The sequence below is a fragment of the Felis catus genome, chromosome D3 (assembly GCF_018350175.1).
Source record: "Felis catus isolate Fca126 chromosome D3, F.catus_Fca126_mat1.0, whole genome shotgun sequence".
Classification (NCBI taxonomy): Eukaryota; Metazoa; Chordata; class Mammalia; order Carnivora; family Felidae; genus Felis; species Felis catus.
Genome location: NC_058379.1, coordinates 76,272,157 through 76,560,514, shown reverse-complemented (window position 1 = coordinate 76,560,514; position 288,358 = coordinate 76,272,157). Strand labels below are relative to the sequence as shown.

Here is a 288,358-nt window from a genome sequence, read left to right as displayed (position 1 = left end):
CTGTCAGTTCAGAGCCTGACGCTGGGCTCGATGCCGCGAACAAGCAAGATCATGACCTGAGCCGCAATCAAGTGGACGGATGCTCAATCCACTGAGCCACGCAGGTACTTCCTGGATGCAAATTCTCATTTAATTGATGCTTCACAACAACCGTATGAAACAGAGTTGTTATCTCCGTCTCATGGATAATAAAATGGAGGTTTGGGGAGGTTGAGTAACTTTTTCTTAAGATGGCATGGAGAGTGTGTAGCTGAGACAGGATAGAACCCAAACTTGTTGGACACCTAAGTCTATGCTAACAACACAGACAATTCTGTTTTCTTATCAGCCTTGAATGGGACCCACCCCAACCCCGGGGGTTGGGAACGAAGAGGAAGCAGAAGCCCTAAACTTGGCACCTCACTTTTCTACTACACTCTTCAGGTAGCTAGAAGAACTGAAGAAATGGCTGGGGAGCATTCTGTAGGGATGGGCAGCCCCAAACACCCCACCGGGGCTAGGAAGACACAGCTGTGGTTTTTTTGCTTGTTTGTGTGTTTGTTTTCACATGTCTTCTTCAATTTTGAGAGAGAGCGAGACAGAGTATGAGCAGGGGAGGGGCAGAGAGAGAAGGAGACAGAGAATCCGAAGCAGGCTCCAGGCTCCGAGCTGTCAGCACAGAGCCAGACGTGGGGCTCAAACCTGTGAACCTCGAGATCATTACCTATACCAAAGTTGGACGCTTAACCAACTGAGCCACCCAGGAGTTCCTGACACAACTGTGGTTGGAACTCAGGTTTCTGTGCCTCTAAAATGGTTCTCCTTCTGCTATAATATGCTGTTTCTCAAGGAGTTATCTGAACTAGGAATGGCATAGTCAAAGCATGGAGTTACAAGGCAACCTTGACGGTTAATATCTGAAGATTCCTTGTGTGAAGGGGAGGAGATTCTGGGAGATTCTGATAGTCCTGATGAGAGGGTCAGCCGTAGTCACAGGCAGAATAACTAACTGTAGGATGATTTCAGATGTTCATCCAAAGTGATTTCCTAGATACATCCTCGTGAGATTCCAGAATAAGAAGGAGAGTCAATCGTGAAAGCCTCTAGAAAGAAAAAAAGCAAATTACTTAGAATGAAAGTCGTACTGATATCAGAAGATTTTATTCACAACATTGGATAGTAGATGTCAATGGAAGAATGCCTTTAAAGGCTTAAACCGAGATTCCAGAATTCAGGACTCAGCCAGGCTATCAATTACCTGATATGTAGCCCTTTGGGAAAAAAATATATTTGTAAGTATAATAAAAGAATATTAATTTTCTGTTGGTACTGAAAATATTACCCTTCCAGTGGCACAGGTATAAAGATGTAAAACCACTGTTTATTCTCTGCGGATGGAATCTCACTATTTTTTTTCAAGTAGTGAAGAATATTTGTGTTATCCGATTATGTATTTTTTATACTTTTGTTGTATAATTATAGTATTATAAATGTCGCTTACCGGCTCTTGACACATTGTAGAAATTTACATATACCGAAAGGGATCATAATACCATAAATCTTCGTATCATAGAAATAATGGCATAGCTGGCAAAAATTGGAAAGTGGAGTGAGGGAGATTAGAGAATGGTGAGGAGATCTCACAGAATGGGGAGAAAGAGATAATGTTGAAATAAAATAGAGATTTAATTCTACCATTTAAAGTTACTAAGTTTTGGGGCGCCTGGGTGGCTTGGTCAGTTAAACGTTTGACTTCGGCTCAGGTCATAATCTCACAGTCCGTGAGTTCGAGCCCCGCGTCGGGCTCTGTGCTGACAGCTCAGAGCCTGCAACCTGTTTCAGATTCTGTGTCTCCCTCTCTCTATGACCTTCCCCCATTCATGTTCTGTCTCTCTCTGTCTCAAAAATAAATAAATTAAAAAAAAATTAAAGTTACTAAGTTTTGAGAGACTGATTATAGAAACAGACGATGGCCAGACCGTACATAAAAACAGAAATTTCGGGGACACCTGGGTGGCTCTGTTGGTTAGCATCTGATTCTTGGTTTTGGCTTGGGTCATGATCTCATGGTCGTGAGACTGAGTCCCAGGTGTGATTCCGCATGGAGCATGGAGCCTGCTTAAGATTCTCTCTCCCTCTCCCTCTGCCCCTCCCCCATGCACATGCACTCTCTATCTCTCAAAATAAATTTTTAAAAATGTCAATCCATCAATCAATCAAATGAAAATAGAAATTCGATCCACAACCTGTAGCCCAGGCAACCAACCCTTTATTTATGATAAGGAAGCCAGCCCACTATTAGTCAGGCTTGCAGGAAGCCACATTCCTAGCTCTGGTGACAATGCAGGGTCCTAAACAATTAACTTCTGTAGCAATCAGCCCAAATGGCCAGGCAATTAATAACTGAGAGCATCCCTGATTTTCGTCCCCTCTTCAACTTTAAGACCACTTCGCCCCTAACCAATTGCATAGGATGCCCCATTTCTAGTTGGCCCACCTACAGCTTCCCAGACTAACAGCCCCCAAACTGGGCACATCTGAAGCCTTCTCTGTTCTCCACTCTACAGCTTCTCTATTCCTCTGCCTGCCTTTGAATCTCCGTCGAAATGCCAGTGATGCTGTCTGACTCCCTTGCTACAGCAAGCTCAGAATTAACCCTTTGCTTTTCTCATTTGGTTGGTCTTCGTCTATTTCCACAGTTGACTCACAGAAGGACCAAAACATAAAAACACAATAAAGCTTTGGTGAAGGAGGAAAAGGAGAGAAGCAAAATAACTTCCTCATTTTCACGATGAGAAGTCCAGAGATGCTATTTAGAGAGATACCACAGGAAATAGGGGCATGTCGTATTATTTAGAGTTACGGGGGTAACTTCCTCATGATTTACAAGAGCGAATGGTCACAAATAGCTCTCCGCTCTCCTGAGAAGGGGCACAGGGAATGGGGAAAAGAGAGGAGGACATTTTGTTTTCACTCGAGAGCCTTCAACAACATTTTAACTTTTGTTTTCATGTTGATTCATTAGTTTTCTAACAAAATACATTTCTGGATTGTTGCCTTTTATTTCTCTGGATAAGCATCCTACTTTTTTTTTTTTTTTTTTTTTTTTTGAGAGAGAGAGAGCACGCTCGTGAGCATGAGCAGGGGAAGGGTAGAGGGAGAGAGAGAGAGAGAGAGAGGGAGAGAATCTCAAGCAGGCTCCATGCCCAGTGCCAAGTCCAACTTGGGGCTCGATCCCACAACCGTGAGATCATGATTTGAGCTGAAACCAAGAGTCGGATGCTTAACCAACTGAGCCACCCCCAGGTGCCCCTTAGCATCCTACTTTTAAATTTTTTTTTTCAACGTTTTTATTTATTTTTGGGACAGAGAGAGACAGAGCATGAACGGGGGAGGGGCAGAGAGAGAGGGAGACACAGAATCGGAAACAGGCTCAGGCTCCGAGCCATCAGCCCAGAGCGTGACGCGGGGCTCGAACTCACAGACCTCGAGATCGTGACCTGGCTGAAGTCGGACGCTTAACCGACTGCGCCACCCAGGCGCCCCGCATCCTACTTTTAAAATGTAGATGCACCTAAGGAAGTCAAAGTCCATGGTATTGATCTTGGCAGGGAAGACCCAGACAATGGGAAAGACATGAAGGGAGAGAGTGGATAGTCCCGGGTGGAGACTAGGACGGACCTGCGAAGGGGTGGGGTGTTGCCCCATGGGCGTGGTGTTGGGCCACAAGGGTAGGCATGCAGTCATGGTCACGTAAAGGGATATCAAGACAGTCAATTATTCCCGCTCCACACTTTTCCTGAGGATATTTGTTACCTACTCCAGGAACAGACATGCAGGGGAGGACCCACGACAGTGACTATGGTTGAAGAAGAAGGGGTGAGTCTGCAGAGACAAAGTTAAAAAAAAAAAAAAAGAAAGAAAGATTCAATCTCAGGCAGCAGTGCAGGAATTGATCTGAAATTTTCAAATCGGTGTGTTTTTTTTTTAAGAAAAAAACGTTAATCCGCTTTCACCTAACGGTCTAAAATAAAACCATCTGTTCTGCTTTATATTTTCTAAAATTGTGATTACTTAAGTGTCTTTGATTATTTCCTTTTGGGTCACTTGTGGGGGTGGGGCGGATGACGAATACTCGGGTAGCGTCTGAAATGTTCCTTGCGGCCCTAACCTAATAATGGAGTCGGTCTCAAGCACTCACTAAGGAAGAGGAAGTCACAAAAGGCTGCTGTATTGTTGAAGATGCTCCTGGCTGTTCATACGGAAGAAAGGACCCCACGTGGGTACCGTTGTTATCTCTTAAATACCCCAAGTGGATGTTTGTTACAGTCCCTCTGTAAACACAAGTGAAGTAAATGGTCGCACTGAGGAAAGGTCCCTGCACGCCAATGCCTCAAGCTGTTTGCCCAACCTCAAAACTAAGACTTTATTTTCAGCATTGGGTGTAGAGCTGTGAAGGACCAATCAATCACTTCTGGTCTCTATGACCTTTTTGTTTTTTTCCATTTATTTTGTGACAGAGGGAGAGTGAGAGCGAGTGGGGACGTGGCAGAGAGAGAGAGAGAGACAGAGAGAGAGAGAGAATCCCAAGCAGGCTCCATGCCATCGGCGCAGAGCCTGATGCAGGGCTTGAACTCACGAACCGTGAGATCATGACCTGAGCTGAAACTGGGAGTCGGACATTTAACTGACTGAGCCACCCAAGCACCCCCGGTCTGTCTGACTCTTAAACTAAGATTCATACAGATATTCATTCAGCCCTGGTGCCATCGCTTATAAGAACGCACCAAAGCCCTGGCTATGAACAGCGTGCTGCCCTTTCTGGTTCCCATGGCTCCGTTGACGCTCTGACGTCCTTTTCCCCACCCCACTACTCGGGAGCCTGGCAGGACTTCACTAGGCTTGGCCTCTTGGCTCTGGGGTGCCTGCTACGGCCATTCTCAACTCCTACCAAAAAGTTTATTGAAAACACAGCCACTTTCGGAGATGCACGATAGAAAGGGGTCCAGTTTGGTTGCCAACTCACCGGGATCTTCAGCAAATCCCTGAGCCTTCCTTTGCCTTGCTGGTAAAATTCCACCTCCTTCCCATGTCTACGGAACCTTTCCTGGTGTACTCTCTAATTTGCTCATAAATCCTAGATGCCAAAGAAGCACAGAATCCCAAAGGTGGAAAGCAATATAATTGAAGTCATACAAATAAACCTTAAGGAGAAGCACGACGTGGAAGCTTATCTTCCTACCTCTTTGGTGTGATTTTGGGGAATTCAGGGAGCATTTGCTGACTTTGCTGCCGGTAATAACCCTTCCTTCTGATTATGCTGTTGTTGTGGTTTACTGTTTCCCACTCTTTTCAACGACTAGACTCTGGGGCAAATGCAACAGGATTTCTAATAGAACTAGATCAAATACAACACAAGGCCTGCTTTCTGTGAAAAGGCAAGTGGGAAAGTAATGGGGAACTGGCTAACTGGGATGGGGACCGTTATCAATTCTTAGATGCTGTTGGCAATCTGTAAGGGAGCAGTTTCATTAAGTTTATCCTTTCTTCCCCCCCAGGACAAATGTGTGTGGACTACAGACTCTATAGATCTGTCTGCCTTAGGAATTGCTGTCACAATTTAAACACCAAGATCCACCCCAGCAAAATGAATGCCCCGTCTCTTGCCTTTTGCAAAACGTCGCTCGGTCTTAAATCAGAGTCTCACATGAATGCCTGACCGGCAGGACTTAAATTAATCATGGAAACCTAGCTCGGAATGTCTTTTTCTGCTTTCCGGCCTCTGCTGTACCCAGGACCCTCTGGTTGAGGGTATGAAGAGCCTTAAGCAAGGCAGCCCGCAGTGTGCCTCTCCCTCTCTGGGCTAGAAACTCAGAGATGATCGTGGCTTTCACCTGTCACTGAAGACTCCCGGTCCAGCTCAGGCGATACGTGACTATGTTTCTGCGTGAGATGCCATGAGAACACGCGGGAGGGAACGAGTCACGGAGCGCCATAGAAAGTTCTGTAAACCAGGAGGTCACGTCCGCGATCCGAGTTAGGCCTGTGAGGGGGAGGTGTGGTGCGAGTATGACAAAGGATGTGAGACACACGGGGACTTTAGCAGCCACTGCTGTGGGACAAGGGGAGCCTGAGGGGACATGCCGGGCTGGACGCTGACCACGCCCAGGGTCCAAGCCGAGGAAGACATTGCAACCAGTATGGGAGGCCCCGCACCCCTGCTACCCAGCTGCAGGGGAGCCGAGTGGCAGGTGTGTGGTTGTTAAGAGCTAAGGGCTCAAAACCCAGCTGTGCCGCTCACTCTGTGGGGTCAAGTCGCTCAAACTGTCTAAGCTTCCAACGTCCCCCCGTCAGCCTCGCATACACGCGGGAGCTTCTAGGCTCTGTGAGTACCGCATGGAACTACATCCTCCCTCCCTCTGCTTTACCCTTGTGGTGCTGCTGCGGTCACTTTGATGGAGTTGTGCCCAAGCTGGAGAAAGCAGGCAGCCCACAGCCATAAACGGGAAGGAGCCCAGATGCCCCGCCGCCTTCCAGCTTTTGAACACACTTCTAGATATTTCTGAAGCTGCCTCCAGCTTCCTTGAGGGGGCAGGAAGAGAAAATGAGGATCTTAGCATCCGCCTTCCCCTCTACCTTGCCTGTCCCCTCCCTTCCCTCCCGCGTTCTCCTGGGGTGACAGGGACAGGCTTTCTCCCCTCCCCTATGTGCTGATGGGAACCCTCTAGTCTAAAACTATGGTGCCAGGGGCCAGGCTCCTGGAGGAGACAAAAGAAAATGTGAATCATGTTTCTCAACAAAACTTGGCTTGTGACACTATGGGCGAAAATCGTAGTTCAGATGCCGGAACCTGAACACTGCCTCTCTGTACCCGCCTGTTCTAACGCCCCCTGCACTGGTTGGATCCCACCTCCCTCTCCTCCCGAGATACATGTACAGACAGATCAATAAACACAGACACGCACGCGAGGAAAGTACCGTCATGTTTCTTTGAAACAGTAATACTACGAGCTCAGAACCTTCGCTCAGGTGGGATCTGGTAAGGAGGTGCTCTTGAAGTGTATGTTGGAGATCACCACACCGCTGGACAGGAGGAAGACTGAGCATTTCAGGGGCCACCAAAGGCATCGCTGGCTTTCATTGCAGTCTGACTCCGGGCAGGCACTCGCACACATCTTCGGATCTCTCCGCCTGCCATCGAGGGGCAGAAATGCAAGGTGAGACACCAGCCAAGTAGGGCCCACGCTCGCCCAGCTGACCTGCTTGCTCCCTCGACACAAGCTTTCCCTCCTGTATCCTCACTGCCCCCTCAGTTCCCTGACCACTGGCCCTCTGTGAGATTTTTTTTTTTTTTTTGACAGACTTTTAAACAGTTCATCTTGGACAATTTCAAATTCAGGTGTTGAATGCGGTATGCCGACCGCCCACATACTCATCACCAGCTTCAACGGTGATCAACTCTTGGCCAATCTTGTTTCATTCAAACCCCCCTGTGGCCACTCTCCCTGTCTCCAGATGACCTGGAAGGAGACCCCAGATCCCAGTAGATCACATCACCTCTGGAAGCTTTCTCGTATCCCCTGCGGCGATTTGCCACCTCACCTAAAATGCATGAGTCTCCCACTGGACACCTAGACCACATTCATACACAGTTACATGCAGCTCAGAGTTTGTAACTCTAATTCCATTCCCATGTCACGTCTCTCTAGGATTGGTGCATGGATCTTCAGTAATGAGACTAGTGATCCCATAATTTATCCCTTTGCACACACACAAAAAGTCAGGGTCCCAGTGACTTTGGAAGAAAAGCTTCTAGAGCATTTTGATCCTGTAAAGGATCCGAGGTAGCTTCTCTTTAGTAGTTGAAAGTCCTGCCTTCCTCCTTTCCCTACTTCCCCTGCGCTATTTACCTAATTAGCTTGCTTGACGAGATATACACATTTTTGGTAAGGTTTTCTTGAACTAGAGAGAAAGTACATATAACTTGAACCGGTTTCTTGCCTCTAATTAATCGGGAAGACTGAGAAGGCAGGAAGAGTCAAAGGATGACTGCTTCACTTTGCAGATGGGCTTGAAGTGGCTCCTGCGTAGGAACAAATCTTATTACATAAAATTATAGTCTCTGCCTTTTCTAAATACCTCCTCCAACAGAAGTTGTGTCATGAGAGTCGGTAATAAAAGCCTGGACTCTCATTTACCATAATGGTAGAGGTGGCTAAAAATTCACCCCCTCACTCAGGGTTTGTTTGGCATAAGCACTCTAGAGGCTCGCTTTTCAGTGGAACGTTCCGATGTGTCTAGGGTGGTGAGCATACTCACTTTGTAGTGACGGACTTCAGACCACACGCTACCCCAAAACATGGCGCCTTGACATGTCAAATATATTAAGCTTAAGGAATATGACAAATGGCAGGGGCAGGAAGCGACATCTAACCTCCCCCTGATGTAGGTCATAGACCCTCACGTGAGAGGCACTCTCCCTGTATGTACCCAGAGAAAAGGAACATCCTTCCCTCCAAGACCAAGGAACTCCAAGAGGGATCCAGATGAATAGCCTTTGCTGTTTCTTCAACTTACCGCATTTAGTTCATGCCTATTTATCCTGTCACATTCTCCTACCACTTTCCACTCTTCATCTAACCTAGTATGAACATTCAGGATTAACCGTTTCTTTAGGGTTTCATTTCCTTAGGAAGGCTCCAGTATCATGTGAAACTTACATGAAATAAATGCATAGGCTTTTCTCTTACGATGCTCTTTCGTTCCAGAGCCCCAGCTGAGAACCTAGAAGGGTAGAGGGAAAAGAGGTTTTTTTTCCCCTCTCCTTCTAAGTTCTGTATATAGCCCTTGCTAGTGTAAATATAAGCTCCTCTGTATCTCTGTTATTGGCTAAATGCTGGGCAGGTGAGCTGGCCTAAGTGTTTGGCGTTGAAAATACGACATATTCCCAAGCAGGCTTGTAGGTTTCACCGTTGAGTGTTGCCAACAGTTTTCCAACACATATTTGCGGGCAAATATTTTTGTTACTAGTATTGCTCAGAATAAAATGTAACGTGCTCATCCAGAAATTGCATTTTATGAAATGATAACTTTACGTGTTAACACGAACCAGGTCAGAGAAGTACATTTTCTCCCATTCTACAAGGCATTCTCGTTTATTTTTTTCATCTAAGATTTTTTTCCCTCAACTATTATGTAAAAGACAATTTCTAAATCTTAACTCCTATTTGCCTTTTGGGTTATTTGTTGGTTTTAGGACCAACTACAAGTTGGGTTCCTGATTTTTTTTTTTCTTAGAAGTAGGGATTTTGGGAAATATTAAAGGTCATTGCTAGGAGAGAGAATGAAGGCGATCTAGTGAAGCCCAGATCCCTAATGTAATGGACGGAAAGCTAGGGCTTCCAGAAGTTCACACTGCTGGGGGAAGTCCAGCTTCACAACCTGCCCATTCTGACTGCCATCAACTCTACTAGGCCCCCACACTCTGCTTTTAAAAAATGATTTCTGGGTGATTTCAGCATGATTTTATAGTTCAGTTGCCCTTTAGCTGACTTAAACTGGGATTGCACGCTAAAATATATTTAGCTTGTCTATGATTCCCTTCCCTTTATGGAAATAAAATGTGAGAGAGTCAGGAGTAATTGGAACAATGGAAACTCTGGGGGGTTAGAGCCAAGTTCAAACCTCTCTGTATTCCCTGAGCATTTGCCTTTCAAGGGAGAAAGGATCTGTCCTGTACTTAACTCTGGTCCTTTGTCAGGGGGAAGGGCAACATCCATCATCCTCCTTCATTGACTGAGCCAGTGCGGAACATTTGATAAATAGTGATCGATTGCTGGGTGGTGATGGCAAACAGGGGTATGTGTTCCAGGTTCCATTGAATGCTTAAGAGCTAGCGATCAAAGATTCTGGTAAAGAGTAGAAAGAGCTCCAGAAAGAGCATTTGGTAGAATTCTCATGTTTTGTAGACAACAAACCTAAGGCTCGGTCAATGCTGAGAAGTGCATGGTGTGGTCCCACAACGCAAGCAAGGGTGAAGAAATTGTAGTATATGTCATGGAAACACACAAAGCAAGAACACAGAATACAAGACATTTCTTACTACTCTTTAACTGCTCCTCTGACGTTAGCGTTTCTCAGCTTAGGGGGTGTCTGCCTCCCATGATACACAGGGCGGTCTCAGTTGATGTGGATAACTCCTACAACGTTGACTCCCATGGTGACAAAGAAAGGTCTTCCCTTTCCATTGCTCTTTCCAAGTCCCTCTGATTAGTCAAGGAGAAATGGTTCTGACGCTTGCTGATCTCCTTTTCCCCTTGGGCTCAAAGTCCAGAGAGGGCAGTAGCTGGCTGGAGTTTAAGAAATAACAGTGTTGCTTTAGAAAAAAACGTACTGCGGTGCCTGGGTGGCTCAGTCAATTAAACGTCGGACTCTTGATTTTGGCTCAGGTCATGATCATGATAACCGTTCGTGATAACTCTCTCTCTCTGCACCTCCCCCACTTGTGCGCTCTGTCTTTCTCAAAATAAATAAATAAACTTTAAACAAGTATTTGTTTTTATAGTACCTTCAATTTGTGGCAAACAATATTGGTTTCTTATTTATGGAAAGCTTTTATTTATTTATTTATTTATTTATTTATTTATTTATTCATTCATTTATGTATTTATATTTTATGTTTAAGTAATCTCTATACCCAACGTGGGGCTTGAACTCACGACCCTAAATCAAGAGTTGCATGCCCCGACTGAGCCAGCCAGACACTCCGGAGATCTTCCTTACCTTCCTTTCAAAATAACTTAATTTAGATTTTACGAGTGAGTAATTCACAGAAAAATGTCTAGTAAAAAGAGTACACGCAGCATGAAGATAAGGCCACATGGAAAGGTGGCCGGGGACATGACTGGGAAACACTCCACTAGGTAGATAAAAATGAGCCTGGAGGGCAAAAGTGGAACTTAATGCCAATCAAGTGACAAATATCTGTGCAGGAACTGGCTCATGACTTTAAGGAGCTTAAAATACATTTGTGAAAACAAGGCATTGTCTCTATGAAGTATACATATGAGAATAGGATTAAATAAATACATCCCACGTCCAAGTGGTGAGCAGTCAGGGAAGACCAGGTCTTGCCTCTTCTCTTCCATTGGAGGGAAATTATTGCTTTAAGCACAGGGAAGGGAGATATTTCCTTTGAGCTGGGCATAAGGAAGATGCCAGGAAGGAGGCAGGACCTTATCCAAGCCTAGAAACATATGATTTTTAAAAATAAAACAGGAGAGGAAGAGTATTCCCAGCAACCCTGTTGTTTCCAACAGGTTTTTCAGGATTCTACACAGAAGCCTATAATCCAAATTCCGTTTTTCACAATGGATTTTTTTTTTTTTTACTATTTTTTGGAAGTGTATAAGCACACATTTGCATATACTCCAATGTGATAGACACAAATTTAAACACAATGGAGACTGCCAATGTTTTCACTGTGCCGAAGGGCTGAACTATTTTGTGCTGACCTCAATCTCTTTATTATATGCTTATAAATGTAAATAACGCACCGAGGATGAAAGTGAAATAAAGTTTGTCTCTAATATGCAAAAACAAGATAGATTTAGTGGTTTTAAAACTTTTAAGTGTCGGGAATGAGCCCTGAGATTTTTGAGTTTCTTTGTATTTATACCGTTGAACATTTCATGCTATAAGATATATTTGGAAAATATCTTTTTTGAACAGCAAAAATTTTAAGTGGCTGAGAAAGCTCTTCATTAACACTTTCAAAATTAAACAATCACCAACTAAGGATTATGAGCTATTCTTAGATACGCTCCATGCTTCAATGTTGAAATGGAAATTTCCTATAACTCTACCCTCAAGCTTCTGGAAGACTTTACTTACGTGGATCCTGAGATTGCAAGACAAGCTGTTAAACTATTACCATTTGCAAAACTTAACGGAATCGAAATCCTCTTGGTACCAAATGACAAATATAAAAAAAAACAAAACCCGGGAATAAATAGTATGCTGATTCAGTCAGGAGTCATTGTTTTAAGAAACAAAACCAATACTGACCATCTCAGGCGAGAAGAAGAAAAGAATATTTATTACAAACATGCTGGAGGCTCAGAAAATCAACAGGTGGATGACAAAACTTATCTCGGGGAATGGCAAAACGAACAAACAAGGGGATTCAGGAGGGTCGGACAAGCAGAACCCAGAAGAAGTTTCACTGCACACAATGCCCCTGAAATTGCCTCCTATTGCCTATGCGTCTGGGATACTTGCTCAAGATTTAAACTCCCAGGGGAAGGCATCTGAGCGAGTGGGGCCAAATCATGTGGTTCTCTGGGAATAAGGAGGAGCTAATGGCTCCTGTCGTTGGTGATAAAGTGATCATGTCACCACCTCCCACCAGCTATCCACAACAGAGACACCCCAGGGAAGAAGGGGACTAGCAGGTGGAAGAGAGGACTGGATGCGGGACGACCCAAAATGACAATTATTCACTACAGATGGTGAGTCTGATAAAAGGCCAGAAACTGTTAACTATAACTCCAGAGTTCAAAGTTCTTTGTTTATTGAGCTCACCAAACGAATGCAGAGATCTTGGTCTCTGACCCCCAGGCTCCATGGACAAAAGACTGATTCCGGGGCTGGAGCAGGGCAGGTGCAAGGTGGCCAGGAACAGGGCTGTCCCCAGGTACGTGGAACATCAGGCCAGTAATTTCTGCGGGCTGTCTAGATAAAATTTTTGGTTAAAAAATGTATTACAGGGGCGCCTGGCTGGCTCAGTCAGTAGAGCATGTGGATCTTGATCTCAGCGTTGTGAGTTCAAGCCCCATGTTGAGCATGGAGCCTACTTAATAATAAAACAAAATAAAGAAAAGAATAGACTAGAATAGAATAAAACAAAATGTATTACAGAATTCATGAGACCACATAAGGTATGGTGATTTATCAATGAAGGTTTAGACTAACTGAGAGGAAAAGAGGTTGTTACCTTTGTGTGATTGTTCGAAGTACGCATGAAGATCCTTCGTGGGATCTAGGCTATTTGGATCTCCTCCTATTTGCCAAAAGTACTATCCTTGGCTAAATTCGTGCAGCTCACAAGACAAAAGGTAACAACAGTGAGAACTGCAAGAGCCATGGGTCCTCAGAACCTGTTCTTATTGAAACAATATAGATTTTCTTGCCTCTGTACCCTTCTGATACCATTCGCTCAAGATGCTGCCGTCATCCGTTGAGCATCCGTCTGTGCTATGCTTTAGGCATTCTGAGCATCATCAACAAAGCATAGAACCATGACTATCCGACTGTGATGAATCAATCAAAGGTAGTTCTATGCTTTGTTGATGATGCTCAGAATGCCTAAAGTGTGCAGGGAAATGTAATCAATTTTTTTTTTTAATTTTCTGGTCATGTTACACTTCCCATTCTGAATCTTATAGAATGTGGAACAATGTAGAGTAACACGTCCTCCTGTTGTGTCATCTCTTGATCTCCTCAGGCCTTAACCAAGGCATTCCTGGAATTTGCTCTCCTTCGACGTTGACCGCACCCCTGCCTTCCACACACCACCACCAGCAGGAGTGGGGGTAGGGGGGTCCCACGAAGGGCTCACGGGTGGAGTGAGAAGACCGGTACCGTTTATGCGAGGAATGCCTATCCGCACTCCAGCGCTGGAGCACAGCGTAAGACTCCCTCGAGGGCAAGGAAGGACATAGGGCGGAAAGGCTCACTGGCGTTGCGATGTGTAGTGAAGAGTTAACCTGGCCCAAAGAGAGTTCTGGCCTTCACCTTCAGCTTCTGGGAGATGATCTTCTGGCCCTGGAATGTCCTACCTGTTGGGAGCCTTTGACAATCTAACAACGGGATCTTTGGGCTGCAGCGTATCAGTTCTGACCTTGAGGTACTAGAGACTAAAGTTTTAGTCCAACCTCCGGGAAGGGCTAGAGACTAAAGGTCAGTGTGTGGGCAGTGTGTGATTGAACATGAACACAAACTTCAGACACTAAAGGCTCAGGTCATCTTCCCTGGTTGGCAAACTCCAGATGTACTGTCCTACATATGGCCTGGGCAGGGTCTCTCCACAGGGAGAAAATGGCCAGAGTTCCCTGTTTGGGTCCCTCCTGGGCTCTTTCTTAACGTGCTTCTCCCCTTCACTGGCTTCAGTTTGTATCCTTTCCTTGTGATAAACTGTAACCATGAATATAACAGTTTGCAGTGAATTCGGAGTCCTTTTATCAAATTATCAAAACTGAGGGTGATTTGGGGATCCTCCTCAAACTCGTAATGGGTGTCAGAAGTGAGGCCAGTCTTGTGCGGGCTGTCGCCTTAGACCTTGCAGCTTGGTTGACTCTGGTCGCAGAGGAAGGGTCTCAAAAAGCCTCAGCGGGGATAGGCAAGGCTCAGGTGTTGATCAGAACGTGGTGGGAGGGAGCTGATGCCCAGGCTCAAGCCCAAGAGCCTGCAGTGGGCAGTGGTGGCCCAGACCTCTGAACTCTTTCTGTGTCCGAGTGAGTGAAAGTCACCCCAAATGAGCATGTCAGCACCATGCTGGTGGCCCAATCTTGAGTGATCCCTTGGAGGAAACAAGGGGAGAGCAGACCGAGGTTGGGAACGCGCATCAAAGGGAAGAAAGCTGACAGGGTGCTCCCCCTAAGCCTCCAGTGCTGGCCCAGGGAGGTCCTAGGAGCCAGTGGAGACTTAGACAAGTTCAAAGATGGTGGTCTCAAAGCACCTGGCCTCCTGAGGCCCTGGTCTGAAACATTCCTTCATGACAGAAAGTAAGAAAGTGTTCCAAACAGTTGTGGACACATCATGAGGACAAAGGACCCAGCATGAAGAGTCTCCCAATCTTAGCACAAAAGTGATTAAGCACAGTAATAATTTATAAACCATTGAAAAAAATTGGAATTCATGAATCTAGGTAGATAAGAAAGGAAGGAAGGGAGGGAGGGAGAGAGAGAGGGAGGAAGGAAAGAAGGAAGAAAGGAATGGAGGGAGGGAAGAGAGGGAGGGAGGGAGGAAGGAAGGAAGGGAGGAAGGAAGGGAGGAATAGAAGAAAGAACAAGGAGAACCCTCTTTGGCTCACAAGGGCTACAGACAAACTGGTAAATGTGGAGGGAGTGCTGGGTCGACCATGTCTTCCAAAACACATTATTTCCAAAGCACCAAGGTAAAGACTGGAAAAGGCAGGAATCCTGAGTGAGTGCTAAATCTAGGGGGATATTTTGCTGAGGAGCAGAGTATACATTTAGTCTTAAGAGTGTCTCCCCAGGGAAGGTGTCATAATTACAAGGGAAGAAGGGAGACGTTACAGTACAGTGGAAACATCAGACGACACCTAGACTGAGAGATCAAAATTAACACCGCTAAGGAGAGACGGAGGGGCGTCCTGTTCCAGTCCAAGGGTACATAATCTCAATCTCATTCCAAAGAGACATCAGACAAACCCCAAATGTGGCATGTCCTATTTTTTCTTAAAAGATCGGGGCGGGGGGTGCGGTAACTATACTCTTGACCAATGTTAATGGTACAAAAGAGAAAGAAAGAGGAAATGCTCCAGACTGGAGGCGACCAAGAGAACAACTAAATGAAATAACTGACCCTGGACTGGCTCGTGCAGTAAAGGCGACGGGGAGGGGAATGTCATAAGGGACATTATTAGGTTAACTGGAAAAACCGGAGCAGGGATAGTAGACTATTGAATCAATGTAAATTTATTTATCAAGCTGATAACTGCACCATAATTACATAATGGAATATCTCCATCCTTAGAAACACGCACTCAAGTATTCAGGGGTAAAGTGTCATGACATGGAACTTGTCCTCAAATCCTTCAGAAAATAATTGTGTGCATGTGGAGAGAGAGTGGGGAGGGAGAGAGAGAGAAAAAGAGAGAGAGAGAGGGGGAGGAGATCAAATGATAGAGCGCAGAGGGTAGAATGTTTAAAATAGGTGAATCTGAGCAAAGGATATACCAGGAGACTCTATGACATTTTTATTTTTGCAACTTGTCAAAGTTTGACATCATTTCCAGATAAAAAGCTACAGTGTTTTGCATTCATCAAACCACCCTGAAACAAAGGATCGCCTTTGTTACGCATAAAAATTACTGACTCAGGGGCGCCTGGGTGGTTCAGTGGGTTGAGCGACCGACTTCGGCTCAGGTCATGATCTCACGGTTCGTGGGTTCGAGCCCCGCGTCGGGCTCTGTGCTGACAGCTCAGAGCCTGGAGCCTGCTTTGGATTTGGTGTCTCCGTCTCTCTGCCCCTACCCCATTCGTGCTCTGTCTCTCTCTCTCTCTCTCTCAAAAATAAATTCAAAACAATTACTGACTCATATTTAAATCTAATATCTGCCTTACACCGTTTGTACAAGATTTTGTTAATCTGCTCTAAAACAGAAGAGGTTTGACATCCAGTGATATAAAGGCATAATCCTGGGGAAACTATGTTGAGATGCTATTGGAGATAGCTGAAAAGGCTGCATTAAAAGAGCATTCGCCCAAGTCCAGACCCACGCATATACAAACAGATATGTGTAGACCTCCCACATACCAAATGTGTTATGGAGAGGAACACAGAGAGCAACAGAAACTGTACGTGTAGCATTCGTAGAGTCGAAGATTTGGAAAAATCCATGAGAGATCATCTGAGTATTAATATGAGTATCTTCCACTAAGATAAAGGTCCCTTAGGGAGACTGATGCCTCCCTAAGACAACCCGTTTCCACCTTTTGTAGTCCCAATTGTCAATGTCATTCAGGTGTCTGACTCAAATCCTTAGCTTTCCTGCCCTCAAGGGACAGGCGGAAAAGAGAACATTTTCACTTCTAACAATTAAAAAAATCTCTTAGGAGAAAAGGCACTTTATAAATCCCTAAGTTAGATACATATGTTCTCAGAGTTTGCTTGCCTCCTATCGAAAATGGGCGAACAGTAGGGCGCTCAGTTATTGAGCATGCGACTCTTGATCTCAGGGTTGAGTTCAAGACCCATGCAGGGCGTGGAGCCTACTTAAAAAAAAAAAAAAAAAAAGGCAAAGCCACCGACTTGCCCTACAGGCATGTTATGTAGATTAACTAATGAGCAGAAGGTATTAGAAAACTTAAAGTCAGGCTACGGTGAAAAGAAAACACTTCTAGTACAAGATGGGATTTGGGGCATGGGGGTGGGTATGGGGGTGGGGGTGAGGGTGGGGGGTGGGAGTTGCCAGCTAAAATAGCTCTGGGGCAGTGGTTCACAGCCTGACCGCTCACTGGCTCCCCTGGGGGTATTTTAATATCCCAGGTGCCCAGGTTACACCCCAGACCAGTTAGTTCCGATGCAGCCACCAGTGTTTTTGCGGCTTCCCTGGTGGTTCCAGTGCACAGCCCGGGCTGACAACCACAGCCACCCCGGGTTGTTTCCTGCTATTAGTCTCTACTCGGCATGGCTTCTATCTCTCTACTGCCTCACCACAAAAAGGACCGTTGGCAAGAGGCTGTGCTGGAAGGTTCCAGAGGGTTCTCCCACTCACCAAGTGAAGAGAGATCATCTCTGGGCCACCATGTCTATTTTAATTGTTTGTGGACTCCAAACTAGCAGCACGTCCTCGCACAACTCCGGGGGGCCCTGTTCTCCCCAGCGTGTGCGACCGGCCCTCTTGTGAATAAAACCCATGACTGGTGCCACTTGGAGTGGGGCAACTGGTTAGCCACGGTTCAGGCGGTGGCCCAAATTAGATGAATAAGTAAGTTCACATTGATCTTCCCTCTGAGAAGAAACAGGCTAGTGTTCCCCCACCTGGGGAATAGCACGAGGTCAGCCGGAGTCATTCCTCACAAGGCCCCCAGTGGACGTGCTTGTGTTACTCATTGGTCATGGGCCTCAGCTGGGCTGTATGGGCGGGCCCTACAGGAAAGCTGGTGAGTGAGAGGCGCAGCTGCGTGTCTGGTGAGTGCGAAGAGGTGCTGGAAAAACACCCTGACACCCCCAATATCTCACTAACTTTGCCACAGGGCCCCATCTTCCCACTGTTGGCTTTTGATATAATAATTTATGAGAAATATATATTTGGTCATTCGGAAACATCTGCTCTTCATCCGCAAATGTTCGTCTAGTGGAGTGTTCGTCTAGTGGAGGAGTGAAATGGGCATCTTGTTATTGACGAAGGTGACCTCTGGATCCCGCCCAGGGGCGGGGCTGGTTGCCAGGAGGACCAACCAGTGAGTGGAGGGGTTGGACCTTTCTTGCCCACCCTGTCCCGCCCCCCGGGGAGGGGAGAGGCGCTGCAGGCTGAATCAGGCAATGGCCACGACTTCATTAACCATGACTATGTAATGAAGCCTCCATAAAAACTGTAGAGGAGAGATTTTATTTCCGGAGCACTTCTGATCTTCAAGCCGGAAGACTCCCACGGGCCACCAAGCTGGCCCCAAGCTCCACAAGGACAGAAGATCTTTCGTTGGGGACCTCTCTTCATCTGACTCTTGATTCGTATCCTTTATCCCATCCTTGAACAAACCAGTAGATGGGTTTCCCGGAGTTCTGAAAGCTGCTCTGGCAAATTAATGGAACCTAAGGGAGGAAGCCAGTTGGTCAGAAGCGCAGGTAACAGCCTGGGGCTTGCAACTGGTGTCTGGAGTGGGGTGGGGGCCGTCTAGTGGGACTGGATCCTTAACCTGTAGAATCTGATGCTGTCTCTGGGCGGACAGTGTCAGAATTGACTTGAATTCTTGGACACCAACAGGATGCCCGAGAATTGCTTAGTGTTTTGTGGGGTGGAACCCTCTCCCCTGCCATGTTGGAACTGGGTCTGAGAACCCTAATAGAGGCTTCTTCTTTGGTTAAGAGTTTGCAGATAGCTGTGACAATGGAAATATGATCTGGGCAGGAATCGAAATTAAGGAAGTAAATATTTTAGTGCAATTAGTTAATAATATTAATGTTGCAGCGCATGGGACTCTAGAGGGAATGGCAACATAAGAGTTGTTTTTGATAAGGGGCATGAAGGAGGGGAGAAAAATTTTATCCCCTGTCATTTTGCATCAGAAGAACTTAGGGGGGCCTCGTGGGTATAGTGGGAATATGTGGGTGGGGAGTGATGAGAAGGGGGACCAGAAAAGAGGAATATAAAAAAGAAATCACTTACTTTACCATTCTGTCTAGTGCCATCCTGACTGGATAGTCTCTATTTTATTTAATAAGTAATTTTTGAGCCTCTGTTTAGCCGCGTTTTTAGTACAGAGGATAAAAGTGAACCCTCCTTTTGGGTAATTTGTAGTTTAGCGTCAGAGACGTTTAGGATGATTTAAGCTGCGAGTATTAGAAAACCAAATTCAAAATGTCTTCAACAGTAAGGGAATTTGTCATTCTGTGCCTCTCCCCCCCTCCCCCGACACACACATACAAAATCTGGTCTGGCATTTCTAGGGTTAGTCATTAATGTCATTAAAGACCAGGTTTCTTCCATTTTCCTCCTGTGGCTCCTCCATGCTTTCATTTCAAGCTCACTCGACACACTTCACAAGAGGACTGCCATAGCTCCAGGCATCACCAGGAGACCCCCAGATATCCACGATTTTTCCTTCCCTACATGTCTTTTCTTTTTAGAGTGAATAAGCCTTGCCTAGAACCACACAGCAGATATCGCCTTGTGGCTTGTTAGCTGTGATTGCCTTAAACCACGCTTTACCTGAGACATGGGGGAGGAACTGGATATCAGAAGAAACTCAAGGCTCTGATGGGTGTGAAATGGTAGATTATTGTGACTAATTTGCATGTCCCTGTTGACTAATATGGGGGTAGGGACCATTTCGTATGTTACTGAGTCATCACATTTCCCCCTTCTGGAATGTCGGCTTATTCTTTTGTCTTCTTTTCAGTTAAGCTTATCTTATTGATTTGTAAACGTTGTTTTTTTTTTTAATATGAAATTTACTGTCAAATTGGTTTCCATACGACACCCAGTGCTCATCCCAACAGGTGCCCTCCTCAATACCCATCACCCACCCTCCCCTCCCTCCCACCCCCCATCAACCCTCAGTTTGTTCTCAGTGTTTGAGTCTCTTATGGTTTGGCTCCCTCCCTCTCTAACTCTTTTTCCCCCCTCCCCCATGGTCTTCGGTCAAGTTTCTCAGGATCCACATAGGAGTGAAAACCTATGGTATCTGTCTTTCTCTGTATGACTTATTTCACTTAGCATAACATCTCCAGTTGCATCCACGTTGCTACAAAAGGCCAGATTTCATTCTTTCTCATTGCCACGTAGTACTCCATTGTGTATATAAACCGCAATTTCTTTATCCATTCATCAGTTGATGGACAACTGGGTACTGGGGTGCTTGGCTGGCTTAGTCAGTAGAGCATGGGACTCCTGATCTCAGGACTGTGAGTTCGAGCTCCACATTGAGTATAAAGATTACTTTAAAAAAAAATCTTTAAAAAAAAATTAAAAATTCACTAAAAATAAAAATCCTATGTCATTTAGTGAATTACAAGTGGCTTCTTCCGGAGGGCTTTGTCTTTTCTATATAGGTAGGGTGTCCTTGATTATAAGAAATTTAAAATAGTAATTTAGTCAAACAGTAGTAATTCGCATTATGATTTATGTGTTCTTATATAGGGAGGATATTTTCCCATAGATCATCGATGATTTCACTTTTCAGATTTAAGCTTTTAATACACCTGGAATTGGTTTCTATATGTCCTAGGGGCCCAGTTTTCTTTTTCCCGTGGATAGCCGATTCGCCCAGAGCTGTTTATTGATCGAATAGGCCATCCTTTCTCCAAAGGTGTGCAATTCTACCTCTGCCACAAACCAAGTTTCAAATATGAGGGGATCTGTCTCTTTATTCTCTTTGGTTGGTTCTACATTTTTTTTTATTTTTAAAAAGTTTTTTAATGTTTATTTATTTTTGAGAGAGAAAGACAGAGTATGAGCAGGGGAGGGACAGAGAGAGAGGGAGACACAGAATCTGAAACTGCCTCCAAGCTCGGAGCCACCAGCACAGAGCCCGATGCGGGGCTTGAACTCACAAGCCTTGAGATCATGACCTGAGCTGAAGTCGGACGCTTAATCGACTGAGCTACCCAGGTGCCCCGTGTTGGTTTTACATTTTTAACCATTTTCTCTTCCTTGTATGAATTTTTAAGATCAACTTGTTAGAGCCAGTGAAAGTCCTATGGAGATTCTTTTTTTATTTTTAGTTTTATTTTTTATTGTTTTTGGAGAGAGAGAAAGCCTGTGTGCGGAGAAGGGGCAGGGGGGAGGGGGGGAAGGAGAGGATCCGAAGCAGTCCCTGGGCTGACAGCAAAGAGCCTGATTGATGTGGGGCTTGAACCCACGAACCACGTAATCATGACCAGGGCTGAAGCTGGATGCTGAACTGAGCCTGAGCCACCCAGACGCCCCCGTCCTGTGGAGATTCTTATCGGAACTCAATTTATGAATTACTCTTGGAAGGATCTCCATCCTCATGAAGTTTTATCTTCCCGTATATGCGCATGACCTATGTTTGCTTATTCAGATATTCCTGTGTCAGTTAATAACAGATCTGATATTTTCTATTTTGCTTTTGTTCATCTTTGAGATTTATTCTTAGGTGTCTTACAGTTTTTATTGCTATTATCAATATACTTTTTAAGTGATTATCATTGGTATCTGTGAATACTATTGACTTTTTTTTTAAGTTTATTTAAGAGAGAGAGAGAATGCACGCTCTAGAGCAGGGGAGGGGCGGGGGGGGGCAGAGAGAATCCCCAGCAGGCTCCTCACTGTCAGTGCAGAGCCTGACTTGGGGCTCAGTATCAGGAACTTCAAGATCATGACCTGAGCCGAAACCAGGAGTCAGCTGCTTAACCAACTGAGCCACCCAGGCGCCCCTACTTAGACCCAAAACAGTTCCCTCTTCCAGTTTTCAACCCGAGATGATTTTGACCACCCTTCCCCACACCGGACCTCTGTAGTGTCTGGAGAGCCTTTGGATCTTCACGGTTAGAAGGGGGGATGCTACCGGCACATACTGGGTAGAGGCCAAGGATGGGATAGCCAGCCCCCCACAACAAAGAGTTCTCCAAGTGCAAAGTCCTGACGAGGCCAAGGTGGAGAAGCTCTCTTCTCTCCCCTTCAGTCACTCTTGCTTGTAGCTGTTTCTTTGGGTATTCACCTCCAGATTTCTAAATAATTTTTAAACTGCAACTTTTTTCTTTGCTCTCTTTTTTGTTTAAATGTTTTTATTTATATTTGAGAGCGAGCACGAGTGGGGGAGGGACTGAGAGAGAGGGAGACAGAGAATCCCAAGCAGGTTCCATCCTGTCAGTGCAAAGCCCAACATGGGGGCTTGAACTCACAAACCTTGAGATCATGACCTGAACTGAGGTTGGATGCTCCCCCAACTGAGCCACCCAGGAGCCCCATCTTTTTTGTTTAAAAATTTTTTTTAATGTTTGATTAATTTTTGAGAGAGAGAGAGAGACAGAGTACAAGTCAGGGAGGGGCAGAGAGAGAAGGAGACACAGAATCCAAATCAGGCTCCAGGCTCCGAGCTGTCCTCACAGAGCCCAACACAGGGCTTGAACCCATGAACCACGAGATCATGACCTTAGCCAAAGTCAGACGCTTAACCGACTGAGCCACCCAGGCGCCCTGACCCTCTTTTTTTGTTTTAAAACTAGCTATCGTTGCTTTATCCTCAAATCTCTGCCAGAGATTAAAATCTTCCAATATGTTGAAACATCAAATAAACTATCATTTGCGTTTGTTCTTGGGGAATCCCTTCATCCTCTTGTGTGCTCTGTGGGACTTCTGTAGACATATTAATCTGGGACTACTCTTTGCTGTAATTTTGGGGATTTGTGTCATTTCTCCCCTGTGTTGGATTATCCGCTTGCTGGACCCCTGTCTTGTGCTTCTGTGATTTCCTCCCTTACACTGAGCAGAAGCTTCAGTGTTTTTACAAGAGACAAATTTCTTTCTTTCTTTTTTTTTTTTTTAATAAAGTTTACTTTTGAGAGAGAGAACGTGTGCAAACACAAGCAGGAGAGGGGCAGAGAGGGAGAAGGAGACACAGAATCTGAAGCCGACGCCAGGCTCTGAGCTGTCAGCACAGAGCCAAACGTGGGGCTTGAACTCATGAACCATGAGATCATGATCTGAGCAGAAGTTGGATGCTCAACTGACTGAGCCACCCAGGCGCCCCACAAGAGACCAATTTCTTGACTCCTGAATGATCTGAAAAGCTTCTTATTCTGTACTCCCTGTCATTTAAGATTGATAATTTGGTTCCATATAGAATTGTGGACTAGAGGTCATTTTCCTCTAGAATTGCGAACGCTGTGCTTCATTGTCTCCTGGCTTCCGGTGTTGCTGATGAGCCAGTCTGCTGAGTTCCTGATGCCCAACTCTTCATGGAAGATTCTTGGGGTCTTCACACGTAGGTTTTGCAACTCCATCATCCTGGATCTTGATGTGGATCCTTTTCATTTATCAGTCTAAGCACACAGATGCCCCATTCCAGTTGTAAATTACATCCTTGAGTTCTGGACATTTTTCTTTCTTTAATTCATTTTGTCTGATATCTTTCTTTACGAAACTCCTAGTTTTCAAACTAAAGGTTCTTTTGTACTAGGAACTCCTTATCACATTAAAAAAATTTTTTTAATGTTTATTTACTTTTGAGAGAGAGAGACAGCGCACAAGTTGGGAAGGGGAGAGAGAGAGGGAAAGACAGAATCCAAAGCAGGCTCCAGGCTCTGAGCTGTCAGCACAGAGCATGACACGGGGTTCGAACTCACCAGCTGTGAGTGAGATCGTGACCTGAGCCAAAGTCAGATGTTCGATCAACTGAGCCATCCGGGTGCCCCCATCAGTTTGTTCTTTAAGGTTAAGAGTCTGATTTTTGGTTTGCCTCTCTCTCTCTCTTTTTTCCCCTCTGCATGTTTGTTTCTCAAATTCCACATATGAGTGAAATCATAAGGTATTTGTCTTTCTCTGATTTATTTTGCATAATACTCTTGAGCTCCATCCCTTTCTTGCAAATGGCAAGGTTTCATTCTTTTTTATGGCTGAGTAATATTCCATTGTGTGTAGTGTGTGTGTGTGTGTGTGTGTATACATACATACGTACCCTATCTGCTTTATCTGTTCATTAATCAATGGACACTTGGGCTGTTTCCATAATTTGGCTATTGTAGATAATGCTTCTATAGACATTGGGGTGCATGTATCCTTTTGAATTGGTATTTTTATTATTGCTATTCTTTGAGTAAATACTAGTGCAATTTCTGGATCATAGGGTGGTTCTTTTTTTTTTTTTTTTTTGTTAAACATGTGTTTATTATTGAGAGACAGACGCAGAGCATGAGCAGGGGAGGGGTAGAGAGAGGGGGAGACACAGAATCCGAAGCAGGCTCCAGGCTCTGAGCTGTCAGCACAGAGCCCGACGTGGGGCCTGAACTCACGATCTGTGAGATCATGACCTGAGCCAAAGTCAGTTGCCCAGCCAACTGAGCCACCCAGGTGCCTGGATCATAGGGTAGTTCTGTTCTTAACTTTTTGAGCGACCTCCGTACTATTTTGTCTGGAGTGCTGACAGCTCAGAGCCTGGAGCCTGCTTCAGATTCTGTGTCTTCCTCTCTCTGCCCCTCCCCTGCTCATGCTCTGTCTCTCTATCTCTCGAGAATGAACAATAAAAAACTTTGTTTTTTAATAAATAAGGTTTGTTTTAATGTTTAGTTTCCTTACACTCCTTAGATCCTCTCTCTTTTGTAACTACTCTTCACTATTAGGGAACATGAGTTCAAAATCCTCCTTTGAGTGAATTTATCTTTTGATTGTTCATTGTGTTGGCTTTCTTAGATTTTTTCATAGAGTTTGGAATTTTGGCTTACTTTTAGTGGGAGGGTTCTCTCTCTCTCTCTCTCTCTCTCTCTCTCTCACACACACACACACACACACACACTCATTCACTCCTAGTTCCCCTCTTCCTTGTCGATTTTCACAACTGTCTTCACCATTCCACATGGGGCCCTGTCCAGACTCCCGTCTTCCATCGGCAATGAAGTTGCTCGGAGTATGCTTCCCCAACATATGCCACTTTGGCACAAGGATTATTTTGAGCTGAAGGTACTTGAGAAACCGCGGACACAGGAAAAGCTCACTGCCCTCCCCCTTCCTATCTAAAAGCAGGGCATAAATTACCCTTGGCCAAGGTAAGGGGTCTCTGTCTGTAAAGGAATCTCCCTGTCCTGAACCAGGAAAAGGAGGACGACCTTCATCACGATGACCTTAATCACCAAGACAACTCTCCTCAACGGAAGAACCCCAGCTCGAGTCCGTTGAACAAGCATTGCTAAATAACTTCCATATCCCTTTATTTTCCACAGTTTACTGCCCTTGGAAGCCCAACCCTCTTCTTTCTAGTTACTTCTCCACCATTAACTTATTATCCTTTGTTAAAATGGTATGTAATCCTGAATTCTGGCTTCCCCCTTCTTTTTTTTTTTTCTTTAGCTTAAAACAACACACATGTATTTTCTCGCAGTTCTGGAGGTCACAAGTCTGACATGGATTTCATGGGGCTAAAATCGAGGTCTGAGCAGATCTGTGTTCCTCCTGGAGGCTCTAGAGGAGAATCCGTCTCCTGTGTCTTCCACTTTCCAGAGGCGGCCTGAATTCCCCGTGCTCCTCGTTCCTCCTCTGCTTGAGGCCGCTTCCTCCATCTTCAAAGCCAGCGAGGCTTTTCTCCCCTCCCTCAGACGTGGATCCTCCTCCTTCCTCCTTCCGCATTTAAAGGAACCCCGGGATCACACTGGATAATCCAGGTTAACCTCCTTCCCTTTTTAACGCTTTTTATTTTTTTTATTTTTTTTTATTTTTTTTTCAACGTTTATTTATTTTTGGGACAGAGAGAGACAGAGCATGAACGGGGGAGGGGCAGAGAGAGAGGGAGACACAGAATCGGAAACAGGCTCCAGGCTCTGAGCCATCAGCCCAGAGCCCGACGCGGGGCTCGAACTCACGGACCGCGAGATCGTGACCTGGCTGAAGTCGGACGCTTAACCGACTGCGCCACCCAGGCGCCCCAACGCTTTTTATTTAAATTCCAGCTAACATACAGGGTAACACTAGTTTCGGGTATACAATACAGTGATTCATCACTTCTACACAACACCCGGTGCTCATCACAACAGGTGCACGCTTTAGTCCCCGTCACCCAGTTCCCCCACCTCTGCACCCTCCTCTCTGGTAACCACCCCTGTAGTCAAGAGTCTGTTTCTTGATTTCTCTCTCTCTCTTTTTCCCTTTGCTCGTGTAACTTTCTTTCTGGGTCACATTTCTTTGTGAACTCCCCTGATATGTGCGTAATTCTATTTTTTTTGTCTCCTGTCAATCTGTCTTTTTTCAGTTTGATGCATGGGCTCCACCCACTGAACCAAAGACAATAGAGGAAGAATTTTTTTTTTCCTTCCCTACAGTAACATAGAAATACGGCTCCATAAAAAAAAAAAAAAAAAAGAAAAAAAAAAGAAATACAGCTCCATATGATATTGAGAATATTTAAGATCAGTCACCAAGCCTGTGGTAGCTCGGTTTAATTCCAGCAAAAAGGGTTTGTGTTATTTTTGGGGTCTGTGAGAGGGATTTGTTTGCTTGACCAAACTTCAACCAGGTGCCCCTGGCTGTTTCCAGAAGTAAGCCCAGTTCTCTACGAGAGTCTCTCTGCCCCCATTACAATAGCTTTTTGAATAAAATCTATTTTCACCTCTTTAAATTCTGTCCAATTGCTGATTTTTCTTTGACGTCTTTTTTTTTTTTAATTAAAAAAGTTTTTCTTAATGTTTATATGTTTTTGAGAGCGAGAGACAGAGTGTGAACAGGGGATGGGTGGGGGGAGACACAAAATCGGAAGCAGGCTCCAGGCTCTGAGCTGTCAGCACAGAGCCCGACGCGGGGCTCGAACCCACGGACCGTGAGATCATTAGCCTGAGCCGAAGTCGGCCGCCCAACCGACCGAGCCACCCAGGCGCCCCCAGGCTTTTTATTTTTTGTTGTTGTTGTTTGTTTCTTTTTGAGAGAGACAGAGCGTGAGCGGGGGAGGGGCAGAGAGAGAGGGAGACACAGAATCCAAAGCGGGCTCCAGGCTCCGAGCTGGCAGCACGGAGCCCGACGCGGGGCTCGAACCCACGAACTGCAAGACTATGACCTGAGACGAAGTTGGACGCTCAGCCGACGGAGCCACCCAGGCGCCCCAGGCTTTGTATTCTAAAGTGTCTGCAGGATAATTTCCCAAGTGATTTCTTGAATGTGGACACTTCAAAATCAACATGCCCAAAGCCGAATTCCTCACCTCTCTTTCCTGCCCCACACCTAAACTGCTCATTCTGATTTCTACCAGTGATTGGCATCACCATCTCCCCCGGCCCAATCGAGAAACAAAGAAGTAATCTTGGGTTCCTTTCTTCCCTCCCTTCTCACTGCCACAGTAAGTCACTCGCTTCCTTATCTCCTAAGTCTCCTTACACCTGACCATGCTCTCCATCCCCACTGCATTCATTTTTTTTTCTTTTCCAATGTTTATTTAAATTCTAGGTAGTTAACCTGTAGTGCAATATTGGTTTCAGGACTAGAATTTAGTGATTCATCACTTACATGCAACACCCAGTGCTCATCACAAGCGCCCTCCTTAATGCCCATCACCCATCTAGCCCATCCTCTGCCTACCTCCCATCCAGCAACCCTCAGTTTGTTCCCTGTTCTCTATCACTAAGAGTCTCCGATGGTTTGTTTCCCTCTCTCTTTTTTTCCCCCTCCCATGTGTTCATCTGTTTTGTTTCTTAACTTTCACATATGAGTGAAATTATATGGTATTTGTCTTCAAGGTGGCAGGTAAGACCATAACTGCTGAGCGTACATATGCGGGTGAAGCTGGCTCCATGATGCCGTGCGGCTGACTATGTGGCCCATGGTGACTGCAAGTGAGTGCGAAATCTAGCAGCAGGAAGAGTCTCGGGTGTGAGAATGAGAAGGATTGCTTCCTACAGGTTCTGATTCAGATCGTCCCTGAATCTTCCTGTTCCCTAGCATGGTAAACTCAGCGGGACATCTTTATTGGAGGAGAGCCCAAGTTTCCAGTTCATAAATAAATGAGGAAAAGACAACATCTTAATGCCCATTCCAGGGCGAAAATATTTAGCCACTTTAAGCATCAGAGAGTGAGAGGGGCACCTGGGTGGCTCAGTCAGTGCAGCGTCCCACTCTTGATTTCGGCTCGGGTCGTATCTCACAATTGGCGAGTTCGAGCCCCATGTCAGGCTCTGTGCTGACAGTGCAGAGCCTGATTGAGATTTTCTCTCCGTGCCCCTACCCTGTGCGCTCTCTCTCTCTCAGTCTCTCTTAAAATTAATTAAAAAAAAAAAATTTCAGGGGCGCCTGGGTGGCGCAGTCGGTTAAGCGTCCGACTTCAGCCAGGTCACGATCTCGCGGTCCAGGAGTTCGAGCCCCGCGTCAGGCTCTGGGCTGATGGCTCAGAGCCTGGAGCCTGTTTCCGGTTCTGTGTCTCCCTCTCTCTCTGCCCCTCCCCCGTTCATGCTCTGTCTCTCTCTGTCCCAAAAATAAATAAACGTTGAAAAAAAAAAATTAAAAAAAAAAATTTCAGAAAGTGAGAAACAATTTCCTACCTCAATGTATGGGTTTGGAGTATAAATGTGAGCAATCTGGCGTGAATGCAAAAAAAGAGAGAGACTTGTAGAGGATAGTTTGGGATGACCCAGTGAAGTGGGGGAGCAGCCTGACAGATGCCCTTGGTTCGAAGGGAAGACACCGAACAAAGGAAAGTTATTTGAAACCTTTTTAAAAGGGATAAGAAAAAGAAAGTGGTTTTCAGCCTTGTTTCAGGTCGCCTGTTTCTTGGAGAAGCTCCAGAAAGGTCTTTACCTTGGAAAAGCCTAAATGCAGAACCACATCAAATTTGGTATAATTTGAAATGGTCCATGGAAAACGTGAAACAAATCTGTCACTTCTCAGGGCTCCATGAGTTACAGGGTAGGAACCTCTGACTGGGAGTTAATGGGAACTCAGAGGAGCTTATCTGGGCCAGAGCGTAAACACGTTTCAAGAGCGTAGCTAAGCCAAACAAACAGGAAGGACCCAAGTAAAGATTGTGAAGAGCAGAAGTTGGAGCTGAGAGGACATCAGCTCTCCAGTGTGCCTTGGAGAAGCTTCAGGAACATCTCCACATTGGAGGCTGTTGAGGTTTAAATGGCAAAGCTTTTGCCTTTTTTTTTTTTTTTTTTTTTTTTGGTTAAGAAAGACCTTGTTCCTTTAGAAATTAGTTACCGGTTGCAGAACAAGATGACCAGGGGCTGGGGAAGGAAACCATGATGTTACGGTCAGCCATTCTTTCGGGAAATTCCAACACTTCCATTGCCTGTGGCTTTAAGGAAGAGAAGACAGCCTATTTAAGATAAACAGATGATTAGATTTGACAATAGATCCTAAATGATTAGGACTTTGATTAAGTAATGGGGTAATTACTACTGCTTGGGAACTTGTGCTACTGTCACAGAAAGATGACACAGAATTCAAGCACGATCCGAGAAGAATTCTGAGTAACGTGACCTTCAGGTTTGAGATGTTTTGACGTGCTTATTAGCTTTAAAAAACCATTTTCCACGAATATTGATAAAATAGTCAAGCCTCCTTCGTGGAAACAATTACTGAGGTGAGCTTTTATGTGTGCAGTGTTCTCCGGCGGGGAAGCTGACAAACTTTCAGAGTCTAAGAAAAACCCTCCTCTTTCTTGTACCTTACCTTCTGCATTTGTAGAAGGGGAACATTTATACAGCCCCAGGGCTATAGATGACCTCGAGAAGGTTACCTAATCAGTCTTTAGGCAAGTCCCCCAGAAAAACAACTCTGACATCCCTTAATGATCCATTCAAAACCACTGAGATTCTAGAACTGAAGATAGCCACTGTTACTGCCTTGGGACCTTCAAAGGTTGTGCCAGAGCCAATAAGCTCTGTCCATGGGCGACACTTGGACCAGACCACTGTCTCATCTGGCTGCGTGACTTTTTCTTTGTGACGTTAGAGTCAACTATGACCTTGGTCCCCTTAGATACTGGCTCCTCCTTGTGTTATCTGGTGTCTTAACTGGGTCCTGACTCTGGATCCATTGTTTCCCACCAGTATCTCTTCAGCTTTTCCCATTTCAGTGCCCACCAGCCTAACCTCTCGTTGCCAGCAGCTGCCTCTTTGCACGAGGACTTCGTCAGGCTGCCGGAGTCCACTCTGCTTAAATGTACAGCTGGCCGGAAGTGCCGAGGAATTAATGACTCAGGAGCATTCATAAGAGTGGTTGACAAATATCCCGGCATCTTTATTTACCTTCTGGGTAGGACCTCCCCGCGATGCATGCTCTATTCTGCTTTCCAGAGTTCTCTGGAGACAGTAAGCTCAATTGTCGACACATCAGGAACTTGCTTGATAAAGTACACCCTATGGGCTGCCTTCTCTTCCCCATCACCCTTACCCATCTACCTATTTGTGTTTCCTTGGACCCTCTCCCAATGAAACTGGAACACTCCCAACTCCGGTCTCAGAATTTGTTTCTGAGAAGACGAAGACAAACTCAGCTTGTCTAGGACAAATCCTAACTCATTTGCCCCTCTATCCTCCAATCATGCGTAGTCACACCCGAACTATTTCCATCTCCCCACTTGGGCAGGCTGCATACCTAGAGGTCTTCTTTTATCCCCTTTTCCCTCACGCCCCATATCCAACCAATCAGCATGACCTATTGGGGCTCCTCCCGAGATAAGTCCCCAATTTGACCACTGCTCCTCAGCAACCCTGCAATAGCCCTCATCCAAGTTACTGCCATCTCATACCAAACCTGGTACAACCACCCCTTCCTGCTCCCCTGCTTCTCCTCTCCACCCTACAGCCCCCTTCTCCCCGACAGTCAGCGTGATCGGCCAAAGGATAAATCAGTCGTGTTACTCTCCTGCTTAAACCCTGAAATGGCTCCCTTTGCCACCAGAATAGATACAGAGCTCCTAGCCCATAAGCTCCTGCCTGCCTCTACCACTCCTTGTCCTACATTCTCTTTAGTATACTTCCTCCTTCCCATTGTTTACACGCATCTAGCAAACTCTTGCCTTAGGCTCTCGTGTGTGCTGTTTCCTCTACCAAATGTTCTCCTTCCATATATTTGTATTCATTGTTGTGGATGCTGTTTCCCGCCGAGATCCCTCTTCAGAAATGAAGGACTTGTTCCCCAGCTGCTGTAAGTGTTGCCAGCAGGCAGCCCTGGGCTGTCCGTGCCCTTGGGGAATTACCCCAGCCAGGAGAGCCGCCTCTCCCAAGGTCATGTTTCCTTTTTGGAGCAGTCCACATCTAATGACTGATTGTTGCAGAGGCATAAATGCCTCTCTCCCTTGCCCCAATTTGGGGCAACTCTGAAAGGCCATCTCCGCTCCAGAGACCTTCACTGGGACTGTATCTGGCTCAGTTTGTCCCTCTGCCGATGTTGCTTCCTCTCTCTCTCATTCCCTGGGAGTGGATCCCAAGCACGCATCGTAATCAATGCCGTGTGTGCTAATTTCCATCCAGGGTCTGTTTCTCGAGGAAACTGTCCAGCAACACTCACCACGGAGGTATCTGCCCAGTATCAGCTCTTCACAGGCCTGACCACGCAATCTAAGGCTGTATCCCACTCCTGAATGAGCGAAGACAAGCACTCATGAAACATTACGGGATGCCCTGTGACTGCAGTAAACGCTGAGAGGAGGTGCAAAGCAATGGGTGCAGTTAGAGATCACAGAAAGGGGACACGAGGGAGGCCAGATAGGTTCGGGAAGCGTCACAGAGGGCTCGGACTTCCCATGGTTCTGATGAATCCAGGGTTGACATATCAAGATTCTGGACTCTTCCTTTCTCTCCTCTGGCTAGAAATTGGACGAACCTGATGTCAATCCTGTCCTTCGATAGGGGTGAGCGGTGGTCAATTGGATGGCACTGGTCCCTGACCCATCCATTAATGGGTGACCACGTAAAGGGCATCTTGATGGTGACCTCACATCCTTCGCTTGCTGGTCAGGGGAACTGATAAAAAAGAATGGATGAAAGGCTTTTTTTTGCATGTGGGAATCAAAGTGCTATGGTAATGTAGGCAAAGCAGGTTTCTGCCTGGGCGAGAGAACCAGCTGCCTCCGCCTTCCCCCAGCAAATGCTGTTCAAATGCTAATCCCAAACTCAATTCCCCTTCCCCTGCAGCACACTTCCCGACCACTTCTCCGGTAGCATTAATTAGTGCACACTGAGAAATGCAAGCTCATTTCGGCACCAGCCCAGCAAAACAATTAAAAGAAGGGCACACCAACTGTGAGAGAATATCATTTCATGCAATCCCACTCTACCGATGAACTGGTGGGTTATTTGCTTCCTTCCTTCCTTTTTTTTTTTAAATCAACCACCGATTTGTATAATAATCAGCGAAAAGTATTTGTTAGATAACCGTGTTTAAAACAGGAAAGTTACAGCACTGCTCTCTTCCGTTACCACTGCCGGTTAAAGAGGGATGGAGAAATGATTGATACTTGGCAAATGATCCGGTGACCTAAGTCAGATTAAGAAGATTCATGCCTCATGTGAATTTGCTAACCATCACCGTATTCTATTTGAGAGGGCTCATTTTCATAAGCTGGCACAGAACTTGCAGAAAATGCACAGGGTGCGGCTCTTATGCCCCACCCAGCCCTACGGGCCTGACAGCATGTGACTGTCGACGATGGGAGAGCTGGCCTCAGTCGGGTCTTGGGCTGACAATGGAGAGTGCGCCGTGGCACCCGAAAAGGCTCTCGGGGCATCTGAGAGCATTCCCGCATTTGTTCAGTGGGTCTAGGCTGCCGAATACACAATTTTCTGCAGAACCTGGACACTTGCTTTCAGCAGACAAAAGGAAAAGCCTTCATCCCAGCTGCCGGAGCGGCTGCGGCGGGAGGGGGCCCCTCCGGCCCCTGCAGCAGCCCACGCGGTGCTTGGCTCAGAAGTCTTTCCAAATCGTTGCTGGCAGAACTGACCCCCTGGGCCACGGGGCCAAGGAACGCATTATCTCCCATATGTGCCAAAGCAAATGAATTACTAACGACGTGGCTGGATTTCTGATCTCGAAGTGCTTTCTCCAGCGCCCGGAGCTCTACCCCAGCGTAAAAGCACTAAGGACTTTATGTTTCCAAGTAACGTTTCCTTTCCACAAATTAAAGCTACTTAGCATCCGTTTGCGCAGTCTTCGTCGGGTCCGTCGCCGAGGTATGGAAGCGTGGTCCTGCCTCAAGAGAGGGCCTGAGTGCCCTGAGCTCTCGCTCCTCGAACTGGTCAGCCACCTGGCCCAGAACGTAACCCGGGAAGAGACAGGTGTTCAGGGGACACATATTTACATTTCTCTGATGGCCGGCGAGACAGAGCTGCTTTTCACGTATTAATTGCCTTTCACGTATTAATTTGTATCCTTCTGTTGTGGATGAAGCCCTACAGTTTCACAGAGAAACAGAACGTAACCTCTGTGACAGCAGGGCATCTACGTTTCCTGAAGTGTGGATGAAAGGCAAAAACTGAGCTAATGTTATTGATGGTGTTGGATTCTTAGGACATACGCACTCGGTGGCTCGTCACGGAAGTCGTGTTCTAAAGGTTGCGTGGATGCCGATGAATTCTAATTTGAACAGAAGATAAATTTGTAGAGAGCACTTCCCCCAGGCAAATCTGATCTAGACTATGAAAATCCAGATTTAGAGACAGATTTGTTCAGGGCTGATTATTTGCTTTACAAATGGTTCACCATAGGGTTCCCTTATGTAGTCAGCCCCCTCATGTGGATTTAAATTAGAATCCCCTCCTAGGACACACAGCGTTAATGGCTCTGTTATATCTGATGCATAAAGAGAGGTAGGCTTCCTAAAGTGTGTATTGTTCTCCCCGTTTTAAAGTGTGTATTGTTCTCGTCTGTTGAGATGGAAATAGTACAAGGGGTATTTTCTCTACTTTTCTCTCCCCTTTCAAGCAATAAAGGAAATAGACACAGAGTTAATGTTCTGTCCTCTGGTAGGCCCGAGATTATTGCTGGGACCAACTGGGGCAATGACACAGCCGGCTTCCCAGCTCAGCGGGCATCCCGCCCTCCTGGAAGACAACCGGTGAACGCGTGGCTTCCTTGACAGTCCGGGGTAATGATGAGCCGATCGCCTTCTCTTCTCGCTATAGTTCTTCCACCCCAGCTAGCTGCCCCTGACGTCCAGGGTCACTCCCAGGATGTCGTGAGAGGCACGGTGTAGAAACAACTCGAACCTGACTTACAGTTGTAGTGTCTTCCAAGGCTCTCCCTGTTATCCCCTGGCAGATTTCTGGATGGTTCTTTGCCTCCCCGTGCCAGCGCCTCCAGAATGCTGCCTTGCAGACCTCTTTGTTGGTCTCACCCTTTCCCTGGATAGCAGCCACTTTATCTTGGAATGGAAAGCCTCAGAGGCTAAGCTGGCCACCGAGACTGTTGCAGATGCTAGTCCCTGAAGTTGGACAGGCTCCTTGTCACCAGCGGGAAGGTGTCTGGGCAGCTTTTACCCCTTCTGTAAATGCTCCATTGCCCTGAAACTAAGCAGCTATGGTTCCCCAGGACCGAGAGGTATGATAATTTCCACAACTTTTCAGATCATTGCGAGAAGTAAGCCCGCTGATCGGATCAAAGGAGGGGCACGGGTCAGTGTTTTTGCAAGAGCAGGTGTCTGACAGGCACACTCGGGAAGTCACAGCAGACAATTTATTTCCTAGCGTGCAAGCCCCTCCCCTGGTTCCCCACTGGCTGAGTGCGAGAGAGGTTACAAGCCTTACCAGACCTCACCTATGCCCATGTAAGGCAAAAAGTGGTCTGATCGCAACAAGTGTACATTTCCCGAGGTGACACAGAGACTCTGAGTCCCTCCTTTGTTCTTTGGCACAGGTGCACTGCAAAACCCATGAAAATAAGCCTGCGAACAGAGGGGAAGAAGAACCAGGTAGTGAAGTGTCTAAGGGTTTGGGACTCCATTATGGGACGGGGTGGGGGGGAGAGTTCATATATATTTCCAATAGGTTATAAACCCGTCAGCTAGACAGCACAGCTTTTATTTGGTATTTCTGGAAACGAATCATCTCCCTTACTCTTCACATCACGAAATAAGAAATTCTCTCATTTGAAAGTGACGTATAGCATATACTTCTCCCCGGATCTTCCAAGAATTCGTTTAAAAATGTCCTTTTTTGGGGACAAATTTTCTATTGCTTGAAAAATGCTTTTTAATACCTTTAATCATTGTCTGTATTTTTGTTCACCTTCACAATTAAAATAAAAATAAATTCTTTAATATCCCTGATGAGAAGTGTGGGTTCAAATTAATTTTTCTACTTAGTGATATTTAGCCACACAGATACCATTATTATTAGAAGAATTCCATTGTTTGTTTGGATCCCTTAAATATTAAACTGTGTACATAAATTACAACTATTCCATTTCTGTCTTATTATGTTGGTCAATGCTTGTGTTTTAGAACAAATCTCTAAAATATCCTTTTGATTCTTTGAGTATTATAATAAAATCAGTGTTCAGATAAAGCTAGGCGTCTCTCACTGTTCTTTTTATCAATATTCCCTCTGTTTTTACAAATGAATTTTAGGCTTATTATATTAAGGTCTGTAAAGTATGCAATTAGAATTTTAATCAGAATACTGTTGAAACTCTGATTTATAATTAGAATTGCTATATTGCCTTATTTCCTCTCTCTTTTAAGAAGCATGGTATCTTGCCCTGGTGACATTAGATTCTCAACTATTTTATATTTTTGCTTGCCTTTATGAAAATCGTGCCATTTTAATTATATTTTCTTTTTGCATAGTACTGAGGCTTGGATTTTCTTTTTGTCTACATTCTGAACATCCTTTTCTTGTCTTTTGCGTTTATATTTTTTAGTAGGCTCCATGCCCAGCGTGGAGCCCAATGAGGGGCTTGAACTCACGATCCTGAGATCAAGCCCTGAGATCAAGAGTCAGACACTTAACCAGCTGAGCCACCCAGGCACCCCTCATATAGTACTGAAACATGAAGATGACTTCTATAACCAGACATTTTATTGAACTATTACATAGTCTTCACTAATGTTTGTGTTTACTTCTTTGGGTTTATTAGGAATACATTTTTGCCAGTTGAAAATAACCTTTTCATTTCTTCTTCTAGGATTTTAAACTCCGGTGCTTCTCACCAGGTCCCAGGACTTCACCCACCAGCCGTAAGCAATGGAAAAGAGGAAGCCTGATGCGGAGAACGGATTATCGAGAGATAATGGGATCCTGAAGGAAGGAGTGACCCAGAAGTCAAAAGAAGGAAGAATTTCAAGGTGAGGGGATTCGACCCAGAAATTCCACTTCTCAGAATCTCCCTTAAAGAAATAATAACGCAATATGGGCAAAGCTTGCGAGGTGAGAACGTTTGGAGTAGTAGCTATCCAAGTCAAAATTTGAAAACAGCCTACATGAACGACAATTAGGAAATCGTTAAATAAATCATGGCACTCTCTGTCACGGAATAGTTTGGGAGCATTAAAGTACAATGCGAGGAGTATCTGACCAGTTACCAAAATGGTCATGAGTTATTTATTGAAAAAGCACGATATGAGCGGTATGTAATGTAAACCACAAACATAAATATGTATGCACAGAAGAAAGAATGGAAGGATGTGTTTCTTGTGCTTATCTCCAGATTGTGGCATTATGAGTCACTTTCCTCCTTCTATTTTCTACCCTGAGCATGTGTTACTTTGTGATTAAAAAGAACACTGCTGTGGACTGAATGCCTGTGCCCCCACCCCCACCCCAATTCATACGGTAAAGCCTAACTCACAAAGCGATGGTATTTGGAGCTGGAGCCTTTGCCAGAAATTTAGGTCAAGACGGCAGAGCCCTCCCGAACAGGATGCCCACCCTTATAAGAAAGGACATGAGAGGGATGATCTTTTACTCTCTGCCACGTAAAGATACAGCAGGAGGGCAGCCGTCTGCAAGCCAGGAAGCAGACCCTCACCAGACACCCTGTCTTCCCAACCTCCAGAACTGTGAGAAATAAATGTTGAAGCCATCCAGTCTATGGTATATTTGTCAGAGCAGCCTGAAGGAATTAAGACAGACACCATTTTTTTATTACCAATACGAGAAGAAGAATGAATGAAGAGAAGGAGAAAGAGTCTGAGTCAAGTGGCAAAGAGAAAATAGACCACAGGATTTGGTCGTTAGAGTGAAGGCACCAGCATTTGGGTTAAGAGTTATGCATGTGGGGGTGAAAGCCCTGTGCCCTTGATCAAGTACCTGAACTCTGAGGTGGGCGGTCTTACACAGTAGCTAAAAACCCACTGGACCTGCTATAGGTAATTTTCTTTTAGGGGATGGGGTGCATGTCGTAGATTAAAGATGGCTGCAAGTTCTTTGCTACTCCCACTGAGAGGTAGAATTGAATTCACCACTCCTTGAATCTGGGCTGGCGGTAGTGACTTCCTTCATCAGTGGGATGCAGTAGAAGTGATGTTCTGGAAACTTCAAAGCTAAGATCGTAAGCTTTACTTTCTCCCTGGCCTCTCTGAACACTCTCTGGGGGAGCCCTGAACGCTGAGTAAGAAATTCAAGTAACCTGAGACCCTTATGGCAGAGAGATCTCATGTAGGCGCTCCAGTCAACATTCCCAGCTGAGCCCAGCCCGCCTTAACCAAAGCCACGTACCAACAAGAGGAGCCATCTTGGACCCCCACCCCAGCCCATCCAGCGACGACTAAATGACTTCTACAGATGGCACGCGAAATGGAAGAACCACCAGCCATACCCTGCCAGAATTCCTGACCCATGAAATTGGGAAAAACAATAAAATGGTTGCTGTTTTAAGCCAGTACATTCTGGGTTCGCTTTCTATGCAACAGTAGATGACTGGAAGAGCGGGGTATCTATTTTTACACGAGTTGCTCTTCGTGTGAGAAGTAACCAGCCTCCCTTTTCTCAGTGAGTTTCCTTCTGGCATCCACAGGACTCACCTGGGCTCCTGACTGGGCAATCCCAGTAAGAACAGTGCTAATTTTCACCCGTCTCGGCCTCTTAAATCACCCTTAAGATGTTCTCCTGCGAACACTCCCGTGCCTTTCTTCGGCAGCGAGTGCCTGCCAACCACTGTGATTGAACTTTGACATTAATCACAGGCATTCGAACCCAGGCGGGAAAATCCTCTGGTGAGGAAGGGCCCTGTGAGAATGTGAGAGAGAATTGGGGACTGCATGCCAGGGGGGGCATGGAATGGAATGGAACAAGTGCTTTCATTGCCCCCACTGTAGAGACCGTCTATCTCCTTTCAAAGGTATGATGTGCCGTCCTGGTCCCTGAGCTCTTTGAGCTGCGCTGGTCCCCAGTGATCATCTACTCCCACCCCCTCGCTTTACAAAAGAGGAAACGGGTCTCAGACGTGCGGGGTGTTCTAAATCCTGTGGCAAAGTAGCAAAAAGCCTAGGCCCACCTTTGTGTGTGTGTGTGTGTGTGTGTGTATGTGTGTGTGTATGCACATCTTCATGTGCCTTTGCCTAGTGTCAGTATACGGTGAGGAACCAGAGGAGAGGACAGAAAATCTTGATTTTTAACATAGATCAGTAGGGTCATTCACCTGCTGGCTTATTAACCCTCCACCAACAGTAAGTGCTGGAACTTTCTCCCTCATGAGCACTGATCAATAGGCAGTGACTTGGGCACCTGGGTGGCTCAGTCGGTTGAGCATTCGACTTCAACTCAGGTCGTGATCTCATGGTTCATGAGTTCAAGCCCAACATCAGGCTCTGTGCTGACAGCTCGGAGCCTGGCGCCTGCTTCCGATTCTTTGTCTCCCTCTTTCTCGGCTCCTTCCCTGCACACTCTGTCTCTCTCTTTCCCAAAAATGAATAAACGTTAAAAAAAAAATAGGCAATGACTTATGTGACAAGTGTCAGTAGAGCCTGAGTAGAATTGAGCCCGAGATGAAAGGAGACACTTAAGAGCAAGAAAAAAGCCCCCCCCCCCAAAAAAAAAAACATGGGTGGGGGAGCACCAGCCCCTGCAGCTCGCTGGCCCTAACCCTGACAGCGCCTGTTACTTTAAGACGTTTGAAACTGCTATGAGGATATTGTATTTGCTGGGAACACGCTCTCTGAGAAATCTTGCTCTGGGTACGTGCCTTTTGTTAACCATATGTTGTTTTCTCTTTGCAGTATCAATGTGCAGTTCTTTGTGTGAATAACAAAGAGTTCCGTGAGGAAGGAGTCGATAGGTGATATTTACAACCAGGCTAATTTTCTTAATGAAACTGTTGTGAGACTTCCCTTTTCGAAACTCTCTTCTCCTGGCTGTTTGTATAGTTTGTCACGTATTTTCAGTTTTCGTTTGCCTTAATTCCACTACTAAGACCAGACAAAAAATTAGTAAACGTTTTATTCTTCCGGTCTTTCAGATTCTCTCTGACCGTATTTATTTTTATTTTTTTAATGTTTTATTTTATTTTTGAGAGCGAAAGAGAGAGAGGGTGGGGGAGGGGCAGAGTGAGAGAAAGAGACGCAGAATCCGAAACAGGCTCCAGGCTCTGAGCGGTCAGCACAGAGCCCATCACGGGGCTTGAACTCATGACCCGCGAGGCCATGACCTGAGCCGGTGGGATGGCCAACCTACTGAGCCACCCAGGCGCCCCTCTCTTTGACATTTTAGATCAAGGGGGATCTACAGCTACCTGTCTCTGAGAGGCCACATTAATTCAGGGTGCTCAGTGCGCTCCCAGCTGGGGTTCGAAGATGGCTGTGCACACTGGTTTAAAAATTAAAAGATTCGAGGGGCACCTGGGTGGCTCAGTCGGTCGAGCGTCCAACTTCAGCTCAGGTCATGATCTCGCAGTTCGTGAGTTCGGGCCCCGCGTTGGGCTCTGTGCCGACAAACAGCCCAGAGCCTGGAGAATGTTTTGGATTCTGTGTCTCCCTGTCTGTCTCTCTCCCTCCCCTGCTCATGCTCTGTCTTTCTCTGTCTCTTAAAAATAAATAAACGTTAAAAAAAAATTTTTTTTTTTAATTAAATGATTCGGAGTTAATCTGATCAGTGCAGACAAAAATAAAACGTGAATGGTCCAGGAACTGGATGAATTCCGTTCCACCTGTCGCCTCTCTTCCACATGCCGTTTACGTGGCTAAATGATGGGTTTGTTCTGTTTGTTCAAACCTGGAGTTCATTTTGTGGCCCTGGCATTTTGCTTCATGTTCCAGACGACATCTGTCTCGTACAAAATCTCAGCCAGTTCCTGTGTTACCTGGGCAAAGGAGACCATGTCAAATGCCCTCAGAGGCCCATAAATTGATTCTGGAAACACCAACACTGCTCTCTGGGGCTTCCTCTGGGGATGCATGATCCTGGAAATAAATCCATGTGAAAAGAATAAAAGAGTTTGGAGTTCTGTCTAAGGCAATGATCTTAGATAAATTTAATGCAAGAGAAGAGGCTGTGGAAATAAAGGCTCTACGATTATTCCTGCCTTCCTCATTTCTTAAGAGTCTCTCAATTGTGCAGAGAAGTTGTATCGTACCAAGCTCTGTGAGCCTTCACTCCTGGAGTAAGTTCATAAAACAATTCTGGCTCAGTGAAAGCGATGCTCCTACCCATTACCATTTTATACCAGCGCGTATGTGTACGTGTGGGCTAAGTAGACCCGGCTTGTTCCCGCAGACACTCGAAGACAATTGATCACGACCTACTTAGAACTCGACGTTGTCAAAACAACAAGTTAAAACATCAAAGGGAAGAATCCTCAAGGCTGGAAAGTATACAGTCGGCGGCTCCTTCTGGGGGAAGAAAACGTGGTGTGACATTTGTGCAACTATTTTAAAATGTAGTCAGGGATTTCCGAACCCAACTTTTGGGCGCAATGACTGAGTCTTGGAAATGCTCTCTACGGTGATAGGAACCGCTAGAGATCTGAGGGATGCTGGGGCCCAGGCCTCCCCGGAGAAGGGTGCTGTGCAGAACGAAGACGTGCCATGGGCCTCTCCCAGTTAGGAGAGCATTGGCAATGGAGTGTTGGTCTGAAGGCAGGTGCCTATAATATTAGGCATGGTTGTCACTGAGGGAGACTCTAGCTAGAAATCAAATCTACTAGGGGGTGCGGTTCCGTATGGGGGCAGGTGACAAGCAGAGGTACCGGTAAATATTTAACAACCAGCTCTTTGGAAAAATATACACGTGTGTTTGGTAAGTTATACTGACATAAAGGATGTATAGCACACAATTTATAAGTAATACTAATATACACAGTCCTCCTCGTTATATATTTCACATAGTCGTTTGATTCTCACAGAAAGTATTCTTGTTCCTGCCAAATTCTCTTATCACCGTCCAGCTCTGGTTGTAACTCAGTCATCATTTGGTAAGTGGAGTTGCAGCCTAAACCACTGTTTCTCCGCTAAATTTGTTGTCAGGAATTCTGATAGGTGAGCTACTGTTAAACTGTCTCTCAGCCTTGTAAAATTGTATTAATTAAACTAAAATCTCTCTCAGCTTCACTGCAACATCATTGTTGTCTTGGCATCTTGGGTGTCAACATCTGAAAAATAATTTTATGTTACACCAGTAAAAGGTACGATACCCATTGAGGGTTAATGTAAAATTTTCTGTGAATGGTTTCTTCATATAATTTTAGAACTAAACTTAGTGTTAGGCTAAAACACTCACCTTATTTTTCAGGTTAGACTTCTACATCAGTGTGAGCGGGGACTTCATTCATTCATCATGACGTGAGCGACTTCTCTGCTGAGGCAGGTAGGAGATTTCAACATGGGAAGAATATTTCCTGGATATTTTTGTGCTATTCGTGATGTAACCGCTGTAGACATGACACACATTTAAATTTAAACCTCAATTATTCCCATTTTCTCATTTTAGACTTTTTTAGGTCTAGACAATGGGCAAGACAATAAATCAAGTCCCAATTTCTAGCATTGGCCGATGTCTTTAGTGTAAGCACTTCCATCACGGCCGATGTCGAGCAATCAGGAATGTATATTAGAGCAACTTTTCTAGAATTCAACTTGGCAATATACCTGTTGAGTCTTAAAAGTGTCCATAGCCTTTGATCCTATATCCCCTCTCCTAGGAATATATGTATATATTTTTAAGTTTATTTATTTATGTTGATAAAGGCAGCAAGAGAGAGAGAGAGGGAGCACGAGCGAGAGCACATGTGCACACTCGTGTGTACGTGCACAAGTTGGGGAGGGGTGGAGAGAGAGAATCCTGTGCCAAGCCAGACCTGGGACTCCATCTCAGGAAGCCAAGTGTGAGATCATGACCTGAGCTGATATCAAGAGTCAAACACTTAACCGACTGAGCTAGCCAGGCACCCCAGGAATATTATGTTATAGAAATATTCAGAATAGTAACTAAGGGAATTGATGGAATTATTGGTTTTTAAAAAAATTTTTTCAGTGTTTATTTATTTTTGAGAGAGAGAGCGTGAGCAGGGGAGGGGCGGAGAGAGACGGAGACACAGAATCAGAAGCAGGCTCCAGGCTCTGAGCTGTTGGCACAGGACCCTACATAGGGCTCGAACTCACCAACTATGAGATCATGACCTGAGCCAAAGTCCAATGCTTAACTGACTGAGCCACCCAGGTGCTCCTTAATTAGTTTAATTGTGGTAATAACTTCACAATGTGTATATATATACATATATATATATATGTATGTATGTATATGTATATATATATGTATATATATACACACACATTTAAACATCGCATTGCAGATCTTAAATATATTTCATTTTTATTTGTCAAAAATGAATAAAACTCAAAAAAGAAAAATATATTCAGAGATGCTGCAAAGGTATTTATGTTAAGGATATATATTATTTGTTGTAGCAAATAATTAGGAACAACCTAAATGCCTAATAATAGAGTTCTATTTAAATTGATTATATGTCCATTCTAGAAGATACTATCCTGTCACTGAAAATCGTGGTTTTAAATAATATTTAAAACCATAGGAGGGGTTGGGAATGCAAGCTGGTGCAGCCACTCTGGAAAACAGTATGGAGGTTCCTCAAAAATTAAAAATAGAGCTACCCTACAGCCCAGCAATTGCACTGGTAGGCATTGATCCACGAGATGCAGGTGTGCTGTTTTGAAGGGGCACATGCACCCCAATGTTTATAGCAGTGCTATTGACAATAGCCAAAGTATGGAAAGAGCCCAAATGTCCATCGATGGATGAATGGATAAAGAAGATGTGGTGTGTATACACACACACACACACACACACACACACACACACACACACACACAATGGAGTATTACTTGGCAATCAAAAAGAATGAAATCTTGCCATTTGCAACTACGTGGATGGAACTGGAGGGTATTATGCTAAGTGCAATTAGTCAGAGAAAGACAAAAATCATATGAGTTCACTCATATGAGGACTTTAAGAGACAAAACAGATGAACATAAGGGAAGGGAAGCAAAAATTATAAAAACAGGGAGGAGGACAAGACATAAGAGACTCATAAATATGGAGAACAAACAAAGGGTTACAAGAGGAGGTGTGGGAGGTGGGATGGGCTAAATGGGGAAGGGGCACTAAGGAATCTACTCCTGAAATCATTGGTGCACTATATGCTAACTAATTTGGATGTAAATTTTAAAAAGTAAAAAATAAAATTAAAAAAAAAAAAACAACAACACACAGGAGGGGCGCCTGGATGGCTCAGTCAATTGAGTGTCCGACTTCAGCTTAGCTCGTGATCTCGCAGTTCGAGCCCAAGATGGGGCTCGAACCCACGGATCGTGAGATCATGACCTGAGCTGAAATCAAGAGTCAGAAGCTTAACCCACTGAGCCACCCAGGTGCCCTAGGAGCCTTTTAAACTGTAAACGAAATAGATGCACAACAGAGGGGAAACTCATTCCTTTAGTGGCACCACCTTCCCATTCAGCAGCTGTTTAGGTAATGTTGAAGGATCCAGTCTGTCACACGGGACTCCACGTCCGAGACAGTCACAACACTTACCAAATGACATTAGGAAGCAAGGTTCAGTATCTTAAGAGTAATAGCATTTTAATTCTTAATGTCGTTTTCTGCCATTACAATCGATATTTATTAGTCTAAAAACAAAAATGACACTCTGCTAAGGGCGGTGAGAAGAAGCCAGAGAAAGGGTTTTCGAGAAAACCAGGCCTACCATGTGACCGTCACAATTCTTGGCCATCTTCCTTCTCACTTTGCTGCTCTTTTGCTCTGCTATTATCCACTCACATCCTGATTTCACCCCAGCACACTCTTCTGTCTTTGGCTCTCAAGATTCTTCCCCACCCTATTTCAACCTTGATTATAATCTATCCCTTACCATTCTCTTTAGAAAACGTTTTTATCTTAATGGTTATGTCAGCTCCTCAAAAGGTAGCGTTTTGCTATTTACTTGTAACCCCCTAGGTTCTTGAACCAGAATTAAGCAAAGAATTTACACTGGAAACATCTTATGGGCTTGAATTGATTGGACTCTCCCTTCGAAGGCTGATTTAGGATTATACATTTCTCTGTGGCCTTATGTGATATTGGTAGTGTTCTGGGGCTTTCCAAGGAGCTGTCAAAAGGACCAGGCCCATTTACTGTAACCCAAGTTTGTTGGGTTGTTGTTGTTGTTGTTGTTTTAAGTCAAATTCAGACTTTTTGCAACTGGAACAAAGACCCTCACAAGCCACATCTCAAATAATTGGCTCTGAGGGTTTATTTATTTTTTCCCATTCAAAACCTCCTTCCATGCTCCCAGAAGTGGAAAGGCGGTGGGGGTGCCTGGGTGTCTCGGTCAATTAAGAGTCCAACTCTTGATTTTGGCTCAGGTCACGATCTCATGGTTTGTGAGTTTGAGCCCTGCACTGAGCTCTGTGTTCATAGCATGGAGCCTGCTTTGGATTTTCTGTCTCCCTATTTCTCTGCCCCTAACCCTCTTGTCTCTCTCTCTCTCTCAAAATAAATAAATATATACTAAAAAAAAAAAAAAGAAAGAAAATGAAAGAAAAGAAAAAGAAGTGGAAAGGAGGAAAAGGCAAGAAAGAGGAGGGGCAGGGGTTTCCCTCCTAAATGTTAACATGCATTAAATCTGAGCCGTGGGTACAAGGGTGGCCTGCCATGTAAATTACAGGACCTTCAATGCAGAGCTAAAGAAGGAGAAGGTGCTAATACTTACATGTTGATTGGTCAGGGAACTCCGGGTCTGGGCCCTGCATCCTTCCTGGAAACCATCTCAGCCCGTAGGAAGCTATACTTTTCTGAACTTAAGGGGAACTTAACTTATATATAGATCCAGGATAAATGCAAATTCTGGGAAAGTGTTTCAGTAACCAGTGGGGTATGTGCTGAGCCTGGATCTTCCCAGTAGATGGTGGCAAATGTGAACCAGCATCCTGGACAGAGAACGTAAAAATACTTGACTCGTTAAAGAGGCAGTTCATGAAGAAAAGCATCATAAAGGAGTTTAGGAAAGTCAGCACTAAAAAAAAAAAAAGGGCAATAGAAAAATCTATCCCAGCGGAGAAAGAAGATAAGCAACTCGAAACTGTAAGAAGAATTGGTCTTCAAGAAGCAGAAGTCTTTCCATTACTATTCCCTGGAATAATGTCAGTGTCCCACTGACAGATTTAGAAGTGAACTTGGCCAAGACGTGTCTTCTCCCAGTTTGAGTAGAGGTGGTATTAAGAGACATCCGGGGCCTAACCCACTTATCATTACGTTTCTAGTGATTCATACGGAAATGAACGATACTTAGGAACAATCTGATGTTGATGTTCTTGGCAGAAAACCAGAGTCTCGTTGCAAGCTGCTTCCTTGGGTGGGTCTGTGGGCAGTGAATGGAGGTCTGCGTGGTTGGCCGAAGAGAGGATCGGATCTCTGGGACCCGACACTAATGCCCCGACGAGGAGTCTTGGCATCTCATGGATTCTAGAAAAGATTGTGTTTGCCAGTGCAAACTGGGGTCTGGTCAAAAAAAAAAATTTTTCCCTGTGGCAATGGAAGCAAGCTTATTGAAAAAAAAATCAGGGGCGCCTGGGTGGCGCAGTCGGTTAAGCGTCCGACTTCAGCCAGGTCACGATCTCGCGGTCCGTGAGTTCGAGCCCCGCGTCGGGCTCTGGGCTGATGGCTCGGAGCCTGGAGCCTGTTTCCGATTCTGTGTCTCCCCCTCTCTCTGCCCCTCCCCCGTTCATGCTCTGTCTCTCTCTGTCCCAAAAATAAATAAAAATGTTAAAAAAAAAAAAGAAAAAAAAATCATTGTGTCCAAAACATAATTGGAAATACTACTCACGGCACTTTCAAGGGACCAGACTCACACAATCTCCCTAGACTTGATTTGCTTGATTCTCATATCAACTCTTTGGGTAGGAACTATTATTACTCTAGACTTAAGGATGAGAAAACTGAATCTGAGAGAAGTTAAGGAATGTCCCCAAGATTACACAGGTGGTAAGTGACAGACCTGGGGTCTTCACTCCAGGTCCCGCAGACCCATACCTCGGCTCCAATTACTGATGTGATGCTAAAACACACCCCAAAGTGATACGAATTCTAACTTATTCTTAAAATTTAGAAACTTCAAAATCAGGTGGGTTTTAGGGCCCCTGGGTGGCTCAGTCAGTTGAGCATCCAACGTCAGCTCAGATCATGATCTCGTGGTTCATGAGTTTGAGCCCCACATCAGGCTCTGTGCTGACAGCTTGGAGCCTGGAGCCTGCTTCAGATTCTGTGTCTCCCTCTCTCTCCACCCTTACCTCCCCCCCGCCCATCTCAAAAATAAATAAACATTAAAAAAACAAACCAAAAAAAAGAATTGCTTTAAAAATCAGGTTGTTTCATGACTGCTTACCAACAAATAATGTTGCATGCTCCTTCACGCCTCCTTCCTCAAGAACTATGGTTTTTATTATGCATTAGGATTGTTGTGTAATGTGGAATACTTTCCTAGGGCTGCTATAACAAACTGGTTGGCTTAAAACAACAAAAATGGATCCTCTCACAGTCCTGGAGGCTGAAAGCCCCAGTCTAAGTGTCAGCAGAGCCTGCTCCCCCTGGAGGTTTCTGGAAGAATCCTTCCTCGCTTCTTCCAGCTTCTGCGGGTCGCCAGTCATCTTGGGCCTTCCTTGGATAGTAACTGTACCACTCCATTCTGCCTCCGTTGTCACATGGTTCTGTGTCTGAAGAAGGTTACACCTTGAGGTCCCAGATGAATGTGAATTGGGGTAAGAGAGGCACACTGTTCAACCCAGCACATGATGGAAGCGGTTTACCAGCTCCCCTGGCAGCCTGACTGGTCAGTGCTACAGCCATGGACCGCAACGTTTTGGAGCATTCCATGATCTCAAAGGCCAAGTTACAGGTCAAAGTGGCCTTCAGAGCTCAAATGAACAAACAGTAGCCCCTGGAAATCTCTGAAAGTGGCGGGTCATGGATGAGAATTGACTTAATATCTCTATTCTATGTTTCCTTCCAAAAAGTTCCTGGACTCTCCTCCAGCTCTAAGGCCTTCAATCTAGCAACATGTGTTATTGCTTCTCCATAAGTCTATATACGAAGAATACCTTCTGGGGGTGATTATTTGACCCCAAGAATGTAAGCCATCACCTTCCATGTACATGAAGGACACAGGGATTTGAAATACAGAACTTCTTTCCCAGCTGAGAGCACAATGGTGCCTCATCGAATAGAAAAGGCACCATCCGGAGGATCAGGCCTGGAATAAACCACTCCATCCTTCCCCCCAACCATTCAGCGTTGCATTGGAGACGGGTCCTTGATGAGACATGAGGTGGCGTCTCCCAATCAAATTTCTCTTGCAGAGAATCTATCCCTCAAAGGGACAGCAAGACAAGACCCTGGCAATTAGTGGGAGTGGACTTCTTCATCCCCTGCCTTGTTTCTTCTGTTCTTTCTGACCTCGATTTCTCCCTGTTGAAACGTTCATGTCCCTGATTTATGGGCTTAGTTCTGCCCCAGCTTCTGAACCAGCTGTGGCCAGAGAGAAATCCTATCAAGTGCTTCAGTCGCACCTGAAGGAGCTGAGTTTGGATTGTGTTCCTAAAGCCTGGAATCCTGTTCTCACCCCGCCAAGGGCTCTTCAGCCAGGAACCAGGCCAAGCCTGGCGGTGTTCACCCTGGTTACCCTTGCAGCTTTCCCTAGGCTCATTAGGGCTGACTCCACCATAAATTTGGGATTGAGCCTGCCTTCCTCTCTCTCTATCACCTCCATCAACTCTACTGAGTACCCCAAGCTCCCTCCGGACTCTGCTTCCTTTCTCCCTCAGTGTAGCTTGGAGCCATTTCTCTTGCCAAGCCCTGTTCTGCCTGATTTACACATTGGACAGTTGCCTGGCTTTCTTATTCCACCCACTGCACGGGGCCTGTTGGAGCTTCTGACAACGGGAACCATAACCAAGTGCCCCAAGGCTCTGCACTCTAGTTTTTCTTGTTGCCTTCGCCTGCGCTGACTTCTATACCTCCCAAGGGTCCACCGGCACTGGTCTCGCTGATGGGGCATGGGACCCTCTTCTTTTGCTATCAGCTCTGTGTTACTGTGATTCCAAGAGGCCCCATGTCCCAGAGCACTGCAGTTCTGAAATCCTGAGGACACGTCACTACCTCCTGGGACTGGCTGGAGGGAGTCCAGCATTGAACAAACGAGGGCACTCTCACCCCCCCGGTGTGCTAAGCTCCCAACCTCTTCGTGTGACTCTTCCTTTGATCTCCCTGCAGCAGATGATGGTCTCATCCTGCTTCACCTTTTCCAGGGATGTCCCAGCCTCACCTGAGAACAGTCTCCCTACCAGACCCCCTCAGTCTTTTTTTTTTTTTTTTAATGTTTATTTATTTTTGAGAGACAGAGAGAGAGCACGAGCAGGGGAGGGGCAGAGAGAGAGGGAGACACAGAATCCGAAGCAGGCTCCAGGCTCTGAGCTGTCAGCACAGAGCCCGACACGGGGCTCGAACCCATGAACCGTGAGATCATGACCTGAGCCAAAGTTGGACGCTTAGCCGACTGAGCCACACAGGCGCCCCAGACCCTGAGTCTTGATGCAGAACCTGAAAGACCCCAAACTAACTCTGCCTAGTTTACTCTAGGTGGGTGTATCTACTCCTGAAAGCTGATTTTTTTTTTTTCCGCCTACTACATCGTGCATTTCCTTCCATGCCTGTACATGTGCTGTGTGCCTGCCCTGTGCCGAAGCCTGAATTTTACAGGCCCTTGGAGTTTACAGGTTAGGTTATAACAGTTGCTCAGGGCACCTGGGTGACTCAGTCGGTTAAGCATCTGACCTCAGCTCAAGTCACGATCTCACAGTTTGTCCCACATTGGGTGAGCTTGTGCCCTGCTTTGGGTGAGCCCTGCTTCTCTCTCTGCTCCCCACGACTGCCCTCGCTCACTTGTGCCCTCTCTCTCTGTCAGAAAAGAAAAAACAGTTGCTCAGTCTTTGGTTCTGTACTGCCCCATTGATGAGTATGTTGGCCATTTTCATTGTTTTCATGGTTACAAACTGCCCTGTAATTCACATTCTTGTACATACATCTTTGCCCATTTGCGCAAATGTTTCCGTACAATAAATCCCTGAAGGAGGTTTGCTGGATCAAAAGGAATGCATTCCTAAAGTTTTAAAATCAGGTTTGCTGAGATTACATACAATAAGCTGACCCGTTTAAAATGTTCAATTTAATGAGTTTAAACAAATTATGCACATACACACACACACACACACACACACACCTGTGAAGATCTGTATCTGTGAAACCACTAGCATAATGAATATACAGAATATTTCCTTCACCCCAAATTTTCCTCTTTCCTGTTTGCAATCTGTGACTCCATCCGCTGTCTGCTCCAGGCAAGCACTGATCTGCTTTCTGTCACTATAGATTGGCCTACATTTTCCACGTTTTTTAAAAAGTGGAATTATACAGTGTTTGACTTTCTTTGAGATTTACCCATGTTGTTGTACATATTAGTAGCTCCTTTTTATCGATAAGTAGTATTCCAGTGGATGGAAAGAGTGGTATGGGCATGCCACAGCGTTTTTATATTTCTATCTGTTGGTAGATGTTTGGGTTGTTTCCAGTTTTAAGCTATAATGAGTAAAGCTGCTGCAAATATTTTTGAACGTGATATTGTGTGGACACATGTTTTCATGTTTCTTGGAGTGTAACGTGGGGTCATATGGTAGATGGATGGTGTTTCTTTTGTTTTTTGGGTTTTTTGTTTTGTTTTGTTTGTTTATTTGTTTCAAAGAGAGAAAGAGAGTGGGGAGGGAGGCAGAGGAAAGAGAGGGAATCTTAAGCAGGCTTCTTGCTCAGTGCGCAGCCCGACCCCGGTCTTGATCTCACAACCCTGGGATCATGACCCGAGCCGAAATCAAGAGCTGAACACTCAACCGACAGAGCCACCCAGGCACCTGATGTATGTTTAATCGCATAAGAAAGTAGCCACTTTCCCAGGTGGTTTTTCCATTTTCTCATTCCTACCAGCAGTGTACCGTTAAATTTCTGATAGTTATGACCAAGTTCTTCTCCAAGGTAACTTTACTAACACTCTCCAACAGTAAATAAGAGGGCCTATTTTCTACGCTCTCACCAACATTGTTGATCATCAATCTTTTTCATCTTTGCCAATCTGCTAATTAAACATGATGATTCATGCATTTATCTAATTAGATGAGAATTCCAGCATCTCTCCGTACCTGTATTTGCCATGGGACCTTGCCCCTTTTGAATTATTTTCATATCCTTTGTCCATATTTCAAGTGTGTCATTCATGCTTTTCTGGAGGTTTTTTTGTCTTGTTTTGTTTTTTACATTAGGGCTATTACTAATATTATTTATGTTTAGATCTTTGGTCTGGCTGGAAGATGTTCTGAAATAAGGAGTGAGGTGGGAACCTATAGGAAGACTCGTTAGACAGGCCTGAGGTCTGGTCCTGCCAGAGAATAATCACATCTCTAAAGCCTGGGAAATTGATCTTTAATTTACCTTGTCTTGCCGTGAACAATCAGGAAAATCTAAGAGCCATTTTGAACAAGTTACTTAGACTTGGTGAACACTAGGCACAGACTCAGAATTTCCAGAACAGTCAGCAAAATTCGGGGGCGGGGGGGCATAAAGACTCCCCAAGAGCAAGAGGGTGTGTGCTTTGGGGACCAGGACAGTGGTATCATAGGCATCTGTATCTTCTCACGGGCAGCATGTGGGCCTGGAAGGCCTCCATCTGGGACCATGCTGCCCTGAATTCCACATGGTGTGGCCCTGCTGTTTTCAGACACATTTCAGTATTACTCACCTTTAGAGAACATTCACACCTTTGGTTACGTTTGTTGGCATCTTTCCATCAAGCACGTCCGGCTCTTACATTGGAGCCTGCTGAATTTTCTTCCCAAACGGCTGGCTGATCGTCCACCTATATATACCACTTACGGCATCATGCGTTTTTCCCTCCTGATGCTGGCTCTCGTTTTGCAAGCTCTAGGCCATTGGCCTGTTTATTACTGATACCCCTATTTTTCACATTAGTTGGCTTTCTTAGCTATTATAATTGCCGACAGAGCAAGTCCCTTCTTTCAGAAAATTCCCAAACATCCCACTCTTGCACATTTGTTCTTCCAGATATACCCTGTCGTAGAACCAATTCTTGGAGAACCTTTTCTGATAGAACACTCATGAAGCATCTATAACCAGTTGGTAATAAACCCATAAGTGCTTGGCCACAGAGGATTCTTTGGTTTTTGCTACCATACCAGGCTTGGGCAAAAGCAGGTCAGTGCCATCGGGAAGGTCAAGCCTGGCGCCTGGCTTGAAGGTGGGGGATACTTAGTAGAAGGGGATTAAATTCGGAGAAATCCTCGATGGCTAGAAAGAACAGAATGTGTATGGTCAAAGTGCTGGGAGCCAGCAGCAGAATTAGGAAGCTAAGTTTTTAGAAGTACAGAGGCCAGGGTTCTTGGCGAAGGATGTGGGCACAGATGTGTCACAAAGCTTAAGACATAGATTAGAATTTTCTCTTCTGAAGGCTAAATCTCAAAATGCGATCTGTGTAAAAGATACTAAAGCAGGAGTAACAGAATGACATTTTGTACTTATAACAGGCATTGAGGCCCAAACTTCCAGCTCACAAAGAGGCTGTGTTTATGCTGGATTATGATCCTTCACAAGGGGCTGTGGGGCCCATTTTATTTCCCCATAAAACAGATTTAACAGGAAATGGAGGGAGTCCTAATCAATGCCCGATGCTTGATTATAATTTTTTTAAATGTTTACGTGTTTTTGAGAGAGAGAGGGACAGAGAGACAGAGCACGAGTGGGGGAAGGGCAGACACACACACACACACACACACACACACACACACACACAGAATCTGAAACAGGCTCCAGACTCTGAGCTGTCAGCACAGAGCCCAATGCGGGGCTGGAACCCATGAACTGCGAGATCATGACCTGAGCCGAAGTTGGATGCTTAATGACTGAGCCCCCCAGGTGCCCCTAACCGATGCTCGATATTCAAAAGGAATTATTGTAAACACCGTTATTGGCAAGTGTGACCGTCTGAGTTCCTTGATGACAGCAGACGGAAGTCGACTCTGGAAAACTTAAGTGGGAAAAACAGCGCACTGAAAGGATCGCAGGTAGTGTGTGGAGTTCATGGGAATCCAGGGGGATAAGCTTGGGAAGTGGGTTGGAACTAAAAGCCCCAGCAGCTGGGAACACTGCCAGCATCTGAGAGGGACTGTCTGCTTCGGCCGCTGCCACTGCCATATGGGCCCCCGCGTCTGGACATTCACCACAGGCTGCTGGATCCCTTACTGCCCTGGCCGGTGGTCATCTCTCACTGTAGTTTTGCTTCACTCCTTACGGGTCAGAGGCCCAGCTCCCAGAGCACGATTGGCGAAGCGTGGACTAAACACCCACGCTCTTGTCACTGGCAGGAGCAACTAGAGGCAGTCTCTGTCGTTCTCTGTCTCCCTAAACAGGGAGCGGGAGCTTCTGGCCTCATATTGTAGCATTGCTGCTGGCCAGGATGGGTATTCAGATACGACACGCCAAGAAACAATCGAAGGAACAATGGAAATTTCACTGCAACTGAAAAAAAAAAAAAAAATCGGTCCATTACTGGATAGGACCATGCTTCTAAAGTTTTCCTAAGCCGATTAAAGAAGGCAAAACGGTACTCACTGACATTGTACTTGGCATCGGCATTTTCAAACTGCACTGAGCAAATCATATTATGCAAATCAACCCAGTCACGTCTCCTGTAGGTTTCCTTAAAAGTGAGGGTAAGCAGAACACCCTGCGTTCTTCCTCTTTTTCTTCTTTTTTTTTTTTTATTAATTTAGTTTTTGGATGCTGGAGACAAACATCTTTATTAAAGATACTACCAAAATTTTGGCAAACATTTCAAAACAGACTTGTAAACATAATGCTTCCCTTTTCAACTGGCAGCACTTTGAAAAGACAATACGATAAGACAACACAACGTGCATCAACATTAGTTCAAAATCCTTATATTTTTGACCACATAACTTATGTTCCCACATGATAAAACAAATGATAGTTTAAATCAACGTCAACAGATAAACCCCATGAAATGAAAGTTTGTGCTGTTTGATGAATCACAGTATGTTATGGTTAAATATATCTGTTCTTTCTTATATCCCTGGCTCCCAGGATGAAAAAAATCTTTAAATACACATTTCATGTAGGTAATAGCTTCTTTGCATATCTCTCTTCAAAAAGATACTTTATACCAGTATATAAATAGCTTACCTACATGTTTAATTTTATAATTTTGCCCCCAAGCTATGGATGTTTCTTTTTCATAACATACTGATTTTGCCCAACATTAATAAAGCTGACAAACTTTTGAAATGGAAATGCTTTTGTCTTCCATGAGAGAAGTAGCAATTTGACAGGAAAAAAACAAACAAACCCCTACGGTAACACTCATCTGTTGTTTAATCTGAGCGTTTGTCCTACTTCCTGCTTTCTTCTTGTACCGAGCATCTTAGATTATGAACTACAGATGTGGTGGCAGAGTGCTAAGACAGGTTTTTAAAAATACGTATATCAGGGGGCGCCTGGGTGGCGCAGTCGGTTAAGCGGCCGACTTCAGCCAGGTCACGATCTCGTGGTCCGTGAGTTCGAGCCCCGCGTCGGGCTCTGGGCTGATGGCTCGGAGCCTGGAGCCTGTTTCCAATTCTGTGTCTCCTTCTCTCTCTGCCCCTCCCCCGTTCATGCTCTGTCTCTCTCTGTCCCAAAAATAAATAAACGTTGAAAAAAAAATTAAAAAAAAAAATACGTATATCAGGGGGCGCCTGGGTGGCTCAGTCAGTTAAGCATCCGACTTCGGCCCAGGTCGTGATCTCACGGTTCGTGAGTTTGAGCCCCACATCGGGCTCTGTACTGATGGCTCAGAGCCTGGCACCTGCTTCGGATTCTGTGTTTCCCTCTCTCTCTGCCCCTCCCCCACTCATGCTCTGTCTCTCTCTCCTTCAAAAATAAACGTTAAGAAAAAAAATACACGTATCAGACTTGCTGCATTCAAATGTCTGTGGTTTCCATTTCAGACAGCCATCTTTGTGGAGCTCTTATTCCAACAATTCAGGGCATTATTCAACACTCTGCTCCTACGCATGTGTTGAAAGAATCCCCTATGACATTGACCACAATTTCAAAAAAGCGTTTAATACCAGTGTTGACAAAGTGAAGATAAGCTCCTGGCCGGTATCACACAGCCACGAACAAGAATGCCCCACAGCAACACATTATGGCATGAATGGACCACAAAAATGTCATGTTGACATAGTAAGCAAGCTATAAAAGAACACAAAAAATATAATGCCAATCACAAAGAGGACAAAATCATGTACATCCAGATGATATAGAGTTTAGTCAGATATGCATACATGGTAACATTATGGAGAAGACTAGAGGAATATTCACAGTAATGGTTTTCCTGAGGGGTGGGGGTGGGGGGGAGGAATGTGATCAGAGAGAGACCCAAAGAGGCTTTCTAAATAATATAAATACTGGGGCGCCTGGGTGGCGCGGTCGGTTAAGCGTCCGACTTCAGCCAGGTCACGATCTCGCGGTCCGTGAGTTCGAGCCCCGCGTCGGGCTCTGGGCTGATGGCTCAGAGCCTGGAGCCTGTTTCCGATTCTGTGTCTCCCTCTCTCTCTGCCCCTCCCCCGTTCATGCTCTGTCTCTCTCTGTCCCAAAAATAAAATAAACGTTGAAAAAAAAAATAATATAAATACTATTCTATCATTGATGTAAGATTTAAGCTGCGAGGTGACAGTATGGGCGTTCGTTTTAGGACGGTCCCTTGAGCCCACATATGTGTTTATATACTCTTTTGCATGTAGATCAGCAAAAAGATAAATAGATCTATCTAAAGATACCCATCCCCTGCTAAAAAGAAAGAAAAAGATAAGGTCAGAAACTGTTTTATATTGAGGTGATGGTGAAAGAATCCCCACCACAATATTATTGATACATTGGGAAAAAAATCAGAAAACAAAATCTGTTAAATTACTGTCCACATATTGGATAATGACAGCTGCTGTTCAGAAGTCTCCCAGAAACCTTTACTAACGTGGGAAAATAGTAATTTAATATTATTGTTACAGGAAGCAAGCTGTATGTCATCTCAGTTTTGACAGAGGGACATGTATAAGGCAAATAAAAGACTAGAAAGAAACAACATAATATTTACAGAGCGTTGCTACCTGGCGGCGAATTTTATTTTCTTTGCTCTACAACTATTTTGCAAAATGCAAATGAACGTGAGTTAGTTTTACAATGAGGGCAAACATCATTTACAGGGAAAATCGGTCATCAGTTAAACACTCTTAAAGATATGTTTATGGTCCCAGGACACTTTCTCTTTCCTCCTGGCTGCCTTCCTTTGTTTTGTCGGGCATGGCTCTACCCCTCTCCTCCTGGTGCGACCGTCAGAGCAGGCCCCGCTGCCAGCGGAGGAAGCGGGTCTGTGACCAGCCGGGCACGGTGTGGACACGGGACGCAGGCTGAAGCAGCACTGGGACGTCCTGGGAGCTTGGTGCTAACAGCATGGTTCCCATGGAACCTCCTCCCTCCACTTGGGAGAAGGGAAAGCACCCCCGTGGGAGAGGAAAGACAAGCCCCTAGCCCTGGTGGGAACCCTGCATGCCCCGGAAGCCTGCCTGTCATGGGGTCATGGCCTCTCCTCCCCTAGCCCCACAGAGGGGGGGTGGGGGGCGGCTGGGTACTGGGGTCAAGGAGGTGATGGTGCCCACTGCACAACATCCTCCTAAGCTTGGTGAGCACATATCTGGCGGAATGCTGGCTTTCTTCTTTTGAATGTGAGTGTGTAATTTTCCTGTGGCTGCTGTACTAAATCACCACAAACCCAATGGCTTAAAATAACAGGACTGTATTCCCTTGTAGAGCAGGGCTGGGTTCTTTTCTGGAGGCTCTGAAAGAATCTATTTCCTTGCCTTTTCCAGCTTCGTGAGGCCACCCACATTCCTTGGCTCGTGGACCCCTTCCCCTACCTTCAATGCCAATGATGTTGGAGCTCTTTGATGGTCTTCCATAGTCACATGACCTCAACAAGGAAAGCCTCTCTTAACCTTGATAACCTCTTAACTCTCAATTACCAACTGGGTAATCAACTAAAATCTCCCCATCTCAAGCTCTTTATCCTTAATCATACCTGCAAAGTCCCTTTTCCATGGTAGGTAAACATTCACACATTCTGGAGATTAGGATGAGAACACCTTTGGAGGACCATTATTCTGCCTATCATAGTGGGTTTACTTGTAACTTCTTTTTTTTTTTTTTTCTGTAGGTTTCAACCTTAGTCATGACTCTAGAGCCACAGAAACAGTCCCACTCAGCATCATACATTCTTCCTGCAGTACAAGAGATTTTCTAATCGATGATATCTCTTCCGTGGGGTTGGCATGTGGGATACAGGGGATGATGCACGTTGCCTGGCACACAGTAAGGGCTCAGCAAATGGTGTCATCATCGCCAGTTACCATCCTTACATAGAAAGATCGTCAGGGCCGGCTTCATGGGTGTGCAGCCTGTCACACAGGCTACTCTCGGAAGAGCTCTGTCCTTGGCTTAATGCTCTGCTGTCACCATTTTGAAGTTCTTAGTACTTTTTCAACACGGCACCTCACGTTTTCATGTTGCGCTGGGCTCCATAAGTTACAAAGCTGGTCCTGAAGATTATTCATCGTTGGAAATCCACTTACAGGCTATTTCCTGAATCCACAGCTCTTGCGGAGCTTCTCTTAAAGCTCTTTTCTTGTTAAGCATGGTCTTCATTTGAGTTCCTCAAAAAGAAAATCCAGAAATAAGGACTTGAGGACAAATAGTTTACTTGGGAGATAATCTCAGAAAGCACAATGAAGGGGGGAGTAGGGCAGGGAGAAAGGGTAGGAGGAAAGCGAATAAAGGGCATATTAATAAGGGGGTCACTGTAGGCAGGGAGGGGGGGGACGCGCGGGTGCACCTAGGACGCAGTCCTGCTGAGGGACCTCGGAGCCCCAGGCAACAGATGTCTCAGAATTGTTCTTTCAAGGAAGTGGTGAGGAACCAGGGCTGTTTATCCACCCATTCCCATCCCTCGGTGGTTAAGTGTTGTTCCTGAGGAATTAAGCCCCCAGCTCTCCTAGTCTGCCCCAGGCACGGGTCTAAAGCCCTCCAGCAAAGAAATAGGACTTGAGATAGGAAGCCGTTGATGTATGTGGGAAGTGAGCCCCATGCCTGTTTGGTCCTGGGTGTAGCCTTTCACTTCAGAATACACCGATTGTTGAAATGTCATGGTCTGAGTAACTCTGAACGAAGAGGTAGGATCCTCGAATCTTAGTTCTGATTCTGCTGCGTGGGCAAGCCAACTCCCCCATTTCCCTAGGCCTTTTGCGCCATCTGTGACAAGAGTTGGATGGCATCTAAATTCCTTCTATTCCCAATGTCCTATTCTAAGTTGTCTCTGTAACCAAGAATGTTGGGCTTGGGGGAGGAAAAATGCCAATCCACTAAACAAGTAACTCATTAAAATAGAAGAGTCTCATTAATTTTTTTTTTTTTTCTGGAGAACTGAATTCTTAAAAATAGGGAGGCATATTGAATAAGAGAGCAGGAGCAGCTGTTCTGTTTTTCTCTGAGGATAGAATGAGAGGGACTGGACTCAAATGTTGCCAAAAGGGATTTATTTAAATTAGACATTTAACAAGTTGTGAGACAATGCCACGTGTTACCCGAGGAGACTTTGGAAGCTGCTATCTAGAGAAATGTTTAAAAGCATGCGTTTTATTTTTATTCTTTGAAGCGTACATATATGTTTCCATCTAGGCTTTTGTATGCATACTACACCTCCTCATAAAATGAGAAAGGATAGCGAGGTCTTTCTAGGAGAAAATGGCAAACAGGAGGCACTTATCCTCACACACACCCCACTGTGGCCATGGCAGACATTACTAATCAAGCATTGCTCTTTTCCTATCCAAGCCCAGGCAAGTCCTCATAATTTATCTCAGCACTGTGATCCAGGCAGCCACTACTAATCAATCACAGTTGATGAGTGAGTAGAAACCTATCTGCCCTCTCAGGTCTTCCATGATTCTGGGGTCTCTTCCCATGGTGATGGTTACAACGATTCCACCTGCCTTCATGGGTGACTCAGAACACTTTGTGCAATATCCTATGAAAATATAGTGTTCCTGAGCTTCCTCAAATATGCCATCCATGATGCTCCTGCCGGAGAACTTCAACACTTAAGAATGATCTCTTTTGGGGTGCCTGGGTGGCTCAGTATGTTAAGCATCAGACTCCAGCTCAGGTCGTGATCGCATGGTTTGTGGGTTCAAGCCCTGGGTCAGGCTCTCTGCTGTCAGCATGGAGCCCACATCGGATCATCTGTCTCCTTCTCTCTGCCCATTACCCACTAGTTCTCTCTCTCTCTCAAAAAAAAAAGCATTAAAAATTATCTCTTTTTATTAAAATACAAATTCTAGGACCCCTTTCTCAGAAATGTTTATTATTATGGGAAGAGGTCAAGATCCTGCATTTTACCAGGTGATTCGGATGCAGCGGATCACATGATTACTCTCTGGGAGCCATTGCCCCAGAAGGTGGGAGGCAAGTCATAGGCTCACAGCACTGGTTCAGGAAGCTTTGTGGGAAATAAATGCTCTATATTTGCATGCTCAGTTCTGGGTTGTTCCTCTTTGGTCCCATCTAGAGTTCTACTTCCAGGCCTGGGCTGGGCTCTGCCTTCTCTTTCTTGCACAGAAACAAGCTCTTTCTGGTGGCTTCCCTAGGCTGTTTCTCTATTTGGAATTCAGATCAAACTGAAACTCCACAAAAGCCTTTTATCAAGTTGATGGATACCTGCTCAGTGAAACTCGCTGTTTACTTTCCTGTGGCTTTCCTCTTAATTGTCCCTAATATTTCAGACTTGTATCATTGATCTATCCCTGGGATTTCCTTGTATGTGGTTTTCCTCGACTCGCACTTGATTTTCCTACAGTTGAGCACCAGTTTCACACATTTTTGAGCTCACTCGCTGTCAGTTTCAGCCTCCTACGAACTCGGTTTTGCTGATCACCTTAACAAAGAAGGTTGAAAACAGGGACGATATTCAGAGTATTTGACAACTGGTCAGCGTCAAAGCACAGTCCGACTGTAAACGACTGGCAGAGACCCCACCAGTCAGAGGAGACTCTAGCTCTAATCAGCCAGAGGAGCCATACGTGTCACACCTCTTATGGTAGGCTGAATAGCAGCGACCCAGAGAAGTCCCTGTCCTAATACCCAGAACCTGTGAATGTTACCTTACAATAAAATGGGATTTTACAGATGTGGTTAAGCTGAGGATCTTGAGATAGATTGTATTGGACTGTCTGGGTGGGCCCTAAATGTAATCACAAGGGGTATTAAGAGGGAGCACGGGCAGATTTGGCCCTAGAAGCGAGAAGGTGGTGTTATCAATGGGGCTAAAAGGGCACAGGAGGCCACACTAGAAGCAGAAAAGGCAAGGAGACGGATTTTCCCCAGGAGGAACCAGCCCTACCAACCCTTTAATTTTAGTCCAGTGAAACCAGCTTTGGATTTCTGACCTCTAGAACCGTAAGGAAATAACTTTGCATTGTTTTCAACCACTAAGTTGGTGGTAATTTATTACAGCGGCAATAAGAAGCAAAATATACCTAAAAATATCGGTTCGAAAATGGCCCAATCTTTGAGAAGAGGCATATTCTGGCCGGGCTGGACTGTGGATTACAGTGTAATGTGGCGTCAGGGAGAGGCTGGACCTGAGAGCCTAAGACCCGCTGGAAAAAGAGGAGGGAGAACGTGTGAGGAGTGGCACGAATCCAGATAGGTCTTTGGTGGCCAAAGTCAAAGCAGCACTTCGTCCACGCCGACACGCATCCTGTATGCAACTAGAATACCCCTCCATACTGTTTAGGGTGCAGCCAGTGTACCCAAGCTGGGTGCAAATGCTTGCTTGCCTCCTTTTTTTTGGGGGGGGGGGTAAGGGGAACACACAAAAAAGTCAATCTATTCCCCTCCAAGTCTCCAATCCCTTTCCCATATTGCACCCAGAAATCTTCTTCTAATACTTGCTAGAGTCTAGAAATGGTATAAAAGAAAGCTGGTTTCGTGCTCTCTGAGACTCTCCCTGTGGGGTTCTTGGTGGATTCCCATTGCTAACAACCTTTCTGCTGATGCTCTCTTGCCTCTTGCCCCTGTTTGTACTCTTCGCAGTTGGTAATGGCATAGACATTTAGATCAATGGACCAAAAGTGAGAGTCTAGAAGTAATACCCTTACATTGATAGTTCACCTATTTTTGATCAGGTTGCAAAGACGATTCAGTGGAGGAAAAAACAGCCTTTTCAACAAATGGTCCTGGCAGAACTAGATAGTCACAAGTCAAAGAATGAATTTTGACCCCAGTCTCACACCATTTACGAAAATTAACTAAAAATGGACCATAGGCCTGAATGTGAAAGATAAAACCGTTACACTCTTAGAAGAAATCATGATATCTTTGTGACCTTAGATGAGGCAGTGGTTTCTTAGATAGGACACCTAAAGCACAAGCAATCAAAGAAAAAATTAATACATTAGAATGTATCAAAATTAAAAGTATGTGTTTCGAAGGATACTATCAAGAAAGCGAAAAGATAACCTGAAAAATGGGAGTAAGTATTTACAAGTCACGTATCGGAGAAGGGACTTGTATCAAGAATATATATAGAAACCTCTCAACAATAAAAAAAATAATAACCCAAGTTAAATATGGGCAACGAATTTGAACAGACGCGTCTCTACACAAAAGGTATACAAATGGCCAATGAGCGCGTGAAAAGGTACCCATTAGTCATTAGGGAGATGCAAACAAGACCGACAATTTCACCCTCGTTAGGATGGATAAAATACAAAGAAAACTGTTAGCGAGGAAGTGGAGCTGTCAGAGCTCTTATACGTTGCTAGTGGGAAAGTAAAATAGTGCGGCCACTATGGAAACGGTTTGGCAGGTTCCCTGCTAAATACACAGTTACCATGTGATTCTGCAATTGCACTTCTAGGTGTATGCAGTGAAAATGTACATCCACACAAAGATTTGCGCATTTGTACTCCTAGAACCGTGATTTATAATAGCAAAAAAGTGAAAATAACCGGAATGCCCACCAATGGATGGACGGATAAACACATTGTGATATTTCCATACAACAGAAGGCATTTGGTCATCAAGTACGAATCTGTGTTATCACATGATGAACCTTGAAAACACCGCGCTGAAAGAAGCCAGACGCAAAAGGCCACATAATGTACGATTCTATTTATATGAAATGTCCAGAATAGGTAAATTCATGGAGACGGAAAGCAGATTAGGGGTTGTCAAGGGCTGTGGGGAGGGGGAGATGGGGAGTAACTGCTCATGGGTGTGAAGTGTGCGGGGGAGATGATTAAAATTGTCTCCAACTGGATAGTTTTGATGAGTGCACAGCTCTGAGAGTACTCTCAAGACCACCAAATTGTATTCCTTAAAAGAATGAATGTTATGGTAGGTAAAGTTCATCTCAATATAGCTATTTTACTTTTTTTTTAATGCTTATTTACTTATTTATTTGAGAGAGAGATAGACTGAGAGAGACAGAACGTGAGCGGGGGGAGGGCAGAGAGAGAGGGAGACACAGAATCCGAAGTGGGCTCCAGGCTCCGAGCTGTCAGCGCAGAGCCCGACGCGGGGCTCGAACTCATGAACCGTGAGGTCATGACCTGAGCCTAAGTCGGACGCTTAACCGACTGAGCCACCCAGGCGCCCCTCAATGTAGCTATTTGTAAGGACAGAGAAACTGGATGGTTCACGGAATTATGGAAGGGCTGGAGAGTGATGCTCAGCGTGAAATAGCTAGGAACAGCACCCTAGAATCTGCTGCAGAATTGGTCTGCCAAGCCCATTCCGTCTTGGTCACTGCATCCTAGAGGCCACACGAGCCGTGCCTTGAGCACACTGTTGGCCCAGGAAGTCAGACTTGCTGCCGCTCCCAGAGTGTTCCCCATTCGGTCTTGGGTGGAGTATCCAATTGGAAGATTCTAGGTCACGTGCTTAGGCTCAGTGGCAAAGCAGACTGGAAAAGTGAATATCTGTAACTTCCATGATGGATATTAGACCACCAAACACGTAAGTGAAGAACCCCAAACACCAAAAGATGCATCAGCTGCTAAGCCACTGGAAAAGAATGGCAGATGACTCTTACAGCATCGCATTTATTTTTTAGCTTCTCCTGAACTTCTGCAGACTAGAACAAAACAACCTTAATCATAGTTTCTCTCCTTTTTCCTGATTATGACTTCCTTGCCCCTCAGCTGTCCCCTGATAATTGTCTATACCCAATCTCCATTTGCTGCCAACCTGTATTTCAGCTGGCATAGCCAAGACATTAGCTCTTAGGGTTTCATACTGTTCCAGAGTATTTAATTTTAATAGAAAACGATTGAGAACTAAAAAGCTTTTATGATGGCAAAATCTCAACAGCACAGTGGGAAAAGGACAGGCTTTGGAATAGGTCTTGAATAAGAATTTCTGATCTCCAGTGAGTTTTTTGCTTCCTGGGTCTTAGTTTCTTCATCTGAAAATGGGAATACTCTTTCCCTTCTAGGGTCAGCATGAGTACTAAAGGGGGTCATGTTCGTAAAGTCCCCAGTACTCTGGCCAGCACCTAGTAGATGCTCAGTAAATAGCTGCTGACATAGTAGCCCATCGGTGATACTAAGGTACCTTGAGAACAGATGCATGCTTAAATGTGCTTGATCACTGCCTGAAGCAGGCACCTTAGGAATGGTTAGGTCCAGCCGTCCCTACCAGAGCATGGAGACCAGGAGAGAGGAAAGGACATCCTATGTGTTCCTGAGGTCATTTCTGACGATGGTTATGCTGAGTGTGAAGGTTCTTGCCCAATCTGTCTTTTTAGGCTCAGAATCAAGCCAGTGCCTCTGAACTGTCCAGTTTTCAAGACCCTATTCGGTTATTCCAATTCGGTTAACTTTGTTAGAAAAGAGTGTGAGATTCTGTGAAGGCAGTCAAAGCATGTGCGTTTCACGGTGGCCCAGAGGGAGGGAGGAGTCAATAGATTCTATCTCAAGAAATAGAGGACTTGGGATATTGTAAAAATAAAGCTATAAAGATGGTCTTTCAGAGAATGAAAGCCTACTCCTAAATGCTCTTAAATTAGGTGTTTGTCCATTCCAATTCATATTGGATGGGGTTGAAACTACCTTCCCCCTTGCTTCATGTTTCCACGTGGGGAGATGCTGGGGCTCAGGACACAGTATCCCAATATGGCACCTTGGCATATTGAATATCTCAAGCTGAAGGAATTTGAGAAATGGGAGGGGCAGGAAAGACTCTCTGACCTTCCTCTGAGGCAGGTCATAGACCTTATGTGAGGGGCTCCCCCCCGGGATATACCTGGAGGAAAGGTGCACCCTTATTTCCCAAGACAGAGCAACACCCAAAAGAAGCTGAACAGGTCTTCCTGGGTTTCCCCTCTTTCCCTACACTGGCCTCACACTCCTTGTCTTTTCATGTTCCACCAGTTTTCATGTCCAATCTTCATCAAAGCTAGCATAAACACAGTCAGTTTAACCATTTCTTCGAGTCTTTGTCTCCTTATGAAGGCTCCCGTGTCACATGGAAGCCATACCCAGTGAGTTTGTACGCGTTTCTCCTATCAACCTATCTTCATCATTTAAATGTGCAGACCCAGTCCAGGCTCTGAGAGGGTCAGGGAAAACTCTTCTCCTCCCCAGAGACAACCATGGGTGTAACACTCGGACTCCTTGCATCTTTCTGGTCACATTTCCTTAGGAGATACAGATGCATGCACACATGCATGCATAGAAATACATGCATACGTGCATATACATGTGCATGTGCTCGCACAGACACACACGTATACACATACATACATATACATGCACACATACATACGTAACTGAGACGGAGAGGAACTTGAGCTCGGGATGGAAGTTTTTCTCCCTGTGTACCAGGGGGCTTACCTCTCCAGCTGTGGGAATGAACTTGGCCTAAGCAGGAGTAGTAGATTTTTTAATTTATTAAAAAAAAATTAAGTTCCTGTATTTTGAGAGAGAGAAACAGAGCACATGAGAGAAAGGGAGAGGGAGAGAGAGAGAGAGAGAGAGAGAGAGAGAGAGAGAGAGAGAGAGTCCCAAGCATGCTGCGTGCTATCAGTGTGGAGCCCGATGTGGGGCTTGAACTCGCAAACTGTGAGATCATGACCTGAGCCGAAGTCAAGAACTGGACACTGAACCAACTGAGCCACCCAGGAACCCCTGTAATCTTTTTTTCAGCAGGCTCCATGTCCAACATGGGGCTTGAACTCACTATCCTGAGCTCAAGACCAGCAGGCTCTACTGACTGAGCCAGCCAGGCGCCCCTGAGGAGAAGAGGAATTATAATGGAAGACTGAAAGGGGAAAATACAGAAGGCTTCCTAATGGCTGCCTCCCTAGGCCTACTTTCTGACCAGGCACCCGCTTTCCACCCACAGGCCTCCCTGGGTTGGGACTGAATGCTGTTCTTTCTGGAATGACCGAGGACGTCCTCTCAGAAGCAGAGACGCTTCCTGTCTCCTTGGCCACATTTCTGCTCTGAGAGCAGGGTGCTCCTGTCTGTGCCTTCTCACCACCACCACGTCAGCTTTCAGGCCTGCGGACCCTTCTTCTGTCCCATCCTCTGGCCCCAGCATCTCAGAGCCCACCTTCCCCACTGGATCCCAGGCCCTGCTTCCCACTAATGCCTTTGAGCCTGATGGCTGTGGGTCCTCCCTGCTTACTGCTTCCCGCGAGGTTCTGCCTTGGCAGCCCTGGTCCTGGTTTCTCCCCATCCCCCTCCTCTCTAAAGTCCTGGCAGACGAAACTAGAACAAAGGGACCAAAGGGAAGGGGTAAGAACTCTGGAAGAGGCACCTGCTGTCATCTGCCTTCTCCTCTGGGCTCTGGCCTCTTTGAAGAGCTGTCCCCATACACTGCACTGTTAACATTCACCCGCTGATCCGTAGCACACGGCCTTCCCTTCCCCACCATCTGTGCGCCAACATAACTGCCTGGCTGTGCACACTGCAGACTGTAAATAAACCAGTAGTCTCAACTTCGGAGGGAAAACCAAAGCACAGAAATTACGTTAATTCCGTTCCTAACCCATTTACATGCATACATTAATATGAATCATGTTCTGCTCCAGCTGTTTCATTATTACAAATCATCTTTGGTGATAAAACCATTAAGTATAAATAACCAAACATCTCCCCTTCCAGCCACACCCTTCTACAACTGCCAACACAATCTTGCTCAACTACAGTAAAAATTCTCGTAGAGCGATTGGGAATTTAAAGCACACACACACACCCCCCACCCCATGATGCAATTGCCCTAAAATGGATGTTAACCATGATGTTCCAAAGAAAACGTCAGGAATGACGGGCTATGGTGTGCGGACCGAGCTGGGGATTATTTTAGAAGAGCCTGAATCCCAAGCATTCAAGTTCCTACGCTCATTAAGATCAACACACATCACATGCTATTGAGTGTTGGATTTTACATAATTGTTGAGCAGATGGGCTGTAGCCATGATTTCATGCAAATGTAAATTATCTTCGAGATGAAATGTGCTTGAGAAAGATACACCAAGCTCAAATTTCCAAACAGAGGGGAAACAACAGCTCACCAAAGTCCCATTATTTACTCAGCTGCTTTTGAATGCAAGTCTCCTAGCCAATGTTTTGAAAAACCTATCCCACGGTCTCAGGAACAGGGAGAGGTAAAGTATGCGGCCTGGGCTCCTCTCCCTTTCCCAGGCCTCGACAGCCAGCCAGCTGCAGAGACAGGAACTGTGCTTTTCCTTGGGCCTAATCCAGGGACGTGAATATTGTAATTCTTTCTTTTTCTTTACCATATTTTATATTGAGATATAATTACATACAATGAAATGCATGGCTCTCAGGCGTTCAGATGGATGAATTTTGACAGTTGTTTATGCACGTGTAACGAACACCCAACACAAGATACAGAACGTTTCCATCACACCAGAGAATTTCCATCCCTATCCTCAACCGGGCAACCGTTGACTAGTCTTTTGTCACTGTAGCATTAGTTCTGTCTGTTCTAGAAGGTCATATAAGTAAACTCCTACAGTAATAACCTTCTTTGCATGTAGCTTCTTTCCCTCAACACAACATCTTTGAATAATTCATTCAGGTCATTGCATGTAGTCACCCTTCTTTTTTTTATTGCCAACTTAGTGGGGAAAGGAAAATATTTTTAATAATGTTGCTAGGGCGGCCGGATGCATGTGTGGAAAACAAACTGAATCTCGATCCCTATCTCACTCTGTATACAAATGCTAATTCAAAATCAAGCATAGGCACAAAACTGCTAGAATGAAGCATAACAACTTAATGACCTTGGGATGGGCAAAGAGTCCTTGAACAGAATACAAAAAGCACTAGCCATTAAAAATAAGTTAGACTTGGGGCGCCTGGGTGGCGCAGTCGGTTGAGCGTCCGACTTCAGCCAGGTCACGATCTCGCGGTCCGTGAGTTCGAGCCCCGCGTCAGGCTCTGGGCTGATGGCTCAGAGCCTGGAGCCTGTTTCCGATTCTGTGTCTCCCTCTCTCTCTGCCCCTCCCCCGTTCATGCTCTGTCTCTCTCTGTCCCAAAAATAAATAAAAACATTGAAAAAAAAAATAAGTTAGACTTCACCAAAATTAAAATTTCAGCTCAGGAAAAGATACCATTTAAAAAAAATGAATAGACAAATTAGACTGGGAAAAATATTCTCTGACAAAGGACTCATTTCCCAAATATGTAAACAATGCTTACAAAGACAACCTAACTAAAAATGGCCAAAGGCTTGGACAGATACTTCACAAACGATGCATGAATGGCCAATAAAGCCACAAGAAAAGTGCTCAAAATCTTTAATCACTCAATTTTTGAAATTCTTGCATGAAATGCATCTGGTCAGTCATTCAAGGCTTTTTTTTTTCATTCCCTCTTTTACACGGGAAGGACCAGACAGAAAATGCTAAATGGAAACAGATTTTGCAGTTGAAGACTCAGTCTTCCAGCCCTCTCAGTCTGCATGCTCTCTGCTTGCCAATTACAAGGCATTTTCTAGAATTGCTGAGGCGAACATGCCTGAAGCTGTCAGAGCACTCTGCACGAGGGACAAATTCAGAGAGCTCGCAGCCTTGTCCCCACCTGGGAAAAGAGGCAGGGGGCAGGTGGGCTGCAGGGAAAGCGGGTCTGCGTAGGAGGGAAAGTGGTGACAAGTGCGTGGGCACTTCAGCACAGGGCTAAATTCTGCCCCGTGCGAAGTTCAAGTTTGGTGCAGCTTTTTTTTTTTTTTTTAATTTTTTTTCTAATGTTTATTTATTTTTCAGACAGAGAGAGACAGAGCATGAGCGGAGGAGGGGCAGAGAGAGAGGGAGACACAGAATCCGAAGCAGGCTCCAGGCTCTCAGCTGTCAGCACAGAGCCCAGCGTGGGGCTTGAACTCACAGACCCAGAGATCATGACATGAGCCGAAGTCAGATGCTCAACCGACTGAACCCACCCAGGCGCCCCTGGTGCAGCTTTTAAAAGCAGAATGAAATCAAGATCTCCAAAGGGCTACCTTTTCATTACTAACCATTTAAAAGTGAAAACACTGGGGTGCCTGGGTGGCTCAGTCGGTTTAGCGTCGGACTCCTAGGCTCAGGTCGTGATCTCACAGCTTCATGAGTTTGAGCCCCACATTGGGCTCTGTGTGGACCCTTCAGAGCCTGCTTGGGATTCTCTCTCACTTTCTCTCTCTCTCTCCCTCCCCTGCTCATGCACTCTCTCTCTCTCTCAGAAACAATAAACTTAAAAAACATTGAAAGCAAAAACATTATAGCCTCAGTGTGTCTTTCATGTGAGTGGACTTTAGCTTTTTGAAAGAGTAACATTTGTAATTTATCAATGCAGCGACTAACTGAGCACCTACTAAGTGTCGGGCACTGTTACAAGCATGGTAAAAGAACAACTGCCTGGCACACATCATCGGGAAGCTTGAAAGATGCGCAATAGGCTGTTTTCACGGAGAAGGAGTTCCCACTGTTTGAGGAAACTGAATAGTGAAGGAAGCTGTCCCTGGCTCCACGGCATTGAAAACAGATAGAAATCTGCTGCTGTTCAGTATGTGTTTTGTGTGGCGCTCTGAGCTTGGGGAAATGCTGAGAGATAAAGGGACATTTTACACGGATCTTAACTGGAATCAAAATTAGATTAAATTCAGGTGAAAATAGTCTCTGCCTTTTAGCTCCATTTTAAGGAACGTGGCAAAGTGGAAGAGGAAGAGATACACTAAGAAGGAGGGGGGGCTGGGGGGCCCGGTGGTTGCACTGATAGGGCTGACAGGGCGGAGCCTGCTTGGGATTTTCTCTCTGCCCCTCCCCTGCTCACACTTTCTCAAAAATAAATACACTTAAAAAAAAAAAAAAAAGGAGGAGGAGGAGCGGGGGGCGGGGGGGGGGGGCGCTCCTGAGAACGGTGTTCATTGGACAGCATGGAATTTAAAGGGGCACAATGACATCTAATTCCACATCATTCTGGTGCGTGGGTTCCCACATAGATAAAGCGATCAGAGAACTGATTCTTGTCTATTTAAAAGCCAGTGAAAATGGTTAATAATGTATTTTTGTGTGTAACCCAATATCCCAGGGTATTCAACATGGTATCAGTATGAAACTCATTAAGGAGGTATTTTACATGCCTTTTTTTTTTTTTTTTTTTGGACCAAGCGCTTTAAATTAGATGTGTATCTGTCCTTTGCTGCCAAGACCATGGAGAGCGCACTGCTATTAACACACCTCTGCCCTCTGCTGGTGGCCCCTGATTCTAGCGCCTCCCTGGCCATCTTTGCTGCTCCATTTCACAGCGGGACCCTCCTTCCCTATTCTCCCCCAAAGCATTGCAGGAGCCCAGTGGTCACTGGCAACCAGACTTCCCTGCGGTGTTGTTGAGGAGACAGAAAAAAGAAAATGCAACCAAAGAGCAGCCGATAACTTCACGCAGTTGTGGCTTTAGGCTGAGCTTCCAGCCCAGACCCACCCTTGGAGTTGCTAAGCATGCTTGGTTCTCAACCTACTTCCCAGTTTAAGTGTCAGCGCCCCCATTGCTGTGCATGAAGGTCAGAGAAACTGATGTGAAATTGCAGAGGAAAAAAAAGGGGGCGTTTCTTCCTCCTCCCTCTGTCTAAAGTTCACCTCTCCAGGGTCTCATTTCCTGATCTAGTGTCCCATTGCTAGGATTGACAGCAGGACCGGCCGCAGAGCTCTGGGAAGTCCCTCTTCCTCCACAAGAGCTTGTATTATGGCCTTGAGTGGGACACATGAATTATACCAGACAGTGGTCACCCAACATCTCTGTGTTCTGAGGTATTCACACTTCAATGACCCTGCATCCACGATATGCCCACTTCCTTTGCATAGTCTTTCCTTTCATGCGAGGTCAAGTTCAAGTCTGCAAAAACCCTCCTGTTCCCATGGAAACTCAGACTTAGATCTCCTGCTTGTTCAGGAACACACAACTGTCCAGAATAGGCAATATCTTACAGACACAGAGCAATAGAACTCCCTGCTGAGAAAAATAAAATCGCCTCTAAGAAAATCACAAATCTCTGCTGAAAAAAGGAGAGGAGGAAGAGGAGGAGGAGGAGGAGGAAGAAGGAGAAGAAGAAAGAAGAAAGAAAGCGGCAGTTTATGAAACCAAGTAAAAAGCTTGACTTCTCAGTCTGAGAAATCTGTTTTTGGACCGCGTTACCCAGCCCAGGTTTTCTCCCCAAAGAGGTCCGTGGCTAGCTCCACATTTGCTTTATGCTCAGCAAGGGGCTTTTTCTGAGAGAGGGACAGCCTGCCCCAGTGGGAAATTTAACGTCCACCTCTTAGGAAGCAGAAACCACTTCCAACTTGAAAGGGCTGCTTTTACCAGCTACCAAACCCATCCACGCTTCAAACACCAGAACGTGGTTCTAGTCGGCGCAGCCTGTTTTGTTGGGGTGTGACTCAAACCCAGTGGTGTGCCCCGTATTCTTGTGCCCCCTCCGTGGGATGACTCAGCCATCGTTATGAGCAGGAATTACTGTGCCGTTCTAATACGACGCCTTCAGGGAAACGAGGCCGGGCGGGTCACTTTGCCCTGCTATGACATGGCCCCAGACAATTTTCCCCGGAGTTCTGTCTCCTGCTCTGTAGGGTTTACATTTCTTCCTTTGGCTTTTCAGTCGTATTTTTTCTTCTCGCCGCTCTTGGTGAATCTGCTCCCAAGAGCATGCATTTCCCCTTCTCGTGCTTGTGGTGGGCTGAGAATCCCAACAGCAAAGCTTAGGAAAGCTATTTCTAAATTAAGAGGGTATGTATTCTGAGTAAGGAGCTCAGGGTCTCCCGTCTGAGTAAAAAACATGTTTAGCCTCTTAATTTGTTTCTCTTTTTCTCACTCCTGTTGTTGTTATTCACCCATCTATTTATTCAACGCATATGGATGAAGTGGTTCGGGGTTAGGCACTAACACAATGGTTCCTATCCTTGGCTGCACTTCGGAATCACCTAGAGAACTTCCAAAGCTCCCAATGCCAGGCTTCCACTGCCAGAACATTCTGAGGTAACTGGTCCCGGGCATGGTTTGGGCATCAGCTTCCCAAGTGATTCTAGTGTGCAGCTGGGCTAAAGGACCCCTGCTCCAAAGGCTAAGTGACTTTTTCAGTGGTCTTCTGTGTCAACACCCTGTGTGAACCCATCATCGTCCTCCCTCCATGGAACCTGACAGCCGTGCCCACCTCCAGGATTGAATAGTGTATAGAACACATGATGAGAAAGATGAAGCCCTTGGACCCGAAAAATCCGATATCATTGTGGACAAGAAACTGTAATTGGCCATTGACTTGTAATCAGATCTTAATGTTTAAGAAATCTGAGTTTCTTCATAGCGCGGAATTTCATCCTGAGCTACGGAAGGCGCTCACCATTTTCTGACCACCATTTTCTCCTTCCTCTTCAGCACAGAGGTCTGATCTAAAAGTCCAAAAACGAGACTTGTAGTTCTAGTGTGCCATTGCTCACTGTGCGACCTCGAGTAAGTCACTTAGCCATTCTGGGCTCTAGATGCCTCATTTTTAAGCTTTCCCAATACATGCCATAAACTTCATTTTATAATCACAGGGTTGTTGCGGCTACTAATTAAGAAGGATGGTCAATGCATGTTTTTTCTGAAAAAAAAAAAAAAAATTCAACAGCATTATCACGAGGTAACATATTTACCGGGAGTTGGTGTCAGCCCTTTGCTGCTGTTCTCTTTGCCACGAGTTTAACTTTAGTTTTGGTCTTTAAAATCAGATACAGATTATTAAGACTTATCTTGGAGTCTCTCATTAGGCACAAATGGTATGATATGGGGTAGATTTCTTTTTCATGAAATCTATTTTGGATTAAGATTGGGAAAGTGGGAAAAGACACCAAAAAAAAATTTTTTTTTAAGGGAAGCAAAGCCCAGGCTTCTGAATGGAACATAAAGGTTTCCAGGAGCCGCTGAGGGTCTAGACAGTCCACCCCATGGCACCTGCTACATCTAAGGGAGATACACCCAGCAGTGAGCACAGCACTCCCCCAGATTGCATTGCCAGAACACAGCTTTGTAATGCGACTCAGGTTGGGGATGATACAGTCTATCAGAAACATGCTGTCCCGAAGTTCCACCTGTAGGAGGACACAGCTCTCACGGGCCTGGGGAGGGCTAGTGGCAGATTAACATGCACAGTGCCAGAGGACCAGTCCATTTTTTGATGTCTAAAACAAGACAAAACATAACAAACATCAGGAAGAGCCCTGTTGCCTCAAGAGCATCCCATTTTCCTTCCTCCACTCTTCGATCCTCAGACCCCAGGCTTCTCTCCCCAGTCCACACAGCAGCCGGGACTTCTGCCCCAGGGTGGAGCCTGGTTTCCATGACACAAATGGGGACTGGAGTGGGGTGAGTGACATGGCTGGGGAGAGGCTTCCTGGGATGTGAAAGAGAGGCGATATCGAAGGACCCACACAGGGTGGGGTGGGGGGCTGAACGCAATGGGAGGAAAGAAGTGGACCCGTCAGGGGACCCCACTGGCGGCCACCCGTGGACGCTGCTCCCATCTCCCTGTATCTTCTGACCTACCGCAGCCCTCACACTGGGCCCCCTCCCACCACCCCCACCACCACCCTCCCCCTGCAGCTGCCAGCCAATGAACACTACCTGGGAGTCAAGCCCAACACCAGGCTCCTCATCTGCCTGGCTGCGACCCGTCCTCCCTGATCCTCCTCCCTTCCCCCTCTCCTTTCACAGGCGCCAGATCAGAATCCTTCTCTAAAGGCTCTCCCTGCCTCCTCCTGCTCCTTGTCCCCGTTAGCATTCACACACATGTCCCTGGTAAATCTCTTGCACGTCTTGGCATCTGCTTCCTGAAGGGCCCAAAGTGACACAGATCCTCAGGGATGGCCAAGCAACTGTCTATGGAAGGCTATCCCCTTGTGCGTAGGGCAAGGGGTCCTTTCCCGTCTGCCCACTCATCATCACCCCTTTCCAGTTGCACAAAATAAAGAGATACCTCTCACCCACACAGAATCTTACTACAAACACCGCCCCGGGGTATTAAAAAGGCCCCGGCCATCAAATGAGAGGCGAATTTGAAATATCAGCGTTGGCTGCCTTCACTCAAGATACTCCTGGAGGGGAGGCCAAGGTTTTCCTTGACTCCTTCAGGGTCCCTGGCTGATCTAAAAACTAAACTGATAAAGCCAAATGAACAGGAGAAGAGCATACATGTGTATTTAATGCAAGTTTGAGGTGACTTGGGAGCTTTCATAAGGACACAGAGACCGGAAGAAATGGTTAAGCCTGAGAGTTTTTATGCTGGGTTTGAAGAAAAGCGCACAGTCGTGGAAAGATAGGACAGGACAGAGTAGGACACAGTCTAAGAAGCTGGGGAAGGTTAGTGAGGCCTGTTTGTTCTGATTCCTCTGATCGCTCCCTCTTGAAGATAAGGATGCTCCTTTCCTCCGGGTAGGTACAGAGAGGGCTCCTCCCACATGAGGGTCCATGGCCTGCTTCGGGGGGAAAGTCAGAGAATCTTTCCTGCTCCTGCCACTTGTCAAACTCCTCCAGCTTAAAATATCCACTATGTCAAGGTGCCTTGTCCTGAACCCCATCACTATGAACGCGCGATCGGTCCAGTCTTAGGTATATTGCTGGTAGGGGCCAAACCGTAGAATAAGAAATGGAATTTTCTGGCCCATGCCATCATGTTCTTGTTTCATATCTATTAAAGACTGGGGCAGCAGAAGTAATAACAATTTTTATTTAAGTCTTTCCTGGAGTGGCCATGAGTAGGCACCTCACAGACCTGCAACTCCAGATTGCTCAGTTGATTAAGGGTTCTGGGAGGTTACCGCTCCAAAGCCATTGCCACACTGCCCATGGGCTGCCCTCCATCACCCACTGGGTATGGCCAGGGCACTGAGGCAAACCTGGTCCTGGAAGACCCAGCTTTGGCTCCAGAACTCTCTGATGTCCTTGCTGATCTCTTATTAGAGTGCCTGGCCACCTAGGACATTTCCACCCTCTCTCCTTCATGTGGCCCCACACTTACATTGCGGTCTGAAAGGTCTCTCTGCTTTCTCCAGAGCACCCCCGGCCTCCACTTGCAGTCATCCTCGTTTCCTCTAATAAAGTTTTCGCATCTTGGAGCCCATCTTGCCACCTGCGTCTTGGAGAAACCATATGACGCACCTCGCTTCTTCCACCATAACCCACCCTGACCCTGTTTGCCAAAGATGTACTCCTCCATAGATGGAAGCCCAGGATGGAACCCTTGGTTTCACCCAGGCACCCTGTTCTTGGGCTCCGTGCCTGAACTCCCCATCTCTCTCACATCTAGGAATCAGAAACGCAAGGTTGCCCTCATGGAGGACACAAGTTAACAGGATGATGTGAATTAAAAAATAAAGTCGGGGGGCACCTGGGTGGCTCGGGTGGTTAAGCGTCTGACTTTGGCTCAGGTCATGAGCTCGCGGTTCATGAGTTCGAGCCCTGCATCGGGCTCTGGGCTGACGGGTCGGAGCCTGGAGCCTGCTTCGGATTCTGTGTCTCCCTCTCTCCGCTCATCCTCTGTCTCTCTCCCCTTCAAAAATAAATAAACTTCAAAAAAATAAAATAAAAAAAAACATACACACTAGCACACAGCACAATATAAGCACCTAATAAAAAAAAATTACGTATTTTACTTACATTGATAAGCAAGAATTGAAAGTAACGGTATTTCTGGTTTTCCAACATTTTCTGAGCATATTAGGAATGAAAATATGCTTCCAAAGTGAGAGTAATTGGTGTCAGAGTAACTTGGTAAATCTTGGTTAACCTTTTTTGGTGTACTTCCCAGAGAGCGAGAAAAATGAATGTCTCTGAGGACCGGGTAACAAATCTTTTTGCAAGTCAAAAGGCTTTCAATTCTCTGCCTTGAGCAAAATTGGAGTACTTAACTGTCAACTGATAGATGAAGACTATGATTTTTGGCATCTATGCCTTAGAAGGTGCTCAAGGAATTGAGTGCTACCATTCTACGAGAAATCCGTGCTCCTACCTACTAATTTGTGTAAGCCAGCATTTGCCAGCACTGGAAAATCCATACAGTGAAAGATAAGAACACAGTTTTTGCTAAACCCCACGCGCGTATGAGTCCGTTGGAAAACAAACAAACACACGCCTTCACCTGTCTCGCTGAGACAGACGTTTCCAGTACAGGTTTCCTTTTCCTGTTTCGTTCCAATCCCTGCCTCCCTCTTCGTATTGTCTTCTCCTTTGCGTGTGTCCAGTCTAGTCTCCCTCTGCCTCCCTTTATCAGAATCACCGCGAATGCCTATAGGGCACAGATAATCCAGGATAATCTTCCCATCTCAAGATTCTTAACACAATCACGTCTGCAAGGACATCTTTTCCAAAGAGTGTCACATTTGCAGGTTTTGGAGATTAGGACCTCCTGTCTTTGGAAGCCATTATGCAGTCTGCCATACCTGGTGAAGTGACGTTAACCTGGCTGCAGTAAGCTGTCCATTAGTAACTGCGACTTATCCACTGTGTCAAGCATGTGGATGACATGTGCCTGGTCAAGGCATTCCCTTGTGCTTGGTCTCTGGGTTCCTAAATGTGTTGTGCTACCTCCAACTGCCAACAGCCCTCCACTTGATGGCTCCTCAAACTCCAGGTGTCTGCCCAAGATAGGAATCTGGAGGAAAGTGTTCCAGCTACTTGTTATTAGAGGGAGGTGTGGATGGAAATAGGGTGATGGGTTCCAGAACTTGGTCTGGGAAGGAATGCTGTGGGTCCATAAGGGGAGAAAGGGGAGGACTCATCCATCAAATACTCTCTATGCCAGGTGTGGCATTTTCTAATAGCAATGGGGGGTTCTTGGAAGCCCAGAGGGTTTCTATGTAGAGGTGCAACAATTTTCTGGGCCATGGGACAACTCTTAAAGGCGCCCAGTTGGGCAAGACAATCTGGCGAAAAAAGAGGGAAGAAGGGAACAGAGAGAAGCAGAGGGGAACACGAGCTCCTGCTTGTTTTTTGAATGCTGTTGGAGAAGAACGCCAAATAACGAGATAGGTTGCAAAATCTTGGTGGAGAACAGATGCTCCTTGAAGGAGCATCTGTGTGGTGCTTCTGACCAGCAGATCCGAGGTGCAGTTATTTGATGCAGTGGTGTAGTTATTTATTCAGTGTCTACACAGGGCAGCCAGAAAAATGGGCTGCTATTTTTGGAAACTTCTCTGTGAGTACCCTGCGCGTGGTAAGCCCCCATTAAGTATTTGTTAATGCGTTGGCGTTTCCACTCGGGAAAGAAGGGCTTCAGCCACATAAGGCATTTTTAACTTTGGGTGGTTGGTTGATTCCAGATTTTACTCTGTCCTGGCATTGGCTATGCTAAGAACTCTGTGGCTCGAATTCGGGCAGCTTCCCGTCGTAGTTAGATTAGCACTGACCTCTTGTGAACCAACGCCGATGGTGGATAAAGGGTTTTCTTTGGGTTGAAGAGCATCATCTGCATCTATTTGGGGTGTCTAGTCCATTCTGAGGCAGTCGATTCGAACAGATGACTCTGCCCTTTTCTTCCTTGTTCATCTTTTTTACTTATTTATTTTCTCAACCCTTCTAAGCCATTTCGGCTTTTCCTGTTATCCATTCTTCACCCCCACGTCCCCTCCCCATACCCACATAGACACACACGCACAGAGGGTGCTGTCCTCATAAATTGGTGCCGGCTGCAAAATGGCTAATTAGGCAATTACAGTTTCTTCTTGAGAGTCAACGGAATATTAAATATTAAGAGTCGGATTGGGGGGGCGCCTGGGTGGCGCAGTCGGTTAAGCGTCCGACTTCAGCCAGGTCACGATCTCTCGGTCCGTGAGTTCGAGCCCCGTGTCAGGCTCTGGGCTGATGGCTCAGAGCCTGGAGCCTGTTTCCAATTCTGTGTCTCCCTCTCTCTCTGCCCCTCCCCCGTTCATGCTCTGTCTCTCTCTGTCCCAAAAATAAATAAAAACGTTGAAAGAGTCGGATTGGGGACACGTGTCTGGGTAATGATTTTGATCATGTCGGACCTGGAAAAACAGCGACCTACTGTAATGTCAGGAATGTCACGTCTTTCCTGCCCCTGAGTGGAGTGTGTAGATGTCCCTGCTACGTCCCCCAGGCCCTTATCATTTATATCCACCAGCCCACTCATTTATTCATTTATCTGAGTACCTACTGTGGAAGGCAGTGTGCCGCTGCTGGGCGTGTGGTGCGCAAAGAAGGGCGCAGGCCCTCGTGGGGTCGGGAGTGGATCAAGGAACAGACATACAACAATCCCACCCTCCGTAGAGTTCAACCATGACAAGCGTGCCAGAGGAAAGGAGTGGGACATAATGAAAAATTCCCTGCGGCCATAACAGGCTGACCCCAGACCTTGGGTCCCACCTGAAGGAGTGGGATCCCTGTAACCATACTTGCCCAGGTGCCACGGCTTTTGCTCTAACCCTTTTAATTTTTTAATTTAAACTTTAGTTAGTTAGCATACAGTGCAATATTGGTTTCAGGAGTAGACATCGGTGATTCATCGCTTACAATGCAACACCCAGTGCTCATTGCAACAAGTGCCCTCCTCAATGCCCATCACCCATCTAGCCCATCCCCCCCCCCCATCAGTCCTCATTTTGTTGTCTATCTTTAGGAATCTTTTGTGGTTTACTTCCCTCTCACCTCTTTTTTTCCCCTTCCCATATATTCATCTCTTTTGTTTCTTAAATTCCACATATGAATGAAATCACATGGTATTTGTCTTTCTCTGGTTGACGTATTTCACTTAGTATAATACATTCTAGCTCTATCCATGCTCTGACCCTTTTATGAAACACTAGGTATGAGACCTACCGGGCGCCAGCATGTGATGCGGCTCTTCTCCTGACCCTGAGCCTTGCCAATCCTAGATGTGTCTAGCCTGTGCCGGGCACGGCCTTTGCGTTAGGATCTGGACCTTCTGGGAGTTCAGGAGATTTCCTGACAGGGTTTAGCGGGCATAATGAGGTCAGTTACTGCGAGCAGGCTGTGGTGGGTAATTAAGGAATGCACTTTGAAGCAAGAACGGGAAGCCAGCTATCGAGAAGGGCCTAGTGTGAACGTAAATTTTGCTGGGTTCTTAGTTTCTTTCAATGAATACTGCAAAGATGGCGGCCAGTGGCCCTGCCTGTGCTCTGCAGCTCGACCCTTGACCACAGCTAATAGAACTGCAGCTAAGAGACAAAGTAAACACCTGAAAGACCAAGGTGGGCTAGGGGAAATCAGTGTTCCGGCCACTGGATTGGGCCAGAAGGGGTACCCGTCCTGAGGTGGACCAATCAAAATGTTTCTCCGTGGTTTTCCAAATTGGAGCTAAGGAGACGATCCAGCAGTCAGGTCCCGGCCCTACCGAGGAAACTGATCTGCAGGAGGAGAAAGTAAGAGAGAAGAACTTGTGAAGAATCACAGATAAAGTGGGAGAGAGAGAGAGAGAGAGAGTGCAATTATTCCCAGTGTTATTTAAATCCCTAGTTCTAGGTGTTTCTGAGGCCCATTGGAGCCCCTACTCTTAATATGACTTCTTCAATTCCTTAAAAAAAAAGTTTCTTTTTCACTAAATTGAATTGAGTTAGGTTTTTGTCACTTAACATCCCAAACAGCCCCGCCAGGCGTGGATTATCTACTGCAGGGCTAGAGATAAGGCCAGGACCCCCACATAGCCCCAGGCAGTTACACCAAAAGACTCGGTGACACAATTCAGCAGTCTCCCCATGTCAGTAATTATTAGTTCAGAAAAACAATGAGAAGATATTATTTTGAACAAACTAACAGCTCACAAATATCCAAAGTTGACCTTCATATTTTTATTATAATGCTAATTCAACACAATTTAGCAAATATTCCTTTTTAAAATTTTTATTTATTTTTGAGAGACAGAGTGTGAGCAGGGGAGGGGTAGAGGAAAGAGGGAGACACAGGATCCGAAGCAGGCTCTAGGTTCTGAGCTGACAGCACAGAGTCCGACACGGGCTCAAACTCACGGACCTCGAGATCGTGACCTGAGCTGAAGTCGGATGCTTAACCAACTGCGTCACCCAGGCGCCCCTCGCAAATATTTCTTAAGCATCTAGAACATCATCCTGTTCTAGGATCCCTAGAGAAGGCAATGGCAAAAAAAAAGAAAAAAAGACAAAAATCTCTATCCCTCATTCTAGTTGGGGATAAATAAACTTGAACATGTATAAGCACATATCTAATCTCCTTTATCTCCTTTTAGCTCTTATATAAACTGTATGTAACCTATAAAGCCAAAATGCATTTACAAATTTTTTTTATAAATTTTTTTAATGTTTGTTTATTTTTGAGAGAGAGACAGAGTGCGAGTGGGGGAGGGCAGAGAGAGAGAGAGACACACACACACAGATTTCGAAGCAGGCTCCAGGCTCTGAGGTGTCAGCACAGAGTCTGACGTGGGGCTCGAACTCATGAACTGTGAGATCATGATCTGAGCCGAAGTCAGATGCCCAACTGACTGAGCCACCCAGGCGCATTTACAAATTTTTAAAAAGCTATAAAACGGATCAAATTCAAATTAACAACACAACTTCATGTGGCAAGTTACATTATTGTGCTAAAATTAAATGGGCTTCACTGGGTTTAAATACGGAAAGATATAGTCTGGAATCTGGTTCTTTATTTAATCTTTTCCTGTGTTTTAACCTCAGTCATGCTGATGATTAAATGTATTATGAAGAATTGCGTATCTATATTCAAAACTTTGCTGGTTTAAGATTTAAGACTTCACACTTCCACAAGTATCTTGCAAGCCGACTTCAAACGCCAGTTTTAGTCAGGGCTCGCCTGTAAGAGTGAGAGAGAGAAAGAGAGAGAGAGAGTACGCATATGCACGTGTGGGAGGGGCAGAGCGAGAAAGAGAGAGAAACTCAGGCTCCACACTCAGCGCGGAGCCAGATGCAGGGCTCGATCCCAGAATCCTGAGATCATGACCTGAGCCAAAATCAGGAGCCAGATGCTCAACGGACTGAGCCACCCAGGCGCCCCACTCTGTAAAACTATCTTATCCATCCGACGATAAAACTAGGCAGCTTGAGTTATTAAACTCAGCATTGAATGGGTAGCTGGTCCGTATACTGCTGGTACTAAGAATAGTTACTATCACAGTTATTCCTAATGAACTCTTTTGACAATAAATATGCATAAAGAAGTACAATAAGCATCTTAGGCTGTGATTGACAGTTGTTCATACGTAGTAAGTACCAGGAGCTGTTCTGAATGAGCTCATCGACTCAGCCAAGCCTCCAATAACCCTTCAAAACAGGTACCGTCTCATTTTACAGATGGGGGGAAAATGAGACACAGGAAGTTCAGGTAACTTGCCCAGGATCGGACATTAGAGTCCGTGACACAGAGCTGGGGGTTTGAACCCGGACAAGTCTGGCTCCAGAGGCTACAGTCTAAATCCCTCCATGACGCTGCCGTTAACCGTGGTGCCAACTGCCACAAGGTAGGTTCTTCATATCTGGTCTGATGATTATATTCGGCGCCCCGTCATGACTCCATTCCCTCACCGATTTTCTCTCTCGGAGCAACTGAGAAGTGTCCATTTGCCCATCAAAACTTTTGGCCGTTCGGCTTTCATTGGGCTAGAGTAGATAAATAATGCAATTGCACATTTTGCACTGAAATCACGTAGATCAAGGACCAGCAAAGGATGACCCATTGGCCAAATCTGGCCTGTTGCCTGCTTTTGTATCAAAAGCTTGATTGGACTACAGCTCTATCCATTCATTTAGGTCATTAGTATACTGTCAATGGCTGCCTTTGCACTACAGGCTGGGTTGTGTACTTGCAGGAGAAACCACATGGCCTCCAGAGCCTGAAATATTTACTATCTGGCCCTTTACAAAAAAAGCTCGATGGCTTTTCATTTAGATGAAATAAATTATATTCGGGTTATTTTTATCGGCCGTCCTCAAAATGAGAATGTATAATTTCTCATGGAAAATGCAGAGGACTTGGATGCCAGTTTGAGAGACATCTTTAATGTTATTTATAGGAAATGTAAGCTTTGAGTATTGTAGTGGCTCTGAAAGGCCAAGCAAAGGGAAGCATTTCTTTCTCTTTGGAGGAATTTGTAAACTGAATGCACTCACCAGCTTGGAGGGTGAGTAGCTCTCCACACAGAGTGGCCACATATCCACATTTGGACAAGGACCTGTGCACTCTTGTAATACCACCTCCCAACACATGTAGGACCACATTTCCTACTCCCTCCTCAACATTGTGGTTGAAGGGGGCCATGTGACTCCTCCTGACCAGAGAGTGGTGAGCCTAAGTGGTGGGTGCCGTTCTGAGCCAGAACATTTAGTTGCCAAAACCCTCCTGAGCTCTCTTCCTACCACAACAATGTCACAACAGTATCTCTTGTGACATTCAAGGTGGTGGATACCCCATCAGTCCTGGTTCCTGAGCGACCATATCCCCAATGGATACTTACCAGCGTGAGCAAATAATAAGCCTTTGGAGTAGTCTGCTGGAACTGTCATTAAAATAACAACAACATCAACAACAACAATATGACTATAGATTGGATGGCTTAAATAACAGAAATGTACTTTTTCACAGTTCTGGAGGCTACAAACCTGTGTGTCCAAACTTTCTCTTCTTGTGAGAACATGGGTCGTATGGGATTAGAGCCCACCCTAATGAGCTCATATTTAAAGACCCCTACCTTCAACTATGATCCCATTCTGAGGTACTGAGGGTTAGGATTTCATCATGTGAAATTTTGAAAGGGTACAATTTGAAGGCTTTATTGTTTTAAATAATTTTTTTTAACATTTATTTATATTTGAGAGACAGAGTGAGACAGAGCATGAGCAGGGGAGGGGCAGAGAGAGAGGGAGACACAGAATCTGAAGCAGGCTCCAGGCTCGGAGCTGTCAGCACAGAGCCCGATATGGGGCTCGAACCCATGAACTGTGAGATCATGGCCTGAGCCAAAGTCAGACACTTAACCGGCTGAGCCACCCAGGTGCCCCTGAAGCCTTTATTCTTTCAAGGTATGGAGATTTGAAGGGTGTCTGTTACCACAGCATAACTCAGACTATCTTGACTGATATACAAAGAAACAATCACATGTTGACTAAAAATGAGAGTTGTCTATGCATACTTATGGCCCTCTTAAAAACCACACCACAGGGCGCCTGGGTGGCTCAGTCGGTTGAGCGACCGACTTTGGCTCAGGTCATGGTTTCGCGGTCCGTGGGTTCGAGCCCCGCGTCCGGCTCTGTGCCGATAGCTAGGAGCCTGGAGCCTGCTTCAGATTCTGTGTCTCCCTCTCTCTCTGCCCCTTCCCCCACGCTCACTCTCTCTCTGAAATAAACAAACATTAAAAAAAATAAAAAATAGGGGCATCTGGGTGGCTCAGATGGTTAAGCGTCTGACTCTTGGTTTTGGCTCAGGTCATGATCTCAGTTGCATGGGTTTGAGCCCCACATCAGGTTCTGCACTGACAGTGCAGAGCCTGCGTGGGATTCTCTCTCTCCTTCTCTCTCTCTGCCCCTTCCCCACATGTGCTGCCTCTGTCTCTGTCCCTCTGGAAATAAAGAAATAAACTTAAAATATATATATTTAAAAAAAAGCTTACATGTATGGCAGCCATGGACAGAATAGCCCACAGCAGTTTTCTTAGAACTGGAACATCATTATTTTTTTCCCACTTCAGAAAGCTGAAGACTAGAGAAGATAAATGCCTTTTTCCGGCCAACAGGAAAGTCCCAGATCCGGGATGACTCCCAGTCACGTGCACATTCCAGCCAGCCTCGCCACCTTCCTGCCTCCCTGGGATCCAAGTTGGCAGCACCAGTCACCCTGGTAACTTTTCTTCCCCTCAGGCCAGACCCGCCAGTGACTCCCCAGAGCCTGTCGGGCCTTGATGATTATGAACTTGGGATGCCTCTCGCTCACCTAGATGTTATCACCTGACTGGTGACAGATTAATTCCTCAATCATCTGTGTGAGTTTTTTCACTTAATAGTAAACCTCTCATCCTAGTTCCTCATGGCGGTGAGACTGTCAGAGAGCTGAGAGGTGGCTTATTTCCTCTCCAGGGCAGATCCTTCAGACTCTGAGAGGAGTTCCTTGGGGAGGGAACATGCCCTCTGTAGTAGTGTCCTGTGGCTGTCACACACTCGGTGACTTGACACGAAAGAAATGTATTTCCTCACGGTTCTGGAGGCCACAGGTCAGTAAATCAAAGCGTCAGCAGGGCCACACGTCCTCTGGGAGTTCTGGGGGCGAATCCTTCCTTGCCTCTTCCCGTCCTGGTGGCTCTCGGCATTCCCTGGCTACTTTGGCTCTGCCTTGTCTTCACATGGCCTTCTCTGGGGTCTCAAATCTCCCTCTGTCTCTATCTTAGAAGGATGCTTGTCATTGGATTTGGGGTCCATCTAGACAATGCAGGATGATCTCATCCCAGGATCCTCAGCGTTTTTACATCTGCAAAGACCCTTTTTCCGAATAAGGTCATACCCACCACTTGCAGGGATTCAGAGGGGGCCAGCGTTCAGTTCCCTCCACTCACTCCGTGGAGTGTTGTGAAAACTTCTTCCCAAGACGAGTGTGGAACGTAAATGAAGTTTGTTTTCTGCCCGTTTGCCCCTTTCTTCCCGGTTTGTCTCCTCCTGCTTCTGCCTACTCTCCACACCCAAGGACACTCGTGCTCCCTGACTAATTCAGTGTAAGGTTTTAGGGGATTAGCGTGTGCTTCCTCCACAGAGATTTGCAGTTTAAATTTGAATGATAGAGGGGACAATGCCGGCACCAGTGTGAAATTTTTCCCCTTGTAAAATGTTGGATGTTGGTGAGGGGTATATTTCTGGACGGGAAGAGGGAAACGGGGTAGCCAAGTTCCTTCCAATGGTTGCGCACTCTGCAGCTTCTATCCGATTCCATCATGACGTTAATTTCTGAGATAGACTCAGCACACAGGTCAAATGTGGGCTTGGGTTGAAGTTGGGAGGTTGTGTGTGTGTGTGTGTGTGTGTGTGTGTGTGGATAGGACAGAATTACTACCCAACCTCAACAAGCCAAAATGCTGAAATCAGGAAAACTAAACCTAACAGGGATAATACCAATATTGCTAATAAAATACCATCACTTAGTTAGTGTTTACAACTGTGCACAGTAATAGTTTCTTATTCATTTTCCCCATTTGATTTCCAAAATCAGGGATACGTGTTCAGGATGGGGACAACTTGTATAAAAGTGGTTTTCACGGGGCACCAGGCTGACTCAGTTGGTAGAACACATGACTCCCTATATATTATATATATATATATATATATATATATATATATATATATATATATAATTTATTGTCAAGTTAGCTACAATCCAGTGTAGTCTTGGCTTCGGGAGTAGATTCCCGTGACTCCTCACTTACATACAACACCCAGTGCTCATCCCAACAAGTGCCCATCACCCATTTTCCCCACCCCCCCACCTCCCCACCCCCATCAATTCTCAGTTTGTTCTCTGTATTTAAGAGCCTCTTATGGTTTGCCTCCCTCTCTGTTTGTAACTCTTCTTTTTCTTTCCCTTCCCCCATGGTCTTCTGTTAAGTTTCTCAAATTCCACACATGAGTGAAAACATACGATATCTGTCTTTCTCTGATTGACTTATTTCACTTAGCGTGATACCCTCCAGTTCCACCTACGTTGTTGTAAATGGCAAGATTTCATTCTTTTTCATTGCTAAGTATCATGTATATATATACACACACCACATCTTTTTTATCCATTCATCAGTTGATGGGCATTTGGGCTTTTTCCCTAATTTGACTATTGTTGATAGTGCTGCTATAAACATTGGGGTACATGTGCCCCTATGAATCAGCACTCCTGTATCCTTTGGATAAATTCCTAGTAGTGCTATTGCTGGGTTGTAGGGTAATTCTATTTTGAATTTTGTGAGGACCCTCCACACTGGTTTCCAGAGTGGCCGCACCCGTTTGCATTCCCACCAACAGTGCAAGACAGTTCCCATAGAACATGTGACTCTTGATTTTAGGGTTGTGAGTTTGAGCCCCACGTTGGGTGTAGAGATTACTTAAAAATAAAATCTTAAAAAAATAAAAGTGGTTCTCATGAAAAAATGTAAAGGTTTCAGTCGCCCACAAGCTTAGTCAATGAGTCACTATGTGTGGCTGCAAAAGGGAGACACTAAATTAAGGTTGTTTTCATGACATTGTAGTGACCCTACTGAGGGTGCTAAATAGCAATTTAGCAAGAATCTCTCTCTTATACCCCATTAACTGAGTTCAGGGTCTTGAGGGACACAAGATGAAGGAAGTAGCTTCCAATGTTACAGTCACGTATTTGTGGACAGAATGTCTTCACTGAATCCTGGAGGAGGCTTAAACATTCTGGGAGCGAAGCTCGAATCTCTCTCCCTTTAGCTCTCCCTCCATACACCACGACCCTGGAGTGGCCACCTCTGCCTTGACCCCTAACCTTGACTTCCTCCTGGGCACCCGGAAGGCCTCCTGCCACCAGTATGGCCTAGCCCCCGAAATTATAATTCTTGTACTCCTACTCCAGAGCAGCTGTCTCCTTCTTGCTTGCATCTGTCTTTATCCTCCAGGATGAGGACCAATGGAGAATGGACAAATGGAGGAAGAAATAAAGCCTGTAGGTCAGTGTTTGAAGAGAGGAGACCAGAATGGGGGCAGGAGTTGACCCCTAGGCCAGGTGGAAACAGCTGGAGGAGATGGAGATATTTAACTTAGAGAGGACTTTGGGGGTCCCGAGAGCAGAACCCAAACAATGATCACCATACCATCTACTGGATAAACTACTCGGTTCCAGACTCTATTCTCCATGCTTTATCGACATGGTGCTTCCTTGCTTTAACCTTCACAGGAACCTTCTGAAAGCTCAGTGCCCCTCTTTAAAGATGAAGCAAATCAAGGCACTGAGAGTTTAAGTAATTTACGTGAGGTCCAATAACTAAGTTAATGTCAAGGCCAGCATTCCACCCGGGGAGGTCTAACTCCACTGCAGCACCATCAAGAGAGAGAAGAAAGCAAAGAGATCTATTATGTTTCACACCAGAAGATAAATGCAGGGACGAAGGGCCAACATTCCAGGGAGGCAGATTTTTGGCTCCGTCTAGGGAAGGATTCTGTGTAACAGTTCAGGCTGCCCGGGGAATGAGTGGGAGGCCCTGCGGCTCCCTGCAGCTCCCACCAAGGAGCATCCAGGCAGGAGCTGGGCGACCATCTGCTGTGGATATAATAAGGAATTCCGCTCTGGAGTGAAGGTTGGGCTGGGGGAATTTGATAAGAGGATATATGTGCACTAACTGATTCAAGACAGCTTTAAAGAAGCCTGACATTCTGTGCTTCCCAAAACCTGACAAACTTTTTTGCAATAGCAAATCCATAGCAGTCCACCTCTTCCGCATCTTGCCATCCAAACCAGAGAAGAACAGTATTTGCCCGGGTTCATTTCCTGAGCTGCTTCTCATCCTCTCTCTCAATTTGGATTAATTTTATACTCGTTGTATTTTCTTTTCCTTTACCATACACTGAAGAAAAATAGTATGCTTAAACTCCCATTAGAGCATTCCCGAGACATGAACGCATCCCGAATTCTCCATCCCGGGATGAATTATTTCCTGTGTGCCAAGTATCAATTCATACAACTGTATTCTACGATAAGCTTTTGGTTTCTCAGGCTGTGTGTTCGGAAACCTGGTAGAGGAACTTCTGGCATCGTCTGCTTCATTATGACTCCCCATTTTTCATCATTTTAATATCCTCGTTCTGGAGGCCTACGAACGCTGACACGGGGGAAAATGCAATCTGAATCCAACGGTAACGATACGACAACTTCTAACGCTTCCCGAGTATTATTGTGTGCCAGGTCCCCGGCTGGGGCACTTGCAATATACTAATTGATTTCAGATTCCGAACTGCCCTGTGAGGTAGATGCTATTCTAACTACCCCCCATCTTAAAGATGAGGGAGTAGAGGCATGGGGAAGTTAAGTGATTTGTAAGGAGTGGGGCTAGGATTCAAATCAGGGCAGTTGGGTCCTATTACCCCCACCCTTAATCCACACTACCCTGCCTCCAGGTGTGGACCCGTGGACAGCTGAAGGACCCTGGGTGAGTTGTCCACTTCCTGAGCTGTGGCTTTCTTGTCTGTGGGACACAGCAGTGTTCAGGTGCTTGGCAGTCTCCAGCTCTGAGGTCCTAGGAAGCTGCATTTCTAGGTTGCAACACTGTCCTCATGAGGCTCTATATCTACCCTTGAGCCAGCCAAGAACCCTCAATTCACCTTATAGGGGAGACTCCGTAGTCTGTTTTCAGAGTGCTCCAGGCATAAAAATGACCTTATTTGACTCGGAAATCTATTCCATGGTGTGGCTGTCTTTTTCTCTGTACCAGCTATAATTCATTTATCTCATCTTATATTCCCTCATTCAGCATGTATCAAAACACCCCCTATATCCTTCTGGAAAACAGTGTGGAGGGTCGTCAAAAAATTCTAAATAGAACTACCCTACAACCCAGCAATAGCACTACTAGGAATTTATCCAAAGGATACAGGAGTGCTGATGCATAGGGGCACATGTACCCCAATGTTTATAGCAGCACTATCAGCAATAGTCAAATTATGGAAACAGCTCAAATGTCCATCAACTGATAGAGGGATAAAGAAGATGTGATACACACACACACACACACACACACACACACACACACACACAATGAATACTACTCAGCGGTGAAAAAGAATGAAATCTTGCCATTTGCAACAATGTGGATGGAACTGGAGGGTATTATGCTCAGAGAAACAAGTCAGAGAAAGACAGATATCCTATGTTTTCACTCATGTGGAATTTGAGAAACTTAACAAAACATGGAGGAAGGGAAGGAAAAAAAAATAGTTACAGAGAGGGAGGCAAAACGTAAGAGGCTCTTAAATACAGAGAACAAACTGAGGGTTGATGGAGGTAGGGGGTTGGCGGGTGCAGGGAAAATGGGTGATGGGCACTGAGGAGGGCACTTGTTGGGATGGGCACTGCGTGTTGTATGTAAGCGATGAATCATGGGAATCTACTCCCGAAGCCAAGAGCACACTGTACACGCTGTATGTTGGCTAACCTGACAGTAAATCATATTTCAAAAAACAAAACACTCTCCACATCCTAAAAGCTGTTTATTAGCATTTGCTAACTTCCGTTCAACAACGTATGCCGTTAATTGGACACCTTAGATTCATTTATTCATCTACCCAATACACACGTACGTAGTGCCTGCCGTGTGCCCATCAGTGTGATGGGCTCTGTGTTTACATATTTAGATTTTGGTGAAACCGGATTTTGTCAGCTATCTTAGGGTTGTGCTAGCTGCTGAAACAGATGACGCCTCTCTCTATTTTAGCAGCTCAACCGATACAAGTTGATTTCTGGTTCAGATAACATGTAGAACCAGTTCTGACCCAGGTTCTTTCCCTCTTGTGGATCCACCTTCCCCTGGGCCATGAGAGTCATTGACACTCAGCTGCCTGATAGGAAATGAGCCAGATGTAGGGAAGGCACTCCTTACTGCTAGTCACCTTTGCCCAGAAGGTGACTTATCTCCTCTATCGACACTGGTGAAGAGGTAGCCGTGAGGTTGGGGTGGGTAGACAGGGGTGGGGACTGAGAAATGTCACCTTCGTCTGGCAGCCTCTTCCCAGAGGGCGGCTGTTCTGATGGGTGGCAGCCAGCAGGGCCAGTGGGGGGCAAGAACCACAGGTGCGGCCAGCAGGGACGGCGAGGCTCGGCCGTGGAATTTCCCCAGGCAGGTATGCCCCGTGTCAGTGATGCTGACATTGCTCTACCGGTCTTTGGCAACCCTTCTTTGGAAATGACTTTGAAAGCAATTTGGGAACAAAAGATCTCTCTTTGTAAATCCTTCAGTGGTGGTGGTGGCAACGTGCGTTCTTTGTGGGCTGATTTAATTCTGGCAAATTAGCCATGAGTCATTCAGAGTCAAGTCTGGAGCCTAAAGCAGAGGCTCCCTAATGCTGTTTTGAATCAAAGTCAAAATGCATCGATAAAGTGAAGAGATTGATTCTCCTGAGGGCTGGCTGAGTTGGCCCTGAAAGCAATTCCCTGAGAGAAGTTGAGCTCCCAGAGCATCTCCAGCGAAGGTAGGGCCGTTCGATCAGGGCAGCAAGAGCAAGACAGCCTTTCTTCTTCGTGTCAGAGGATCTGAATAGTAAATGCGTAACTCGGGATGAGACTCGGGACTCTGAGTTTCCTCATCTAGGAACTGAGAAATGGGGGGAGTGAATTAGATCACCCCTGACCTTCTTTGAGGGGCCAACATTTGAGATTCTAAGGCTAAAGCTTTCAAATAGTGCCTTTCATCTGCATAGGTCAGTGTCAGAGAGGTTGTTTTAAACACTGTCTCATTATTGCTAAAACTTGGCCTGTGTTTCTGGTTATGGACACATTGTATGTTCTAGAATCAGAGAAGCCCAGCCGGGAAGACCAGCCATCAGGGTGCCTGTGGGTTACATGTGACACTGGACAGGCCTTGGAACCCCCGTTTCTTCCAATATGCACTGGAAAGATAATAGCCCCCTCCCTGTGGGAATAGTGTGAGCTTGAAAATACGGGAATGCAGAAGCTTAGCACAATGTACTTTCTGGCACCAGAAAGTGCCGGTCAATGCTCCTGCTGGGACAGGGTCATTTTGACGGTAACTGTCAGCCTTTCCACTCGCAGAACCTCTCTGTGACATCCCTGCCAGTAATCTGCTGGAGGGACCCGTCGGCATATCCCTCAAAAGAGCACTCACTGCTTCCCTGGGCAGCATCCCTCTTTGGACTGGGCTGGTTTTAAACATTTATTTCATAAAAAGTAATAATAATAAGTGCTACTTTTTGTAATGTTTATTTATTTTTGAGAGAGAGAGACGGAGTGTGAGACAGGCAGAGAGAGAGGGAGATACAGAATCCAAAGCAGCCTTCAGGCTCCGAGGGGCTTGAACCGCAAGATCATGCCCTGAGCCAGTGTCAGGCGCTTAACCAACTGAGCCACCCAGGCGTCCCAGTAGCTGCTACTTCTATTCCTTGTTCCCAGTTCTCCTTCCCAGGGCCTGCGATACAAAGAAGTCTCTGGGTGCCTGGGTGGCTCAGTCGGTTAAACATCCGACTTCGGCTCAGGTCATGATCTCGAGCTCTGAGGGTTTGAGCCCCGGGTCCGGCTTTGTGCTAACAGCTAGAAGCCTGGAGCCTGGAGTTCTGCATCTCTCCCTCTCTCTCTGCCCCTCCCCGCTTGCCCTTTGTCTCTCTCTCTCTCTCTGTCTCTCTCTCTCTCAAATGTAAATAAACATTGAAACATTTTTTTAAATAAAAAAAAGAATAAAATTGACTTTCAGCTTCAAAAAAAAAAAAGAAAAAGAAAAAGAAAAAAAGAAAAAAAAAGAAGTCTCTTCCATGAGAAAGCTCTCAGATGCTGAAAGCCAGCTCTAAACTCTGTCCCTCCCCTCTCTCTAGTGTCCTTCTGTTTGCACTTTCTCAGTTGTTCCTCTTATAAAAATGAATTGTTGTTCCTTCACAATTCTGACCCCTCCTTGAATAGGAACTGGCTTGTCTTTATTTCCCTTAAGTGGGACACACGGATGTAACAGTAGGTGTGTTTGGGCCTGAGCCCAGCAGCACAGGAATGTCTCAGGGGCTCAGCCTGGCCTGCACGCTGGAATTGGCTGAGAGCTTTTAAGAAATCATATCCCAGACCATTTACGTTAGCTTCCTCGAGAATTGGACATCAATATGTTTTAAAGCTTCTAGGTGATTCTAATACGCAGCCAAGACTTAGAAGCAATGTTCTAGATGCTTGTTCCTGTTAATGTTACAATATACAGGAACAATTATTACAATCTATTTTGTAGATTACAAATATTACAATATTTGTAATCTTGTATATTACAAGATTACAATCTATTGTACATTACAATATTACAATCTATTTTTGCTAGGCTCATTCATCACAAGGTCGAGTCATGTAGGCTACTGTTAAGAATTACCACATCTTTTTCAACTAAGTCAAGGATTCCCCAGTTCTTTACCGCGTACTCGATTTTTTTTTTTATTACTCAAGTGCAAATACTTTATACAGATGAAACCTTTTCCGGTTACATTTGTCTCTTTTGCATAACCCAGAAGTTAGCGCATTTTATGTTATGTTTTACCACAATTAAAAAAAAAACACAAAAAACTAAAGTCTGGCTCTAAAGACCTTCCTCCAGTTGTCATCAAATGCCTGAGTCAGGACGCTTCCGATATGAACTATTCAGGCCGCAGCATAGAGAAGGTGGTGGAAAATTGTGAATAAAAATGAGTAAATGAACCTGATGCCAATCTCCCATGTTCATCATCATTTTCCTCTGATCGACCAGATCATAATGGATCTCATCAGTGCCTTAGTCTGCTAGGATATTCGTATATCTATTAATCTACGAGCTTAGTTGCCTATCTAGGAAGGAACTGAGGTTGGCTTTTCATTTTGAAAAAACACAGTAGGAGGAAGGCGCCAGGACCGGGCTGCCCGCCGGGTGTGTTCCAGAGCTCCGCCTGGGGTCGGCTGCAGCCTCCAGACCGGAACAGACACCCGGAAGGGTGTGCCGGGTCCCTCACGACAGGTGTACAAATGGAACGAGGCATTCTTCGCTTATTTCCGTGCAGTTCATGTAGAACAGCCAAAGAGAGCCGGACCATTACAGTAGGCGATTCTGACAGGGAAGGAAGCCGGCTCTGCGGTGTGGAGCTCCCTCTAGTGTTTGCCGGGGTTCCCTTCTCGGGTCAGAGAAACAGGCTGTGAAAACTGTAGTTTGCATCTCCGTAGCACAATTACGTTCGTCTGTCATGCAATTTCCAGCAGCGGTACCTGTAACATTCTACTGAAACCCTCCACGTGTTAATATGAAAACATCTAGGATTACTTCGATGAACCATCTACCAAAAAAAAAAAAAAAGGAAAAGAAAAGAAAAAGAAAGAAAATAGAAACTCTGATGCTTTTTTTGTTTGTTTTTAGTCTTCAGCTTCCCAAGCCAGTGTTCTGTGAAGATAAAAAGGCTTTAATGGGGCGCCTGGGTGGCTCAGCCAGTTAAGCTTCCAACTCTTGATTTTGGCTCAAGTCAGGATCTCTCTGTTCCTGAGATCGAGGTCCCTGTCAAGCTCAGCACTGACAGCAAGAAGCCTGCTTGGGATTCTCTGTCTCCCTCTCTCTCTGCCTCTCCTCTGCTTGTGCGTGCTCTCTCTCTCTCTCTCTCTCTCAAAATAAATAAACTTTTTAAAAAGCCTCTTATAAATCCTCTTATGACATAGGATTTATGAAGGCGAAAAATCGGTTCCCTTCGTTCCATAAGCCATCCCTCTCTCGTTACCATTCCGTAGAATCCATAATATTCCCTATATCACCACAGAGCTAGACAGAGAGGTCTTCCTTACCTAAAGGTGGAGAAGTATAGCAACACATCTGCTCGGATGGCAAAGTTTTCACAGGCCAGATATTTACTCTCTAAAATCTGGTTAGAATACTTTTGAAAAGAAGTGGCTTACTCTTGATATATATATATATTTTTTTAATTGATTAATTTTTTTTTTGAAGTCACTAACTCCTGAGAAATAGTGCAAACTATGGGCCCAACTCCCTTCTCTGCCCTTCCAATGCTCACTCACACAAAGTGCACACACAACTCCAGGAGATTCAGTCTCCCTAAAGGCCATTCACGGACCCTGAATTCCAGGTTAAGAATCCAAAAGGGGCCCAACATGGCGCCCCTGTAGGTGGGGCGGCACCCACGTAGGTTACAGCTTGCTGCTCTCCTCAGGTGTGTGTCGCCAAAGTGAGGTTGAGCACTGTGCGTATTAGAGCAGCTTACTGTTTTCACAGTAGCTCCAGAGCATTTTCTCCTGACCCCTGCCAACCCTCTCGTAAGATCGGTAGCACCCCTCAAGGTAGGGCGACAGCCACTAAGGGAAATATGGGTACAATGCAGATAGATTATCATAGTCAAATCTTTATAAAATATTTGCCCCTCTTCTCCTTACCCACGAAGCTATTTGCTCATGGCCACAGTGAAGGGACACAAGGGTGGGGATTGTCTTATAATGCCATGGGAAGGCGACATCCATGGAGGCTGTGCTCATTCGGTGGAGGAGCTGAGCTACACTTACCCAGGCATTTGTGGGGAACCCTAAGAGGCTGGCAACTGAACACCAGGCGTGTCACTAAGCCAATGGCGGTATGTTCAGCTGGTGGGATATCCACCCTACCCAAAGTGCCATCTTCCCCTCCACCTCGAAGGATGCCCAAGTCAACTCCAGGGTGGCCGGGACTGCCCTGGTGCTGTCCTGCAATGACCAGCTATGAATCTTCATCTCTCACTGATCTCACATAATAAGTTCAAACTCAACTCAGGAACCATCACCTTCTGTGTTGGTCTAGGTCCTCCAAGAAGCAGATGCCAAAATGGGATTAAACGTGAAAGGATTTTAACAGGGGAAGTGCCTGTGTGAGGAAAAAATCGGGAGTTGGACAAGGCTGTAGGACGTGATACAAATCTAAGGTGAGTGAAGAAGAACAGGAGAGAAGGTTGGGTGGAAAGTTCTTGGATCGTCATGCCATCTAAGGAAGGTTCATCAAAGCTGAGGTGGGGAGATCCTCTAGCTGAAGTCAGCCTTCTGAGGAGTGTGTGCCCCCTGAATGGTCCAGCCTTAGTATCCTTGCCACACTCATCTGGTGGTGAGAACATCCCATGGCAAGTGTGGTCTGGGGGCAAACACAAGGCCATTGGTCACTTACATTCCCTGTAGTTGAAGGTCTATGAGTATGGTCTCATGGCCACCACACCTTCTATCCCACCGGCTCACTTCAATTCTCCAGCCTCCTTGGCTCTTAAGTTTGCTAACTTTCCCACCATCCCTCATTCCTCTGTGTCCTCATTTCTCTTCTCAAGCAATTTAGATTTCAGGGCCCATCCTTGGAATCACTCTCTTAGAAATACTCCTAAGCCTCCTAACCTGGTCTCACTCTGAGAAGCTCGTCTGGTCCAGGAGACACTAGTAGATGTCTATTCCCCACACCCTTCTTCCTAGCAGAACCCCCATCTTATTCATGGAGTTCACCACACTATCCTAAGCCAGTGGTTCTCAAACTTTGCTGTGCCTCAGCATCACCTGAAAGGCTTGTTAAAGCACAGATTGCTGGGGTGCCTGGATGGCTCAGTTGGTTAGGCATCCAACTCTTGATTTTGGCTCGGGTCCCGATCTCAGGGTCACGGGATCAAGCCCCGGGTAGGGCCCTGCACTCAGCACAGAGCCTGCTTGGGATTCCCTCTCTCCCTCTGTCTCTTTCCCCTGCTTGGGTGCTCTAATAAAAAAAATTTTTTTTAAAAAGGGCAGATTGCTGGGCTTCCATACCTATTCTGATTTAACAGGTCTTCAAAGAGGCTCAAGAATTTACTTTACAAATAAGTTCTCAGGAGATGCTAATGCTGCTGGTCCAAAAATCCCACTTTGAGAACCACAGATTTAAATCTGTCCTAGTAATCCCATGGCCCCCCTCTCACTGTAATTGTCAGGATCTGAAGAAAACGCCCTGTGCTCTTTGGCTGGTGAAAGCTATTCCTTCTCTCCTGCTCTACATGAACAAGGAAGCAAGTGGACCCTAACTGCCAGCAGCTATCATGTCACAACTGCAAGGCACAAGCCCTAAGAAGGAACCGATATGTGAACAGCAGAGAAGAGAAAAAAGAACCCGGATCCCTGAAGAAATCAATGGGGCACGGAATCAGCCATCCCTGGAGCTTGACCTACCTTTGAACCTTCCTTTTAGTTAAATAATTCATTTTCTTATTGTTTAAGCTGGTTTGAGAAAGGTTTTCTGTTACTGGCAAACAAAAACATCCTAGCTGGTACACCCAGGAAAAACCAAACCCTGAGCTAACCCAACGGAGTTTTGAGTGTATACCCACACCTACACAGCTGAATACTTAAAAAAATTTTTTTTCACAAACCAAGTTGAATTGATTTATTTGAAAACAACTGTCGTGTGGCACCTGGGAACGCCCACCAATCTCCCTGGAACATTCCCTTCTTTACTTTCTGTAGCGGTTGTTTCATACTTTCTTCTGTCTTTTCACATCACCCTCCCTCGCCCAACTCCTCAGTCAACGGTGTTTGCCCAGGAAGGGTGGAGGCAGTTAGAAAAGAGCTACTCCGTCTCTACCACCCAGTCTATCAACTGACCTGCGTTTGTTCCTGCATATTCCACCTGCCCTCCTGTTAGAGATGAGGAAGGTCCCTGCTTTCACCAGAGGCCGACCGCGCCACTCGTGCTTTGGATTTTGATGCCTTCCTGTTTCCAAGGACTCTGGTCCTGCAGTCATCCCCTTCTCTCCTACCATGTTGATTTGTCCCTCAACCCGATCATTCCCATTGGCAAACAAACATGGTGGGATCACACGTCTTTCAAAAAATGTTCTCTCCTGGCTACTCTGAGTCCCACTCCAGCCACTCCCTCTCTTGCCTGCTCCCTTTCCCACCTCTCATTAGGTCTCAAACCTGCTCCATTTGGGCTTTTTCAGTGTCTGCCGTTCTAATAAAATGGCACTCCCCAAGATCATTCTCCTGTCTCGCGGTGACCTGCGTCAAAGGCAATAGTCCGTTCTCAATCTTCACCTACCTAGATCTTTTAGCAACGATTGACACAAGTAACTTCTCCTTCATTTTCAAACACGCCGTGACTCTCCTCCACTGCACTGGCCTCTCGTCCTTAACTGGTTTCTCCTCAGCTGCCCGACTTCTAAGTATTGATGATCTTGAGAACATCTGTCTTCATCTCCCTTTCTCTATACCTACAATCCCTAAGTGTTCTCTTCTGGTCCCAGGGCTGTATATATAAATAAATTAATTTGATTGCTGTCAACCTCACAGCCCCCTGTCCCACAAGCACCAGACTCTCACCCAACTGTCTACCTGATATCACCACTTGGATGTCTCCCGGACTCCTCAAACCTGGAGGTATACACATGAAGGAATTAAAAGACCCCAACAAGCCAGCAATCATTGCAAATAATATGTAATAGTGACTCACATTGCCTGTAAAAATATATGGTTATCATGCTATTAGGCCAGCTCTACATACTGTGTGGTTGTTGAGCAGAACTTTACTTACCTTAGTGTGTTTTTTACGTACGTACACGTTAGGCATAATGCTTACATATTTGCAGGAAGCAAAAGGTCCTCCTTTGGCTTTGGTTTGATGATACGCTGTATATCTCACTTCTCACCGGCAGCAGGGGCACCTGCTTTTCACACTGTTGAGTGTCGAGCTCAGCCCTGTGGCCTAACTGGCCGCCATTACCACATTGATAAAATATACGCAACATGAAATTCACCATTGTAACCATTTTTAAGTGGACAGTTCAGCGGCATCAAGTTCATTCACAGCTTGTATTAGTCTGCTCAAGCAGCCATGACAAAATACCACAGACTGAGCGGCTTCCACAGCAGACATTGATTTCTCACAATTCTGGAAGCTGGAAGTCCAAGATCAAGATCTGGCAGGGATCCATTTCTGATGAGGGCCCTCTTCCTGGCTTACAGATGGCTGCTTTCTCCCTGTGTCCTCACATGGCCTTTTGTTCTACGTGTGCCCAGAGGGTGGGGGTGGGGGGGGGGGTTGATGAGGGAGTTGGGGAGAGAGAGACGTTGAATGATACAGCATAGGATTTGGACCCAGGGCTCTTTCCTCGTCCTCCCCCAGGGGTAGATTTCTTCTTCTTCTTCCCTTTCCCCAGAAGCCATAGGCCCTTATCTAGGTCTTGGAGGTAGAGGTTTGTTGCCCTTTCCCCAGCAGCTTAAAACTTCTGCTCGGTACACAAAGGGTCCAGACAGGGAAGTTTTATGCCTTAGGATCGTAGTGGCCAAACCCCTCCCACAGGCCCACACCAGTGAGGTTACCTCTCTCTAGTCTCCCACCCTGCCTCCCAAGTTCTTGCGAGCACCCAGTGGAAACCTCTGGAAAAGAGCTGCAAACGAGTGCCTACCTCCCTCGTGTTTGGGTTTCTCAGAGGTCCTGTACTGTCATGCTAGGACAGCCTCTACCCTTAGCGATCTGCTACAATATTAGCTGATTTCTTCTTTTTTTTTTTTTCAAAGATTTTAAGCAACCTCTACATCCAGTGCAGAGCTCAAAGTCACAGCCCTGAGATCAAGAGTGGCCTGTTCCACCGACTGAGCCAGCCGGGTGCCCCCTTAGCGATTTCTTCCGACCTGCTTCTAGGGTGACTAGTGCCCCTTCCTCCCGTGCTCTGCCACGCGTGGGACAGCCCATGCATCCATCCTTCCTCGGGGGTCCTTTCCCTCCTTGGGGTTCCCGTGACTTAGTTGCCTTGCAACATTTGCTGTGTGAAGCACTCAAAGAACGTTCTCGTGTCGATTACTCGGCTTTCTCCTAGCATCAGGGCGAGAACGACGTCCTTACCAGCGCTCGGCATCCTCAGTGAGAGAAGAGCCGTCACACAGAGGTGTGTTGAGGTCCAAACGAGGGCATGTAAGTGTGGCCACTTGATAGAGGCTATCATCATCATAAAAATTACAGTTATTAGACTTACACGAGGGCAGCAGGCAAGATCTATAGGCATGCACCACAAGGCATGCAAACAAGCAAGCAATGGGAACGATCCTCGTTTTTGTTGTCGGTAGAGTCGACGGACAGAGAGATACCCATAACGGAATGCTACGTGGCGATCAACACACGACAGTGTCCGACCACGCTAAAATAATCGAAGCAACACGTCGAGCTAGGGAAGCCAGACGCAAAAGAGCACGTACGCTGTGATTCCACTTGCAGAAAGGTCAAAAACGTGCAAAACACTAAAACATATATGCTCGGGTATATCATCGAAGATAAAGCGATGAGGAAAAGCAAAAGAATGATTAGCATAAGCTTCAGAATAGCGGCTACCATTTTTTGAAGTAATGAGTTGGTAAAAGGCCAGTACAATTTAGGATTTCCATTTCCCCACGACAAGTGTTCTCATTGCCTTAAAGGACTTTCAGGAAGGTCAGATGTAAACCGTTGACGTATCGGTCTGATTAAACATTAATTTTCTAGTCCCGGAGGTGGAGCCCGAATTAGGTTCTTTTCTCTGTGGATGTGAGGACTTTACTCAGCAACACTGACTCGCAGAATATGTGAGCTTCATTGCCGCATATTCTTGTCATGTTGGCACCCGGGGCATTAGATATGGAGCCTCTCCAGTAAAGGAGGGCATTAAGGACTCAAGTTTCTCCTGAATCGAGCACCAGTTAGTACGAGCTGAGTGCAGAAAAGGGGGTGTGTGATCTCATATGACAGCTTAAGTGTCCTCCAAGAAAGCTGGATCCCATCCTGTCTCATGAGAAGAAGACCAGCCCCTGGGTCGGGAGGTCTTAATGGGTAGAAAAACAGTGGACCGTCCAGGCACCCAATAAAGACAGTCATGTTTCAAAACAGCATGTGTTTTGACAGGGTCTAATCCACCATTCCTCTAAGAGATACCAGGAACCCCTTATCAAGACAGGTGGAAAGTGCTTTGAAAAGAATCTAGTAAATCACTTACCCAGCATCTACTGAGTACTTACTAAATGTCAGTCGCTCACTGCTCTAGGCTCCTTATAAATATTAGCCCATTTAATCCTCCTGATAACGGTAGGAGGTGGGTAATGTTATTACCCCGTTTTACAGAGAAGAAAATTTGCCCAAGGGAGTACTGAGTAAACAGGGGCTGGGATATGGGCTCCGGGGTCCAGTTCCAAAGCCCAGGCTCTTAACCACCACCCGGGGCTGCCTCAGGGTCTCCAGCAGCCCTCACAGTGCCTTCTGACTGTTCTATGGCTCAGGAGTTCTAAGGTCACCTGTTTCACTGGGCAGAGGAAGGGTCTTGCTCAACTTTCTCAGACAGTAGATGTTGGCTTGTTTTCATAGAATTTAACTACTGGCCTGGAGTCAGCAGCTGAATTTGCATAGTCCAGAGACCAGCCCCAAGCAAATGCCACTTGCGGCCCTCAGAGCTAGGAGGATTGTCCCTCCACCCTGGTACAGACTTACTTTCTTACAACAGCCCCAGGGACAGAATTACAAGAAAGTACCAGAGACGGGATTAAAATCTGCATTAAAATGATCAGTCGAATCCAGCAGAGGACCAAAGGTCAGCAAGAAACTGTTCTCAGTCTTGGGTATTTGTGGACAACTCCTTCCAGGCCCCCACCTGTGAAATGAAAAGTGATGCCTCCGTATCCCCTAGAGAGCTTTGGAAACAATAGAGTCTTCTCCCAACCCCCCAAATTCTGATTCAGTACAGAAAGCTAGTACAAATCAGTCTTGAATGATTCAAGATTATCGGGTTTTAGCATATACCAGCCTCAGAGGAAAGACAGAGTTCTGCACTACTGTGAGATTTGCATTAATGACACAATTAAAAAAAAAATCCTACCAAATGTCCACATTTTTATAGAAGTTGATGTGACCGCTGGTTAGGGACAAACAGAAGGTTAGATCCCCTTCTCTTATAAAAAGATATGGTTTTAAGTTGTGGATGGCCAGGAAAAGGAGTTCTTTTTTATCTCTCGCGTCATGGCTCAAGTGTCAGGTAAACGCCAGGCACCGGGTCCTCTTAAGGGGAACTCCGCCGATGACGGATGTTCTGTCATCCCCACTTTACAGGTGAAAAGTGAGATTAGGGGGAATAAATGAATATTTTGCCAATGATCACAAAGCTCTGAAGGTCTGCCAGACACTAGATAAATACATTTCCATAGACGCTTCCCATATATTTCCACTTATTCATTCACGCGTCTTCAGGAGCAGACTACGTCCATCCATCCACTCATTCAACAAATATTGACTGAGCCATTTGTTTTTCTGACTACTGAGAACATAAATAAGTGTCAAGTATCCTCACACACAAGGTTTCTTCCTGCTTGATTCGAAGCCCATTTTAAAATATCCCCCGTTTTTTCTTTTTAAAATTTTTTTACTTATTTTTGAAAGAGACACAGACCATGAGTGGGGGAGGGGCAGAGGGAGAGAGAGAGAGAGAGAGAGGGAGACACAGAATCCGAAGCAGGCTCCAGGCTCTGAGCTATCAGCGCAGAGCCCGAGATGGGGCTTGAAGCCACGAACTGTGAGATCATGACATGAGTCAAAGTCGGACACTTAACTGACTGAGCCACCCAGTTTTTTCAAAATTAGGGACCCTGGGGAGAATGGAAGGACACAATGAACTTTGCAAATGAACTTGGGCAAATCCTGACTCGTAACTAATAAAAAAGTAATTCTGTGTTTCCGAGCATCTATCTTCATTCTACAATCAATACAATTTTTCCTTGACAATTTTTAAAGAATAATAGGAATATTAATATTAAAAGAAATCTTGAGAGAGGAATATTGTTACAAGCAAAATTCAGCTTTATTTTTTTTTTTAATTTTTTTTTTCAACGTTTATTTATTTTTGGGACAGAGAGAGACAGAGCATGAACGGGGGAGGGGCAGAGAGAGAGGGAGACACAGAATCAGAAACAGGCTCCAGGCTCTGAGCCATCAGCCCAGAGCCCGACGCGGGGCTCGAACTCAGGGACCGCGAGATCGTGACCTGGCTGAAGTCGGACGCTTAACCGACTGCGCCACCCAGGCGCCCCAGCTTTATTTTTTTTTAACGTCTATTTATTTTTGAGACAGAGAGAGAGCATGAACGGGGGAGGGTCAGAGAGAGGGAGACACAGAATCTGAAACAGGCTCCAGGCTCTGAGCTGTCAGCACAGAGCCCGACGCGGGGCTCGAACCCACGGACCGCGAGATCATGACCTGAGCTGAAGTCCACTGCTTAACCGACTGAGCCACCCAGGCACCCTGCAAAATTCAGCTTTAAAAAAAGAAAGAGAGGGGTGCCTGGGTGGCTCAGTCAGTTAAGCGTCCGACTTTGGCTCCGGTCATGATGTGGCAGTCTGTGAGTTCGAGCCCCGTGTCGGGCTCTGCGCTGACAGCTCAGAGCCTGGAGCCTGCTTTGGATTCTGTGTCTCCCCCTCTCTCTGCCCCTCCCCTGCTCTCTCTCTCTCTCTCTCTCTCTCTCTCTAAGAAATAAACATTAAATTTTTTTTTTCTTTCAAAAACAGAGAGGGATGCCTGGGTGGCTCAGTCAGTGGAGTGTCTAACTCTTGATCTCGACTCAGGTCATGATCGCGGGGTCGTGGGATTGGGCGTCGAGTGAGGCTCTGCACTGAGTGTAGAGCCTGCTTGGTATTCTCTCTCTATCTCATTCTGACCCTCCCTGCCCCATCCCACGCTCGCGCGCACATGCGCGCACCCCCTCTCAGATTAAAAAAAAAAAACCAAGATTGAAAAAGAAAAGAATTAGAATAGATATCCATGTTTCAAAACCCTTTTTCTCAAACAGTATTGATGAGAGTGGGCTCCAGTCGTAGTTAATGAGTCACAGAAATGTACATCACTCAGTCCCTCCCCTCCCCTTACATATCCAGAAAAAACTGGGGTAGCGTTGTCCATCTAAACCGCTATCATTTTAATTGGTTTAAACATTTATTATTAAAACAACTCTCAGAACAAGTTACATAATTCAAATTGTCTTCACCCGCCCTTTATTGCCCAATGCAAAAACTTTCCATAGCTGCGTGTACCTTTAGCATTTCAAATGGGAATACGTAAGTTTCTATGACTGTCCTCAGTCTATGTACAGTTCGGTGATACTTCAAATTTCACATATTTTTTCCAAGTCCCTTTCAAAGGTGTGGCTGAATATACAAGGGCTTTGTTTTGGATAGCTGCACGATATTACCAGATGCCATCATTTAAAAACAAAAATGAAAACAAAAAAACACTGACCCATGGAGTTTAGCTCTCGAAGTGTCCTTGGAAGGCATTTGGGCCAAACGTCCTATTGTACACCTGGTAAAGCTGAAGTCTAGAACCGGCTCACTCCTTTGCCCATGGCTCCCTCCCTGCATACTGCTTTTAGAGCTCTCCTTGAGAACCGTGTCCCTCTGGCTTCCCTGGCCGGGGACTGAAGTCAGGAGAGGGAGGAGGGGAGTGGTAATGAGTAAGCCATCTGGGATCATCTATGCTGGGCCTCTGCAGCATGGTGGTATAGATTGGGGTGGGCGTTGGAGAAAAGAGGCCACACACACACACACACACACACACACACGAACGCATGCCTGTATGCACCCACTCTTGCCACAGGATCCCAGTTTACTTAGACAAGAAAACAAGGGGTTAGACAAAGTGAGGCACGTATATACACAGGGGCAGGGTCTATGCAGAGGCAGCAAACCCCCGTGCAGCTTTTCCTGGGTTCCCTTCAGGGCGTGTAGCCGTTGTTAGCTGAAAAGAAAAGTCGAGAACTTCATTCTCTCAGACTCTCAGATATATGTGACAGACCCATAACGTCATGGAATTATAGTTGGGAGCATGCTGGAATCATGGCTGGAGGGGCATAGAGCTGCATGGCTGCCAAGAAACAGTGTGCAGAATAAGAAGGCGGGTCATGGGTAGAGTCCCAGAATCTGGAGTCTTTGAAAAGCCCTTTATTTTTTTTTTAATTTTTATTTATTTTTTTTTTAATTTTTTTTTTCAACGTTTATTTATTTTTGGGACAGAGAGAGACAGAGCATGAATGGGGGAGGGGCAGAGAGAGAGGGAGACACAGAATCGGAAACAGGCTCCAGGCTCCGAGCCATCAGCCCAGAGCCTGACGCGGGGCTCGAACTCCCAGACCGCGAGATCGTGACCTGGCTGAAGTCGGATGCTTAACCGACTGCGCCACCCAGGCGCCCCGAAAAGCCCTTTAAATGGTTCTGACGGGCATGCTGATTTGGGAAACACCGATGTGGCTCACCTCCTTCCCGGGGTGGGACTCACTTCTTATGCACCCAGGAGCTTGACTTGAATGGCAGGGAGGTAGGGAATTAATTCTTATCTTCAATTTTGTTCAAGATTATGTAATAAACATGGCTGGGATAACAGGAATTATATAATAAACGGTTTGTTAAACTTTCCATTGGCTCAGTGTGGCCTTCTAGATATACCTTGTTGGGAAGGATCCAAGCTCTGTCAACAACTAGCTTCCTCCTGAAACTCACATCTTACTCTTCAAACTAGCTGACACACTACCTTTCCTGCTTTCCTCTGGGTTTCTGAGGGGAGTGCCCTCAACCACCCCCATTTCCTTTCTGTATTTCCCGCTATTCTTTCAAGACTAAGTTCTGGTGCCATTGTTTCCGGAAAACCTCCCCTTACCCACTGTGGCCTGGGTTAGGGGCCGCTCTGTGGCTCCACAACAGCCTATGCTCACCTCTAATGCTGGAGGAGGAATAGATTTGGGGAAGTAGAATCAAGACCTCAGTTTTGTACACGTTACATTGGAGCCTTGGAGTACTCCAGCATTTGGAGGTCTAGAAGAAAGGAAAGACCAGTAAAGGATGTTGGGGAAGAATGACCCAACACTGTCCATAACTGTTTCCATCTCAAGCTTGTACATCTCATTCACACCACGTCCACAGCAGTCTTCCTGACTGGCATCAGAGGGGCCCCACTGCACACAGTGATTCAGGAACCCAGCTGACAGAGGCTTTGTCACCTGCCACGGTGACTTTCAAGGTCCCCCTGGGCATCCATCCATCCAGAGCCAGATGAAGAAGGGGAAGGTAAAGAAGGCCCTCCGTAACACTCTTAGCCTGGGACAGACACTTATCACGTCTGTTCATATTCAATTGCAAGAACTAGTTTGTGCCCTGACCTCGGTGACAAAGGGGTCTGGAAAATGTCGTGCCTCGCTGAGCAACTGCCTCCCAGAAACATGCTTCTTTATGGGAAAGGAAGCATGAGTCATGGGTGGACATCCATCCGACTGTGAAACGGGCATCACAAGAGCTAACAGAAGCCAGCAGCTCAGGAAGCAGACAGTGAATACTCCTGTCACTTAGATGAGGGCTGAAGGTTTCCTGATGGTTGATGGAGCGCTCTGGGGGAAGTGATGGAGTCAGGCATGGGAAGGGAGTGAATGTGTATACCCCCTCACAAATCAAAGTGCAAAAAGCATGATTTTTATGTATTTCCCCCCGGAAGATTGGTGGATTTTGTTAAATTTATCCAGGATTTTGGGTTGCAGTGATGTATCTGATTCTGGTCTCTCTATACCATTAAAACGAGCAACAAGCAATCAGAGCCTTCCCAAGCTAATGCCGAGAGGGCCAGACAATTTTCTGATCTCAACTATTTCCACAGTTCAGATCTTGCCACAGACCCAAGGATTTAATTCTCCTAGCTACCAGCTCCCTCTTCATGAAAGCCATTATCTTCAATCGCCTTCTCCGATCCCTTTGTAGGAAAATCCCCACTTGTCCAGTATGGTGGCCATTAGCAATTTGAAAATTTACCCCTGAGAGTGTTGCTTCTACAGAGAGGAGCCATTCGCAGCCCATTTATGTACCCTTTGTTATTAAAAAAAAATAAATGAGGTCATTGGCCCCTGTCTTTACTGCTGAAAGTGGATTGACCATTAGCAGGAAAATATTCGGGGCTGAGTGGAATCAGTTGTAGACCATTGTCAAAGACCATTAGCTTTGCATTGGGTGGGGGAGGGGCAGTTGGTGTTGACTATTTATTGTGTAGTTCAATTGCCTGCATCTTTCCCCTAGAGGTTATAAAACCTTTGAAAGCAATGAGGGTAAGTTTTAGAAGACGCTTGAAAATATACAAGCAAGATGGAGATAGGGTTAGCAAGGGCTTTATTTTACTCCTGATTGGGCTGATTTAACTGCCTTCTGACTCCGTATGTTATTCCCCTTTCTCTGAGCTTCAGAGTTAATCATAAATAATGTGCATCCATTCATTTCGCCCTAAACGCAAACATCAGTCCTGGAACAAATATTTAAATAGCACCAATCAGAACCTTTTATGTTCTTTTATCAAACCCCAAAGTAAACACAGCTTCAGAAAATACTTTCTTTTCTGCAAATGTCATTCTGAAATCTAGCTCACAGGCTATACGGGGTTTTAACTTAGCCTCTGGCTTTCCCACGGAGGAAACAGAGGCTAGGGCGGTTGGGATGGGTTCAGTTGGGATGGAGGTAGCATTGGAAATAAAACCCAGGTCCCTCAACTGCTGGCCTTGTGCTCCGCTCCCCTCCCTCCCTAAGTGCACCCATTCATTTCAGAGGGGGGAGTTTACAGTAAAAGCCGAATCCACAAGACTGGCTCCTGTCCCTCTCCTGGTTTGACAGGGAGAGGGGACATTAAAGGAAAACAGGCATCTCCTCTCATTGCCACAGAGGGGAAGATAGCAACCTGTCCATTCCTGGCTTGGAAGGAAGGGACAAAATCCATTGCTTCCTAAGAATTGGGCAGAGTGGGAGTCCCTTTTCGCTTGAATGCTATGAGGAAGGATGGGGTGGGGAAGAAGAGGGAGAGGAGGAAGAGGAAGAATCCCTTCTTACAGGAGAATGGATGGGGGCACCTATTCTCTACTAGAACCTGGATTTATCTGTCCCCCAAACCCCGATCTGTCCCCTTCTCTGCAGCACCGCTAGCCCTACTCCAGACCACCATCACTTGGCATCTGGCCTGGGGCAACAGACTTTCAAATTGACTTCCCTCTTGGCTTGCCTCCCCCAATCCAGCAACCACACCGCAGCCCCCCCGCTGAACTTTGCAAAATGGGGGTCTGATGACTCCCTGCGGGAAATCTCCACCGGAGCAGGAAGAAGCCCACACTTTACCACATGACTCCCGAGGTGGTTGGTGATCTTACTTGGGCGCTCCTTCAGCCTTGTCTCTTGTCACCCCTCAATGGAACTTCCCAACAGACACTCTCTGGCCCCTAGACCTCGGCCTTGGCTGGTCCTGCAGACTGGAGCATTCTCTCTCCCACCTACTCTCGGCATACTTGTTTCACGTTTGTCTCCCCCGATACCTCGTAAGCACCACGAGGGCAGAGTCACATCTTTCTCTGCCATTGTTGTACTCCTCGCTTTGGCATAATGCCTTGGACTTCAAAGTCCTCTGTAAACGTACAAAAATTAAATGAGCAAACAAGTGACGCTCTACCTGTCTTGCAAAGCTCACAACGGAAGTTTCTTCCACCGGGGAGCCTTCTCGTGCTTCCCAAAGTATAGAAGGTGCCAACCCATGTGCCCCCACATACCTTACGCCACCACGGCACCTCTCACACTAAGGTGTCATCGCCCAGCTTCTCTGTCTCCCCCTCCCGCCCCCCACCGGGCCAGGTACTGAGCTCTGGGGGCACAGAGAACACGTCAGTCTCGCCCACTGGGCTATGGCACCACCTACCTGAGGGCCTGGCAACGCATTCATACCCAACGTTCGTCAAATGGGTGGTTATACGCCTAACTCTTCTGATCCCAAGTTGGAGCCAACGTGTCTGTTTTCAAGAAGAGTGGGAAACATAGTGTCCCCATCACTGTCCTCCCCTTACTGTTCATTTCAGGTTGGGCTCTGCGAGAAGCACTCCACACACGTCATCAGGTAGGTCCAGGTCCCGCCAGCTTGTGAACACGGCTGAGGATGCTTGTCTCCTTATTTCCCAAATCATCGTGATTTTTTTTTTTAACGTTTATTCATTTTTGAGACAGAGAGAGACAGAGCATGAACGGCGGAGGGGCAGAGAGAGAGGGAGACACAGAATCGGAAGCAGGCTCCGAGCCATCAGCCCAGAGCCTGACGCGGGGCTCGAACTCACGGACCGCGAGATCATGACCTGAGTCGAAGCCGGACGCTTAACCGACTGAGCCACCCAGGCGCCCCCAAAGTATCGTGATTTTGATAATCACTTCCTCCAAGTACCAATGTCTGTCCAACTGTCTTTTTCTTCTGTTTGCAGGAGCTCTTGCCCTTTCTGGTGTGTGAATCTTTACCTCTCTCTCTCTCTCATATGTTCTCTGCTTCTTTATGTAAAGCTAACATAAATTATTATTTGGCTTTGGGTAAATTATTCAACTCTCTTCCTTCCGTCACTATCCATTGGAGGGAATACTACTACCTCAGAGGATTATTGTGAGAATTAAAGAACCTCATACATATACAACACAGAGAACCACATATTAAGTTCTGATGCTGGTGCTGCTGGTGCTGTTGCTGTGTGGACCAGCCTTCCTTGCCCCAGCTCAGTCTCACAGGAAGCTTCCTCCCCCGGAAGCAGTCAGCAAAGAGAGCCCGCATCTCTGCCTGCGTCCAAACTCCCAGGAGATCCAGCGCAGGGCAGGCGTTTAATTGGCTACGGTAGGGGTCTGGGGCAGGGGGTAGAGCTAAAGTGCAGGACTATATTACCTGTTATGAGCTAAATTGTGTCCTCACCTACCCCCAATTCACAGGTTCAAGCCCCAGCCCCCAAGGTGATTGAATTTGGAGGTAGGGCCTTTACGGAGGTAACTAAGGTTAAATGAGGTTGTCTGGGTGGGGCTCTCACCCAACAGGACTGGGGTCCTTACACGAAGAGGAAAAGACACCATGGTCGAGCACCCACAAGAAAGACCGTGTGAGGACACGGGCAGAAGGAGGCCATCTGAGAGCCGAAGAGAGGTGTCAGGAGAAAACAAACCTGAAGACACCTCGATAGCAGACTTCCGGCCTCAAACGGGGAGAAATCAATTTCTGGTATGTAAGCCCCCCCTGCGGGCGGTATTCCGCGGGGCGGCTCTAGCAAAGTCCTACACGACCCCAGGACAGTTGTTGGCTCTCATCTGTTTTGTGGGTTTCGGAGTGTGATTCTCACGATCTTAGACCGACAGAAAGAAGTTTCCTTCTAAAAATAGCGCCTGGGACGAGGTAAGTGAACTGTAAATGACAGCCGTGATTTTGCCGCTGCTGTTGTTTCTGTTGCTGGCGGTGGTCACGTCGTCACAGTTAGGCTCCTCGTGGAGATGAAGGGGTTGCTCAGACCGCTCTATAGCCTAGAAGGTCAGACACCCTCAAAAGAAAGCCAGAACTATGTGTTCTCCACACACAAGATTTGTGTTTGAGGTGTAATTGGTATATGACATTGTATTAGTTTCAGATGCGCAACCTAATGATTTGATATTTGTGGCTACTGCAAAATGGTCACCATAATAAGTCTTGTAACACCCGTCATTATGCACGGTTGCAGAAATTTTCTTTTGTTTTGAGAACTTTTAAGATCTACTCTCCTCGCAACTTCAAATATATAATATTGTTAACTATACTCACCATGCTATATGCTACACCCCCAGGATTTCTTTTATAACTGGCAGTTTATACCTTTGACCCTCTCCACCCATTCTCCTGCCCCCCACCACCTCTGGCAACCATCAATCTATTCTCTGTTTCTATGGGCTCTTTTTTTGTTATTGTTTTTCTTTCCATTAAAAAAAATTTTTTTAACGTTTTATTTATTTTTGAGACAGAGAGAGACAGCATGAACGGGGCAGGGGCAGAGAGAGAGGGAGACACAGAGGCAGAGAGAGAGGGAGACACAGAATTGGAAGCAGGCTCCAGGCTCTGAGCCATCAGCCCAGAGCCCGACGCGGGGATCGAACTCACGGACCGCGAGATTGTGACCTGAGCCGAAGTCGGACGCCCAACCGACTGAGCCACCCAGGCTCCCCTCTTTCCATTTTTATATTCTATTTTTGAGAGACAGAGACAGAGAACGGGCAGGGGAGGGGGGCAGAGAGAGAGGGAGACACAGAATCCGAAGCAGGCTCCAGGCTCCGAGCTGTTAGCACAGAGCCCAACTCAGGGCTCAAACTCACGAACTGCGAGATCGTGACCTGAGCCGAAGTCGGACGCTCAACTGACTGAGCCACCCAGGCACCCCCTCATTTTTATATTCTACACAGGGGTGAAATCATATGGTATTTGTCTTTCTCCGGCTTATTTCTGTATAATGCCCTCAAGGTTCATCCATGTTTTTACAAGTTGCAGGATTTCCATATTTTTTATGGCTAAATAATCTGTATCTATATCTATATCTATATCTATATCTATATCTATATCTATATCTATATCTATGTATCTATATAATAGATATATTATATCTGGATATATATCTCAGTGGACTCTTCCATTGTTTCCATCTTTTAAGCTCTTATAAACAATGCTTCCATGGACGTGGAGGTGCATATGCTTTTTTGAATTAGTGTTTAATTTTATTCAGATAAATACCAGCAGTGGAATTGCTAAATCACACGGTAGTTCTTTTCAATTTCTGGAGGCGCCTCCATGCGGCTTTCCATAATTGCACCAATTTACATTCCCACCCACAGTGTAAAAGCTTCTCTTTTTCTTCGTATCCCCGTCAACACTTATTTTTCGTCTTTTGGAGAATAGCCATTCATTCTAACAGGTGCGAGGAGTTATCTCATTGTGGGTTTTTTTTATTGAAGTGTAATTCACATAAAATGTTATGTTAGTTTCAGGTGTGCAACATGGCGATTCAACAACTGTATACATTATTTAGTGCTTGCCACAGTAAGTGTTCTCACCGTCTGTCACTACATAGCAATAGCACAATATTATTGACTGTATTCCCTATGCTGTACTTGTCATCTCCGTGACCTATTTATTTTATAACTGGAAGTCTGAACTTAATCCCTCACCTGTTTCACCTTTCCCCATCACCTCCCCTCCTCCCTCCCCCACCGGCAAGCATCAATATGTTCTAAAAGTCTGTTCGATGCGATGTGGTTTTGATCTGTATTTTCCGGATGATCGGTGATATCGAGCACCTTTTCATGTTCCTGTTGGCCATCTGGATGTCTTCTTTAGGAAAATGTCTATTCAGATCCTCTGCCCAGTTTTTAACCGATTGTTTGTTGTTTTGCTAATGAGTTGTATGAATTCTTCGTCTTTTGGATAATAGCCCCTTATCAGATGTGGGATTTGCAAATGTTTTCTACCACGCAGTAGGTTCTCTTTGCATTTTGTCGGTGACTTCCTTTGCTGCGCAGAGCTTCTCAGTTTGATGTGGTCCCACACAAGAGTTTTTCGATCTTGAAATTCCATGGGAAATTGAAAATGATTTGTTTGAATTCAAAGTTAGGGCTGATGAGAATGAAGATAGTAAAAATGGGGAAAGCGTTTAGAAATGAAGGCCCGATGGTAATGGTGAGCAAGGGTGAGAGGAAAAGACTTAAAGGTGAAAGTATTGGAACAAATAAGAAGGAATAAAATCACCTTAGGTAAATAATTGATAGAAGTTTATTCACTGATAGAAACATCCTGTATATTTCTCATATCAGTGTAACAAAATACTTTCTGTATAAACTTTTTTTTTTTTTTAGGCAAACAAAAGGTCTACTCTCTTCCCTTTTTCATTGTAACAAAGCACTGCTGGCCTTGTGAGTCACTGTGAATTATGTGGACCTTCTGTTTGCCTCAGAATCTTGCCATCATTTCTGTGTTGTTCTATGAGAAAAGTGTTTCTTGCATTCCAAATGCGTTTGGGATCACAGCATGTCTATAAATTGGGACAGCTGATTTCCAGTTTTAATAAGAGGCCGTGGTTCCTGCCAACACTCAGAGGCTGGTGTATCATGTCCCGTAATTAGGAAAAAATAAACTATCCGGTCACAGCTGAGTTGAAATTCATTCTCTGCCTCGTAAATGTGTTCTACATGCGGAAGGCTAACTTCACCCCTGTTAAACTCTGTTAAACTCTGATTAGTGAGCTTTCCTCTTTAGTTTTTGTGTATTCCAAATTTCCCACAACAATCTCTATCTCACTCTTGCGATCAGAAAAGCAATATAACAAATACTTTTTAAAAAGAGGGACTCTGGAGTTTTCTTTCATGTGATTGAAATGTAAATAAATCCATCTGGCACTGAGAAGATTTCATGTATTCCTACCTCTCTGGAGCAATGCCACAAACTTCATTTGTAATGTACCAAGTTTATCTTTGGATGGAGACTTGCGGAACAATGGGGAGGGCAGGTGTCCTTTATTTGCACATAATCTCATAAACTTCAACTTATTCTGTGCCTGGTTATCACCAACACCTGCATGACGGGCTGGGGCAAACAAAAGAGGCTTTCAGGGGCAGAAAACTATCCTTATAAAACTCCAAAGTCAAAGTTGCGTCTTTGTTGAGTGCACTCAGCTAGCTGTGGATTTCTTTTCTCAATCATAAATAATTCACACAGTTCATGAACTTAAAAACGTGAAACACTTTGCAGTGAAAACTTTTTGGGTCCTTCATCTGTACGCTTTTCATCTCGGAGCCCTCACAGGTCGCTAATTGCTTTTTTCAGTTTCAGGGACATTCTTCCAGAATTTCTTTAGGCATGTATGAGCATATAAGATCTCATGTATATTTTAAGCTGTGGATAATCTAAGGAACACTAGTAGAAATGATCTTCTTCCAGGAGTTTTTCCTTTTGCGTGTAGGAAAAGTTATTATAGTGAACCTTATATGGTTTTAATTTTCTAGCAATAGTAGAGATAGCCGTGCCTACTAATTAGTGCTTAGCTAGGCATCCATAGATCTGCCTTTAGTTTAAAATATGACTCTGGGGCACCTGGGTGGCTCAGTCGGTTAAGCGTCCGACTCCTGGTTTCAGCTGAGGTTATGATCTCATGGTTCGCGAGCCAGGCTCCACACTGACTCTGAATCAGGCTCCACTCGACCCCCTTCCATTCTCTCTTTCTTTCTCTCTCTCTCAAAAATAAATAAACTTAAAGGGGCGCCTGGGTGACTCAGTTAAGCATCCGACTTCAGCTCAGGTCATGATCTCAACGGTTCGTGAGTTCGAGCCCCGCTTCGGGCTCTGTGCTAACAGCTCAGAGCCTGGAGCCTGCTTCAGATTCTGTGTCTCCCTCTCTCTCTGCCCCTCCCATGCTCGTGCTCTGTCTTAAAACTAAATAAAACGTTAAAAAAAGGGGGGGTGCCTTGGTGGCTCAGTCGGTTAAGCGTCCGACTTGAGCTCAAGTCATGATCTCGTGGTTTGTGAGGTAAAGCCCTGAGTTGGGCTCTGGGCTGACAGCTCAGAGCCTGGAGCCTGTTTCGGATTCTGTGTCTCCCCCTCTCTCTGTCTCTCCCCTGCTTGCACTCTGTCTCCTTCTCTCTCAAAAATAAATAAACATTTCAAAAAGTTTTTAATAAATAAACTTAAAAAAGTAAAAAACAAATAAAATATGACTCTGAACTATAGTTCTTTGGGCTTCAGCTGAGAAAAAGAATGTGCATCTATTACTATGAAATGGGGGTAGATGTACCCGTGCCCTGAGAAGTACAAGCTCCCAGACAAAGAGAAGGAATCGGTGATTACCTTTGCATGGACTATGGTGTCTTCTAATCTTCTTTAATAATAAATGAACAGCCTTAAATTATGGCTCAAGACTATTAAACTAAGTTTGCAAAGCAGGACACAGCTATCAGGTATAATCTGTATAATGAACTCATTAACCAACCTTCTTTTATTGCTTGTAAATGTCACTACCATTAGCCAAAGTTTATTGAACCTCTGTAATGTGCTTTCTACCATCCAAAGTGAGATGACTGACTTGGGAGAGATCTCTGGACATCTAGGATGTCTGAAAAGGCCATTGGTAACCAGCCGTAGAAGAGATAAATGGGAATTTGCTACAGAGGCAATGGTGGCATGCCCTCTTTCTCTCAATATATCTGAGGACGCTCATTTAATTCAATAGAATTTCACAGCCTTGTTTTGCATAAATCAATATTAATTTATAGGTTATATTTTAAAAGCCTTGTCCAGTATCTTTGATCAATGTAGTCTATCGAAAGCATTTGCCTCATTTGCTTTATTATGTATTTGTCTAACTTTATCATATATAATATACATCACATGATATATAAATATTATAAATATATTTACATTTATAAACGTATAAGCATATGATAATTTTATCGATACGTATTTCTGAACATTTAAAACTAAGTTGCAGAATCAGGCTCTAACCCTTAAAGATTAAGTATGATTATTTCCTAAGAACAAGGACATTCATTTAAGTAATCATAATATAATTACTAAAATCAAAACTATAATCTTGAAATAATTCCATTATCTTGTTTGTGGATCTTATTCAGATTTCACCAATGGTCTCAAAAATGTCCTCCTGTAGAGTAATTTTTATTTTTCTAGGATGGAATCTAATCCAGGGTCACTCAATGCATGTGGCTTTCATGTCCCCTTAGTTTTCTTTTCTTTTGTTTTTTAACTAATTTTATTTTATTTTAAGTAATTTCTTTACCCAACGTGGGGCTCAAACTTACAACCTTGAGATCAAGAGTTGCTCACTCTACCCACTGACCCATTGAGGTCCCCCTCCCCTTTCTTTTCGTTAAAATGGAACCATTCCTCAGCTATTGTCTTTCATGATATTGGCATTGTTGAAAAATATACTTATTCTGTAGAACATCCCCCAGTTGGTGTTTGTCTAGTGTTTCTTTACGATTAGGTTCAGGTTATAAAAACCGAGAAGAATATGATACAACTGATGCTATTATCTTCTTAGTCCTTTTAATTTCAGTCTTTCTGGTGCGTGTAGTGTCATTTTACATCACAGTTGTTGTTGTTGTTGTTGTTTTCCTTGGAGACTCTATTTTCAAATAATCTCTACACCCGACATGTGGCTCGAACCCACAACCCTGAGATCAAAAGTCTTATGCTCTTCCAACTGAGCCAGCCAGGCACCTCTACGTTGTAGTTTTATTTTATTTTATTTTATTTTATTTTATTTTATTTTATTTTATTTTATTTTATATTATTTTATTTTATTTTATTTTATTATGTTTATTTATTTGTTTTGAGAGAGACGGACAGAGGCACGTGAACAAGTAGGGCAGGGGTAGAGGGAGAGAGACAGAATCCCAGCAAGCTCTGTACTGTCAGCACAGAGCCCGATGTGTGGCTCGATCCTACAAACTGTGAAATCATGACCCGAGACGAAATCAAGAGTCAGATGCTTAACCAACTGAGCCACCCAGGTGCCCCTACATTGTGGTTTTAGTTGGCATGTCCCTCATGACTAGTGAGGTTGTACATATTTTCATACTTCTTAACTATTTGGATATCCCTTCTTTTGCCCAATTTCCCCCTTATTATCTCTTTCTCGTTGAATTGTATGGGTGTTCGGCATATATTCCCAGTACACGTTCTTCTTGGTCTGTGTGTCACAAATATTTTCTCCCTCTTTGTGACTTGCTTTTCACGCTCAAGGAAATTTATTAAACCTTTTATGTTTAAAACATTGTGTTCTGCTTTAAAAATCCTTCCCTATTGTTTATATTATCTTCTACGATCTATGATCACGATCTATGAGCACGACCTATGATCAACCTGTTATTAACTTTTGCATATGGTGTAAGGTAAGGTCAAGTTTCATTTTCTTTATATGAAGGTCCAATTGCCCAGCACTGTTTATTGAAAAGGCCATCCTCTATTGCTCTGAAGTGCTGTCTTTGGCCTAAATCCATTGTCCATGTTGCATGGTCTTTCCTGGAGTCTCGGTCTCTTCCATTAGTCTCTGTCCATTGTTACCCCAATGCCATCCTACCTCATTGCTATAGTTCCGTAAGTCTTGATATTTAGTGAAGTATGGCCTCCATCTAATTTTTCAATAATACCTTGTCTATTCTTAGTCCTTTGCATTTTGATAAAATATTTAGAATTGGTTTGTTAAATTCTGTGATGAAAGAAAGAAAAACACTGGGAGTTTTGATCAGAATTGTATCACTGGAGAGAATTGACATTTTTACGATATTGATTTACCAATATATGAGTATGGTTTATCTCTCCATATACTTAGTGGGGTGTGTGTGTGTGTGTGTGTGTGTGTGTGTGTGTGTGTTTCTCTCAATAATGTATTACAGTTCACTGTGTAAAAACATCATTTGTTCATTTGCACATCTTTTGTAATTGTATTCCTACATATTTGATTCTTAGGTTATTAGGATGTGGGAATGCAATTAACTTTTCTTTTTTTTAATTTTTTTAAAGTTTCTTTATTTATTTTGAGAGAGAGAGAGCGCACGCACACACAGGAGGGACAGAGAGAGACAGAGAGAGAGAAACCCAAGCAGGCTCTGCACTGTCAGCATGGAGCCCAGTACACAGCTCAAACCCACAAACTGTGAGATTATGACCTTAACTGATGCCAAGAGTCAGATGTTCAACTGACTGAGCCACCCAGGTGCCCCTGCAGTTCAGTTTTAAAATAGACATTGTACATGGGGCACCTGTACAGTTGGTTAAATGTCTGGCTCTTGATTTCAGCTCAAGTCGTGATCTCACAGTTCCTGGGGTCAAGCCCTGCATCGGGCTCAGGGCTCACAGCACGGAGCCTGCTTGGGATTCTCTGTCTCCTTTTCTCTCTGCCCCTCCCCTGCATGCATTCTGTCTCTCCCTCAAAATAAATAAGCATTGAAAAATAAAATAAAATAGACATTGTATGCAGCACACTTGCTGAACTCAATTAGTCTAAATATTTACTTGTATATTCCTTTGGCATTTGCAATTCATAGAATCTTCGAATAATGTCAGTGTTATTTCTTCTTTCCTAAAATTTTTTTCCTATTTCCCTATTCTTTATGGCCTGCCTGGGGCCTCTAGCACAGTGTTGAGCAGACTTGGTCACACTGGAAATCCTTGTGGCACCATGGAGCTGTGCCTCTGAGATCCCCCTTCAGAAATGAGCCTGACCTTGGGAGTGTGGTTAGCTCACAGCCTCCGACTGCAGGCGGCTTCAGGATCTCCTCCAGCTTCTGAGCTGGGGCCAAGCAGTTCCAGAGCGGCTTCCAGCCAACAAGTGAGCATCGCAGTGGCGGAAGGAGTCACTTACTTGGGCAGCCTGGGGTTCCCCTATGGGAAAAATTGAGACACAGCTCCCCATTGGGTTGGTGAAGATATTCCCAGAGCTGCACTGCGATCGGAGGCTGCTCCTGTCTCTTGTTCGTCCCTCCCCTCTCCTACCACATGCGTCAGAGCCACACTGAAGCCTGCGGCTTTCTCTGCCCAATCCTGCTCCCTCTCCATCTTTCACAAGTGTCACCTCCAACAAGTACGTTGCACTTCGAGACCCATCTTGGCATCTGCTTCTCAGACATTAGTCAACACACTTTGCCTTATTCTCAAAACCAAAAGAAAAAAAGTTTTAACATTTAATGATTAATTATGGTGTTTAGTATAAGCTTTTTGTGAATGCTTATGATCAGATTAAGGAAGTTCACTTCCTGGATTGCTAGAAGCTTTCTTTTTAACCATAAATGGGTGCTGAACTTAAGCAAAACCCTTTCTACGCCTGTTGAGGTGATTACGCAAATAGTTTTTCTCCTCTGTTCAGTGAATATAGAGAATTACGGTGGTTGATTTTTGACTGTGAAGCACATCTTGCTTTCCTGGGGGGAAAAGTAAGTTGATCATTATGTATATTGGCCTTTTGCGTATTGCTGGAATCTGTAAATATTTTGTATAGGATTTTTACATCTAATGTTCCTGAGTGAAATTAGCCTGGAATTATCCTTTCTCATAATGTCTTGTCCAATGTTAACATCAAATTTATACCAGGCTCATAAAATGAGGTGGGGAGTGTCCTCTCCCCCAGCATAAATAGTTTATTGTGAACATTCTAATGTCGCACTAGGGGACTCGAGCGTTCACTCAGGAGTACTCTGCATGGGGGGGGGGGGGGCCAGGAGTGTGCTGAAAATATACCGTGTGAAAGTATGGGTTGCTGAGGAGCAGACTTCATGCCATAGCCTTGGTCAGCTAAGCTACGTTGGGCAGGAACAAACTAGGCCAGGCCAAGAACGCTTAGTTCTCCTTTGGCCGGCCCACACCTGGTCTCTTGTCCTTCCTCATGCTTCCTCATTCACGATCTTGTTGGGGAGAGGGAGGTATGAGGAGGCAAGAAGCTCTTTATCTGCCAGCCTGATGGTACCAACTGAACATTGGGTTCCCAGTCTAGTCTTTGGCTGGGAAGGCGTCCAAGGACTTGGACCTTCATTGTAGTATCTTCAGACTGGTTGGCGAGAGAGACGTGGCCCTGCCCTGGGGCTGCCCTCCCTCTGCGGCGTCCAAGAGTTCCTGCGTGTAGCAGAAGGTGCAAGCACCATGTGGCCTATGGCCTGCATGCCACAGAGGGGCCAGTAAAGAGCGTCCTTCATGATGCACTTGACCCCGTAGAAGTGCATATCATAGGAAATGGAGTATGTCCCATCATGAGTTGCCTTCACTCTCAAACAACCAACGAAGTCCTGTGGGTTAATTTTGTACCGGTCAAAGGTTTTGCAGGCCACTTTGATCTTCTTGGCAGTCTTATGGGAGGGGGAAATTAGTACCCAGTCCCTTGCATCAAGACAAGCATGGGGTTGGCACCTCTCAAGGGTTTCTCCCAGGCTTTCAGTGTTCTCCCCCCTGCACGTGGGACCTCAGCTGCTCTGATGGGGACTGCTACTTCCGCCCCTTCTGGAGGACCACGGACGCTGTCTTGTCTGTCAGGGTTTGGAAATACTCTTCTGTCTTCCTCCAGCACCAAGAAGAGGGTTTGTCTGCCAGCATCAGGGTGTCCCTGACCTGGAAGGAGATCTTCAAGGTGTCACAAAGCCCTTCTGCCTGCTCTGGTTGGCACTGCCGACTCTGCAGGGCCCCAGACTGGGCTCCAGCAGCAGCCACAGGGTCACCGCCCATGTGTCACTGCCACACATCTGCTGAGGGACTCGAAGTGGAAAAAGTTGAGGAACTTCGTGGCATATTCCAACCTCATCAGCCAGACTGGGTTGGGCCACCCCCCCCCCCCCCCCCACACACACACACAGCCTCGGCTCCCCACCATGCCTTTGGGAAGTGTTTCCTCTTATTAAAGTCTGGAAGAGATTGTGTAAGCCCGGAGGAGGAGGAAAAGGAGACAAAGAAGAACACATGAAGTAGGGTTCCATGTATTAGCATTTCTAAGACAGGCAAAAGTAAGCTACCCTGCCCAGTAATGCATACGTTGCTGAGAAAGCTGTAAAGAGAAGCAAGAAGATGTCCATCACAAGTGTCAGAACGGTGGTCGTGTCTTTAAGGAAGTGAGGAATTATTATCTAGGATGGGCAGACAAACTTCTCCAGTGTTAGCTGTATTATTGACCTGGGTGGTGGTTATGCAGAACTTTGCTTTAAAATTCTTTGGACCAGGGGTAATAAGTCTTCTTTAAGCCATAGTCTTTCAACGATGACCTACGGGCCAAATGCAGCCTGCTGCCTGTTTTTATAATAAAATTTACTGGAACACGACCACATTCATTATGTGCTTTCGTGCTGCAAACAGACCAGAGAAGTTCTGGCAAAGACTGTATGCCCTGCAAAGTGAAAAATATTTACTACCTGGCCCAGAGGAATTCATAAAACACGAGCATAGTTTCAACCAGAGGTGGTTTTAACCTTGTATAGAAATTGTATGCACTCTTCTGTACAGATGGCCTATTTCACAGTTTTTTAAAGGAGCAGAAAAAGAGAAGAAAAGAAAGAATGGGACTGGTGCCTAATATGGTTAATATTTATTCGTTAGTTTATATAATCTTTATTTTGAAGACCCACTCGGAGAATATGATTCAAGGATTATTTAGTGTCTTTAACTAAAACTCCTTTATGCTAGTTCACGTAAAGGGAGATTTATTATATAGAAACAGGACCCCCAGGAACCCAACTGAGCTTCGAGACTGAGATTACCAACTCCAGGCAGTTTCTCTCCCTCCCTCCCTCTCTCTCTCTCTCTCTCTCTCTCTCTCTCTCTCTCTCTCTCTCCTGGTCACCACCACCTCCCTGGCCTCTCATCTTTGCTACTGTCCCCAAGTGGTGATTTCACCCCACGATTTGTTGGCATTCTAGTCGGTCCTTTGTAGACCATTCTCTCAATCCCTATATCCAAATTCAGAAGAGACAAGCTTCCTGCCCAACTCCAAATTCTTGGAGCAAGTGGAATGTCTTCCAATTTAGCAAGTGGAATGTGAACTGGACCCTGGTCACATGGGTCCAGTTCACAGTGATGGGCAGGTAGGGGTAGCTTGTCTGGCCTGTGGAAACAGAAGCATTTCTAAGAAGGGACTGTGGGTGGGGAGCAATCATTCACACGTGTAACAAAATAAGACAGGAACAAGGATGGGCATTGCATGGGGGGGGCAATAAACAGTAGGGGGGGAGTGATAGATGCTGAAAGGTATTGCAGGATCCTTTTAAAGTGTGTACAAGGATTCATTTGCACTTGGTATTGAGAGTCTTTATAAATACTTTTAAGCCCTTGAAATAGAAGGCCAAATTTGGGGGCAAGGTGGAAGAGAATAGTGGATTCGTTAGCAAAAAAAACAAAAACAAAAACAAAAACAAAAAACAGTTGAAAAGGAAAGGCAAAAGCTAACCCTGGAGGAAAAGCCTTTGAATAAGACTGATTTGCAAAGGAGCACACTTAAATGGTTCTTACTTCAAAATAGTAGTCCTAGGAGCTGTGCGTTTGCGATCAACACAGTGGAAATCAGAACTGTGGAACTCTTAACTGCAGTACTCATGCTGGGCTCTTTACACATGCAAAGGAGAAGTCGGCTAACACACCTTGTACTTAGAGATGCAAATGAAACTAACTGGAACCCTAGCCCTTCTCGGTGGGGTGGCTGTGGTGCCAGTTTCCCAACCTCCTCTAGCCCACGATCTGCAGCAGGGTTTAATGGTTTCCTCGGATGGCTCTGCCACGACTCCCCAGGTGAGAACAGAAGTCACCTGATAGTCAGTTGGAGGGTGGAATATATTTCATAGGCAATGGACTAGGTTTCCATTAGATATCTATGGCATCGGACCTCACTTTGAATAAACTTTAAAATACAAGATTGCGAGAAGTGAGGAAGAAGATTCATCTTCAGAAATACCAGAATGAAAGTTGTAGTGTCTCTAGTTAACAAGAGGTTTATAACCTATCGGAAATATATACGACCCCCCCTTCCCCCCACCCACCAACAATGGAGTCACAGACCCTTAGACACTTCACTACCTGGTTCTTCTTCCCTTTTGTCTTGCAGGCTTATTTTCACCAGCTTTGCAACGAGCATGTGCCAACGAACAAAGGGAGGAGGGACTGAAAGTCTCTGCATCACCTCAGGGAATGTACATTTGTTCTAATCAGATTACTTTATGCTTTACGTGGGCACAAATGATGTCTGGTAAGGCTGTACCCTCGGTGGCACTCAGCCAATGGGGAACCGGGGGAGGGGCTTGCACGCTAGGAAATAAATTGTCAGCTGCAACTGCCCCGAGTATGCCTGTCAGGCACCTGCTCTTGCAAGAACGTTGATTCAAGCCTCGCTTCCCTGTGGCTCCGCGTGATTCCTTCCTTTGACTGGGTCAGTGGGCTTATTTCTTACAGGATACATGCCCAGGAAAGGAATGCCTCCTTGAAATGTTTGAACATTTCTAAATGGCTTGGACACATATATTGCTGAATTGCTTTCCAAAGGTTTGTAGTGAGTCATACTGTCCCTGGCAGTGCAGAGGGTTCCTGTTCCTCAGTATTCTTGCTGGTGCTGGGGATGAATGTCTATAAGCCGGCAAGTAAAAATAACGACCTTGTTTTAATTTGTGCTGAATTCCTTTTGATGAGAGATCTAGGTAGGTAGGTAGATAAATAAGGTTCTAAACTTTAGAAGGTGAAAATTTTCCACAACTGAGTGCAGTCAAAAGAATATGCTGCAGAGTGTCCCCACCCGCCCCCCCCCCCCCAAAAAAAAAACCCAGAGGAGAGTTTCAACAGTACTGTGAGCAAGAATAGTATTGCTGGAATAACAATGTTCATGGACTATTTATTCAGGCAAGTAACTTCTCATGTGTCTGTTTTAAGAAAGGAAGAAAGCATATTTTTAATTGGATTAATAGGAGTCCTAAATGAGATAATATGTGCAAAAAAGTGGCACCTAATAGATCAGAATGGTATTGTGTGCTTTTAAAAAGGTAATTTTGGGGCGCCTGGGTGGCTCAGTCAGTTAAGCGTCTGACTTCAGCTCAGGTCATGATCTCGTGGTCTGTGAGTTTGAGCCCTACCTCGGGCTCTGTGATGATGGCTCGCAGCCTGGAGCCTGCTTCGGGTTCTATGTCACCGCCTCTCTCTGCCCCTCCCATGCGCATGCTCTGTCTCTCTCTGTCTGTCTCCATCTCTCAATAATAAATAAACGTTAAAAAAAATGTTTTAAAAAGTCAGGTAATTTTGGGGTGCCTGAGTGGCTCCGTCGGTTAAGCATCTGAATTTGATTCAGGTCATGATCTCATGGTTTGTGGGTTTGAGCCCTGCATTGGGCTCTGTGCTGATGGCTCAGAACCTAGAGCCTGCTTTGGATTCTATGTCTTCCTCTCTCTCTGCCCCTCCCCCACTGGCTCATGTGTGCGTGCGCACGGCGTTCTCTTTCTCTCTCTCTCTCTCTCTCTCTCTCTCTCTCTCTCTCTTAAAAATAAGCATTAAAGGGGCGCCTGGGTGGCGCAGTCGGTTAAGCGTCCGACTTCAGCCAGGTCATGATCTCGCGGTCTGGGAGTTCGAGCCCCGCGTCAGGCTCTGGGCTGATGACTCAGAGCCTGGAGCCTGTTTCCGATTCTGTGTCTCCCTCTCTCTCTGCCCCTCCCCCATTCATGCTCTGTCTCTCTCTGTCCCAAAAATAAATAAAAACGTTGGAAAAAAAAATTAAAAAAAAAAATAAGCATTAAAAAAATAAAATAAAAAGTCAGGTAATATTAAAGACATACTTCAAGTATATTGCGTATTAGCAAATATGGAAAGTATAATAAAGGTCAAGTTCAGGAAGTGATAGTTATGAAAAATACCCATAACCCTCCAACCCCCCAAGACTGAGCAAGTTTACTGCCATCATAGGGAAACACAGAATCTGCATGTGCTCTAACAGGATCTGCCATGAGATGTTTACAAAAGTAACCACGTTCATTCAAACAAGTTGATCCACTTACTGCCCACATTATCATTTCTAGATACCGCTCGCAAAAATCTAGAAAGTCCTAGAACAGTCCATACTGTCCTACCAAAAATGCTCTTTAACACTACGTTTAGCAGAACAGAACAGGGTGCTGAATAGCAGGACAGATTTACAAATAGATGCACTTACCAAAGCAAATTAGCATTAGGTGCAAAATAAGAGTTCTTAAAACGTATATATCCCAAGGTAATTCCAAACTAAAAAATTGTTTTACGCCCAAGGGTAGTTTTTTAAGAAATAGTTTTTTTATTTTGAAATAATGATAGATTCACAAGAGGTTGCAGAAAAAACAAAAACAACCCGCAACACTGGAAAGTCCAGTGAACTTTGTCCAGCCTCTTCCAGTTGGTAACATCTAAAGTACCGTATCAAAACCAGGAAACAGACACTGATACGATCCACGGGATCCACAGCACTTATTCAGATGTTACCAATTTTATAAGGGCTCTTGTGTGTGTGTCTGTCGATGCAATTTCATCACAAGTCTAGCTTCATGTACAATTAAGATACAGACCTGTTCCATCACCACACGGCTGCCTCATGTTTCCCTTTTATATCCTCCCAACTCCCATCCCCGAACCCCTGGCAATCACTAGTATGTTCTTATCTATAATTTTGTTCTTTCAAGAATGCCCTATACATGAAATCATACAGTACATAACCTTTGAGATTGGCTTTTATCGTTCGGACTAATTCCCATGCTCTGAGTGGCGGCGTGTTATCAACAGTTCATTCCTCGTTATTGCTGGGTAGTGTTCCATGATATGGATGCCCCACAGTTTGTGCAAGCCACTGAAGGGCATCTGGGCTATTTCCAGTTTGGGGTTCTCATGAATAAAGCCGCTACACGCCCTCGGGTGCTGGTCTTGCATGAATTTAAGTTTTTATCTCTTGGGATGAATGTCAAAGAGTGCGATTGCTGGCCCATGCAGCAAGTGCATGTTTCACTTTTTTTTTTTTTTTTTTTTTCAGAAACTGACCAAGTATTTTCCAGCATGGCTGAACCATTTTACATTCCTATTCGATGATTCTATATCCTTGCCAGCATTTCGTGTTATCAGTATTTTTTATTTCAGCGATTCTGAGAAGTTTGACATGGTCTCTCATTGTGGTTTTAACTTGCATTTCCATCGCAGCTAATAATGTCGAACAGCTTTGTCATGTGTGTATGCTTTCCGGCGAAATGCCTGCTCATTTTTTTTTGGATCGTTTGGATGTTTAAACAATTTGTCATTTTGTCTATGCTTTCCAGCGAAATCTCTGTTTATTTTCTAACTGGGTTATTTGGGCTTTTAAACAATTTGCCGTTTGTATATGCTTTCCAGTGAAACATCTGTTTATTTTTTAACTGGATTGTTTGGATTTTTTTTTGAGAACTTCTTAGACATCCTGGATACAAGTCCTTTGTCAGAGACATATGTGGTTTGCAAACATTTTCTCCCAATCCATACTTTGCTTTCTTACCCTTTCACAAAGCAAAAATTCTTAATTTGGTAAGGTCCAAGTCATCCGTATTTCCTTTTATGGATTGGCTCTCAGTGTCAACTCTGAAAACTCTTCACCTAGTCTTAGATTCAACAGACCTCCTATGGGTTTTTTCCCTAATACTTTTTAGATTCACACTGTACAATTAAGCTCAGACTCCTTAGCACCATATATATACAAAGCCCACCACTGTCCAGCCGGCCACCTCTCCAGCCACACACCTTTCATCCCTGGTATTGAAACGCTGCCATTTGTGAAACAGAGGAAGAGGCAGATGAGGGCTGCTGAGGGCTGCTGGCTCCTGGGGTGGATAACTGACTATGTGCTTAAGGCTCCAAACGTAGCGCGAAATAAATAGTCACTGTTTCAAAGTTCTAAACATGAGGGTCTGCCCAGGGTTCACTGGTAGAATTTTTGCTTTTGAACTTGCTCCTCTTGCAATAGGAAGCAAGAACATCTTGGAGTTGGAGATCTTGTAAAACAAGAAAATGTTAGAGGATGGGGTATATACACCTCCTCCCTAATCAACCAAAATAAACCAAATTTCAACTCCGAAGGGAAAGTATGAGTGCCCTTGCCAGTGTGACTCAGGAACCCATCTATTTTTATTGCCATTTTTTTTAAGTTTGTTTATTTATTTTGAGAGAGAGAGGGTGTGTGTGTGCATGCACATGAGGGGAAGAAGCAGAGGGGGAGAGAAAGAGAGAGAGAGAGAGAGCATCCCAAGCAGGCTCTGTGCTGCCAGTGCAGATTCCCACACGGAGCTTGATCCCATGAACCACGAGATCATGACCTGAGCCGAAATCAAGAGTCAGTTGTTTAACCAACTGAGCCATCAAGGTTCCCCAGGAACCCCATCTATTTTGAAAACACTGGAGTTCTGAGAGAGCAGCAGAATTGATATTCTTGCCAACAGTTGCATCAAAAACTAGCATAAAAATTTAGTATGACTTGAGGACAGGCAGAGGGAAAATTATTATTATTATTTTATTTGAGAGAAAGAAAGGGAGAGAGAGAGAGAGAGAGAGGAGGGGCAGAGAGAGAGAGAGAGAAAGAGAGAACTCCCAAGCAGTATCCACACTCTTGAGGAGCCCAATGTGGGGTTCAATCCCAAACCCCAGGATCGTGACCTGAGCTGAAATCAAGAGTCAGACACTCAACTGACTGAGCTACCCAGGTGCCCTGAAAATTATTATTTTTGACTGAAATATTCTTTTTTAAATTGTTTATTTATTTATTTTTATTTTTTTACTATTTTTTTAATATGAAATTTATTGTCAGATTGGTTTCCATACAACACCCAGTGCTCATCTCAACAGGTGCCCTCCTCAATACCCATCAACCAATTTTCCCTCCCTCCCACCCCCCATCAACCCTCAGTTTATTCTCCGTTTTTAAGAGTCTCTTATGGTTTGCCTCCTTCCCTTTGTCAACTGAAATATTCTTTTTTTTTTTTAATTTTTTTTAACGTTTGTTTATTGATTGATTGATTGATTGATTGATTTTGAGACAGAGACAGAGCATGAATGGGGGAGGGTCAGAGAGAGGCAGACACAGGATCTGAAGCAGGTTCCAGGCTCCGAGCCATCAGCACAGAGTCCGATGCGGGGCTCGAACTCCCGGAGTGTGAGATCGTGACCTGAGCCAAAGTCGGATGCCCAACCAACTGAGCCACCCAGGCACCCCTCGACCGAAATATTCTTTTTTTTTTTTTAATTTTTTTTTATGTTTATTTATTTTTGAGAGAGAGGGAGAGACAGAGCTTGAGCAGGAGAGGGGCAGAGAGAGAGGAAGACACAGAATCCGAAGCAGGCTCCAGGCTCTGAGTGTTCAGCACAGAGCCCAACGCGGGGCTTGAACTCACAAACTGCGAGATCATGACCTGAGCTGAAGTCAGACGGTCAGCTGACTGAGCCACCCAGGTGCCCCGACCGAAATATTCTTGAGAACAAACATGATGCCAGGCTCCAGCAGATGGTCCTCTGACACGTTAGTTAGTGGCTGGAAGAAGACCTCACCGGTTCCTCATCTACCTCAGCACACACCTCAGTGTCACCACAGGGCAACAGGCCGGAGCACAAGCACAAACACGGCTGCACCCGGCCGCTGTGGCGGGGGACCCTTCCCAGAGCAAGGGCCAACCTCCACCCACCCGGGGAAGGGGAGGGTCTTGTGGTCCCTGGTCCGCCTAGGAGTCAGCTGACGAAAACACACACGTGGAGGTTTCTAAAAGAATTTCATTGGGACAACTTTTGTGTAGCCTTCGTGAGAGTGAAGGGTTAAACAGGCCGAATTATAAAAGCGCTCATTCATTCATGTGGTCATTCATGGGTTTGTTCATTTATTCAGCAGGTGCACCCCCTGCACCTCCTGGTACCTTTGCCGTTCTAGACATTGGGTTTCCGGTGATGAATAAGGCAGACGAGGCCCCAGTCCGCAAAGAGCTTTGTCTAGAGGAGGGCTGACCAGGAGAAACATAATGTGAGCCAGAAATGTGACACACGTGTTTTTATTTTATTTTATTTTATTTTATTTTATTTTATTTTATTTTATTTTTATGGTTAGTTTTACTTTTTTTAGAAAGAGAGTGTGCGTGCGCGTGTGGGGGGGAGCAGAGGGAGGGAGAGAATCTTCAGCAGCCCGGGTGCTCAGTGCAGAGCCCGACGCAGGGCTCAGTCCCACGACCCCGGGATCATGACCTGAGCTGAAATCAAGAGTCGGGCCCTCAACCGACTGAGCCACCCAGGTGCCCCTGTAATTTGAAATTTTCTAGTAGCCACATTAAAAATATTTATTTATTTACTTTTGAAAGAGAGAGAGAGAGCACACAGGCAGGGGAGGGGCAGAGAGAGGGGAACCGAGGATCTGAAGCGGGCTCCGTGCTGACAGCGGTAAGCCCAACGTGGGGCTCGAATTCATGAATGGCAAGATCGTGACCTGAGCCCCAGATGGACGCTCAACCGACTGAGCCACACAGGTGCCTCTCTAGGAGCCACATTTTAAAGTAAAAAGAGGGGCGCCTGAATGGCTCAGTCGCTTCAGTGTCCAAACTCTGGATTTTGGCTCAGGTCACGATCTCACAGTTTGTGGGTTCAAGGCCTGCATCAGGCTCTATGCTGACCGCGTGGATTCTCTCTTTCCCTCTCTCTGCCCCTCCCCCACTTGTTCTCTCTCTCTCTCTCTCTCTCTCAAAATAAATAAACTTAATAAAAATAGAAATTGATTATAATATTATATTTTATTTAGTCCACTATATCCAAGAGTTTATCAATATAAAAACTATTGACAAAGATATTTTACTTGCCTTTTCTTATGTATCTTTTCTTCACTGTCTGGTGTCTATTTCACAGCCACATCCTATCTCGGTTTAGACTCGGTAGATTTCAAGTGCTCAGTAACCACACGTGGCTTGTGTGGCTGCTACGGTCTACAACAGTGCAGCTCGAGAAGAAACAGTTCCAGTTCCACAACTTACACTGTGTTCGAAGAAGCTTACTTTTATTTTATTTACTTATCTGTTTATTTGAAGTTGATTTATTTATTTTGGGAGAGACGGAGACAGCGCGAGTGGGGCAGGGGCAGAGCGAGAAGGAGACATAGAATCCCAAGCAGGCTCTGCACTCTCAGCATGGAGCCCGATGTGGGGCTCAAACTCACAAAACCATGAGATCGTCATGCCCTGAGCCGAAACCAAGAGTCAGACGCTTGGCTGACTGAGCCACCGAGGCGCCCCCCAGAAACTTATTTTTAAAAGACATGTTTATATGCATACCCACAGGAGAATGGGTATACATTTTTAGTTTTTTTAATTTTTTTTTCAACGTTTATTTATTTTTGGGACAGAGAGAGACAGAGCATGAACGGGGGAGGGGCAGAGAGAGAGGGAGACACAGAATCGGAAACAGGCTCCAGGCTCTGAGCCATCAGCCCAGAGCCTGACGCGGGGCTCAAACTCACGGACCGCGAGATCGTGACCTGGCTGAAGTCGGACGCTTAACCGACTGCGCCACCCAGGCGCCCCTGGGTATACATTTTTAAATAGCAGTGAAACTTAATGAACTAGAGGTACATGTATCAATTGATAGACCTCTCCATGTTGAACAGACAGAGCAGTTGCAGTAGAATGTATATTCTATTCTATTTATATTCAAAATATACAAAATTAAATAACATACTGTTTAGAAATATATACAGATCTATTAAAAACATAATATAAAGAAGTGCCTGGGCATGATACATTCCAAATTAAGAGTAAACTAAAGAAATAGAAATGGTAGCAATATTTTATTACGTCAGCTGAGTGGAGGCACCATGCTTATTTGCTGTGGCTCCCTTCACGTCTTTACCAATGTCTTAAATGTTTCACAGCAAATTTCTTAGGAATGTGAAAAAACACCCTATGTTGATGCTACTGTTACGATTGTTATTTTGACAATTGCTTATAAAGCTAATTGAGCTAAGGACTATAGGAGGAAAGCTGCAAGAAATAAAAGAAGGGTGGAGATAGGAGGCTTATACATAAAAAAAAGTCAAAGTGTATGTCCTCAAAGTGTTTAAGATCCAGACTTGAACCTGCGGCTCCTTCTACCCACCCATTAAGAAAGGACTGACACTTTGTAGAATCCTTCCCTTCTGAGAGCTTAGAATGGAGCGGGGAGGAAGGCAGTATCTGCCATTTCCCCACTTCCGGACAGCAGACCAAGGGGAGATGGGAGGATACAGGCTGTGCTCTAAGATGAAAGGCGGGTCTTTAAACCACCTTGTCAAAAATCACGTCTGATTACTCAGCCTGCCCTGTGGCCTGTCGTGCCACGTGGAATGCAAACTGCAATCAGATAAGGTCTTGGTCATTCACCTTCAACTCAGCCACGACGTGAAATTGAAGGGTCACGGGTGGAAAAGCTTGCTCTACACACAAGGCTTACCTGCTTCATAAGATGGTCAAACTACAGACTTAGGGAATTCATTCGGAGATGAGAATTCGCTAACTGTAGCCGTTGAGCCTGTGAAACCACTGGCCATGTGTCTATCCTTCGGTAGAGACCACGGGACAAGATTGCTGAAGTTTAACCCGAGAGCTGAGGTCACCGACTTGAGTTGGATATCAGTATGTGGATCTGAATCTTTACCGATCCGCAAGGGAAGAAATGAAAGCAAAGGTATTTGCCACTTGAGGAATTTCATTTCTCTGTATGAATTATAGTTAGCTATTACGTTCTCCCATATATTCAAAATTATTTTTGAGCCAACCTATGAAGTGAGTAAACCGACTTTGGTTCCTCCGTCCTTCATTCCCTCCCACTCCTCACCCTATTATTTTCTTCTGATGGTGAAATTAGTTAGGAGACCAGGTCCACTGCTATAATAGAAAGGGCCCCCGTAATACTGGCTTCAGTAAGAAAGAGGTTTATTTCTCTGACGCATAAAAGTCCAAGCTAGTAAGGCAACCCCCGCCACACGAGCGATCACTTTCTTGCCTAGATTACTCTGGAATCTTTGACATGTGGTGGTTAATCTTCTCATGATCCAACCTCGCTGCTCCTGACCCTGCTGACTCATCTGTATTCGGTTCTGGAGAAAGAATCAAAGAGCAAGGTGTATTCCCTGAACGTCGTGTCTATCTGTGGTGGGTGGAATACTGGCCCTCAAGGATATTCATGGTCCGATCCCCACAACTGTGAAATAGCAGAAGGGACTCTGCAGACGTGATTAAGTCAAGGATCTTGATGTGGGAGAACGATTCCTTAACTCGAATTTATCGATGGTAAGATAAGCTCACTGGACTATTTTTGTCAAAAGGAAGGACACACTTTTCCCCATAGTGGCAGTGGTAAGAAACCATATGATGAAAACAAGTTATTTCAAAGAAAGGAAGCCTGAAATAATAATACTAATTTTGCTCAGATACGTTGGTATATTGATTTTGATTTTGTAGGCATCATTGGTGGCAAAACGCTAAAATTATAGGCCATGATCTCACCTTTCGTAAGTTCATGCTCTGAGTCGGGCTCTGTGCCGAGAGTACAGTGCCTGCTTGGGATTCTCTCCGTCCCTCTCTCTCTGCCCCTCCCCCACTGGCGTGCACGCACACACTCGTGTGCTCTCTCTCTGTCTCCCTTAAAAGAAATAAATAAACTTTAAACAAAAGAATAGAGATTCTCTACATTCTCCAAGTGTGCCTATTCACACCCTTTCAAGGAGCAATTGTAATTCTTTTCCTTATGACACGTTCTGATTTTATGTATGAAAATATTTTCTGTTTGACCCTAATAAGATATTTGAGCTTGTGCTTTTTTTTTTTTTTTTAATTTTTTTTTTCAACGTTTTATTTTTGGGACAGAGAGAGACAGAGCATGAACGGGGGAGGGTCAGGGAGAGAGGGAGACACAGAATCGGAAACAGGCTCCAGGCTCTGAGCCATCAGCCCAGAGCCTGACGCGGGGCTCGAACTCCCGGACCGCGAGATCGTGACCTGGCTGAAGTCGGACGCTCAACCGACTGCGCCACCCAGGCGCCCCTGAGCTTGTGCTTTAAATGTCTTTGGTTTTCCCACGTTTATTTTTTCTAGGAATTGATCTTTATTGCACTTTTTATTTTATTAAAAAATTTTTTTCGATGTTTTTATTTATTTTTGAGGCAGAAAGAAGGCACAACAATTTTCTATTAATCAGTATCGTTTATACAGCTCTGTGTTAACATTTGCCCTGATTTTCAGAGCCTCAGGAATGCTAATAGTGAAAACCCACAACCCGGAAATGTTGAAAGAGACCTGCACAGAGCCACAAATAAGTAAATAAGCGAAAATAATTGAATCAGGGAACCATGCGTTCATTTAGAAATACTTACATACAAAGATTTAAACTCTTTAAAAAAAAAATTGTCACAAAGGGGTAAGTTTCGGTTGTCCAGAGCACCGAACAATATAAAATCTGTCCTGCCCTACCGGTAAGTCCGATGAGACAAGAGGTCACAAGGTGTCTCTGCCATATGAATTTAGATCCTGAAAAAACCCAGATGCTGAGACTCTTCAAAGAGAACTTCACAGTCTTCTGATCAGAAATGATGTCCCAGAGCTGAGGTGAGAAAATCACCACCATGCTGACCTGCCAAGTCTTGGCAGATAGCCTGGATGCAAAATAGAATTCCCAGGCGAGCAGTGGCAAATCCTGATATCTGGCCACAGTCCACAATGAAATCAGGAGTTTTACGCTCCCCAGGTGACTCCAGCGTGCCGTCTAGCCTGAGTGTTACAACAGCGCTTCTCAAAAACCCACAGATCTCGTGAAATGCAAATTCCAGTGCAGTAGGTCTGGGGGGAGCCTAGCTCCCAGCGAAGGTGATGGGGCTGGTCCCGGGACTGCACTTCGAGAGACAAGGCTCAAGGCGGTGGGTGGCATGCAGCTAATGAACAATGAAGGACAGCAGGCAAGACTTTAAAGAATTTTTTTCAGCCACCTTGTTTTTGCAATAAAATGTACAGAACATGAAATTTATCATTTTTAAGAGTTTATTTATTTTGAGAGAAAGAGAGAGAGCATGCACATGTGTGCACATAAAGCAGGGGAGGGGCAGAGAGAGGAGGAAAGAGAGAGAGAGACAGGAGAGAGAATCCCAAGCAGGCTTTGTGCTGTCAGCGTAGAGCCCAACGTGGGGCTCAAACTCATGAACCGAGAGATCGTGACTTGAGCTGAAATCAAGAATCAGACGCTCAACCAACTGAGCCGCCCAGATCCCCCTCATTTTTATCATTTTTAAGTGCACAGTTGAATGACATTAAGTACATTCACATTGTTGTGCAACTGTCACACCATCCATCGCTAGAACTTCATCTTCCTAAACTGAAAATCTGTACCCGTTAAACACCGACTTCCCATTTCCCCTCCTCCCCTTAGTCTCAGGCAACTACCATTCCACTTTCTGTTTCTGTGAATTGGACAACTCTGGGAACCTCTATAAGTGGAACTATAGAATATTTGCTCCTTTTTTTTTTTTTTTGGAGTAAACTCTAACCCCAACCTGGGGCTCGAACTCACAACCCTGAGGTCAAGAGTCTCACACTGCACTGAGCCAGCCAGGCGCCCCCAGTAGTTGTACTTGTGTGACCAGTGTATTTCACTGATCATGTCCTCGAGGTACACCCATGTTGTAGCATGCGTCAGAATTTCCTTCCTTTTTAAGGCTGAATGATATTTTTTAGTAAATTTGTCTCTGTTGGAAACAGACAGCAGTTTCGATTGCAGAAGAAGATACCCAGAACATGCCTCAGAGCAAAAGGAATCTATTACACCGGGCAAAAGTCACTCCCTTAATTGGGCTGTCCCTTGTAATCTGAAGATGGCCCACTGCCAGGGGCCCTGACTTACCATCCTCTTCCCGTTTAACATTAATTGGGAAATTCCTGGCCTGAAAGAATTATTAAGGACATAGCTATGTTAGCAAGAAGTCAGCCACTCGCCTTGTGATGACAAAGTTTGTAGCTGCTGGGCCAGGTCCAGAAGGGTGAGGTCACTGATGAGCCTTGGCTCACGTGCTCCGAAGCACCCTCAAAATGACGGAGAACCTTTACCTGGTGATGCCTCCCTGACGGCTGCGCAAAGGCAGCCGACCTCCTCCGGGGCTGGCTGCGGTAACCAGTTCTTCTGGTGGAGGTAATATGCTTCCCTAGAAAAAGAAAGAAAAAAAAAATCCCCCGAAGGAAATGAACAGTTCAGTTCTTTGCAGGACTAAAATGAGAACGGTTGACACCCAAAAATAAAACAATGTAAGAAAATTCCAAAGGAAATACTCTGTCTCCATTTAGAAATGTGAGAACAGACTTCCAGCCAATGAGAACAAAACTGGCAGCGGTAGGGAGGTTCTTTTTACGAGGCTCAAGAATCAGGAAGCTTTCGCCCTGAAGGCCCGGAGATCATCTGGGCTGTGATCTCAGCAGCCTTTGCTTGATGCTTTCCTTGCAGGACACATTTTGCCCCGTTGCTCTCTTTTGGTGTTTCACTGGCATTTGTGAACCGGGGCTTATCTAATGATTCTTGAACGGAAGGGATTTGTAGTCTTGATTCCAGAAACAGCCTGGTATTAGTGCAAAGGTCTTAGAACTGAAAATTCCTCAGGCCCAGGAGAGGATCCTCCCTGCCACTTAATCAGCTTTTAGAGGAGCCGTTGGATACAGGTTATTTATTTATACTGTCTTAGCTTCACTGACCTCATTGGTAAAACAAAGCTAACCATACCTTCCACAAAGGATTAGTGTAAGGATACATAAAATGGAGTTGGTAAAAGTGTCTGTTTATAGGGGGCGCTCTATAAATATTGGTACCTACGTCCTTTCCATGTTGCTAATCCAGGCACTGTTAGGTAACAGGGATTCAGGGTGAGCAAAACGAGACAATGACCCACCCTCGAAGAACTTGAAGGCTAGAGGGGAGGCAGGTCATAACCCATCGCAAATGTCCAGTTGAACATGGGTCAAGCTCTGTGACAAAGGAAAGATGCAGAATGCTAGCAGAATGAATTATGAGGGTGTGCATGTGACTTCTCTTGGAAGGGATGAGTGGCCTGGGAACTGAAGGATGAGCAGGCATTGGGCAGGAGAAGCCTGTTCCAGGGAGAGGCCTCCAGATGGAGGGTCCCTGGCAAATAAGAGGGTTTGAGGGAAGATAGGACAGCTGGAACCCACAGGAAGAAGCTGAGATAGCAGTGGGGGAGACCCAGACTGGGGGTGGTGGTGGTTCTTGCTCACACACGGGAGACGGGTCTGTATTCTAAGACCAGGGGAAGTCATTGAGGGTGAAGAGGCCAGCCACTCTTGAAGGCTAACCTTTCACTCTGGGGAAGTCCCCTGGTCCAGGAGGCACATGGTGGTAGACTGGGACAGTGGTGATGAAAATGGCGACAAGGAGAGGGATTGGAAACCTTCTGGGGACATAAAAGCCTAGGCGTCACATGGCATTTTCTCTGCGTGTGTCTGTAGAAAAAATCGATGAGTCAGTGGCATTTTTTGCATTCGACTGATGACTGGCCCCGATGCCGGTCTGAAGCACCTGAAACCCGATGCGTGTGTATGATTTGGCTGTAAAAGGAGTGAGGTGCCACAGCACAGGTGAACCTTGAAAACTCTGCTGAGGGCAAAGTGCACAAGCCGGTCACAAGAGACCACATACTGCGTGTTTCCATTGACATGAAACGTTTCAGACATCAAGCACGGCAAAAGCTGGGGCACCTGGCCGGCTCAGCCACAGACCTCGCGACTCCTGACCCAAGGGTCATGAGTTTGAGCCCCACGTTGGGTGTAGAGATTACTTAAGTGAATACATGAGTAAAAACCTTAAAAAAATGGAAGGCTTTGGGGACCCACCTGGCTGGAGCTCTTTGCCTTTATCACCAGCCACAACGGCTCCTCTAAAAAAAAAAGAAAAAGAAAGAAAAAGAAAAAGAAAGGATAGCAAAAACTATAGAGACGAAGTTGTCAGTGGCTGCCCGGGGCTGAGAGAGATGGGGGGCAGGAGGGGACCGAGGGGTTACAGCGAAAGGTTCAGGGTTTCTTGCTGAGGTGTTGAAATGTTCTACAATTACGGAGGTGGTTGAACGCTCTGAGTGCACCAGAACCCATGAAACCATATGCTTTTAAGTGGTTTGTAAATTATATCTCAATAAAGCTGTTACATATACATACACAGACACATATATATGTGAATATATATTATATGACATTTTATATTTATTTTATTTATATCATATTTATATATGAATATATATGTTACATACACACATATTTATGTGGATATTTATACATGTGAATATATATTCACACAAATATATTTATATTTACATATAATCTATATTCATGTAAATATACATTTATATATTCACACATATGTAAACTATATACACACACACATATATATAGTTATACACACACACACACACACACACATACATGGGAGTGAGAGGGGGCAGAAGAAGGTCCAAGTCATAAACACTGCTGCCCATTGCCAGAATAGTCCAATGGGCATGATCTCCAAGGTGCTAAGGGTGGTGCTTCCTGACCCGGTGTTCTCAGGGGAGGAAAGCATCCCTGGTCCTTAGCTCCACTCTCGCCCTGGCTTCTGGCTCCTTCCAGAGCAAATGAAACGGTATTGTTTGCAGACCTCAAGGAAAGGAAGAGAGAGGGCATTTTATTTTTCTAGCCACTTCCCTACCTACTCTGCTCTATAGATCTGGAGTGAAGGACTGTCACATGACAGCAGGTGTCACTGAACAGTGACTAAGGGGAGGACAGAAACTCCTACTCATCCTCTACGTCTCTATTTAGGTGTCACCTTCTCCAAGAAGCCTTCTGCGACTTCCAAGAATGAGTCAGGGCCACTCCTGCCTCCCTCCCTCCCTTCCCTTGAGGGCATTTAGCTTCAGGCTTATGAGTGCTTGCTTCTTTACCTATGTTCCCATTGAGCAGTCACCTGACAGCTTATCCGCTAGATAAGCAGGCAAGGGGCTTATCCGCTAGATGTACCCCCAGCTCGGCTATAGGGGCTTGTGCGTAGGATGTGCTGAGTGAGTCCTCAGGGCATAAACGCAACAGACGCAGCCCTGAGCCCATTCACAAAGAAGATGAAAACCCAGCTTTCTAAGACGGTTCAACGAAGTCTTAGTGCAGGAAGATTTTGCAGCCACGGCAGCTGAAACACATTTGTCTGCGGGAAGGTGCTGGGGAGCCAGAATCCTCGGGAGCAAGAGAATACGAATCAGAGAGAATATGAATCAGCGCGTGCAGATGATCTCATGCTTCCCCAGGGCAGCGATCCCTTTCGCATTGCTCAAGCTTTGGGAATCTCTCTTCCTTCCAAAACAATCCCAGGTTGTACGTAACACAGGTGACACTTGACTGGACTGACCAACTTCTCATCTTCCACCCTGGGGGGGAGGACCAATAACCCACTGGTACTGATACAAAGGTGTTTCCACTTTTTTTTTCCTTTTACTTTCAATACACAGTCTGCAGTTCTGGGATTCAAGGTTTAAATTCATGTCTCCTTGAGTGAGTCCCCATGAGACATTACCCAGGAAAATGGATATATACTAACCTATTTTTGTTTCTTTAAAGCTACAAATGTTCAAGATGCCCACCATCTTTTTTTTTAAATTTTTTTTAAGTTTATTTATTTATTTTGAGAGAGTGCGAGTGGGGGAGGGACAGAGAGAAAGGGAGAGAGAGAGAGAGAATACTGTGTCAGCCCAGAGCCCGATGCAGGGCTTGAACCCATGAACCCTGAGATCATGACCTGAGCTGAAATCAAGAGTCGGCAGCTTAACCGACTGAGCCACCATGTCGCCCCAAAATGTCCACCATCTTCAACAAAGTATCAGTTGGCTTTAGAGTAGCTAAAAAGCAGTTACATTTAATTGGAACGAGTTGCACCTACCTCTGCTTTAAAAGGTCAGTCAAGCTGTGCTGGGGCCATTGAAAGTTAATTTTGCTTGGCTCTGCCCTGCCCTCTCCTTGGGGCCTCAGTTTCCCACTGCATAAAATGGCTGGTTGGTTGAAAGTTTTAAGGTTGTTTCTATTTCCCATAGAACACGTTCTATTTTAGCTTTTGCTGACTTCTTTCTTAAACACTTGGAAATTTTTGACTTCCCATTTAGTCTTGCCTTAGCACAGAGAGGAATTGTATTCAGCTATGAGTGACAGAGAACTGAAAAACAATGGCTTAACCACACAAAGTTTTGTTTTCTCACATAAAAAAATACTCCAGAGGAAGGCAGTCTGGGCTGGTGGAGTGGTACCGAGATGTCCTCAGAGACCCAGGCTCCTTGTATCTTTCTGGACCACTCTCCTCAGCAAATGGCTTTCATCTTCAAATTCCTCTTGGATGCAAGATGGCAGCTGGCTCAGCGATGATCATGACCAGCCTGCAGATAAGAAAACTAAGAAAAATGAAGGGTTTGCTTTTAGAGCCTTCCCAGAAATCCCCTCCAACATCCTGCCTGCCCCTCATTGGCAGGAGCTTAGTCGCACGGCCACATCTAGCTAAAAGGAGCCTGGGATATGTGGTCCTTTTGCCAAACACATCGCTGCACCAAATAATGTCAGGTTTTGTGACTAAGGAGAAGGTGGAGAGTGGATGCTGGGCTCAGCAAGTGAAGTCTCTCCCACATTACCGTTCAACCCAACAATTCTGTTAGCGCGAATGACATTCTAAGAGAGAGAAATCGGTCCTTGTATTCACGTCGACAGGACTCTTGTGTCTTCAACCTGGGTTGGCCTCTTGCTTCCAGAACAATGGGCAGTGGCCCCTGTGACTTGACAGGTTCTGAAGGAATGCCTGCTCCAAGAGCTCACAAAGAATCTCTTCTCCTCAGACTTGGATGTGGCTGCACCTAAAATTTCACCGCTAAAGAGTTATGTCATTGAGACAAAACATTAATTTCTATTTAAAATGAAGAAAGCCTTGCAAGGGTTAGCACACGTGGCTATAAGCTGTCCTTTATCTCTTTCAACTGACATCTAGCTGGAGAAGCTATAGTGAATCGTAGGGAGAAGAGCCGTCCCATCAGGATCACTGACGACCTTGCTTGCAGAAAGTGGGCCTGGGCAGGGCCTGGGCAGAGTCCTGGATGTTAGAGGCTTGGGATGAGGTTTCCCAGCTCCTCGGGGAAGGACAAGCCTGGAAATGAAAGCCTGTGGGAGAAAATATATGGGGATTTGGGATCAAAAAACTTTTAGTTTGGGGGCGCCTGGGTGGCCCAGTCAGTTGAGTGGCCAACTCTTGATTTCGGCTCAGGTCATGATCTCACACTGCGTGGGCTCAAGCCCCAGGTTGGGCTCTGTGCTGCTGACAAAGCAGAGCCTGCTTGGGATCGTCTCTCTCCTTCTATCTGTCCCTCCCCTGCTTGCGCGCGTGCTCTCTCTGTCAAAATAAATAAATAAACTTAAAAAAAAAAAAAACCCTTAGTTTTGAAAGGGACCTTGATGATCATCTGGTCACACATACCCATTCTACACACATACCCATTTTATCTTTTCTCACACCAGTCTGAGAAAGGTCAGGTGACCTGAATGAGGCATACAAATGGCCTATGGCAGGCACAGACCCCTGACCCTCTCTCCTGATGTGTAGTCCAGAATTGTACCACCTTACAAGTTGTTTTTTTTATTTTATTTTTTAAAAATATTTCTATGTTTATTTCCATTTTGAGAGAAAGAGAGACAGAGCGCGAGTGGGGGAGAGGCAGAGAGTGAGGAAGACACAGAATCCGAAGCAGGCTCCAGGCTCTGAGCTGTCAGCGCAGAGCCCGACGTGGGTCTCGAACCCACGAACCATGAGATCATAACCTGAGCCGAAGTTAGTGCTCAACCGACTGAGCCACCCAGGCACCCCCAAGTTGTTTTTTATTTTGTTCTCCAGAGGTTTGGGTTCCATGGGGGGCAGGGGCTGAAGAGGAGAGGGAAAGGGACGAGGCTCTAGGGCTTGCCCAAGAGTGGGATCAGGTTTTTGTGGGGCTAAAGTTTACACAGTGGGCGGAGGGGTGGGTTCTATTAAAAATAAAAACATAAACTACAAAATTAAAACTGCAAAATTAGGCACAAGGCCTTTGAGGGTCCCTGAAGTCTAAGTGCCATTGGCTTCATGGTAGACCAGCCACATTGATTCCAAAGGGTCAGCTCCTCCCACGACATTCCTGCTTTAAGGTATTACGGTTTAAGAAAAAGAAAACTTTGCAAAGAGAAGTTTGAAAATCACTGCTCTGTACTTGCTGTCACTGGGCATTGCTTAAGACCAGCCAGCGTCGCAGGCCTAATCACCTGCCAACATTTAATTTTTGAGAAATTCAGTGATTTTAAGTGAGTCATAAGACACACGCTTACATAGGACTTAAGTGCTGCGACTCAAAGGAGCAGTGTAACGTTTGACTCACGAGATGGAATCTGAGTAATGTTTTTACCACGTGCCCTACAACTCAAATGTCATAGATTATTTCGATTTTAATACACAGAGGTTTAAAAATTACTTTTAAGTGAAGCATCCCTTAAAGAGCCGTATATGCATATCTTAGCATGTGTTCTAAATACTGGCATTGATTTTCATTAGTGCCTGGGGGAAGGGAAGTCAGCCAGAGTTCTCAGAACGTGAGAATGCGAGGAGCATCTTGGGAATGTCGTCATCCCAAGGAAAGAGAGGTTGGAACAGGCTTCGTGTACTACCAAGTCCCTAATGATGTAGAGGATGAAGTTGTCCTGAGGGCAGTAAGGGTTTTATTATTTAACTCTATCCCTTGTCCTAATGGATTGTTCTGGGGTTCTAAAAATGCTGTTAGCGGGGCGCCTGGGTGGCTCAGTCAGTTAAGTGCCCGACTTCGGCCCAGGTCATGATCTCAGGGCTCATGGGTTCAAGCCCGGCGTCAGGCTCTGTGCTGACAGCTCAGAGCCTGGAGCCCACTTTAGATTCTATGTCTCTGTCTCTCTCTGCCCCTCCCCCGCTCTCGTTCTCAAAAACAAACATTAAAAAAAATTCAAAACGCTATTACAAAATAATAATAATTTAAAAATAATAAAAATGCCATTAGATATCGGAGTCCACAAGTCAGTGCTCCAACAGTGATGACATTTCTCCTTCGCTTTCTAGAGACGCAGGGACAGGTTTCTTTGCTGTGAAACTCCAGGGTGTTGGGGGTGACAGTGCCTCTGACAGAAGACCGTGGTTCTTGGCAGATACCGTATTATTTCCAGCCAGTGGTGACAGCAGGAAAGAAATGGGGGGGGGGTGTTCTTGGTACTTTGCTTGATCTATGAGGTCTCATGAGCTGACCTCTGGTTCTAGGAGGAACCTGTGGAATTCTGCACTCGCGGGTGAGGGTCACACTGGGGAAACACAGGCTCGATGATTTTTCTGTCACCTCAGGTGCCATTGCCACGGCACTAGTCAAATCCTGTTCCGCCAGGAAACATGAAATGCCACCACAAAACCAAAGCTCTGGTCCTGTACCGATCAGGAGACAGAGCTCTGCGGAGTGATTTCCGTGAGCAGTTCCTGGTACCCCCAGTAAGTTTGGGTGTTAAAGCTGCAGGGTGTATCGGAGGCATCAGAGTATAAGTAAATGTGAGGAGTACGACAAACTCTCTGGCCGCTGTTGGTACAGTGAGAAAAAGAATGTGTTTTGTGTCACCCCCGTGTGTAGGGTCTTTGAATGATGGTGTGTAACATATTTCAACCCGCTCTTGGTACCCAACTTAAAAAAAATAAAGAAAGAAGAGGGGAAATATGTGTTAGTTGACCTCACGGTGGTAAACAATTCCAACACGTATGTGTATCGAATCATCACGTTGCACACCTGAAATTTATGCAATGTTATATGTCAATTGTATCTCCAAAAGGCTTGGGTGGGAGGGAAGTAAAGCAGAGCTCTGAGACAGGACAGGCTCCAACAGATACGAGATAACACTAGAAAGGCTTTCTAATTCCCACGGTGTGGTGCTGGTGCACGGAGGCCAACAGGGCAACAGAAGAGAGACAGCTGTCTGATTAGTGTTTGCTAAAAGTGTCATTTCAAATCATTGAGGCAAACGTTGGCTTTTAAATAAATGATGCTGGGCTGTCTGGTTAGCCATTTGAAAAAATAAAATTGGAGTAATACTTTATGTCATACACGAGACATAAATTCCAAATGCATCAGGGATCTAAATGTGAAAGAAAGAAAGAAAGAAAGAAAGAAAGAAAGAAAGAAAGAGGAAAGAAGGAAGAAAGAAAGGAAAAGAAAGGAAGAAAAGAAAAGAAAAAGAAAGGAAGGAAGGAAGGAAGGAAGGAAGAAGTTGATTAGGAAATATGATTTGATGAATAAAAAAATGAACTCTTTTTAAAGTTTATTTATCTTGAGAGAGAGAGTACAAACACACAAGCATGCATGTGAGTGGGGGAGGGGCAGAGAGAATCCCAAGCAGGCTATGAACTGTCAGCACAGAGCCCAACGATGTGCTTTACCTCATGAACTGTGAAGTCATGACCCAGATCAAGAGTCGGATGCTTAACTGGCTGAGCCACCCAGACACCCCCTAAAATATGAACATCATAATCATCAATTATTATTCTGAAATGCCCACCTTTTACCCATTCGTTTGGGATAAAAATACCAAAAACCATGAAGGCCTACATGTTTGGTATAAGGAAAGCCCATTAGAGTGTTTCAAGTTCCTGACACCTCTCTGTGAATTCATTTATAATGTTACCCACTCTGGTTGTAAAAGGTGAGCATTGGTTCTAGGTCAGTTTTGCATATGAATAACAGGCAATGGGGACAGGCTGGGGTGAGGTACTGGAGGCTGAGAGACTGGGGTTCCATACTAACACACCTTCCAGTGAAAGTTTGGAGCCACAGAAAAAACTTTCCCAAGTGTAGAAAGCTGATCACCTGCAAAGAAATGGGACTCGGAATAACATCAAACATCCAAAGTGCAACCGTGGAATCTAGACTCTAATGAAACATCATCTTCAACATCCTAAGAAAAAATGCTTTCCAACCTCGAATTCTATACCCAGTTAAACTATGAAAGTAGAATAAAGACATTTCCAGCTGTGGAAATGTATGGTCCCTGTGGGTTGCCTGTGCATCGGCTACCCCCCCAAGCCTCCATCCCTACTGACAGAGACCAGTTCCCACAACGGGTGCTGAGAATGCCATATATTCATTCTCCCAGCCTTCAGCAGAGTTAGGATCGGCCATGTGACCACTTGCGGGCAAATGAAGAGAGCCAGCTGCTGTAGACACCACTACGATGAAAGCAGAGCAGAAGAGGGGCACCTGAGTGGCTCAGTCGGTTAAGCATCTGACTTCGGCTCAGGTCATGATCTCATGGTTTGTGAGTTCCAGCCCCGCATCGGGGTCTGTGCTGATGGCTCAGAGTCTGGAGCCTGTTTCGGATTCTGTGTCCCCCTCTCTCTCTGCCCCTCCCCAGCTCACGTTCTGTCTCTCTCTTAAAGATAAATAAACTTAAAAAAAAAAAAAAAAGAAAGCAGAGCAGAAGAATGAGAAGTACCTGGGCTCTGATGGAATCACTGAGCCACTAATCAAACCTCTACTTCCAGAGACTTAGAGGTTTGACAATGCTGATAATGATAAAACTACGCATTTGTATTCCAGAACACTGAGGCCATCCTGACATGGTAAGCCTCAAAACATTCCTCTCTCGTGTTTCCTTTTTTCAGATACGTTCCAGCAGAAATGGCGAGTTCAACAAAGAAGAAAACGTGAAGGAGCAGGAAGTGTCTGGAGGACAATCTATTCACACTGGAACAGGGGACAGAAGGCTCCAGCAGGGGGTGTCCCAAGGAGGAAGAATGTAAACTGGTAAGTCATGTGTTGGTCTATTCTGAGAGGAGCTTTGTGGTTATGTGAGCAATTTGGGGACTGCATTAATGGTAGGAAAAAGGTGCGGGGTAGAAAAGCGGGGGGGGGGGGGGGAGGGGGGAAGGGAGGCAATAATTAACCCAGGTCAAAACCAAAAACGTTATGAGAAAGGAAATGAAATCATAGAATTGGATCTAACCATGTGGCTTAGCTGCAAACAATTTTTCCATAGTCAGTAATGTATCCACTGAACGTGATTCAATTATAAATGGCGATCTAATTATTTATGGTGGGAGAGAGGGTGAGCGGATGTGTGGGCGTGTAGTTGTGCTGAGAATAGGGTGCATGACAGTTAATTCTCCCTCCCCTATAGCAGGAAGTCCATAGATGATGTCTAAGACAGAAAACATCAGAAATGGCAATATAAGCATGTTATTGGTATGATGAAAGTAAATGCAAGAACCAACAAAAAGTTTACAAAGGATTATCTTTGGAGAACAGCATTTGAGCATGAGAAATGGTGGGATAGGGGCATTATTGCCTTTCATTAGCAACTTTGTAGTACTACTTCTGTTTTTAAACTATAGATATTTATTGGACGCCTGGGTGGCTCAGTCGGTTGGGCATCCGACTGGCTCAGGTCATAATCTCACAGTTTGTGGGATCGAACCCCACGTTGGACTCTGTGCTGACAGCTCAGATCCTGGAGACTGCTTTGGATTCTGTCTCCCTCTCTCTCTGCCCCTCCACCACTTGCACTCTGTCTCTCTCTCAAGAATGAATAAACATTAAAAAAAATTTTAAACTGTAGGTATTTATTATTATACAGGACCATAGTAAAAAAAAAAAATTCAACTGTACAAAGACATTTGTGAAAACTTAGTCTCCTCCATTGAGATGAGCACTGTTAACCATCCTTCAAGGTTACCTCTCTATGTCTATGTATCTATCACACATATATACAATACACATGAGTACTTTTACTCTGTTGCACAAATGGAGACAACCTATAAACATCACACTATATATTTTATTTATACACACATACTCTTCTGTACCTTGGGTCTGCCTGTAACAATGTATTTTGGAGATGTTCCAAACAGCAACACCAGTAGTTCTCCCTAATTAAAAAAAATTTTTTTTAATGTTTATTTATTTTTGAGAGAGAGAGAGAGAGAGAGAGAGAGAGAGAGAGAGAGAAAGCACGCATGAGCACACACGGGGAAGGGGCAGAGAGAGAGGCAGACAGAGGATCCGAAGCAGGCTCTGCACTGACAGCAGAGAGTCTGATGCAGGGCTCAGACTCACAAACTGAGATCATGACCTGAGCTGAAGTCAAATGCTTAGCCGACGGAGCCACCCAGGTGCCCCTAGATCTCCCTAATTTGTTAAAAAGAAGTCTGATTATTATCCCGTTGTATGGATATAATCTCTCTTAACGGACATTGAGGCCACCTCTGGTCTTCTGCAGTGAAAAACATGCTGCAATGAATATTTATGTACGCTTACCGTTGTGTAAATGCTCAACTATATCTCTGGGATAAACTCCTAGACGTGAGTTCTTAGGGTGCAAGGCACATATGTTTTGTTATGTGTTTCTGAATTTCCTCCCAAACAAGTTGCACCTTGTGCACAACCACCGACAGCTTTCGAATGCCTGTTTCCCCATAAACACTGTCAGCGCAGTGCAATTCCAGACTTTTTTTTTTTTCTCTTTGCCAGTGCGATCGGTGAAAAATTGTTCCTTACTGTTTTGTTTTTGCATTTAATTAACTTTTCTTTCATTGGAAGGGGCAATCATTCATGCTGGCTGGAAATTTAGGGAAGTTCAAAACGCAGTACTGATACACAGCATAGGCTGCTATAACTTTCTGGAAGAATTGGAACACCCTTCTTTCTATTGCTCCAGTGGTGGCCACAAAGGCTTAATCATGTCCGGGTTCTAGTAAAAGACAAACTTTTCTTGTACTGGAGGCACACCATTTCTGGATGTAAGTAAAGGAGAGCAAATCACAACCCGCTAAGGGGTAAGAACCAGAGAGAAGTAAGTTGTTTAGAAGACTTAAAAATAGTGGTGGGTTGTAGTTGGTCAGATTTTTCTGGAAGCCAATCTCCAGATAATAAATATCCAACAGGAGCAATGATTAAATAAATCAGCAGCAGAAGAAAATACAACTATTGGGAATGATGACTATGCAGACCATCCCACAAGAACTAATAGGCACATAGGGTGCTAGGGCAATGTTCTATGCCAAGGGAGACCACAAAGAATAGGGCCCATTCTTGGGTATCAAAGGGCTCACAGTGCTGCTGGGAATGATTACAGGTAAATGGTTAACATACAAGGGCTAAAGGCTTCCTTATGCTATGGAAACTATTGTCTGGGGATGTGTGGGGCAAGGTTTACTCAGAGGAAGTTACTCTGGGGATGGAGACAAGACAGATGAATGAGGAAGACTTTTTTTTTTTTTTTTTTTTAGGTAGTCTCCATACCCAGCGCAGGGCTTGAACTGACAACCCTGAGATCAAGACCTGAGTTGAGATCAAGAGTTGGACGCTCAACCGACGGAGTCAACCAGGCTCCCTGAGGAGGACATTTCAAGCAGAGGCAACATGAAGTGCTAACTAGAATTCAGTGAACTGCAAGCAACTCGCAATAGAGGAAGTTTAGGTCGCAAAGGATGAGGGTTGAATTTGGGAATGTGAACCGCTTTCGTGACACCACGGTAAATGACGAACACAGCATAAGACAATACATACAAACTTCTTACGATCACATAAAACTATGGCTACCTATACTAACAATGGCCCCAAGGCAATTTGGGAAATGGTTGGTTCGTCATATGAATTCAGTTTAACTGGTGTTATCAACTCAGTTCAATGGGATGTTCATTAATCACATTTTCATATAGAGAGATCATAGGTAATTGAACTCTTTGTAGAAAAAAATAACTGTGGGGGCGCCTGGGTGGCTCAGTTGGTTAAGCGGCCGACTTCGGCTCAGGTCATGACCTCACGGTCCGTGAGTTCGAGCCCCGCGTCGGGCTCTGTGCTGACAGCTCAGAGCCTGGAGCCTGTTTCAGATTCTGTGTCTCCCTCTCTCTGACCCTCCCCCGTTCATGCTCTCTCTCTGTCTCAAGAATAAACATTAAAAAAAAAAAATTAAAAAAAAAATAACTGTGGACTAATGCTTTATATTTATATACTCATGAATATGAAAGAAAGAGAAATGAACTTTAATAATGTGCTGAGGACTAATACGTCCCCTAACACCTCTTGCACGTTGAGCATGGGTAGTAACAAAATACCTGAGAGACACTTAGTTACCTTGATGGTCAAGATTTCTTTTGCAATCATATTTTTTTATTTAAAGTGTTGGTCAGAAGAAAGAAGGCAATAAGTAGTAAAGGAGGTGGAAAGCCTATAAATCAGAAGGAATTTGGAAAATTATTTGTGCAGGGTCTACAGATTATATCATCTCTATCTGTTGTTTTAAATACCATTTAAAAGAAAGTGAGGCAGACTATTTGAAGCTTCTAATTTCGCGTGTTGCAAAGAGAGAGATTCACCTAATAGATACCTTCTTCTCATGTTTAAAATTCTGGAGCTCATCTGGAAGATGGCTGGGAAGAATTTATCTTCCAAATGCGTTAAACTTGACTGTCCTGCATGGGTTACAATAGGACCTAGTGCAGCATGAATACCTTTCCACTGGCATCAAATGCTTTAGCTTAAATGACCACCGAGCTTAGTAAAGAACTGAATACAGGCAGCATCACCTCCCTTTAACATAGTTTTTATTCTTGAGCTCATATCTTGTAGAACAAAAAATTCTAGGACATGAATTTTCAGTAAAATTGAGCTAGATCTTTTGGTAACCTCCCCAGCCTTCCTACCCACATCATGGAAATGCATAGGAGTGTTGCCAAGAAAGGAAAAAAGAAAAAAGAAAAAAGAAACAAAAAGAAATAAAGGAGATTGCGAACTACAAAATCTGAAAAGCATCGTCATCTTTATTTAGAAATGACTGTTTCGGTTCATTACTTTCCCAAGTGTGGTATTAGTTCCCCCTTGCAAGGGTAAAGGTGTTGGTCGCTGAGTGGGAGTGGCTTCTAAATAAAACCAGAATGCAGGGCGCCTGGGTGGCTCAGTCGGTCCAGCATCCGACTTCAACTCAGGTCATGATCCTGTGGTTTGTGGGTTTGAGCCCCACGTCAGGCTCTGTGCTGACAGCTCAGAGCCTGGAGCCTGCTTCAGATTCTGTGTCTCTCTCTCTGCCTGTCCCCTGTTTGCACTCTATCTCTCTCTTTAAAATAAATAAACATTAAAACATTAAAAAAAAAAACCAGGATACTATTCAATCCCATTGGGGTTCACTGAGAAAGAATCACAGAGGCTGGTGAAGTCAGGGCTGCCGCTAAGACAAAGAGGTGACTCACGTAAGACGCATTTCAAAATCAATCCTTGTTGCACGCATGAAACACTTCCAGGGATTGACCTGACAAGGCACCCTGAAATTTGGCATGGATCTTTCAGAGAGGACAAAAGTCAGGACTTTGAGTTGAGCTACTTCCTTTATCAGCAACAGCAGCAGACATGCTCTGAGAGTCGCCTTTTCAATGACCCGGAAGGCATTATGGGAGGGAAATTCAGTAGGACGAGGTTTGAACATGCCTTTGTCTAGTGGGTTCTAGGTGAAATGAGTTTCCAAAGAATTTCTCTCACCTGGGATGAAACTCTTTCGCCTTCTTACAAGTCTTCTTCAAATCCAAATCTCTTCATGAAGCCTACCCTGGTCATTTGTTTAAATCTGCAATTTGTTTAAAATTGCAATTCATCCTCCCACTCCTAATCTCTTCGCTCTGCTCTATTTGTATTATTTTTTAAGGTACAAATCTTTTTTTTCCTATTTTTTTTCAAATCTTTATTTTTGAGAGAGAGAGAGAGAGAGACAGAGTGTGGGGGGCAGGTACAGAAAGAGGGAGACACAGAATCAGAAGCAGGCTCCAGGCTCTGAGCTGTCAGCAGAGAACCCGACACGGGGCTTGAACTCACAAACTGTGAGATCATGAAGGTACAAATCTTAAGCGTACAGGTCGATGAACTCTTATATATGTATACACTCCTCTAACCATCACCCAGATCAAGATATGGAACTTGAGAGGTATCTTAGAATTCTATCTAAGTATTCTATCTGAATATTCAGAATATTTAATTCTTTGAAAAATGTTCAAAATGCAATTTAGGAAGATTCAAAGCAGCTTATAGGATAAAGGGTAAAGGGTAGTACTTTTACAGGAGGCTAGAAGTCTCCCACAGTGGCCTCCTCCCAGACAGTCCTCCTCTATTTTTTCCAAAGCATTTTCACTTTTGATGCAATTTGCCTGATTGGTTCACTGATGTATCCAAGCAACTAGAACAGCGCCTACTATGTGAAGTTGTTAAATGAACGAATCTTTGAAACATTCCCCATGATGTTCCTTTATCCACACCTCTCTTCACTCTCCACTCCACTGAGAAACAAACTAGCTTCAAATCTTCAGTGTCTACACAGGAATATTAAATGCAGCCATAGCAGTGTTATTTATCTGATCTGAGAGCAGGGGTGGATTGGATGTGTCTTAGGGTAGTCTCTCTTCTGTGCGATGTTTTCTTAGATTGAGCACCTTCTTGTAGACCTGCAAGAAGGAAACGATCCTTCCTTTAATCTAGAGTCATGTCCTGATTCTTGGGTTTATTGGCATTTCTCCTAGTAGGGCAGAGCCCTCCTCCTGACTCTGTTGCCCCTACTAATGCCAGCCGCTGGTCTGGAGAACTTGGCTCACCTTCGTGCCTCTGTCTGCCACTCAGTTGCAGATTCTGGCCCCTCTGTGCCCTGTCACTTCTCCTGCTGCCGTCCCTGAGAGTTCCTCCTTTTTTCCTTCCGCTGGCAACTCCTTCAGGCCCGCCTTTTGTTGCTTTACTAGCTTCCTAAGTGGTGCCCCCATTTGAGTCTTCTTCCAAGCTAGTCCCTTTGCTTTCCCTAAAACACAACCTGGATGTCACAGCTGTAATCACCAACTTTCAATGCTTTGCAGGTGCTGGCAAAAGGAAGCCGAAACTCCTTAACCTGCCTTCAAAGGCTTCTAGGCCCTGATTCCTTCTCCTGCCTTATGTATGACCACCACACTGTCAGCCAACTGGTCTTCCCCATCGTAACTAACTGGGCCCTATGTTTTCTAGCTTCTTCTTCTTCTTCTTTTTATTTTTTATTTTTATTTTATTTTTTTTAATTTTTGTTTTTTAATGTTTATTTACTTTTGAGAGACAGGGAAGAGCACGAGCAGGGGAGGGGCAGAGAGAGAGAGAGAGACACAGAATCCACAGCAGGCTCCAGGCTCTGAGCTGGAGGGCCAGGGCACAGGGCCCTACGTGGGGCTCAAACTCACCAACCGTGAGATCATGACCTGAGCGGAAGCCGGACACTCAACTGACTGAGCCACCCAGGCACCCCTCCTTTTTTTTTTTTAATGTTTATTTATTTTTGCGAAAGAGAGAGAGAGGGAGGCAGACGATCCAAAGCAGGCTCTGCACTGACAGCAGAGAGCTGGATGTGGAGCTCCAGTTCACAAACCGTGAGATCATGACCTGAGCTAAAGTCAGATGTTTAATTGAGCCATCCAGGCACGCCTGTGTTTTCTGGCTTCTGTACCTTTGCTCTGGTGTTGGGCTCAGAAACTGGAAGGAACCATTTGAGGTAATCTGGTCCAGTCTCACTTATAGATGAGAAAACTGAGGCCCAGAGAGAGAGTGAATGACTGACCAGCCAACCCAGGCAAAAGTCAAGTGTGTGGGGGCACTGGGCTGGCTCACCTGGTAGAGGGAGAGACCCTTGGTCTGGGGGTTCTGAGTTGGAGCTTCACATTAGGTGTAGAGATTTTTTTTTTTTTTAATCAAGTGTGACTAATGAGAAAGAAATACAGGGTAGTTTATGGTTTAACAATATCAGTTGACTCATGCACCTGGAGGTCAAAATGAGTGGACTACTCTTTGAATGTCTTCTCCGTATAAGTCTGATCCCTAAAAGTGTGGACCTCCGAGGCCCATCTTAAGCATGGCCTCCTCAGAGAAGACACCCAACTGGGAGCCTCCTTAAGCCCCTAGCTGAGTGTCTGAATTCACGCTCAGGCTCATGACCTGAACCTCTCTGATCTGCAGGTAACTAGATACTCACTTAGGAGTTCTATCTCCCCTGCTACATGTTAAGCAAACCTTTTCATTCATCTTTGACTTTCCTCCATTCTCCTTAGTGACTCTTGCTAGTGGGTGAGCAGTAAAATCCCGCGGAGTGGAGTTTCCGATGTGGAGTGTGATATACTGTCAAGGAGGCATGAATGCAAGCCCAGACCCCAGCTAGCAAGCAACCACGCACGCGAGCCAAATTTCCCAGCTACTCCGTGCCATTCACCTGCTGCGCCTTGGCTGCTTTTGACCCCAAACCCGTAAAGGCAGAGGAGCCAGGTCTCCGCACAAAGCCTGCTTGCTGCAAATACAGGTAAGTTTCTCCAAGTCTTTTGGCGCCGGCCCCTTCCCCACCCTCTGCGCAGCGAACCGCGACGCGCGTTCGGTGACCAGTCCTGGAACGTGACTTGGCGGCGTCGAGAGGGTACAGCTCCCCTTACCGAGGGGGGGGGGGGGGCAGGTCCCAGGCGAGCCGCGGCCCGGCCAGCTTTCCGGGCTGGGGAGGTCACCGACCCCGGGCGGCGGCCAGGCCAGCCGAGGGCGGCGGGAAAGTGACGCGAAGCTGGTGGGGCGGGGTGGCTAGCGCGGCCCCCCGGGAGGCGGGAGCGCCAAAGGAGCCGACAGCGATCGCAGCTGCCAAGTGGCAGGTCGGGCGAGGCAGGGGACGAGCTCGGGGCACCGCCTGGGTGCCCACCTGCCGCCAGGGCGCACGGAGGGCGCGGGGCTGGACCTGGGCCGCGTGTGCCCGCCCTGGGGCTCGCCGTCCAGCCCCTCTCCGCCCCCGGGAGGGACAAAGGGAGGGCAGACGGCCGGGCCCGCCCCCAGCCCCAGCCGCGGCTGCCAGTGAGAGACTGGAGGCACCACCCCGGAGCGGAGAAACCAGTTTGGCCGGTCCCGGGGAGCGGAGGGAAAAGGGCGGCCGCCGAGGACTGGCGCTCGGACGCGGGGCGGGGGAAGGCGGGGAGCCATTGGCGAGAGGCGACAGCCGGAGGAGCCGCCGCCAACTGGACACGCTTCCCGGGGCCCCGGGCCAGCCCCGTGCGCCATGAAGCGCTAGCGCGGCGGCCAGGGCTGGGGCCGGGCGGTGGCGGCGACAACGGCCAGGTGCGCAGCGAGCGCGCGGAGGGGCGCGCACCCGACGGATGTCCCAGCAGGGGCCGGCGAGCGCCAGGTAAGGAGGGGCGCGGCGCCGGGCCCCCAACTTTCCCCACCCAACCGGCCCCGCAGTGTCCCACAGGTCCCCTGGCCGCCCCGGAGCGGGCGGACTCCCAGGATCGGGGATGCGGTGGCAGCAGCTGTCCGCGCCCTCGGGCTCCGGAGCCCGCACCGGTGGGACTTAGGCGGGGGTCGCGGGAGCCTTCTCGGCCTCGGGGATGGGGAGGCAGAGCTGTGGAGACGTCCGTGCTTGTTTCACCTGCTGGGAGGCGAGGAAACTCGCAGGTGGCGTTTGGATCGTTTGGGTTTGCCACGCACATGTCCGGGGTTAAGCTTTGAGGGGCGAGCCTGGCAGGACTTGCGGGTCCTTGGGGAGTGCCGCTGGCTTCCCTGCAGTGTCTGCCGCCCCTCTGGAAGTCTCCCTGGCCGGGTTCTGCGGGGGCCCCCTTTGGGAGCCGATGCCAACGAGTCTGAAAAAGACCTTAGGACCTCGGGTACCCTGGCGCACCTGCGGGGAGGGATGGAGGGCGAGACCGCCTCCGCCGCGGCGGCTGCAGGACCAGGCGCCCTCCTGACATCTACCGCGAGCTTTAACTCAGGTTGGGAGGTGATGCGGAAGAGGGACGTTTTCCCCGGTGACCGTAGGGTCGTATCCGCCAGCTCCCGCGGCGGGGCCCCAGGCCATCTCCTTCCCTCCCCGGTGTGATACCCGGCGCTGCGGCTTCGCTGGTGTGCGTGCAGAGGGGCAACGTGTTGGGGCGGGGCGGGGAGGGTGGCAGAGAGTGGCAAGTGTTGTAACCCCCCCCCCCCCCCCACGTCCTCACACCTCCCCAAGCGACAGAAAAGCCTTCCGTTGTCAGCCCGACTTCTCCGAGGGGGTTGTGCGCGCCTGGTCCTGGAACGCGGCTCCGAGCTCGCATTGGCGACGGCTGTGGGGGATGCGGAACGGGGGAGGGGAGTTGACACCAAAAGCAAGGGGCGGGTGGGCCCCATTTCCTCCCGGTGAGTCCCGCTCAACCCCATCTGACTCCGTCGGCCTGCCCGCGGTGCCCCCGGCGGGCTCCAAGTCCTTCTTGGGTAGCTCCGGACGCCGCCGAGTTCCCCTCCCGGAAACTGCCCGCCCTGTCGGCCTGTGAAAAGATTCTCTCCCATCTTCCTGGTTGCATTGTGTGCAGATTTCTGTCTCTGCTCCTTGAGAATTAAATGAGACAACACAGGCCAAGTGCTTGAAGATCACCGCGCGCACAGTAGGTTATGGAGGAAGGCGACTGCTTTTAGGAACAAAAACTATAAAACATGTGTGATAAAATCTCCAGCGATAGTACATGCAAGTGCATATGAAAAAGAGGAAACACAGACTGTGCAGTAAAAGTTCTAATTCTCATTGTCTCACGGGTACTTTTGTGTTTCATCTAAAATGCCATTCATTAATCCTGGGCCTATTGGTGAAGGCCTCATCTGAGCCTATTACAAATGGTTACGCAAAAGATACTCAATGTTTATTAGCCGATTACTTTCTTGGGGGTGGGGGAGTCTGCCTGCAATTACTCTCTGAATTTTCTTAATGACTTTCATTACGTCCTTGTGCTCATTTTAGGTAAGAACGCTTAACCATTTTCTTCATTCGTTATGTCCTGATGGCTGCGCTTTGGTAATTCTTGGTGATTCTCTGTGTCTGTTACCGAGGGCCAAACGAGACTCATGTGGCTTAATGCTGGTGAACACAAATGCCATCTGAGCCAGGGCAGCTCTGGCTACCTTCAAACTTTCCTTCTGGTTTTTATTTTAAGGAAAATGCATGCCGATGTGCCCTTGTTCTTGACCGTGACAGAGCTAGGAGACTTTTTTTTTATTTTGTTTTTATTTAGTTAAAACATTTTTTAATAGGTATTTATTTTTGAGAGAGAGACACACACACACAGAACCCGAAGCAGGCTTCAGGCTCTGAGCCGCCCAGGCATCCCCCTATTTATTTAGTTTTTTAAAGTTCATTTATTTATTTTGAGAGATGGGGGGGGGGGGAGACAGAGACAATCCCAAGTAGGCCCCATGCTGTCAGCACAGAGCCTGATGCAGGGCTTAAACCCACAAACCATGAAATCGTGACCTGAGCCGAAATCAAGAGTCAGTCACTTAACCAACTGGGCCACCCAGGAGCCCCTAATTTTAAGTTTTTAAGTTGAGGCTTTAAAATAATAATTTGGTAAAGCAAATGGCTTAACAAAAAGAAGTCTGTGCGATAAGGCAGGCTTAGTACTGGTCCCATGTTTCATTTGGATTTCAGTCTCTGAGACGTTAGCATTCATGGCATTGACCAGATCTGGCTATAGGTTTCTTTCCCCCCTGTCTGCCTGCCTTCCTTTCTTCTTTCCTTTCTTTTTCTTCCTTCTAAAGCAAGGAGTAGTGGATTTAGATTCCCACAAGTTTCTGTTATTTTACTTATTTTAAATTGTATTTGATTTTTAGAATTTATTTTTGTTATATTTACTTTTTTTAAGTTTGTTTTGAGAGAGCAAATGCACATAGGAGCTGGGGGAGGGGCAGAGAGAGAGGGAGAGGGAGAGGGAGAGAGAGAGAGAGAGAGAGAGAGAGAGAGAGAATCCCAAGTAGGTTCCTCACTATCACTGCAGAGCCCAGACCCGGACATAGGGCTCAAGAACCGTGAGATCGTGACCTGAGCTGAGATCTAGAGTTGGATGCTTAACTGACTGCACCACCCAGATACCCAATATGTACTTACTTTTTCAATTGTCTAACTTTAGATGAATTCCTGAATTTTCCGAACCTCGATTTATTAAAAAAAAAAAAAAAAAAAAAAGATATTATCAACTTCCTTTGGTTGTTGAGAGGATTAAATGTCAGAACAGGTGACTGTCCCTCATACACAGTAGGTGTTCTTATGTTGTTTTATTTTCTTCATTAAACTGATATTTTAAAAATAGTATAATGCCCAGATGTTTAGTGTGTTTTTATTTTTTATTTATTTATTTTTAACATTTATTTATTTATTTTTGAGACAGAGAGAGACAGAGCATGAACGGGGGAGGGTCAGAGAGAGAGGGAGACACAGAATCCGAAACAGGCTCCAGGCTCTGAGCTGTCAGCACAGAGCCTGATGCGGGGCTCGAACTCACAGACTGTGAGATCATGACCTGAGCTGAAGTCGGACGCTTAACTGACTGAGCCACCCAGGCGCCCCAATGTTTAGTGTGTTTTTAATATTGCCTTGCTAGTTTGAATTCCTTTTTAGTTTTTCATAAACGACATTCATGAAATCCAGGTGATCCTTATAACTCGAGAGAGATTTGAATCTCGTACTTACCTTTGCTCTTTAGTTTCATCATTGTAAAGGAAGTCTGTGCTCTTATGAATGCAGAGGAACTTGCTTTCTAGTTACCAGAACAAGTTTTGTGGGGTCCCTTCGTGTCACATATGTCTAAAGAAAACTGCTTTTAAAGTCTCTTAAGCACTGAATTTTAGATCTGTTTCTATATTTGCTCCTCGATTTGTCTCCTGGGAAGTTTCTGTGTGTGTGTGTGTGTGTGTGTGTGTGTGTGTGTGTGTGTGTGGTGGGGGGGGCGGGAGAGGAGACCCCCCCACACCCGGGTTGTGAGTTTTCAGGTATTTGTTTGCATCATCAATTAGATTAATTGTATTCATAACATCTGTAAGTGCTTTGTTACTTATTGAGATCAGTAAAAATTAATTTGCTGCCATAGAGTTTTAATAACACAAAAAGAAGGTGGTTTATCCTTTATTTTGTTAACCAAGTTACTCCTGAATCCTCATCCCTGTGCCTTGTTAAAGAGAACTCCCAGTCTAAGATCTTTTAAGGTCCTGGGTTATTGAACACCTGGCAGGATGGAGGAAGAGTCTAGAAAGCATGGGTATATAAAACAGTCTTGTTTCTTGTACTTATTCGTAGAAAACAGAGGAATTATCATCTGATCAGCTAGGAATACATTAGTACTTTTCCTAATACTTTGAAATATATCATACTTTTAAATAAATTGTTTCCAGGGACACCTGGGTTGTTCAATCAGTTAAGCATCCAACTTCAGCTCAGGTCATGGTCTTGCGGTTCATGGTTTCAAGTCCCACGTCAGGCTCTGTGCTGACAGCTCAGAGCCTGGAGCCTGCTTTGGATTCTGTGTCTCCTTCTCTTTCTCTCTCTCTCTCCCCGTTCCTTGCTCGCGCTCCATCTCTCTCTCTCTCTCTCTCTCTCTCTCTCTCTGAAAAATACATATTAAAAAAAAAATTTTTTTTAATAAATTGTTTCCAAAACATGCCCCATGGGAAGTATGTTTGATAACTGGTTCCCGGGGAGTATGGAGCCCAGAGGCAGCAGTAATATAGAGGTGTGACACATGCTTTGGAGTCCTTTGACCTACCTTGGAATCCAGGCCTTACTGCTTTCTTAGCTGTGTAACCTAGGGCAAGTTACTTAATCCTTTTAGCTTACAGGTTTTTTAATCTGGAAAATGGAATAATAATAACAGTACCTCACAGGGTTGTGTGATGAGTTCCAAATGAGCGAATTGAGCGAACTTTAGCTTGGCCCAGCCCTTGGTGAAAAGTAGTCGTTAATATTCCTGTTGTCATTGATACAGCTCAGTAAATATTTATTGTTCATCCAGCAATGGCCTTTCTCTTAGACGGTGTAGGGAGCAGGACTCACTCTGCGTGTTTGTATTTATTTAGCAAACATAGGTCCCCGTTTGCACTGGGCACTGGTGAGAACGTTCCCTAAGGTAGGGGAGAGATTCTAAACCTCCCCATGAAGGGCTTGAGTTCCGGACCACAGGTGTCCAGGGACAGACAGTGTGGTGTTTGAGGGTCCTCTGTGACCCGGGGTCGTGCCTGCGCAGTCACAGCCACGAGTTGCTGGGTGTTCCTTCTGCACAGCGGAGGCCCTTGGGACATCAGAGCACTTCTGTGTCGACTTTACCCCCCACTTCCTATCTCTTTCCTCTCTCCCTTGGCCTCTAGATTTCCCCCAATATAAATAAATAAAAAATCAATTACTTTCCCTGTTCAGCACTCAACACTCACGAGCCGAAGCCTGACTCTTCCTTAAAGGATCGATGCTCTCCACAAATGGTTCTCATTTGGGTTGTCTAGTAAGCGTCGCTAATAACAGAGACCCTTGGGACAGTCCCATGCATTCCTTCATTGTAAACATGCCTATCTTCTCCCGGCGCTGTCCTGGGGATTACCTCCTGGCTTCACTGAAGCCCGTTAGGTTGCAGAGGGCCTGAGTTGGGGGTTTTAGTTTTTCTTTTCTTCCTTGGTAAGAAAGCAGACCCGGTGTTTTCTTTCTCTCTGCTCTGGACACTGCCCCTCCTTGCAAGGAGGGACGGTTGCCTAAGACCCTGGAGGATGGCCCAGCTCACTTCCTGCTTGAAAGCTCTGTGTCCGTGATTGGTCTCCAAGCTAGTGAATTTGCAGAGCGGGGCCTGGAAGGTGGCTCTCCGTCTGGGAAAGGGCACTGACTCCTTGGGCGGCTGAGGTCACCCTTGTCCTGGGACAGCCTTTCAGTGTCAGTGGCCATCTCCCCTTAGTGTGACTGAGAATCCTGTCGCTTCTGCATTGAGTACGTGTGTAGCCTGACCTTTGGCTAGTAGCTTTGGTCTTTATTTACAGGGCCTTCGTCGATGGCTTTGTCTCTTTGCTGAGTGGCTTTTGTTCCACCAGACTTGAGGTTTGTTTGCTTTAGAACAGGCAGTGTTTGAAATCAGTTTGCTCACCTTTTCTCAAATTGAGCTGGAATATCTTCCTTGGAGCTCCTCAGGCACCAAATATTGTTCCTACATAGCCTCCAACTGTCCATCCTTGCTGTTAAGGAATCTCCCATGCATTGGATGCATTTTTTTATTTTATAAAGTGTGATGTGACTTGTACACAGGTTCTTACTCTGTCTTCTTGGGATGCAAGAGAGTACGGAGACTATTCTCCGAGATGTGCGTATATGATCTCTGGATCCAAAAGAAACATTGAATGTTCTCTATAAGAAAATAGATAACCAGGATGCCTGGGTGGCTCAGTCGGTGTGTCTGATCTCGGCTCAGGTCATGATCTCACGGCTCATGAGTTTGAGCCCCGCATTGGGCTCTCTGCTGACAGCTCAGAGCCTGGAGCCTGCTTCGGGTTCTGTGTCTCCCTCTCTCTCTGTGTCTCTCCTGCTCACGCTCTGTCTCTCTCCTTCAAAACTAAATAAACATTAAAAAAAAAAAAAAAGAAAAGAAAATAGGCAACCATTTGTCTTGGATGGTTTAAATATTCACATTCGTGAGAAGATGGGTCAGATTTTGTATGTTTCATGCCGGAAAATATTGGCCTTACTGCCATATTGGGAATAAATTTGTGGGCTTCTAAGCCAAGCACTAGCAAATGCTATATCAGAAATTCTGGAGGCTTATGACACAAGCAAAGTGACTGTGTGGGGTTCGTCAGACAGAAGAGATTGTAAGGATTATGTGAAATCTGTATTCTGTTCTGTGCACCAGAACTGCACGATCTCACCTTCGTGCAGAAGTTTACTTCATGGGCGTTTTGCTTTAACTGTGGCAACATATTCATAAAATTTACCAGTTTTAAAAGTGAACTCGGTGGCATTAAGCACATTTGTGCTGTCAGGCTACTATCACAACTGTCCATCTCCAGAATTTTTCCATCATCCCGTTTTGAAATATTATACCTGTTAAACAGTATATATCCCCATTTCTTCCTCCCCACAGCCCCCAGTAATCTCTCTACCTATTTGTCTCCATGAATTTGGCCAAGTTCCTCATGTAAGTGCAATCATGCAATATTTGTCCTTTTGTTACTGGCTTATTTCACACAGCATAATATCCTCATGGTTCATCCGTGTGGTAGCAGATGTCAGAATTTCCTTCTACTTCCTTTTCATTGCATCTTTTCATCGCATCTTATCCTATTGTGAATAATGCCACTGTGAATATGGGCAAGTGGCTGTCTGTTTGTCCATAGGAGTTTTTGAGATCTTGTTTGGTTTTGTGAGATTTATCTTTCATAGTAAGTGGCTTAAGGGGTGCCTGGGCGGCTCAGGCGGTTAAGTGTCTGACTTCCGCTCGGGTCATGATCTCATAGTTTCTAAGTTTGAGCCTCTCATCAGGCTCTGTTGTGACGGCTCAGAGCCTGGAGCCTGCTTTGGATTTTGTATCTCCCTCTGTCCTTGCCCCATCCCCACTCACCCTCTGTCTCTCTCAAAAAAGAAACATACATTAAAAAAAGAAAAAAGGAAAAAAGAAAGTGGCTTAAGATGGGCAGGCATGATTTCTCCCAAATCGCCTTTCTGTTCAACAGCCTGTCGATGAGAGCACGTGGGACTGCTGGAGGCTGGATGCGTGGAGGGCATGTGAAGGGCATGACACATTTCTCCTTTTCACCTGCAGCTGCCCTTACCAAGCTGGTCCATGATGTGGCTGACACTCTGCCCTGTGCCCAGGAGACCCGGCTTCACAATCTGGAGACTTCTGGCAGAGCACAGATGTCTTCCGGGGAGGACATTGTGTAGTAGACAGACAAAAATCCTTAACTTTCCTTCAGAATTGACTTGGATTAAAATAAATGTATTTTTGGGGGGGAAGGAGGGTTAGAATGTGATATTTACATGCTTGAAAAATTGAATACCTGAGAGATTGATTTCTACCTTGGGAGAGAATCCATGGTTTTCAATAGAAGCTTCAAGGCCAAAGGTCAACTATAGACTATAGAATATGGAGGAATGATCTCATGTTGCTTATACATGTAGCAGGATAAAATCCAGAAGGCTTTCTCAAATGATTAGATGTCAATCTATTAGGTTAAAGACATCTTTTTTTTTTAAGTTTATTTATTAGAGAGAGTGAGGGAGGGAGAGGCAGAAAGAGGGACAGAGAGAGAATCCCAAGCAAGGCTCCACACCGTCAGTGAGGAGCCCGATGCAGGACTCGAGTTCACGAGTCCTGCGATCGTGACCTGCGCCAAAATCTAGAGTCAGATGTTCACCTGACTGAGCCACCCAGGTGCCCCTAGGTTAAAGATATCTTCATCTCTATTTTCTAAAGAACAACGGACTCTCATGAGTTTATGTTCATACTGGGCCCTAAAAATTAGCCAAAATAATCATTTGCATATTTTAAAAGCAGAGGTTTTTTTTTACAAGCAGAGTTAAAAAATCTTCAAACTAAGCCCAAATGCCACATCCTTGGGTGTATTCCATCTTCCTATCCTATCACAGCCACTAAAGGGAGATTGGGGCTGCCATGGCTGATCCCTCAGAGGTTTGATACTTCGTCTCGTTCCACTTCATGGAAGATGGCTTAGAATTCTTTTTTGTCAGTCTTTAGCGTGGAGAAACCTGGTGACAGTTGTCAAAGGTCGTTTGGAGAACCTCAGACTGTGTGGGGAGTGAATAAATGGCATCCTGGCTCTTTGAGATCACTTGGACCGACACTCTTTTTAAAGCTGCGCTTTGGTTAGCTCTTGGTCTCCCTTCCCGAGTTCCAGGGTCAAACAAATACCCTCTGAGTGTCTCCTAGGGAACTTCCTATCTCCTCAGTCATTCCATAGACTGGACCCTCCTCCTTAGCCCTACGGTCTGAAACAGAGCCCTCCTTGATCCGTGCTGCCGGCCACCCAACAGGTGTTAAGCACATCCTGTGTGCTGGGCACTGTGAACCAAGTAGATGAAGAGCCCTGCTCTCATGGAGCTCACGTTCTAGAGGAGGGGGGAGACCGTAGATAATAAAGGTAGCAAAGGGGTAAATGTCTGGAATAAGTAAAAGGGGGGATAAAAAGAGAAAGCCGAACAGGGGAGAGGGGGAGAGGGGGAGAGGGTCAAGGGAACAGGTTGTATTTGTAGCGTGGAGAAGGTGACATTTGAGAGAGAATGTCTCCCTCAATGTTCTCTCTCTCAGCAGAGAGAAGGGGAACCATGAAGACCTGGGAGCGGAGTGGCCCAGGCAGAGGGGACTGAAGGCTCGGTGCAGAGGCCCTCATGGGCAGGTGCTCGGCTCCCGATTCTTCTGATGAAGTCAATGAACAGGTGGTTGGCTCTTTCTCAACCCTGTGAGCATGGAGGGGGCTGGGAGAAGATGAGCGGGTAGGGGAGCCCCACCACGAAGGGCTTCCTAGGTGTATAAGGACCTTGGGTTTGACTTTGTGTTCAGGATGCGGGGGGCAGTCGGTGCAGGATGTTCCCCACTGGAGTAGCGTCATCTGTGGTCTGGTTGCATTTTAAAAGGGTCATTCTGGTCGTGGTGGTCCTAGGCAGGAAGACCAGGTAGGAGGCTGACCCAGATGAGCCATGATGGAGGCTTGGACCTGGGTGAGCTGAGAAAGTTGTGAAGAGGCTCTTCAGAAATGTGCATGTTTGTGTCAAGTTTTGGTCCAGAGAACTTTACCTTTGTTTATCTTCAGGGCCTGTCTTCCTGCTTTTGGAAGGGGGGTGGGCGAGAGGGCCGGTGTTAGAAAAAGAAAATGATTTGCATAAAACAGAGGCCTTTACTGCACTGGAAGGAAGATGGTCTGTAATCCACGGGGTTTGTGGGGCAAGGAGGCCTTCGGTCCGGCTGCCCCTCCAGGGCTGCTGCCCCGGATGCCGCCTCCTTGCCAGGCATTGCCTACTTGGGAAGGCAAGGTTTTCCCAGCCCTCGGGTGCAGGCAGGCCACCTACATCTCCATCCACATATGTTCTCTTTTTTGAAACCGCTTTATGGAGCTATAATTCACGTGCCATACCGTTTATCCTTTCAAAGTGTCCAATCCAGTGGTTTTTAGGAGTTTACAGAATTGTGCAACCATCACCCTACTCCATTTTATTTTATTTTATTTATTTATTTATTTATTTATTTATTTATTTATATTTTTTTAACGTTTATTTATTTTTGAGACAGAGAGAGAGACATAGCATGAACGGGGGAGGGTCAGAGAGAGGGAGACACAGAATCTGAAATAGGCTCCAGGCTCTGAGCTGTCAGCACAGAGCGCGACGCGGGGCTCGAACTCACGGACCGCGAGATCATGACCTGAGCCGAAGATGGCCGCTTAACCGACTGAGCCACCCAGGTGCCCCTCACCCTACTCCATTTTAGAACCTTTTCATCGCCCAAGAAAAGAGACCCTGTACCTGTTAGCGGTCCCTCCTATTCTTTCCTCCCCTCAGCTCCTGGTGACCTCCAACCTGCTTCCCGGCTCTATGTATTTGCCTATCTGGACGTTTTGCATAAATGGAATCATACAACATCTGTTCTTTTGTGACCGACTCCTTTTACTTAGCAGAATGTTTTACCTGGGATTCTCATCCCTGCGGTAGTGTTGATCAGTACTTAGTTCCTTTTCCTTGCTGAACACACAAGTTACTTTTGCACATGATGCATTCTTGAAAAAAAAAAAAAACACAGGAAATGTGCGTTAATCGCAAACAACATTAACTTTCATGTTACAAAGGGAATTGTTTGTGCCCAGAGAGCCGTGTGTGTGTGTGTGTGTGTGTGTGTGTGTGCGCGCGCGCGCGCATGCATATGCATGCTTGCATGAATTTGTTCCCTTTCACAGTTGAATACAAAGTGCGTGAAATCTGTGAGCGCATCTAAAGACCAGTGGCTTTCTGGTGTCTTAATGATTTTCTTTCATTCAATGATTCAACAATTACCTATCAAATCCCCACTACACTCCAGGGCCTGAGCCAGGTAATGGTGGTTAATAGAAGGATGAACAAAACAATGTCCTCCTCTTCATGAAGCTTACAAGGGTCGTTTGGGGTGGGGAGGCAGGAGTAGATATTAAGATATTGAACAAAGGAGATATGAAACCAACTGATATTAGAATTACAATCTATGAGGGGAGCCTGGGTGGCTCAGTCGGTTGAGCATCCGACTTCAGCTCAGGTCACGATCTTGTGCTCCGTGAGTTCGAGCCCCGCGTCAGGCTCTGGGCTGATGGCCCAGAGCCTGGAGCCTACTTCCGATTCTGTGTCTCCCTCTCTCTCTGCCCCTCCCCCGTTCATGCTCTGTCTCTCTCTGTCTCAAAAATAAATAAACGTTAAAAAAAAAATTAAAAAAAATGTTTAAAAGAGTACATTTTTGTTTTTGTATATTTTACCACAATGAAAAAAGTTAGCCCAGGAGGGTCTTTTGGAAGAGATTATACTTGACAGCTGAAGGATGAGAAGGCACCAGTCAAGGCTTCCCCTGGTCCAGTTGATGGGAACAGCATGTGCAGAGACCATGTGGTGAGAACTTGGTCTGTGTTCTAGGAGCTGCGAGAAGGCCAGAATAGCTGGGGGAAGTCATGTAGGACCAAGAAGCATGGGACGAGGTAACTCAGACTATGATGCGCAGAATGGGTTGGGGGGGGGCAGGAAACCAGTTAGGGGGCTCCTGCAGTGTTTGTGAGAGAGGTGATGGGGGCTCGGAGGGGGGGCCCGGATGATGGGAATGGAGACAAGGTGTGGAGGGTAACAGTTGTGTTTGAGAGGTGGAATCTTGGTCTTGGTGTGGATCAGATTTGCAGACCTCATAGAAGGGAAGTGTCAGGTGATTCTTGGATTTCAAACGTAAGCGACTAAAGACATTGGGGTCAGCGGCAGAGGGGCAGGTTGGAAGGGGAAGCATTCAGCTTTGGCCCAGGTTCAGTTGCTGGGACACCCAGGAGTGGCTAGAGGTCAAGGTTCCAGACGTTCAGAAGTCTCGGCGAGAGACACAGAATTTGGGAACTTGGCCGTCTGGAGGTGGGTTTCCAGAGATCCACAAGGACATGGGAAAACTCATGAAACCAGTTTCTATCCTTGGGGTCAGCCTTTTAATTTTGATAGATTTTTGTGAAATTATACATTCAACTTTTTTTTTTTTGAGCAATAAACCATTTACATTTGAGTACAAAAAGCCCTTATGCAAATACGCGGCCTCTGCTTTATGGATGGCGAGGACAGGGAAGGTTGATGCAGTATTGTCTAACAGGCGGGACAACCACACACATCGAAATGCTTATCAGATGCAGGAAGTGGCCAGTGTGTTTTGAACGGGAACTTGACAAAGTCCGGGGATTTCTCATGGACACCAGGGCATTGAAATTGTGTGGTATGTGTATTGACTGGCTCCTTTGTGTAAGGGAAGGAATTGTAACCTGCCTGAGATCTCAGAAACCAGAAATCGAACTCCGTTTTCTCAACTCCCAAGGTGAGAGTTCCTTCCAGAACCTCCTAGCTGAGAGTTGGAAAAGCAGTACAGACGACTCAGAAATTGGTTAGGAAATAAAAATACAGGGCACACAGTTAAATTTGAATCTCCGATAAAGAGTGGGACATGCTGTGTTTGGGACATACTTATACCAAAACAATTATATTGTTTTATCTAAAATTTGAATGTAACTTCATGTCCTGTGTTTCATTTGGAAAAATTACCCAGAATTGAACTTTTGGAACATAAAGATATTTGCGATTTGAGGACTACTGGGATATTCCACGTGATGACTTCTGGATTTTCTATACATGTTTTTAAAATTTGGGGAGCAAGTGGGAGGGGGATTGATTTTCCTAGTCAAAATGGCTGTGTTGTGTTATTTGCCTGGAGTTTGATGAATATTCATTACTTGTAATAAACAGCGGCCTGGTATTGGGGAACAGGTCGTGGGCTCAGGAGATGTCAGATCTGGCCAAGTCACCGACCAGTTCTTTGACCTTAACTAGCAATAACATACTTGATGTTTTTAGGCCACTTCATGGCTTTAAAGTCTTCTCATTTGGCAGTTATTAGGACAGGTGGTATCCCCACGGGCCAGATGAGCAACACAAGAGAAATCAAGGTCTAGGTGGGTGGCCTCTGGCTAGAGCTGGGCTCCAGCCTTCCTTCTAACTTTCAGTTCAGTGGCATCAGTTAATTTCCAAAGCTCCCATTTCTTTGTGCTCCTGCCACACCCCTATGTTTTACTGAATATCCTCCCGATGTAATTCCAGGACTCTTGCCCACTCTCCTATGCCCTAAGATTCCAGTTTTTAAAGTTGACAGGGTGGAAATAATTTCAAGTTGTAGGTTAATGGGCAGACTCCCTGTATGTTGCTGTCTGATGTTGTCAGTAGTATTGGACAAGCATAAGGGGCCACTGTGTTGTGATAGCAAGTCTGGTTTCTTACATGAGGCATTGTCATAATAACAGTGATGCTTATGGGGATTCTTGAAATCCTGATGCTTAACATGTACGAGTCCCAATGGATACCTCCGGTATCCACATATTCCCAGATGTGGATAGTGCATATTCTCTATTTTCCGGAGTTCTTCCTGCATTTCTCTTGGCATATACATTTGCCGTGTGCAGCCAGTGCTAACCTCGGTTTTTGGCACACAGTAGGAACTCAACAAGTATGTGTTGAGTGAGTGATTATAACAGAACCTATCCTTGATGACGGCTTCGGAGGTCATTGATTTCACTTTTAATTTTTTTAACTTTATTCATTTATTTTGAGAGAGCGAGCAGGGGAGGGGCAGAGAGAGAGGGAATGAGAGAGAACGCCAAGCAGGCTCTGTGCCGGCAACGTGGAGCCTGATGCGGGACTCGAACCCGTGAACTGTGAGATCATGACCTGAGCCAAAACCAAGAGTTGATGCTTAACTGACTGAAGCAGCCAGGCACCCCTAAAACATTTTTTCAAAAAGTTAAAAATCAGTAAAGCTATGCAATCAGGGAGGCACTAACCCAGTTTTGAGAAAGCAGCTCCCAACATGGACCAAGCCAGGGTAACTAACGGAAATCTGTGGGGTGTCCTGCCCTACCAAGCCTCAGTTGTTCTGGTCTTTATGCTTATTTTTTATCAGACGAAGTTGTATCTTACATATAGATTCCTTTGCACGTGTCATAAGGAAATCAGTAAGCATAATATGACTTTAATTGCACCTGGCAGAGGACTAATGGAGCATACATTTTGGTGACCATTGCAAGAACTAAAGTGCATTTGATTAAAGTAAAATTTTGTTTGCTACATTGTCAGGAATGGTATAATGATTTTCTGTCCAGAGTACCCTTAGAATTTATTAATGTCCCACAGTTCATTGTCTTGAGATTTTATATTTGAATACTTCAAACCTTTTAAATCTTCTTATTCCAACATCCTGTTGGCCAGTCCTTGTAAACTTCAGAATTTGTCTAAGCTCGAAGTTGTTAGGAATCATTTTTCCATCCCAAAGTGTTCAGAGTCAATGTTACCTCCCATACTTGGCTGTATTTTTTTTTTTAATTTTTTTTCAACGTTTTTTATTTATTTTTGGGACAGAGAGAGACAGAGCATGAACGGGGGAGGGGCAGAGAGAGAGGGAGACACAGAATCGGAAACAGGCTCCAGGCTCTGAGCCATCAGCCCAGAGCCCGACGCGGGGCTCGAACTCACGGACCGCGAGATCGTGACCTGGCTAAAGTCGGACGCTTAACCGACTGCGCCACCCAGGCGCCCCATTTGGCTGTATTTTTACTCTGACTAGACAAAGATAATATTATCTCTCCTTTGTATTCACGCAAATCTTGATTTTTTTTTAAAGCTTCCTGTAACGTTTTTGGGGGTTTCTGGTTTTCATGAACGTTTAGATGACCACATTTATGATTGAAACGAAGACTCTTAGATTAGAAGATACCCAGTGAAACTCCCAGCTCTAGATCGCTCTTTATGTTAAACTTACTGGATCTTTCCCTCCCCTACCTCTGCCCCCATTGGTCTCCACTTAATAGGTCATCCTGAGATTTTTATTGTATTTCTTTGCCTGTTTCCTGGACTGGCAGGTACCATCATTGCACCGACTCTGAGCATCCTATGTTTGCTCCTATCCTTGGTAGTGATATTAAAATGGCAGAGTAGGGGCGCCTGGGTGGCGCAGTCAGTTAAGCGTCCAACTTCAGCCAGGTCACGATCGCGTGGTCCGTGAGTTCAAGCCCCACGTCAGGCCCTGGGCTGATGGCTCAGAGCCTGGAGCCTGTTTCCGATTCTGTGTCTCCCTCTCTCTCTGCCCCTCCCCCGTTCATGCTCTGTCTCTCTCTGTCCCAAAAATAAATAAACGTTGAAAAAAAAATGGCAGAGTTACTAGTATTTCATCATAAAGCACTGTGGTAGACTCTTTTTTTTTTTTTTAAAGACTTTTATTTTTAAGTAATCTCTACACCTAGTGTGGGGTTTGAACTCACAGCCCTGAGATCAAGAGTCGCAGGCTCCACTGACTGAGCCAGCCAGGCACCGCTGTGATAGACTCTGATAAAGCCCAGGCTATTGCTTAAGGAGGAAAGCATTTAATACGAAAAGAAAAAGAATGACAATGACATATTTGATCATTAAAATGCTTTCAAGAGGAAAAAGAACAGGAGAACTTTTCTTTTAGAGGCAGTTGCCTCCACTAACTTTACCTGATATGAAATGTCGTTGAATTCTAATGCGACAGAACACAGTGCTCTGTCTCGGGGTCTCTTCCTGCCCTGCGTTCTTTGCCTGTGACTCCCCTCTCCCCCACTACCTGCTGACCAGGTGCTATTTCCTCCTTGAAGACTTCCTGATTCTTCACCCTCCCAGGTCAAAGTGAGGGGCCCCTCCTCTGTTCTGGTCACTCTCTGTACATTCCTGACCCAGATCTCACCATGTCAGAGATGGTAACTAGCTTTTACCAACTCGGCTTGATTTAGCGGTAGTTACCTAGACACTGGTTTTTTTTTTTTTTTTTAACCTTTATTTATTTTTGAGACAGAGACAGAGCATGAACGGGGGAGGGTCAGAGAGAGGGAGACACAGAATCCGAAACAGGCTCCAGGCTCTGAGCTGTCAGCCCAGAGCCCGACGCGGGGCTCGAACTCACGGACCGCGAGATCACAACCTGAGCCGAAGTCGGAAGCCCAACCAACTGAGCCACCCAGGCGCCCCTAGACACTGGTTTTCAAAGAACAGTCCCCAGAGCCGCAGCAGCAGCAGCAGACTTACTGAATCAGACACTTGGGAAGTAGGACCCAACTGGTTCTGAACGAAACTCTCAGATGATTCTGATGCCTGCTCCAGGTTGAGGTCCCCTGGTCTAGAAACTTGCGGTGAGTAGGATTCTGAGGTCACGTCCAGCCATGGCAGGGAAGGGTGTATCAGGATTCCTTGGTGATATCACCTTGCGCAGGCGAGAAGCAGGACAGATGTGGACCCGGGGCTGTGCCGCCTCTGAACTATATTGTAGTCGCTGGTCTATTTCTCTCTGCACTAGGCTGTCACCTTGGTGAGAAGAGGGTCTGTTTGGGGCTCACTGGGGCAGCCCAGCCCCCAGCACAGTGCTTACATCGTAGTAGCTGTTCTACAATGACGTGGTAAGCAGTGCAGTCAGACAGATGCCTTTTTCCACACGTACAGTCACTGGAACTAGCTGCCATTATTAGAAAATGTCCTCTGAGAAAAGGGGTTCGAGGCTGGTTATTGTGTAGTGACCCCGGGATAAAAAGAACCAACCGCGGTCTGATCAAGTGAACTTTATGGTTTTCATTCCTTGGGTAAAATGCCGGAGGATAGTAACCGTGTTCTTGGACCTTATTGCTTCTTAAAATAGTCACACACGCAAATTGATATTTTAAGATTTTTTTTTTTAGCATCAGCTTCTGGTCCATATGGCCATCCTTTGCAAATGCCACAAAACACCAGGGATTACTTTTAGTTAGCTCCTACTTGGGAAAAGCAGACTCTTGTGACATCTTGGTCTGGGTAAGAGGTCTTTTTCCTACTGATACTCAGAAACTTCTCGACCATACGATAACTCTGAGCTATAAAATATTTGCGGGCAAGGGAAAAACGGCTAGCACCAATCTCCACTCACTGTTTCCGTTTGGGTCTATGTTTGTTATCAGACGACTGAATAAAGACAAAGAGTCTTCAAGATCGTTAAGACTGTAGTGGGGTTAGTACCACTACACGTGTTTCTTGTTAGATAGAGCAAGGTCAAGTTTAACACGGGGCCTGGTTTTATTCAATCAATTCTAGTTGCTTGTCCACAAAGCCAGAACATGAGGAAGTTGAAGGGATTTGTGGGGCTCTTACCCTAGGCTGGTTGTGAACTTTCAGGACCGAAGTCAGACAGCAGCTTTATTAAAGGCTTTGCAAAAGCATCCCTAACCTCATCAACCAGAGGCGATTTGGGGCCATAGGGGACATTTTAGGGTGTCACAACTCAGGGGGTGCTGCTAGTGTTTACGACACCCCACGAATGCCTTCAGCACGCAGGACCCCTCCCACAACGAAGTGTCCCCGCCCACAGTGTGCAGTGCGGGGGTTGAGAAGTCCTTCCTGACGCCATGGACGGGAGTCTTCTTAAAATGCCAGTTCCCCAGGCGCGCTTCTCCTTCCGTTAGGTAATTTCCATTTCGGTACCCTTGACAGTCGGGTTCCTGGTGGGTTTCCGAGGCAGCCAGCTTTTTCTCCTTGCCAGCCTGTAGTCTCCACTCGTGTATCTCCAGGGCAGGGCGGTCACAGCGCATCCAGTGCTGACCCCCCAATCGGAGACCCCTGGACTCGAACCATGACCCCTTTTCTCCCCCAGATTGCACCACCCGGACCTCCATTTCCAATCCGTCTCTCCGATCTGCTATATCTACCTCCACGAGATCTCGAGTTCACCTGGTCAGCTCCGTTGCCATCCCCTTATTCAAGCCGCCACCATCGCCACCCTCCTGGATGCCCCTCCCCCCAGGACCCCCCTCACTGATGTCTCCATTCCCAGCCCAGAGCAGCCACTCAGGTACTGGTGCACACCGGTGCCCAGCTGCAGACTTTTTTGTAGCTCACCACTGCACTGATAACACTTCCCTCCTTCCCGTGGCTCCCCAGGCCCAGCCCGCTTCCCCCACCCTCCCCTCCCATTTCATTCTTGTCCTACTTCAGCCTCTGGAGCATGACGAGCCCCTTCCCTCTCCCGGGACCTGCTCATTTGTTGTTTTCTCACTTGAAACGCTCTTCCCCTCGAGGACTCCTTATCTTTTGCTTTTGGGCTCATGTATCATTTCCTCAGAGCATTCTCTGACCACCCCCATTAAGGTAGGTCTCTCCCAGGGCATGCCCCCTGCCCTCTTTCTTGTTCCTTTATTTACTTGTGGGATTTTTGGTGTGCTGCCCCCGGAGTCTGGAAGCTTCCTGAGAAGGGACCACATGTGTCCCACCCTCCACAGCTCAGGGGCTGACAGAATGGCTGAAGCTTGTTCTTGGATTACTATTTGTGGGACATTAGTGGGAGTGCTTGCTGCCTGGGTGGCCTGGTGAGTGAAGGAAGGGAAATTAGCTTGCAGGGGTGAGGGAAGGAGGGAAGTAGGAAATGTTAGGCCGCGGGAGCACCGAGAAGGGAGTTATTAACTCAGGTCACGGGTGTTCAGGAAGCTTCCCAAGAAGCCGGAGGACAACCTTGAAGAACGATTGGGGGTTCCCCAGGTTTAGGAAATGATCAAAAAAATTCAGCTGGGGTGGGGGAAACCCTTGGAATTAAATGGAGCCTAAAGAAATTTTGGCCTCTGATATGCCCACACGTGGATGCGATGGGCCACCCAGAAAGTGGCTTCTTCCACCGTGTAGACCACTGCCTTCTCAAGCATCAATGTGCATGTGGATCTCCTGATGAATCTTGTTAAAATGTAGACTCGGGATTTGGTGGAAGGTGACGTCCTGCAATTCTCACGATCTCACCTAGATGATGCGCGAGCTGCGGGTCTGTAGGACCCGGAGGATGGGGCAGACCAGCCCTACTGAAAGAACAACAGTTCTGTCATCATGCGCCCTTTGGTAAATGGCAGAACACATGGCTTCCGTGTTTTCGCCAAGATTTAACTTTCTTCCCGACTTTCTCGTGAAGCGCAGGAGGCATCTGATGGCTTCGTTTTAGGCAGCATCTCCCAGGTGTGTTTGATAACCTTAAAGTCCTTATTTTACACAGGCCTTTCTATGTTATCAAAGGAAATAGAACATAGAGTTGTTGGTGAGCCCCTTGCATCTACCCCCTTATATGTCTGTTGTCAAAGGACCACAGCAGGCATGTTAGGACTTTGTTAAATATAAACCCACTTACATATCCCTCCTGCATTCCTCCAGGTGCATCGTCCTGTAATCTGCACATTGTCTCTTTTATGGTTTCTCTGAAGCACGTTTGTAGCTCGGACAGTCTGTTCTGTGACACCTGTCATACTTCTGGGACCCCCCCTCCCCCCGCCGCCTCCCCTATAAGCCAGCGTATCTTTAGAAAAGACAAACTAGTATTAATCCAGGCCAGTCATCATTCAGGGGGCAAAGCTGTTTTCCTAAAAGAACCGCATCACAGTCCAGACTCAAACAACTGATTTCACATTATCTGGAGTCTTTCTTAAGATGTATAAACCAGAAATGACTGAGAATTGTCTGTGGGGGGGAGTGTTCGGTCTTCTTGGCCTTGCAATAAATGAGGTTCTCAAACTTGGCTGCACATTGGGGTCACCTGGGGAGCATCAACTGCACTGATGCCTGAGTCCCCTGTGGGGGGATGCTGGGGAGGGGGAGTCTCCCAAGCAGGGGAGTCCCGGGTTGGGGGCGGGGTGGATTCTAATGCATTGTCGAGGCTGAGAATTGCCTGGAGCGTAGATGCCATAGGAGTCTATGGGATGTCTTTAATGTGTCAAAAATTCACCCAGGTTTATGGAAATGTCTCAGGATCAGCACAGGGGGGAAGCGATTGAAATAAAGGAGCAGCGTAACTCAGACACCAGACTGGGTTCTGTAACGCATTAGCTGTGAGTGTTCTTGATCGAGTCCGTGACCTCGTAGCTCACATCTGCACAGTGATTTGCTGATGACAAAGCACCTTCACGTGCAATATCTTAGTTTCACCAGAATTCTAAAGCGAGGGCCGAGCACCTGTTTCCCCTCTGCCCTTTCTTCAAGGAGCACGATTCTTTATCGGTTAAGATTCAGCTTCAGTGTTCTTCTGGCCTGGAGCCCCTCCCAGGCATTTCCCAGGCTGCGTTAGGGACTAGCCTCCACGTGTGGTCCTCTCCTGGTACTTAGGGTATTGAACTGGCATAATCTATTACGGTTTCTGTCCCCTTGAGGGCATATCCTATGCCTAGTAGACATTCAGCAACTGATGATATAATTCATCCACCCATCATTACTTGCCAGGTGGGGGGGCCCTGGGCCCCGGGAGATGAATTACAGTTCAGTGCTCACCACCACCCCCCAACCTTTTCTGAGACCCAGATTCCTCTTGTAAAAATGAAGAGTCTGGAAATTTTCTCCAATATCCCTTATAGCTCTAAAATGGGTGGTTCTATCTTACAATTTTACCTATTTGTTGCAAAACCTCAACAAAGCTCTCCAGTCTCAAGAATAACGAGGAGAGATAAGATGAAGGCGACTCACCAGTTGGCAGGAATTGGAAATTCATGTTTCACCTCAACCTGGACCGGTGACCCGGTCCTGACTGTCGTGCACCCAAATCACCTCAGGAGGTTGAGAAAGTAGAAAGTCCCGTGTTGCGCCCCTTTTGGTGACGTTCCCCAAGTGATTTTGAAGTAGACCAACCAGTGTTTAAGGGCCGCTGTTTGCTGTCCTGGAGATTGCTCCCATCTGAGCAGCGGTGGTTTTATGAATGAAATTTGAGCCCGTTTTTGTGAATTCTAAACCCAGAGTGGCCCCGTTGGTGCAGCCAGCGTCGGCCAGCTGCACTCACTGCACACGTATTGCCGAGACCAGGAAGGTGACTTCTGTCCAGAAGGGGATGGAGTCGGGGACGCGGCTTACTGAGACCCGAGCTCTTGACCACTTAGGAATCACTTCCTAATCGGGGCGAGGAGGGGGCGGGCAAACAGAGAAGGAAATGTGGAACCATATCTTCCTCCTCGAGGGTAACACTCTTCGCGGAAAAAATAAATTGTTCACAGAGTGTGTGCCCTCTTATTTGCATCAGGCAACCCCTTTGGCTGAAGCCACTTAAGAGATTTTTGAGGGTTGTAAAATGGAAGGGCCAGCCAAGTTTATCTGAGAACTTTTTCGTTTAAAAGGCGTGTGTGGCCTTTTGAGATCCAGTCTCATAAGATCTCATTCCACTGCATTCTTTTGGCCAAAGCAGGTCACAAGGCCAGTCCAACTTCAAGGGGTCAAGCGGCAGATTTTCATATGGGAATGAGTGAAGAAGGGGGCTATTATTTTAATCAGTTTACCACAGTGATTATTATCATCATGATTAGTAAGTGGTTATCAGACGAACTTAAAATTGTATTAATTGTCTTCGTCTGTTTCCCAGTGAAGCTTAAAATGAATAATTTTGTAACGTGAGCATAATAATGTTGGTATTTATTTAAATTGCTCAGGTTTTTTTGGAGTTAGAGGCATATAATTCTGGCTTCCCTTTGCTTGGTTCATGCTGCTTTCTATTTCTGCATTTAACTCCACTCAAAAGTGTTAAGAGAGTTTTCCTCTTTTATTTAAAACTACCCACAGAAAAATAATAGTTAAATATACAATCAAGAAAGCAATCAGCAACCCCACTCTTGGTCACCACCTCCAAAAATGCATCCATATAATAAAAAGACTTGACTAAATGAGTAAAAAAAAAAAAAAAAAAAAGAAAGAAAGAAAGAAAAGAAAAGAAAATCCACATTGTCAATGTAATTGTACTTTCCCTGCCCTGACAAACACCTTCCGAGAAGTTTTCTTTTTCTAGGTCTTTCCCCCCACCCCCAACCCAGCTCTGATTGGAAGCCAGCCTACCATCGCTCAGCAGTATGATAAGATCTGACTCCTAATTGTTAAATTCCCGAAGCTGTTAATGTATGTCAACATGCAACAGGATGTTCCTTACAGCTGCACATCTTGACTTGGGAGCCAGGCCAAAGAGAGCCATTTATGGAGTAAATCCTGTAAAACCTTCGGTTAGGTTTACAGTCATTGTGAACTCAGGCATTTTCATCGTAAAAGGTCTTTTTCAAGAAATCGACAAATTAAATATTTTTCAATCCTTTCAAGGGTTTACCGAAGTGAGTAAAAGACTAAAATGCCTTGTTTAAATTACAACTTCAGATTTAAAAAAAATGCTCTGTATTTATTGGCTTCAGATTAAAAAAAAATTCTCTGTATTTATTGGCTTCTCCAAGATAGTTGCACATATACAGACAAACTTGGGAATATGAGATTCGTGATAATCAAACAGGAGGATCTGCAACGTGGACTTAAAGGTCAGTTGATGTATCTGACTTTTGAACTCGGGTATTTATATCTTCAGTGATTTGCAGCGGGCTCAGCAAAAAGAGAATGTTTATATGATTACCTGGGTGTTTTCTCTTTTATCGCATAACACAGGTTAACAGGTGACCATCATTCCCCCCAAATAAGATATAAACACTACATTCAGTGTTGCTAAAATAAAAAAGCAAATGTATCAGACCAGGGCTGATACCACTTTGATTTTATTTATTTATTTATTTATTTTTACATTTATTTATTTTTGAGAAACAGTGAGACAAAGTGTGAGCAGGGGAGGGACAGAGAGCGAGGGAGACACAGAACCCGAAGCAGTCTCCAGGCTCTGAGCTGTCAGCACAGAGCCTAACACGGGGCTTGAACTCACAAACCGCGACATCATGACCTGAGCCGAAGTCGGACGCTCGACCGACTGAGCCACCCACGTGCCCCAATTTTTTTTTTTTTAACACTTATTTATTTTTGAGAGACGGAGACAGAGTGCAAGTGGGGGGAGGGGCAGAGAGAGAGGGAGACACAGAAGCAGAAGCATGATTTTTAAAGCTAATTTTGACTTTTGTTTTTGCCTCCTCTGGAGCCTTCCAGCCCTGTGAATGCTCATGGTGCTTCACATCTACCGCTGCTCTTTGGAGGGAAGTCGTGGTTCCTGGCTTTCATTTTACTGCTAGACCTCCTCTCGTGCTTGTTCCATGCGAGCTGCCTCAAGGGACTTTTCTTTTTTTTTTTACCAAATTTGGGGCCCTGCTAAAATGCTCCAGGATTCTCCTCCCTGCGAACTGTGGCTTCTGCTGTGGGTGGGTGGCCTCGCTCCTTGGGTGGGAGCTGGACCTGGTGATGCCCTTGAAACAAACAGAATACGGGAAACGCCCTGGGAGGTCACTTCCAAAGCTAGCGTGCAAAGCGAGACCCTCCTCTGACCTGCTCTTAGAGAAGCCAGCCGCCCTGTGGAGACACGTGTGTGGCCCGGAACCAAGGGCAGCCTCCAGCCGGCGGCCCACGAGGAGCAGAATCCTGCCAGCAGGCAGAGCTGGGAAGCGGAGGTTAATCAGTGCTGAGCCCACTTGTCCCTCCAGGTGCCCAAAGCCCTGGCAGGCGCCGTGGAAGTTGCCTTAGGTCGGGCCCAAGATCCTGAGCTACTGAAGCTGAGATAATACTTGTGTTTTATTTATTTATTTATTTATTTATTTATTTATTTATTTATTCGTTCATTCATTCATTCTGTGTATTTGGTTTTGAGAGAGAGAGAGTGCGGGAAGGGCAGAGAGAGAGGGAGACAGAGGATCCAAAGCGGGCTCCGTGCCAACAGTAGAAAGCCCGATGTGGAGCTCGAACTCCCAAACCGTGAGATCATGATCTGAGCCGAAGTCAGACGCTCAACTGACTGAGTCACCCAGGTGCCCCAAAACTTGCATTTTAAACTGTTAAATTTGGGAGCTGTTTGTTACGCAGCAGTAAATAACAAACGCAAGGACAGAGGTTTAAGGTGCAATTAAAACGTGCCCTGCCTTTGGGGCGCTCACCATCCGTGTAGTTAGTAAGCTCTGTATTCGCCAAGCATCATGGGTAAACCAAGATGTGACACCATCATTGTCATTTCCTGATGGAGGACTCCAGCAAAAATAATTTCCAAGCTTCGGTTTTGTTGCACGTCTTTTCCAGTTTAATGTTGTGAATAGGCGATACACGCGAATGATGCAATCTTCAAAAGGTACGAAAGGGTACAAAATGTAAAGACAATCTTCCCCCTTTCGTGTCAGTGCCCATTTCCCTTCCCACGGTCAACAGCTATTACCAGCTTATCGGTTAACTTTCTAGAGATAGTCTTTGCATTTACAAATGTGTACATTACCAATGTGTACAGACCTATCCCGCCCCCACAAAAAAACTCAGATGGCCGTGGAATTTGACTTTCAACTTGGACTTGAAATCAGGAGTACAGTTGATACACAACAGATTGAAGACTTAATGTAATTTCTGCCACTGGATTCTGCTCTGAACTTAACAGATAAGAAATTAACTTAAGGAAACCGTTGAAAACCTTTGAGAGAAAGAAAGATAACGAGTTGTGTAATGATTGGACTGAGAGAAACCATCTGGTTTGCCCACTTGGGCAGGATAGTTTTTGTGTGTGTGTGTATTTAAAAAATTTTTTTTAAATGTTTATTAATTTTTGAGAGAGAGAGACAGAGTGCGAGTGGGGGAGGAGCAGAGAGAGAGGGAGACACAGAATCTGAAGCAGGCTCCAGGCTCTGAGTTGTCAGCACAGAGCCCGATGCAGGGCTTGAACTCACGAACCGTGAGATCGTGACTGGAGACGAAATCGGATGCTTAACTGACCGAGCCACCCAGGCGCCCCAAATGTTTATTTTTGAGAGCGAGACAGAGTGCAAGTGGGGGAGGGGCAGACAGAGAGGGAGACACAGAATCCAAAGCAGGCTCCAGGCTCCAGGCTCTGAGTTGTCAGCACAGAGCCCGACGCAGGGCACAGAGCTCGACGCGGGGCTTGAACTCACAAACTGTGAGATCATGACCTGAGCTGAAGTCGGACACTTAATGGACTGAGCCACCCAGCCGCCCCACTCAGGATAGTATTTAAAACATCCAGATGAGCTTCTCTGGAGAGGCTTCCATAATGAAATATCTTCTTGATCCTCAGGGGAAAGGGGGAGATGAAAATAACTCTCCGTATCAGGAAATGTCCCCACAGTTGTTCCAGTCTTTTCTCCCTAAGAACCCTTCATATTGTGAAAAATTAGGTGTGTGTGTGTGTGTGTGTGTGTGTGTGTGTGTGTGGTGGGAGGTTGGTTTGCTTCTGGGACCAAATCACCTTTGGGGAAGTAAGATGCCTCCCGATTAGCTGTGGAGTGAGTCCCGAGAGCAGATGTGAAGAGAAGGGCTTGCTCTCTGTTCTTCTTTTTACTGCCTCAGTGGTAGAGACTCTGAGTAACTGTCGTTAATGGTGTGGGTGGTGTCCCGGGCCGTGGAACAAGTGAACTCCTTCCTCCCCTGGCCTTGCGACCTTTGCAACACATCTTTCTTGTCTCCGTTTCCTTTCTGCAAGGTGAAGGTAATGAAGCCTCAGCTTTAAAGGATGGCGGAAGCCTAATTAACATGGTCTGGGAAGACCAATAAATGCCTTGGAAGAAAGGTGCCTTATGAATTTGAGGTGGTTATTATCATTACAGTCATTACATTTAAAATTATAGGCGGCATGCCAAGCGAGTCACGACAGAGGTGAAAGAATAATTGGACAGAATTCAGCTGAACACAGATGTGAGTTTTGTTTCCTTAGTGTATAGTATCGGGTTTGAATGGAATTGGATCGTAAAGGACGCTCGCCAGATAGGTCGATGCATTACACTTATCGTTCGGAGAATGGTCGGGGAGAGCACCTTACATATAACAAGGATGGTGATTATTCAGCAACTCACGGTTCCTTTGACTAGAGTCCAATGTATGGTCTGTTCCTTGTTCTGACACCGTTAGTAGAAATTTCTTCTTCTTCTTTTTTATATTTCCTTATTTATTTTTGAGAGAGAGCAAGAGAGAGAGAGTGGGACAGAAGCAGAGACAGAGACAAAGGATCCTAAGCAGATTCTGCACTGAGAGTGAAGAGCCCGACGTGGGGCTCGAACTCACGAACCGTGAGATCATGACCCTGAGCCGAAGTCAGCCGCTCAACCAACGGAGCCACCCAGGCGCCCCAGTAGATACTTCTTTTTTATTCTCAAGCAACACATGAATGGATAGATTTCAAGTGAACGCTTGCTTATTTCACTGCTCTCTGACAAGACCTCTTTCTATATGTAGAAGTCTGTGAACCAGTTAATGTTCCTTTATTTTAGGCCACTCCTCTGTGACCCCGATGATATGGAGTGAGAATTCCTTCTTCCTTCCTGCCTCCTTTCTCCATCTCCTTCCTTCCTTCCTTCCTTCCTTCCTTCCTTCCTTCCTTCCTTCCTTCCTTCCACCAAACATTTGAGTACCTGCTATGTGTCAGGCACTGTTCTAGATGTTCTGAACTCATCAGACAAAAAGAGATCATGTCCCTGCCCTCAAGGAGCTTCCGTTCTCATGGGGAGAGACAGAGAATAAGCGCGCTAACAGGTGTTTGCGGGCTGGTGATAAATACAACGGGGGGGGGGGGATAATTTGGGACAAGGGGGTAGAGATTGACCATGAAGGTTTACTGTTCTGCATGGGTGACTAGGGAGGCCACAAGGTGAGCGTTTGTCCACAACCATCTATGAGATACCTACTGTGTGTTGGGCTGTGTTTATCCACAAACATCTATGAGATATCTACTGTGCTCTCGGTGCCCAGTTACCACGGCATTTAAACTGTGCAGCCTCACCTGCCCGGTGCCCCTAGTTCTCCTTTACATCGCTTTCCATATCACTTCCCACGTTCTAACAGACTTGAACACGTACTTCTGTCCGTCTCTCCCACCGGAACGTCCACTCCCTGAGGGAAGGGAGTTTTGTTTCTTTTGTTCAGATGTGTGCCCAGCATCTAGTGAAAGCAGCTGCCTCTCTGGCTGAAAGGTTTTCCGCGAGCCCTGTGCCTGCGCTGCCTTCGCTTTGCCTCTGTCTTGATCATCTGCAAGCCAGAGGACCGTAGGAACTTCCTACAATCTTGTTCGGCCACAGATTGACATCGTCTCTCCTAGGAGTCCGTGGTCAGGGTTATCATTTCTAAACTGCATATCTGATTAGGCCAGTTCCTGTAGAAGAGGCCCCAGGCTCTTTACACTGACAGTTTCCCTCCTTCCACGCTCTGCTTATGCTTTTAAACCCCAGAGCCATCCTCACTCGTCCTGGGACGTCCCTGCCCCTTCCCACATCTCCATGTCCTCGCTGTCCCCGATACCTCTCTGTCACAGTGTAGCTCCTTCTGTGGACCCCTATTCCTGTCTGTCTCCCCCGAGACTGACCCTTCAGAAGGACGGGAGCCATGACTTCCCCACCAGCAGCTGACTGAGTACGTGTTGGAAGGCTTGGAGACGTTTGTCCAAAGCACAAGAAGCTTCTCATGGCCTCTGCTTGCTTAGCCTACAAATTCCAAATGCCTGTCACCTGCAAGGCCTTCCCAGCCTTGCCTCAGTCTACCTCTCCAGCCTCCTCTTCCAACCATCTTTTTCCAGCCCCCACCTACACTGTAGGTGTAATCCTGCCTCCCATGGTTTCATCTCCTGAAATGCCTCTCTTCTCTCACTTCCCTGATCACCACCCAACTTGACCTTCAGGGCCTGACTCAAATAACTTCCCTCCTCTCTCCATCCTTTCTTGGAGTCCCTGCTCTCTTCTGTGGCTTCTTCTTTTAGCACCTGTCACACCAAATTATGGTGAGATGTGTATTTGTCCCCGTTGCTGCATAGACTGCAAGCATATGAAGATAAAGCTCCTATTTTATGTCACTATATACTTTAGATACCTCTATATATTTCATATTTATATATATATATCTTTATGTGTCTGCAGATATCATTAAAAAATTTTTTTATGTTTATTTTTGAGAGAAAGAGCATAAGCAGGGGGAGACACACAAAGAGAGAGAGGGAGACACAGAATGCGAAGCAGACTCCAGGCTCTGAGCCATCAGCACAGAGCCCAATGCGGGGCTTGAACCCACGAACTGTGAGATAATGACCTGAGCCGAAGTCGGACGCTTAATCGACTGAGTCACTCAGGCGCCCCTGCAGGTATCTTTAATATACTTCGTATATATTTCTAATTTGTTGATCACATGATTTGGGGATTAATAGAAGAAATGGTGGAATTTTGCAATGTTGGAGGCCTGCTTCCTATGTCTGTAACGCACCGATGTTAACAGAGTTACAGGTTTGACCGCCGTGCAGGAAGGTTTCCTGTGGTGGGAATTCGTGGCTTTACAGTGTGGCTTGTTTGTCTCAAAGCCAAAGGGAGAGCCTGCCTGTTTCTTCTCAGGGATTTTTCATGAGTTTCTGGGCCTCAGGCTGTGCTTCTTCCTGAATGTGGTTTTCCTGCTTCATTCAAGAAAAATGTGGAGGGCGCCCCTTGACGTTACTGAAAAACTAAATTCTCTTGTTTGACACTACTCGGATCTTTGGCAACTGGATGTGTCCTGATCAGATCATTGGTCTCCAGCATCGGGGACTGTAGGAAAATTTAGACCTGAGACAGCACCCCAGAGCTGCTGTGCGTGTGGCCTGAGTGACTGACTCCTGAGGCTGGTCACTTATCACAAAGGAAACACTGTGACAGACTTAAAGTGCAGGTGCCTAAAAATGTCTACTCAGCCTGATTTTTAGAAGCTTAGTCAGGGAAACCTGGTAACCTCAGATCACTTAGGAATTAGGAAGAAGGTGAATTGAAGGGTCAGAAGCAAAGCAGAAGAGGGAATTGTCTTGCAATATGAGATGCCCAAAGCCCACTCCTGGGGGGGGGGGGGGCTCTATGAGGCTCACTAAAGCCATCTGTATGTGCAAAGGACTACTAACCTATCCGCTAAAGTAGGGGGCTTGTCCCCAAGAGAAATGGCTCTTTTGTGAGTTTATGAAGTGGTTGTGGGGGAAAAAAATGACCATCTTAATTTTTCCATCAGCTGTACTGGAACTGAATCCAAATTTCCTCCTGATAAAAATTGAAGTCCATATCTCTACTAGAGAGGGGACATTAGATAACCCTTGTCTGACTGTCCCTTTTCTGTTCTTCCAGCTCTCTTTAACAGTAGGGCATGCTGAGGGGCACCTGGGTGGCTCAGTCGGTTGAGCGTCCGACTTCGGCTCAGGTCATGGTCTCGGGGTTTGTGATTTCGAGCCCCATAGCGAGCTCTGTGCTGTTAGCTCAGAACCTGGAGCCTGCTTCGGATTCTGTATCTCCCTCTCTCTCTGACCCTCCCTTGCTCGTGATCTGTCTCTCAATTTCTCTCTCTCAAAAATAAACATTAACACACACACACACATACACACACACACACACACACACACACACACACACACACACACACACACACAGCAGGGCATGCTGAGATGTTTTCCCTTTTAGGTATATCGCCATGCACTTGAAATCTGCCTCAGTAGGCAGGCGCCAGTATACGTGACCTTGTGTGTGCTTTGCCCCACGGACAAGCCACTCTTCTGGCTGGCTCGAGGTCCCCATCCCACCTGGCCTTCTTCTCCAGGCCTTTGCCCCCCGCCCCCTTGAAGCTTTTGTCTCACAGTGGGTTCCAGGGAGTTCCTCAGTGAGTCCCAGTGGGCCGGAACTAGTAGAAGGAGCTTTGTGTCTCATGCAGGCCACAGAGTGAGCCAGGTGAAGAGTGGGGAGAGGGCTTCTGCCAGTCCACTCTGAACAGAAAGAAACATTATTGCAATGGTGACTAAATCCCATGGCACCGTTTTGTGTAGAACACAGGCCTCTCAAGGCAAAGGAGCATTTTGTGGACGACTCTGGAAAGAGATCCCTTCTGATCTTCACATAGCAAACTCAAATCTTTGAATCTCTGGGTGAGATTCAAGAAAAAGGAGTTCCGGGCATGACGGGTTGTGAGCAGGATGCTGGGACTAGAGTGATTAGATTTGAATCTGGCCTCTGCAACATGCTGGTTGTGGGATCCCGGGAGGGTTTCTAGGCCTCAGTGTCTTCATCTGTAAAATGGGAACGACAGAATCTAATCTCACTGGGCCCTCGTGAGCTCCAGATGCATTTGCTTGTGTTAAGTGCTTGGGAGAGTGCCGGGCACATAGTATCAGCTCAAAAACTGCTGGCTAGTGTTATCAACACATTCAATCAGAATAACAAGTAAACAGTTCTTGGAGACTCTGTGTCATTTGCTGTGTGTCTGGAATGCTCCTGGCATGGCCCTTCCGATGAACCAGCTCTCCAAGCCCCGTCTCCATTTTTCCGGGGTCCTCTTTGGTGTTTCTTGCCACTTGAGGTAATCCACAGGCTAACTACTTCCTGCTTTACTTTGGCACCCAAGGGGTCTAACGCAGAGTTTCTTGCCAGTCATTGCTGATTTTAACCAAACCAGGAACTGGTGAATAAATGGCCTTCCACTTGTGGTGGTTTGGAGTGGAAAGGCCATGGACGTCCCTGAAAGGGCTCTAGAGAAACTGGTTTTAACCTGAGGAAGGGTTCTAATCAGAGCATGGAGGAGGGAGCCAATTAGAGCTTCATTTCCAGCCCTACAGGGCAGATCTGGGCAGAAAACAGGGCTGGGGCAGTGATGGCTGGGCTCTCATGGTTTTGAGCAGCGCAGACACGGCTCTTGTTTCTTTCTGAGATGCCCCTCCCCCTAACACGCCTGGGCGGGGCGAATGTTGAACAAAGAGGCGACATGTGGTCTGCCTCTGCACTCTTCCCAAAGCCCCCTGTCCCTGGGCATCAGGACCTTGCTCAGATAACCTGGGAGGACCCGTCTCCTCACTGGGAACTTGCCCACCAGATCCTTCAAGGGGGAGGCGGAGGGTGGGGACTTGGGTGTTGCCTCCGTATTCGGGCTCGTCAGTTACTTTCTGCACAGCTGGGAAAAGAAAAACATATCTGGATTTTTATTTGTAGCCGTCCTCACCCTCTTCTGGCTTCTTGGCTTTTTAATTAGCTAAAAAAATGATGGCTGGTATGGTCAGCCCAAGGGTTAAGCTTCCCGCCTGGGCGTGTGTTTCATTTTACAGCATAACTCATTTCCTCCCTGCATCAGTTTCCAGTTGTCCTGGCTGGGCGTTTGTTACCAGCTTGGCATGAGATGTCTCTTGCCCTTTATTTTTAGAACTTAGAGTAAGGATTAGCAATGTAATATTATGAATCCTGTGTATTGAATTGGGTAGAATACACAATAGAGAAAAAGCCTTCAAAGCTTAGCTGTTTTTGGCAGGTAAGCAGTAAAATGGCCTTGTAGAATTTTAATCTAGGGTGTTTTATCCTCCCTCAGTTCCCCTGGCTGGTTACTTTGAGGATTTAGAAGTGGCTTTGGAGAGTGATTCTAGGATTCTTCTCAGTGGCTTGGAAAAAATATTCTTCCTCTGTCCTTATACAAGCATATGATGTCTGTCTAGGGTATTTATAGCGCGGACATACATTGTGAGAAACTGCCAATTGTCTAGGTTTTTACTCTGTAATTAAAAAAAATCAATTTAGAGCTCCCTGTGTGTTTTGATTCACGAAGGCTCAGTTACATGCTGGTCTGATGCTATAAAACCGAGATGCCTGGCAGGTCTTTTTTTTTTTTTTTTTTAATATTTATTTTGAGGGGAGGGAGAGACAGAGAGAGAGAGGGAGACGGATGATTTGAAGCAGGCTCTGCACTGACAGCACAGAGCCCGATGCGGGGCTCAAACTCATGAACCATGAGATCATGACCTGAGCCGAAGTCGGACACTTAACCGACTGAGGCACCCAGGTACCCCGCCTGGCGGGTCTTAAAGCCAGTCTTGCTTTCTGTCTCAGGAGCTAGAGCTGGATCAGGTGGGATAAACCTAGAATCAGAGGGACATGTGCCACTGTCTTCTCCCTAACCCCCAGGCAATGTCTGTGCTGGACTTGAGGCCTCCCAGAGAGGTAATGATCTGCCCTTAGTTCTTAGAGTTAGAGCCTTTAATGCTGGAAGCCCTTCCTGAGGCTCCATGTTGCCTTGAGGAAAAACTCTAAGGTCCTTAATGCTGTTGATACTCTCTCTGCTTACCTCTCACACCCTCCCGTTCACTTTCCCTTTCACCCTCCCACTTCCCAGCCCAGGGAAAGTCTTGGGTTCCAAGAATAGGCTATATGCCTTCTTCCCTCTAGACCTTTGCAAATACTGTGCCTTCTGCCTGGAGCGCCCTTTCCCTTCCAGTCACCTGCCTCTCTCCTGCGTGTCCCCTGGGTCAGTTTAGATGTTCATTCCTACAGCACCTCCTCTAGGAAAGGCTTTCTTGGTCCCTCCTAGGACCGATAGGTGCCCCTGCTGGTAGGCATCCTAGGTGGATCTCCATCATAGCCCCTACCACATGGGATTGAAATCGCTTATTTACCTATGGGTCTCTACCCTTATACTAGAGCTTCTCAATGTGTGGTCCCTGGACGGCAGTATTAGCATCACCGAGGAGCTTGCTAGAAATGCAGATTCTCAGCCCTTGGCTCTGACCCCCTGCATCAGAAATTCTGAGAGTTGGGCCTACTAATTTGCAATTAACAAGCCCTCCGGGGAAGTCTGATGCCAGGCAGGACTTGAGAACCTGCTGAGCTGAACCGTAGGCCCTGTGAAGGTGGGGATCTATTACGTTCTATGTGCCACTGTGTCCCTAGCCTGTAGCACACTGCCTGGCTCAGAGGAGTAGATCCTTAAGAAATACCTCCAGAAATAATCAGTTATTCTTTGGGCAACTTGTCCGGTCCAGAAATTTTTAGCCAAAAGCAATTTAAATCTCTTTGTTCTCTAGAGGAGATAAAGAACAACTGAGTACTTTTTGTTGTTGTTGGGGTAAAATTGAAACAAAATAACAAAACTTACCATTTTAACCATTTTTAACTGTATATTTCAGTGGCATTAAGTAAATCTTTTTTTTTTAATGTTTATTTTTGAGAGAGAGAGAGAGAGAGAGAGAGCAAGAGAGCTCAGAGTGGAGGAGGGGCAGAGAGAGAGGGAGGCACAGAATCCGAAGCAAGCTCCAGGCTCCGAGCTGTCAGCCCAGAGCCCGACGCGGGGCTCAAACTCACAAGCTGTGAGATCATGACCTGAGCCGAAGTCGGACGCCTAACTGACCGAGCCACCCAGGCGCCCCGAAGTCAATCTTTATTGTCGTACAGCCATCACCACCGTCCATCTCAAGAACTTCATCTTCCCAAACTGAAACTCTTCCCGTTAAACAGGAGTCCCCATCTCCGTGTATGCCCAGTCCCTGATAACACTGTTCTACTTTCTGTCTCTATGAATTTGACTGTCTCTAGATACCTCATGTAAGTGGGATCATAGTGTGTTTGTCCTTTGGGGACTGGCTCATTTCACTCGGCATCATAGCTTCAAGGTTGTAGCATGCGTCAGAATTTCCTTTTTAAGGCAGAATTCTATTCCATTCTATGGCTATACCACACTTTGTTCACCCATTCATCAGTTGATGGCCATCTGAGTTGTTTCTACCTCTTGGCTATGATGACTAAGGTCGCTGTGAACACACGTGTACAAATACCTACTCAAGTTTCTGCTTCCGTTCATCTGGGGATATACCCAGAGGTGGAATTGCTAGAGGGTATGGTAATTCCGTGTTTAATTTTTTTATTATTTTTTTTTATTTTTTTATTATTTTTCTATGCTTGATTTTTTTTTTTTTTATTTGAGAGAGAGACAATGCAAGTGGGGGAGAGGGACAGAGGGAGAAAGAATCTCAAGGAGGCTCCACACTCAGTGCAGAACCCAATGTGGGGCTCGATCCCACGACCCTGGCATCATGACCTGAGCTGAAATCAATAGTCGGACGCTCAACTGACTGAGCCACTCAGGCGCCCTTGTATGTTTGAGGTTTCAAAGGAAACACCAACCATAATGTTTTCCACAGTGGCATCTCTTTATATCCCACCAGCAATGAACAAGGATTCCAACTTCTCCACATCTTTACCAACACTTGTTATTTTCTGGTTTTTGACAGCCAAGAACTTAAAAGAGAAAAGCTTACTTGAGGATAATGTCAGAGAAAGTGCTCTGAACTTTCTTAAATGTATTTCTTTGATCAACTAAAACCTATACGTTGAGGACTTATTGTATAATAAGTTGTTGAATTAAAAGAAAATCGTTAGAGGGGCACCTGAGTGGCTCAGTCAGTTAAGCGTCTGACTCTTGACTTCAGCTCAGGTCGTGATCTTGTGGTTCAGGAGATCAAGCCCCATGTCGGGCTCTGTGCTGACAGCATGGAGCCTGCTTGGGATTCTCTCTCTCCCTCTCTCTCTCTGCCCATCCCCTGCTCATACTCTCTCTCAAAAATAAAAGAAACATTTAAAAAAATGTAAAAAAAAAAAAAAAAAAAGAAAAAGAAAATTGAAAATTCCAGTTGACCCATGGAGAGGTTTGTTGGAATTTGAAAAACAAAAAAGCATATGAAACTTTACATAGTGAAATGTTACTGGTTCCTGATGCAGTTTGTGGAAACAACTCCAACTTCAGGGAATAGTTTTTTGACAACCCTTCTATACTTGGAATTTATCCTAAGGAAATCACTGAATAACTGCCAAAGTGTATGTTCAAGAAGTTTCATTTCCCCTAAGATTCTCATTTTAGCCCCCGAATTTCATAGAATTGCAGATGTCAGTTATCTTTGGATCAAGGGAAGTAATTTCTTTTTTTTTTTCCAAGGGAAGTAATTTCTGTCAACACCTGGTTGTCATCTCTTAGAGTTCTTAAAAAAAAAAAAAAAAAAGAAGTTTAAGGCTCTAAAGTCATTGTGATGTATCATATCTGGGAAGCACACTACATATCCGGAAATCCCTATGGGTCTGGTAGTTTAAGTGATAGAGATATATCCCATTGGAAAGACATCATAAGTGCTCAAAGGGAAAAGTGGAAGAGCAAGAAAGTAGACTTCTGTGTTTATGTTGTATGTATGGACCTTATACCAATGTTCCATGTACATATCTTTGATTTGCCCTAACTTCAGGATCAGCACTAAAGCTAGTCCTACTCGAGGAGGTATTTAAACTAGGAAACCTATATGTCATTGTACATTTCTCAAGCCCCATACAATGGACAACACAGAGACCGAACCCTAATGTAAACTGCAGACTTTAGTTAATAGTTAATTATAATGTGTCAATATTGGCTCCTCGCTTGGAACAAATGTATCATACTAATACAAAATATTCATCACAGCTTCAAGACCAAGGGCTAAGGGGCTGGATTGGGCATTTTCTGTACTTCTTGCTGAATTTTTCTGTAAACCTAAAACTATTTTTGAAAAAGTCTAATTAGAAAAAAACATTTGTTTTAAGCTGATGAATTTAAGAAACTTCGTGCCAGGAGGAATCTCAGACATCTTCTAGAAAAGCCTTAGGACCTGTTCCCCGGTCTAGTTTCAGGTATGGATTAGCAGTCTATTGTTTTTAAAAGCATTCCATGGGATTCTTGCGTGCGGTCAGGTTTTAGAACCAGTGATCTGGTCAGGAACCTTCGCTGACAGGTGAGAATCTGAGTCCGGGTGGGGATGTGGCCTGCCTAAGGCCATACAGCGAATGCCTGCTGTGCTGGACCAGAGTATAGGTCTCTCTCCACTACTTTGTGCTATCTCGAGGACCTCCGGAAAGGCCACTGCATTTTATCCTAACGGTTACTTGCAGCGTAGATGGCACAATTTCTCTGGTCTCTTTAAAAAGAAAAAAGGAGGGGGCGGGAAATGATGCCGCTGGCCCCTTGGCTGGACAAATCCAAGCGCCTCTTGTTCTAAGAAAATCTTTTTGGTGAAGGTATTTTTGATGACTTCTTTCACTTTTAGTAATAAAAATTCTCAGTGATTACTGATTCTAGAACATGTTATTCCAGTTAGACATTCTGATCTTTTTAAATGCTTTCTCTGGGACAGAAGCCATTTTTTTTTTTTTTTTTAACTGTACAGGTGCAATTTAATTAGAATCCATTAAATACAGATTTGAGGCGTGTGAATTATATCTATTTATGTTAGCTGTATTCCTCTGAAACAACTTTTGGGCTTTACAGTTTTGTTTCTGCAATGTCCTGGTGAACAAAGAGCCGGGTGATCATATTTTCTTGTCAGAGTTTCACGAAGGGGAAAAGCTATCACAGGAGGTCTGGGAATAAACTCCAGGCCGTGCATCACTCATGAGCTGTATCTTGTGGGAGCCACTGGCTTCTCTTTCCCTCGAGGGAGACCGGTTCTCAGTTTGGCAAAGGTGGGAGGGAAAAGTGAAGGTAGGGACGGGCTGGCTCTGGGAGGGGGTCCCCAGGCATTTCTGGAACTGGCTCTGCTCTGCACGCCCTGTTCCCAGCCTTTGGGGTCTTGGGGACAGGACTTGCCCCTCGGGTGGACCTAGGACAGAGGCTCATGAGATGTTCCATCCACCCAGGCCTTCTCCCACAGTGACTGTTTTTAAAATGTGAATCCCCTGAGACTATTAATTATGTTGCTACACTGAATTCATCTGTGGCTTTCTGCCATTTATATTTCTGTGTGCTCATTAAAATCACTGATCGCTTTTAGTCATTCTCTTTGCCCCCTTGTACACGGGAGCTATTGGCAAACCCGGAGAAGTCCCGTACCGTGGCACGACCCCCTTCCTGTTGGTGCGCAGAGAGCTTGGCGTGCTGGCTCTCTCCGGCGCCTTTGAGTTTGGGCGCTGGCGACAAAGTGGAAGGATCTCCTAGGGGCTCTCCTTCGTGGTGGGAAGGACGGGAGGGTGTCAGCAACACCAGTCGGAGAGAATTAGCGTTGAGGTGCAGTTGACTTTGCCAAGGCTCAGGACTGGCGGTGGGTTTCCCAACAGTGGTAATGGATTTGTTTCGAGTCATCCTAACTTAAAAAAAATTTTTTTCCCCTGGTTCCTTTTGACATGAGGTGTCAGAGACCTGTCAGGGATGAAAGGTTCACAAAGCACCTTTCTTTTTTGTTCCCTTGCCATAGTTAGCTTGCTAGCATTGGGGCCACCATTTTAGATGGAAATGTGGCCTGGGGAACGTCCCTGGAAGTCATAAGTATCTTGCCTGGATGTTAATAATAAAGTCACTGTGGTAATACAATAGCCCTGGTAAAGTTGAGTTCCTGGAGGCGAGCTGGACCCTAGACCGACCACCCACTCTGGAGTGCTGGATGAGGGATTCTGTCTTCACAGAACGAGGAAAGGGAGCAAAGCATGGTGGGATCTGTGGATTTTTCTAAAAAGCCTCCCAAGGAAATGATGTATACACACACATAAATGGCTTCCTACTTGTAAACAGTGCCTGAAGAGTGACTTCTAGTGATTTCTGGGAGATATTAAGTAAAAGAAGCAAATGCAAAGGGGCATATATATGTTGCACTTCTGTATATGAAAGATAAAAAATAGGCAATACATATATCTGCTTATCTTTTTGAAAAGAAACGCAGGGAGAAGAAGCAAAAATTAGTGAAGTTAATTACCAACAAGGAGTGGGTGGCAAAAAGAAGGGGATGTGTGAGAGAGAGCCACTTGGCTACATATACCTTTTTGCAATGTTTTTGTTTTGACTTTTGGGAGCACGTTCATGTTCTACATATTCAAAAACGAAATTTAAACCAATAAGGAAGGAAGGAAAAACCCTAAGGTGGAAAACAAAATGAAATGAATGAACCCAATTGCTTTTCAAGATTTCTTCTTAATGTTTATTTAGTTTTGTGAGAGAGAGAACAGACAGAATGTGAGCTGGGAGAGCCACAGAGAGAGGGAGACATAGAATCTGAATCAGGCTCTAGGCTCTGAGCTGTCAGCACAGAGCCCAACGCAGGGCTCAAACTCGTGAATCACAAGATCATGACCTGGGCCGAAGTCAGATGCTCAACTGACGGAGCCACCGAGGTGGCCCCCCAATTGCTTTTCAAATGAATACCACAACCACAAAGAAGAGGGGGGGAGAAAGAGAATGAATGCAAGGAGCTATGAACACAGTATTTTACTGTCAATACTCAGTCTTCGACAATGTGTGGGACAAAGGCAAAAAACATCCTCAACTGGTTTTATCTAGTGATTTTGACAAAGCGATTCTGAGGCAGTTGTACGTTAACATTGTATGTTAACATGTATGTTAACATTGATGTTAACATGTATGTTAACATTGATCAAATGAATAAGTGTATGGTTTGGGGAGCCAAGCTTCTCACTGAGGAAGAAGGAACATACAATAGTTGTAGTTGTGGGGATCAGTTAGAATTGGAGGTTTTGTCATGAGCTCAATTTCTGAAATGTGTATGCAGAAGCATTCCCGTGTAACATGTATGTGTTTGTATGTGCGAGTGAATCTGTATGTATGTGCGTATATTCTGTCCACCAAAGGGCCAAAAAGCAAAGACACCCCAGCAGCAATGAGTGCATCTAGTGCCCAGACCTTGGTCTCTAATGCCCTTCCCCACCCAAAGGAATGGGCTGCGGTAGGACAGGTGCAGTGAACCCGGAACACCTCGTTCCTTTCCAAAGTAGGATTCCTTTCCAAACCCTACTCCCAAGTATGGAAATACTCAAAGAATGATGAGGGCCCACCACAGGACATATGTGCCAGCTTGATGGGACTCCCACTGGTCACAGCTGGGGCAATTTGAACACTAAAGTAACTGTGGGCAGTAAGGAGTTATAAACCGTTAGGGAAAATAGAATTTAGGCTTCCATATTGATAACTGGTTGGTAAATAGACAAATAACTGGGAAGAAGGGAGACCCTGCTTCCAATGGAATGCTCAGGCCGGCTGACGCATACTGGAGCTGGGAGTCCTGTTTGGGGCGCCATGATAGCCAAGACTGGATGGGGCAAGAATCCCCAGGGGACGCCACAGCCAGGAGGAAATTTTGATAAGGAGCAGGACATTCCCATTGTCTTCGAGTGTCTCTCCACAGATTACAAGTTAACAAAAATACAGTGGAGAAATCAGACAACACCTTGACCGAGTGGTGAGAGTTAAATCAGCAACGAGGGGCAGAGGACAGACACTATGTGCCTCTGGCTGTGGGGTCCCGAAGAGGACACAGCATCACCTATGGCATGTTGCAGCAAGGGTGCATAACTTGGATTCAGTGGTGAGCAAACATCAAAGCCCAAATGAGGAATGCTCTGTTGAAAAGGAGAGGAGAGGAGAGGAGAGGAAAAGGTGGGGTGGAGACTGTATTCTTTTAAAACCTCAGTGCATCAATGACCAAAAAAAAAAAAAAAGAAAAGAAAAGAAAAAAAAAAAAAAACCAAAACATTCCAGATTAAAGGACTTGGCCATTTGAAGTAATCTCTGATTCTAGTTTGGATCTCATCCTGGAGGAAAATCACTAAAGACATTATTGAGTCAATGATAAAATCAGAATATTAGATAATGTATTAATGTTGAATTGTATAAAGGTGATAGCTACATTATGATTAAGGGGATGGAAGAGACTACCCCGGAAGTAGTTAGGGGTACAGGGATGTGGTGTCACTTACCCTCAAAAGGTTCTGGCGTGGGCACACACACACACACACACGCACACACACACACACACACACACACTGCACACACGTGAAGAGTGAGCTAAGCGTAAAGCAATTGGTGTAAGATGTTAACGGATGAATGTGGGTCAGCGACAACAAAGATTGCTAATCTGGAAATGGTCTGTGGTGCGGCAGATGCTTTTTCTTTTCTTTTGCTTTTCTAGGAAGTTTTTGGCAACTTTGTGGCTCTCTTATGGATCCTAATTCAGAGCGGCCTGGGTGGATTAACTTCAGTGAACGCTTTCTTCTTGGCAGATAGAGAATTTGAAAATTACCCAGACATGCCTTTGACGTGCTAATTCCTTTGCTAAAAGGGAAGGAGGGAGCGGCAGAGCCAGCATGGTCCTTAAAAACACCAGTTCTGGAGTGACATGGACCATGATTGCAGTTCCAGCTTGCCACTTAACTAATTGTATGACATTGAGGAAATCCCTAACCTCCAAGCCTCGGTTTCCTTATCTGTAAAATGGGAACAGTAATGGTATGTGATTCTCACAAATCCAATTCCTGCGGGGGCAGGGGAGGGTCCGGCTGGGCTGGCCGGGTGGGGACTGTGGCAAGTGGGGCACAGGACACATCACTCAAAAGAAGAGCTGCTACCCCACCCCCGCTGATGGTTGTCTTGTCCAAATGTTTTCAACCCAAGAAAATTGGGAAATCTGGATTTTATCCAAAATCAACAGATTTTTAAAAATGAGACTAATTAAAATGTAAATAAACCAGGAACCCTCACAGAGCCAAATAACACAGGCCGCAATTTACATTCAACTGGCAGGGGGTAGTTTCTGCTCTAGCTCCAGTGGGGTCGGGAGGCGGTCTGGGCGCTTGGGAATCTAATGTCTGTGCCCAGAAAGGCTGCCCCCATGTTCCGCTCTATAGGGTTCGTAAAAGAATATGGGAGGATTTTCTGTAGTTAAGGCCTGGAAAGATTAGGCTATTGACTACTTCTGTCTATTCTGTAAACAGTTAAAAGTTACAAACTCCCTCTGGGAGCTTGCCTGTGTCAACAGTTGAGGCTGAGCAGCTGACCAGGGAGGGAGCCCAGCCTGGGATCCACAGATAGTGAAGAAATCAATCATTAAACACGCAAATAATCAAGGATTAACTGGATTAAGCCGTCGACGTGAAATTGCCAAAACCATAAGAAATTTCCTCGAGGATTTTTTTGTCTTGGTAGGGAAAACAAAAATGAGAAGATTCGGTGTCTTATAACCTTTCCCTTTCCAAATGTGGACGTGGTTCTGTGATACGTGAGTTGTACTGCTCAACCGGGAGGCTATCCTAGGAGCAGTTTCATAAAGCAGTTCTGATGCGAGTGTAATATGTGAACACAAGAATACGTTCGGCGCGGGGCTCTCCAATGTACAACTACACATTGTTGATAAACAACCAAGACTATTTTTGGCTGGCGGGTATCGCGTGTCTCTTGTTGGCAAGTTCTGCGCCGTATATTGTGGCAAGGGTGTCAGATGGAAAGACGGCTCCTGTTTCTGAAAGCAACGCTTTCTCTTTCTTAAAAGAAAAGAAATACCCGCTTTTATCCATCCGGCAAAAATATGGACTGGAAGGTGTTGCGTTTACCTTCCACTTTCAATTGCAGAGTTTGAGTTTTATGACCTGTTTCCTCTTTACTCAGGAGATCTGAAAAAGGAGGTAATGGATACACCCCCAGGCTGCTTTGTTGTGGGGCAGCTGGGAAAGTAACATATCTAGTGTCTCTCTCACCACTAGGGTGACACAGCAGGTTACGGGCTAGGTATTCCCCTAGCTATTAATGATTCACAGGAAGGTGAATTTGAGCCCAGGCATGGGCCGTAGTAGCTTCTCAGCTGTTCCCGAAGTGTCAGTTTGGTCCCACAATTCTTAGTGTTTCAACCTCTCACGTGGGACTCACAACGACTGCTGTTTATTGTGCCTTCCCTTGGAGCCTGGCTCTATTCCGGGAGCTTTCTATATACATCAGTTCATTTCATGCTGGGGGCAACCCGAAGAGGCAGACACTATTATTTTACCCATTTTGCAGACAAGCAGGCTGAGGAGCAGCAATGTTACTTAACGAACTTTCCGCGCAGCTGCCAGGAAGCCCTGCCTCCAGAGCCCATACTCTTTTCCACTGCGCCGGAATGAACTGTAGGCAGACTGGGGATGCTGTAACCGGGCACAGTGAAATGACCTTGGCAACTGGAGAATTCGGACGTGGCTGTAGTTTCATCCCTTACGGCACCGAGCTGTGTGACCTTGAGCTCTCCGTGTAAACTTTCTCGGCCTCAGTTTGCTCATCCTTGAAATGGGGGTAATAATATTTTATTCACATGCCGGAGGAGAAAATAATGTGATGAAAGATGGGGACAGTGTTGGAGCTAAAAATTATTCTTTTAAAAAAAAATTTTTTTGTTTATTTATTTTTTTTAACATTTATTTATTTTTGAGAGAGACAGAGACAGAGTGTGAGCGGGGGAGGGGCAGAGAGAGAGGGAGACACAGAATCGGAAACAGGCTCCAGGCTCTGAGCTGTCAGCACAGAGTCCTGATGTGGGGCTCGAACCCACGAACTGTGAGATCATGACCTGAGCCGAAGTCTGACACTTAACTGACTGAACCACCCAGGAGCCCCCAGATTATTCCTCTTTTTAATGTTTATTTTTTTTTATTTTTTTTTTAAATTTTTTTTTCAACGTTTTTTATTTATTTTTGGGACAGAGAGAGACAGAGCATGAACGGGGGAGGGGCAGAGAGAGAGGGAGACACAGAATCGGAAACAGGCTCCAGGCTCTGAGCCATCAGCCCAGAGCCCGACACGGGGCTCGAACTCACGGACCGCGAGATCGTGACCTGGCTGAAGTCGGACGCTTAACCGACTGCGCCACCCAGGCGCCCCTTTAATGTTTATTTTTGAGAGCGTGCACGTGTGCATGAGAGCGGAGGGGGCACACGACAGGGGGAGGGGCAGAGAGAGAGGGGGACAGAGGATCCAAATCAGGCTCTGCGATGACAGCAGACTGACCAGTGAGGGGCTCAAACTCACGAGCCGAACTGTGAGATCATGACCTGAGCTGAAGTCGGATGCTTCACCAACTGAGCCACCCGGGTGCCCCAAGCTAAAAATTGTTCTTAAAAGAAAGGCAGTTATAACGCACAAAACGAGGTAAATGCTAAATGTGCACAGTGATCTGAAGAGCAAATATGCCTCCTCTGGTTCGGATGGCACAGCCCTAACTTACAAAGCGTTTCTGTTTTCTATGCCCTTTCCATTTTAGGAACTATTCAGTGAAATTCACTCTTTACTTTGTGAAATATGAAATGTTCCATTTCGTTTCAAAATACTCTTTTTTTACCCATGAAGAGACTTATTATTTTTTTTTTCTTATTAAATTTTTTTTTTCAACGTTTATTCATTTTTGGGACAGAGAGAGACAGAGCATGAACGGGGGAGGGGCAGAGAGAGAGGGAGACACAGAATCGGAAACAGGCTCCAGGCTCTGAGCCATCAGCCCAGAGCCTGACGCGGGGCTCGAACTCCCGGACCGCGACATCGTGACCTGGCCGAAGTCGGACGCTCAACCGACTGCGCCACCCAGGCGCCCCGAGACTTATTATTTAATATCTTGGTTATGTCATATCTGAGTTCTCAAGATGGGCCGGTGGTTGCTCAAAGCCTGTGGTTCCTCAGAGCCTGTGTTATGAATTAGGACGCATATGCTTCAAATGATAGGGACCTAAGTAAAGACCTTAGTTTCTTCTAAATCTAGTTTATCGTTTCATTTTTTTTTTTTAAACTGGGGAAGATTTCAAACATATAAAATAGAAACGATCGTATAATGAAGCTCCTCCCCCCCCACCACCACTTGTTCATGGCCATGGCCAGTGAATGGTCTTCCATTTACACTCTACTTCCTTCCCCATAGTATTTCAAGGCAAACTCAACCAGTGCATCTTTCCATTAACATTAAACCTGGCTTTGAAGTTTAAGTTTGTCTTACTTGTTCATTCCACGATAAAGAGTGTTTGCTATGCAAACTTGGAGGAAAACAAAAATCTGTGTTTGAGTGGTTAGATTACCAACTCTCACTCTTCTCTAGATGATACCAGAATGATAGTTTTGCTTGTTTTCATCGGGGTCCACTTTTTAAGGGGTCTTGGAGTTATTTATAATCTAGAAAATATATGATGCCTTACACAGTCCTAGTTCCCTGAAACCTTACCCCAGTGGCTAGAGAAAGGGTGATGGAAGAGAAAGGAGGTAGGATTTGGATTCAGATGATAACCCCTCGTTCTGGCCCTCTGGCCCTCTGAAGCCTAACTTCAGTCTCAGGCTTTGTAGGCTTATTATAATTTTTAATAAACTTCTATTGAGAAAAATATTATTCCTGCTATCCTGTTGATGCTGTCTTGTTGCATTTTCTGACGAATGGATCACTGAAATTGTTCACTCCGTAGATGCTTGAGTCCCAGGTACCATACGCCCTGCTGAGGGTTTTACATGAGATTAAGGTTGAGGACTGTGTAAAGTAGGCCTTATCTTCATTTTGTAAATGGAGGAGGCTTGTTGAGGATATTTTCCCCAAGGTCCCCCAGGTCATAAGTGGTAAGGGATTCCGCCTCACTTGGGACACAAGAGACATAGGGTTTGGTCCTGAGCCTTTGGAATTTTCTATTAGAAACAAGACCAACCACGATACAAGGTAAAGTATAAAGAATGGGTTGGGCAGACAGTAAGTTCACGTGCAGATGAAAAAGCCATTACATCAGGATATGAGGATGTGGGAACAAAGTGCCTTGTTGGCCTTGGCGAGCAATATGTGAATGTGTCCCTGCGAGTGGATGGGAGACAGATCAGAGAGGTGCCTGCCATGGGGCGTGGGCAACAGGTAGACCAGGCTAATTTCTAAAGCTGTGTGACACTAATCACTTCCACAGAGGCACGTGACTCAGACGATCTGTCAATAGCTTGTGAAGACAGCTGGAATAATCCCAGAGATTTCTCATCTGACCTACCACAGCCATTTCTTGAGAGCTGTTAACTCAGATTTCAGAATGTGTTGAACACTAACTGCGTTTTGTATTTGGTCTAGACAGCAAAATGTCAGTCTCATTCAAAGGAGTCCTCTCTTATAGATAGCCTAAGAGTTTAAACAGGGACCAGCATCTGTAATATGTAAATCTCATGTGATACAGGCAAACATATACAAATTAGCTGCATCAGGGATGGGGCAGCATTCTTTTCCGGGCATGGGGTTTTCGACTTTGGAAAGCAAAGATACAAATTCGTTACAGCCAGAGCTCGAAGGTGAAAAAGAGGAAAAGGGAGGGTGTAGCCTCTGAGTTTGGGTTGGGGTGGGACAGACCTGTTAGGCAGGTCTGGCTGAGGAGTGCTCAGAGGTGGCCTCTTTTGTGGCCAAGAAATTAACATTGGGCCTTGAGTGTAGTTTGGCTTTTCATTGGCTATATGATGACAAAGCATGTGTCACAACTATGAAATACTGAGGGACGGCCTTAGGTAAACCCAGAGCACAACTGATTTCAGAGTGCTTTTAAAACATGCTTCGAAAAGATTTTTAACTAGTTCCAAATGCTCGAAGTTCAAATCTATGCGGTATTCAAAGGCTTTAAGTAGGTTTTTTTTCCCCCTTGGGTTATGTATCCGACTTTGGCTCAGGTCATGATCTCGCGGTTTGTGAGTTCGAGCCCCGCGTCACGCTCTATGCTGACAGCTCAGAGCCTGGAGCCTGCTTCAGATTCTATGTCTCTCGATCTCTCGGCCCCTGCCCTGCTCATGCTCTGTGTCTCTCTGTCTCTCAATAATAAATAAACGTTAAAAAAAAAAAAAAGCCCTTGCGAGAGATGGGGGTTGAATTCTGGATCTATGGAGAAGGGGGGCTGTAAAAGAGCAAAAATATTCAAATGTATCTTGGTTGGCTGCTTTACATTTTGTTTCACTTAAGAGTTTAAATGAAAGCTCTTCCTGTATCACGTGGCATTGCAAGTGGAGGTTGGGAGTGGGGTAGGTGTTGCTAAGTCAAACCCAAGCCCTCACCACCCAGCTACTGTTCCCCAAAGGGAAGCAAATGTTGACAAAGAAGAGAAAATATCACCATAGAATGTTCTGGAATGAACTGGCATTTTTGGGGGGTCATGATTTTTTAAGAGATGGAGTAGGAAGCTTATTTAGTTGGCATTCTGTAAAAACCTCAAAACATTCTGATGTTTTAATCAGTATTAGATACCTCTGTGGGTTTATGTTTTCTCTTAAAATGCAGATCAGAATAGATGTTTGTGCAAGGCCTGCATTAATCATACCTACCTGAGCGGGCTGTCCTTATTTGCATTAAATACCAGTTTCTTCTGGGTATTCCCTGCAAATAATTCTTAAAACCTAGTTAAGTGGTAAAACACAGCATGCTTATCTTTGGGTAATTAGAAGAGAGAAAAGAAAATATGGTCACTTATGTTTTAATTATACAAGTTGTTAACAAAAGCTACCCACAGTTTTCCCCTGTAGGTACACAGTCATGGTAGGGAGGTGAATTCTGAATTTATAGACAGAATAAGCAATATCTGACTTTTAACATCCCTTGTAGGGGGGTGGGAGATGCTGTGTACCAGAAGTATTCAGAATTCGCTTCCATAGAATCCAGTGTTTATTATAGGATAAGTCTTTTTCTTTTTTTGGGAGGGGGGGATAAGTCCTTTTTTAAAGTGCTTATTTGGGGGCATCTGTGTGGCCGAGTCAGTTAAATGTCTGACTCTTGATTTCAGTTCAGGTCACGATCTCATGGTTTGAGAGTTTGAGCCCCGCCTCAGGCTCTGAGCTGATGGTGCAGAGCCCGCTTGGGATTCTCTCTCCCCCCTCTTCTCTGCCCCTCCTGCAGCGTTCTCTCTCAAAAGAAACTTAAAAAAAAAAAAAAAAATTAAAGTGCTTATATGACACTTAACGTTACCAAAATGTTGCAGTAAAACAAAAACAAAAACAAAACTGAGCGGTAATGATAGCAAAAAAGATTTTTGAGAGGAGTATTTTATCACTGACCTTCTCCATTCATGGTGATAATAAAGTAATACAAATTATGACTTTTTAGTTGGTTTTGCCACCATTTTTTGAATCCTCTACAGGGGATGTGCTTTCTTATTCCCGGCAAGCTGGATCAATGAACTCCTCCTCCCCCTGGTCGGTCCCGGCAGGGACAGCCTGTCCCTGAGTGGCTGCGGGAATTGGGATCCATTGGGATCCATTGGGAATTGGGTGCGTTAAGGATTCTGCACCCAATCCCTATTGTGTGTGGTTTTTCCACACCACTCAGCCATTCTCTGACACCAGCTGGGTGTCCTACAATTCTGCACAATTCTGACCCTGTCTACCTGGAGATAACATCAGGGCTCAGTTCCGCAACACTGCCTTCTCCCTGACTTCAGACACCCACTGCCAGTCTAGATTGTCACCTGCTGCTTATGACGGACAGGCTCTAGTTGGCCGGTTCCAACGACCCCCTTTTGGGGTAGACTTAATTTGCTAGAGCAGCTCGCAGAACTCAGAAGCATTTTACTTACTAGATCACTGGTTTGTTACAAAAGGAGGTGACTCACAATGGCAGAGGAGCACAGGGCAACGCAGGAGGAAAGGTGCAGAGCTTGTGTGTCTTCTCCAGGCGGGTCATTCTCCCCGAATCTTCGCGTGTTCACCAACCCCCAAACCCCAAACCCCCTCCTTTGGGGTTTTTATGGAGACTTCATTACATGGGCATGACTGATGAAATCAGTGGCCATTGGTGACTGAATTCCTCTCCCGCCCCTGTCGGTTACCCCTCTCTTTAGGTTACCTTAGGTACTTTCCAAAAGCCACCTCATTAACATAACAAAAGAAGTCTATCACTCCCATCACTTGGGAAATTCCAAGGGTTTTAGGAGCTCCGTGCCAGGAACGGGAAGAAAACCAAATACATATTTTTCATTCGAAATCACAATATCACGCACCTCTCCCATTCTTAGTTCCTTGGGAAAACGGGCTAAGGCAGGAGTCATCGTATCCTTTTATTTATTTTATTTTTGAGAGCCATAATTCCTTAAATAAAAATTCTCTAGTATTCTGTGGTCAGATTTGAAAGAGATGGAAGGGGCGCCTGGGTGGCTCATTTGGTTGAGCGTCAGACTCTTGATTTGGGCTCGGGTCATGATCTCAGGATCGTGGGATCCAGCCCCACGTTGGTCTCCGCACTTAGTGTTGAGCCTGCTTAAGATATTCTCTCTCTCTTTCTCTCTCTCTCTCTCTCTCTCTCTCTCTCTCTCTCTCTCTCTCTCCTCCCCTCCCCTCCCCCGCCACCCCCCGCACATATGCGCTCACGCTCTCTCTTAAATTAAAAAATAAATAAAAAGAGACATCAGACGAACTGCTGTTCTAGAATCTGTGCAGAGGAGCGGTGTGCAGGGGCACCTGGAAAACCACCTGAGCAGTCCGCGTGGGGAGTGTGCAGAGTAGAGGCCAGGGGGACACCGGGTAGCTGAAGGGACTGCTTCCCTCCGTGTAAACAGAGGGCAGAAGGCATTTCATACAAAGTCAGAGACCTGGATTCTAGGTAACAGCAGAGAAAATCTCTTCCAAGGGTGGACACACACTTGCTAGAAGGGTCCTCCGGTTTATGCCCCTCCCTCTTTCTCATTTTCCACACACGCCAGCCCCGGAGTTTCGCGGTCAAGAGGGTGATGGTGGGATGGCTGGACACGCACCCATTCTAGCTCCAACGTAAATTTAACTGTATGTCTTGTAGTTATTTGTCTCTTCAGGTTAAAGTGGATTACCTAGCTCTTCTCCACTTTGTGCCACGGAGATATTAATAGGTACAATTAAGTACCGAGCGTTGTGACTAAGAGCATAGACTGTTGACCGGGAGTCTTATCCCAGTTAACCACCTATACGTGCTTGGGCAAAGAACTTAATCTCTGAATCCGTTTCCTCATCTGTAAAATGGGGAGAGTAATTTGACTCTCGACAAATGATACTGAGTTAACGTATATCAAGCCATCAGCCCTGTGCTTGGTACATAGAATATGTGTCTGCTCTCTTGACAACACTCACCAGCATCATCCCGCGAAAACCCTGAGCGCTTCGGAAGCTGTTTAGGCGTTATTACAAATTCTGAGAACCATCGGGTATGTGGACACCGAGGCACCCCTGTTCCTTTACCTGGTCCAAAATCCGAAAGCCAGAACAGATAGTTAGAACTGTGTCTGTCAGGAGCTCTGGGGATGGTCCAAGCCAAATGTAAGTGTTTCCAGAGGACATATAAAATATTAACCACATGTTTGCAACACGGTCTTGGTCCGAACCTTCGGGTGTGAATTCAGCTGTCTGGGAAGGGTTTGTAATCTAAGTTGAATCCCCTGGGCTGACTTTAGACCCAGCAGAGGAGACAGTGATCAAATATAAGATGCGGCCCTCATCCCTGGGACTTCTGGCACCCAGAATCTGTGAAGGCGTTAACTTTCAAATGGAACGCGACGTTCTGTTGACCAGACTCAGATATTCATGAAACCAGGGCAGTGTCTAGAAAAATATCTGGTAAGCGTCCCAATCCTACTTGATGTGTCAGTCATACGTGATATCCGTTTAAACCTTGGTGCATATTTGTAGGTGAATATCTGGCAAACGTGAAGCCTACTTACGTATAGAAAGGGTGCAAGGAGGGAGTTCTAAGACTGCTTGTATTTGCAGTGGTGGAGGCCACAGAGCTTTACAATGCAGGTGACGAGGGATGAGGAACTAACTTTTCAAATCACTCTGTTACTGGACCCGTGTCCAGGGCTCTTGAGGGCTGTTGTCCTTGGCGCATGAAGGTCACTGGGTTGGGGTCTCCATCCGTATAGAGTTTAGGTCAGCGAGGAGACTCTCTCTCTCTCTCTCTCTCTCTCTCTCTCTCTCTTTTTAATGTTTATTTATTTATTTTGAGAGAGAGAGCAAGTCTGTGAGCATGGGGGAGGAGGAGAGAGAGGGAGGGAGAGACAGAATCTGTACTAATAGCCCAACGTGGGGCCAGATCTCACTAACCGTGAGACCATGACCTGAGCCAGAACCGAGAATGAGATGCTTAACCAACTGAGTCACCCAGGCACTCAGCAAGGGCTCTTCGAGGGAAAAAAGACACAGACTAGACTTCATGGCATCTTAGGATGGTTAGGAGAGAACTGGAATCTTAACGTTTACTAAGGCTCTGGGAAGGTGCAGTGATACAAAGGAGTAAACGTGGTAGGTTTCACCTTTACTGCCCCAACACGGAAGCCCTCGCTTCTCTGAGCTCAGACACCTCCTCTGGATGACACCAGCCTGCTCTAGTGTGGCTGTTTTTGGTTTTTCAGTCATTTGCAAAGAGAGAGGCTGATAGTAAAGAAAGCGTGGGTGGCCATAGTCCTCATACCCTGAGGCAATTTTTCTGCCTCTGTGACAGATCTTAAGAAATTTGGGGGCAGGTAGATCTGGTTGAAACTTCATCGTATGACCCTGGAGAAGTCACCTAACCTGTACTAAAGCCTTCAAAGCGAGGATGATAGTTTCTTTGGGGGTATGTTGTAAGGATTTCCTGAAATGAGCCCAGGACGCAACTGACAGCTTGGTAGTCTTTGGCTACAAGGGGTAGGTAGGGGTTACCAATTGGTGATTATTTTGGAAAGAGAAACACACACTGTAAGTCTCTTCTTTCAGAGCAAAAAATTATTTTCTAACATGTGCCTGTGTATTATTTACAAAGCTGCAGCATTAGGACACAATTCTGATTTCTGACTTCCCCTTTTAATGTTGTATTGAAAACATTCCCTACGTTTCTCTGGCTGCCATTTTTAGTGGCTACCCCAAAGTCATCATTTATAGAACCATTATCCTCTTGGACTTTCAGGTGGTTTCTGTTCCTGCTTTTTATAGCTAACCATGACAATCAAACCTTTTGTGTGAGTAGTTATTTTACTTGTTTGTTTATATTGGCAGACCTTCTATAGATGAGATCACTGGGTCAAATGTTATTAATATCTTTCGTGTTCTTGGTGCGTCAAATGTTGTTATATTGTTTTCATACATAAGGAATGTACCACTTTCAATGCTAGCAGCAGTGTGTGTGTGTGTGTGTGTGTGTGTGTGTGAGAGAGAGAGAGAGAGAGAGAGAGAGAGAGAGAGAGAGAGAGAGGTATGAGAGAAGGAATTCATTCATGCAGCTAAACCCAGGCAGCATGAGATGTAGTCATCGAATATGAACTTAATAGGCATAAATGGTGTCTTGGTTTTCATCCGTGTGCCTTCTTTGATTGCTAGAAAGAGTAACTTTATTATTCCAGTTACTTCCACGTCTGTGTGTTTCTTATTTGTGTTTATTAGTCCAATTACTTACACATCTGCATCTTCTCTTTCCCCTTCTATTCAAACAAGCAGTCCTATTGACTCTGAATGGGGAATATAAGCTGTCCCTTTGTAGATGTCAAATGTTAAGGTTTATTATAGTTAGTTCTGGAAAACTATGCTGACTCTTATGTCTTTCTGTAGTGTAGTCTTTATGTTAAATGCGTCCCTTTCTCAACAGGTTGGTGACTCTTCAAACATGAAAGTAAATAACTCGACAGATTTATTTTTCATTTTTCCTTGGAGGTTTGCTCTCGGGCAGTTATGAGTTGTAAAGCCCCAATGGTTTTATAGTACTGAAGCACGAATATAATTCAAAAACCTAATCGTAGAGGCAATCGCCACAAAGTCAAAATGAGGCCATTGTCACTGACAAGTGACTACGAAACTTGACTGCAAAAACAACAGTGCTTTTTTCCTGGTAACTTTCGGTATTTATCACAAAAATACACTGTGGATTGAGGCTGAGTCTCTAAAGTAAACATTTGGGGGAATTCTGGCATTATTATCCTATGGGAACCAGTTCTAGTCTTTTGTTTACTTTTGTGTTTTTTTTTCCCCATAGTTTTCCAGACAAAAGCATGGCAGCCCCACCCGGCCTTAATTTGAAACACATTTTTCCAGTTTGCCACCACCCTAATTCAGGCCTTTATTCCTCCTTGCTTCAGTGACATTCACACAAGGAGTGTGGTTTCTGAATGTGGCTGTGGAGGTAATACGACTCGAACTGCTTGGTTTTACAGATGACGAAACCATGACGGACGATGCTCGGTGTTCAGGGTGACCTCTGGCCAGTGTCCCTGCCTGGCTCTCACCTTCCGGGCCACCCACACTCCCTCCTCTATCAGATTAATCTTCCCGAAGCACCGTGTGGGTCATGTTCCTTTCCTTGCAGACGCCTTTGCTGGTTCCTCTGGCTCTCTGGAACAGAGCCTGGCCAAGCCCTCATGGACCAGGGAAGGGGACTCCAGACAGCCCTTCCCCAGCTCTTCCCTTTGCACCCCTAAACCTCTCAGGTGGGCGGGTGCCTCACACTGGATGCTGCCCAGCCTTCCCCCCCAGCTCTTCCTCCTCCCTGAAAACCTCTCCCCCGTCCGCCCTGAGTGCTGGCTCGCCTATACGACTCCCATATTCCCAGCTCAAAACACCTAGGAGAGAGAGTTCTTGGTTTAAGTACACGCCTATGTGATAGAAACTGGGGAGCGTTTAACATTTTCCCACCCATTGGTGTAGGAGAGATCACAAAGTTTGCTTTCTTTCGCTTGTCAGTGTCTCCATTTCTGTCGCTTAGGTTTTTCTCGTGACTGATGAGGCGCCCAGTTGGTGTGTGGCCAGGGAAAGCAGCGGCTGCTTGAAATAGGGGATCAGGCTCAGAAGTTTCCTGGACAGAACTTGAATTCCAGTCTGAAGCCACCTGTGTTGACCGAACCGCACGCTCTGTATGGCACAGACTTGGCCGTGCAGGCAGAGGGCTTGACTCTTATCTGATGTCACTGGGCCTAACACCCCCGGGCTTCACCACTCTCTTTGGTAAAAGGGCAACAAATGCGCCTGGCCGCACATCTCAGAATAAGTCCGTGATGACCGTGGGAGGCGCGGGGCGTGAAACTTACTTGGGGAGCTGTAAGAGGGCGCCTCATATTAACAGGAAGTAGTCGTCCTTGCTGGAGGACACCAGCCAGCTCATGACAGAGTTGGGACAATATCACCAAGAAATCCTGTTAAGTTGCACCAGGAAAAAGAAAAAAAAACTGCCTTTCTCTGAGAAGTCAGAGTACTTAGGTTTCCCCTGTACCTTTTGCGACGGTAGCCAGCAGAGCCGTGCATATGCGATGGTGGTCAGCTCCTTTGTGGCAAAGCGCTCCGCAGTGGACTTTCAGAGGAACCGAGAGCTTGACGCTGCGGACCTAGAGAAGCTTTGTCTTCTTCTTTCTTTTTTTTTTAAGTAAAAAATAAAAAAAGCTTGTTTATTTTTGAGCGAGATTGAGACAGAGCACGAGTAGGGGAGGGTCAGAGACAGGGCTTGAACTCACAAACCGGGAGATCATGACCTGAGCTGAAGTCTGGTGCTTAACCGACTGAGCCACCCGGGTGCCCTCAGAGAAGCCTCTTCTATCCCGAGTAAAGGTCTTGGCTGATTGCCCCCCACGGTAGTGACATCAATGGTCCCTTAGTTTTATGATAGTTATTCCAGGCTTCCAGGCTTTCTAGGTTTTGGTTTAGGAAGAAATTTAAAAAAAAGTTATATATATGTGTGTGTGTGTATATATATGTGTGTGTGTGTGCACACACACACACACACACACACACATAACCCCATTTGTCCTAGAGACAGTAGGGTTCTGTTGCTTTGGTAACTGTATAAAGTTTAAGTTTAATCTAGATCTTAGATAAGCTTTATTATCATTGCTTCAAGAGATCGCCTAATTATATGTCATCAAGCTTCTCAGATTTTACTCTCAAGAGTATCAGGCAGATTCCCAGTAGGGTGGGCACGTGTCTAGTGCCAACTAGGATAATAGAGAAGGTTTCTGCCGCCCTCCTAGATTGGGCTCTTCTTCAGGATAACTGGGAAATAATCATGGCCGTATTCGTCACTTACCCAGAATCATTATTATTTGTGATCAAGGATATGCGTGTTAGTTCTCTCTTGTTCCAAAGTACTCCAAAACTTGTCAGCTTAAAGTAACACCCTTTTGTTAGCTCCCGGTTTTTGTGGATGAGGAATCCAGCACCACTTAGTGGGGTCCTCCGTTCCAGGGTCTCTCTCACAAGGGTGCAATCAAGGCGTCAGTCCAGGCTGGGGTCTCATCTGAAGGCTAGAGTGAGGCAGGATCCACATCCAAGTTCATGTGATTGTTGGCAACATTCATTTCCATCCCCCACCCTGAAAAAAACTTTTTTTGCAGTTTTATTGAGGTATAATTGCCGTATAACCTTGTTTTAGTTTAAGGTATACCACATAACGCTTTGATATAGGTATATACAACTATAAACTTAGTTAGTATTCATCACCCTCATATACTTAGGATTTTTTCTTGTGATAACTTTTAAGATCTACTCTGTTCATAACTTCCAAATATACAATACATATGGCCAGCTGTGGTCCCCTTGTTGTATGTATTCATTTCAGTGGGGGTTGTTGGTCTGAAGAGTCCAGCTCCTTGCTGGCTATTGGCTGGAGAGTCACTCAGTTTCTTGCCATGTGAGCCCCTCCATAGGACAGCTGCTTCATTAAAGCCAGGAAGGGGAGAGAGCTGGCTGGCAAGAAGAAGTCATAGTCTCTTGTAACCTAATCATGACTAAAACATCCCATTACCTGTGTTATATTAGGTTGGTCGAAAGCAAGGTGTTACGTCCAGCCCACGCTCATGAGGAGGGGGTTACGTGAGAGCGTGAACGCCAGACGGTGGCATCATGGGAGGCATCACAGTATCTGCCTGCCAGAGTTGTAATTTGTTATATTTAGTTTAGAACATATAATGTTTTTATATGTTCTTTATATGTATGTATATGTACATATACATACATAGTATAGAAGACATAAAAATCTAATGCACAAATTTATTATATCGTGACCTACATTATGTTAAATACTTTGCATTATCGTTAATAATATTAATTAATATATTAATTTAATTAAATTAATTTTATATTTAATATAGTATATTAAATCAATATGAATTAAATATAATTAAGACACATCTTAGAAATACCCTTTCTTGTTGAGGGCTTTAAGAGCCATAAAAAAAAAGATGATGTAGAATGAACAAAAATGAATTTTGTGACTCTTACTGTCTAATTGGACAGGAATCCAGTCCTATGACAAAGCTGTCATTGACCAGGCACACTTGGCCTTCCCCGGCCTCTGAGCCCCTTGCGTATGCACACAGATCATACCCTAGCCATGACAAAACTCAACTTTTTGTTCCTACTTTTCCTCCCTTTAAATCGAGAAACCTTGTGATAGCAGCAAAAGGTTGTGTTTTCGTTCCTGCTGACTTAAAGCTTTTATTGCAAAGCAGAAAGGTCATTCTTTTTGCCTGGGTTCTCTTTTTCTTACTCCTTTGGTGCCTCCTCTCCCACAAAGGAATAAGGATTTCATTCATTCATTCATTCATTCATTCACTTTGCGGGTAGCTCGTAGCCAAGTATATAAAGGTGACAAGTGATGGGGTGTTAGGATCCAGGTTTGGAAACTCTGTCCTTCACCCCTTTTGTCTTTGGGGGTTTATGACCAAGAGGGCTGAACACAGCAGAAGGCAGGATGGAAGATGAAGTGCCACTTTATTAAGAGCTGGCAAAGACCCAAATCGAGCTCTGGTATAAATGATGCCTCTTGGTTCCTCTCCTCCCCCACCATCTCCTCTACCCTGTGCTCTTTTTCAGGCAGGCTTACAGAAAAGTCTGGAGTCTGCTAACTGGACAGGGACAGAACAGGGAGAGAGGAGGATGGTTGCCAGGATGCCAGGAGGCACAGCCCATCCTTGCGTGTTGCTCTCATGGAGATGGCAAGGTGGGGAGCAACCCACACACTACCTGACTTTAAACTCAGGTAATGGGATCACATGACCCCCCCCCCCCCCCCCCACTTAGGGCTGCAGGCTCTGATCGGTACTTGTATCAAGGCCCCTTTCTTGGGAAGGAGCAAGTGGAGGGGACGGACGAGGAGTTGTCCCCTGTGGCAGGTGGATGTTAAGTCTTTGTTTTGCACATCTATCTCTCAAGGAGTCTGAAAAGAACCTGATGGAAACTAGCATGTATATTGTACCTACTCTCTGTGGGCTGTCTCTAGGGGCTTTTACAACCTTCCATTATCAAAAGGAATTCTCACAGTATTTGGAAGGTAGATATCCCCTACCCCTCTTTCTCTGTCTCTCTCCTTTTTTTTTACACTTGAGAGAAAGGAGCTTCCAAAATGTGAAGGAATCCACCCAAGTTATAAATTAGTGAGTGGTACAGTTGGGAATGGAATCCAGACCCATATTCTTTTCAATAAACCATACTGCTTTTCAGATTAAGCAGGAGCTGAGTAAGAATAATTTCTAAAGATCATGTGACCAGAACAATCCTTGAATGCTATATCCCTTTGATGAATTAAAAAAAAAATTCTGATAAATCTTTTGCCTACTTGCCCTAACATCTAGTCCCACTAACTTTGGACGCCTTGATTCCAGAGAAGTACCACCCTGCACCGGGTACGGCTGTGTTAGTAGACACACGATCACCACTCGCTCACGCGACGAGGGAGATGATGGTCTGTTGGCTGGGCCAGCGTGTGTCCTCTCCAATTACACAGCTTGCAATAATTGAGACACTACTATTCCCAGTCAATAGGACAACTGTATTAGGGGCATTTTCCCACCACTGCCCCTGGTCGTTTGTTTCATATTCCCAAACCAGGCCCGATTTACCCAGGTCGGTGATGATTTCCTCTGGTTGTGAGCCTTTGATATGAAGCACTTGTTTCGCCGCTGTCTCTTAGTGTCTTTTGTTTTAGTCCACAGGTCAACGGACTTTTTCTGTAAAGAGCCAGATAGTAAATATTTTACAGTCTGAGGCCGTATGGTGTCCATCACAACCATCCAACTCCGCTATGGTATAAAAGCAGCCATTGACGATACAATGAGGAATAAGCAAGGACGTGTTTGAATAAAACTTGATTTGCAAAAACAGGTGGTCGGCCGAACCTGGCCTGTAGGCTGTAACTTGCGAACTCCCCTCCGGACTCTAAACCCCCTAAGGGACAGAGGCAAAAGGGCCTCCTGTGTGTTAGACACTTGTCATGTGGCAGGTGATAAAAAAGAAAGATCAGGGCTCAACTTCAATACCTTCAGTACCTTCCCACAGGCTGATTTCATTTTGTGTAGGTAGTGAAATCTTAGGCAATAAGTTTTCAGTGGCCTTGATAGAGTGAGACTCCTAAAAATCTCCACTGTGTACAACTTGCGAACGTAGAAGTTTTTATTCGCTCTTACCATTGCCGTCAACTTTCCCCCTTCATCCAGTGACTAATTGAACTCTTTTGCGGTGTGGTGGGTAGGAGCTATGGAGAGATGGTAAAGATATCTTTGTTTTTGGTAGAAGATTACTCTCTAAATCCTTGAGGGCTTTATCAAAAGTGAATGTGTTCTTTCCCCCAAATCTTTGAGTGGCAACTAGAGGGTAGGCACTGAGTATTCCCAGATGGGACTCTGTTCTTGTAGAGTGTGTAGTCTGGTGGAGGAGGCAGATGACAAGTAAAAGCAAATGTATATGTAAAGATCGTGGTAAGTGCTAGGAAGGCAAGAGAAAAGTAAGCGTTTTGGAGATTGGTGGTGGTGGGAAGAAGAGGGCAGATGCCTCTTTAACACCATCAGTGAAAGTGGATATTGAATTTGAGAGCTAAAGACTGAGAAATAATAGCCATGAAGAGAACTGAGAGAAGAGCTTTTCAGGCAGCAGAAAGGGCATGTGCAAAGGCCCTGAGGCAGGACAGATTTCACTTGCTTAAGCTGAAAGCAAGGCCATGGGGCTGAGGATTAGTGAGGAAGAAAGAAGTTGTAGGAGGGCGCAGAGCTCCCAGAGTTGGGGGAAAGCTTGGATTTAAAGAGTAGTGGGAACCCATAGTATATTGATCTGCTTGGGCTCCCGTAGCAAAATACTACTGAGTAGGTGGCTTAAACCACAGACATTTATTTTCTCATATTTCTGGAAGCTGGAAGTCCAAGATTGAGGTCCCAGTAGGGTTAGTTTCTGGGGAGGCCATCTTCTTAGCTTGTAGGTGGCCATCATCTTTCTGTGGCCCTTCCTCTGGGCGTGCACAGAAAGAGAGAGAGAGCTCTGTGACGTCTCTCTCTCGTCTTGTAAGGACACCAGACCTGTCGGATTAGGGTCCCAGCCTTATAAAATTATTTACCTCTTTAAAGGCCTGATCTCCCCACACAGTCACATTGGGGGTTAGGGCTTCAGCCTATGATTTTTTGAAGGGGACACAGCTTTGTCCCTAACACGTAGGAAGGGTCTAAGCAGGAGAGTGGCAAGAAGTTGATTGGAAGCTGTTCGGAAGTTGATTGTAGGCGTGTAGTTAGAGTGTATTTGCAGCATTGCAGCAGGGAGGTGATGGCAGTGTGGACTAGGGTGGTGGCCTTGGAGACGGAGAGGCAGGAGTGGACGGGAGGTGTATGTTCAGGCGGAAATGATTGGCCTTGCTGTGTCTCGTGGCTGTCCAGTTTACTTACCTGGATCCCTGAATGACCTGGTAGTCTCCAAAGGGTCTGTTCCCAGTGCCTGGGTGGTAGTCAGCACCTGGCAGGTGCTTCATGAAGGCTGAGCAAGTGCACACAGGGCTGCAGTGTGCTGCAGGGGTGGTAAGGGCCACAACAAAGTTTCCAAATCCATGTTCTAGACAGTGCCTGCCTTCTTCACATCATGGCTTAGAGCAGGAAAGTGGCTTACGTCACTCAGGGCTTCAAAGAAAGGATTTCTTCCCAGTTTTTCTCTGGTCGGGCTCTGATGAGAGAGCTAAGTGGTTCCCATGTGTGGCTGCATTTTACACACACACACGCACACACACACACACACGCACGCACTGCAGAGAACTTCCACTCAGCTCAGAGCTCTGCTTTCCGAGCAGCCCACACAGTCTGGCCTGGGGTGGATGTTCCAGTGCTGAGCTGGCCGGTTATGCAATGCCTTTGCTCACCCTGGATCCCATCCTCCTGGCTGTTGAATCCACTCCTTTGTGTCTGTCTCCTCCCCCAACCTCGAAAGACTGGATCCAGTCTTAATGTGGGAAATAAGCACGGAGACACTTGGCCGTAATAATGATGAGGGAACCGATCACATACAAAATGTTTCTAGAATGCGCTTAACGCCCCTGACCTGGACACCTAAAAATGGTTAAAGTGGTTAAGTTTATGTTATGTACTACAAGAAAAGAAAAATTGTTTCTGTAACGGTGCTTTCAGACTCATTAATATCGTACATGTCCCTGTAACGGAGACATGGGATCCTAACTTACGCCACTTAGCAGCTGACCCTCAGTGTCCTTATCTGTAAGATGGGACAATATTATCTATCTCACAGGGTGGTCCTGCTTGAACCACTTCCATTATTTTTGTTCTGAAAGATTGTTGGCAAAAGTTTTGCCGTTAAGAGCTTGGGAATTTTGAAGAGAGCGTATTAAATTTAAATAGCAGCTAAAGCATGGGTGGCAGTATATTACAAAACCACAAATGAGACATGTATGGAACCCCGAGATAGAGTTATTTACTAGCGCACAGAAAATTGGGAGGAGCAGGAAAATGTTTCCTTCTGCAGTCAAAAGGTTTTTAAACGGAATCTGCCTGTGCTCAAGTGGAGTCCTATAATAAATAGTCTAATATGTTACCTCCTGGTGAGAGGCAGATACGGTTTAGAAGTGATTTCAGGAGATGGAAATGCAGGAAGGGATAAATGCCCACACCATTTCATTTGTTATCATAAAGGACATTTTTCTAGTTCTGGAAAGAATTGAAAATCACGAAATCACATTTGCGTGCTTTCTGTCGTGTTAGCACTGTATTGGGTATTTACTGTATGCTAGGTACTGAATCGAGCACTTGACATGGGTCATTTCACGTAAAGGATGCGTGGCAATTGTTGACGTTTTGGACAGTGAATAAATGTCTGAGTAACTGGGACTGTTCTATCCATACGGATTGTTAACCCACCTTTCAACTCAACATGTTTGGACTTTTCCAGCGTCATTAAAAACGCTTCGGATCGGGGCGCCTGGGTGGCACAGTCGGTTAAGCGTCCGACTTCAGCCAGGTCACGATCTCGCGGTCCGTGAGTTCGAGCCCCGCGTTGGGCTCTGGGCTGATGGCTCGGAGCCTGGAGCCTGTTTCTGATTCTGTGTCTCCCTCTCTCTCTGCCCCTCGCCTGTTCATGTTCTGTCTCTCTCTGTCCCCCAAAAATAAATAAACGTTGAAAAAAAAAATTAAAAAAAAAAAAAAACGCTTCGGATCATGATCTAAATTGTCTCATAGTGTGACGATATCACAATTTATTTACACAGTTACCAAGCACTGGACACCCAAGTTGCTTCTGGGTTTTATGGTTGTAAATAATATTGGACAAAATATATCTATATTATAAATATATAATATATGATAATACATATTAATAATAGGTAATATAAATATTTAAACATTTCATACATGTTCAGTTATGGCTATAAAAGTTCACGGGTTCAAGATGTTAGATTTGGTGCAAAGCATGCCATCAGCTAAGTAGTTCCACTCACGGCAACTAACCCTTGATGAAAACGTATAAGACGCTGTAACAGAAGAGTAGTATATAGAAGATCCCTCCTTGGAAAGCAATTGTGTTGCTGCAAATTTTTTTTTAAGTAAGCTATACACCCATCATGGGGCTTGAACTCATGACCCCGAGATCAAAAGTTGCATGGTCTACTCATTCAGCCAGCCAGGCGCCCCTTTGGGGCACGTTTTTAATAATTATTGTGCAAGCTATTCAGAGAGTTGTGGTTTTCTCCTCTGTAGAGTAGGAATAACAATAGTACCCTCACCAGGGTCGTGTGGGAAGTTTCAAGGAGCCAATGTCGGTGAAGCTGTGCATGCAGGGCCTGGAGTCCAGTTAACGCTATATAAATGTGAGCTGCTGTTATTAACAACGTCAGGTACACGGCAATATGATGCTTATATAAATAACGCCAGGCTGCATGGCTATCTTCATGTGACCCATGGTAGTTGTGTAAATATTTTCCTAATATGACTACAGTTGTGCTTATCACTTGTGCATTCACTTTAAACAGCAGCATACACACAAGCACAAATTCCAGATACAGGGTGTCGGTGGGGGTAGTTAGGAAGAGAGGTGAGGGAGTGCTCCCAGGAAGTAAAAGGTGAGGATCTAAGCCTTAAATGTATCACAGAGTGTGGGGCGCCTGGGTGGCTCAGTCGGTTAGGCGTCCGACTTCGGCTCAGGTCATGATCTCGCGGTTCGTGAGTTCGACCCCCGCCCCCCACGTCGGGCTCTGTGCTGACAGCCTGGAGCCTGCTTCGGATTCTGTGTCTCCCCCTCTCTCCGCCCCTCCCCTGCTCATGCTCTGTGTCTCTCAATAATAAATAAACGTTAAAAAAAATTTTTTAATGTATCACAGAGTAAAAGCTCAGAATATTAGCATTAGGGGAAACCAGATGTCTTAGGGCACTGTGTCTCAAACTTTGCCAGCAACCCGCAGTAAGAAATGCAATTGCATTAAGACCTACAATGCAAATAAATGTGTGTTTCATCAGACGGTTTCATCCAACAGTACTGACTCTTACGACGCCTGCTGTGGCCCGATGCTTTATTAGCTGTTTCATTTTATTTTAATGTTGGTTATGACTTAAATTTATTTTGCTCGGTAGAGACCCGCAATTTGAAATACTACCTTAAAGCTTGCGCTTAAAAAAAAAGTTTGCAGCTACATTTTTGTTCTTAATTCTTGCTCAAGCACGCAATCACTAATGAATGGTTTTCTTCTTTTTTTTTTTATTTTTTAGAAAGTATAATTTATTGTCAAGTTAGCTAACATACAGCGTATGCAGTGTGCTCTTGGCTTCGGGAGTAGATTCTCACGATTCATCGCTTACATACAACATCCAGTGCTCATTCCAACATTAATTTTTTTAATGTTCATTATATTTGAGAGAGAGAGAGAGAGAGAGAGAGACAGAGAATGAGCAGGGGAGGGGCAGAGAGAGAGAGGGAGACACAGAATCTAAAGCAGGCTCCAGTCTCTGAGCTCAGAGCCCATCGCGGGGCTTGAACCCACAAACTGTGAGATCATGACCTGAGCTGAAGTCAGATGCTTAAGCAACTGAGCCACCCAGGTGCCCCGTGAATGGTTTTGTTCTTATTTGCTTGGTAATTTGAACTTTGGGGTCATTGTTCAGACACACTTGCACGTTCATTTAAATTATGTTCCGTTAAAAGGGCATTGCTTCTGGGCGCAGGCAGAAACTGGGCGCGAGTCATAACTCACTCTGGTTTCTCTTTTCTTTTAAACCAGGTAGTTCCAGTTTGCCAGCAGGATGAGTTCTGAAAGAGACTCAGAAACGACATTTGAGGAGGATTCTCAGCCGAATGATGAAGTGGTTCCCTATAGTGACGATGAAACAGAAGATGAGCTCGAAGACCAGGGAGCTGCGGTTGAACCAGAACAGAATCGAGTCAACAGAGAAGCAGAGGAAAACAGGGAGACATTCCGAAAAGGTAACCTCACTGGGACCGGAGACTGGGTCCCATCCTTGTCTGTCCTCACTGGGCAGCGACCACAGGTGCACAGGATGGCCAGCCCGTGTTAGGTTGGCCAGGAGGTATCTTCCTCCTCTTCGGATACAGCTGGGAGAACGGGGGCAATGGGCTTGGACAACAATGGGTTTGGACGCTTCGTCCCCAGCATGCAGGGCTGGTCGACCCACCTGACAAGTTCTGTCCAGAAAATGGAAGGTGTTGGTTGGTGTCTACTTTTAGGAGGGACTTGTATGCGGAGGAATTTGCTTGTTACTGCATCAGGAAGCTTGGAGTTGGCACACCTTTGGTTCAGCCGTTTGTGAATATGATGCGGTGTGGGCTGCTTGCTATCAGGGGCAACAGCAAACAGCCCTACCTGCCCAGAATCAGGGCAACTTCGAGGCCCGGTCTGGACCAGGGGTCAGGGCCAGACAGTGACTGTTTTAGGCTCTGTGTGCCACACGGGCTCTGTCACAACGACTCAGCTGTACCAATAGTTCTTAAAAATAGCCGTAGACTGTCAGTCCTTGAGGCCACAGCGGAGTGTTCCTTACTTTTATGAGGATGCTTTTCCCGCTGTGGCTTTTCTATTTCGTTTTCTGCTGGTTCTCCCACCCTGGCAAGAAAATGGGGTCTCTCCCTGTGGCGGTTGTGCTCCACGAGGAAGCTGAACCTTTTCTCTTCGGGCCCCAGATTTGCTCCAGGTTTCAGGTTCAAAATATTTCTTCCATGGTCTCTCAAATTCCAGCTGAATAACTTTAGATTCTCATTTCTGGGAATCTCCACGAAATTACTGTTTCTGACTCTCTGGATGCTGCCTCCACAGCCTCAGTCAGAATAACCTCTGGTTCTATCTGGCTTCCCCAAAGTCTCCGTCGCTGCCCTTCCGTCCTCCCGGATCCCCCAAAGCCTGCTTACTTTGTGTCACTCCTTGCTCCCCTCTTTTTTGCTGCCGGGTTCTGCTCCCTGGTCAGCTTGGGGTTTATTTTGTTTTGTTTTGTTTTGTTTTTCAAACTGTTTCACCGGTAGAGAGAGCAACATGCATGAAATGAGACTTTGGGGATGATTCCTCCTGCTCTGGTCAGAGGCTGCCTCTCTCCAGCTCTCCCGTGTAGGGAGGATCCCCACGGGGGAGAACATATGCCCAAATGGGTCCCCTCCTAACCTGGGCCCCCAAACCGGGCAGGCCATTGATCTATGTATACTGTTTGCCGTCCTTAGTTTTCCGCATCAGACATTTAGAACGATCAGAACTTACTGTAGATTTCCGGCTATCACTTTAAGCTGTCGAATGTTAAGCTTAAGCGCTTTTTCTGCCTTGAAGCAGAAGGTATGAAAATCCCGGTAGCTGAGCTAAATTAAAATGGAATCACTGCCAGTCTGAACAGGAAATGTGGCCTCTGTGTAACAGGTCCAGACTGGATGTTCGAATGGGGATAAAGCTGAAGTAGCCTGACAAATTAGCGGGGAGTTCTAGCTGGCTGCCTCACATCATGAATACGGCGTTTCTTCCTCGTTCTTTCCCCCGCTGAACTTCTAAGTTGCCTGTCACAGTCTTGGAATCGCTATCAGATGTGGATATCTGATGAGCTGGCAGAGAACCAGCTCCGTGGGGTTCAAGGTGAACTTTGCTGTTGGTGCTTGGTGCCACGCTATCAGCTGTGTGGTCCGGGACGTAACAAAGGACCGGGGTTGGGTGCCTGCAGAAATGTCAGAGAAGCACGTACTCGGCGGGAACTCTCACCTCTGGTTTTTTTCCAACTCTACCTTCAGATCCAGGTTCCCAGGGGCCTTTCCTGATCGCTCAGTCTGTAGGTCATCCCTCTTGTAGATTTCTACCGTCGGAACGCAGGTCGCCAGGGAGGCCAGACTTGATCTTGGCTCTTCATGGTCTCTTCCAGTGGTGGCTTATATTTCTCGGGGAATCTGGTGGGTCTCATTTCTTTTTCTTTTCTTGTCTTTTCTTTTCTTTTCTTTTCTTTTCTTTTCTTTTCTTTTCTTTTCTTTTCTTTTCGAAGATTTTATTTTTACGTAATCTCTACATCCAATGTGGGGCTCGAACTCACAGCCCCACGATCAAGAGTTGCACGCTCTACGGACGGAGCCAGCCAGGTGCCCCTGCTCGTTCTCATTTTGTAAAACTCCTGTCAAACAACCTTGCTTGTGACTTTTAGAAACACACCTCTTCCTGCCCTTCCCCAAAGCACAGAAGACATTCAGTAAGTGCCAGACCTCTCTCCTGCATTCCTTCTCCTGCCCTGCACGCCCCCCAACAGGTCTGCTTCCTCCCCTCCTCCCTCCTTCCATCCTTTTCTTTTTCCTCTGCACCCCTCCTTCTCCCTTCTTAATTGTTTTTCATATTTTCGGTCATTTTCCCAGTTAAGGTCAGCGTCGCTCCTTTTTAAATGACCCTCTGTCTGTCTTGACATTTTCCATGAAGGATAGTTTTCCCCAAGGAATTAATTCTTTAGAAACCAGAGCGTGAGTCACTCTGTGACGTCCTGTCAGGCTGAGGAACACCAGAGGCCAGTGCGCTCTGTAGCAGAACAGGGCCTGGGAAGTGCATGAACCACGTTCATGTCTTCAACAGCATCCTCTTAGGGCAGAAAGTTGGTTTTTTCAAGATGCCCTAGCCCAGCTGAGTTAAGCAAGCGTTCTGAGAGCTCCATTATGAATGCTTTTCAGTTGAAGGACGTTTGTTGTGAGCTGTGAGGCTCCAGAGCAAGGGTAAGTAAACACGCTGTTAGAATGTGCCACAGAGGGGCGCCTGGGTGGCGCCGTCGGTTAAGCGTCCGACTTAAGCCAGGTCACGATCTCGCGGTCCGGGAGTTCGAGCCCCGCGTCAGGCTCTGGGCTGATGGCTCGGAGCCTGGAGCCTGTTTCCGATTCTGTGTCTCCCTCTCTCTGCCCCTCCCCCGTTCATGCTCTGTCTCTCTCTGTCCCAAAAATAAAAATAAAAACGTTGAAAAAAAAATTAAAAAAAAAGAATGTGCCACAGAGGAAGAATTAAACCCACCGATTTTACCGGAGTAATTTTACCCTGAGTTTACTTTGAGCAAGGATTGGGAAGAATAAGTGGGAATGTTTCCCGTGCTACGGGATGAACCCTCGTTTCCTGATGAGCACACGGGAGCAGTATTTCCCAGTGTGCATCCTGGGAAACCCTTCTTTTGCAGATGCTCCAGGGCACAAAGATTCTCTAGCCCCTGAGACCGGAAGCTCCGAATTCTGTAACCTCTTCTTGGAGTTTAAGGTTGTCCATTAGCTGAAAAGGATCCAAGAAATTTACGCACGAAAGAAACCAGTTCAAGGGCGCCTCGGTGGCTCACTCAGTTCAGCGTCCAACTCTTGGCTCAGGTCGCGGTTCATGGGACTGAGCCCCGCATCAGGCTCTGTGCGGACAGCACGGAGCCTGCTTGGGATTCTCTCTCCCTCCCTCTGCCCCTCCCCCGGCTCGTGCACGTGCACATACTCTGTCTCTCTCTCTCTCTCTCAAAGTAAATAAAGATTAAAAAATAATAATAAGCCAGTTTAATTTTATTCAGCCACAGGTTCCTAAAACCCCTTGACTCTAGAATGCTGTGGAGTTTTTTAATTTGCCTTTTTTTTTTTTTTTAAACCATCCCACCCATCCTGGTGTCCGCTAGGTCAACTCAATTCTGTGCCGGCCAGGAACCAGCTTAGAGATGAAGCCCTTGGGAATAAATAAATGCTCGGGATAGCACTGGATCAGTGCAGACTGGCCCTTTCTTCTGAGCCTGGGGATGAATGAGAAGGCTGTCTCCTGCCTCCCAGGGAGCACTGCTCTCTGACCTCTCCCATCTTCCTGCTCTGCTGGCTCACAAATCACAGATGTGCTCACAGATTCCCTGTCCTACCACAAATTCTTGCCTGAATCCCGCCTTCTGCCACAGTTGGTGTCCTGTCTCCTGTTCTCTTGGCCAAGCTTCTGGAAACCCATTTCTCTCGTACTGCATCCTCTTGGGCCCCTGGATTCCTCCCCTCCGTGGGCTGCCCTCTGCCCTCCACGTAATGCTGTCTTAAAAGTCACCAAGAACCCCAGTGCCAAGGCCAGTGAGCTTTCTGTCGGCCATCATATTCCAACCTGTTTTCCCCGAAGTGCTTGACCTTTGTAACAGTCTCTCCTTGGAGAGTGCTGACCTTGGCAGGAGACAACACCCTCTTGCCCAGCACCCCTCCTGTTTTCTTGTTCCTTTTGAAGAATGTTCACAACCCTCCTTCGTACTCCATTCTCTCTCTACAGGGCTTCCTTGAGCAAGCTAACTCCCTTTAACCTGCTCACCTACCACATCTCTGCGTCACTCTGAGAGGCAAGGTGTGTGGTGAGGAAGAGGGAGGACGCTGGACCGCTTTCTAGCTGTGTGACCTTGAGGAAAGGACTTCTCTCTGTGCCTCAGTGTCTCCATCCATAAAATGGGCATAATGTAGTTGTGAAGATTAAATCAGAAAATAAAATGGGGCACGTGGGTGGCTCAGTTGGTTGAGCGTCCGACTTCAGCTCAGGTCATGATCTCCCGGTTCGTGAGTTCGAGCCCCGCGTCGGGCTCCGTGCTGACAGCTCAGAACCTGGAGCCTGCTTCAGATTCTGTGTCTCCCTCCCTCTGCCCCTCCCCTGCTTGTGCGCGCGCGCGCTCTCTCTCAAAGAATAAATAAAGATTAAAAAACAATTTAAAAAAATCAGAAAACAAATGTAAAGGATTTAGCACAGCTTCAGGCACACAGTAAATGCTCAATAAATAGTAGCTCTTATTCTCCACTATCCCCTCTGGCCAGTTCCTCCCTTAATGTCTTCCATATCAAAGTGAAAGTGTCTCCCCTGCCCTATCATCTCCTCTCATCTGTCCATCATCGAACCTTCTTCTCGACCCCTCTACTTTCTTTTGGGGCACTCAGATTCTCCTGGACCCCCAAGGTTAAAGCTGTGGACTCCTTTTAAACAGCTCCTTCTGTCCCCACATCCAAGGACGATGAATGGTTGGAGAGGTGGATGGGATAAAGAACAGTTCATTTTCCCACCAGTGAATTTGCCCGCATATTGAGGAAATTTGGGGTGATTTAGGGTCAGTCACCCCTGCCTCTGCCATCTTCTAAGCCTTTCCCATGAACACAGCCTTCTCCAGTCTTTTTGTTCGCGGACCTGTGGACTCTCATGCCACTCCCACGTCTGCTCTCCTGGGCCCCAGTGGTTTCTCAGGTGAAGCTGTGGGTCTGGGCTGAAGTAGGGCAGTCTACCTGCAGGAGGTCAAGGCACAAGTCTCTCGAAACAGGGAAGGCAGAAAACTGTGGAAAAGTTAACCCCTGCATACGTACAGCTGCAGGGACAAAGCTAAACCTTGCAGAAAGAGCCTCACTCATGCAATGACTTGCTCTCCTAATGGATGGACCTGTGGTTCTGCTCCAAGGGCTGGGACACAGGAGCCTGCCCTGCTTCCTTGTGAAAAAGGTTGCCTGGGCTGCCAGATGAGAGATGAGGAGGAGCTCATCAGGGGAATGGAGAGGGGAGGCAGGACGGTCCTGAGTAGGGGACCACATACAGAGGCTCCACGGCAGGAGGAAGGCGGTACGCCTACCACACGCAGAGGAACTAAAAGCCTGGGGAACAAGGCGGTTATGACAAGAGGAGGTCACTGTGGGCTTCCCCACCAGCCTTTCAGCACCTCTCTCAGTGAGACTTAAAAACTGAGTGACTGGGGCGCCTGGGTGGCTCAGTCAGTTAAGCGTCTGACTTGGGCCTAGGTCATGATCTCGCTGGTCCCGAGTTCAAGCCCCGCGTCAGGCTCTGTGCTGACAACTCAGAGCCTGGAGCCTGTTTCAGATTCTGTGTCTCCCTCCCTTTCTCTCTGCTCCTCCCCCACTCACACTCTGTCTCTCTCTCTCAAAAATAAACATTAAAAAAAATTTAAAAATTGAGTGACTATGATAGAGAACAAATGGAGAATTGATCAGGGGAAGAGGGTGGGGGGATGGGCTAAATGGGTGATGGGCATTCAGGAGGGCAGTTGCTGGGACGAGCACTGGGTGTTGCATGTAAGTGATGAATCACTAAATTCTACACCTGAAACCAGTATTACATTACATGTTAATGAACTAGAATGTAAATTAAATCTTGGAAGAAAAGGTACAGTTTGTAGACACCCTGCCCACCAAAAAAAAAAAAAAAAAAATCAAAAGCTGAGTGACTCGTTGTCTATTGCCCATCTTCCAGCTAAGCTGTAAGTGCTACAGGGCCCGGGGGCTAATCTGTCTTGTGCCCCGTTGGGGTCAGGGCGCCGGGCTCCGTGCCTGGCGCATTGGAGAGGCTCAGTGGGCATTTGTGATTGAACATGTCAGAGAGCTTCACAGGTATGACTAGGGAACCAGGTGAGCGCTTCAGCAGCCTTCCCTGGTCAGGGAAGGCTTCCTGGAGGTGACAATGCCTGAGCTGAGTCCGCAGGAAGTATGAGAGGTAAATCAACCCCAGTGGTGTCAGGAGCGTGGTGTTCCAGGCTGAGGTCCCTTGAAGGGAGGCTCCAAGGAGCTGAGCATTCAGGGAACAGAGAGTCAGTTTGGGAACCTAGATGATGGGCCATGCTGGAGTTTGGACATGCTGAAAATAACATGGCTAGATGTGCAGTAGCCGCCTCCCACCGCGGCTTCTCCATAGTCGTGCTTGCTCCTCCCAGTCTGGCCTTCATGGGGGACAAAGACTTCACTGCACGTGGGATCGGATGCCAGCTCCTTCCGTGTGGCTGACGACTCCTCCCCCTTCGGCCCTCGGTGTTGTCCCACTTTCTTAGAGAAGCCTTCTCTGAGCCCCAGCCTGGAGCAGACCCCCTGTAGTATGAGCTTCCCTTCATACCCGTGAGGGCACTTATGATTATGTCCTTGAATGACCGTGTGACTCTCTCCCACTAGACTGTTGACTTCATGACAATTGGGGCCATGTTTATTCCATGCGAAGCACATAATAGTCACCCAATAAATATAGTGGGTACATGGATTTATTTTAGAAACCCCATGTTGGCAAGAGCAGGGAGAAGGGAGTAGACAATAGTCCAAGAAAAACTGGTGAGGACCTAAACCAAGATGGCCAGGATAGAGAGAAGGAGACAGATCATGATGAATGTTAGGGATTTGGGGGCACCTGGGTGGCTCAGTCACTTAACTGCCCAACTCTTGATCTTGGCTCAGGTCATGATCTCCCAGTTGGTGAGATTGAGCCCCATGTCTGGCTCTGTGCTGTCAGCACTACTTGGGATTTTCTCTCTCCCTCTCTCTCTGCATCGCCCCCATTCACACACACGTGCTCACTCCCAAGCAATCACTCAATCAATAAAATTAAGAAAATGTTAAGGATTTGACATTCATAAGTCCCATTAGATCTGAGGGTCAAGAGAAAAGGAGGCCTGAGGAATAACTTCTGGCTTAGGTGCCCTAGGGGATATTCCAAGTTATCTACTGCTGCATGAAAAACCACTCCAAACTTACTGGCATAAAATAATCATCATGATGTTCACAGATTCTGTGAGTCCGGAATTCAGACAGGACGTGGTGAGTGGTTTGTTTCTGCTCTAGGATGTCTGGGCCCTGAACTGTGGAGGCTTGAACAACTGACATGATTTGAATCATTTGGGGCCCGGAATCGTTTGGAATCTTCTTCACTCGTGTCTGACACCTGAGCTGGGTAACTCAAAGGCTCAGCTGGGTCTGTAGATGGGAGCATCTCTGCATGGTTTGGGCATCTCTACGGCACTGGGCTGCAATGGAGGGTCCCATGAGGGGGGCCACCTGAAGAACGAGCATCCGGAAAGGTCAAGATCAAAGCAGAAGCTGGTTGCAGAATTCAGGCAGCCTCACTTGTGTTGAGCACCTCTTGGTTACGAGAGAGTCACCGAGGCTAGGTCTGATTCAAGGGAAGGGAAATTAGATGCCGTTTGTTGATGAGGTGTAAGAAGGTTACATTGCAGATTGGAAGATATTGTTGCAATGGCCTTCGGAAGTGCTTTCTGTGAAGGTGGATCACAGAGCCGTTTGTAGGGATGAGTAATGCAGGGGGAAGGCCCATCGTAGGTCAGAGAGAGAGCTGTTGTTTTGAGCCTCACTAGCTTGGGATATCGGTGAGACATCCGCTTGTGTTGCTGGGTACCTGGCAGTTAAAAATATTTGATGAAGTGGCAAGAAATGACTTAGAATGGAGCAGCCTTGTTGCTGGGAAGTGATAGCATTTCAAATCCTCAACCGCGCGGTGATAGACAGCACTGAGCTTCGGTTCCCAGACTGCCATCCCAGTGAGAGTAGTTAATTGACTCCTGGAGTTTGCTGTGCCCATGTAAGTGGCACGGAGGGGGCCGAGTGACTGCAGGTAATGGCTGTAGAGTCTCTCCAGTGAGGACATGCCCCTCACCCCTTCCACAAGCACACGTGCACACTCCCACCCAGCACAGCCAGCCGCCAGCACCCGGGCTCCTGGGGTGTTCACTTGCCTGGTTTGCGTACCTTCTCGTGCTTGAGGTTAGCAAAGACACGGGACTACTGCGTATTAGAACTAATTCTGATTCTACCGCTTTGGAATTAGGGCCGATTCAAACAGAGGCTCCAATGTCATTTGTCTTTGATTTTCGGTTGAAGCCGAAAATAGCATTGTGAACAACGTCATGCAGGGAATGCTAAGCCGCTCCCAGAGCATCTTCTAGGCACCTCGGAGGCGTGTGCCTGGGAGAAGCTGGTTCATTCACACCCAGCTGTTCTTTACAGGCAGTCCCAAAGACCTTTCTTCCCGGCTGGGTCGGGTGGCTCTCTGTGCTTGAAAATACACAACTGCCTTTCTTTCTCTTTTTCTTTGAAGTCAGCTCTAGGCCCAATGTGGGGCTTGAACTCACAGCCCCAAGATCAAGTATTGTATGTCTACCAACTGAGCCAACCAGGCACCGCAGAATTGCATTTCTTTAAAACTCTCTTCCAACTCAATGCTGCTCAACATTCCGCTCAGGGGCGAAATGATCGGCGGTTAAGATGGCCAGTTCAATTGTTAAGGTTTAAAGGTATCACTGCGTGCACATCAAGACATACAGAGGAAAAGAAGTTGTCCTTGGTATGATTTCAGATCGGATGTGGCGTCGACCAAACAAAGACACCGTCTCCCTTAAAGAAGGGCTATCTTCCAAGAAGAATCTGGAAGTAAGGCTGTGGCTCTCTAGAGCACCTATGAATTAATTTTCACCTGGGATCAAAAAACAGATTAGCCCACTGGAATATGTAAATCATAGAAGATCCATGAAGCATGCTGGGGGGAGAGCTCTGTTCTCCACTCAAGTGGATGCATTGTGAATTTTTGACCATGGGGACATTCCACGCTGGCTACTTCTTTTTTTGTCCCTAAGAAGCTGTGGCCTGCCTTCTACCGCCTTAGCTTTATGGTTACCATAGTAACTGTCAGCTTATAAAACAAAGGGTGTGTGGGATGTTCCTGGCCGAGTGACGTGTGATGGGGAAAGGAGTGATGAGACTGTGCTATCTCATTTTATAGAACTTGCTTGGGAGTAACGTCATTTACGACCGAACCTTGACCAGGAAGCTCTTACTCATGGAGACCAACTTGGCTGTTGTTTTTCTTAGTGCCCATTTGAAACCCGAGTCTCTAAAGCAGATTTTTAATGATAGGAGTGTCACCTTAGGAAGACACTCACTCTAAGGTGGTGGTGATCGGGGGGGGGGGGGGTGGGGAAAGGGGGGTCTCAATCCCGCGGATGCAACAGAATCTTGGGTGGAGCGTTTAAACTCCACAGGTGCCTGGAATTTCATTTTAAAACGAATCCCACCGGGTTCAACATCACATCGGTGCAATAGTCTGACGCTTCCCCTAGAGCACCTGCTCCTGAGAGCGAGGTCTATTAGCTAGCCTATTAGCTAGCCTCGCCTGGGTGCTAATTAAATGCAGAACATTGGGTTCCTCTCAGACCAGCCAATCAGAGTCTACTAACAAGATGACTAGTACGCGCATCAAGTTGGGAAAGCACCACGGAATAAAGATTCTCTGAGGGAGAGAGAGACGTCAATTTCAAAAGGCAGACGAAAATTTGAAGTCCTGCCTTGCTCAAACCCTGTGGTATGTTGCTTCCGTGACAAGGGAGGGCTGTCGGGAGGACTGGTCACCCTCAGGTGGGAGGGAAGAAGGAGAAAGACTGAGAAAAAACCCTCCTCCTGAGCAGTGGATGGCAACCTCGCTTGCAAATTAGGATCGCTTGGGACCTTCTCTGGGCTCAGCCCGGACTAAAGCAAAAATCCCTGGGGCTGGAGCCCTGGGCATCAGGATGTGATAAAAGCCCCTCTCGGGGATTCCCAGTTGAAAGAAACTCATCCCGCCGAGTGCATAGGAGTCCATCTGGGATCTTGTTAAATTGCCATTCTGGTGCGTGGGTCTGGGGTGTGTGGCCTGAGGTTCTGCATTTCTAACCGGGTCCAACTTGTCCACACTTTATGTAGCAAGTGCCAAGAACAAGGAGCAAAGTTGTGTGTGTGTGTGTGTGTGTGTGTGTGTGTGTGCGCGCGCATAAACAAGCCGCAGCATCTGGCCTTTTGCTTTCATTCTCTCAGTGTTTGAGCTCATTGCTTTTCTTTTTTGGGGAGATGGGGTGGAGTAAGGGAGCAACAGAACTGAATGCTCTGAAACCAGCTGAATACACACAAACCAGCAGATAAACATCATTTCTTGACTCGTCGCTCTTGCCTGCCCATGGCTAATGTCTTTCTCGCCTTCTCAAGAGCTGTTCAAACCATCAGTGCTCTCCCGAGGGCACCCGCTTTGAGCCACCTCCTCTCCATGTGAGAAACTCAAGACTGTGCAAACTCACTCATCCTTCTGTGCCCCTCCCCTGGGGTGGCCTCCTGTGTCCCCGCTTTTCCTGTGTCATTACCCTCTCTGTCCTGGCTCCTTCAGTCTCCCTCCTAAAACCACCTCCATACTCACTTCCGATGTGATCCATTCACGCTCAGGGTTTCAACCCGAATCTGCATATCCAGTACCTTCCAATCTGTATCTCTGCCCTCAACCTCAGCTTGGAGTCCAGATCTGTTTTTGTGGCTCCTGGATGGTTTCCTTCCCCCGCCTCCCCCCCATGCATCCTAGAGGTTCTTCAGTTCACCAGCCTCCCAACTAGACTTCCACCTCTGTGTTCTCTAGCTCTCTCTTGGCATCTCTGTCCGTCCAGTCACCCAGGCTGGGATCCTGAGGTCACCTTTTTCTCACTTCAAGTTCTCATTCTTTCTTGCCCACATTCAGACAGTTGTCCTATAAGTTCTTGAATCTGTCTGCTATTTCCAGTCCCTTAGTTCTGGCTTGGGCTCACATCAATGGCTGCAGTGGTCTTCTGCCCTGACACTTGTTCCCTTCAAATACATCCCGCTCACTGCTGCTAGTGTGACCAGGGCAAACCGCCAACTGACTGTGGCATTGCCGTCCTGAAGCCCTGTGGCTTGGCTGGGCATCAGAAGCCATGACCACATAGACTTCCATCCTTTCCTGTATTCTTCCCTCTTGATTTATCCCCACTCACCATTCCACTGCCTTTTAGAAAAATATTTTTTTCTTTAAAAAAATTTTTTTTCAACGTTTATTTATTTTTGGGACAGAGAGAGAGCATGAACGGGCGAGGGGCAGAGAGAGAGGGAGACACAGAATCGGAAACAGGCTCCAGGCTCTGAGCCATCAGCCCAGAGCCCGACGCGGGGCTCGAACTCACAGACCGCGAGATCGTGACCTGGCTGAAGTCGGACGCTTAACCGACGGCGCCACCCAGGCGCCCCAGAAAAATATTTTTTTAAATAGTAAATAGAATGGTATAATGACTGTAAGAAATCAAGCAACATACACACTGGCTTTATATGTAAACCTGTAGAGGGAAGGAACTGAATTGCAAACGTACTGTTTTGAAAGGTAGTACATGCATTTGGAGATAATTATTGAAGGCAGTGGTGAAAATGAAGTCTCCTTCCGTGCCTCCTCTGTCCCTCAGCCATGCAGTTTTCTTTCCCAGAAAGAAGCTGATGGTGTCAGTGTCTCAAATGTCCTCTTGGAAATATACATACACTTGTAAGTGCAAAGAAGACTTACAGACACGTGCCCTTGCATACCCATAGATCCATAAACACACGTGTGCCAGAATGTGTACGTGCGTGCATCCCTACTGTGCGTCAATTCTGTGTGTCACATGGCTGAAAGCACAGTATGGTACACACCCCCTGCTTTTGTTGCTTAGCGTAATTTGGAGATCTTTCCTCTGAGTCCATAGAAAGCCGCCTTTTTCTTTTCTTTTCTTTTCTTTTCTTTTCTTTTCTTTTCTTTTCTTTTCTTTTCTTTTCTTTCTTTTTTTCTTTCTTTCTTTCTTTCTTTCTTTCTTTCTTTCTTTCTTTCTTTCTTTCTTTCTTTCTTTCTTTCTTTTTTGCAGACTGCTTAGACTTTTGTCATGTCGATGTTTAACCGGCTGCTCGTGGTGACATTTGGGCTGTTTCTAATCTTTCTGGTAAATAGGGCTGCACTGAAGAACGCCGAGCCGCATCATTTCTCCCATGTGTGAGTATGTACATGGGGGATCGATTCCTAGAAGTGGGATCGCTCCTTCAGTCCGTGCATGTGTGTGTTAAAATCTGGTAGATATGGGCAAATCGCTGTCCACGGAGACCACCTAAGAGCACCTGACCCTCCACTCTCTTTTCAACCCAGTGTGTCCTCACATTCCTTACTCTTGCCAACATTTTGCCATTACGAGATAAAAAATTGGTACTTCCCTGAAGAATTACGCTTCTTTTCTACTGAACTCGAGTAGCTTTTCACGTATTGAAGAGCCATTTGAATTTCTCTTTGTAGGAGAGGTCTATTCGTGTCCTTTACCCAATTTTCTCTTCTGTTGTTTGTTGCTTTTTCTTTCTGATGTTAAGCTTTTGATCTTTTTCCTCTGCTGGCTGACTGCAGTCCGTACCCACCCATGTAGCTATTTGGTTACTGGTGTCTAAGCAAGAATTCAGAAACAGCAGTAAGGATGCGGGGCCAGGTGAAGTTTACTTCCTTTTCCAAATGGCAATCAAAGGTTTTGGTGACCGTAGGAACACTCTGAGTATCATGTAGTAACATGTAGACGTATTGAATACACATTTACCAAATTCGGGGATGGTTTTGAGCCACAGCTGGTTGATGTTAAATGCATCTCTGGACACATGCATTGATGGCTTTACACAACGTTGTTAGTTGATATCTTCCTAGCTTTTTACCAAGGGGACACACGTGCATTTTTTGCCTGTAAATTTATTATTTCTTCTCTTTTCTTAGTCAATATTTTCATTCTAGAAAATGGGACAAGATATCTTCTTTTTTAAAGTAATTTTTAAAAATTTTTAAATATTTTATTTTATTTTGAGAGAGAGCAAGAGAGTGCTAGCACGAGCAGGGGAGAAGCAGAGAGATGGAGGGAGAGAGAATTCCAAACAGGAACTCTGCACCATAGTGCAGAGCCTGACATGGGACTCGAACTCATGAACCGTGAGGTCATGACCTGAGCCGAAACCAAGAGTTGGATGTTAACTGACTGAGACACCCAGGCGCCCCATGGGACAAGATATATTCTTTTTCTGTAAATTAGCCTTGTGGTCCAAATGTTTTGTAAAGTTCTCTGTTCCAAGTGAGTAATTAGTTAATGTTTGATCAAAAAGACAAATATTTCCGAATGTTATTTTGCTACCCTTCCTAAAGGTATGCGCTTTAGCAGAGCATTTCTCAAACCATATTAGTAGGTGTTCAGTAATGTTAACAAAATGTGCCTGTGGTCACATTGATTTTGAAAAGACTGAATTAAATAAAATTTTAAAAATGCCTTCTTAGAGCCTTTAGTATATTACTGGGTCCATTGAATGTCCAAAGGGGGAAAAAAAATAAAGGATGCAGTATTTTATGCTGTCTTTTGCAAATGTATTTGACCACAGACACAGCTTTTGCTTTTTTTATGGCCTCTGCTTGAAATATTCCTCAAGCAATTAGCATAAAACTCAGGGGAGGATTAAGAGAAGGCATCAATTTATTTGCCCTCTGATTTGTCTGAATTACGCCAGACAAGAAACCCTGTTGGAAATGGGGTTATTGACTATTTGACTACAATCAGATTTCTAAAATTAACTAGAAAACTCCTGCGGTTAAGCTCAGTATGTTGCAGATGAAGATAACGTGGTTACTTTCTCTGGTCTCCCTAAGATGTTATCAAAAGCATAAAATTAAGAGACCGAGGTCATTTCCAGTAAACCCTTCACGGGTCCTGCTTGAGGCCAAATGCTACTTTGCGTCAGAGGCGTCCACATCAAAACGGCTGGGGATGAGGTGTGGTGCTGGGACAGACAGGAGCCACTAACTGGGGGGTTTAATGATGAGGGAAAAAGAGCCAGGAGGGGGACCAAAGAATCCAGCTCATTACAAGGGTGGCTTATTCTTTCCTGTTGAGTTTTTCTGAGATCGATTTTTATCCCTTCCCTTTGGCCTTTTCTTGATTCTTGAGGAATCCTGTCAACGTTTTTTTTCTCAGCCTTCCTGAATTTTAGAACAGCGGCTCAGTGAAGTTCTGGAACACTGGTGCCTGGAGGTGTGTCTTAAGTCATCAGCAAGCCAAAGTAAACCACTAAAAGCACGTGCATTTTCAAATTTCCGTGACACAGAATAGATTCAGGATTATCCCATAAAATATCCATTTTACCTACTTTTATTTAGGTGTCCTATTTGAGTGGAAAAGAAATGCTCTGATTGCGTACGTTACATTCTGACTGCATAGTAGATAATGGACATTGCAGTAGAGCTTATGAGTTGTCTTCCGGTTCCAGTTTAATCTTCCCATTTGATAAAATTGCACTTTGGCTACAGAGATGCTGGGAGCTTCTGCGTTTGCAATGACACGATCATTATGATTGCCCGATGAAGGGCAGCCAAAATGATGCAAGAGGAGTTTTCAGTAATGGTATTGGGGTGTTTAAAGAAGTAACAAGGTTAATTATTTGCATTCTTCAGCAGTCCGCGCTTGTCCCTTTTGCAAAATTATCTGTACTTCCTATGAGGGAGAAGTCTAGAAAGTGAATCATTTGAAAAAACGTAACACATTATTTTTAAAAGTCTATCTTTATTGTGATAATTATATAAGATGGATACTTTTAGAATTCTTTACTTGAAAATGTTTTTTAATATCTTCCCGTCTCCAAAACTAGTTGAGTCCCGTTAGTTGTTAATTTCCCTCCCTTACCAGTTTGCAGGGGGGGAGGGGTTCATCAAAACTGGGCTCACCCACACATGTGTATCCCACGGTCGGGGGCGGGGTTGGTCTAGCGTGCACGTTCAAACACAAGTCACTGGAGAACCTAATGCCAAGGAGGTGCTTCCTCGATTTTTCTTCGCGATTGATAGCATCCGGTCTTGAGCCTTCATAGCAGTGGATGCTTATGCCTCTGCCTTCCCGTTAGGAACCCAAGCACAACCTGATATTTGACTTCCACCTTTACTGGTGGAAAGGTCAACCCTATGCTCATAAGCAACCGTCTGACGTCAGCTCGTGGGCAGAGTTCTCAGGGTGGTTTGGAGCATAGGTCACAAGAGAAGGCCCAGTCAGGACAGCAAAGTGGACAGAGTAGCCGGACTACTTGGCCCCATGCCTGACACACGCTAAGCACTGAACATGTGTTAGCCACCGACCTATGCATGATGGGACTGAAGAAGTCAGGAGTAGATGGGCAAAGACAAGCCAGGTGGGTGGAAATATTTTTCCTCTGCGGAGGTAGCCTGACTTCCAGGTTCATCATCTCTATGTTAGAGAGGTCCCTTGAGCTGCAATTTCCATGAGGTGCTGGGCTCCATCAATAGGTGATCCATTGAGATAAAAAGGACTTGAGCCAGAGATAAACTAGACCTCACCTTGTGAGCTGTGCCTTTCCTATTCGTTCGGAAGGTCTGCAAGCATATCCTCTGGGGGGACTTCCAGCGTGTCATGGGAGGCCCTGGCCTGTCCCCAGAGAGCTGCCCAGTGTGGTGGTTGCAGGCCCAGAGACCACCTGCGAACCTGCTGTCCAAGCAGCTAAACGAGCAGTAGTGGGACCCTTATTTCAGCTCTGCACAGTGAAGACTCCATAAGTGGACAGGCTGGAAGCCAAGGAGTCTCCCAGCCCAGTGCTAACGCTCGGAAGGAAAGAAGGGAGGACCAAACCCAGTAGGAGGAGCTCCTATCACCACGGGGTAGGTGACAATGCTATAAGATAGGGGTGACAGGCCAACTCAGAAACCCACCTCCAATGAGTCTTCAGCCAGCTGTGGAGCCACTAGAGAGGACAGAAAGAAAGAAGTCTGGATCAGCCCAGGAAGCAGCAGCTGCAACCCCACCACAAAGGACCCCGGGATATTTCACAAACCAGGGAGGAGCCCATCTCCTGCTGATTCTGGAAGAGAGCCACGGGGTTGGCTCTCCACTGAGCAACGTCAAAGCCAGCTCTAGCACAAAACGGTGGTCCCACCGTGAGACAGAGAGGTGTTGGTTCCGAGGCTGTGGAGGGAGGAACATGGAGACCGCCGTGGAGACAGCAGAGGGTAGCCAGGGGCTGGGTTTGGGGAGCAAGGGGGCCCGTAAACTTGGAGCCTCATTGAAAAGGAGACAGAGGAGCAAGCTACTGTGGGGGCCCGGGCTCGGAGAAGAGTTGCTGGAGCCCATGCCGGCTTTCCTTTCTGCAGGTTAGATAAACAGAGAGACCGTCTCAGGATGGAGCAGATCTTCTGTTGGAATCTCTATGTCCCCCAGGCGGCGGCAATTTCACAGTGGGCTGATGGTGCGATGCCACCATGGTGTAGCTTGAGTCCCCTGTCTCCGGGCAGAGGACCCCAACCTCACGTTCATGCTCTTTAGAGCCAGTGCGAGGATGCTGCCTTGCTTCACGCCTTCCCGACTGGTTCCCCAATGCTGTAGCTGAAGTCCTACTGTCACCACCTGCCTCTCTTCTCCTTCCTTCTCTGCCCGCCGCCACCCCCCCCCCACCACCACCAAGGGGTCCTCAACATAGACTGGACTCCTGTCCTCTCAAGGGACAGTCAAGAGAAGGAGGAGGGGTGCAGGAAGTTTATGGGCAAGTAAAAGAGGAAAGTCATCACCCAGACTTCCCACTCCTAAGTAGATACCTGGGGGGGAAAAAACATCTTATGAGTTCCAGAGAATGTTTATTATTATAGCAAAATGATTCGTAACAATAGCAAGACGCTAGAAACACCCAAACTATTCGCCAACAGAAGAATTGATCAATTTTGGCATATGCATGATGCAAGAAAACAGCGGCAATGAATAGTATATTTTATACTACACCACATTAGTGTAGATGAAAGTTACATAGTATTGCGAGTGGAAAAGCAATTCACAGAAGAATACAAGTGATACAGCTCAAAACCGGCCTGAGCAACTTATTTTGGGGGACACATACCTGATAAACCTATACGGAAAAATAAGAGGGCAAAGATAAGCACATCTGATAAGCACAGATGTTCGGAATGCCGTTGGCTGTAGGGGGGGAAGTAGGAAGGACGTGATCTCAGAGTTGGGAATTGCCCTGTTGAACCAGTAGACAACATCTGCCAGTTAGAGTGGAGAAAACTACCCCCAAGAAGAATCAGGTCAGAAAGAGTGTGGGGAGGGGTGAGGGGTGGATTGGGAGAAATGTTTTATGAGACACCTGTTGGGTGAGGAATGTTCCCCCCGGCAGTAGAGATGCTATGGACTTTCTCAGATGCCTTGGAATTTAGACATGCCGATGGAATGGACCGAGTCTGCCCAGTACTGTGTCTGTGACACGAAGCACATGAGGTAAAGCAGCACGTGCTGATCTGTGTGCAAGACTCAAAAGTGTTGGATTAGTTGGGTGATGTCCTTTTTCTTTGGTGTTTTTCATTCCCTCGATACTCGGTTACCGATCTTATAAACCAAGTGCATGAGTCTGGGAAAAATAATTTGATTTAATTTAGCTGTGACCTTCCGGGGGCTCTGGGATTTTGTTCGGGCCATGTTTAAATGAGGATTACTCTTTTAGAACTCCAATGTTCCATGAACATTCTATGAATCACAGCATGTCCGTTCATTGGCTAGGGCTGCCGTCACAGCTGCACAAGCTGGGTAGCTTCAACCGCAGAACCTTACTGTCTCACCGATTCGGAGACTATAAATCTGAGGTCAAGGTGTGGGTACAGTTGGTTCCTACTGAGGCTGTGAGGGAAGAGTCTGTTCCAGGCTTTTGTCCTTGGCTTGTAGGTGGCCATGTTTTCCCACCAGCTCCCAACTGTGCATATCTGTGTGCAAATTTGCTTTTTTTTTTTAAGAAGGCCATCGCCTTATTGGGTTGGGGTCAACTCTAATGACCTCACTTTAATGCGATCACATCTGCAATCACCCTATTTCCAAATAGTCATACTCTGAGGCCTGGAGGAGGAGTTTGGACTTTACCAGATGAACCTGGGAAGCTCACGGTTCAGCCCACAACAGTATGCTAATTTTATGCTTGATGGACTACTTTTCTCTTTCTTTTTAAAAGATTGTACATGGCAAGTCAAGGCAAATGATCGAAGCTTCCATGAACAGCCTCAATTTATGAACACAAAGTTCTTTTGTATTAAGGAGAGCAAATATGCGGTAAGTGGATATTAACTTTCTAAATTAAAAAAAAGTGTTTTTTTAATGTTATTTATTTTGGGGAGTGGGGGGTGGGAGGGAGAGCGAGATTGAGAGCAAGCAGGGGAGGGGCCGAGAGAGGGAGATACAGAATCTGAAGCAGACTCCAAGCTCCGAGCTGTCAGCACAGAGTGACGTGAGGCTTGAACCCAGGAGCCATGAGATCGTGACCTGAGCCGAAGTCTGACGCTTAACTGACTGAGCCACCCAGGCGCCCCATGGATTTTAACTTTCTAGCTCATCTTGGCTAAGAGCCAGTTTTTTCCAATAGCCATTATGTTTAGCAACTTCATGGGACACCTGCCTTCCAGATAATCCCCGGCCTGTTGTATTGATTATCATTGTCCGTCGTATAGAATATCATTTTTATTCATCACTTTGAATTTAATAAAGGTGAGTAGGGGTGGCTTGACACAAGCCAGAACAAAATTATGCAGATTGAAAAGTTCCCTGTGTGTGTGCAGAGCTCTCTTAATGTTTTATAGAAGAATATACAACAGTGTCACAGAAACGTTATGTTTGAAAGTAATAAGAATTTGAAAGGAATCTTAAGAACCTATTTCCCCCTTTTCTGCCTGTGATAGATTTAGAGACCAAAGATCTTTTTACCCCAGAAGTCCTTATTACCTTTAAAATATGATCAGGGTTGGGGCGCCTGGGTGGCGCAGTCGGTTAAGCGTCCGACTTCAGCCAGGTCACGATCTCGCGGTCCGTGGGTTCGAGCCCCGCATCAGGCTCTGGGCTGATGGCTCGGAGCCTGGAGCCTGCTTCCAATTCTGTGTCTCCCTCTCTCTCTGCCCCTCGCCTGTTCATGCTCTGTCTCTCTCTGTCCCAAAAATAAATAAACGTTGAAAAAAAAAAAATACGATCGGGGCACCTGGGTGGCTCAGTCGGCCGAGTGTTTGAGTTCGGTTCGGGTCACGATCTCACAGCTCTTGAGTCTGAGCCCCGTGTTGGGCTTGGTGCTGACCGTGCAATGCCTGCTTTGTATCCTCTTGTCGCCTTCTCTCTGCCCCTCCCCTGCTTGCTCTCTCTCTCACTCTCGAAAATAAGCATTAAAGCAATTATTAAAAAAATAATCCAATATGATCAAGGGTCCCCCGTCAGGTGCGTGCTTACACGTCATAACGTGTCTTTTAGTCGCTAGGACAGCTGTAGCAGAGCCACAGACGGGCTGGTTTAAGACAACAGAAATGTATTCTCTTACGGTTTAGGGGCCATGAATCCAAAATCAAGGTGTCAGTCCGGTTGGTTCCTTCCGGAGGGTCTGAGGCCGGGTCTGTTCCAGGCTTCTGTCCCGGCTTCTGGAGGTTGCCGACAATCCTTGGCCTTCCTTGGCTTGTGGACGCATCCCTCCACTCCCCGGCTCTGTCTCCACACAGCCTTGTCCCCGTGTGTCCCTATGTCTGTGTCCACTTGTCCTCTCCTTCTTCTTCTTCTAAGGGCAGCAGACATTGGATGAGGGCCCACCTTCATCCAGCATGACGTCACTGTGACTTGATTACAGCTGCAAAGACCCCCTTCCCAAATAAGATGACAGTCACAGCTATTGGAGTTAGGACGTGAGCATATCTTTTAAAAGGGGCACACGATTCAACACACAACAGTATCTTTTACTTTACACAGTAGACTTCATCCCCCTTCAGTAAAAGAGTGTTCCTTTTCCAGCGTCGTTGTTCGGGCTGACGTCTCCCTTTGCCTTGTTTTCTTTTTTTTATTGTTGTTTTTAATGTTTGCTTATTTTTGAGAGAGAGAGAGAGAGAGAGAGAGAGAGAGCATGAGCGGGGTAGGGGCAGAGAGAGAGAGGAAGACACAGAATCCAAAGCAGGCTCCAGGCTCTGAGCCATCAGCATAGAACCTGACGGGGGGCTCGAGCTCACGAACCATGAGATCATGACCTGAGCTGAAGTCGGACGCTTCACCGACGGAGCCACCCCGGCGCCCCTGCCCTATTTTCTAAGAGACTCTGAGGAGTCCAGGAATCTTCCAGCCGTGTCCGTTTGCTCAGTCAGATTTGCCACAGAGACCTTTGAAGTGAAATGTCTGCTTCATGTTGCTGTCTCTGACCTAAGCCTCCAAGGAGTCATTCTGAGGCCTGATTAGAATTAAAAGCGTAAAGGAAATCTCGGTGTCTTCCTGGCCCGTGTCCCTGTGTCCCTGTGGGCCATCAGGCTTTAGTGATTTTCACAGGGGTGTATACATCAGGATAAAAGCGCGGCCCCACGTAGAATGACCCTTTCATTCTTTTTTTTCTTTTCCCAACAGAGTAACGCAATTAAAACGTACAAGTATAATGCCTTTACCTTTCTACCAATGAATTTGTTTGAGCAGTTTAAGAGAGCAGCCAATTTCTATTTCCTGGTCCTTCTTATCTTACAGGTAATGCCCTTTGATATCTTAAATCTGTTTTGAGTTATGATGACTCAGTAACATTTAAGTTGTGGACACATGTAATCTTAAAAGTTGTTGTATTAACAGCAGGCTTTTTGCACACAGGGAAATAGTGCCTCATACAGAACCAGCTCAACAATGTTAAATAAACAGGGGAAGGAAGCAAATGGAAAGAGTTTAATTCTATATTAAAAAAAAAAAAAATCAGTCGCGTACTAATGTGAATGTTAAAACTGGTTTCCCTGAAGTGAATACAATTAAAACCTTCACACTGTACAATTATTTGTACCCTAAAATTCTATTTATTGTGTGCCTGCCCTTTGTTTTTCACGCAGGTGCTTAATTTCGTCAAGAATATTATTTATTTGTACCAATGTTTGGGTCATAATTCTCAATAGATTATTTTTGTGAGTTGGTTTTTGTGTTGACAAAAGGCCTATTCCTTTCCTGAGGCTGTTTTTTTTTTTCTTGATTGTGGCAAAGGATCCTCTTATCTAGAGAGTGCTAATTTTACCTATCTAGAAATCGTTGTTATAATCGAGGGAACTCTACACCCTCTAGTTACCAGACTATCAACCTTTAGCACTTGACAACAAGCCTTGGATTTGGAAAACCGTCTCCTCTGCTGGGATTTACCGAAGAGGGTTTCATGCAAATGGGATGGACATGTGTGTGTCCGGGTGGGGATGGGGGAAGCAGGGAGCGGCGAGGAAGCAGGAGGGAGAACCGGATCCCCAACAGATTTAGTAGGGTATGAGATCTACTGGCTTGGCAGTATAGAATGCTCCTGTTACCAAGAGGGACCTCTGAAACCGGCCCACGTGGAGACAAACACTAAAATTTGAAGGTACTGCTATGTCATAAGTGGGCCAGTCTTCCCTTCTTTCCTTCTAGCAAGGAAAAGGGGGAGTTACATTGATAATACTGTGGCAAATGATCGTTCTCTCTTTCGACCAACCCCCAATCATCTTCTCTTAAGTTCTAGCAATTTAAGTTAAAGTGATAGTAATAGCTTTAGACAGCCCTTCGCTGGTTACTTCACCTAATTCTTGTACTCTGTGATGCAAATGCTATCATAACCTCCGTTTTCAGAGAAACTGAGGCCCGTGAGGCACCGGAGCTTGTTCAAAGTCCCAAAGCCCTAAGCGAGAGAGTGGGGCAGGACTTGGATCCGGGAACTTCACCGCAAAGCCTGTCATTTCATTTTTTTAATTTATTATTATTATTTTTTAATTTTTTTTTTAACGTTTATTCATTTTTGAGACAGAGAGAGAGCCTGAATGGGGGAAGGTCAGAGAGAGAGGGAGACACAGAATCTGAAACAGGCTCCAGGCTCCGAGCTGTCAGCACAGAGCCCGACGCGGGGCTCGAACTCACGGACCGCAAGATCGTGACCTGAGCCGAAGTTGGACGCCCAACCGACTGAGCCACCCAGGCGCCCCCAGCCTGTCGTTTTAATGACTACGTCATGTGACCTGATGATCCGTAGGATGGTTACAAGAGATCTTTACTAAACTCGCTTCCCAATCTTTTGTTCCAACTTCAAGGCTGTCTTGATGGAGGCAAGGCTTCCTCCGAGGCCCAGCGCAATCACTGGCTTTCAGAGGCAGCTACTACCTGTTGCCGTCCGTGCCTCCATCATGAGACCCTCAGAGACCCCTGGCTAAGCAACCACCAGTGGACAGCCTGCTACATGCATTCCCTATAAAAGCTGAAGGACTACTTGTCCCAGCTCCCCACACGGCCCTCCCTCCCGTTAGTTACGATTTTCACAAAGAGTTTGGAGCAGTTCTCTTTTAGCCCCCCTGGTGTCCAGTTAAGGTCGCAATGAGACAATTTCAGGGGCCACTGTTCTCTGGGGCCTGTTCCAGGAGGCCATAAGCTAGAGAGGGCGGCAAGAAGGTGGTCGGCTGGAGGCTTCGGTGACTTTCCTACCTGCCCTACAGGACGTGGGCTTGGAGGTTAGAATCAGCAGTTACCTGTAGATGCCGTGCCTTCGTGGGCACACACGTCTACCTTGTATTTCTTTCAGGCAATTCCTCAAATCACGACCCTGGCATGGTACACCACCCTGGTGCCCTTGCTCCTGGTGCTGGGCATCACGGCCATCAAAGACCTGGTGGACGACGTGGTAAGGATTTCTGGGGCAACTTTCTCCTCCCTGCTGTGAGCTTATCTTAGTTTGGCGTTAATATCTCATGTTTGGAGAATATTCAAATAACCTTTCCCCTCCTCTCTTCTAAAGGCTCGCCATAAAATGGATAATGAAATCAATAATAGGACGTGTGAAGTCATTAAGGATGGCAGGTACTGTGTCTTCCTTAACTTAGTTACAAGAACAGAACGGATAAGTACGTCTAGAAACATACTCAGAGATAACCATTCCAAACTTGGAAGTCTATTGGCACAGCAGCCTTTTCGTTGTAAGAGTCTCTCTTAACTTACTAAGACTTGGTACCCTCCTTGTGACCCAGGGGCTACAGCCAAACTGGGTTGTGGGCACTCGTCCTTTGAGCCCCGTGGCATCAGCACTCGTGTGTTTTCATGGCTCCTTCAGCCTGGAGCTCCCATCTCTGCTGTTCCCAACTTAGATGTTCCAGGACTTTGCTCGAATGTCTTGACCCCCCTTTCCTGGTTCTCCCTTCACTGTGCAATCAAGACCTTGTCGCTCTCATCTTTCTTATCAGAATTATTTGTGTGTGGGCGGGGAGGGGGGTGCCTGGGTGGCGCAGTCAGTGAAGTGTCTGACTTCAGCTCAGGTCACGATCTCACAGTCTGTGAGTTCGAGCCCCGCGTCGGGCTCTGTGCTGACAGCTCGGAGCCTGGAGCCTGCTTTGGATTCTATGTCTCCCCCTCTCTCTCTGTTCCTCCCCTGCTTGTGCTCTATCTCTCTGCTTCTCAAAAATAAATAAATGTTAAAAAAAAAAATTAAAAAAAAAAAAAAAAAGAAAAGAGAATTATCCGTGTAGGTGTCTTCCCTTCTGTCCTGAACTATAAGTTTCTCAAGGGGACTGTCTTGATGGTAACTGGTTGTATTTTGTCCATCAGAGTCTCCAACGCACAGAAAGGGCTCAATAAATGTTAAATAAATATTGTCCACTGTGACCAGTAATGAGTTGTTTTCTGAGTAAGCGCCTGGAGGCAGAACCACAAAGTCAAGTGCTAAAAATAGCGACTAGGAAAATGTCGAGTCGCTATGATGTCCACCTGAAACTGTAGGCTATTGTATGCCAATTATACTTCCCTAAAAAGAAAAAAAAATAGTGATGAAGGCCCAGTTCAAAGACTTTTTTTGTGTCAACACTGAGAAAAATAAGGTGATTTGCAGGCACTGTTCCACTGTGTCTAATTTGGAGATAGACTGTGTCAACCTATACATCTGTTGGGATGGCTTTTTTCCCCTCCCAAATAAATGGATTCTGTTCCGAAGGGTACCTTTCGAATCACTTAGAATTTCTCTGATGAAGAGCAGTAGGTTCTTAGCCAGCCCGCACAACTGTGGCCATGGCTCACAACCTGGCTGACTCCACTGGTAAAGAGTAGCTCTGAGTGGCCTTGAATTTGGGGGTCAGAGTGCATATCTGATAGGGCCACGGCTCCAGCTCCCCCTAGAGGAGGGTCAAGCCTGTGTGGGGACTTGGGCATTGTGGGGCAGGGCAGCGGGTCCTCCCAAGGGGAAACCAGATGTCACAGTGGAAAGGCTCAACACAGTTGCCACTCATACCCCCAAAGAGCTGTGGCAGGAAGGTTCTTAACTTGCTCGTTTATAATTTGACACCCATTTGCAAATTCTAATTTACAGTTTTAGAGATGCTGAAATGTAAACTAACTACAACTTAATTTATTGAAAGATAAGCCAAATTCTTTTTTTTAAATCCTGAGATGGAGAAGTGTGTGTTCGATTCTAATAAAATTGGTCACGCTAGGGTATAAGCATATATTTAAAGTGTATTTTAAATGAAAAGACACTGTCTCAAAAATAAATAAAAACATTTAAAAAAAATTTTTTAAAAGTGGTGGGGGGGGGCACCTGAGTGGCTCGGTCGGTTAAGCATCCGACTTCAGCTCATGTTATGATGTCACAGTCCGTGAGTTCAAGCCCCGTGTCGGGCTCAGTGCTGACAGCTCAGAGCCTGCTTCAGATTCTGTGTCTCCCTCTCTCTCTGCCCCTCCCCTGCTCATGCTCTGTCTCTCTCTGTCTCAAAAATAAATAAAAACATTTTAAAAAAATTTTTTTTAATAAATGAAAAAACAAAACTCTAGTTTCAATCTCCAGGTCTCTCTTATCCATGAATTAATGGGAGGACAAACATGGTAATTGGAGTTCTGCCTCCGAAAATACTAAGTTTATTAGTTGTGATAGATTCATAATCTCTGTTATGGGTATCTTTTCTATGTGTGAAAAGTTTTCACACAGACCACTGTATTTTAAAACTTTTTAAAATGTTGATTTGTTAGACATTTAAATGGCTCTTTCCTGTGAAACTTAAGACAGAAAAATAGTCATCTGTTTAATTTTATTTTGCATTTGATCAGTGTCCTTATTAGGCTTATGAGAAAAGCAATGCGTGCTCATTGAAAAGGTAACTTAATAGGGAGGAGGCATGCTCGAAAGTTCCCTGAGGATTCCAGGTGGCCCGTGCAGGAGCCAGAATGTGTTCCTGTCCTGGGACCACCTGGGTCCTGCGTCCTGAGCAGGTGGTTGACAACCCAGAGGCAAGAGAACAGGAGGCTGGAAGCCCAGGACGTGAGCAAAAAGATAGGAGGAGCCCAGTAGCTCCTTGCCACACGTTTGAGTAGCCCCATCGAGCCTTCCTGCCATGACGCCACACGGAAAGAACACATCAAAGTCATTACCATCATCACCGCTCCCTTCAGAGGATACTGTGATTCACGTGACCACTTCATGGGGTTTCATCATGAAATTGGCCGAAGTTTCAGGAAACCTTTTTTCTGGGCTCTTCACGTTTCCCCAGAAATCATTGGCTCCTAGAGAGAATAATTCCAAATCCTTTGCCAGTAATTTTTGAAAGGCCGGTAAACTCTCATTCCTTTTGACATTTAGGTTCAAGATTGCCAAGTGGAAAGAGATTCAAGTTGGAGACGTCATTCGGCTGAAAAAGAATGATTTTATTCCCGTAAGTGAAGAAGCCCCGCGTCCCTCATCTGTTATCCTCCCGTCTTCCGTGGGCGCTCAGTTGGGCCCTGGGGATATCAGTATCGTTGATGTGTCTTGTTTTGCACAGGCCGACACGCTGCTCCTGTCCAGCTCCGAGCCCAACAGCCTCTGCTACGTCGAAACAGCTGAACTGGATGGGTAAGCGGGTCTTGGCTGGGCCCGTTTTCAGGCCGACCGTTAAAGGCACATTCGTTGCATCGAAAATTGCATCAGAAGGGAAGCCCCGAGATCTAGCCTTGCCTCTACCCCTTGCTGGCTGTCCCGCGGTGTCCCTAGCAGACCAACCTCTCTTTTTTCAATTCCGTCTGTAAAGTGGGGCTCTCATGCCTGCCCTTCCCCCCACTTGTAGGGAGGGTTGAAAGGGATGGACACGTGAGCCCTTTGCGTACGGCTGAGCAGTGTCCAGACACGTGTGAAGGACGATCACAGTAATGAATTTCCGAGAAAACAGATTTTTTAAAGTGCTTGTCAATGGACGACTCTGAGTTTTCCCTTTGTTGGCTTTGGTTAGTATAGGAGCCCTTATGGGAATCGCGTTCTGGTTTTGACCAGTTTTGAATACATTCACTGAGTGCCTGCTAAGTTGCATTAGCTTCATGTGTTAGCTCACTTAATCTTCTCAGCGACACGATGAGATTATTACCTTGACATTGCCCTTGAGGAAAGTGAGACACAAGGAGGTGAAGTAGCCAGCCCGAGGTCACTTAGTAAGTGGCAGGGCTGGGACGGTGCTCGCCTGTGCTGGCTGCCCAGGTTAGTGTCTGCATCGCCCCCTCTGATACGAACACCCCTCCTCACACCCTCGATGCACGTAACTTGTTTGTGGAGCGCTGAGATCATCTCGGTGCAACCAGGTCTGTCTTTGGTCTATAAATTAGTCAGGTGATCAATCATACCTATGAAACAGCTATTATCCCCATGAGTGAGAGACTCGGAAGTTTTCCGAAGGTAGCAAATCCTACGTGCCCTGTCAGAACAAACAGAATGGGGAGGTCGAGGGCCACAGTCAACTTCCGAATATATGGAAACCCCCGAGTCTATCTTCGTGGAGGCTGCAGAAGGATGTCCGTCATGTGCAGACAGCATCGCCGCCCCGATGCCCAGCCTGACTCTCTGTGTCCCTGAGCACCCACCTTCCCTGCTCTGTGGGTGGGCATACCAAGTATTGGAGGGTAAGGTTCCCACCTCCTTTCCTAATTTTCTAGATAGAAGTATCTTTCAAAAATAGGGGATCCAGTTGTTCACTCTGGAAAATAATAGGTTGATAGAGTCCAAGCACTTTCCGTAACAAATACGTCTTGTAGAGTCATCTTAATGTGAAGAAGCTAAAATTTTTTTAAGTGTATTTATTTTGAGAGAGAGAGAGAGCAAGAGAGAGGGTGCACCAGCACATGAATGGTGGAGGGGCAAGAGAGAGAGAGAGAGAGGGAGAGAGAATCCCAATGCGCAGAGCCTGATGTGGGGCTCAATCTCACAACCTTGAGATCATGACCTGAGCTGAAATCAAGAGTCAGAGGCTTAACCCACTGAGCCACTCAGGCGCCCCTAGAAGCTAAGTTTTTAAATAGCAGTATGGTAGTTAAGTCTAGACTGGCAGTAAGAGGTTAGTAAGAAGGAGGACAGGAAGCTTGTAAATGCCTCCGTCCCATTCATAGTGCTCCACAAAAACAAACAGCAAAGGGGACCAGCATCTTCCAAGTCAGGAGTTTTTCTGTAGTTCAGGAAATAACCTCAGTAAACTCCAAGTTCCAAGGCAAACGGAGAGTTCAAAAACAGGAAAAGCTAATGATCTGGCTTCTGCTTCCAGGTATACCTAACGTTCCTTTGCACAATTTTTCTTATGTGCCTTTTTGAGATCCTGAGTTCAATTCCTTTTCTCCCTCTCCCTTTAGAGAAACCAATCTCAAGTTCAAAATGGCGCTGGAAATCACACACCAGTGTCTCCAGAGAGAAAATTCACTGGCAGCATTTGATGGTTTGTGCAGACATGTCTTACTTTGTTTTCAATTTTAGTTGTTCAACTCAGTCCCAATTAATTAAAACCAGAAAATCTTTCATGGGTGAATACTTACGTGAATCATATTTTTCTGAAGGTTTCGTTGAATGTGAAGAACCCAATAACCGACTGGATAAGTTTACAGGAACGCTATTTTGGAGAAACACAAGTTTTCCTTTGGATGCTGATAAAATTTTATTACGTGGCTGTGTAATTAGGAACACCGACTTCTGCCATGGATTGGTCATTTTTGCAGGTAATTTCAGAGTTTCTTGGGAAATTGATGTGATACGTGCTTTCAAGATTTTTTTTTACGTTTATTTTATTTTTGAGAGTGAGAAACAGAGCACGAGCAGGGGAGGGGCAGAGAGAGAGGGAGACACAGACTGCGAAGCAGGCTGCAGGCTCTGAGCTGTCAGCACAGAGCCTGACGTGGGGCTTGAACTCACAAACCGTGAGATCATGACCTGAGCTGAAGTCAGACGCTTAACCAGGCGCCCCTGATATGTGCTTTTAAGCTTTAAAGGAGGGGGTTGCTCTTCTGTTCATTCTCCATCGAAATGAAAGGAAGCATTGATTTTCCCAACTATTGATTGTATTGAATTTTCCATTTTTAGGTGCTGACACGAAAATAATGAAAAATAGTGGGAAGACCAGATTCAAAAGAACTAAAATTGATTACTTGATGAACTACATGGTTTATACGGTATTTATTTTCCGTTCCAGTAGATGAGAGGCTAGACTACTGTCTTTTACTCTAATTTTGTTGTATGTTTTTCTTTTTTTTTTTTTTAATTTTTTTTTTCAACGTTTATTTATTTTTGAGACAGAGAGAGACAGAGCATGAACGGGGGAGGGGCAGAGAGAGAGGGAGACACAGAATCGGAAACAGGCTCCAGGCTCTGAGCCATCAGCCCAGAGCCTGATGCGGGGCTGGAACTCGCGGACCGCGAGATCGTGACCTGGCTGAAGTCGGACGCTTAACCGACTGCGCCACCCAGGCGCCCCTGTATGTTTTTCTTATGTAGAGAAATCTTAACCTCTGCAGACCAGGTAGAAAAATGCGTGAGGCATTCCAAGAGAGAGAACTCTCTTACTTTTCCTCAGAAACGCCATATTCTAATCGGAGAATCCTTTTGGGAACCGAGGTTCCACTTGTAGGGTCCCCTGAGTGGTTGAGTATTTTGTCAACTGGAGTGACCAGTTGGAAAACCAGGGAGCCTGAGATAAGTTAGTGGGGCCGGGCTCCTGTCAACATAAGGTTGATTTTACTGCTGTTAGTTTCCCACAGGGGTAGTTCTCTTAAAAGCAAACTTTCCTTCCCAGCATGTAGTATACAAGTCTAAATATAAGGCAAGGCTAAATATAAAGTGTGTTGAGGGCCCCCAAGACCACCCCCAGGTTTGGTGATTCACTGGAAGGACTCACAGAATAAAACATCTAGTTGCCCTCATAGCTATGACTTATTGTGACTTATTTACAAAGCAAGATCAGCAAAGGCAAAAGGCTCATGAGGCAAAGTCTGGAGGAAGCCAGGTGCAAGCTTCCAAGAGTCTTCTCCCAGTAGGGTCACATGGCAAGACACCCTCCATTTCCCTAGCAACAACTTGTGACAGCCCATGTGAAATGTCTCTACCAGGGAAGCTCATTGGAGACTCAGTGCCTGGGGTTTTATTGGGATCTGGTCACACAGGCCCCATCTGCCAGGGATGTACCGAAATTCCAGATTCCCTGAAGGAATGTAGGGGATCAGCATAAACCATATTGTTTTACACAAACAGGCACCATGAGCCGTTCTTATCAGGGAATAAGAAATAAGGAGAGGAAGGGGGAGGAAGAGAGGAAACCCTTCCAAAATCTAAGTTCCTAGATGCCGGCCAAAGGCCAACCTTGCAAGCAGGACAGCGTCTCAGGCCCAGCCCCAAGATGTTGGGCAGTGCTCCAATTTCCCAGTGAGAATTAATTTTTTTCCCAAGTATTTAGCTTAATTTGAATGCATAAGTTTTTAGAGACGTCAAATACTTACCATACTTTAATTACATATACACATTTAAAGTCGTATAAAAGTAATAACATTAAAGAAACAGTTCTTTTTTTCCTCTCATCTCCCATTTCGTGAAAACTTTTCATGTGCATCTTCCGTGTCATTGTCCCGGTTATGGCCAGAGTACTCACGATGAGTTCCTCTCTCACCCTGAGCCCTGTGGTTTTGAGATATAGCACTTTTGGAATCGGTGGCCAGAAATTTCAATCTGTCCTTGGAAATCGTCTTCCTACCACAATTATCCGAATACCACTGGGATGGTCGACTTTTGCATTCATCCCAGAAGTATATATTCGTCATTTCCATAACAGAATACTCACTGTACTGCTTCAGAAATGGTCTAAACCTTAAGTGGTAATGAAGTCTTCAGGAATAATTACCTGAATCGGGGTGAAATTCCCTTATGTTCTCTTTTAAAAAGTTATTTCCATCAACTATTTTCCATAAATGTCCCAGTTCAGCGTTATCTGAAATTATTTCATCCTAAGGTAACTTCCCCCAACAGTATGGTATTATTCAAAGTAATTGATAGGATGCCCTGTAATGTGAGAATGTTTAAGGATTTGAATACAAGACACCAACCTTCTCTTTCGAACAATAGTTTTGGGAAGAAAACTGCACCTATATGTATTATGTAGGATAAATCAACCAACCGTAGAACTCAAATAGGCTTTCAAAGCCTTCGTAGGCACTGTTTTTCCTTTAAGTGTGTTGTGTTTACAGACTACTAAGTTATCATAAATGTGCTGGAGTATTGAGTGAGGTTAATTAGCATCTATGAGATTCTGGGGGTTGGGGGTTGGCAATCGATCGTCCAAGTAGACTTCAGTGTGTTATGTCTTCCAGATCTTTGTTGTTCTCATTCTACTTTCTGCTGGTCTGGCCATCGGCCATGCTTACTGGGAAGCTCAAGTTGGCAATTATTCTTGGTACCTCTATGATGGAGAAGACTTTACACCCTCCTACCGTGGATTCCTAAATTTCTGGGGCTACATCATTGTTCTAAACACCATGGTGCCCATCTCTCTCTATGTCAGGTAAGGCTGTCCTCTCTTCGGCCTTTTGCTTTAAGGAAGAATGCAGTACATTTTCCCACCTTTGCCCCTTCATCTCTACCAATAACTGTTTCAAAGGTCATACGGAACAAGTAAGAAAATAGCTTCATTTCAGAATTGGGGGTAATATAGGGAGAGGAAATTAACTTCGGAGTGTCTGTTCTGTGCCAGGCACAGCACTTTGTATCTTGACCACTTTAGAGATAAAGACAAGTGGGGTTCAGAAGTCACTCACTTAGTAAGATTGCTCTCAGTGGACTCAAAGCCCGGGCTTCAGAAAGGGCCTTGGGAGAAAGCTGGAGATTTCGACTGACATGGGAACACTTGGTTGTTTTTCTTTTTGGGAGCCTTCCTCATCTCTTCTCTGTGTCTTCCTTATTACCACCTGGTACATCCATTGCCTGTAAAACGCTTGCCGGGAATGCCTCTCTCCCTGCCCTCATTCAGCCTCTCAAAATGTTCTGTTTCTTATCTTAATCTGAACCGTAATAAAGGAGTCAGGGTCATATCTGTGACAAACAGTGATCACCTTGCTGAGTGAGATTTCTTCTTCTTTTTTTTTTTTTTTTTTTTTTTTACTTTTTTCTTTCTTTACTGTCAAAGTTTGCTGTCATTCGTCAATTGGATTTTAGACCATTGGAAGAGGAGTTGTGCCTTGGAATATCCCCAGCAGCCAGAGTCTACCTTGACCTCCAATTAAGTAGCAGCCCAGAGACATACAGGATCAGATACACTTCTGTAGTTAGGAGCACTTAGCTTATTTTAATTTTATTACATGTGCATTTGTTTTATTTTTAATCTTATTACATGTCGTGAATATTGCTCGTTCGCTAGTAAGTAGAGCCCTGGGGAGCCATGTGTTTGCAGTCGCTTTAAAAAGGGAGAAACAACCACAGAGACCTGAGGAGGGAGCTACCAAACAGATTAGTTTGTCTAAAACCATGAACGTACGTTATAAACCGTGTATGTCGTTTTCGGTTTTAGAAAGTCATGTCATGTAACTAACATGGTTTCCTTCTTTCTCTTAGAAATAAAGGTCCTTCTACAGCACAAGGTGGATCAGGTCGTTCTGCTTTGTTTTCTACCCTTTGTTTCCATTTCATTCAGGATAAACTCATTATGGAGGCCACACTGGGACCCACAAGGCCCAGCATGGTCTTGTGCTGTTCATCCCCTCACTCCTACAACCTCTTATACGTCCACCTCCTCCTTGGTCTCCCCCAACTTTAGCCTCCCTGATAGTCCTCACGGGTGCCAGTACCTGCCACAGAGCCTTTGCACCTGCTCTGGTCTCTGTCTGGAACGTTCTTCCCTCTTATCTACATAGTTGCTCTTTCATTTGCTTCAGGTCTCTGCTCAAACACCACTCCGTCTTAAATATCACGCTATCCCTTATTCTGTTCTCACCCTGCTTTGATTTTCTGTGGGGGATTTTCACCACATGATAGATGTACAGGTTTGTGGATTTGTCCCCATTAGAAGGCAGAGGTTTTGTTGGGTTTGTTTCCCTGGGGAGCCCCCCGTACCTAGAATGCTGTCTGTACATAGTAGGCACTCAGGGAATATTAGCAGGGGAAGGGAGGGAGTTCTTTTTCCACCTCTTTAACTTATTATAAAGTTAACAATTATTAACAGCTCAGTTAACAATTGCTGGATATGTAAACAGCTTCCTTATAACTGAGATATATTTAATCCCTTAGAGTTTTCAAATTGTGATGATTCCTTTAGACTGTCTTATTTGGGACAGTCTATAACCTTATAAGACTTTAGGGGGAAAAACACTATGTTTTTTCAAGGTGTGGAATCACCACGTAGGGGTCATTTGCCAAAAGCACACCGATTCTGTAACCTAGTGGAACCTCATCGACAACGGGGGGCAGAGGTAAACATGGGAATGACGGGGGCAGGGGTGAACACGGCCATTCCAGGTGTCCCGAGTGTGATGGGAATGAGAGAAAAGAGAGTAGAGATTGCCACATCGTCACCATGTCCCTGGTCCCACAGGGCTGTGTTCTGAGCGTGGGGTGCTGTGGCCAGATGTTGTCAGGAATGAGTGGGAAATCGCACCAAACGAGGTGCGTTGACCCTGAAGCTGGAGAAGGAGGGGTCTGGTCGGGAGAACCCAGAGGCTTGGCCCACGGGCCACCACGTGGCTTGTCTCTTGGCAGATGAGCAGCTCGCCGTGGTGCGCACAAGTCGAGACAAAGCTCGCCGCCTGCCTCTCGTGTCGGAGAGCGCCGTCCACGCTAATGTGTTGTCTTGCCTTCCTAGCGTGGAGGTGATCCGTCTGGGACAGAGCTACTTCATAAACTGGGACCTGCAGATGTACTATCCTGAGAAGGACACGCCCGCCAAGGCGAGAACCACCACGCTGAATGAGCAGCTGGGGCAGATCCATTACATCTTCTCTGATAAGACAGGGACGCTGACGCAAAACATCATGACTTTCAAGAAGTGCTGCATCAATGGGCAAATATATGGTGAGTGGAAGCCATCGCTCCATCCCTGAGCACGCGTGACCAGCACTTGCCGTCCCAGAATTGCTGGTGCCGTCCGGGCGCACGGCCCCGGTGGCCACTTGGGGCCGAGTCCTGAAGTGGCTTCGCTGGCGGCACTGGGAACGCACGCGTGGGAGAGGTCAGAGGTCAGAAACAGGCACACACTCCTCAAGAAATCAGACACAAAATTACCATGTGATCTGGCTTCGGAGGGGATCCCGAAAACACCAAAAGCAGGGACCGGAAGAGATCTTCGCACAACTACGGTCATACGAGCATTATTCACAGTAGGTAAAGTGTGGAAGCAACCCAAATGTGAGTCAGTGGATGAGCGGATAAACAAAATGTGGTCCCACATACAACGGAACCTGGTTTAGCCTTAAAAAGGAAAACATTCTGGGGCGCCTGCTTGGCTCAGTCAGTTGAGCGTCCAACTTCGGCTCAGGTCAAGATGTCATGGCTCACGGGTTTGAGTGCCATCAGCACAGAGCCCGCTTCGGATGCTGTGTCCCTCTGACCACCCCCCCCCCCCCATGCTCTCTCACTCTCTAAAAAATAAACCTTTTTAAAAAATTATTAATACAGTGTTTTACATTCTTTTGCCACAGTACTTAAAAAAAATTTTTTTTAATGTTTATTTTTGAGAGAGCATGAGCAGGGTAGGAGCAGAGAGAGAAGGAGACACAGAACCCAAAGCAGGCTCCAGGCTCTGAGCTGTCAGCACAGAGCCCGACACGGGGCTCGAACTCACGAACCGCAAGATCACGATCGAAGCCAAAGTCGGACGCTTAACTGACTGAGTCACCCAGGCGCCCCTGAAAAATAGACATTTGAAAACAAATTTTTTTTTAAGAAAGGAAAACATTCTGACACACGCTGTAGTGTGGATAAACCTTGAGGACCGGGTGCTCAGTGAAATGAGCCAGACACACAAGGGCACAGTTAGTATGATTCCACTTATATGAGGCCTTAGAACAGTCAAATTTATAGAGACAGGAAGTAGAATGGGTGGTTGCCAGGGGCCGGGGGCAAGAGAGGATGCGAAGTTATTGTTTAATGAGTACAAAGTTGCGACTTTACCAGATGAAACAGCTATGGAGTGGACGGTGGCGATGTTATGCAGCAGTGTGATTGTATCTAGTGTCACTGAACTACAGACTTCAAAATGGCTAAGGTCTGGGGCGCCTGGGTGGCTCAGTCGATTGAGCAACCGACTTCAGCTCAGGTCATGATCTCGCGGTTCGTGAGTTCGAGCCCCGCGTCGGGCTCTGTGCTGACCGCTCGGAGCCTGGAACCCGCTTTGGATTCTGTGTCTCCCTCTCTCTCTGCCCCTTCCCCGCTCATGCTCTGTCTCTCTCTGTCTCAGAAATAAACACTAAAACAAAAATGGCTAAGGTCAGGGTGTCTGGGTGGCTTAGTTGGTTAAGCATCCAACTCTTGATCTCAGCTCAGGTCATGATCTCACAGTTCATGAGATCAAGCCCCGCGTCGGGCTCTGTGCTGGCAGCATGGAGCCTGCTTGGGCTTCTCTCTTTCCCCTCTCTCTTTCTGCCCCTCCCCTGCTCACAGACTCTCTCTCTCTCTCTCTCTCAAAATAAATAAACTTTAAAAAGATGGTTAGGGTGATAAATTTTATGTTATATATGTATGTCACCCGATTATTTTGAAAAAGGTGATTTCCATTCTAATATTCTGAAACATGCTGTATATTAACAAAAATATTCAGGCTAATACTGTATTCAATTCGAATGCTCTAACTTTTAAATAAAGACTTAATACAATTTTTTTTTAATTTTTTTTTCAACGTTTATTTATTTTTGGGACAGAGAGAGACAGAGCATGAACGGGCGAGGGGCAGAGAGAGAGGGAGACACAGAATCGGAAACAGGCTCCAGGCTCTGAGCCATCAGCCCAGAGCCCGACGCAGGGCTCGAACTCACGAACCGCGAGATCGTGACCTGGCTGAAGTCGGAGGCTTAACTGACTGCGCCACCCAGGCGCCCCTTTAATACAATTTTTTAATAGCTACAGGAACACTGTGCTTTCTCCTTGTAGAAAACTATACTATGAATATGTTTTCACAGAAGGGGCATCTCAGATGTGGGAGCCCATGAAGAAGGTGGGACACTGGGGAATTAAGGAAGTGGTTCTCACGTACATGGTGACAGTCCCTTTCTAGCTGGAGGATAGATAAAGCACTTCAGAGGACAGGGGTCTGGCCCCAGAGGAGGATGCGGTATGGAACAAGAGAAGCACCAGTGTTTGAACCTCTAGACCAGGGGTCTGCAAACTCCTTCTGTAGAGAGCCCAATAGGAAATATTCTAGCTATTGCAAGCCAAAGGTGGTTCGTATCAGACTTTCTTCTTTGTTATGTTCTGTTTGGTTTTTACAACTCTTGAAAAATGTGAAAATCATTCTAAACTTGAAAGCTGTCCCCAACAGGCCGGGACCCTTAGAACCAAAGTGGGGGGGGGGGGGAGGAGGGACCTCTGCACGCAGGGGAAGACTCCATTTACCTTGTCCTGTTTGTTTCTCAGGAGACCATCGGGACGCTTCTCAAAACAATCACAGCAAGACAGAGGTGAGTCCTTTAACTGAAGGGAGGGTTTGGGGGTGTATTAGTTGCCTATGGCTGCTGTAATGAACTACCACAAAAAGGGTGGCTTAGAACAACAGAAATTCTACAGCTATTCTAGAAACAGAACAGAAATTCTACAACAGCTCTGGAGACTAGAAGTCTGAAATGAAGGTATCAGCAGGGCCATGCTCACTCTGAGGTTCTAGGGAAGAATCTTCCCTGGCCTCTTCCTAGCTTCTGGTGCTTGCCTGCAACCCTTGGCGTTCCTTGGCTTATAGACCCAACACTTAGATGTCTGCTTCCATTGTCACATGGCGCTCTCCCTGGGTATCTGTGTCTGTGTCCAGATCTCCCTCCTCTTATAAAGACACCAGACATTGGACTAGTGCCCACCATCCTCCAGTGTGACCTCATCTTAACTTGATGATGTCTCCAAAGACCTTATTTCCAAATAAGGTCATAGTCACAGCCACCGGGAGTTGGGATTTCAACATAACTTTGGGGGGTGGAGGGAACACGATTCAACCCACAACAGGATGTCTCTTTGTTTTAAGACAAGGGTGAGCCTCTTGACACATTAAAAAGTACGTTATAATCCTAAGAAAAATTTTCCATAAAGACTTGGCTTCCAAGAGAAGCTTCTATCATTTGCTAAGCCCACACTGTTATTTTTAAAATCACATTTGCTCGTCCTCCCCCACCTCTTTCAGCAAGTGGATTTCAGCTGGAACACGTTTGCTGACGGGAAGCTTGCGTTTTACGACCACTATCTTATCGAGCAAATCCAGTCGGGGAAAGAGTCGGAAGTTCGGCAGTTTTTCTTCTTGCTTGCAGTCTGCCACACGGTCATGGTGGACAGAATTGATGGTGAGTGTTTCCTGGCATCTGAGACACGGGGGCCCAGGTTTTTAGTTTCCAGGTAACTCGTGCCCGGCGCCCAAATGCACGTTGAGTAATATGCACAACACATCTGGGTGAGCACCCACCCTGATGGTCTACGAGGCAGCAAAGCGTGAGACAAGCCCCCAGTCTATGAAAATGCACATCTTCTTCACAGGGATAGCTCCCAATGCGTTTATCACTTTGCAAGTGAAATCTTATCGTTAAAAGAAACGATTGACTCTTGCATTATGCGAGAAGAATCACAATCTTCCCGCCCTGTTATTACTCGACATTTATTGAGCGTGAAGAGTCAAGTCTTATCTGGATCGTGGCTGGACTTCGAACTTGAACAATCTTTACTGCAAAATAATTTCAGAGAGAATTTATTTTCTAGATTCAGATATGTTTGGGGTTTGAAATAATACCCGCCAGAGCCTCGGCTTCCTTAAGGTGCCTTTTTCATCGGAAGGAGCATAATTAACGTGTATTTGCATGGGAACCAGCAAAGCTGACGTGTAGATTCTTTTTTAAAAAATGTTTATTTATATATTTTGAGAGACACCGAGAGTGAGCAAGGGAGGGGCAGAGAGAGAGGGAGAGGGAGAATCCCAAGCAGGCTCCGTGCTAGCAGCATGGAGCCTGATGTGGGGCTTGATCTCACGAATCGTGAGATCATGACCTGAGCCGAAATCGAGAGTTGGACGCTTAACCGACTGAGCCACCCAGGTGCCCCTCCTTTGCAGAGTTCTTAAACGCAGCTCGCGCCAGCTTTGTTATAGCAAATTTGTCCGATGTCAGTGAAAGCCATTTTTTCACATCTGGACATTACACTAAGTTACACCTGTGCGTTATAGAAAGAGGAGATGGAACCCTTTTGGCATTTCTGCAGGGAAGCGCAGGCTGCCTGCCCCTCCTGCACTTGAGTGAGTGCAGCACAGGAAGGTGCCTTTCTGTTTTCTGACCCTGAGCTTTTGTGTGTGGCAAGTGCGAAATCTCCAGAGGGGGAATACGCAGAAAAACTGAACGTGTAAAACCTCTATGTGCTATCTTTCAGCAAATTTCAAAGAAATCCATTTCAAGCATGGGCATAATGGTCCAATAGAGCAAGAGACAGCGGAATTCAAATTGGGGCAGATACATGGAAGGTTATTAGCAGCCAAAGTGGAGGAAGACAGGCATGCCAGGTCATGAATAACCCATGTAGAGGTCAAAGTCTGTTTTCTAGACAACCACGTTTTACTCATAAGATAAGAATCAGGCATGATCTTTCTGAGTAACTTGGTTATTTTAGGTCTTGACTCATTAGTGAAATTATTCATCCTTTTGTGTATGTGTGTGTGGGGGGGGTGGCATTTTGAGAGCTAACCAGCCAACTTAGGCAAATATAATTCTATGGTCTCTATTTTCTCTTCTTTTCACTGGGATATTATGGGAAGAGCCCTATTCGGCTGGAGATGGGCCAGCCCAGCTTTGGTTCCTACCGGAGCACCCACCCAGTGTAGACCAGGATCTTCGGTCCAAACATCAACTTCCTCAGTGTTGCGAGCAGAAGGTTGGAATTCAAGGTTCCTTTCAACCTCACATTGTGCTGGTCTCTGTCCCACTGTCTGCTGAGGCAGAGAATTGTACCTCCTGAGGAAACTTCTCTCACACAGCATGTGATGGGCCATTGCTCTAGCCACTATGAATGGAGAACGGCTTGATCTCTAGTGGGAGGAGGTTAAAAGAGAAATTGGTTTTGATACATGAAGTACCTTGAAAGGGTCTCTTGGAAAGACCTTGGGAACCCCTCCTCCAGGTATGATAGATAAGGACATTCAGACCCAGAAGGCACAAGGACCTGTGTGACTCAGACAGCAGGTCAGAATCCCTTCCGGTGGGATCCCCTTGCAATCCCTGGGGTGGGGCGCCTTGCTCCTGTGTTTTCTCTCTCTTTGTAAGACTAACGGAGACTGGTCAGTCTTTTATTACGCATAACATCGACAGGAGAAGGGAGGAAATCCTTTCATATCTGTTGCCATACACATCTGCCTAGCGGAGCAGACAGTGTGTGTGGCCCGAGTGTTGAGTCCCCGTGGAGGCCCATGGGGGCAAAGTGTGGAGAGGAGGTGTTTCTGTTGAATTTCCACAACTGTAATGAATTTCCACAACTCAGTAGCTGAAGACACCCATTCTTTAGCTCATAGTTCCCTAGGTCAGAAGCCTGGGCATGCATGACAGGGTTCTCTGCGCAAGATCTCCCCAAAATCAAGGTCGGTCACGTTCTCATCTGGAGCTCGGGGTCCTCCTCCAAGCTCACGTGGGAGCGCAGGATCCAGTTCTCTGCAGATGAAGAACCGAGGCCTCCCTTCTTCCTGGCCACGTGGCCCCCTCCATCTTCAAAGCCAGCAAGAGAGAACCCCTCTTCCGTGGAACCCCTTATATGCTTTGAAGCTCTCTCCCTAGGAAAAGCCCTGTGTCTTTAAGGACTCACCTAATTAGGTTGGGAACACTCAGATAATCACCCTGTCTTGAGGTCAACTGATTTGGGCCTTCATTACATCTGCAAGATCCCTTGCCAGCAGTACCTAGACTAGCATTTTGAATAACTGGAAGGAGGTGCTGTTATGCTGGGGGTGGGGGGGGGGGGTAGGGAAGGGTCCTTGGGGCCCTCTTTGATTCCTACCTCCTGCAGAGGCTGTGTGAGAGCAGGGTGTGGAAGGCTTGGGGACCTCTTCTTCACCTGCAGGTCATTAAGTCAGGGTGTGCTGTGATTGGAGGTGGCGTTTGAGGAGGCGGGGCCTGGAGACACGGGAGACTGGGTTGGAAGCTGAGGGTCTGGATTATGGTGGGGGTCTTTGGGAAGGATGAGGAAGCCATAGATGGGGGGGGTGGGGGTGGGGAGGGCATTCAGCGCGTGACTTGAAGGGGGTGAGATTGTTGAGGGGAAGGAGTGGTCTGAGAGGTAACTTGTTTCAGGGCAGATGACCAGGGGGTGGGCTCGTATCTGCCAGAGGAAGCTACGGTGTCAGAATCACCAGAGACGGGATTTGCGGTTTGAGCATCTTTTTTCATTGGCGCCGTTTTCCTGCTCCGCAAATTAGTTTATGAAAGAAAACAATGCCTCTCTGGTTGCCTCTGAGTGTAGAGTAAATAAAAGACCTCTCGCCAGAAATGACTGCAGAGGATTATTTTTCAGTCCTGGTTTCTTCCTGCAAACATCAAGTTGGAGTTTGGACCAGCTCTCTGAATTTCTTCCTGTCTCCATTAGCCTGCAATTCTGTGACTCTATTGCTCGAACCAAGTGGAAGGGTTTTTTGTGGGTTTTTTTTTTTTTTTTTTTTTTGGTCATGATAACAATATCAGTGTTTGCTCCAGATATGATTGTCTCAGTCATGGGAACTTTACCACCTTTTATCATTTCGTCGCTCTTTTTCTTTTTTTTTTTTTCAACGTTTTTTATTTATTTTTGGGACAGAGAGAGACAGAGCATGAACGGGGGAGGGGCAGAGAGAGAGGGAGACACAGAATCGAAAACAGGCTCCAGGCTCTGAGCCATCAGCCCAGAGCCCGACGCGGGGCTCGAACTCACGGACCGCGAGATCGTGACCTGGCTGAAGTCGGACGCTTAACCGACTGCGCCACCCAGGCGCCCCTCGTCGCTCTTTTTCTGTTGGAAGTAAGCTTGCTGTCAGCATGACACGGGGAGATCACTGTGCCATCTACACTTGCTGAAGCGGTTGTGTCCCCACTGCTGCTTGTTCAGCTCCTGTTAAGTATTTTGCCCTCCCGAGGCTCCTGGGCAGCTCAGTAGGTTGAGCGTCCTCTTGATTTCGGCTCACGTCGTGGTCTCGAGCTCATGGGATCGAGCCCTGAGTTGGAGCCTTCTTGGGATTCTCTCTCTCAGCCTTTCCTCCACTTGCACTCTCTCCCTCCCTCCCTCCCTCTCTCTCAAAATAAACATTAAAAAAATAGTTTGCCCTCTGGCAGCCGTGTGTGCTTGAGGAAATGGATGGATTTGGCGTGTACATTCGTAACTTCTGATGTATGCCTTTCTGGGACCTACAGTGTCCTCTTTAATTACTAATTGGGAATTGATTGATACTGACTTGGAGTGAGCCATCTGAGCAGGCATGCGGGGGTAGAGCCCTCCCTATAGCCGATTCCCCCAGGAGCATCCTCTCCTTCTGTGTAGCCCGATGTTTTCAAAAGCTGCCCATCCATCCATGGTCTGCTTCCTGCTCAAACCATGGTGGAAAAGGAAATGCCTTTTTTCTGTAAACATTCACCTGACCATGGAAGTACTTTTCCTTCTGCTTTGAAGCAAAATAACGAAAGTAGAAAAACGGAAGATCTTTTTCAACTTTTTACTGGAGTACAACAGGTGCACGGAGCCCAGCATGTAGCTCAGGTTTTCACAAACTGAATCCTCCTGTGTCACGAGCACCCAGATTTTATTTTTTTTATAAATTTTTTTTAAATTTTTTTTCAACGTTTATTTATTTTTGGGACAGAGAGAGACAGAGCATGAACAGGGGAGGGGCAGAGAGAGAGGGAGACACAGAATCGGAAACAGGCTCCAGACTCTGAGGCATCCATCAGCCCAGAGCCCGACGCGGGGCTCGAACTCCCAGACCGCGAGATCGTGACCTGGCTGAAGTCGGACGCTTAACCGACTGCGCCACCCAGGCGCCCCGACGAGCACCCAGATTTTAAAAAACCGACCGTTATGAATCCCCCAGAAGTCCCCTGGTGTTCCCTTCCAGTCATTGCCCCTCGAGGGGCACTAGTCCTGACCTGGAATAGCACAGGGACGCTTTGTCGGTTTCGTGGTCTGTGTAGACGGAATCACGCAGTGTGGACTTGCGTGTCTGGCTTCTTTCACTCAAGGTTGTGACATTTCAGTTGTTGAAGCGTCCTTGTGAAGAGAAGGCAGCTTCCCATTAATTGACTTTAAACATCAAGAGGTTGAACAGACTGATGAATGTTGAGGTTTTATTTTAATATGGCTATGCTGAAGAAAGTACACTCTTCCAGAGCAAAGATAAAGTATACAACCCTTTTGGAAAACAAATGACTGATATGTGCCAATAGACTTGAAAAAAATCAGTATTCTCTCTCTTTATGTTTTACTTATTTAAGTAATCTCTATGCCCAATGTGGGGCTCGAACTCTCGACCTCAAGATCAAGAGTCACATGCTTTTCCGACTGAGCCAGTCAGGTGCCCCCAAAATTACCAGTTTTCTTTAGCTTGGTATTATCACTCTAGGAAGCTATCCTTAGAAAACAGTCAAACCTTTATACACCTGCAAAATGGTCGCTACAATGTTATTTTTGAGAGCAGAAAATTTGGAAATAGACTAAGTGCATATAATTGGAAAAATGGGGACGTGTTTACATTCATTAAAATAATGTTTAGAAAGAATTTTTAAAGTTATGTCAACATGCTCAGAATATCGGGTCAAAATAACAAGAATGTAAACGTATGATAGAAACTATCACCGAATTCGGCATTTTCGAAAAGACCGGAAAGAATGATAAGAGCAAGCCAGTGGCTCTGTGTTTCCTCTGGATGGTGGCAGTCTGGGAATTTGTTTGCCTATTCCTGGACACTTGTCTTCTTTTCCTCTGGTTTGCATTACTGTTTGTCATTAGAAATAAAACCATAAAGTTTGAAAAGTGTTGGGGCGCCCGGGTGGTTCATTCGGTTAAGCGTCCAACTTCGCCTCAGGTCGTGATCTCGCTGTTCATGGGTTCCAGCCCCGCATCGGGCTCTGTGCTGACAGCTCGGAGCCTGGAGCCTGCTTCAGATTCTGTGTCTCCCTCTCTCCCTCTCTCTCTGCCCCTTCCCTGCTCGCACTCTGTCTCTCTCTCTCAAAAATAAATAAACGTTAAAACAAAGAGAAAAAGAAAAGGGTTAATGTTGGCATACTCTTTAAGAATCAATGATTTGTTTTCTTGGGGATGCGTTGGGCTTTGTGAGACATCCTTGCCCCCCGTGTGAGCCTCAACAGTGAGCCCTCCGTCTGGTTTTTACAGATTTTCTGGTTTTCTCTCCTGCCTCCTTTGTTAGGTCAGCTCAACTACCAGGCGGCCTCTCCTGACGAAGGCGCTCTGGTGAGCGCTGCCAGGAACTTTGGATTTGCCTTCCTCGCCAGGACCCAGAACACGATCACCATCAGTGAATTGGGGACCGAGAGGACCTACAGTGTTCTTGCCATTTTGGACTTCAACAGTGACCGGAAGCGAATGTCTATAATTGGTAGGTTTCCCTCAAGAGTGTGTCTGCGGATCGCTCATTGAGAGGTTGCCTTTTATGCATTTGATTTCATGGCACCAGAATAAAACAGGCGATGGAGGGACCACTCAGCTCCTGGGAGATTTCCATGGACTTCTTGAAACATGTTTTTTCCCTTTATTCTGCATGGGGTCCATCACTCACGGGGACAATGGCAGTTTATCTTGAGTCTTGCAAATGTTGACATTCTTCAGCAATGTGAGCTGCGGCTGCAGGCTGCAGAACCTTCGGTGGTAACAGCGGGTGGTGGGTCCGTAACACGTGCTTTGGTTTTGTGAGGCCGTCCGAGCCTGTCTGCCCTACACTTGGCGGCAGGGAAGGGAGAAGCAGCAGGACGGGGGTTCAGAGGAAAGCAAGGCTGTGCTTATGGAGCAGAAGTGAATCTCCAGGGCAGGCTGCCATTCACTGTGGCTTCCCAATATTGAAATTTTTAAGTTCACGATTAGAAACAATTTCAAATTTACAGAAAAATTGCAAAAATGGTTTAGAGAACTCTTGTATTCTCTAACTCGACTGTTGGCATTGGCCACGTGTTGTCATTTTCGTCATATACAGATTCTTGTTTCCCGAACCATCGGAGAGTAAATTGCAGAGCTAAGGCTCCTTTCCCCTAAATACCTAAGTAGGTATTTCCTATGAACAAGAACATTCACTTATATGTAAATACGATGATCAGAATCAGAAAATTCAGTGTGAGACAATATTATTATCTAATTTGCAGGATGTTTTCAGATTTTACCAGAAATTTTCTTTTCCCTGCCTCCCTCCCTCCCTTTCTTTCTTCCTTCCTTCTTGGTTCAACACCCAAGACTGCATACTGCAGTAGGTGATTGTTAACTTTGGTCTCCATATGGGGAAACTGTTATATATATATATATATATATATATATATATATATATATGGACAAATGGATCTGTCCGATATTCCCTCGTGACTGAATTCAAGTTACGCATCGTTGGCAGGAAGGGTGCGTGGATTGGTGCTGTGTCCTCCCAGCATATCACATCTGGAAGCACAGGGTTATTCGTGATGTTAGGTTTGATTGCTCAGAAAGTGCTCATGAGATTTCTCCACTATGAGATTGAGTTTTTCACCAAGAAAAATATACAAGTTCAACTGTCTACTGAACTCTGGGCACATTTTACTGAGTGCTTTCTGTGTGCCTAGCACTGATCTAGGCCGATTATCACGTCTGGCATTTACCTTGAACTCAAAATCAAGTTAGCTCTGAGGCACGTACTATCATTAAATTATCTCACAGATCCAAAAATCCAAGAAAATGGTCACAAGGAGTCATGTTCTGGTCTGAGTATTAAAGGCAGTAAGCGTCCCAGGTTTATAGGTAAGAAAGATTCCTACAGCATGGACAAAGAAAGCATTATAGAAGATATTAGCACAGGGCATGGCACATAGTAGGGAATCAGTCAATATTTGCTGAGAGAATAAGTAAGGATAGGAAAAACTGAGCTGACTACAGCATTCTTTTCATATTTATTTCACTATATTTCATTGTATGTAGATAGTGGCTTACCGACTTTGCCGAGAGGGAAGTGTTTCTAGGTGCATTTATGATTTTAAACTAATGGTGAATTATTAGCAGAGTCACCCTTCAAATCAACTTTAGAAATGTAGTTTTCTATTAAGAAATCAAAGCTAACTTTATGATTTGCTTTTCCTTCTCTTACTACCAGTAAGAACCCCAGAAGGCAACATCAGGCTTTATTGCAAAGGCGCTGACACAGTGATTTATGAACGGTTACATCAGATGAATCCAACAAAACAAGAGACACAGGATGCCCTGGATGTAAGTCCCACCGTCCCCCTTTCTGCCGCAGATTGCAAACTTCCTTTCTGATACTGTCTTGTGAGCTGAAATGAAAGCTCTGTGTGAACTGTTGACCCTTCTGTTGTCTTAGTGCAGTTGTGTGGAAAGAGCACCAATGTAGGAAAATGGCAGCCATGTTCTGGTTCTGCCCCTGCTGCTGACTTCCTAGGACATGACCAAGGTGTTCTTTCCCGGCATCCCGGTTGGCAGCATCTGTAGGACGGGCCCGGGAGAATGACTGGTCTGTCTTCCAGTGACCTTGAGCAAGCCACGTAACTATAGTGAGCTGTAGCCTTAGTATCTGTGTGGCCTCCAAGAATCCCACCAACCTCTTAAGGGACAGTGAAGGAAAGAAAGCATTCATGTAGGATGGGGTGTGACAAAGCAATGCGTCGGATAACTGAGTTCTACCTTTGTTAGTAAATCAGTTTGGTCTTCATTACTTCAAATTTGTTATCTAAGGGGAATGTGAACTTAGTCCAATGATACTGCAGTTATTCAGAATGCTTCTGGAAATTTCTCTCTTGGAATTGCTTACCAATCCTCACATGGTTTTGGTTCTATTAATGATGGCAATGAAGTATGGAGGATACCCATCAGACCTGGTAGCCCAGTTCTGCCTCTTCGCCTGTTTTGTGTCCTTGGGGGAAACAGTTGACGCCTCGCTGAAGCATTAATGACCCGTGTGAAAGAGGAAGAGGGCAATTCCTACCAAAGAGAGTCCTTGCAAGGGAAAGATCTTGCACAATTCCCAGGATTTAGTAAGTGCTTAGTAAAGGGTGATTTCTTCCCTGGGTCTGGTCGAGTTTGGGGCCAGCCAAAGGTCCTTGAGGAAGAAGCCTGTATATGTTGTTTACTTACGGGGGTCTCGTTTTAAGAGTGATAGGTTGTTGAAGCAGTTACGATAGATCATTTCTCATGAGGATATGAACACTGGCAATTTAATCAAACAGATGCAGAATCTTCCAAAGAATCTTTGAAAGCAAACACTTAGTTGGGTGATGTGTTGGAACAAGATGTGACTGAAGTACTAAAAACATTTTTACTGGCTCATATTTAAACTGTTTAAAATAGCTTAGGGGCGCCTGGGTGGCTCAGCAGGTTAAGCGTCTGACTCTTGATTTTGGCTCACGTCATGATCTCCCAGTTCATGAGATCCAGCCCTGAGTCGGGCTCTGTGCTGATGGCATGGAGACTACTTGGGATTCTCTCTCTCCTTCTCTCTGCCTCTCACCCATTCGCACTCTCTCTCTCTCTCTCTCTCTCTCAGAATAAATAAACATTAAAAAAAATAAAATAGCTTAAATCTGTTCACCATGATTAAAATTTCCAGCCACTCTTTTTCATTAAAATGTTTTACCACAGCTTTAACGGTGGCTCAGGTATTTCCGAACTGGTTTGAGGATATAATGCTTGGTTGAGAGTCCACAGTTGATTGGGCTTGTAACAGTTTGTGGGAACAAATTATAAAGTTGTCAGGCCTGTGTTTACAACATCATCACACCCCCAGGCAACTCCCTTGTCTGCTATTCTCTGTGTGGTTACGAGAAAGAGTTTTCTCTCTAGTGACTTGATTTAGAGGAAATGTATACCTTTCTCTTTAACTAATTTGGGAACTACAAATAGGACCCTGAGAATACTTAAAGTGGAAAACAAAGTATTTGTTTAATCTCCTCTACAAAATGTATTTATTCAGAGTCCATTATCTTTCATGACCTCTTTTTATTTTTTTATTTTTTTTGTTTCAACGTTTATTTATTTTTGGGACAGAGAGAGACAGAGCATGAACGGGGGAGGGGCAGAGAGAGAGGGAGACACAGAATCGGAAACAGGCTCCAGGCTCTGAGCCATCAGCCCAGAGCCTGACGCGGGGCTCGAACTCACGGACCGCGAGATCGTGACCTGGCTGAAGTCGGACGCTTAACCGACTGAGCCACCCAGGCGCCCCGTCATGACATCTTTTTAAACGCGCGTACTGTTTTACTTCAAAGAAAGATTTCAAACTGGATCTTGAGTTACATAAAATTAACTCGTCTTTGTTGGGTGGCTGATCTTTTAAATAGATCTTTGCAAGTGAGACTCTTAGAACTCTGTGCCTTTGCTACAAGGAAATTGAAGAAAAAGAATTTGAAGAATGGAATAAAAAGTTTATGGCTGCCAGTATAGCCTCAACCAACCGGGATGAAGCTCTGGATAAAGTGTATGAGGAGATTGAAAAGGACTTAATTGTGAGTTTTAACCTTCATGACTTGCTATTCTAAACAGAACTGGACGTTTTACTAAGTTCTGTCATATTTTTAATCTCATGCTTGAAAGATAATTCTAACTTCAGCATTTCAAATTGGTACAAAGGAACTAGGTCACTTGAATTTCTTCTGTCCAGTGAGCGAGACAGAAGTTGCCACTATGAGAAAACAAAGGAAAGAAAACGTTGAGCTTCCAATCTGATTCTGGTATTTTTTATCTCGCTCTATTATAATTCATTATGATTTTTACACGATGACAAATCATATGTTTTATTACACTTTCAGAATTACTGGACTGATTTGTATCTTGTAAAACCTCAAAACAAGAAAATGATACCATTTGTAAATGAAATTTCTCAAAGTTTAATACCTATCGCCTGTAGAATTTAGATTAGAAGGAAATAGCTAGTATTGACCTTCAGGGAGAGGAAGTGGCTTGTGTCCACGTAAAATAGCCTGTATGTAACGAAAGTATATGTTTAACATCCTTGATTTTGTACTTACATTTTTACCTTGGTAAACTACTTTAAACGAAAAGGGCTTGAATGTTTTATTTTTCGGTATGAACCGCAGCCACCCCTGCTGTTATTACTGGCCACCAGCCCCAGTGGAGCGCCAATCGGGGTATATAATTAGCCATTCTGCTTATTGTAGGCTGGCAAACTGCAATTACAGAACATTTTGAGCTTATTTTGCTAATTCCTTTTTTTTGAAATGTACATTCCAGCTACTGGGAGCCACAGCTATTGAAGACAAGTTACAGGATGGAGTCCCAGAAACCATTTCAAAACTTGCAAAAGCTGACATCAAGATCTGGGTGCTCACTGGAGACAAAAAGGGTAATTCAGTTTGCGGGGAGGCGTATCTGTTAATTCATTAAGCGTTCGTAGTTCCTGTGTCCCTTGCCCAAGATGATTTTCTCAGACTTTCCATCCTGCACAAATACGGTCCATTCCTTTGAGACAGAAATGCTTTCTTTAAGAAACCCTTCTCCATTATTCCAGCTTACGCTGACAGCATCCTTCCAGAAACTCCCTCGGTAGCAGAGTTTTATTTCTTATACTTGAGCTCCTGGTCAGGCCATTTTAACTGTGTGGTCAGTCTGATCTTTCCAGCCAGACGTGAACTCCTCTCGTGAAAGGACCATCCCTTTGGTCCCTTTGTCATTTGTTGGGCACAGAGCAGAACATAATACAAACTGCTGAGTAATAACTTTTGCTTTTTTCACCCATTTTATTGCCTGAAAACTATAATTAAAATTTTACACCCAAGGGATGATTTGAATTTTTAAATTTAGAGCTCAACAAGGCATTATTTGGCATTGATACCCTTCTACAAGCCTCTCACGGAAACCAGATAATTTCTCTTACTCTGACATCATTTGTGAGTTACACACTCTGATAAGCTAAGGGAAGTCCTGACCTTAAACAAATAACAGTGGGTGGTGATGGGAAAAGGGGAAAAGTCTCCATTAGGGGCCCCATGTGAGAGTTTATGGAAATAATTATCTTTTTTTTCCATAACAGAATGATTAAGCCACATGAACTGAATGTGCTTAGTAATTCAATGAACATTGATTTGTTAATCAGTTTGTATATTTATATATTTGATAATAGAGTACATTTTATAGTTGAAAACTTCTCAAACCAGACTTTGAGTTCTACTTATTTTATCACAGAAAAAAGGCTTTTGCCCCCCTTTTGTGTATATACATTGCTACTGAAAAAAAAAAACTCACCATATTTGATTGAATCTAGCTGTTACTTGAAAAAAAAATGCTTATTACTAGATAGTCAACTATTCATCAATAGGCACAACACTTAGTTTTTTTTTTTTTTAAGTTTATTTAAGAGAGAGCACGTGTTAGTGGGAGAAGGACAGAGAGAGAGAGAGAGAGAGATGGGGGGGGAATCCCAAGCAGGCTCTGCACTGTCAGCACAGAGCCTGATGTGGGGCTCGAACCCACAAACCAAGAGATCATGACCTAAGCCGCACCCCAACACCTAGTTTGGGTTTTTTTTTTCTTTCTGTTGTAGAAACTGCTGAAAATATAGGATTTGCTTGTGAACTCCTGACTGAAGACATGACTATCTGCTATGGGGAAGATATCAAGTAAGTAAAGGCAAACTAGATGTGGTAGACACAGCAAATACGGAGAAATGGGAGCGAGAATGTCAATTCAGACAGTTTTCCTCACATTTAAATAAGGCAAGAGAACACAGGTAGTTCCAGGTTATCATGGCTGGATCTCCTTTTGAGCAAGTTTTAGTGTTCGGGGAACTTGAGGCCCTTATTCACCCTTTCAGGGGCCATTTCTCTGCATTTCTTACAAGTCCTCAGTGCTTGCCTGCTGATAAAAAAAAAAAAAAAAAAAAAAAGTGAGCCTGAGACATCACCAGCCAACTGATGCTGGAGTGCTGCCTTTTCAAGGAATTGTAATTTTGTAAGGAACAAACAGAAGGAAAGAAACCGCACAATTTTGCTTGGAAGGAAACGGGTGGATGGGACACACCTCTAGTCTCGTCTGGATGGGGCAGGATATTTCGAAGCGTAGCCTGTCCTGAAACACTCGAGAGCCCAGAGTCATAGGAGACCTGGAAACGTGTAAGGAGAAGCCCCGCCTGGTGGTGAAGCCAGAAACGTGTGGCAGAAGTTACGCGGTGGTGCTATCTTGACAGTTTTATTTATTCCTCAAGTCCTTGCCTTACGACCCCTCCCCCGGGCTGTCATGAGGCCAAAAGCTGTGAACTTGCCTCATTTGGTAAGAGGCTGGAGGGAGTCGATGGAGGTCGTTAGTCTTGTTTCCAATGATGGTGACAGAGCTTTCGCGAGTTGTTCCAGTATATTGGGCACTAGGGCTAAATTAGACACACAAAATCAGCGGCTCTAAAATCTACATCCATCAGTTCTGTTTGAATGCATAAACCATGCCTCTTGGTGCTTTTAGCTTTTAAAAAATAGCAACAAATAAATAGTAACATGTTTATTTAAGTAGTTTCTTGGTTTCAAATACTTTGGTTAATTGCCAGGTTTTATTTCTTGTAGATGGGGGCCCTAATAGATTTCTGGTCTCTCTTTCTAAAGTGTTGAAAATTGGGCCCTGAGCTAAATTAGAAGATAAAATTTATGCAAGTAGCAAATTTTATGATCATGCTCTTAGCTAAGTTAACCTTTCTAGAGGGCTGAACCATCTATCTCTCTAGGTGGTTCCTAAAAGGATGATTCCTATAGAATGGTTTGAATGGGTAACTTCATGCTTTTTTTCTTTCAGTGATTTGTCTTCATCACTCCTTATTTTCAACTTGAAAATGAGAAATTAATGTGGAAAAAAGAATAAAAAATACCTAATCCTCTAGTGTAGTGGTTCTCAACTGGGGGTGGTTTTGCCTTGCAGGGAAATGTGGCAGTCTGACAGTTGACACCGAGCTTAGCCTGAAAGACTCAAGAGGAGGTTCTTTTCCATACTTAGCCCCTCTATTCAATTCCACATTACAACTTTTTCCACTTGACGGTATAAATTTCCTTGCTCTGTGAAAACAACGACCCTAATCTGTTCTATTATGTGTTGATTATCTTGTCGGGAGTTAACGATCTTGCTATTTCTACTTTGCACTCAGCGCCCCTGCTTGAATTATGCCGAGATATTAACATTCTGGTGCAGCCATTTCTCAATGTTTCCAGACATCATGAATCTTTGGTTGTTTTAATATGGAAGGAAGGAGAGGTACTACTGGCTTCTAATAGGTAGAGACCAGGGATGCTGCTGAATATCCTACAGGGCAATAGTCAGCCACATACAACAAAGTATTGCCTGGCCCAAGACATCAATAGTGCTAAGGTTGAGGAACTTGCTCTTGAAGGTGGAGAATGGTGGCTGTGTGTAACAAGGAAAGCTGTGGGCTGAGAGTAAGGAGACCTGAGTCTTCAATCCCTTTGCCTATCAACTTACTCCAGGTGAATCACATCCTCTCTCATGGGCTTGGACTTCCTTGGGTGTAACATGAAGAGTTTGGATAAGATGTTCATGGAGCCTTCCACTCTAAAATTCCATGACTAATTTTTCTATCACATGAATGTGTTACATGTGGTCTTCTCAATTACTTTTTGATACAAAGCACTGAGAATTTCTCAAAAGCAAACATAACTTTATGTGGAAGTAAGCTTCTTTTTGCCAAATAGCAGCCACTGTTTATAATACACTGTATTATAAATTATAATACACTATATACCCAGGTATAATAATTCAGATCAAGATTGCCTTCCTTCTGTTGGTCCTGAGCATATTTTCAATTGTATCTTCCTTTAGCTGTCTTTGGCAAATAACGGAACACCAAGAACAGGGTGCCCCGTGGGGGAGGAATTAGGACTTAAATAAGATTATGTCACCTGATTTAAAAGTGGGCTAAGGATTTGAATAGACTTTTCTCCAAAGAGGATATACCAACGGCCAACAAGCATATGAAATGATGCTCACTCATACGCTCAAGCATATGAAATGATGCTCAGACATTAAGGAACTGCAAGTTAAAACCAGAATAAGTTATCACCTCACACCCTTTCAGGATGGCTCCTATCAAACAAACAAAACCAGAAAATAACAAGTATGGGCAAGCATGTGAAAATTGGAGCCCTTGTGCACTGTCGGTGGGAAAGAAAATGGTGTAGCTGCTATGGAAATCAGTACGGTGGCTCCTCAAAATAGTTAAAAACAGAATTACCATATGATCCAGCAATCCCACTTGTGGGTATATATCCCAAAGCATTGAAAGCCAGAACTCAAAAGAGATATTTGCACACCCACATCCATAGCAGCACTACTCACAATAGCCAAGAAGCAGAAGCAACCCAATCGTCCACTGATGGATGAATGGACAAAAAAATGTAGTATATCCATACGCTGGAATATTATTAAAGAGGAAGGAAATTCTGACATGTGCTATAATAGCACATGAATCTCGAGGACAGGGAGATAAGCCAATCGAAAAAAAAAAAAAAACACAAGTACTGTGTGATTCCACTTATAGGAGTTCTCTTATAGTGTTCAAATTCGTAGAAACAGAAAATAAAGCAGTAGTTACCAGGGACTAGGGGAAGGGGGTCACTTAACTGGTATAGAGTTTCAGTTTGGCAAGATGAAAAAGTTCTGGAGATTGGTTACAAAGCAGTGTGAATACACTTAATACTACTGAACTGTAGAAATAGGTGAGATGATAAATTTTACGTGGGTTTTTTTAAAAAACACAAATAAAAATAGAGATTATATGTCCATTTATAGTCTTGTGCTCTTAAACACTTAAATTTCTTTTCCCCCCAGTGCTCTTCTTCACACAAGGATGGAAAACCAGAGGAACAGAGGTGGAGTCTATGCAAAGTTTGTACCCCCCGTGCACGAACCTTTTTTTCCACCTGGTGAAAGTCGTGCTTTAATAATCACTGGTTCTTGGTTGGTGCGTATCTTTACTGTATCTGTGTGTGCCTTTGCCTTAAACTACAGCAGTTCGTTGTGGACTGATCTGAGATGGTTTCTCATACAAACTGACAGCCTAAAAATCTCTTGGCCTATGAATGAGCGGCAATTTCCCAAGTGTGAGACTTCCTATATGATACATGAAAGGAAATCCATCAGACTGGTAACGGTGGATAGCCCTGGTTTATCAATCAATGAATAATTGTAATTTTCTTTGTACATTTGTGTTTTCTAAATTTCCATGGTAAGTAGGTTTTATAATCAGAACAGTATCATCCATGAGATAACCCAAGAACCATCCTCCACACGATTAAAGTCTTGGAAATGGTACCCTCGAGATAAAAACTAAGATGGTTGTAATCCTCTCCCTCTCTAATCTCACAGAATGAAATTCTTCTGGAGAAAAAGACCAAGAGAAGTAAGATTCTGAAGCTGAAGTTCCCGAGGACGGAAGAAGAAAGACGGATGCGGACGCAGAGTAAAAGGCGTCTGGAAGCCAGGAAAGAGCAGAGGCAGAAGAACTTTGTAGACCTGGCCTGTGAGTGCAGTGCAGTCATCTGCTGCCGGGTCACCCCCAAGCAGAAGGCAATGGTGGTGGACCTGGTGAAGAGGTACAAGAAAGCCATCACGCTGGCGATTGGAGACGGGGCCAATGATGTAAACATGATCAAAAGTGAGTCTCACCCAGGGCCGATGCCACCTGAACTGCTTTAGAGAAGGAAAGGCAGGAATGTTTCCGAGGGTAGTAGTTCCAAATCCCGTAGCTCAGGCTCTGAGAAAGCAGCTGATAAAGGCATGTAACCACGATGATGACACCTGTGACCCTGCCCTGAGGAAGCTCAGTCTACCCCAGTAGGAGAGAGCAGGTAGGACAGTGCCCCTCAGAGGATGCCAATGAGAAGACGAGCTCCACATGAGTGAATTTGGCCTCCTCTGTTTCCCTCTTTTACACACATGGGGACTTGTTTTGTTTTCCCTCGCTTACTGCTTCTCCTCCTCTATTTCCTTAAGGCTTATTAGAATCCTATTTAGTAAGCTTGGTGAAAATTTCTGCTGAGCGCGGAGTAAATTGTTGAATTCTCTTTAGTATTTGAGAGTATTTTGCTTTCTTATCTCAGCATCTTTTTTTCTGGGGCTTTCTTCTTGCCTTTGGGAAATTGGGTGACCTCGTATGCGCCCAAGGGAGCACATGTGGCATTGAAACACAACTCTAACATGGCCTTGCCATCCTCCTGACCTTCCAAGGAGACTGCCAAGGGTTGTTTCGCTGGTGGGAGGGCTTTACGTCTTCACAAATTGAAGAACTGAGCCCTGTCATGCAGAAATACATTGTGCCAGTGTTAAAGCACGCAGAACCGAAGGTTCATCAACACGCCTGAGTCCTGGGTGGTTTTTCCTCCCTGTGTTACTGTCAGGGAGCATCTTGTAATGAAAACGCCCCAACTAGTGAGCTGTGAATGCTCGTTTTCATTCTACCGACATGCCGTGTCACCTTGGGCTTATGCTCCGGCCTCAATTTTCTCATCTGAAAACTATGATTTCTGAGGTCACTTCCAGTTTTGTGATATTATTAGTTCAAACTATGACATAACCACGTATGTTCTACTAGAGAACTAAAATGCATTATGTACAACTAGACTTTTAATCCAAGCCTGTTTTGTAATTCGTGTGTCTCTTTCTTTTCTTAGAGTCTCTTCCTCCTCCTCGATCTATACTAAGAATATTCCAACTTTATCTTCCTCGGCAGGAGTCAGCTATATGATGTATGTCTTCCTGCTTCTTTATCACGTGTCTGTCTGTGGCCACTGCTGGTTTAATTTCTTCTCCAGGGTGTTTTGCATGTGCCAATCCTACCATACGACTGGCATTTCTGGCCCCAAATTACATCAGTCTCTTTCCTCTACAGCCAGTTCGGGGTTATTTTCCATTGTGTGCCCTTAGCATCAATAGCTGTGCCAAAAGGGCAAGTAACTCAAACATTAGTTTTACTCAGTTACAATGGAGACTTCTAGATGTTGGAGAGAGGGTTACCTTGCAAATTTACCATCTGACTAGGTGACTTAGACTTGAAATTTTTTTTGTTCCAAGGAGTTTACCAATTGATAGCAAAAGGGATCACAAAGTCAACATAAGTAACCTTATAGAGACTTGTTTTCTTAAGTTGTTCTAAGAATTTTATTAAGCTCTGTTATATGGTCGGTGCTTTTTTATGTAACAGGGAACATCCATCTGGGGTGCAAATCAAAGAAACTCAGGTGTCCCTGGAAGTCCAGAGCTTTACCCAAGTACTGATAGTGCTTTTTGTATTTTAGAAAAACTGGCATTGCTTTCACCTGTATAAAATACAATATACAGAAATTATATTTGTTTCTAAAGAAATACAGTAAAATTTAAGTGTCAGAAAAACTTGGCCATTTGTTAGCATGTTCCACATTTAGAAGTGGAGGGAACTGCAACCCCCCCCTCATGTTTTTGCCTCTAGCAAGGCCGCAAGGACTCTCATGGGCTCCCCTGTCTCCCTCTCTTGGGCCTGAAGATGTCTGCTGGCTGGTGGGTGGTGTTTTTTCTTGGTCTAAGACCCTAAGAATAAGCAAGAAGCACGAGAGGGGAGACAGAGCCACAAAGGCTTGAGGCAATGATGAGTCTGTTAAGGAACTATGAAGGAGCCTACCAGTGAGGCATCTGAAACCACATTTTTGAAACTTCAGGAAAATCTAGGTGTCTATATTTAGATTATAGGGAGAAAAACATGTAGCCCTATAAAGTACATCTCCTCAGTTGCCTTGAATCCCCTGTGAACTGTGGCTGTGTTCTTTCACACGCTGTCCTTGGTGTGCTCAGCGAAAAGGCTTGGCTGGACATGAGGGGCTCCTTCTCCTTGGCTCCGAGAGAACCTCAACATCTCCCTTTGTTGCTTGATCGGAAAAGTAGCCCATGGTTCGGCAGGAAAGCACAGTTTGGCAACCACGACTAGTCATAAGAATTATTTATGTGTTTAAAAAGAAGTCATAAATATTGAATGAGACCTGCAATTCATTCTATTTTTTAGAATTGCAAAGTGTTACTGAAAACGTAGGTTTGGCCAAGTCAGTGTGTCACTTTGAATTTGCCAGACCCTGTACTCTGCCACTAAGGCAGGATTTTTGGAGCCGCTTTCAGTTGGAAACCCTGCTGAGTTGGCAGTCACGTCTCTGGGTCTGAGTAATAATAGGTTATGTTCTCCAACACACATTCTCTAGCAGATCTCAGTATGTCTTTAGTTCCATGCCTCTTAAGACCTATATAAAATTCGTAATTTGCTAAGTTGAAACTGTGACTAAGTGACTATTGGAAGGATGGACAGAATTGTCACCTTCATTTTTATCCATTCTGGAAACCTTCTGCAGCCAAAAAAAAAAAAAAAAAAAGTGTCTCTTAAGGTCACGGTGGGCCATGACTAAATGCTAGAAGTTTAATATCTTAGTTAACTAAGTATATTATAGTTATCATATACTATATAAACTAGTATCTTAGTTAAAACACTTTTGATTGTAAATATTAAAGAACAGCTAACGCAAGCTTAAGACAAAAAGAAATTTATTTTAAAAGATCTAAAGATGTTTCATGCCTCCCAAAAAGCCAGACCTCGGGAAGATGCTGGAACCAGGAACCCAGCTTCTGTTCAATCCTCCTTCTAGACTTTACTTCTGCCTCTCAGAACCCCTTGGAAATAAATAGATCTGTCCCACAACCCAAGAATTTAGAAGTTAAAATGACAAACACAAACCCAAATCTTAGTTCCAAAATGTGAAAGAGACACTGATTGGTCCAGCTTGGGTTCTGTGCCAAGGATAGTATAAGAAACAGACTCCCCTGGGTACTTTAAGCAGGAAGTGATTAATGTAAGGGACTAAGTGCTCACAAAAGCGCTGGGTAGACTGAAGAAGCAGGTGCCAGGCTGAGCCTCGAATGTCTTAGTCACGCACCAGAGGAGCTTCTAACTTTGAGGCTTCTGTGAAGGGCTTTTCAGCTGAAGAACTTTTGTCCGTCAACCTCCAGGCAGCTGGAGAGAGGATATGAACTCTACTGCAGAAATGCCACAAAGGGAAGGGCTGCTGGGCTCCAGGTGGCTCGCAACGATGGAACCCAATTCACAAATAGAACCTTGCTGCGAGGAAGTCAGAGCGGTGTTAGGTTTTTATCTGCTTTCCCACCTTTCCAATAGAACAAGGGTGACATGAAGGTTGGGAGAGCCAATTTGTATATGCTACCGATGACCTACCAGCCCAGAGCTGACTCAGCTGTGGCCAGGGAGGCAGGGACACACAGTATGCACGGATTCCTTGGGTTCCCTCCGTGGGTGGGAAGGATGGCTTATGAGCTGGGCAGAAAACCCAAATGGAATTTACCACCCACCTGAGATCCTTCCACAAATCCTCCTCAGAGCCCTTGCCTTGTGCTTTTTTTAGCCACTTGTATCTCTGACATAAAGTTGAGTTCAGAAGCTGGGGCGGGGCTGGTGAGCAAGAGTTTTCATTGCTCCAAGAATGTCTGTTTCTTTGTTTTGCTGTGGAAACATTTTTATCATCTCCATGTTTTGCTTTAAAATTAGCTTATGATTCACATATCTTCTCCCTCCGCCCCACAGCTGCCCACATTGGTGTTGGAATAAGTGGACAAGAAGGCATGCAAGCTGTCATGTCAAGTGACTACTCCTTTGCCCAGTTCAGATACTTGCAGAGACTGCTGTTGGTACACGGCCGGTGGTCTTACATAAGGATGTGCAAGTTCCTTCGATATTTCTTTTACAAAAACTTCGCATTTACGTTGGTTCATTTCTGGTACTCCTTCTTCAATGGGTACTCTGCACAGGTAATATAAGTATTATTATTATCTGATGAATAGAACTCTTACATAAATAAAACTCTACTTCTGAAAAAAACCTTTCCCCTCCATATTTGCAATTTTAAGGCTCTCCTAATAGTTGAGGCACAGATTGAGATTACAGATGTTTCTTTAAAAAAATTTTTTTTTATGTTTTATTTATTTTTGAGAGAGAGAGAGAAAGAGAGACAGCGTGAGCAGGGGAAGGACAGAGAGAGGGAGACGCAGAATCCAAAGACAGGCTCCAGGCTCTGAGCTGTCAGCATAGAGCCTGATGCAGGGCTCAGACTCACGAACCGTGAGATCATGACCTGAGCCGAAGTCAGACACTATCGACTGAGCCACCCAGGCACCCCGATGATGTTTCTAAAATGTTTCTGGTGCTTTAAAAATACTTTAGTTTGCCTTTGAAAAGTTGGGATTTGTTCCTGGCTTTTGTTGATGTGTTTTGCCTTCACCTGAGATTTTTTATGTTACCTTGCCATTAAGAACAACAATAAGGGGCACCTGGGCGGCTCAGTTGGTTAAGTGTCTGACTCTTGGCTTAGGTTCAGGTCATGATCTCACAGTTTATGAGTTCAAGTCTGGTGTCAGGCTTTGTGCTGACAGCACAGAGCCCGCTTGGGATTCTCTCTCTCCCCCTCTCTCTGTCCCTCCCGTGCTCGCTTGCTCTCTCAAAATAAATAAACTTAAAGAAAAGAATAATGATAAATTATTCAACTTTGATAGCAAATCAACAATGCTATTGTGATCAAGGCTAAAGGGATTATCTGAATTTTGGATGATCACAGATCTGTTCTCAATCTTTTTTTTTTTTTTAAGTTACGGCTGAAATGGGAGTGGGGGTCATATATGTTAAAATGGTGATACAGCAGAAAAGCATCACTAGTAAAATTGAACCTGTCAGCGCCTGTGGTTGTCCAAACTTCTGATGGTGTGCCTCAGATGGTATCGGAGGAGCCCTGGGAACCGTGGGTCAGGAGCAACCTTGAACACACGAGGGCCTTCTTCCTGCTCCCATGCAGGACCACCACCACTGGCGGTGACCAGCAGGCCTGTTTCCTCTGCCACCCTGAGGATGTATGTGTGCGCAAACCCTGTGCATCCTTTTCAGAAGCGTATTTTTTTTAAACGTTTATTCTTGAGAGAGAGCAAGGCGGGAAGGGCAGAGAGAGAAGGGGGACAGAGGATCCGAAGCAGGTTCTGCACTGACAGCACAGAGCCTAACACGAGGCTCGAACTCACAGACAGTGAGATCATGACCCAAGCCGAAGTCAGACGCCTGACCGACGGAGCCACCCAGGCGCCTGTTTTTAAAATTCAAATTCTGCTTCACAAAATGTTTAAATAGAAATGCTGGACTTGCAAAGTAAAAGTAAAGAACATTCGAATGATACCTTATGTGCTTCTTGGGCCGGTCTGTGGGTTTATGTATTCCAAATTTGTTAACAAAGGGATACAGAAAGGATCGGCACCAACATATTTTCCAGCATTCTTCACATAGAATGGACGGACTCCTTTCCCAAGAAATGTTTTGGTGTATGTTCTCCCTTTCATTTTAGAAGGAAGGTCTGTTCTGTGGAGTGTGGATTCTGCCCATTCCGTTGAACCCAACTCACACCTTCTGCAGATGCAGAGGAGTGGGGTTTACTCTGGCAGAAGCCCCCACGCATGCTGGGGGCCTCCCAGTTGAGAAAGAATGCATGTGCATTGACTAGGCCAGCAGCAGATCTTGGTTTGTGACGCAGACTCTAACCTCCCCACAGACGGCGTACGAGGACTGGTTCATCACGCTCTACAACGTGCTCTACTCCAGCCTGCCCGTGCTCCTCATGGGGCTGCTTGACCAGGTAGGACCTCGTGCTCACAGGGACACGTCAGGGCAGACCGAGCACCTGTTCGAGAAGCAAAAAGCAAATATTATTTCACTGCATTCTTTTGGTTTTCCCTTCTTCCTGAGAAAACCCTATGGCTGTCCTGTTGCCAGGCAACAAGAGGAACTGTGCTTCCTGTTTTATAGTAAGAAACGAGGATTTCTGTGCCTGGGTTGAATTCATTGACAAAAAAGTGTATTATCTTCCTTTTGGACACTAACAGTTTCTTGTTAAGACACCTGACAGTATAGTATGTCTCTATAACTTACTGTAAACATCAACTATTTTAATATTTCTCTAAACTTAGGTGTTTAATTCCCAAATTAGTTCACATTCTATCTAGTAGCGATTCTTGGTACTTAAAGTACTTTAATGAATAAAAAGAATAATTTGGAATTAACCCATCAACTTGTATGTGAAAATACTTTCCCAAAGAATTAATCAGAATCTGTTTTCCCAGGAGGTAAAAATAGCCTCCCTCCATTTTTTTTGGTTTGAAATTACTAGTTTGCTTTCTTTCTATGAACAGCAAAATAATAAATTTCTACCTATCCATATCTTAATTAAATATCAAGTAACGGTGGACTAAAGTAAAGAGGTTGGCCTCTGCACACTGCCAACTCATCAGGACTTACCTTGTTGAGTTTTTGCCTTCCTAAAACTGAGTAAGTTGACACTCTTTGTGAGGTATAAACTGTAACGGATCTCTGAGTTCTTCGATTCCTGGCGGATACGCAGCTAATGGTGTTTTCCCTTTAAGGATGTGAGTGACAAACTGAGCCTCCGCTTCCCTGGGCTGTACGTAGTAGGACAAAGAGACTTACTTTTCAACTATAAGAGATTCTTCGTAAGCTTGGTGCATGGAATTTTAACATCGATGGTCCTTTTCTTCATACCTCTTGGAGCTTATCTGCAAACTGTGGGGCAGGATGGAGAGGCACCTTCAGACTACCAGTCTTTTGCTGTGACGATTGCTTCTGCTCTTATAATAACAGTCAACTTCCAGGTACATGGCTTTGGTCAAGTGTTCTCTGTATCTGTGAGTTACCAGGATTTCTGTACATAGACCAGTGCGCATAGCCATCTGGCTGTCACTCTCCCTCCAGCTAAGCCTTTGCCATTTTACAAAACATGAACGCTATCGTCACCCCTTACACCAAGCACATTTCCTACTTCTCACCTGAGCCGAGGGTAGTTTCTGTTTGTTTAGTATTCAAGCCAGATCATGCTTAAATTGCTGAATTCTGTTTTCAGAATCCTTGGATCCTTTATTTCTTGGTGACTCTCCAAAATGAGTGCTCTTTCTCTGGTTTCCCAACAGATTGGCTTGGATACTTCTTACTGGACCTTTGTGAATGCTTTTTCAATTTTTGGAAGCATTGCACTTTATTTTGGCATCATGTTTGACTTTCATAGTGCTGGGATACATGTTCTCTTTCCATCTGCATTTCAATTTACAGGTTGGTGTTTTCTAAATTCCAAACATAAAGGTGTCAAGAAATGTTATTAGTTTAGATTCTGACATAACTTCTAAGTAAAACACAAGGTGCAAATTATTGCTAGTGAAAATTAATGTCCTGACTGGCAAATGAATAACAGTGGTGGGCTGGAAGTGTGGTAATGTGACAGTAAGAAAGCAAAATTAAAAAGTTTTAAGATACAATTGTGCATCTGTTCAGTTAGTTTTTATCCCCCCCCCCAAAATCTAATATTGGTAGGTAATGAGAAATTGAGTATGCATGTAAACTATTAATATAATTTAATTTTTTCAAAGCACTATCTGGAAATATGTCACGTCCTATAAAACTTCTCATACATTTTGACCTAGTATTTCCAATTGGAGAAAACACCTTAAGATAAAACATACCAATTTTTGGAAAGGCTAATTTGTACAAAGATTATACCACCATCACGATTCCAATTATTTTTAAAAAGTGGAAATAATTCAAAGACCTAATAAAAATAGTATATTAGCTAATCAAGCTATGAATCATGTATGAGGAAATTCTAGAATTCAAAAGTGGAAAACTGTCACATCATTAGAAAAATGAATGCAGAGCAGTAAGTAAATTTTTAGAAATTAAATACTTTATAGCCATATAAAATAGGACAAATGATAAATGCCAGAATGAATGTGAATTGCTATTTCACACATATTTTAAAATTTATAATATCATGAATCAGAATTTACAAATTTCTTAAATAGAGTAGCTTTGAGTTCACAATGGAAAAAATAAATCCCCATGAACTAGTTTCCCTGTAAAAGATGAGTATTTTTTTTTTTTTATGACCAGTTGTAAAAAGACCATTGCTATGGTAACCCTTTTCTTGGGATTAAGCTCATTTTTTTTTTTTTTGTGATTGTTTTTGGTTGCATTGTTTTGTGTTTTAAAAAATTTAGTGCTCTGTTAGAATATTCCCAAAGGGAATGTTTTTAAACACATTTTTAGCAGTATAACAACACATTTTTTCAAAAAAGGCATTTTTATAAACTTACAGTGTAAGTACAGAAAACACTGTGACAAATTTGGCTCTAGGGGATGTTAATTATAGCTTTAAAATTGGGTAGTAATATGATTACCTGGTTGTATGATAGAATTACTTCCTCTGCCATAAACCAGCAGCGAACTGCAGTGGAAAAAGTATGGCTCTAGTCAAATGGATGTGGGTTTTAGTTTAGAAGTGGCCATTGGTAGTTTTGTTACCCTGGGCGAATCTTTTTACTTCTCCACAATTTTCTTATGAGGCAAAGAGGAAACTTATTTATCCCTCAGAGCTGACTAAATAGCATGACCCAAATAAAACACCTAGTGTTAAGACCAGTCATACAAACGGCAGTGCTAATTGTTATTGTTATCTGGAGTTTCAAACTATAAACTTTGAAAAATAAATTCCTGGAAAAATTGAGAAGTATAACAGATTGCCTAATTTTGCATTTTTACCTAATACGATGTCAACAAACATACTTTTTATTTTTTGCTTAGTCATTTGCTGATGTACATTTGTCTTCCTGATTTTGTTTTGCTTAGTCCTAATTTTTTTTTTTTTAACGTTTATTTATTTTTGAGACAGAGAGAGAGACAGAGGATGAACGGGGGAGGGTCAGAGAGAGGGAGACACAGAACCCGAAATAGGCTCCAGGCTTTGAGTGGTCAGCACAGAGCCCGACGCGGGGCTCGAACTCATGGACTGCGAGATCATGACCTGAGCCAAATTCGGACGCTTAACTGACTGAGCCACCCAGGCGCCCCTGCTTAGTCCTATTTTAAAATGTTCATTCCTTCAGCAGTGATGGAATGTTCTGGGGAGGCCAATCTGATTGTAAATAGACAATGCATGTAAGGGTTACGGAATATTAACTATGCTCTTCAGATGAAGGACCTCTGTGATTCATCCTCCACGTTTCTGCAGGCACAGCATCAAATGCCTTGAGACAGCCATACATTTGGTTGACCATCATTCTGACCGTTGCAGTGTGCTTACTGCCCGTCGTTGCCATACGCTTCTTGTCAATGACCATTTGGCCATCAGAAAGTGATAAGGTACAGAAAAACCAGTATTCTCCTCATTCTGAGTGCCCCTCACAGAAATCAGAGCGTGTCCCCACAGCAGCTTTCCTGCAAATTCTAAACTCCTGGGAACTTTGGTATGGAGGTTTATTTAATACTACTTCTCTTTAACTCCGTCTTGCAAAGAAGTCCTTTGGGACAGGGATTTTTCTTTTCATGCTTTTTATTTTAAACATTATCAAAGGGAGAATAGTATAATGAACCCCCATATGTCTATCCCCTAATTTAACAATTACAATATTAACATTTTGCCCTGCAAATAGGTTGGGGTATGTACGTGCATATAGAAAATGCCACCTCTTCTGGTGGGATGTCTGAGCTACAAGTTGTTCAAACAATGTATCACTTCAATTCACATAATCAGCAGCAGGCTTCAGGCTCTGGTGACTGAGCACCTAAACGTCTGTCAAAAGCACTGGGGTTCTTTCCATCTCTCCCCTCTGCTATCCTCATTATGAGCTTCACCTTGAAGTTGGGGGGATAGCTACTGCAGTTCCAGGCACCTCCTTCTGACACACCCGTCCAGATGAAGACAGGAGACTGCTCCATAGCTTTCTCTTAGCAGCCCGAGAATTGTGCATGGGAGGGCCCAGGCCACATCATGCAGATCTCCTTAGCCAGATGAGGTCACACGGCCATTGCTGGACTCGTGCGGAGCAAGGGAAGTCAACCAGCCCTGTTCCTGGGAGCAGTCTCCACAGCCCAAGAGGGTTGTGGCTGTATGCAGGAACGGTGTTCTTGACTCTACTCCTTCTTCATCAGGAAGGAGAGAGAAGATGCTAGGCAAGCAACCTTCAGTGCCCCCTAGATATTCTCCCATGTCTGCTGACCAGAAGATGCAGTAGCAACAAGGGAAAGGGAAGGACGGAATTTTCTCTCGAATCTGTCCCAGTCTAATTTCTCAGTGGCAAAGAACGGTAGTGGAGGCGAGTGGGAATTCCGGCTCCCCGTTTTCTAGAAGGTCCGAGACCTTGAAAGTGTTACGTAACCGCTCGGCGTGCCATCCCCTGTAAAAGGAGCAGGGCGATGCCGCCTTAAACAAGACAGACGTCGGGGGGGCCCCCACCCCCTGGGCGTTAGTGCCCGTCCACCTCCGCCACCACAGCCCTTCCATTTCACTGTCGGCCTCGCCCCCTCCCCCCGCAGATCCAGAAGCATCGCAAGCGGTTGAAAGCGGAAGAGCAGTGGAAGCGGCGGCAGCACGTGTTCCGCCGGGGCGTGTCCTCGCGGCGCTCCGCCTACGCCTTCTCGCACCAGCGCGGCTACGCCGACCTCATCTCCTCCGGGCGCAGTATCCGGAAGAAGCGCTCCCCGCTGGACGCGATCATAGCCGAGGGCACCGCGGAGTACCGGCGGACTGTGGAGAGCTGATGCGGCGGCGAAGCCGGCACACACACCCACACACAGATGTCTATTTTTTTATGAAAGACTCTCAGGACTTTTTAAAAAACCAAAAACTGAATTTGTCACGAGGATGTTAAAGACAACAACTTTTGTAACAAACCACTTGGGCTGGACTATTGCAATGGCGAAGCCAAGAATACCTTTTTCAAAAGTCCTCTTGTTCAACTGCTTGTGTCCATTAGGCTTCAGAGGGGATGTCATAATCCAGTCTCGATCTGGGACAGAATTAGAAACTTGTATTTCAGTGCAAATGGTACCGCATTATAAAATTACAATGAGATCATTCCTACCTGGGATCTTCAACATACATAACCAGAGGGTTTTTTTTTTTTTTTGCCCCATTGGGTACCTTCTTAACAAAGACCTTTTATTTATAATGGCCACGACAGAAAAAAATCCTGAATGTTCATCACCTGGAAGATAATGAGCTGCATGGTTTCATGTTCTCCTGTTGGTTCAATCAAGGAAAATCACTTCACATTTCATAAGTACAAGGTTTCAGTCTGCTTCGGTTTACTACCAGGTTAAAAGTGTGCATCACCTACGTTTACTCTTACTACTGCATATTTTAGCCACTTCCTTCCCTCCATTTTGAAAAGATGCATTTAAATATTTATGGACTTTTTTTTTTAAGTTCTTAAAAACTAAGGGTAGCCGTGATAAATTGTGACTTTGTAACGCTTTCTTTTGAAAAGCAAACTTCGTGCCTGCCTACATGTGTTTTAAGGGATTTGAACAGAGACCCCACTTTTTCACTTGTCTTCAGAGAAAAAAAGGCTGTTGGCAGCCACATTTCTAACAGAGTATCCTTTAAAACTGAAAATGATTTTAAGCAATTATGGAAACTATCCTCAAAGAGGCAAAAGTTATTTTTCTCGAGGCTTTTCACACACTAGTTTTTCACATGCTAGTTCCCATATTCTAGTGAAGATACAGAAGTGTTTTCAATAATTCTGTTCTTTACCATTAGGCTGTGAATGTTCACAATACCTGTCCCTTTGAATTCCTATGAGGAAATCACAACATGTATATCATTCATATTCTAGGAATGATAAAAGAATGTATGGCTCTTTATTCTATGGAAGTAAAGTTCTGGAAGTTTACAACTCTTGTACATAAACTGTAAATTGTTTTTCTTTCTTTCTTTGGTAAAGAAAAGTTTGCTTGTATTCTCCGTTTTCTCTCCTGTTTTGTGAATTGTGGGAAAGGTCGACAACGCAAATGTGTCAAAGACTTACACTGCTGGGTGCAATATTAACAATTGTAAAATGCAAATTGCTTTGGATAAATTATTTCTATATTCTGTAAATCAGATTTAATGTATATTTTTGTTTAAAAAATAAATGCTTTAGTAAAATCTTTGGAAAGGATATTTCAAGTAGGGTATGTGACAGAAGAATCTAGGTCTGCAAGGTTTCTAAAGAAGCGCAGGGGTCCTTTGGTGAGAAATACAAGTTAGGGGCAGGGTACTGAGTATTAGGGGAGCAGCTACTGAGAAAAGGCCATTAGACCTGAAAGGCGGTGGGTATGGATTTATAGTTGGCAAGACCAGCTGTGTCCAGGGAGGGTGGATCTTAGCATACTTAGATGAGGCACGATTTTTTAAAATGACCTAGGTTCTGAAACCAGAATAAAAACATAGGTAACTTTCCACCTATGGGGCTGGGAAGTGAGCAAATGATCAAAGGGGAATCAGGATGCTGAAGGGCAGGAGAGCAGAGGAGGCAGACCGGAGGCTTGAGTCTGGGAGGGCTGAATGGCTGAGCCAGCTGCAGAACAGGCAGGCAGCTCCCAGACAGTGACCCCACTAAGGAAATGGGACTGTGACACAGAGAAGGAGGTTCTCTGCAGGAAGACATCGGTGGGGGGCTTCTTTGGGAGGCACAATTGCCCAGATGACAGTTTCAGCCTAGGGGTGCTTTATATGGTGCGAAACCAGGACCTGCCTCTTTCCTATTCCACAACTGACAGTCTCCTCCTGGAGGAGAACTTCATGTCCGGATCTTTGGAAATGGGGTAAAAGGAGATGGGACAGATTAGACTCCGCAACAGAAATTGTATGAGGAAAAGTTCTGAGCAGACCTGGGAGATAATCCCTCAAAAAAAGAAAAAAAGAAAAAAAAAAAAAAAGGCCACTTTTCTTCCTAGGATGTCCTACTGTATTTAAATTGGTTGAGGAATATACTGTTTTAATCAAAGAGCACCACCTAAAGGTTCGTACTGATGATCAGTACCAGAAACTCCAATAATGATATCCAGTGGGGATTAAATGGCTCTAAAGAGGCTCCAAGGTGACAGCAAAACGTACCTTAATGGAGTCTGTATTTTAAGTTGTTGCCTTCATGTGATGTGGATGAAGCTTAGTAAAACTGTAAGACGGTTTCTCAAAGTCCTATCAGAATCTGCTTGAAAGTTGTAGCTACAATAAAACTTCTGGTGCATTTATAATTACAAAAAGGCCTATGAAAACACTGTAAAAATTGACTGTCTTGACTTAAATAGACATTTCTTCGAAGAGGATATATACACGGCCAACAAGGGTATAAAAACGTCCTCAACATTAGTCATTAGGGAAATGCAAATCAAAACCACAGTGAAATACCATTTCACACCCACTAGGATAACTATAAAAAAAAGGAAGGGCACCTGGCTGGCTCAGTCAGTAGAGCATGTGACTCTTGATCTCAGGGTTGTGAGTTCAAGCCCCAAGCTGGGCTTGGAGCTTACTTAAAAAAAAAAAAAAAAAAAAAGTGTTGGCAAGGATGCGGAGAAACCGGATCCCTCGCCCACTGCCGGTGGGAATGTGAAGTGTTGCACCCACTGTTGGAACAGTTTGGCAGTTCTACAACAGGAACAGAATTACCATATAAACAGCAATTGTCCCAAATAGGTATATATATACACGCCAAAACCTTGAAAATGAGCACTCAGATACCTGTACATGGATGTTCACAGCAGCACTTACAACAGCCAGAAAGGAGAAACAACCTAAACGTCCATCAACAGATGACTGGATACACAAGGGATTTACATAAAATGGAATATCATTTAGTCAAAAAAAGGAATAAGGCTCCTTCAAGATGGAGACATAGGAAGATCCTGAACTCCTCTCCTCCCACAGACACACCAGATGTACAGCTACAAATGAACAATTTCCTCTGAAAACCAAAGCTGAGGGACTCCTAACATCAGGCAAACAGCTCGCAGTGAAGTGTTTAGGAAAGGCAGAGATGCAATCTTGCCGAACCACCCCCCCCGCCAGCATTGGAAATCCAGAGCTTCTCAGGGAGGAGTGAAGGGTTTGAACCCTCCATCGGGAACCCCAACTTCTAAGACCTACCGCTGAGAGATAAGCCCCTGAAACTTACAGCTTTGAAAGCCCACAGGGTTTGCATCCCTGAGACCCAAAAGGCTATCGTGCAAACTGAGAAATGGCTGTTGAAGGGCTCAGGCCCCTGGACTCACCGGCACCAGGCCCAGTGCAGAAGCAGCTAGACTTTACGTGAAAGCAGCTTCTTTACCTATCTTAAAGCATCGGCCTGAGAGGCAGGCATCTAAGTCAGCACATATCTAGGGGCCGGCCTGCCGGCATACTCTCCAAGGATGGAGGCCAGTAGACACTTAAAAAAAAATTCTTTTTAATCCAGGCTCCTTCTTTTTTTCCCCCAGCAGGCATCATCTTTATGCCCTCCCTCCGCTGCCCTCCAGAGCACCAGCATCTCCCAGAGGGGAGCTGTTACATGCACCTGGTATTGGTTTTATACCGGGTGTCTCCGTTTTCGCAACTGCCAGCCAGTGTGAACGTCCCTTGGGTCACCTGGCTCTGGGGGCCAGCAGCGCCTACATTCTGGGGACCCACAAGACTGTAACAATTGGAGAGACAGTTCATGGCCAGCTAACACCACGGCAACATCTGCCCAGTGTTCCTGTGATAAAGGACTGTTGTGCTTGTCCTGGAGCTTCGGCCTGAGGGGCAGGCTTCTGGCTTGGCACACGTCCGGAGGCCCATTGAAGGACTCTCGGGGAAGGGAGGCTGGTGGACACCATGCTTGCCCTCTTTCTCTGCCTCACTCCGGCTTGTCAGTATCTCCCAGAAAGGAATTCAGACCCTCATCGGGTGCCCCGATTCTTGCAGGTGCTGCAAGGTGACATCTCTAGACCGCCTGGCCGTGGTGGCCGACCGGCTAATGAGTCACACAGGACTGTCACCAACAGAGAAAGAGTTTTTGTCTACCATTTCCAGAGCAAAGCAAGAGGCAACGGTCCGAAGAGCCCAAACGTTCTGTGAAAGAGGCCTATTGGCTAATCTCCATGGCTACGTCTGAGGGATAGACTTGCAATCAAACACACATCTAAGGGCCGACTGCAAACCTTTCCGGAGACCTCAGACGGCTATCTTTCTGTTCTCTTTCTGCCGTGCTCCAGTATCTCCCAGAGGGGAGCTTGTACAACGTCCGGTGCCCCGTTTCTACATCTGCAGCCTTGTTTTCTGCAGCTACCACCTCACGGATGCCCCTTAACTGCTCCGCTCTGGTGGCCAGCAGGGTCGGCATCCCTGTATCCCGTACGACTGACTGCCACAAACGGGCAGACAGTCTCTGGCCTGCTGCAAACCCCAGGGCACAATACAGACTGAAACACACCCCCATTCTTCCTGTGAGAAGGGACTATTTCCGTGTCCTGGAGCTTTCGACCGAAGGGGCTGGCTTTTGGTTTGACATACGTCTAGAGACCTACTAAGATGCTGTACTTAGCCGGTAAGTCAGTAGATGCCGCCCTGTGCCCTCCATCTGCCTTGCCTCAGATAGCTGGTATCTCCCAGAAAGGAGCTCATATAGTTGCCTGGCACCCTAATGTTTGTGACTGACGCTCAGGGTGCCCAGCCTAGGTAGCTGGCAGGACCTAATGCTTGCAGTCCTATAGGACTGTATATATTTGTATACTTTAAAAGCTGCTGCCTGACAGTCTGATTTACGTACAATCAGCCTGAATCTAGGTGCTGACTTAGGTCCTCCTCCAAGGGACAGCTAAAGAATACAATAAATGAACTGAAAAATAACCGGAGGGGTTCAACAGTAAACTGGATGAAGAAGAAGAAAGGACATGAAAACTCAAATACAGGGCAGACAGAACTCAGCCAATCAGAGCAGCAAAAATAAGGAAAAAAAAAAAAACCCAACAATGTAGAAAAGAGAGCTTATAGGACTTATGAAATAACATCAAACAGACCAATATTTGTATTAAAAGTTTCCAGAAGAAGGAGAAAAGAGAAAGGGGCAGAAAGCTCATCTGAAGAAAGAACAGCTACCTGAAAATTTCTCTGAGCTGGGGACAGAAACAGAAATCCAGATCCAGGAAACCCTGAGAGTTCCAAATACAAAGCTGAAGAGACTCAAACGCATTATAATTACAATGTCAAAAGTTAAAGACAAGGAAAGAATTTTAAAAGCATCAAAAGAAAACCAATTTCTTACGTAAGAGGGATTTTCCTCCGTAAGATCAGATTTTTCAGGAGAATTTTGGTGACCAGAAGGGAGTGTTATTCAAAGTGCTGAAAGAAAAAAACTTCCAGCCAAGAATACCTACTGTACCTGACAATGTTTTCATTCAGAATTTAAGGAGAGATAAAGAGTCTTCCAGACAAGCAAAAAGAAGTTCATCAGCACTATACTAGCTTTAGAAGAAATTTAATTTTCTTTTTGAGAGAGAGAGAACCAGAGAGGAAGGGGCAGAGAAAGAAGGGAACAGATCTGAAGTGGGCTCCATGCTGAGAGCAGAGAGCCTGATGTGGGGCTCAAACTCACTAACCGTGAGATCATGACCTGAGCCAAAGTTGGACACTCAACCAAACGAGCTACACAGTCGCCCTGCCTTAGAAGAAATTTTAAAGAGATTTCTTGAAGCTAAAATGAAGGGTGCTAATTAGTAACGAGAAAATACAAAAGTATAAATCTCACTGGTGAAGGTAAATACATAGTAAAATTCAGAGTCTAATGTTGTAAAGGTGGTGGGTTAATCACTTACAAAGCTTGTATGAAAGCTGAAACATGAAGTAGCAAAGACAGCTATAACTATGATAATTTATTAAGGGATACACAAAATAAAAAGACAAATTGTGAACAAAAATGTAAAACAGGTGGGTGGGGGTTAAAAATGTAGAGCTTTAGAAGATGTTCAAACTTAAGTTCTTATCAACTTAAAACATACTGTTATAAGTTGTTACATGTAAGCTTCACAATAACCAGGAAGCGGAAACCTACAGTAGATACACAAAAGATAGAAAAAGAATCAAGCATACCATTATAGAAAATCACCAAATCACAAGGGAGGAGAATAAGGGAAAAAGAAAAGAACTACAAAACGGCCAGAGAACAATTGACAAGGTGACAATTAAGTACATACATATCAAGAATTACTTTAAACATAAAAGAACTAAATTCTTTAATCAAAAGACACAGAGGGGTGCCTGGGTGGCTCAGTCGGTTAAGCACCCGACTTCAGCTCAGGTCATGATCTCGAAGTTTGTGAGTTCGGGCCCCACATCAGGCTCTGTGCTGACAGCTCAGGGCCTGGAGCCTGCTTCGGATTCTGTGTCTCCTCCTCTCTCTGCCCCTCCCCTGCTCATGTTCTGTCTTTCTCTGTCTCTCAATAATAAATAAACGTTTAAAAAAAAAAGCCAAATGTACAAAAGACACAGAGTGGCTGAATAGATAAAAGACCCATCTATATGCTGCTTACAACAGATTCACTTCAGATGGAAGGACACACACAGACTAAAAGTGAAGAGATGGAAAAAGATAGCCCTTGCAAAAGGAAACCTTAAAAAGAAAGCTGGGGTGGCTATAGTTTCAACAAAGATTGTAATAAGAGACAAAGAAGGTCATTATATAACAATAAAAGGGTCACCCACCAAGAGGATATAGCATTTGTAAATATGCACCCCAAAATGGTAAAATATAGAAAGCAAATATTAACAGACATAATGAGAGAAATAACCAGTAATACAATAATACTACAGTACTTTAACACATTCCAATTTCATCAGTGGATAGATCGTCCAGACAGAAAATCGATAAGGAAACACTGGCTTTAAAAAATACATTAGGCCAGATGGATGTAACAAACATATACAGAACATTCCATCCAAAAACCAAGTCTCAACCGCACAAAGAATATTCTCCAGGACAGATCACATATTAGGCCACGAAACAAGTCTTAATAAATTTAAGAAAATTTAAATCATATCAAGCGTTCTTTTTCTTACTATAATGGATGAAACAAGAAATCGGTTACAAGAAGAAAACTGGAAAATTCACAAATACATGCACATCATACAACATGCCACTGAACAACCCATGAGCAAAAAAAAATACCAAACAGAAATAAAAAAGTGTTTTGACGAAGATGAAAATACAACATACCAAAACTTATAGGATGCAGAAAAAGCAGTTCTAGGAGGGAAGTTCACAGCAATAAATGCTTACCCCAAGAAACAAAAAAAAATCCAGAAAAGCAAAACCTAACTTTACACACCAAAGAACAAGAAAAAGAGGAGCAGGGCCCAAATTTAGTAGAAGAAAAAAATAACAAAGATCAAAGCAAAGATAAGTGAAATAAAGACTAAAAAAAGCAACAGAAAAAGATAAATGAAAGTAAGCTAGTTTTTGAAACAATAAACAAAATGTGTAAATCTTTAGCTAGACACACCAAGGAAAGATTGGTGCCACAGAAATACAAAGGATCATGACTGACTGCTGGGAAAATTATACTCTAAACTGAACAACCCAGAAGAAATGAGAAAAATTCCTGTCAACCTACAATCTATAAGACTGGATCATGAAGAAACAGAAAATCTAAACAGACCAATTTTACTAAACTAGTAAGGAGACTGAAGCAGTAATCAAAAACCTCCCAACAAACAAAAGTCCAGGACCAGAGAAGTTCACTGGTGAATTTTACCAAATAATGCCAATCCTTTCTTTTAGAACTCTCCGAAAAAACAGAAGAGGAAAGAGTACTTCCCAATTCATTTTATGAGGCCAGCATTATCCTGATATATACCACAAGAAAATCACAGGCCAATATACTTGATGAACATAGATGCAAAAATCCTCCATAAAATATAGGTAAACAAAATTCAATGACACATTAAAAGGACCATATGCTTAGATCAAGTGGGATTTATTCTAGGGATGCAAAGATGGTTCAACATCCACAAATTAATGTAATATAACACACTAACAAAATAAATGAGAATCACAAAATCATCTCAAAAGATGAAAAAAAAAAAAGCATTTGACAAAATTCAACATCCACTGAAAAAAACTCTCAACAATGTGGGTATAGAGGGAATGTACCTCAACATAATAGAGACCATATATGACAAGCCCGCAAGTAACATGATATTTAAAGGTAAAAAGCTGGAAGTTTTCCCTCTATCATCAAGAACTAGACATGGATACCCACTCTCCCCACTTTTATTCAATAAAGTATTGAAATGCTAGCCAGAGAAATTAGGCAAGAAAAAGAAATAAAAGGCCCACAAACCAGAAATGAAGAAGCGAAACTGTAACTATTTGTCAATGACATGATATTATGTATAGCAAATCCTAAAGACATGACCAAATAATCTGTTAAAACTAAAAAACTCAGTGGAATTACAGGATACAAAATCAGTACAGAAAAATCTGTTGCATTTCAATATGCTAATAACAAAGCAGCAGAAAGAATAATTAAAACAATCGTACTTACAACTGCATCACAAAGAATACCAGGGAATAAATTTAACCAAGGAGGTGAGAGAACTGTACACTAAAAAATATAAAATATTGATAAAAGCAAATGAAGATGACATAAATAAATGGAAAGAAATTCTGTGCTCATGGAATAGAAGAATTAGTATTGTTTAAATGCCCATACTATCCAAAGCAATTTATAGATTTAATGAAATCCTGGTCAAAATTTCAATGGTATTTTTCACAGAAATAGAACAAACAACCCTAAGATTTGTAGGTAACCACAAAAGACCATGATTATCCAAAGAAGTCTTCAGAAGTAAAAACAAAGCTAGTGGAATCATACTCCCTGATTTCAGACTATGTTACAAAACTATAGCAATCAGAACAGGGTGGTATCGGCATAAAAACACACAGATCAATGCAACAGAATAGAGAAATAAACCCACACACATACAGTCAATTAATTTACAAAAAAAGAGCCAAGAATATACAATGGGGAAAGAACAGCCCTTCAATAAATGGCGTTAGGAAAATTGGACATCCACACGCAAAAGAATGAAGCTGGACCAGTATCTTACACAATCCACAAAAATACACTCCAGGGAAGATGGTGGAGGAGGATCCTAGGTTAACCTTGTCCACAGATACACCACCCACACTCGTGTAACTGACCCAGAAAATGACCCAAGGACTGGCAGAATGGCTCTTGAGAGGTAACTGTAGAAAGGAGGCTACATCCAAAATGGTAGGAAGGGCAGAGCCGGTTAAAAAGCAAACCAACCTACGAGACTAATCACAAATGGGAGGGACACACCGTGTGCACAAAGGGAAAGGAACAGATCCCACACCAGGCACTCTGGACACAGGGGACGTACACTGGGAAGACAAATCCCCGTAACACGTAGCTTTGAGGACCAGAGGGGCTTAACTTCGAGTTTGTACAATTAGTGGGGCTTAACACCAGAACTTTAAAAATCAGTGGGCTGTCTCTGGGAAAGCCGGAAAGCAAGGGCATAGGAAACGGTCCCTGCCATATACAGTGTATATATACAGTGTGTGAGTGAGTGTGTGTGTGTGTGTGTGTGTGTGTGTGTATACATATATATATATATATACACAGTGTATATATATAGCATATATATACATACAGTGGAATAGTACTCAGTAATGAAAAAGAATGAAATCTTGCCATGTGCAACAACGTGGATGGAACCGGAGGGTATTACGCTACGTGAAATAAGTCTGAGAAAGTCATAAAGGTTTTCACTCATATGTGGAATTTGAGAAACTTAACAGAAGACCACAGGGGAAGGGAAGGAAAAATAAGTTACAGAGAGGGAGGCAAATCAGAATAATCTTAAATACAGTGAACAAACTGAGGGTTGATGGGGGTGGGGGTTTGAGGGGCAGGGGAAATGGGTGATGGGCACTGAGGAGGGCACTTGTTGGGATGAGCACTGGGTGTTGTATGTAAGTGACAAATCACAGTAATCTACTCCTGAAGCCAAGACTACGTTGTGTATTAGCTAACTTGACAATAAATTATTAAAAAAATAAAACACACCACCAACAAAAGATAATATAAAACAAACAAACAAACAAAAAACAAAACAAAAAAATCCCCCCCAAAGAATCAGCAGTTTGAAAAGTGCCTGGGGTACACGGGAAGGAGATTTGTTTACTAACCTCAAAACATGCACTGGAGTGGCAGAGATCTTTGGGAACTTCTCCAAGAACCAAAGGGCTGGTGGGCACTATCTGCCCTCACCCAGCCTAGACACACAGCCAGCTGTGGGAACCAACGTGAACCCTCACCACCTAGCTTGCTAACACCACATCCTGCCCCTGCATTCTCCTGTGGACTACCCGATCCGACTGCCCCGCTCGGCGGGAGTCCATGCAAAGTGACACCACAAGCTTCTCCTTGTGCAAGCGGCTCCCTACCAGCCACTCCAAAGTGACTCCTGCCCTGGGGACAGGGGAAAGTAACCGGCAAGAGGCTGGGTGCAGACATCTGATCTGACCGCTGGCCCTGCCTATGAACAAAAGCCTCACAAGGAGCAGTACAAAGAGAGAGCCCGGCAGTTCCGGGTCACCACAACCCCAGCAGACTGACTGGGGACAGATGTCAGGTCTGACTGCGGGCCCCGCCCATCAGTAAAAGCCTCTCAGGGGGCAACGCAAGGAGAGCGCCCTGAAGTTCAGTGTGACCAGTTCTGGCAGATGGGCTGAGGGCAGGCATCTGG

At 45.4% G+C, this 288,358-nt stretch overlaps 1 protein-coding gene, 3 long non-coding RNA genes, 1 other non-coding gene and 1 pseudogene across 11 annotated transcripts; 3 read left to right on the top strand and 3 right to left on the bottom strand.

Annotated features, from left to right (window-relative positions):
* Window positions 1-4,629: 4,629 nt before the first annotated feature.
* On the bottom strand, window positions 4,630-13,276 carry LOC109493068. 4 transcript variants are annotated; one of them, XR_006588451.1, is made up of 6 exons: window positions 12,974-13,276; window positions 12,562-12,711; window positions 10,105-10,328; window positions 8,700-8,763; window positions 6,408-7,170; window positions 4,631-6,022 (listed from the first exon to the last, which is right to left on the bottom strand). It is a non-coding gene; the product is annotated as an uncharacterized LOC109493068 (long non-coding RNA). The 4 variants fall into 4 exon arrangements; XR_002147095.3 differs by having other exon boundaries at window positions 4,632-6,022; window positions 10,082-10,328; XR_006588453.1 differs by lacking the exon at window positions 10,105-10,328 and having other exon boundaries at window positions 4,630-6,022.
* A 4,696-nt stretch (window positions 13,277-17,972) lies between these two features.
* On the top strand, window positions 17,973-95,324 carry LOC123381451. 2 transcript variants are annotated; one of them, XR_006588449.1, is made up of 5 exons: window positions 17,973-18,573; window positions 36,227-36,386; window positions 41,764-41,838; window positions 93,787-93,907; window positions 94,922-95,324. It is a non-coding gene; the product is annotated as an uncharacterized LOC123381451 (long non-coding RNA). The 2 variants fall into 2 exon arrangements; XR_006588450.1 differs by lacking the exons at window positions 93,787-93,907; window positions 94,922-95,324 and adding an exon at window positions 65,170-67,113.
* A 12,177-nt stretch (window positions 95,325-107,501) lies between these two features.
* LOC123381321 lies at window positions 107,502-109,983 on the top strand. The gene is made up of 3 exons (XR_006588202.1): window positions 107,502-107,637; window positions 107,832-108,012; window positions 109,788-109,983. It is a non-coding gene; the product is annotated as an uncharacterized LOC123381321 (long non-coding RNA).
* Window positions 109,984-113,955: 3,972 nt separating this feature from the next.
* Window positions 113,956-114,028, bottom strand: TRNAK-UUU. The gene has a single exon. It is a non-coding gene; the product is annotated as a tRNA-Lys (tRNA).
* A 3,308-nt stretch (window positions 114,029-117,336) lies between these two features.
* Window positions 117,337-118,099, bottom strand: LOC109493024 (annotated as a pseudogene).
* Window positions 118,100-150,414: 32,315 nt separating this feature from the next.
* Window positions 150,415-278,731, top strand: ATP8B1 (ATPase phospholipid transporting 8B1). Of its 3 annotated transcripts, none has more exons than XM_011288155.4 (28): window positions 150,415-150,548; window positions 212,287-212,489; window positions 231,087-231,184; window positions 233,489-233,602; window positions 235,647-235,745; window positions 235,860-235,921; window positions 238,680-238,752; window positions 238,861-238,931; window positions 240,686-240,768; window positions 240,887-241,045; window positions 241,407-241,495; window positions 243,680-243,870; window positions 246,160-246,368; window positions 248,925-248,968; window positions 249,676-249,832; window positions 255,901-256,089; window positions 257,818-257,930; window positions 260,015-260,179; window positions 260,925-261,036; window positions 262,234-262,309; window positions 265,512-265,644; window positions 266,049-266,337; window positions 270,292-270,515; window positions 272,294-272,377; window positions 273,162-273,407; window positions 273,723-273,861; window positions 275,813-275,943; window positions 277,117-278,731. In XM_011288155.4, the coding sequence occupies exons 2-28, from the start codon at window positions 212,309-212,311 to the stop codon at window positions 277,339-277,341; spliced, it is 3,756 nt and encodes a 1,251-aa protein (XP_011286457.1). In that variant the 5' UTR covers window positions 150,415-150,548; window positions 212,287-212,308; the 3' UTR covers window positions 277,342-278,731. The 3 variants fall into 3 exon arrangements, with proteins under 3 accessions (XP_011286457.1, XP_044898343.1, XP_044898344.1); XM_045042408.1 differs by lacking the exon at window positions 150,415-150,548 and adding an exon at window positions 159,378-159,581; XM_045042409.1 differs by lacking the exons at window positions 150,415-150,548; window positions 212,287-212,489; window positions 231,087-231,184; ... (3 more) ...; window positions 238,680-238,752; window positions 238,861-238,931 and adding an exon at window positions 238,941-240,600.
* Window positions 278,732-288,358: the final 9,627 nt, after the last annotated feature.

Bases quoted from the DNA above. Each gene is read 5' to 3' on its own strand.
- ATP8B1 (XM_011288155.4), top strand. From the start codon at position 212,309: ATGAGTTCTGAAAGAGACTCAGAAACGACATTTGAGGAGGATTCTCAG. The intron at 249,833-255,900 runs GTGAGTGTTTCC...CTCCTTTGTTAG, and splicing joins CATGGTGGACAGAATTGATG to GTCAGCTCAACTACCAGGCG. The intron at 256,090-257,817 runs GTAGGTTTCCCT...TCTTACTACCAG, and splicing joins GAAGCGAATGTCTATAATTG to TAAGAACCCCAGAAGGCAAC.